The 249,989-nt window shown below is 43.4% G+C and overlaps 10 protein-coding genes across 22 annotated transcripts; 6 read left to right on the top strand and 4 right to left on the bottom strand.

Annotated features, from left to right (window-relative positions):
- Positions 1-6,864: 6,864 nt before the first annotated feature.
- On the top strand, positions 6,865-12,831 carry HSBP1L1 (heat shock factor binding protein 1 like 1). Its single transcript, XM_048507423.1, has 4 exons — positions 6,865-7,175; positions 9,331-9,397; positions 10,423-10,517; positions 12,537-12,831. Exons 1-4 carry the CDS (start codon positions 6,900-6,902, stop codon positions 12,540-12,542), a joined length of 444 nt encoding a protein of 147 aa, XP_048363380.1. The 5' UTR covers positions 6,865-6,899; the 3' UTR covers positions 12,543-12,831.
- A 2,241-nt stretch (positions 12,832-15,072) lies between these two features.
- Positions 15,073-22,466, bottom strand: TXNL4A (thioredoxin like 4A). 2 transcript variants are annotated; one of them, XM_048507424.1, is made up of 4 exons: positions 22,250-22,466; positions 21,157-21,329; positions 17,451-17,554; positions 15,073-15,281 (listed from the first exon to the last, which is right to left on the bottom strand). In XM_048507424.1, exons 2-4 carry the CDS (start codon positions 21,307-21,309, stop codon positions 15,110-15,112), a joined length of 429 nt encoding a protein of 142 aa, XP_048363381.1. In that variant the 5' UTR covers positions 21,310-21,329; positions 22,250-22,466; the 3' UTR covers positions 15,073-15,109. The 2 variants fall into 2 exon arrangements, with proteins under 2 accessions (XP_048363381.1, XP_048363382.1); XM_048507425.1 differs by lacking the exon at positions 22,250-22,466 and adding an exon at positions 19,774-19,852 and having other exon boundaries at positions 21,157-21,295.
- LOC125438829 (probable 2-ketogluconate reductase) lies at positions 22,441-31,592 on the top strand. Of its 4 annotated transcripts, none has more exons than XM_048507420.1 (7): positions 22,441-22,535; positions 24,745-24,941; positions 25,918-26,302; positions 27,578-27,749; positions 28,763-28,938; positions 29,914-30,010; positions 31,282-31,592. In XM_048507420.1, the coding sequence occupies exons 2-7, from the start codon at positions 24,792-24,794 to the stop codon at positions 31,436-31,438; spliced, it is 1,137 nt and encodes a 378-aa protein (XP_048363377.1). In that variant the 5' UTR covers positions 22,441-22,535; positions 24,745-24,791; the 3' UTR covers positions 31,439-31,592. The 4 variants fall into 4 exon arrangements, with proteins under 4 accessions (XP_048363377.1, XP_048363379.1, XP_048363378.1 ...); XM_048507421.1 differs by lacking the exon at positions 22,441-22,535 and adding an exon at positions 22,653-22,848; XM_048507419.1 differs by lacking the exon at positions 22,441-22,535 and adding an exon at positions 22,871-22,891.
- A 3,348-nt stretch (positions 31,593-34,940) lies between these two features.
- Positions 34,941-45,966, top strand: LOC125439240 (putative 2-hydroxyacid dehydrogenase SH0752). The gene is made up of 5 exons (XM_048508257.1): positions 34,941-35,284; positions 36,204-36,588; positions 39,289-39,460; positions 41,995-42,173; positions 45,749-45,966. Exons 2-5 carry the CDS (start codon positions 36,207-36,209, stop codon positions 45,847-45,849), a joined length of 834 nt encoding a protein of 277 aa, XP_048364214.1. The 5' UTR covers positions 34,941-35,284; positions 36,204-36,206; the 3' UTR covers positions 45,850-45,966.
- A 3,601-nt stretch (positions 45,967-49,567) lies between these two features.
- Positions 49,568-59,928, top strand: LOC125438700 (probable 2-ketogluconate reductase). 2 transcript variants are annotated; one of them, XM_048507141.1, is made up of 6 exons: positions 49,568-50,017; positions 52,762-53,149; positions 55,470-55,641; positions 57,004-57,182; positions 58,044-58,140; positions 59,443-59,928. In XM_048507141.1, exons 2-6 carry the CDS (start codon positions 52,765-52,767, stop codon positions 59,594-59,596), a joined length of 987 nt encoding a protein of 328 aa, XP_048363098.1. In that variant the 5' UTR covers positions 49,568-50,017; positions 52,762-52,764; the 3' UTR covers positions 59,597-59,928. The 2 variants fall into 2 exon arrangements, with proteins under 2 accessions (XP_048363098.1, XP_048363100.1); XM_048507143.1 differs by having other exon boundaries at positions 49,571-49,628.
- An 8,005-nt stretch (positions 59,929-67,933) lies between these two features.
- Positions 67,934-100,150, bottom strand: RBFA (ribosome binding factor A). The gene is made up of 7 exons (XM_048508528.1): positions 99,972-100,150; positions 93,504-93,645; positions 89,216-89,233; positions 71,474-71,650; positions 69,970-70,082; positions 69,143-69,227; positions 67,934-68,046 (listed from the first exon to the last, which is right to left on the bottom strand). Exons 1-7 carry the CDS (start codon positions 100,148-100,150, stop codon positions 67,969-67,971), a joined length of 792 nt encoding a protein of 263 aa, XP_048364485.1. The 3' UTR covers positions 67,934-67,968.
- LOC125439144 (nuclear transport factor 2-like) lies at positions 75,191-85,316 on the top strand. Of its 2 annotated transcripts, none has more exons than XM_048508066.1 (5): positions 75,191-75,521; positions 78,956-79,063; positions 80,796-80,867; positions 81,329-81,427; positions 84,917-85,316. In XM_048508066.1, exons 2-5 carry the CDS (start codon positions 78,965-78,967, stop codon positions 85,028-85,030), a joined length of 384 nt encoding a protein of 127 aa, XP_048364023.1. In that variant the 5' UTR covers positions 75,191-75,521; positions 78,956-78,964; the 3' UTR covers positions 85,031-85,316. The 2 variants fall into 2 exon arrangements, with proteins under 2 accessions (XP_048364023.1, XP_048364022.1); XM_048508065.1 differs by lacking the exon at positions 75,191-75,521 and adding an exon at positions 75,728-75,810.
- On the top strand, positions 99,257-123,752 carry ADNP2 (ADNP homeobox 2). Of its 7 annotated transcripts, none has more exons than XM_048508124.1 (4): positions 99,257-99,325; positions 110,998-111,117; positions 113,318-113,407; positions 119,074-123,752. In XM_048508124.1, exons 2-4 carry the CDS (start codon positions 111,010-111,012, stop codon positions 122,062-122,064), a joined length of 3,189 nt encoding a protein of 1,062 aa, XP_048364081.1. In that variant the 5' UTR covers positions 99,257-99,325; positions 110,998-111,009; the 3' UTR covers positions 122,065-123,752. The 7 variants fall into 7 exon arrangements, with proteins under 7 accessions (XP_048364081.1, XP_048364084.1, XP_048364082.1 ...); XM_048508127.1 differs by lacking the exon at positions 110,998-111,117 and adding an exon at positions 116,639-116,868 and having other exon boundaries at positions 99,308-99,325; XM_048508125.1 differs by lacking the exons at positions 99,257-99,325; positions 110,998-111,117 and adding exons at positions 99,592-99,880; positions 116,639-116,868.
- A 5,954-nt stretch (positions 123,753-129,706) lies between these two features.
- BLOC1S4 (biogenesis of lysosomal organelles complex 1 subunit 4) lies at positions 129,707-135,568 on the bottom strand. Its single transcript, XM_048508353.1, has 5 exons — positions 135,301-135,568; positions 133,103-133,174; positions 132,407-132,508; positions 131,353-131,487; positions 129,707-130,839 (listed from the first exon to the last, which is right to left on the bottom strand). Exons 1-5 carry the CDS (start codon positions 135,520-135,522, stop codon positions 130,738-130,740), a joined length of 633 nt encoding a protein of 210 aa, XP_048364310.1. The 5' UTR covers positions 135,523-135,568; the 3' UTR covers positions 129,707-130,737.
- Positions 135,569-138,529: 2,961 nt separating this feature from the next.
- PARD6G (par-6 family cell polarity regulator gamma) lies at positions 138,530-236,129 on the bottom strand. Its single transcript, XM_048508382.1, has 3 exons — positions 235,785-236,129; positions 199,400-199,622; positions 138,530-140,744 (listed from the first exon to the last, which is right to left on the bottom strand). Exons 1-3 carry the CDS (start codon positions 235,854-235,856, stop codon positions 139,885-139,887), a joined length of 1,155 nt encoding a protein of 384 aa, XP_048364339.1. The 5' UTR covers positions 235,857-236,129; the 3' UTR covers positions 138,530-139,884.
- Positions 236,130-249,989: the final 13,860 nt, after the last annotated feature.

The raw sequence follows: 249,989 nt of genomic DNA, 5'->3' as shown, positions 1-249,989 counted from the left end.
ACAAATTGCCATCTGATGCTGTCCCTCATCCTCTCACAACGCACTTGCCAATTCTTGCCCTCTTCCCTTATCTTTTATCTTGTATGTCCAGTACTTGGGGGGGTGGGGGGCAGGGGATTTTCTCAATTCTGGGTAAAGTGATTAGCATACTACTGGGCATAATATATTTTCAATAACAGTATTAAGAAAAAAATTAGGATCTGGACATGAATTTTATTCACCCCCTACATCTCTCAATTCCTGTAGGATGGCTCCCTACCTGTATCTTTTAACTAATCCTAATCAGAGAAGAGCCTTCACATTTGCTCACTTTAACGTCTTCCCCTCTGCTTTACTGCGTGCTAGATTTAACAACTTAGAAATGAGTAAAAGGGTGTGCTCTTGTAACGAACAACAAGTTGAAACATTGATACATCAATTGTTCTGCTGCCCAAAGTCCGCAAATATTAGATTAAAATATTCTAATATGTTTTCTCTGATACCTAATGAAATGGATGCTTCACGCAGACTCCTTTTCTTACTGGACAATTCTGATCTCACAATTTGCGAAATGGTAGCAAAAATTTTATTGGAAGTAATGCATAACCAATAGTTTACATTTATGCTATATATTTTGTATTTGTATACTGCTTTTATTATAATTTTTGTATTTTTGATATATTTTATTCTTTTTGTTTTATGCCAAATAAAGGCTAAAGAAGAAATAAATTTACCAGTTTGGAAAAGTAATTCTTTGCTCTGTATTGGTGAAAGTGAAATAGTGCTGATTAATGACCAATCTAAATTAACTGTGAATATGACTATGGTAAGCACCACCACCACCCCAAAAAAACCCAGTTATTAACAATTTCAGAATCCTACTTTACTATGTTCCTCCTTACTGAATGTGCAGAAACAGTCCAGGGTTAATATAATCTCTGCTTATCCAACCTTTTGATTATCCAAAGTGACTTTTAGGTAGCACCCAGGAAGTTCAGAGGAAGGTGGCTACTGTGTACAGTACAGGTATAACTTGTCCTACCAGTCTCTCTGGAATATTTTATTCAAATATAACAAGCCATCTGTGTGCTCATGAGTAAACTAGAACGTTTGAGAGACAAAGTGTATGTGTGTCAGTCTTCAGTACGGTTGCCAGACATTTCTTATTTTTAACAATTCCTTATTAGAGAATGATAGCGCCACCAGAATAAAATGTTCTGAACTTCCAAAGATTATGGCTGGCATCCCAAAACCTGTGAAATGAGCAACATGCCTTACGCTGCTTTTCCTAGAATAGCAGCACCTTCCCTATGGCAAATGGCAAACTACTTTTGAAAATTAGAAGACTTTGAAATACTGCATGGAATCCAGCAACTGGACAAAAAAACTTTTTAAAAAATCCCACTGTCAATAGCACAAACTTCTTGCAAGAGTCTATACAGCTATTTGGATCCTTGTCCAGGTCTCTGTCACTCTTTTATAGTGGATGTCCTGCAGCTCTAGGTTTTCCCTTACTTTAGTGTTGGTATATATAAGGTCCCTGATACTGCCCTGGGGAGAGGGTGAATGTTGATATGACTCTACCTCTTATATCTCCAGGTGTTCTCCAAGGGGCATATTACTAATTTACTCCATTTTATTCTCACAAAAAACCTCTGAGATAGGTTAGGCTGAATGTATGTGACTAGTCCAAACCACTACACCGTGCTGGCTCATGTCCATGCAGTCCATGGGTCTTAGGCAATGGTGGGATTCAAATAATTTAACAACCGGTTCTGGTGGTGGGATTCAAATAATTTAACAACTGGTTGTTTACAAGCACCATTTTAACAACCAGTTCTGCCAAAGTGGTGCGAACCTGCTGAATCCCACCACTGGTCATAGGCCATACAACATTTGAAACCTAAACATGTGGGATTTGTCCATGAGGGGGTTAACGATGATGAGGTCATCTCTGAAGCGGCTGCTGAGGGTTTTTTAATGCCAATAAAGGTTGTGATTGATTGATTGTCTGTGAGGGCCTATTAAAATATGCCTTGATCAGATGGCTGGTGGCTTTGGAGGCACAGCAGGTGTGCTGGGTCTGTAGGAAAGGAAGACAACCCCTTACACCTGCGTGCGACTGCAAAGGGTGATTGGGATCCACATAGTTGGCTGTGGCCACTTGAAATGCTACTTTTTAGGGCAGGAATATTGTAGATCCCAATGTTATATTATAATAAGGCTTTCTATCATGCCATCACACCTAAGCTTTCACTATAAAAATTAATAGCAATTTAGATATTAAACTGCTTTGTATCTGTTATCCTGTTTATCCCCTACAACAATAGGGGTGTATTAGAATGGAATTGGTCAGAAAGCCATTTTAATAAACTGAACCAATTCTAATGATATTTCAAGGCTTTTTGTTTTCTTGTATTGTTAATTAAATGTATTGTGCTATAGTTGCATTGTTTCCTAATTTTCTAATTTTTGTGCACTTTGCATGTGTTGCATGTAGTATATTGTTTTTACTTCACTGTTTAGTATATGTATACTATTTAATTGTATTGCCCTCTAATTCTGTAATGTACCATAAGTTACAACAAGAAAGGTAAATTATGAATGAAGTAAGCAAACATCCTTGTAAAGTGGCCTGTATTGTTTCAACAAACCTGAAACTGTTCAAATGCATTTGCTGTTCCTGTTTCAAGTAGCAGCGTTTGAATTCCTCTCCCTCTTGTGCTGATCTAATCATACATACTTTGGAACTGCTTCAATGTAATTTCCCACATTAAATTAGCGTAACCAAGATAATTTCAGCAAGAAGCACAAGCACCTTTCCAATGCTGCATACCTGTGAAAACAGACAGCACTAGATCAGGGGTGCCAAACTTGCTTAACTAAGAGTCGCACAGAATAAACTTCAGAAGTTTGAGAGCCACAAAACATGAGCAAATATCACACACACATTTTTATCATTACATGCACATTTTGTTACAAACATTTCATATAAATATTAATACACATACAGAATAATAATTATTCATGTATTTTTATTCATTTGTATTAACATTAAATGAGACTGTCTATCAGGAGGACACTTATCTGAGTGAAAGGGGTGCATTCTTTAATTCATGTAATCCGCTATATGTAACCACTAGCAGGATACCTGTGCTTTGCTACGCATACTTCATCACAGCCTTTCTATGAATTTCAGGGTGACATTCAGCATACTTCTTTACAGCCTGTTTGTGAACTTTGGGGTGACATGCAGCATATTTTTTCACAGCCTGTCTGTGGACTGACGGGTTGGTTTTCGCATATTTTACAGCAGCTTCCTGTAGTTGTCTTTTTCTAAAATCGCTTTCTGCATTTAATTCCTCTTCTCCCTTTAGTGGTTTCAGCAGAAGGAACAGGTTCATATGCATTGAGGAGGGTGGTGTTAGAATGCAGTTGGCGCACCATTGGATCTATCATGCTTGTTTGGTGGGCATTAGCAGTACTTGTCGATGCGACAAATTGAGTTAGAGCTTCAAAGTGCCCTTCATTAAAATGTCCTGTGAAACGAAGCTATATATATAAACGTGAAATACCACTCACTGACTGACTGATCAAAAGAACTCAAAAACCGTCGAAAGTACCATGTTGAAGGACATGAAACTCGTGTTTAACTGTCACCCTTAGAATGTTCGTGCAGATGGCCAGAGTTGAACAGTAAATATCTAATAAGTCGAGTGGAAGTGAAAATTTTGGAAAATCCTTTCTTAGCGAGCACCTGAAGCACATAACGAACCGGTGTGCCAAATTTCAATGTTGTAGTTTCGGTGGTTTTTGAGTTCTTTTGATCAGTCAGTCAGTCAGTGGTATTTCACGTTTATATATATATAAATTCAATGCCTCCTTTGATATATGTATTCAGCCTGTTATATATAACCACTGCCATCAGTGAATTCTTTCCTTGACCTGTGCTTTATGGCTTTGCATGCTTTGTAGTGAAGTAAGCCTCCGCTGTCCCATGAGAAAAGATTTACAACTATTATTTTGTTGTGGGCAGGAGACCAGGTGGCTCCTCTGCTATCTGTTCCTGACCTTGAAGAACTCAGTTCCAGAGGCTGCCTCTTGAGAAGCTGGGAGGGGTGAACATTGGGAAAAATACGGAATCTCAAATGCCAGCTTTGTTAAAACTGGCTTTGCCAAGTATGGTGCTTGAATACCTCATCAATAAACGCTGCTGATTATTACTTCACAGTCTGTTTATTGGTTTAATGTTCCGAGACCTAACACTGCCAAAATAAAAACAAAAGGGGTAAAAGTAGATATTGCTAATGACAGTTACTGGCTATTCCAGCTAGCAGAAAAATTGTGAGTTTCCATCTTTGCTGTCAGTTGTTTAAAATCCAGCTGATGTGTTGTCAAGATTGTATAAATTACAGGGGCTATGGGGCCTTGGGCACTTCTACCTCTGACCCAGAGGCCAACTGTTGCCTCCCCTTCTGGCCTCATGCGACGCCCCCGGGTGCACATCTGTGGGGGGGTGTGGTCGGGGCGGACAGGGGCGTGGGGCACACGTGTGCCCTAGGCGCAGCTCCCCTTCGCTCCACGCCTGCTCTCTGCCCCATAGCAAATGGCAGCAGCATGGCCAGGGCTCGAAGAAAGGGAGACTCCACTCCACTGACCATCCTCTATGGCTGTGAGCCACACATTATACGGCAAAGAGCCATATGTGGTTCATCAACCACAGCTTGGCCACCCTTGCACTAGATTATCCTGTGAATCAGTTACTCACTAGTAATGTGATTTCTAACCAACTATCCAATGCACTATACTAGTTTCTATTGGAGTATGCACAGTGATTAATTTTTAGAGAAGAGATCCAGGGACTCAGGAAAAGAACAACCTGCGGTCTGGAAGCTCTTTCTGTAAATCTCTGAAACAAGAGCACTCTCCAAAAGCGTCACTCAGTGCTGCCAGAAAGCATTTTGCACCTGCTCAGCCCCTTTCTTAGTTGGTAGGTCCCAGGCATCCTGACCTAGATAGCTCCACCCTAGCCTGATTTCATCAGACCTTAGAAGATAAGCAGGGCAGGCCCTGGCTAGTATTTTGGATGAAAGACCTCCAAGGAACACCAGGAAGCAGGCTTGGATTAAGACCTTTAGAGGCCCTTAGCACAGAAAAGTTTGTGGTATGCCCGGTATAATTCAAAATAAAAACAAGAGTTATATATTCTAATGAGTAAGTCTCATTATTTGTATGAAACAAAACCACTTATTAATCCACTGCTTCCTTGCCTTGAAAATACATAGCATTTCAATTTTATGCAAACCAAGGATTCAAAAGAATGTTTACTATCACATACTTTATAAGTTTATTTATTTTTTAAAAATTCACCTGCATTTTTAAATTGCAAAGTCTTTAATCACAACCTCAAAATGAATCTGACTTAACAAATCTGCTTCAGTACTTTGCAGAGAAAAAAAAAACCCTCCATGGGGCCCTCTTCACTTGAGGCTCTAAGGACACACTTATTTTGCTTCATGGTTAATCCCGGGCTGGAGACAGGCAATGGCAAACCGCCCCTCAACGCCTCTTGCAGTGGTGTAACTAGGCAAACTGGAGCCCTGGGCAAAACCTGAGTTTGATGCCCCCCCAGGCGCATGCCCAATGCAACGCGCACCCCCCCTTGTAGCTACGCCCAGTGGCGTATCTAGGCAAACTGGAGTTTGGCGCCCCCCATGGGCAGCCACCCTCCCCCACTGTGACCAAGAAATAATTTTTTGAAAACATTTTCAAAATGTTTTCAAAATGTTTTATTACTGCTATGAAAACATTTTATGGTGTTGTATCCAGTACCCCCAATTGGGGGAAACAGTATCACTTTCAATGTTTCAAAGGAGAATCTGGGCTCCCTAGTTTAAACAAGTGATGCTGGAATCCACCCCCAAACAGCATCATTTTCAATGGTGTTTAAACTAAGGAGCCCAGATTCTCCTTTTAAATCCACCTTAAAGGGAGAATCTGGGGTTCCCAGTTTAAACAACATTGGAAGTGATGCTACTTTGGGGTTGATTCTCCCCACCCTGAAACAGCATCACTTGCAGTGTTTAAACTGGGGACCTCAGATTCTCCCTTTAAATCCATGTCAAAGGCGGGGGGATGTAAAAGGAAAATCTGAGGAAATTTGGGAGGTGCCTGCTGTCAGGGGTCCAATTGTTAAGCTAGCAGCACCAAACTTTCAGGGTGTCTTTAGGAGACTCCCCTAATGATACCACCCAGGTTTGGTGAAGTTTGGTTCAGGGGGTCCAAAGTTATGGACCCTCAAAGGTGTAGCCCCCATCTTAGCTCCCATTGGAAACAATGGATGATGGGGCACCCCCCTTTGGGAGTCCATAGCTTTGGACCCCCTGGACCAAACTTCACAAAACCTGGGTGGTATCAGTAAAAGATTCTCTTGATGATACCTCCCAGGTTTGGTGAAGTTTGGTTCAGGGGGTCCAAAGTTATCGACCCTCAAAGGTGCAGCCTCATCTCCTATTAGCTCCCATTGGAAACAATGGGGGATGGGGCACCCCCTTTGGGAGTCCATAACTTTGGACTCCCTGAACCAAACCTCACCAAACCTGGGTGATAGCATCAGAGGAGTCTCCCAAAACATCCCTGAAATTTTGGTGCTGCTTGCCTAAAAACTGCACCCTCTGCAGGTCAAAAATGGAAAAACACTGAAAATACAAAAAATCCCACAAACAAACCTGCACCCCAGACAGGGCTGCGCCCAGAACAACTACCCACTTTGCCCAGTGGGAGGAACGCCTCTGGCCTCTTGCCTTGGTCGCCAGAAGTGACAGGACTGCACTGCATACCCACAAAGGGCTCCTCTCCGCCTTTTTTTCAGAGACTGGCGCTCCTAAAGGGTTTTGCAGCGTGCAAACCAGACTGCCCGGATGCCTCGCGCGTGTGCAAGGAAGGAGGGAAGGGAGCGGAAGGAGGTGCCACCTGCTATGGAAGGCCGGGCGTCTGCACGGGGACGTCCCTCTCGCCTCCCTAGGCGGGGTTCCCTCCGCTCTTGGCGCCCCTGCAAGGCGGCACGGGAGGAGGGACGCGGCCGTTTGGAGCCGTGCCAGTCGGCAGAGGGATCAAGAGAGGGAACGAGCCGGGACTCGGCGGCCGTGGAGATGGCACAAAACGACCCCCAAAGCGCCAGGGAGCTCTTGGAGTTTGTGAGTGGGGGGGGAGAGCGACGGATAATCTCGGCCTAGTTTAAGCTTTGCAAAATGCGCATGCATCGCGGGGGAGATGCACGAAGCGGTTCCACCGGTGCAATTCCTGGGGCAGGCGGCTCACCACGGGCAATTTAATACGCGCCCAATGGAGGCACCTGTTTCTAGTTGCTTTCTTGGAGAAAAGATGCACACAGAAGGGTAGCGAAAGGTGGTATATCTGTGTTTGGCTTGCAGATGCTGGATCTTTAACAAGGCCCCCCCAGGTAAAAACTCAAGAAGCGGAGCTTGGACTGCAACGGTGGGGAGTCTTGAACTTTCAGGAGGCTCTTGAGGACACAGATCTCTCCCGGAGGGGCTAAAAGACTTCCTTGGAAGGGGGTTTCTCTCTTCTTCCTCTAAATCGGCCCTTAGAATTTTTCATTACATTTAAAAGGATGCTACGTGTTTTGCCATCTTGAGCTTTGTATCACCCACAAAAACAACCGGATTTCTCATTGGACGCAAGTTAAATAGCAGAGTCTACTTCTAATTCATATTAAGTTGTCTTGTAGTAAATAACTAGAAAGCTTAGAGGATCAAATAGGAGCAATATGTTCTAAAATATGTCATATTTATTAGTACTCCGTTAGGATAGCCTTCTCTTTTAAAGGTTGTGAATAGTTCAGAAATAATTGCACCCACCTACAAGATTTTTGTATTGCCTCATCTGTTTTCATATGAATTCTAGTTATCTTAACACCGGAAGTAAACATTTTAGTGATATTGTATGAAAGGATTAACTTTTGAAGTGCATGCATGATAATAAAATGCCTTGGAAATCAGAGCATGACTCCTGCAAATATTTAAAATAATTTAATTTTAGTATTCCAAATTTCTAAGTTGAGACAATTCATTTCATGTGGTAACAATAAATAATGCTTACAACTTTTAATGTCCTGAATGCTACTGGTGCGAGTGTTATGGAGGTAATTTGTTCATCCATGAGTTTTATGATCATCTTGAAATTATACACTAATAATTATAGGTGACATGTCAGTCTAACGTAGTTTCTTGTGTACCAGTCATTTTCAGTCACTGTTGAATAACCACACTTAAATTATCAGCCCAATGGGGGGGATCCTCTTGAGGAGGTGGTGAAGGACTGCACTAGCATGTTTGCACCCTCCACCAGCGCAAGGGGCACCTACCCCAGCAGAGGAGGCAAAGACACTGGGGCTTTCCCCACTTACCAATTGCGGCGCGCTACTCCCAGCGCGCTCCTGGCACGAGTGGTTTCTGCCGCGGGGTTGCGTAAGCGCGGGGCAGTCAGAAGGTGCCGTTCCTTCAGCGCCCAAAATGACGCGCGCTGAAGGGGCGGGAGAGCGGCAGCCTCGGGGCGGCTGCGTGGTTGCCGCCCTTGCAAGTGGGGAGCGCCGCTGGACCCCGCGCTACTTTCCCGCAGTAGCGCGCAGCAAATGGTAAGTGGGGAAAGCCCCACTGACAGCCTGCCACCCCTCATCTCCAGGGTGGATCTGGTGTCAGTTGGCTTCCAGCCCGGGTTTGCAGCTAGTTGCACCACAGCCTGGGTCCGGGGCTTATGCCACTCTTTGGGGGTAAGTCCATTGGGGGGGGGAGGTGGCAGCTGCCCAATTATATTAAATGGTCATAGGCAATTCACTTAAGCATTTTTTAAAAAATAGAATCATTTGGTATCCAAATATATACAAATGATACCTTACAACTCACCCAAATGGGATTGTACAAAATCTGTTAGCCTGCTTAATTTCTCCATAGAACTTATCAAGAGGTGATATATTATTAGTCTGTCAGATGGTCACTTTTGCAGTTTTGGGCTAGATATGTTATTCATCTCTGAATGTATTACTTTGTTCAAATACCTGCAGTCTCAAAGAGTGTTTTGTTATTAGGTAGAATGAGCTTCCCGCTTCCCGCAATGTACTACAGTTTGAAACAAAACTCTACAACTATATATTCTTTTCTGTTAATAAAATGGTTTCCTATAATTAGCCTTAGAAAAAAACTACTTCCTGTTCCAATGCAATGAAACAAAATATATGCAGGTTTTAATGCCATTTTATTAATACAGCAAATTAATGAAGTTTTCCCTGTACCATAAAGATATTGTTTGCTAATAATCTTTTTTTTTCCCCAGGCAGAAAATCTGCTACAACAGGTGCATGAAAATTTTCAGGCATTGACTGACAAATTAACGCTAAGAAATATCCTTTTCAGTTATTACTTTTCAACTAAATTTGGGAATTTTAATTACTCTGAAGCTGTTTGTAAAGAACCTATTGGATCAACAGTTGCTGAACCATGTAAAAAGTATAAACTCTAAAAGATCTTATACATAATAATTCAAAGTCATGATGAAATTAAAAGCAAACAGTAATAAAGTATGCAAGGTTAATCTATTCTAAATTATATGCTACTGGACCCACCCATGGAAGTAGGGAATGGTGCAACTTAGTACAATCCTAAACAGAATTCCCAGTTTGAGTTTCTCAATGAAAAGGCTTCAGTATCTCTTCATTAACGTATACTATTTATTCTATGTTTAATTTATTGACACCTCAAATTGAGCAATGGGGAGAAAACCCTCAAGCCCAGTGAAACCTCATCCATCACCTACTTCCTTTCTGACCTGAAAGGTCTTTTGCTTGTCCCATAAAGCATGGTACTCTTACAGAGGACCCACTGTTGGCTGCTGTCAACACTATACTCTTCCACGGAAAGATGACAGTTTGGTCAGTTGAGGTGCAGCGGTTGAGAAAATTGTATGCTTCTGCGTTAGAATATAGTCCCAAACAAATGTGGGAATCGTCATTCATTTTTACGAGCTGCCTTTGTCAAAATCACTATTTTGTGCATTATTGAATGTGGTACTTTGATACAAGAGCATTCGCACAAAAATGTATTTTTATTTTCAAACTTTCAAGCGGATAGGGCGAGTAGGGCTAAGTAGGACCCAGGCGGACCATTCTACAACAAAGAAGGTCCGACATGCTTTGTTCTGTGGCAGAAAACTATGCAACCCTACTGTAAGGTTTGTGTGGTTCAGAGTTTAATATGATACAGCAAAAACCTGATTAATGGTGTAACTCAAGTGATTGAAATGCTTGTGTTACCTTGCTACTTTTTTGTGCACATGCCTGATGGAAGAAACAGCCCTCTTCCCCTTTGTACATTATTGTAACATTTATCTTATAAAGACCCAAAACAGTAATGCTCTTTAACTTTTTACTGGAAGACATGGGTGAGCAGATAGATGACCTTGAAAAACATGTTAATGGACTAGTGGCTCAAGCTGGTGTAGAAAATGCCAGTGAAGAACTAACGGTAAGAACCTTGCTCTCTAAAATTATGTGTTGCTGCTAGTGTATTTACTCAAAGGAAGATGATCCCAAATATAAGACAAGTTGCCTTTTAAAAAAAAGTGGCTATACATAAAAACTGATGATACTGAACTTAAGATGACCCACCAAGAAGTAAGCCAGCCAGGAAAAGGGGTTATCTTTCCTGACCCCATCCCAAGCTTTGGAAGGCTTTGCTGCTACAGCAGCCATAGCCTCTTGGATTGGCCCTCAACTCTGCTGACCGAGTTGATCCAGGAAGTTGTGCCAGAAAGCACAGACAAAAAGAGCCTTGCTTTTCTACACTTTCTGATTGAGCAAAGAGCATCTTACCCCCAACTCAATTACATGGGAAGCTCCCTTCCAGGTAATGAAGGCTGGCCTTTCTCCCTCCGCGCTTCCTGGCCAAGCCAGATCGTTTTACGAAAAGTGCAGCAGCAGCAGCATTTCCAACACGTGAGACCAAGCTATATGTCCTTTTGCCTCTGTCTCTGAGTGCTGAGTATTTGTATCCAAATTGAAGGCGATCCACCTTGACAGACAGATTCTTTATTCAGTCATTTGACCAGCATAAACAAATTTAAAAAAGGCTAACAGCAATCCTAATTAACTAACAGTTCCATCGGACACTGGCCTAGAACACCGTATTCTACTCACAATGTAAAAAAACTTTGCCACTGAGTGTTAAATATTGGGGACTCTATAGCCTCAATCAAAAAATTAACTGAGTCATTAAAGCAACTGAAATACAATGATGACTAAAGCACCGGAACAAGAGGCAATATTAGATGTTAGCTGACATCTCCATAAACTTGACAACGCAGTAAATGTGCGTAATTGAATCTATCTCGTTTGCATTACAGGAGCATAAATGTGCTTGCATAGACCAGCACTGAAATCTTCCTTTAAACAGGACTGATGGAAATGCATTAAATGAAATTTGGGGGGATGACACCCCCCTTTCTAATAAGCGGCTGAAAGGTTAATTAAGTGAATAAATATTGTATTTAAGTAAATACAGTAATTATCCATATCCTCATGTAAAAATATTAGGAGCACCAGAATGAAGGCCACTTGAGGACAGAGTGAGGGAGTTACCTGCCTTTCCAAGGCATTATAACATAGGCAACTCAAACCAACCAGAAAAACTCAGTTCTTTTTATTTGAATGTACCAAAGTATAAAAACTGAGCAACCTTGCAAGCTTCTCCAAACTCTTCTCACTGAGGTTAAAAAAGGGGAAGGGGAAGTTGCTTCAGGACATGACATAGGCAGGAGTTTATAGTTTGCAGCTTGAAGAGCTGTAAAATTGCACTCCATACCACATTCCAGAAATATAACACAATTAATTGGATGCTTACATAGACATCCCAAAAAGTATATTGAGGGCACATTTAAGTATTCGTAGGAATGCAGCCTTGATTAGGTTTCGGTTTGTTCTCAGGTTTCTGCAATTGAAACCCTATTGCATTATTAACTGAACATCCCATCCTGTTGATCATATTGCATTTCACTGTGTAATGCACCTTGAGTCTCAGGGAGAAAGGCGGACTATAAAAAATAAATGCTTGATGGTGCTAAACAAGCTTCAAGTTGCACCCAAAGTTCTGTCCCCATCAATAATATAAAAGCCATCAGTTAACATTTGAGTGACTAAAAGACTAAAAGGCACTCATGTGTTTCTAGAGCAGGGATCTGCAACCTGCGGCTCTCCAGATGCTCATGGACTACAATTCCCATAAATCCCTGCCAGCATGGGCAATGCCATGCTGGCAGGGGCTGATGGGATCTGTAGTCCATGAGCATCTGGAGAGCTGCAGGTTGCAGACCCCTGTCCTAGAGCAAGGACAACATGTAAAAGGTGACTCTGTTTCCCCCATTTGTACTACCTTTCAGCTGAATGAAAATGTTAGGTGTAAACTATAAAAACCTAATTACATGCTGAAGTAGTACTTTTTTCCCTTTCCTAATGTTCATTCGGTTCTGTTATTCTTCGGTTTTCACAGCACTGAAGACATCAGGATGGTGAATGACAATCGTATATTGTTCAAATGTGACGACTGAAAGTGGGACCTACAATTATACAGAATTCAAAACATTTGAATTTATTTGTATAAAACAATCTACCACGAATGGATGAATAAGCTACCTTCTTACGCAAAAGTAGAAAGAACTATGAAGATGTCCAGAGTTTGTTCCGGCATTAAGAAAAAGTTCCTATCCTGCATGTTTGCACAAGATTTAAAACTAGGTTTTAGTTCACAACTATTATAGTATGAATAAACTTGCAATCTTTTTTTTTCCATTTGTCATTTTTATTAGTACTGTATCCATGAACATGTTGAGCACATAAAGCTGCCTTATATCAAGGCAGACCATTGATTTATCAAGCTCAGTGCAGTCTATGCTGATTGACAGCTTTCTGCGATTTCAGTCTTTTGCATCACTGAGTACCCAGTCCTTTTAACTAGAGCTAACAGCCTAATCCAGATTGGGCAGGCAGGGACAGTGCAGCTCCGGTACCACCTCAGCCTCTCCAAGGGGCTTCTCCGTGGTGCAGGAAGCCCAACAAGAAACACCCCAGCTGTCAAATATCCCTGATAGGGGATAACAGAGATATGACATGAAAAACATGATGGTGTGAAGGGATCAAAGCATTTTAAACTCAGCACTCCTAAACATTTTGATTTGGTATTAAGTTTTACTGAAGCCAGTGTGACAACTAAACTTATTGAGGAACAGTTAACTGAATAATTTTGCAATCTTTCTCACAGTCCCCATCAAGATCATGGTGGAATCTGCTGGTATCTAGGATTAATGTACTGTTTCTCCTCCACATTGCATTGAATTCAGGAACAGTGCTACCTTGCATATTTCATGCCGCAGTTGCAGTGCACACTGCACCTGTCTCACCTTGATTCGTTCCATAGCCTGTTTCAAACACAGCATCAGTTCTGCTGAGAGTAAACTCAGAGAATCTGGGAAAAGACTGAGTTAACTCCTGATTGTGCAAAATGCCCAGGAGAGACCCTGTATATTAAACACTGAGGCACCATGGAAGAGCAAAAGGCATGTTCCCCTGTACAGAATGTTAGGGGACCCAGATGGCCCCCACTTACCGCAACTATAAGCACACCTCCTGGAACCAGAGATATGGGTCAATACCCTGCATACAGCCTCCAGACTTTTCCCAGAACTTTTCACCCTCCTCAACATCTATCCAGGTACACTTTTCATGAACCCCTATTAGAGGCTAAAACTGTCAGTGTAAAGCAGTTGGGATATGCTGATTGTGCTACACCAATTAGGATCTATTCTACAGCCTTTCAATGACTAGCAGGGCCCCAAAGTCTAGACTAATGCCAAAAGGCAGTGGCATATAGCCCTTGGGACATGGGGTGCCCCATGTATCTGGGTGCACGGCTTTTGGTCATGTGGGGGGCATGTGACCAGATGGAGCCATGAACAGAGCTCTCAGTCCTGCCTTCCTCAGCTGCGGAGGGAAGGACTGGGAGCCCCGGCAGCCAGCTCAGCTTCTTGCCTCTGGCTGGAGGCACAAAGCTGAGCAGGCTGCCAGGTCCCCCAGTTCTGCCTTCCCTGGCTGGGGAGGCCAGGGCTGGGAGCCCCTGCCACTGCTCCTCCTCCCTGCCCAGAAGCCGGGGCGTGTGGGAAACTCGGTCCCCAGCTTCTAGGCAAAGAAGAGGGGCTGCTCAGCTCCTCAGAAGCTGGGTGCGAGGGAAACTCGCGCCCCGGCTTCTAGGCAGCGAGGGGACTGGAGCCCAACTCACAAGTAAGTGGGGCTCTACATGCGGGGGGTGCCCGGAGGGGTTTTTGTCTCCGGGCACCATTTGGCCCTGGAATGCCTCTGCCAAAAGGAAGTCCAAGATGTAGCCAACACTGAATTTATCTCATTCACCCCAAGAGGAACTAAGAACAGTAAGAATGGTTCCTTGATCCCTCGGACGTCTGAAAATGGCTTCTAACCAATCATCTGCCAATCTTAATCAATGCTTCCATATTAGATCTGACAGCAAGACAGGCAAAGTATTCCAGTTACCCTACACTGCTTCCATTCCCGCAGTCCTTAAACGTCCTCCTTTCTGTTTCTTTTAATTTCTCCCCACCCCTCCTCAATGTACACACCACAGACAGGTATATCTTAACATGGCCTTTGCCTTACAGTCCAATCAGCATCTCCCTTCCACTACCCCATTTCTTCTCATATTTAACACAGACTTTTGTTCCTAACTTAGAATTTTTCCATAAACCTGGGTGTCTTCCTGGGTTTCTAGAAAGATTGCACTTCTCTGATACATGAATTTAAAAAAATATTCAAGTCTAACATGCTATTGTTATGTTTCAGCTCACCATTGTTCATGCTTATCTGCAGTGAACAAAATTATCTGTAATAGTCTAGGTAGAAAATGAGATATAGAACTCTTTCTGTGTAAAAACGTGAACATGGCACTTCATTTTTGAAGCGCTATGAAAATATTTATGAAAGTTCAATATATTCACAATGAAACAACATCAACAAAGACATTATATACAAACGTTGATTTTATTTCGCTCCAAAGCATTAATATCTATATTTGGTTGAGTAGTCTTTGGGAGATACAACAAGACCTCTCCCTTTACGAGCACCTCGATAAACTGTTTCTATGATGTCAATCATCTCTTGTTTGTCTTCCATCGCCCAGTTAATTTTGTTGTTGTTGCCTGTACCTAAGTCAATCATTATGTGTTTGTTTCTTAAAGGGAAAAAAAGAGGGAAAATAAGTCAAGGAATGATCTACTTCTTTCTTACGTTATTACATTTTTTATGTAAACAAAACTGGACTACTGAGTTTAATACCAGCGAGCACCTTCGTTATGTATTCAAACTATGCGCCCCCCCTTCCTGTTTACATCATATTCTCCCCACTCATCATCAGGTGATTTGAAAATGAGGATTTCACAGGTTGAATTGATATGTTTATTACCATCAGGTAAGTAACTTAGATCTTCATGTTTTAATACCCTGTTTCCCCTAATATAAGACATCCCCGAAAAATAAGACATAGTAGAGCCATGGTGGCGAACCTTTGGTACTCCAGATGTTATGGACTACAATTCCCATCAGCCCCTGCCAGCATGGCCAATTGGTTGCATATTACATGGCCAATTGTCCATGCTGGCAGGGGCTGATGGGAATTGTAGTCCATAACATCTGGAGTGCCAAAGGTTCACCACCACTGTAGTAGAGGTTTTGCTGAAGTGCGAAATATAAGGCATCCCCCAAAAGTAAGACATAGCAAAGTTTTTGTTTGGAAGCATGCCCGACGAACAGAACACAAGAAAAATAAGACATCCCCTGAAAATAAGACATAGCACATCTTTGGGAGCAAAAATTAATATAAGACACTGTCTTATATTCGGGGAAACACGGTAGTATTTTAATGTTTACACCCATGTGGTGTTTTTATTGTTTGTAAACCGCCCAAAGCCTGGACAGGGCCAGGGATGGGCAGGATATAAATGTAATAAATAAAATAAATATTTATGTGCATGTCCCTTCCCGTTTATGTTTGTACAGGTTGAACACAATTGTTATGCAGTTTATCTTTGATGCTTCAGTTTTAGATTAGGGCTTGAGTTAGAATTATAGTCTTGGGGTTGATTTTAATCACCCTTCTCGTTTCAAACAATTAAGATCACCCCAAATATACAGCTAATAGTAATTCAAATATAATTCAGAAAGCAGTTCTAATATTTCTTCGTATAATTCCACACCCAAATATAAAACATACAAAAATAACTAGCAAATTTTGCCATTTCAAATTTCTTATGCACAACATTTAATCTAAAAGTTCTTAAGCCTGGATAAAGCAACCTCTCCGAAGTAAGAAAAGGCCTTTAATAGACATGAATTTATTGCTACTGTAGCAATTTTGATAGCTCAACAAACTATTGTAGGAGCTACAGCTGCGAGGTAGTGGCTCGTAAGATCATATGTAATGATCCGAATGTTTGAATGAAGAGACAGCCCGTCCCCAGGACCACTGTATTGTCTCTGGTTCCTGCTCAGACAACAGCTGTATCTAACAAGAGACTTTACATATAGAAAGAGGCATGATTCCTCCTGAACTCTCCATTATAGTACCTTTTATGGCTATTTTGACCCACAGGAGCAAAAGAAGGTAGCACAAAAATAACAAGAAAAACACTGGAAGTATCTGTCAGGCTCTGATTCATGGGGGTTGGGTTGTTGCTGGGGCTTTCTGCTGTAATGCTATTTTCCTGCAGGTGCCTTATCTTGGCAGGACCTGGCCTTGAAGGCTGAGAGAAATAGTCAAGTTAACACTGTACTGTCTTGATTCACATAGGGGGGAGGGGGGGAACCTTTGCAACATATTATCCAGACTTCTGCTTTCTACCTGTCTTAAGCAATAAAACCTTTGAACTTTCAAGTGTTTCACTGTCTATTCAGGGGAGTTCTGACAGTATCCTGGTAAGTAAGGCACTGCCAACTGTGGTTTTGCCTCCCACAGCAGCTTCAGATGTAGCTCAGCTCCTATGCCATTAAAGGTTATAAAATAAATGTAAGCACTGCTGTAGCTTACATCAACTGAATGGATCCAGATGCCCAGTAGCTCAATTCAGCAGGCTCACTGGATTTTCCTCACTCGTACATCAACTCCTGAGCTAGAAATGCGAATTATAATGCCACAAATGACCAACTGTAATGTCACAAATGACCCACAGGGTAACCCTTAAAGACTGCAGCTTCTCAACAGAATGGCTGGCATTACAGAATCCGATTCTGATTATGGTTGAATATAGTATAGTACAATAGGAGAGATGTTATTGTGTAATAGTCTATGCACAATTTATCATTGAAGAACATATATTGTACAGTGAAATATTAGAATGAAATATACCTGAAGAAAAACATGACTGTACAGGGATCATACAGTTCATACATCTTGTTGAAATCTGGTACTTCTGTGATATCCACAAGATAGATAACAGCAAAATTTTTCACCTGTCGAGAAAAATGCTACATTTAGAGCAGGGTATGCTAAGTAAGCATTCATGGGCAGCATTGCAATCTTGCAAAGAAATATAAACAGAATTTAACTTCCAAAACCAGGCTAGTGATATATTAACAAAGGTCCATGTTCTAGACATCCAAAATAAAACTTTATTCAGCATGCCAATTTCAAACAATGAACCAATAAAAAAGTCATTTCTATGTCTCCCAGTAGTTATCAGCATTCAGCTTTCAACCCCATGCAACCCTTCTCAAGCAGTCTAAAGGTGTCAAAGTTCTACCAAATTAGACACCTTTCCTCTCTATGTTGACATCAGGCCCAGCTATCCCTGCTAAAGGCTTCAAACTGGACAATTAAAGGCAGCTGCAACCAGTTCGGTAAGTCATCTGTTAATCTTTTATGCTGTCCTTTTCTGCATGACGCTGCAGCTTTGCACAGCTCTGCAACAGCATGATTGCCAAGTCTTTCTGCTAGACTGCTTGTTCTGCTGAGATGACAGTATCTTGAACTGGTTTATATCATATGTATAATGCAACAGATCATATTACAACAGCAATGATCAGTCCTACCAATGAATGCCAAATATTACACTGCTCTATATTTTACAATAGCATATAACTAATCACTGATTATATATGCACATTTGGAGAAAGGGAAGAAGAGCAAGATATAGAATTAAATATATTGGACAAGTAATTTCTCACCATTACAGTTTCAAAAGTCCAATCTTAATGTGGTAGTCACAGAATGTAAACATTTCTTAGAAAATACCCTGCAACGTATTATTGTATTAGTCTGGCTAATTACTTAAGAAACTAATGACTGGACAAACATTACACTAAAACAGGGCTTGACAAATCCCAGGCAACAGTGTGATATGGTGCCTAGAAATTTCATTGTGGTTCCTCAGTGTTTTTAGAAGTGATTTATTTTAAGTGCCTCTCAGGGAGGGTTAGATGTTCAGTTTTTGTTATGATGAAAATGACAAAAAGCTACAGAGTTTAGAATTAGGTTTTGTGATGGCAATAATTAGAAAGTATGTTAGAAAGTATGTTATTAAATATAAAATCCTGAATTAGAAAATGTTATTAAAATATATAACCCTGAAGGCTGAAAAAGAAGTCTGGCTCCTAAATTGTTGGGGTGGCTTATAAGGCCAAGGAAAATCTGTCAATGCCTGCACTAAAATATACCTGGGCAGCCCCATCTAGATGGGGGGGGAACACTTACAGGGATTGGCGGAGACCCACGCTGATGTGTTTGCCTCCCCTCTGCTGTGTAAGGGAGCTGATGCAGGGAGCAAACGTGCCAGCAACCAACTGCCCCTCAGCTGGCGAACCTGAAAGTCCAGGCCGCTGCAGAGCCAGCATGGGTGGGAAGGAGTTTGGAGTGTTCCTGGGTGTGGAGCCGAGTTTGCAGCATTTGTGCCATGGCCCCTGGACATATGTCACCCTCTTGGGTGGCATAAGTCCATTAGGCCCACTGGAATGCTTTCTAGAGGTAGAGCGGGGGTTTCTGTTGTTCTCCTTCTCCGCGCTGCCAGAAAGCCCTTCGGAGGTGGTGTGGCACTGTCTCCAGCTGCCACAGCACAGTCCAAGGATCTGGACTGTGCTATTAGTCTATCAAACTAAATGCATTTATAAGTATTAGATTTTGAATATACTGCAATGTGTACTGAGCAATGTAGTCCTTAAGATTTTTAAAAGCCATCTATAGGTATCAGGTTGCCTGATGGTTGGTACCATGTCTGGCCCAATAACTCCTCCCTCAAAGGTCAAAACGGTCCCTTAAACTGCCCCCCCCCCCCAATACACACACACACCTTTTACTGACAGAACCAAGGATGGAATGTTGGCCAAACTGCTGTGGTTGCCTAGAAATACCCATTGAGGTAATATTTTTATTAAAGCTGCAAATATTTGTCAGGTTTGTTGGAAAAGCCATCTCAACCACTCACCATTCTAATGAATTTAAGTATCCTCAGATGGGGCCACACTTCACCAGCAGAATATATAAATATAAGTGAATCAGTACAACATGAAAACACACCCTAACTATCCTTTAGCTTTTACAGGGGAAACATTACCAGTATGGAAACTGGTAACTTTGATGTTTCAGGCCAACAGAATGTTTTCCAACAGCAGCATAACAACAGATTTGTATGACATTCAACTATGAAAGCATGGTACAGTGGGAATTGTTTACTCACTCTTTATATGGCAGCGATATCCCAACTGGATTCATAAGCAAGAGGATGATGAACGATCAACCTCTTTAATCTGCTATTTCTGCAGAGGGAGATGTTTAAATACAAAATTATATTGCTCTTTTTCCCTCATGTAATGTGCCAATATATCTGCCAATTGCCTACAACAGAATTTTCAAGAATGCTTTGTCCTTTCACTGGAAAGGACAAAGTTACAGGCGCAATGGTTAAGAATTTCCCTACATCTTACACAAAGTGATAAGGTGGTATTTTGCAGTGTCAGAATGCTTAATAGCTATTATACTTCAAGTGTATTATCTGAATGTGTTCAAAATCTAATTTATCAGATTCTCTTGTACACCTCAAAAAGGCAACATCAAGAAGCCATTTCAGACTTTAACATATAGTTTCTAAAGAGATCGTCTTGTCACACTTGTCCATGTCTTAGTAAAGCCCTGTCATGGACAGGCCCAGAAGTATTTAGAAATTGCTAAAACAATGGATCAATAAAAGCAACTACAACTACACAAATTTAAAAGCTATCAATTAGATTCCAATGTGATACAAAGGGAATATCTTGAATTTGTCTTGTTTTATATGCTTCCTAATATAATCTCTATTAGTACATTCATTTTCATCGGTTAGGAAAGTTTTTAACCTCTGTTCAGCCACAACAGAGATTGATTCTTGCATACTAAAAAAAAAGACACAAACATAAGTTAGAGTACTTGATCAGAAGAAATGGATGCATTATTCTTGAGGCAAGCCTTAACTAAGCTCAGATTTCAGTTAATGGTCCCTTTTGTACTGGAGAGTAGTAATGTTCTGAATAATGTAGTTTTGGGTCAGCAGAATCAGAGTCAGAGTTATGCTATTTGTGCTTTTGCACTTTATCTCCATGTATAGGATTAATTTAAATCATGGATACTAATAAATCTACAAACCTTAGACTTCCTTTTTGCCAATATGCTCAAAATATATTTTCTGGCTTCTGTTATGGTAAACCTCTATGCAAACTTGATTAAACCCCATACTTTGGATACACAATCTATTGTTTATTCATTAAGAAATTGCATAATTTCCTCTACATAGACCACTATGACCAATGGCCAAATAAGCTGAAACTGAATTGACTGGTATTTCTGGAAGTCTTTAAGGACATAAAGAAAGTATATCATTATGAAACATAGTCCAGCTTTTATCTCAAAAATCTCCAAAGTAAAAGTTTCTTGTATACAAATCAGTAACATCTTCTTATTAATACACACAGAATAACTAACAAGTGAAACTTACCTTAATGTTTGTAAGCTAGGTTTAGAATATTTTAATGTATGTGATCCAAACAACATTATAAGTTTACCCTTCAATATCAATAGAACAATGTACCTTTTCAGCAATACTATATAAAACTTCATCCATTTTCATACATGTAGGATCCCAGTCATGCCCAAAGCGATTGACCACCACACGGTCTTCTTCTGAAAGAATGGCCTGGTCTACTTGCCAGCCATTATGTAAATGAGGAAGCATATATGACATTTTCAAAACTTGTGTAAGACCTATAAAGGAAGAGAAGTATGCAAGAATTCATAATCTGGATAATTCTTACTAAAAAACCAGGGAAAGATTTCATTCCATTTTTCCCACCCATCCCTGGCTATAGCCAGACTCAGGGTGACTTACAAACAATAAAACATGGCATAAGGCATAGACATTAAAATACAGTTAAAATATAAAAATCTAAATTTCTTCCCAGATGGCAATAAATATCATACAGCATATAAGGTCCCCATTTTCTAATCACCAGAACAAGAGCGGGGAGAGTAAAACAGGAAGGGGGGTGCACAGTTTGAACACATAACAACAGGAGCTCACTGATGGAAATACAAGAAAGCCATCACAAGTAGCCCTTGAATGACATCAACTTGACCAAACATCAGTTATAACCAGGGATGGTCATAATATTTCACACTCTAGAACCAGATGTGTTTCCGCACTGCTGCATTCTTGCTGGGTGGCCTTGGCTAGTCACAGTTCTTTGGAACTCTCTCAGCCCCACCTACCTCACAAGGTGTCTGTTGTGGAGAGAGGAAGGGAAAGGAGCTTGTAAGCCACCTTGAGCCTCCTTACGAGAGAAAGGTGGGATATAAATCCAAACTCCTCTTCTTGTTGTTGTTCTTCTAATATGGGGATTATTTACTGACACTACAACATTTCTACGCATGTTCCTTTACCATCTCATCCTTTCATTTACAGGTGTGTTATTATTTACTATATTTACAGCCCGCTTTTCTCAGGGGTGCAAAACTGACGACACAGCGCAATCTGCGCAAGTATGTTCAAGTGGCAAGACCAAAGCGTTGACCCAAACCAACACAGACCTTCCTACTCGCTCGGCCTCCGACTATCTGCTTTTTACAAGGGACCACATTTTCCTCCCGCTACTCCCCTACCTCGACATAGCCTGGCTGTATTTTACCTGTTCAAGCCAGAAACAGTTTCCAGAATTTTCTTCTCCTCCTCTTCCTTCTCCGATAACGTCTCAACCATCTACAGAAGGCAAACCGAAATACTTTACAACAGTACTCAGAATCCCGGCCACATGGCCTCTGGCGACTTAAGCAAAAATAAAACGACGGCAGGAGACGAGTTAAAAACACACCGTTGTGGCGCGTAGTAACGTCATAGAAGGAAGTGACGCTCGTTTGGCGGGCGTTGAACATGACATTTCCGGAAGGTTCCAGATTCATAGAGAAAAGCGAAAGGTAGCTCGCGCTTGTTTCCTGCGATCGGGACTGGTTCATTCGAGGGAAAACCAAGGGGGAGTTGGGTGGTGGTCTGGCCCTCGATGGGCTTTTAGCTGTGCTCAAAATGCATGACGTTTAAAAAGTTAGTCACTAGACATTTTGTCGTCGTTCCCCTCTCAATGGTTTATTCGTGACGTTTCTTCCTGCTATAGTAATCTGTCTTTTAGTGGAATCTCTCTGGAACCAGAGAGCGTACTACAGGCGGTAGTTGATTACTCTCGTCTGATTTCAATATCGATCATCTCTGCCTCCGCGCTCTACAACCTGGCCTGTATGGAACGGGAAGCCCTTGAATATCTAACTTCGCATTCTCGGTGAAGGAATAAATGTCAAAGAAATAGCACGCATGCGCTAAAAACCCCTCCACCCCCGGGAGGGATGACACACAGCTGCCAATATCTATGATAATGATACCTATGGTAAGATATTGGCAGCTGTGTCACTATTATAGGGTCTTGCTATCACATCTGGGGAAAAAATCCTTTTTCTAAAAAATTTTTTTGAGATAACCTTTTTTGATAATAGCCTTTGTGAACTTGAAAGTTGGAACAATTTATGTGCCATTTTGTTGGTCCTAGCATGTATAACAGAGATTTCATTCTAGGTTTTGGAGTCATTCAAAATGAAAGAGGCGGAAAGGGAGCTTGTTCACTGCTCAAGCAAAGGGATACAATAAAATTGTCTTTGTTAATTCAAGTCTTTGACAACCCTTCTATGACACCAATATTGATTTTGGTTAGTTCTGTCCATCCTCCAAGCTGTGGCAGGCAGGTAACTGAAGCAGCAGCCGCACTTCACAGCCCTAACAAAAAAGATGATATCTGTTTAAACCTCTCAGTCTTTTCCATTCTGAGCCCCATAAACCAGCCCAAAACGACAGGCCCCCACAATGCTTCAAAAAAAAAAAGATGCTCACAAACACATCTGTTGTGGGAAGAAGCAGTCACAGCAAACACATCTTGTCTCCCTCTATAACACTTTAGGGACCAGTGGGCACTTGTTAGTCATATTTACATATTGTTCATCTTTTTTAAAAAAACCTGAGGGACTAGGTAGGGATTACAAAATCATTCTATTTTGTCTTGACAGCAACCCTGGGAGGTAGATTAGGTTGATCCTGGCTCGCTTGTGGTTAGTGTATCTGACTGAGAGGACATGCTAACCCCACATCCACCACTAACCACTCTAGTCCACCTACCCCGATCTGATTAGCTACGCTCCTCCTATATATAATTTAATCAGAAAAAAGTAAAATTTGGATCCTTGTGGATCTTTTACTTTTTTGAACAGAACTCCACCAAATCCAGTATCAAACATGTCCAGTATCAAACAGAATAATTAAAACTCCACCAAATCCAGTATCAAACAGGATAATTAAAAATGGATCTAACACTTGACGGCGCTTCATAGATTCGAGGCATCAATCCTCATGAATTTTTATGACTTTTACAGTGAAAAAAACACATAGATTGTGCCTTAGTCTGTAGGGACCATCACAAAAATCATGCATCCACCACTTTATGGTGCAGCAATGGTGCAAAAATGCCACCTGTTCAAAATAATCTAGATTGACTTTTACCCAGTCTTGTTTTGTTGGAAAGGCAGTTTCTGAATGCATAATGATTAACTGATCATCCTATCATGAATATCTTCAGTTGCACTGAACTGAACTGACGCTGCACTTGGGAGAAGATGTGCCAAATGCTTAGTTAAGAGAGGATTTATATTTAGCCAGAGTCAAGCCAGCTAAGGGACCTGTCAAACTGGAAATGTGATTATAGGACATGACTCCACCTATTATTTTTAGTTTGCCCTGCAGAGCATTTTTTTAATAAAGAAAACTGATACCTTGTGTTTCATCTGCCTACGTTCAATGGGCAGATTTCTCTTAGTTCAATTCACTGCCCTGCTGGAACTGATAGGCAGCTTTCAGGAGGACCAGTTACGAAGTGTAAGACCTCTGTTTATTTAAAGCAACAAACATTATGTATCTTTTATTCATTTTGGCATTTATTTTGCTGACGCTCTTCTAAAGAAAGATTTTTCAAATATAAAGTGCAGATTTTGCCTTTATTTTGGTTGCATTCTCTTTTTTATTGTTATTTGATTTTTACTGTCTGCTCAATTTTTACACGACCTCCAACTGAAATTGCTCTTTCTGGTACAGATGTGATTCTTACCAAATTGTGCATAGACATCTGAAACGCCTGGGTCATGTTGCGAGTAAAAGCAATCTGCTTGGCAAGGTGTGTTCACCTGGCTGCTTCCTGGGGGAAACTGGCTGACAAGTATTTGTCTAAAAGGACAAAGAAAAGCAGGACTTCCCTGCTGAACTACAGGACCAGCCGAAACAACAACAGCAAGGTTAGTATCAGAAAGAAGCAGGGCAAGGTTAATACTAGGAAGAAAAAGAAACGGTCTTGCATAAACCTTTCTGTTGCTAATTATTATTTCAGTTGTTCTGTAGTTCACGTAGATCAACAAATTTGATGTGCTAAGAAGAAATTATTGTGTACATCCAGTTTGCTGTGAAGTGACTCTGCTGTTGTGAAAAGTTATTATTTAGAGCCAAGCTTCAATGAACAAGCTATAAGTATAACCTGTTCAGTGTAATACCTTTTTATTGTTACATGATTGGCCCTATTACAACTTTTTCCACCAGTAAGTAGCCTCCATCGAAAACTCCCCCCACCCCCACTCCTTTTGGCTTCAATTGATTTTTAAAATGTAATTCATTTTTAAAATTGAATTTTAAGATTTATTTCAATTGTATTTCAATTCTTTCTGATATGTCCCCAAAACAGCTTACATCATTCTTCTCTTCTCTACTTTATTCTTACAATAAATTAGGCTGGGAGTGTAATGGCCCAAGGTTACGAAGTTAACTTCCATGGCACAAGTGCGGATTTGAACTTTGGTCTTCCAGATACTAGTCCAGCATTCTTAACCACTATGCCACATTGGCTATCATGGACTAAAGGAGCTGATATCTGTGCTTCTGGAAAAATAACAGCATGTAAATTTGTAAAAGAAGCTCACACAGAATCGAAACTGCCAATACAGCGGTAATCTGCAGGTTCTCATTAACTGTTAGATCCAAGCAGTTCTTACATTATGCACGATGAATACAATTTTGCAATTATAGTTTTAGGGTCAAGAGATGGAGAGTAGTCAGATTACCTTGTGATAGTATAGAGATCTTTTGAATTCCCCTTCATCAGTATAAATACATTTGCAGACGAGACACTAATTGCAGATTTGCAACAAGGGCTAAGGAGTAAGCACACCGTGCATTTACACGTTCTGCTTCCATCTGAATCTTTCTCATCCCTGTTTTCAGATCATGGAAAGAAAAGAGTTGCCTGGTATTTTGGTCTCTGAAATAGGAGGGCCGTTTGGTGTCCTGGAAAGCCATGTGGAGTTCCTCAAGATGCACTTCAATCTCATCACGATGAAGGAATTTCAAAAAAGCAAGGAAGAGCTGCGTGAAAAGATCAAGTCTGTTTTTGTATTTGAAGGCAGACCCCTCGTTGACCGGGAGCTTCTTGAAAGCTTGCCAGACCTCAGGGTGATTGGAAACTCAGGAGTAGGTGTGAATCACTTGGATCTGAAACTGATTTCTAGCTTTGGAGTGAAAATAACCAATACTCCGCATGCTGTTTCTGATTCCACCGCAGATATAGGCATGGCCTTAATGCTGGCCTCTGCCAGGAGACTTGTGGAAGGTAAGTTTTTGGCAGTTTGTTGGAGTTATTCAAACAAACGGCCAGCCCCGCCAATGTGTCTGGCCTTGGTTATCTATATCCATCATGTTGCCCACCTATCTCCATGCCATTTTAGTCCTTTGGTAGTCCAGTAACACTCCTGTGTGTTTGAAATGTTTAGCACGTGTTTGAGATGATCAATATCATGCAGCACAGACAATTCCTTTTCTGGGAAATGATGAGTCCACCTCTCCCCTTGTGGTCCTCCTGCTACTTTCAGTCAGCCAATGGGGTTCTCCTCCCATGTGCATTGTTGGTTAGAGGCTAAGAGCTGGGCCTTTCCAGCTATGGCCCCTAAGTCTGTCAAAAGATGCTCCTTTCTCTCTGCTCTTCAAGAGGACCCTGAAAGGCAGCTCCTGAATCTGGAGGAGTGCAGTTTGCCACAGCAGTGGAAGGATGAACCAAGTAGCGAATGCTGCTTTCATTGTGGCAGTGAATTCACTTGATTCATTCTTCCACTGTCAAACAGCCCTTGCTGTCAGAAAGTTCTTCCTAAGATTTAGGTGGAATCTCTTTCCTGTATCTTGAATCCATTACTTTTTGTCCTAATCTTCGAAGCAGCAGAAAACAGGCTTGCTCCCTCTTCAGCATGACATCCCTTCACAGAGTGGGGGCTGAAACCACTGGTGGAAGCGGTATGGGTTTCCACCACCCAAAATGCCCTCCCTGGGGCACTGACGCCAGCATAGCAAGGGCATGGCCAGGGGCTTCCTTCCAGCCAGTCATCACATTACGCTGGTGCCTGTGAGTTCCAACTTAGCCAGCAGCGTAAGGCGGGTGTGGGGCAATGGAGCTTCTCAGTGGCAGCACCATCAGGAAGCCCCTTTGGGAGCAACACGGTAAGGCGACTGCTCCCAAAGGGCCTGTGGATAGGGCTGCCCAGATCCATCTAGCTCTGTGATTCTCATTTGTGGATGGTACCACCTCTCTAAATGCTTGCTACATGTTTTCTCAATATGCCATTTAAGAGCTTTTAACTGGATGTACATTGTGAAAATACTGGCATATATATGTACCATGTGCCATTGAATTATCATCTCGCTGGGTTATAAGCTTATTTCTGTGAATAAATAAGCAGAATTATATCTTCACAAAGAGCTCTGGTGAGTTTGAGAGGAGTTGTCTCAAGAGGGCAGATACCTTATTTCATTTCTCCTGTCTAGAATAAACAGTTTGCAAGGATCAGTTCTTTATTTCTTACTTCCCACTGTTTGGATTTTTGTTGCATTTTTTTAGGCTGTGACATTGCAATGTCTCCACAGACCAAACATTTTTGTGTTGACTGGTTAGGAGTAGAAGTCACCCGGGCCACCCTTGGTATCATTGGGATGGGCAACATTGGATATAAGGTGGCCAAGAGAGCAAAAGCTTTTGACATGAACATTCTGTATCACAACAGGAACCGCAGGTAAATGGGCACTAGTCAATCTGCCACAAGCTTCCTGACCTCTACAGAACTCTGCAAATTATTGCTATGTGTCAGTATGCAAGTGAAAGGAACAACAAAATTAGTCTGCAGCTGTGCTTTGGGGCCTGTTTTCATATGCTCATAAGATGAGAAAGTCATTGCAACATGACCCTTTTCAACTGGTTTACTCTCCCCATCAAAATGCGAACCAGAGTTTTATGAGACACTCCCTACATTAACTGCTGTGTAGGGTATATCAAATGTAGCATGCAAACAAAGAAGCCAATAGGCAAAGAACAGAATCAAATTACTTTCTCGTCTTTTTTTTAATCCCCACTATTTTGTTTTTACTGTGGTTCTAGCGAGGATGCTGCATAAACTGGGGGAAACACGTAACAAAAATAATGGATTGTTCTATTTATCCCCAGAATGGGTAATCAACACAAGAGTTGTAGGTCACTCAGACACTTATATTTTCATGGAAATATACTTCATGGAAATATGCTCCATCATTACTGTTTTCATAAAGAAAATAGCATTGCTGGACAGAAATCAGTGTTGACTCCTATATGCTAAATCCTTATATGCTCACTGTCAGCCAGCATCCTTCAGTGAAGCCTACCATCTTCAGAAAGATATACAAGTATCTGTGGTGTGGCTTCAGAGATATGTGTGGCTTGGAATGTTGCCTTCAGGCCCAAAATAAACACTTGCTGTAAAAAATTGGCAAGGAGGTCACATCTCCGTGGCGAGTATTTGTGCTTCCCAAACAGCTTGAGCACTGAGTCATTTGTCTGTATGTATTTACTGATTTGATTTCTCTAACCCACACTTTCCGACTCAGGGTGGCTAGCAATCATAAAACTATACAGCCACGTATTAATAAATATCAAACATAATTAAAATGCAATAACAAAATCGTACCAGATGGTGCCAAGTGGGTGATCCCCTTAATCCTATGGGTGAACAACAAGGGACACTTATGTGATTATTGTCTCATTTCTTCCCTCCAGAAAAGAGGAAGAACAGGTAGTTGGTGCTACTTATTGTAAAACCATAGAAGAGCTGCTCCAACGGTCGGACTTTGTGATGCTGGTTGTGAACCTGACATCGGAGACGCACAAGCTGATCGGTAAAAAGGAGCTGGGGCTGATGAAGCCCACGGCTATCCTCATCAACATCTGCAGAGGTAGGATGTGTGTGCAGGCTTCCATATAAGCACTTGCTTTTCTGAGAGCTGTAATTTTGTACGTACTCTATCCTTTCTCATTATTTTGTGCGTGCGTGCACAAAATGTGCTTCATTGCATCAGCTTCAATGGAACAGGGATGTAGCCAGGAATCTGATCTAAAGTGTCAAGGATTAACCTGGCTTCTCTCAGAAACGACGATATAGGAAAAAGGCTCTGCAGAGAGCTGTCCTCATCTCATTCTTCATCCACAGGGTAGCATTTTTGTTCAAACGCGTCAGTTTGAACAAAGGTCCAGGTCTGGTTGTAGCCTGGGAGGGAGGCTTTCTAGAAACTCTTCGTTCTCCTCCTCGAGTTCCACAAAAGGGAGAAAGTAAAGCACCACAAGCGTTGATGACACTGCAATTCGCCCAGCTGTGGATTGCATAACTTCCTAATCTAGTTGCAAACAGGAGAGCCAGAGCAACGGCAGAATTAGACTCCAGTCCACAGCTTATTCACTTAATCTGTAACAACTTCAAGGAACTGAATAGAACTACAGCGAGATAAATATGTTAAGCATTGCTGTCACAGAACTTTTGGAACAACATGCATTTTGCATGTTACTAGTCATGTATGTAGGATCTTTTGAAAAGACCCTTAGCTATGTTGTACAGTTCATTCATTCATTTATTGGGCGTATAGACTGCCCTCCCCTGAGGGGCTCAGGGCAGTGAACAACCATAATATAAAAGACAGCTTTAAAACACAGTATACAAACTCAATAAAACCAGGAACCATATAGCGTTAGATGGTGTCATATCCCTCCCCCCTTCCCACTCTTGCAACCCTGAGCACATTTGTTTGTGAGTAAAAGCCATAGGACACTGGCATGCACTTCGATATAAATATGCCGGGGAGTCTTGTAATGGATAGCCAGCCTCTATAAGGCTTGTTTTATCTTGATTCTTGATGTTATCGTTTCCTCCGTATTAGGTGCAGTAGTTGATCAAGATGCTTTGGCAGAAGCACTGCAAAATGGGATCATTAAGGCTGCAGCTTTGGATGTCACAGACCCTGAACCATTGCCAAGGTGAACTACAACAAGCTTTTGATCGTTCTTTTATCCTGAATGAATGATGTCAGACATTAAATAGCATGTATTTCATTGGCCATACTCTGATTAAAGGGGAAAAAAGCATGGGAGCACATGGACAATTTTAACAGAAAGGAAGGAACTATGAAAATGAACAGAACTTGGCTGCCAGTGTTGAAAAATACTAGAGTCAAGACAGTGTCTAACCAGCTCCACACAAACACAGGATGACCATAGACAAAAGAAACAAAGGCCAGGATACTTCTATTCAGATGCTCCCACCAGTGACCTTGCTATCTCCTGTGTTACTCCCATGCTATAGTCTTCATTGTTACTCATACTTCTATTCAGATGCCCTCAACTATTGACCTGGTTGCCTTCTTTGTTACTCACAGACAATGTTTCTCCACCCACCCTGGACACTCCAACAGATATATATACTCCACTTGCTTTTCCAACATCAGATCCTCTGAAGATGCCAGCCACAGATGCAGGCGAAACGTCACGAGAGAATGCTGCTAGAACACGGCCATACAGCCCGGAAACCACACAGCACCCAAATTTCTATATTGTCTTTCCACCCAAATAGGGTCTCCGAGGCTGTGAACATGGAAACATTTCCCCATTAAAACAGCATAAAAATAAAGTATACATAAAAGTTAACATAAAATAGCATAAAATTAACGTATACGTAAAATAATTGAACAGTTCAATAAAGCATATAAACACAAACAAACATAACACAAACAGGGAGGCCAAAAACAAACAAAACAAAACTTCACCTGCAGGTGAAAGACCATGATAGAGGGAGACAGACAAATCATCCTGAGGAGGGAGTTTCAAAGTTTTGGTGCCACAGCCAAGAAGGCCCTTTCTCAGGTTGCCACCCATCTAGTCTCCAGTAGGGGAGGTACCCAAAGCAGGTCCTCAGAAGATGACTGGAGTAGACAGGTAGGCCCCTATGGAAGTAGGCAGTCATTCAGATTGCTGGTACCAAGCCACCTATGGCTTTAAAAGTCAATACCAGCATTTAGAAATTAGGCTCAGAAGTAAATTGGGAGCTAGTCTAGATGGAAAAAGACTGGAGTGATACAGTTCCTAATACCATGTGGTAGTATAACAGTGAAGATAATGCAGTGAAAGCTAACCTCACTTTTTAAAAGCATGGAGTCTTTTCCAGTGCATTCATAAGATTGGGTTCCGTACTAATTGACCTGTGTAGCTCACACCGGGTCATCTCTGATTATTTTCTCTCGCCTTCTTTGTAGAGACCATCAGCTACTACAATTGAAGAATGTTATTATAACTCCTCATATTGGAACTGCTACAGTGCAAGCTCTACGTATGATGACAGAAGAAGCAGTAGAAAACATTCTGGCTGTTCTGAATGATCGTCCCATTCCAAGCGAAGTGTATCCCAATTGATTTTGACAGAAAATATAACAATTCGCAAAAGGACATTAAGCTATAAGTAATCATTTAAAAGGCAATAACAAGTCATTGCCATTATGGCTTCTCATAAGTGCTCCCATACTGTGACTATTTCCTGTGCTTACGTTATTAAAATTTTATAACCAAGTCTTTGAGCACAATGGCTGGCTTCCCAATCCTGTCTGCTGTTTGCTTGTTTTTCAAAAATTTATGTAATTTGTCAGAGATCTCTCTGAGACAGCTCACAAAATAAAAACAATACAATAAAATTGTTTTTAAAAAGCTCAAAACAGTTATCAACAATAAACAAGCCAGGGCATAAAAGCAGCACAAACACTGAAGAGGCTAAAATGATGTTCATACAACATGCCTCAGGCCAGACAGAAATCAGTATAGTATAGCAGTTAGTGTGTCACGCAAGGATATGGGAGACTCTGATTTAAAGCCCTGCTAGGCCATGGAAGCTTGCTGAGTAAACTTAGCCAGTCACATTCCCAGCCTAACCTACTTCACATACTTGTTATGAGGAACACATGAGAGGAGAGCGATATAAACTACTTTGGGTCCCCACTGCGGAGGAGGCAGGGTATAAGTTCAGTGTGGTGTAGTAGTTAACCTGGAGAACCAGGCTTGATTCCCCACTCCTCCACCTGAGTGGCAGAGGCTTATCTAGTGAACCAGATATGTTTCCGCACTCCTACATTCCTGCTGGGTGACCTTGGGCTAGTCACAGTTCTTCACAACTCTCTCAGCCACACCTTGTAAGCCACCTTGAGTCTCCTTACAGGAGAGAAAGGTGGGGTATAAACACAAACTCCTCTTCCTCACTTCTAAATAAATGATTTGGCTTGGTGCCTAAAGGACAGTAAGGTACATGGCAGGTGAGTCTCAAGGGGAAAGCATTCCAAAGGTCTGGCCACCACTGGAAATCCCTGCCTGTAGTCACCACCAACCACCTCTCTGCAAGCAGGGGCAGAAAGAGCAGGGACTCTGAAAAGGAACTTCACTGGTGGCCTGGATTGTATAGGAAGTGGTAGTCTTTGAAGTATGCCAATTCCACGCTGTTTAGAGTCTTAATGAGAGCCACCTTGGTGTGGTTAAGAGCAGGCGGATGCTAATCTGGAGAATCAGGTTTGATTCCGCAGTTCTCCACATGAGCAACTATCTGGTGAAATTTGTTTCCACACTCCTACATTTCTGCTGGGTAATCTTGGGCTAGTCCCAGTTCATTCAGAACTGTCAGCCCACCTACCTCACAAGGTGTCTGTTGTGGGGAAAAGGAAGGGAAAGGAGTTTGTAAGCTGCCTTGAGTCTCCTTGCAGGAGAGAAAGGGGGGGGATATAAACCCAACTCTTCTTCTCACTCCCAGCCTACAAGGAGGCAAGCAATGGCAAACTACCTTCCAACGTCGTTTGCCTCAACAACCTTACTTGACAACTCGCACACACATAAAAGGTATTTAAAGATACCGCAGTAAGCCTCATTGGAGAACATCCAATATTTATCAGTCCCAAGACCAGTATGGATACAGAGAGAAGGTGGCTTTTGTACGTGTGGATGTGAGCATGAAAGACTGATGTTGAAGATCATGCCAGACTGGCGCAAAGCTGCCTTCAAGCTTATATGTTGGTTTAAATCTATGAAATGTTACATGCAAGGTGCTTAGCCCAAACTCCTGAGTCGATCCCTCGTTTAAAAATTCTGTGTAAAACAAGTCCAGCACTTGACCTCTGCAAAATCGATATGTGTGCATCCTATTTGTAGGACAAGGAACATACAGTAGTTGAGAATATAATTCCTTGCCTAAGTTGCACTAAAAATACTATATAGCTTTGAAGCGAAACTTTATAATATTCATATTCAAACAGATAAAAAGCTGTCACTGGATATTAAGCCGTAACTGAATACTATCCTGCTTTACTTAACAGATATCACTTGATTCTTCTGAAGAATACAGAAATGTTACATCATGTTATACATTTTAGATTTGAAATCAATTTCTGAAGCACTGTGCATGTTGCCTGCCAATGGTGCCTTCTGATGGTGCTAGTTACATCAAGCGGGAACACAGAACTGAGCGGCGGGCTTGCAGCCTTCCAAAGCTATTTGAGTTTCCTAACTAAGAACACAGTTTCTGAGTTTTGAATATAAATAGGTTGCTGACCACTACCAACTGACTATCCTGTCAGATTTCTCATATCAAGCTAAAAGCTGAACCATCTGTGACATAATGATTTAAAATTAGCAAGGAGGGGAGGGGGGAAAGGGACAGCAAGTCTTTTAAAATTACCAACCAAAATGCTTATTTACAGAAGTTCCATTACATTTGCAAATGTGATAAAGCTCATCAGAATTAAACTATAGTCATCAGGACTTTAGTACAAAATATGGATGCCGTAGTAATACAGATGAGTGCAGCGTTCCAGCACAACGCTGTTACCGGTAATTAAATACAATAATATGTGTACATAATAAACATTGAGCCCAAACAGGACTGACTATTAAGAAAGTTTTCTCTCAGGAAGTAAGCCAAACCCGCACTCGTGATCTTGCCTCCCTGAGGCAGTTCTGCAAAACCAATACATAAAAGCTAGCACTTCTGATCACGGAATCATTGCTGGTGCACTTTGTAATGATCTATTTCTGCGAATCATTCACTTTTGGATAGGTTTTTTTACTGTCAATATTGCTTTAATTGTGAGGGACCAGATCCACAGTGACGTCACGTAGCGCCCAGGGGACGGGGGAGTGTCTTGCCTCGGGTGCACGCCTGTGCACGGTGGGGGGCGGAGGTGTGGCGGGGGCGCAGGGCACACATGTGCCCCGGGCGCAGTCCCCCCTTGCTACAGCAGCTCTGTCAGATCTCCAATACAAATAACACATTGTAGGGAATTAATTTCCCTGTTGAAAAACTGTGGACACTAATTGACACATGTTTTGTTTTCTTCCTTAGTATATTATAACCCTACATGGAAATTTCGTGGTTTGTATGCAGGCTTTTCCAACTACGTGTTATCTTGTGTTCGATAATTTTATCACTGAAGCTCAAAGAGGTGATTATTATTTTTGTATTAAACTCTTAATGAAGGTCCGTATGACTATAGGCTAATTCTGACCCACTTTACCACAGTTGCGATTGTAAGTGGATTTTTCCATCTGTGTCGCCAGTAGTTTATCACTTTATTCACAGAACTGCAGCATTAGCACTGCAGCTTGTGAGTAAAGGCTATGAAGAAATCAGGTTACTTTTGAAAACCTTTTATTTATATAGTAGGCATCTACATGATTTTATTAAGGGAAAACTGACATTAATACGAAGTAGACATGCACAATGCAGTTATTTTCATTTCCCACAGGAACGTGCTTTAGCAAAAACATAAGGATGCTGGTATTTTCCATAAAACAAACAGGTACCAGTGCCATCCAGGTTAAGTTGATCACTTTATAGTCTGACTGGTCTCAACAGAATAATGCTGTCCTGCTGAACTAAATTGAACTTCAGCATAATTATATTTTGATTCCATTCTTGGCAAGCAAAAAGGTTTAAAAAGTAACTTGATAAATTCCAGCATTCAAAGTTCAGCCCCTGACCTTACAATTTCCTTTTGAGGGATCATTGTGTTCAATAGATCAGCTACCCATTTGGTATTCTGAAGTTAATGTTCAACCGTTTCTCTTGAAATTGCCACTTTGCTTTCTAGATGATGAGCAGGAAGGATAGCAGACATCAGCTGCAAAGGGCTCTTCATAAATCTTAGGAACACAGTGTATTTCAAAAGGATGCTTTGGAGAAGAGGTGTTCCAGTTGGATGCAGCCAGCTTTTTCACTGCTGAAATCAGGTGAGGGGACCCTCTAGAGTAGACCATTCAAAAAGCTAAGCTGAGGATAGCAGGGACTGCATGGGGAATGGAAGATGTCATGAGAGGAATTAAGTGTAGCTATGTAGTTTTATATAGCTTTGGGGTGGGGGAGGCAGCCTAGTATAGCCCAGTCTCAAGCAGGAGCAGCAGTGGCATAGGAGGTTAAGAGCTCGTGTATCTAATCTGGAGGAACCGGGTTTGATTCCCAGCTTTGCCGCCTGAGCTGTGGAGGCTTATCTGGGGAATTCAGATTAGCCTGTACACTCCCACACACGCCAGCTGGGTGACCTTGGGCTAGTCACAGCTTCTCGGAGCTCTCTCAGCCCCACCTACCTCACAGGGTGTTTGTTGTGAGGGGGGAAGGGCAAGGAGATTGTACGCCCCTTTGAGTCTCCTGCAGGAGAGAAAGGGGGGATATAAATCCAAACTCTTCTTCTTCTTCTATTTGGAAGGGAGATCACAAAGGAAGATTGCAGAGGAAGGCAGTGGCAAACCACCTCTGCTTCTTATTTGTCTTGAAAGCCACTTGCTGGGGGCACCGTAAGTCAGCTGTGACTTGATGGCACTTAACACATACATTAGGGGCAGGGGGTGGGTTTGCTGGTCACAATGAAGGAAAACCATATTTATCAAGGAGTCATTTAATGCTTTAGACCAGCAGTTCTCAACCTGTGGGTCGCGACCCCTTTGGGGGTTGAACAACCCTTTCACAGGGGTCGCCTAAGACCATCGGAAAGCACATATTTCCAATGGTCTTAGCAACCGAGACACAAATAATTTTATGGTTGGGGGTCAACTCAACATGAGGAACTGTATTAAAGGGTTGCGGCATTAGGAAGGTTGAGAACCACTGCTTTAGACTGTTTAGCAGAAGAGTTGCCTTTCATCCTTGTTACAGATCATGGAAGGACCAGAGCAGCCTGTGCTGCTAGTAAATGAAGTGGGAGGAATATTTGGCATCTTAGAATCACATGTGCCACTTCTGAAGAAACACTTTCACCTTGTTACCATGAAGGAGTTTCTTGAAAACAAAGCCTGTCTTAGTGTAAAAGTCAAAGCTGTTTATGTATGGTGGCACAGACCAGTCATGGATCGAGAGCTTCTGAAGAGCCTCCCTAACTTAAAAGTGGTTGCCAGTTCAGGTGCAGGAGTGGACCACTTGGACCTGAAGCTGATTGCAGACTTTGGAGTCAGGACGGCTAATTGTCCCAACGCTGTCTCCAGCAGCACTGCAGACACTGGAATAGCCCTGTTGCTGGCAGCTGCTAGAGGGCTCGTTGAGGGTAAGCATTCATTATGCTGTGCCTGTTTTCTCATATTGTTTAGTTTATCAGTTTTATCAGAAGGACTCAGGGCAGCTTACAGCCTGCACCAGCTCAATAAAAATCCCATAAAACCAATAATATACCTAGCATAGAATCACAGAGTTGGAAGGGACCATGGGGGCCATCAAGTCCCATCCCCTGCCATGAAGGAATACACAATCAAAGGACTCCCAACAGATGGCCATCCAGCCTCTGTTTAAAAACCTACAATGAAGGAGACTCCACCACACTCCAAGGCAGCATAATCCACTGTCAAACAGCCCTTACCTCCAGGAAGTTCTTCCTAATGTTTAGGTGGACATCTCTTTTCCTGTACCTTGAATCCAGTACTCCTTGTCCTAGTCTCTGGAGCAGCAGAAAACAAGCTTGCTCCTTCAGCATGATATCCCTTCAAATATTTAAACATGGCTATCATGTCATTCCTTAACCTTTTCTTTTCCTGACTAAACATACCTAGTACCCAAACTACTCATAAGACATGAAATCCAGACCTTTAACCATTTTGGTCGCTCTCCTCTGGACATGTACCAAATCCAGTTCAAGAAGGATATTGACAAGCTGGTACAGGTTGTTAGTATCCTTCTTGAATTGTGGTGCCCACAACCGGTCACAGTATTCCAGGTGAGATCTGACCAGTGTAGAATAGAGTGGTACTGTTACGTCCGTCAGTCTAGGCACTATACTCCTGTTGATGCAGCCCAGAATTGCATTGGCATTTCTGGCTGTCGCACCACACTACTGACTCATAACTCAGCACCTGTCTAAAACTTGAGGGATAATGCACCAATAACCAAAGGGATTGGTTGAGGGATACTACACCAAACTACATCAAAAGGGAGGAAAAGGGGTGGAAGGGGTAACAAGAGGCCTCCTAGATGGACACAATTGTAGTCCTCAACCATAAGTCTGATAGAATAGCTCTGTCTTACAGACTCTGAAGAACTGTAGTAGGTTCCACATAAAACTTAGGTCCCGTATAAACTTATATTTATTGCTTTCATTTGCAAAGCATTATTTTGACAACAGTGATAACTAAAACCTTAATCCTAAAAATAGTGATAAAACACCAATTCCAAAACCTGTTATTTAATGGTTCTAAGCCAAAGATGTCCATGTGGCAAAAAAGTTGAAACGCTTAAAAGGAACCCGAGTTTTAAAAAACCTAGTAGCACCACTGTAGATCAAGGTCCACAGTACTCAGTGAAATTTGCCCCGATAAGGGTGCTTAGACTTTCAGGTTGGTATAATGTGGATGTTTCTAAAAACAGCTCTGCAGTAAGGACGCCAAGACGGAGCAAAACTTTGATATGGAAGCACCTTAATGGCCCAATCCAAGGTGAGGGGGAATCCTTTAGAGGAGGCAGTGTGGGGTTGTGCCAACACATTTGCCCCCTCCACTGGTGCAAGGGGCACCCACAGAGGGGGCAAAGGCACCAATGGCCAGCCACCTCTCAGCTCTGCGGCGGCAAAAGCCAGAAGTCTGAGCCATTGCAGAGTTGCACAGGCGTCCCACACAGAGTTGCACAGGCGTCCCAATTGGACATCGGCGTTGGGGGGGTGGGCCTTTTGGGTGGCGCAAGTCCATTGAACCATATAGAGGGCAACTTTTTTTTGGCTTTGTCTCTCTACCTGCACCACCAGATAGCTTTCTGGAAGAGGTGGGGTGGCATTGCAGCTGCACTGTCCCTATCATCAGGGGCTCTGGATTGGGCTGTTGCTTTCCTTTGAGCGAGTCTTTGAAACACAAGCGTCAGTTTACACAGTTAGAAGTAGACTGCAATGCATCTCCCAAAATATTCCTGCACCAACTGTCTGACAGTTTGCTTCCCAGCCTCCAAGAAACTGTTCAAAGCCTGACACCCTCCCAGACTTCTTCCAGACTATATTCTCCATCACACCCACCATCTCCTATCAGTGTCAGAAGTCCAAACATCACATTCGGAGTGGTGTCACATTCCAGAGGCAGAGAAAAGGCATCCAGACATCAAGAGCATCAATGTTTGTTTTAAGAGATCAGACATTCATTTGTCTGCTAGGGAAGCCCACTGCAATACCTTTATGTACGGTAGTCAAGGTGGTTACACCATCTTCTCCTTGACAGGAGCTCTCTTCCCAACAAGTTCTTGACAACCTCTATCTTATCCTAGAAAACAAAACAGAAGGACAAGCTGGCGAAGATGAAAATCGTACAAAATTAATGCTTACCAGTTTGGTGTCTGGTGGGGCCCAGAGAGAGAAAAAAGATATCCAAAGATATTTCTTTCTTCTCAAAATCTGAATTCAACTTACATAAGTGTCCTCTTTTGCTCAACACTTTTTCCCACTCAAACAATAACAGTACTGTTTTCCATTAATCAGGACAAAGATAGGGTTCACCCCTGACACAAAGCCATTGTCCAAATGTCAGGTGAGTGCTTGTTCAGAAGGTGAACACCTTTTGGGCATGCTTTCTTGTTTCTCTTGAATATATTAGCGTTTCCTAATCCTCATAGCCCCTTCCCACTTCCTGTGGAGCCAGTTTTCAAATATGAAGGGGTTTCTCTAACACGAATAGGAGACACAAAAATAAATAGAAATCCCCTTTGTTAAAACCTTGCCTTTCTATAACTCCCACCACCATCACTATGTTCGCACACTGTTTATTTCTTTATTATTTAGGTTGCCGGGTGGCTACTTCCCCAGAAACTGAGTACTTCCCTTTGAACATGTTAGGAGACGAAGTCACTGGGGCTACTCTGGGTATTGTCGGAATGGGCAGCATTGGCTACAAAATTGCTCAAAGGGCCAGAGCTTTTGAAATGAAAATCCTTTATCACAACAGGAACAGAAGGTAAATATGCATGTCTTGACCCATATAAAGCAGATCACATGAGCACCTCGTAAAGTTTTTTTTTTAATCCCCTCGTGCCCATTTCATTTGCAAAAGATCCGTATGTGCAACTTGGTGAATTGATTTTCAGGCATGAACCTGTTTTAGAAGGTGAACTACTCTTTCTGCCAAATATACTGAAGGGAGAGTAAATGATTGTACTTGGGGTAGATGTTAGCTAACCAGTGTTTTGAGGAATGGATGCCAAAAGATATCTAGGACCTTTGTACACAATCATGTCACTGTCCTTGAGCAGGAATCTTTGGAAAAGTGAATGCACGTTACAGCTGAGCAAGTAGCCATTCCAATATTTCTCCACATCCTCTTCATTATATGATGAGTTCATGCCAACTTTCCAGCCAGAAGAGTTGGACCAGGAGGTGCCTCAGTTTTTAGACTCCTCTCCCTTTTGAGTTAAAAAGCAAACCCCCAACTTAAGTTTTGTTGAGATTAATTTAATCTTCCCTGTAGTATCCTAAACAATATTTATGGCAGGACAGAAGTAATGTTACAAAAACAAGTGACAGATGTTGATGTGTTACAAAACACATTATAAATGTATATAGTCTTCTTTTCGGTAACATCTAGCAGAACATACTGGAAATCCTGGTGTCATGCTGTTTCTCTTCCATGGACCAGTACACAAAAGGCAGTGGGGAACTTACAGCTGTGACTGTCGAGATATCTACAGATTCAAGATACAAGCTATTGGCCAGGATTAGCTCACATTGATTCAGATGTAGTGTTTGAATCTTTGGAGAGAATAGCAGCACACAAGGACTCTGATCACCCAAGGAAGGAGGAAGTGGGTTAAGTGGTACTTGCTAAACTGAAGAGGGTGGATAAAGGGATAGTTTTGTGAGGGGAGACTGAAATTTTAACAGCTATCTTAGTCATTAAAACAAAACCAAAAAAAGGTAAAATCAATAAACTTATCTAGTTGGATGACATTTAGCACCAGATCTAACTCCTTACTCTTTCTCAGACTAAAGACACAGATGGATAAAAAAGTCACCTTCTTTTTACTTGAAGTTGGTTCTCTACAGAGAATCCAGACCCCGTTCTTCGGATGAGCCAATGTGTGTCCTACTTTAAGCCTCTTTATATTTTCTGCTACTTTCCCCATAGAAATTATATCATGTTATTTGACAGGCCCAATACTTAAAGTATTTAGTTTCTTAAGAGTTGTACCTTTCTTGTGTAATTCAGTTAAATTCTTTGCCAAATTAAACTAGGAAACATCAGAGTCAGAATGTAAACTGAAATACTATTCTCATCTATTGTATCTAATAATTTAAATATGTGTTTTCCTAAAGAACACACCATCTAATTAAGATTATTATAAAAATTAATGTGAATATTAAAATATCTGCTCTATTTTTCCTCTTTTTGGTAACAAGGGCCGGGCTGAGAAGACACTAGGGCCAAAGGTGGAAGGAGCTTAAGGCTGCTCTCTTTGGCCGTTTCCGCACGGCCATCGAGGCGCCTCCACGCCGGCAAGAATTCTGCCGGCGTGGAGGCGGAGGTCGTTCTTCCCCCCTTCCCCCCTCTTTTTCCCATTTACCGCTCGTGACTCCGTCCTGCGGGCCTCCTCAGCCCCACCCACGCTGCCCTCCGACCTCCAGGGGTCGGAGGACAGTGAGGGAGGGACTTAGGAGGCCAGCAGGACGGCGACACGAGAGGTAAATGGGAAAGGGAAGGGGAAACAGCGTGTTCCCGGCGGTGCGGTTCGCACCGCGCCGCCGGGAAGACGCTTTCCCCTCAACAACAACCCTTTAAAGGGTTGTTGTTTAGGGCGGCCTGACGCCGCCCTGGGGGAGGGGGAGCGCAGTCAGGTCGGCGCTGCTGCGTTGCAGCAGCACCGCCTGTGCGAACGGCGGCCTGGGGGCGGCGTTTTTACCGCCCCCAGGCCGTCGTTTTTGGCCCGTGCGGAAAGGGCCTTTAAAACACTTACCAGGGAGTAAGATTCACCTCTGAGGAAAAATTGCTAGACTTGCACCACATGTCTTTCTCTTGGATTTTCCAGAGTGGATATTATTAAAAGATGACCTAGTTAATCATCAGTCAATCAGTCAATCAATCAATCAACCAGCAACCTACAAATCACTATTCTACTGTTCTGATGCTGCTAGGTTTTATGAATTCTGTAAACTGTTTTTAGCTTAAATTTAAGTTATTTTATGATGTGTAATGTTGTTTTCGGCCACTGTGTGTAATATTGTTTGGCCTGGTGTACACCGCCCAGAGCCCTTCGGGGGTGGGCGGTTTAAAAATGTATGTATGTATGTATGTATTTATTTATTTATTTAATCAATTAATTAATAGAAGGAGGACACTTGCCAAAGAGTATCCTGTTGTTTAAATAGATCCTTAGATATCTCAGTTGCCAGGGTCAGACTGTAATCTACAAAATGGGGCTACTAGTTGTAACAAAAATTTAATTTTCCTATAAGTAAGTACTTGTCAAAAATTGCACAATGATTATTTTCTGTCAGGAAAGAAGATGAAGAACTGGCTGTGAGCGCCTGCTATTGTCGGAAGATGGAAGATTTGCTCCAGCAGTCTGATTTTGTGATGCTTGCTGTCAGTTTAACACCTCAGACATACAAACTGATTGGGAAAAAGCAGCTCGAACTGATGAAACCTACAGCTACCCTCATAAATATCTCTAGAGGTAGGTCATAAAATAGCCACTTAAAAATGCACTTGAACCATAGATTGCTTCCCAGGCTTTATACAAGCTGATCAATGCAATATAAGTTGAAAATTAGTAACATTCATATGAACATTTATCTTATTATATGGATTGAAAACTGAACTCTTATTGCAAAAGATAGCAATAAATAAACTATATTAGAGACCAGATGAATTATCAGGATTATTTATCTTTTACAGACTAAATGTTACTTCCAGAGTTTCACTGAGAACAGATATAGAGGCAACATCTACTAATAGACGGTTTTAGACCAGATGCTATTTGCAATGCCTGATTAACAAAGAACTGTTTACTCAAAGCAAGTTTGTGTGTTGAGAAATCCAAAAGTTTGGCAATATGATGAACTGATAAAAATACAAGCCCAGTTTAGATGGGTTAGGGATGGAATGGAATGGAGGAGCTGACAGAGAACTTACACTACCATGGTGGACAAGAAAATTCTTCCTGTGAAATAATAACGCAGCATAAGGCTATTTGTAACCATGCCTGTGTTCAAGGGAGCTTAATATCCTGGTACATGTTGCTTATGATAATGAAGTCTGGCAAACCTTGTTCATTTGTTGTGGATCACCTCAGGGTTATTCTAATACAGTGGTTCTCAACCTTCCTAATGCTGCGACCCTTTAATACAGTTCCTCATGTAGTGGTGTCTCCCAACCCTATCTATCCATTTTACAGATGGAGAACACTGCTGCAGAGAGTCTTAGGCGACCCCTGTGAAAGGGTTGTTGGACCCCCAAAGGGGTTGCGACCCCCAGGTTGAGAACCACTGTTCTAATACATAATGGATTTATGTGAGCTGTCTAGAGATGCTAGTATAAGGCAGGGGATTAATACTTAAATAAATACCGTAAATAAATAATCTAAGAAGCAGGATAGGATCTATATTTTTAAGCAAAAGTAAAGCAAAAGTACTAAATGTAACCCCCCATCTGTTACACACATATTTCTTCTTTATATATCTATATATATAAAAAGCTGGCAGTATTTTTGTTAATGGTAGTATAACTCACTAACTGCTGGCCCAATTCCTCTGAAAATTCCCAGCCACTATAGTCAGCCAGGTGAGAGTGTTTTTAGATGTTCACATACCTGAAATTTCACACCTGGCCCAGGTAAAACACCTTTTTCCTGGTGCTCCATGGTGAAGGACATGCAGCTGCCTGTGTGTAACTATCACCCTTAGAATGTATGTGCAGCTTAGAATGTTCACTCAGATGGCCAGATATGAGCAGTGGAAACAGTACATAGGCAGTAACTCGAGTGGAAGTGAAACACGTACACACACATACCACGAGGGAGAGGGAGGGGTGGCATGCAAGGGAAGAGAAGTGAGAGAGTGAGGGGTGGCATGCAAGGGAGGGGAGGCAGGGGGCCCAGCATCTTGATATGACCCACCCACCCTAGCGGAGGGAAAGGGAAGGGAGGGAGGGGGAGGGGTGGCATGCAAAGGAAGAGAAGTGAGGGAGGGGCGACATGCAAGGGACGGGAGGGAGGAGCCAGGCACCCTAGATTCCCGGAATGTTGCGGTTACAGTTAAGAAAACCAGGCATGCATTACTCAGGAGTAAGCTCGGTACAACAACCGTGACATACTTTGAATGGCTGCGTCGCGCCCCTCAGAGGGTTTCCTCAGAAGCGACACCCATTGCCACCAACCAAACTTACTCCCAGGTAACGGATCATGACCAGCCAGCCTAGATGTGTGCCCCCCCCCCCCAAGGAATCCAGGCACACACATCACTGACATCGCACAGTATCAGGCTGCGTGTTTGCATGAGCATGTACTGCTGGCCTCTGCAATTGATTTGCTGCCACTGTTCCTTTCCCATTTCACCATAATAAGCCACAGCAACGCGTGGCTGGGCCCTGCTAGTATGTACATAATAAACAACTCTTTTAATGACAGGATAAATTATGTTGAATTCTATGAAATGTTAATGAATAATTAAACTTTTTACACTATTTTATCTACCTATAATGTTTGCATGTTCCGTCAACTTCTCTGCACACATAAAAACACAACCCGAGGAGAAACTAGCCTTTTCCCAGACATTTTAAAAATACAAGACACATAATTTTGACATGGGAAACACCAAACCACCTCACGTTCCTTCACAGCCTGATACAGTACAGCCGAAGGAAAAATGTTATCTGGTAATTCTGCTGCGAGAAGCTAAAATGACTAAACTGAAGCTGCTGTATTTTAGACACTGGAATCAACTCGTTGGAAAAACAATAAGGCCAGGAAATGTTGAAGACAGCAGGAAAACAGGGGAACAGACTATGAGATTGATTGACTCAATAAAGGAAGCCACAGTCTTAGTTTGCATGACTTGATAAGCAAGGCTGTTGATTCATAAGTCAGGAACAACTTGATGGCACATAACAGATGAAAACAGGTCCGCCCTTCGTGTCCTGCCCCTCCTTTCTCAAGGTGTAAAAGTAGCATCTTTGGGAAAGGCCAAACCTATCAGATGAGGGCGCAGGTCTACTCATGGCCTTTGGGAAAGCCAAGCATAAGCCAACTTCCAGTTTTAAAGTATGGGGAGGGACAAGAGCCCATCCTCTTCTCCTCTGCCCCATTCGATTCCAGCCTGATTCAGGTCTTGCAGCAACTCAGCCCAGCACAATGTAAGAGGGTAGGAAAGAGGGGCTCAACAGGCATTCTAATCTAAACCATTAACAGGCATCAGCCCCAAAACTCTTCTCCCCTGTTAGTTTTAGAATGCATTTTCAACTACTCCCCCAACCCTGCACCAGAGGTCTTGCATGACCAAAGCTTACCATAGCCACTGTCAATGCACAGTCCTTGAAAGGAGATGGGGTGGGAAGATAAGGAACTGGAAGGTCCAGCAGATGGAGAAGTGGAGGTGGCCTTGGCCAGGCAAAGGAACAAGATTAGCAAGGTCAAGGAAAGTAACTGCATTAAACTACAACTTTGAACATCTCCCCTCACCTCCTACGGTAGCAGCAGCCTAATCAGGGATGGGGCATGTGTGTTGCAGAATGGGCCATCCCTTTCTTGTGCAGTTGAGCCTCCCGCACCTCCTAGCAGCAGCCTAATCATGAAATGAAGTATCTCTGCTGGGCAATTTAGCTTCCTCGACCTCCAACCCGCAGCCTAATTAGGGGATGAGGCGTGCACTGCAGAATGAGCTATCTCTGCTGGGCAACTACATCTCCCCCACTTCCTAGCAGCAGTCTGGGGGAAAGGAGCACACACACTGCAGAACAAACAATATTTTCCAGACAACTGAGCCTCCTCCTTCTCCTACCACCACCCTCTCTCTGCGTTGCCCCCTTTGCCCTCCCCCAGATCCAGCCCTGCAAAGATGTGACAATTTTTGTTCAATATATCAGCCTCTGGTGTTGGTGGAAGAAAAGCACTCCAGGCATCAAAGGATATAATTACTTGAGAAGTTTATACATTATATGCCTTAAGCAGCATCCATACTGTCACAGAGCTGGATATTACACTATAGGTACCCTAATTTGTATTAAATGCCTTTTTATTTGGTGACTTCTGTTCAGGATCAGTTGTAGATCAAGATGCACTTGTGGAAGCTCTTCAAACTGGACATATTAAGGGTGCCGCTTTGGATGTCACTTATCCTGAACCACTGCCCAGGTAAACTTCTATTTCTCCAGATGTTTAACCTTTAAATGGCCACAAGCACTGTGCAGAAGAACACAGGGAATCAAAGCAGAATCAGGAACTACAGATTTCTATCATAGCATGAAACAGGAAGTGTATTCGGAGAAACCATGCTATGCAATGCATGCTTCCATTCCCCACCAAAACCCAAAGGGAGTAAATAGTGCCTGTAGCTTTAAATGAAGATTAGGGCTGCAAAGTTCAGCCTTATTGCTTTGTAATCCTGTGGTTCCAATATGCAACAACACCTGTATCACAGCTATGTCATTTAATGTAGGCTACATCTTATGAATTCCCAGAAACAAAGAGATAATGCCGACAGCTGCTCCCACAACACCCATGGCAACTCTGCTGACACCCATTAATTATAGTGTTATGCACTGATAACGTCACCACATACATAATCTCCTCCCACTGCACAACCAAGAAGAGCCCTCAGTACAATGGGTGGACAGGCAACAGCAGGAGACAGATGAAACCATGAATTTACACTTCCCCTCAGCCAGGATATCTTGCCTGTCTACACAGCAGTGGTCTGTGTGATCCTCTCCAGCCTGTTTAATCAGGAAATGTTTTACTGGCTGCTGAGAGACTTTTTTGGCCCATTCTTCATAAGTTGTTGAAAGCATCTGCAAAACGTTTTCAATTTTCCTCCATTTGTTCACACTTGCCCATTCAAAAGTATTCCTGGCTGCCATTTTGTGGTCATTCTGTGTTGTTTTTAACCCCATGGATCCGATGTTTTAAGGCTTCAACCCCTGATTCTCTAGGGGTTGTGTCTTCATCGCTTCAAAGAAACAACCCCCTGAAATAAAAAAACAGACCGAACAGAAATATAGCAAGAGGGCCAGCGCAAGCTTAGAAAATGGCACCGAAGAAAATCTGGGAGGTGTGGGAAATGTCTTAAAGAGACTGCATAGAAAGTGAAAACATTTTCAAAACATTTTCAGAAAAAAAGAATTGCCAGGGAACAGCATGCAAATAAACCGCTTTGAGACTGGCAGTAAAATGTTTCAGGCAAAAAAATGTTGCAGAATTCCATCATTTTATTTCCTTCCTGAAAAGGTTTTGTTTGGATTGTGCAGAAAGGGCCCCTAGAAAGCAGCATCCATACTTCCTCCCCCTTCCTGTCTCAGTGTTTTACCATATGGGTGGCTTTGAGTGTTGTGTGGCACCACACAGCAACAGTGCCTATTCTTTTCCAGACACAACCAGGATCACAGAGGAGAAGGGCAATGCCATTCCATACTTGACAGGCAACCATTCCCATAGCCTGGTGCTTCAGGGACTCACATGGAGCACTCTTGGGACCTCCAAGAACCCTAGTGTTAGAAGAATATTCCAACTTTAATTTGACTAGCGGGAGCAAATTTCAATTAACTGAGGTTTCAAAGGCACATTTGTATATTTTTAATGGCCATTTTCACTGTGGTGTATTGCTAAGGAAACGAAACTGATAACCATCGACATATCTGATTCTCAACAAGGCGAAATGTGCGGATACTTAAATCCAGGGACTGGAACCATGGACAGAGAAGACAGATATTTCTGCAAATCTGAAAAAAAGCCCCAGAAAAATCTGAAGTTAAAAAAGATTTTTAAAAACCTCCTCAAATGATAGAAGCAGTACCAGCAGTTTTCTGAAATAAATGTCTTCTCAGTGGCGATAGTTGGGTGGCCTAGATAATCACAACAAGATTGTCAGCATTCAGACCTTTGCTTTGGTCAGTAAAAAGCAGATGGAGGGGAAGGGGTCTTTCCAGGACTGTTTTGACCTTTGAGGGAGGATACACTGTGGCTGGGCTTGGTGGAAACCACCGGGCAACTTGATATCATGCAGTCTGCATGACTCATAGATAAGATGTATCCTCATGGGCCACCACGAGGACAACAATTCCATTTTAAAGTGACTGAAAGATGCCACAAGGGGCCACACTACGATGCTCCCCCCACCCCCGGACCTCCACAGTTCCCCCCCCCCCCCCCCCCCCCCCCCAGCCCCCCCCCCCCCCCCCCCCCCCCCCCCCCCCCCCGCTCACGCCCCCCCCCCCCCGCCCCCCCACCCCCCCTCCCCCCCCCCCACCCCCCCCCCCCCCCACCACCCCCCCCCCCCAACCCCCCCCCCCCCCACCCCCCCCCCCCCCCCCACCACCCCCCCCCCACCCCCCCCCCCCCCCACCCCCCCCCCCCCCCACACTCCCCCCCCCCCCCCCCCCCCCCCACCCCCCCCCCCCGCCACCCCCCCCCCCCCCCACCCCACTCCCCCCCCCCCCTCCACCCCCCCCCCCAACCCCCCTCCCCCCCCCCCCCCCCCCCCCCCACCCCCCCCCCCCACCGCCCCCACCCCCGCCCACCACCCCACCCCCCCCCCCACCACCCCCAGGGGGGGGGGCGCCAAGTGGGAGGCCACAAGTGAGGGGAAGGGGGGAGGGGTCTGGGGGAATTTTCTGCCCCCCACGTGACTCAAAACCATGTACCTGGTGTGCAGCACCCCCCCTGTCCCCTGGTAGCTTCGCCAGTGGCTTTAGGGGATGTAATGAGACTGTCCTGTAAGTATGCAGGCCTCAGACCATTTAGGCTTTGTACGTTAGTATGAAAACCTTGAACGTGACCCAGAGGTCCTCCTGGAGTCAATGCAGCTGGCAGACTGAATGTATGCTCACCACGAGGATCCAATAAGAACCCTTGCTGCTATATTCTGGACCAGTTTCCAGAGCATGCCCAAGGGTAGCCCTGAGTAAAGTGAATTACAGTAATCCAGTCTAGACGTATCTGTGGCATGGATCACTGCGACTAAGTCAGTTTGGGACAGATAGGCTGCCAGTTGCACCCTGTCAAGACTCACCAACTGAACTCTCCTGCCTGCCCTCTTCAGCTCAGCCACAGGACCTCTGTCTTTGATGGGTTTAATTCCAGCCAGCTCTCCTTCATCCATTCCATCACAGCATCCGGCTGACCAGTCATCATCAGATACAACTGGGTGTCATCAGCATATTAAGAACGCTGCTCTCAATATTTAATTAATAAAAAGCACAAATGGGTAGCAAACCTTCCTTCATCTACCGTAGAAGCTCTGCTTAAACACCTCATACTGTTTATCAGAAAGCAGCAGACACAGACTTTGGATAAACAGGATTCTTAGGCTCTGAAAATTCAAGAATCTCTCTCACATGAAACTCTCTTCTTTTTTTCCAACCATTGCCTTTCAGTACTAACCTATGCAGAGTCACTCCATCCTGAGTTTCTGCATAGGAATCGCTCTATCAGTTTCCCCTCTGCTGAAGTCACCTGTTGACAGCAGTACTGACCAGAGCATGATGTACCCCCTACCAACGTTTGTGGTCTCCTCACACCACTTAACCCCAACCCAAACATGATATGAAAACACATCACATGACATGATCTACCCAAATGTATGGACTCCAAAGGTGGGCAGACCTCCCTGTTCTCACCCCCCCCCCCCACACACACACACACCCCTGGCAATTCTGGGCATTTCCCCACTCAGCATGATCCCCCCCCCCTGAGTGCTGCGCAAAGGCCATGCTCTCAGCCCGTATATGCGCCCTGAGCAGCCCTGCATCGCACTCCCCGCGACTCCTGTGCGGGGTCATCAAGAGGTGCACTTTGCAAGAGCGCCAGGGATGCTGTGTGCTGAGGGGGCCTGCAACAGCAGCAGCGTCGGGCGGCTGCGCTGTCGCCGCCCCTCTCGTGGGGAGTGCCGGGGGACCCCATGCCACTTGTGCGGGGCTTAAGGTAAGTGGGGAAAGGCCCTCTGATGGCTTGGGGTGCTCTTTTGGGGATGCAGAACTTTTTGCATCATCTATCTTTGCGGCTACGCCGCAGGATAAGGACATAGGAATGAAACAGGAAGATGCACCAATTTCAGCCTCCTCCTTAAGAATAATCAGCGTTTCCGATCGTCTTCCCCCATGCAAGTTGCAAGGTGACCCGTTTCGCCCCTTTGGCTTCAGCATTAAGGAACAAAGTTCTCCTCGAGTAACGCCTTCCGGTAACCGCAGAATGACCAAGATTAAATCTGTATTTAACTTCCCATCTCTGAGCTCCAAACACGAATCGGGGTTGAAACGGGCCGACTGCAAACTCCGCTTCTGACGGCGCCTGAAACGATTCCAGTGGAGAAGGTAATTTTATTTTTTGGAGGGGGAGGGAGAAAGGACGGCGGCGTCGCGCCCCTTCTGCAAACTGCATGCTGGGTCCCTCTCCTGAGGAGTGCTTCTCTTTGTCGCCCGGATTGACTCTTCGGCCGTTGCTTTACTAGCCCAACAATCGAGGAAAAATCTGCGATTCTGAGCAGTTTTAATTTAGTGGGATTTCCACTCTAGAAAATGTTGGGAATTGCAGCCTTTCCCCCCTCCCCGGTATTTGCACAAACGACAGACTAGTTGTAGCCAATAGGATTTCAACTAGGAAGGTTGGAAAGGCTAAATAGTAGTACTATCTGTCCCCATACGAGGCTGAGAATAAAAGCTTGGAGGAAAGCTTTTGAAGGAGATAATAAATCCTGTGTCTTACCCCAAACCCGAACCAGGCATGTTAAAAATCAGCTTCTCGTTTATTGCTGATTCAGTTTGAAGATTCCTTTCCTTTTAACCTGATCATTCTCTTGCAGTCTCCGCTCAAGGCGATTAGCACCCTTCTTTCTAATTTCTTTCCCGTGGTTGAAATGTGTCTTTATGTTTGTTGTAGATTCTATGATATATCCAGTTCCTTCAAGCTATGTTAAATGTCTTCTTCAACCTTCCTAGCTTTTATATTTTCCCTCTAAATCCTTTTTATTTTTTCTTTAATGGTCTTTAATAGTGAGTAGGAAGACTTGCCAAATTGGAGAGGATTTAAAGGAGACTACCGGGTTGTTTTCTATGCTGCTTTTATTCAATGCTATACTGTGGAACTTGCTGCATTTGATATTTTCACAACAACTTAGAGATCTGATTTTCTTCTTTTTGGGTAGCTGTGTATTTATTGTTGATATGTTTAGCATATACATGAAATACATGCGTACTACTAAAAGCTGCAACCTGGCAGAGCAAGAGAGGGGTCAGGTATTTGTGGAGTTTGCTGAGTGCCTAGGCTGGCTAAACTCACAACACCCATCCTGTCTTGCATACAATCTGAACAGTGCACTCCTGTCTTATGTGCAGCCTAATCCAATGTATGTTTACTAAAAAGTCTGACTGAGTTCCATGTGGCTTCCACTATCCAAGTATGCATTGGACTGCAGTCATTGACTGAACTGTGACATAATTTATTCTGCCTTTTTGCTCCCAACCCCATACAAATATCTCCCAAGACAACCTGGAAAACTCAACAAAGCCTAGAGTTTGCCAGAACTAAAACCCTTGCCAGGATTCAGGAAAATCAGAGTTCATGGAGAATGAGCAATAACTCTGCATTAGAGTGATAGCTGACTTACTGTCATTTGGTAACAGTTTGCCAAGTGTTTGCCCTCGTAGCTTTTCTATCAGAAGTATGAATTAATATGATCTTTAGTCTCTGCAAGAAAGGTGGGTTATAAATTAACTCAGTAAATATGTAAAAAATGGTTGGCCTTTCATCAAGTATCAACATTATCTATAGAGTAGTTTGAAGTAGGGGGAGCTATACCCTGTATTTCATATTCACTCAGAAGCACCCAGAATTCACTCAGAATTCACTCAGAAACAAGCCTCAGTGAGTTGAATGGGGCATACTGCCAGGTACATGTACTGCGTGCTGCCAGGTACATGTAAATAGGATTGCAACTCTACTCTGCTAACTTTCAGGTTTGTCAAGTGTACTCTTGCCATATTTATGTCAAATCTAGGGAACTTAATTTCCATGTTACGTGTCACCTACCTGTTGTTTTGCAACTCTTCTTGTTACCTACCACAAAAAAGTCATAGCAGACATAACTTTATCATCGGATCTTTGCCCGAATTATTCTGCCTTTTTGCTCCCAACCCCATACAAGTATCACCCAAGACAACCTGGAACTGTCACTGGAACAATATAATCGCTTGCAGAAACAGTGGGTTAAAAAAGTGCTATATAAACTTTTTAGAGCATTTAATTTTGTACTGTAGCTTGTACTGGGAATCTTTCTGACTGATGGTTATTAACTTATTTTTCTTAAGACAAGAGCTGATTTTCCCTCTAATTAGTAACATTTTAACCTCTTTAACTGCTGTGGCTACTAGGCTACTGGGAAGCAAAGATGGATGGGTTACTTACAGGGTTGCTAGAATTTCGGCTGCCATTGAAGAAATATGGCGAGGTCACCAAAACAGATGTTTCATAAACCTTTAAGGCAATATAGGGCTTTCATCAGTTGTTATTCTGCATAATTTTTTTTTAGTATTGTTCATGCACTCACTTGAGATGATGGGAACAGTAAGAAAAGAAGAATGGAAAGGATTTGCTTGTAGTGCTAGTGAGTGCCTCAATAGTCCCATGCGGTTGTTTTGAGCAATGTTGCCTAATGTGGTACCCACCCCATATTCCAGGGAAATGTGCAAGGCCATTGCCTAGTAAGTGTTGTGGTTGGCAGGTGGTAACCAACTTGAAATGACTGCCTCTGCAGGGCGGACAGCTAAATTGAAAACCTCATGCTAGGAATAGAAGGGCTCATCATCTCCAACAAAGTCAACAAAGCAGCTTATGATGGCCTTTTTAAAACAGAAAAATGGTTCAAAGGAAAAGACATAAGAAGACTTAAAGGAAATGACTTAAAATTGTTCCCTAAAACTGTTTAATAATGTTCTTTTCTTTTTTATAAAATTATGTTCCCAAGACTGTATGATAAAATATAATTCTTCATGGAAAAAAGTAATATTTCACATTAGTAAACTGAACTTTACAATTTGGGGTGTTGTTTTATGTTTTATAGACCATGGCAAAGCAAAATTGTCGTCCATATACACTAATCAGTGCTATAGGAGGCATTGATGGAGTTTATGAAGACCATGTCGAGTTCCTGGAGCAACACCTTAAGCTTATCACCATGCAGGAATTTCTGGAAAACCAGCAAGAACTCAGTCAAAAAATTGAAGCAATTTATTTGTGGTTTAAAAAACCAGCGGCTACCAGGGAGCTCCTGCAGAGTTTGCCTAACTTAAAGGTGATTGCAAACTCTGGTGTTGGAGTGGATCATTTGGATTTGAAACTGATCTCCAGCTTCGGAGTGAAGGTAGCGAACACGCCATTTGCAGTTGTCAATCCTACAGCAGACCTTGGGATAGCTTTACTATTGGCATCGGCCAGGAGGCTTGTGGAAGGTACAACAGAGTTCATCTTCCCTTTCGGAATACATTATAGCTTCACAGCTTGGGCCCAAGGCAGCGCTTCCACAGATGAAATGATTTCTACCAGTAGAGTGTGGCTTTCTCACCTCTCTCTTCTCACTGTAGCCCCACATCTCTCCCCCTATTCTGTTCATGGAAGTCCCTGGCACCCAGCAGCAGTATTTGAGGGGGACATTTTGAGCAGAAGGAGGGAGGTTGGAAAGTTTACTTCAGGGGGATAATACCTGAAGTAATACTGTGGTTTTAGAAAAGAATCACACAACAGTCAGATAAGGAAATATCTGAAATCAGGTCTACAACATCTCCTAGTCTTCAAAAACACCTATTTTGGGGGGGAAACTTTCTCATCCTCAAGTTCTATAACTACCTCATAACCTAGCCTAGAAAAAGAAAGCAGTCATAGAGGCCCATGGACACACAAATCCCAAAGCTTCAGGTGGATCAAACCACTGCCCTTATTTCTTCTGTGTTTTGTTTTTGCTGCGTCTTGCATTATCCCAATTACAGCGCAGATTCCATTTACTGTGTTGCAATAGCCCAGGAGTGTCCAACTCTGGCCCTTCAGATGTTCATGGACTACAATTCCCATTAGCCCCAATTGGCCATGCCATCAGGGGTTGATGGGAATTGTAGTCCATGAACATCTGAAGCGCTAGAGTTGGACACCCCTGCAATAGCCCAATGTTTGTAGGAGTGAAGATGTATCAGCACAGGTGTTGACTGAAAGGTGTGAAAACTTTCACCTAATGGAAGTAAATTGACCAACACCTTGATTTCAAAATATTGAATTCTAGCCACCAAGCTGATATGCAATTCCAGTACTAATAAGTTTCAAGAGTACAGTATTCTGTTCTGTGACAGTAGGTTGGATCCAGTCAGCCTTTTCACTCAGTCTCAGTTAGTTTCCCTTCTTACTACAACTCCCATGCCACATGGCTTTTGTCCATGCCTGTCCCACGATGCCCCTCAGTATAGCCATGAGGAGAAAACCTGATTGGCTCAAACCCAGAGCACAGAAACTGGTATATCCTTAACTTACTATACTTTGGAACAAGGTGTAAAGATAGCCTCTGTATTCGGGGGGGGGGGGGGGATCACAAGGCAGCCATTCACTGTCTGTACTGTTTCAGACTACAGAGAAATAAATGCATCTTTGCTTTCCTATGTTTTTTAAAGCCTCTGTGCATATATAAAGATACCATAGCAGAGGGAAAAGATCTAGCTTAATGTGTGTTTTCTTAATGCACAGAGTTTTTAATTACAGGAGCAGTGAAACAATGTGATTATCTGCCTTTAAACTGGAGTCTCAGATCATAAGATTTTGTGGAATTTACTGATTGATAGTTCTGTGTTAGTTTCTTGTGTTGAAAACCCTGCTGGGTTACTCTAAGTTAGCTGTGACTTAACAGCATTTCACATACGCAATAAAATGCAGTCCTCACAATTGTTTCCATCCTAAAAAAATGATGATGGGATGGGGGTGGGTGCGGGAGAGCTGTCTCAACATAAACACACAAACTGCTGACAGGAAATGCCAGATGTATTTAGAATGTATTCTATCATGGTCTAATTTGAGCCAGGACACAGCCTTTGATATTGTTTAGTGCTATTCTCTAGCTCTGGAACAGGTGAAGTAACAGAGTGCCTTTGAGTACCTGCTGAGTATCTTTCCTTGATCACTGAGTAACTGCAGAAAGTCTCCACATATCTTGAGGATAAGAGAAAGAAGAAGAGTTTGGATATATACCCCGCCTTTTCCTCCTGTAAAAAGACCCAAGGAAGCTTACAAACTCCTTTCCCTTCCTCTCCCCACAACAGACACCTCACGAAGTAGGTGGGCCTGAGAGAGTTGCAAAGAACTGTGACTAGCCCAAAGTCTCCCAGCAGGTTTCATGTATAGAAGCGGTAAAACAAATCACCAGATAAGAATCCGCCACTCGTGGAGGACTTGCGAATCAAAGCCGGTTCTCCAGATTAGAGTCCACTGCTCTTAGCCACCACGCTATGCTGCCTTTGAATCTGGGAACATGTGCCTTCTAGGCAGATTTGGGCCATTGCACCTTGATTTTAGAAATTCAGCCATGGATGGAATCAGCCATGGATAGAAATTCAGCCATGGATAGGAATGCTGATCACTACCATTAAAAACAAAGCAATTCTTCCCCCTCCCCACCCACCCCCACACACACTGATTTTCTTAGGGGTGTGGGTGGCAGAATAGACCTTTGGAACATCAGCTGATCTCTGAAAACACCACTAACTGTTTCTCACTTTTGTATACTTTATTTTCCAGGTTATCAGATTGCAGTTTCTCCTGAGACCAAATATTTTAAAGCTGACTGGTTGGGAGAGGACGTCAGTGGTGCAACTCTGGGTATCATTGGAATGGGACATATTGGGTATAAGGTAGCCCAGAGAGCCAAAGCTTTTGAAATGAAAATTCTGTACCATAATAGGAACCGTAGGTAAAAATTTATCTGATCAGATTGTAATTGCAAAACCAGTTTGTACTCGCAGCTTATACTCCTGCGTTAGCCTCAATAACTGCTCATATATGTAGCATCCAGATTAACATAGTTGCATTATGATGGAATTATTTTTCCTGCCTGGAATGTATGCTTCAAATCTATATTTAAGTTATTTATTTGCATCAGTTACAGTCTGCCTTTCTCACTGAGGCTCAAGGGAGATTACACAGTGTAACCAGTAGAGTGAGATATCTAATAAGCAAGATAATGGGACTGGGATTACAGAAATTTGAAACAAAGGATACATGTTAGACATGATATGTTTACACAATGCAGAAAATAGCATTGTATAAGTAGAAAATAATGCAGTGAGAGCAACATAACGCAAAGAATATTCTCGTTCCACATTTCGTTTGCACTGTTTTAACCTCCACAGTGAACCAATGGTCTGTTTCTTCTTCTTTCCAAACTGGTTTCCTGCATTTACAGGGTCAGTTTTGTAACTGTCTCTTCCAAAGGTCACGATTTTGAGTTTCTTCTGGGGTAAGGTTCTTTGCCTGCAGGTCTTCATTGATTGTGTCCATCCATCGTTTTTTGGGTCTGCCACGTGGGTGGCATCCACCAGGTTCGAGGTTCAGGACTGTCTTTGCTACAGATATTTCCTCTCGGCGCATGACATGGCCATACCACCTTAGCCAAGCCTGCCTCATGTACTGGAGAATTGGTACTAGCATCCATCAAAGCATCCTCATTTCCATGACATGAAGGACTTGTTCATGTTTTCTTGTTGCTGTACCATAATAGGAACCGTAGGTAAAAATTTAGCTCCGTACAATGCTACTGGGCAAACAACTGTTTTGTAGATTTTGGCCTTGAGGTGCTCAGGCATTTTCTTGTCACACAAGATGCCAGTGGTTTGCCGCCATCTAAGCCACACAGTACTGACTCGTGACCGGGCATCTGTCAATGTATTTCCATTAGCTGAAACCAGTGATCCAAGGCACTTGAATTCAGTGACCTTGTTTAATTTCTGGCTGGTGATTTTGATTGTTCCATCTGTTTGGGAGCCACATTCGAGGTATTCAGTTTTTGGAATGTTCAGATGTAATCCATATTCCATGAGCCAATGGTCTGTTTCAATTTCTAAAATCTGTAGTTGGCATAACATTTGGGATCCGGGCACTTCCTTGTAACGTTTCTGGATATGTTGAATATTCAGGTCAGGTCATGTTTATATAGACATACTACAAAATGTTTTCAAAAATAGATTCTCAGTATAACTGTGTTAAAAAATAACGTTTCAGTACACCAGTTAACTCACTAATTGGCTGATTAGAGCTGTATTTTGTTTTCCTACAGAGCTGTGGATGAAGAACAGGCAGTTGGGGCTGTTTATTGTCAACAGATGGAAGACTTACTCCAGCAGGCTGACTTTGTGATTCTCTGTGTGGCTCTCACATCCCAAACACGCAGCTTGATTGGGGAAAAGGAATTAAAGCTCATGAAATCCTCTGCTATACTTATCAACATCTGCAGAGGTATAGTAAAAATGTCTTGTTTCTTATCATAAGGAGATTTTCTTCATCTACTATTAATTTATTGTTAATGCTTTAATGTTGTTTTTATGCTGCAATGTTTTATGCTTATTCTGTTTTTATATTGTTATTATTGTTGTTCACCGCCCTGAGCCCTGGGTAAGGACAGGTTATAAATCGACATATAAAATCAAATCAAAATAAACTGTGATGAGGTTTGAAAATAATTTCTGGTGATAACGAATAATTTTTCTGTAAAATAGTTTTTGGAAATGTGAAGACTGAAACACCTCTGCCCCATAGAGAGTACTCATCAGCAAGCCTATTCAGAATCCTATTCAAGTCTATTCACTGGGGCGTAATCCCAGAAAAGCGTTCTTAGGATGGTATTTTTACAGTGCAATTGTAAAGAGAGCTGTCATACAGAAAAACACTCTTGATTAGGCTATAAATATTAAATTCATGTTCTGGCTGGAGAAAATCTCATCTGTTGGAATTTTAAAATCTGTATTATCTAACGTGCTGTTAATCATTAAAGTCAATGGCCCTTTCCCCACTCACTGTTTGCTGTGCGCTACTCTCGCCAAGTAGCGCGGGGTCCAACTGCACTTCCCACTACAGGGGCGGCTACAACGCAGCCGCCCCGACTCTGCTGCTCTTGCGCCCCCTCAGTGCGGGTCATTCGGGCGCTGCTCAAAATGGCGCCTGTTGATGACCCTGCGCAGGGCACGGGGCAGTCGGGAAGCCCAGGGAACACGACCCTCGCGCTAAAAAGGTCCTGGACCAGACAGGTTGAACGTCATTTTAAAAGTGGGGAAATGGCCAATGCTATGATTCAACAAACTTATTCTGCTTTTGATTTAGGTCAGGTGGTTGATCAAGATGCCCTTGTGAAAGCACTCCAAAATAAAGTTATTAAGGCTGCCGCTTTGGATGTGACCTATCCCGAACCACTGCCAAGGTAAAAATGATCAAACGTGAAATGCTTAACCAGCATTCAGAGTCAGTATTTCCATGTGTATTTTTGGCTCAAATTACCCTGGTTGAGGTATAATCTATCCCAAATATGATTCATTTAGAATTATGTGTTATCAGATGGATTTGAAGTACTGCATGCAAAGTGATGCTTGTGGAATAGGACTTTCCTGCATCCCCCCTCCCAGAGCACTTCACTGAGCCCGGCCCCCCATTTTGCTCCAGGGAATCTGGGGGATCCTAACAGACATCATGGAGACTTAACATGAATCATTCCAGTAGATGGGGAAATTGGCAAAAAAGGCCCCTCCTACCAAAAGAAATTGCATCTCATCACTAGTGCTATTAACAAAAATAAAACACTATGGGTCAGGGTTAGTAGGTTAACTTATCATTTGCTGCAAAACAACAAAATGTATATTCATTCCTAGAGTTAATTTTGGCTATGGCGATTTAATAAGTAAGCATATGGGCTACTTATGTTTAAATCCAATTCATATGTTGCTTCCTTGACAGTAGTGAATATTATTTGTACCTTCTGCATGTGCACGGAATTTCCTGCTGGTGCCTGATGTAGTTCCATTCTCACAAACATTGCTCTGAACTCCTTAAGCAAGGTCAGAATGTAAGTGGGGCAGAAATAAAAGCAGAGCCCTACGGGGGTGGAGCGGTTAATAAATCCAAATAATAAATATAAAATAAATAATAATATGTGACTTTCCATCATCCCGCTCACATCACACACTGGGATACAAGTATTCCAAAACTCATTTTAAAACTTGGATCTGACCATAGGTGTGATACATGCATAAGTATTGGTCACATCTGCACTGCTCATTTAGGTTTTTTTTTACTAGTATGATTGCAGTAGCGATCTCTCCAGAGTATGTGTTACTGCAGTTGGTCCATACAAGGCTAGTCCGACTGCACAAACAACCCAATTAGTTCTTTGGAAGAGTGACATTTGTAGAAGTGCCAGTGAAGAAGAGCGCATGGGGAGAATGCACAACTTCCTGTCTCGCCACTGGCATTTCAAAAGGATCCCAGAAACAAGTTCTCAGATTTTGTGGGGGTACAAAATATCTTGAGGCAAACATAAGGAGATAAAGTTCATAATGGCTTTGGCTAAAGTAGTCCTGTACACTCTTTTCCCAGTCCCTAACACAACTTTGAAACCACCAGTCATAAAAACCTATATTAATCTCATTTCATTTTTGTAAGTTTTGTAGACTTTACAAAGTGAAAGAGTCCGCTAAAATGTTATATACATTGGTGTTGTTTCCTCCAGAGACCATCCTTTGCTACAGTTAAAGAATGTCATAATAACACCTCACATTGGAAGTGCAACTGTGAAATCTCGCCGCTGTATGATGATCAGCATGGTGGAAAGCATCTTGGATGGAGTGAACGGTCTTCCAATCCCTAATGAAGTGCATGGATAAAAGGTTCTCCATGTCTTGCTGGTAAAACAGCAGCTCCATGGAAATTCTGTGCATGGAACTATGACACCTACCTCCCCCCTGCCCCTCACAGCAGCTCTACTGCAATATTAGGTGGAGTGTTGGAGAGCTGCCACAGAAGGGGGAGGTTCTCACCAGCCCACCCTTGTGGGGGGCATAAAAATCATTTTGATGGGATCTAGTCCTATGTAATTCTGTGTCTTGTCTCACAGTACTAATTGGAAAAGGTTATCTTTGATCTTTGGTTTCATTGTAAACTGGAATCTATATTTGCAGTCCTCTGGTGTGTCAAATAAAATATCTGGTGTACTTTTTTGTGTTTGTATCCTTCAAAATGTAAGTCCTTTGCAAAACAGAACATAATATTTTTCTTTAAATGCCAATGCCAGTTTCATAGAGTTGATTATTATCAATGCAAATCTGTAATATTCCCATGAAGATATTTGTGCAGGTATGTTCCTCATGGTATGTATAAATGTAAGGCATGTGCTTAGCACCTATGGAGAGTAATTTTTTGGAGGGCCAGTGTGCATGGTAGAATTTTTTAAATAAATAAAATGAACATACAGCCAAGTAAATGTGCACACTATTTCTGCCTTCACAAATTTTCAGACACCAAAGGCCAAATATACCCCTTATTGTTTTATGAAAAGATAGACAGCAAAGGTTTGCATCCGGAGGTGAGAGTTATCTCTTCCATAGAAAATACTGAAAATTGGTCAGACTCTGGGGGAAAACCGGTTGTAGATTTAGCATTCTTGTCAGCTCTGAATAACAGATTTGGGAGAGATTAATGGAGTTAGGTCTTTCTTTTCAGGTGGCTAGAAACTATTCCACACTACCAACATTTTGGGATCTGTTCCTAGCTCCTAACCAACTGCAAGAGTGAGATTATGAATCTTCCCAAATGTGTATGTAGTGTAATTGACAGATTGGCCTTCTGTACTCACTTTAGTTTTTACGAGTTACATAGAAGGCACAGGATAGCTTTTGCCATCGCTGTAATGGGACAAGTTTGGTGGTTTCTGCCGTTCTCTACAAAACATGGGATTTATCTGAGTGAGGGCCAATACTCATATAAAGAGTAATAACATATATCCAGAAGTAAAACACATTTGCGGTCAGAGGGGCAGATTTCCAAGCACAGATATCTACAATTTTGGTCCATGCTGAAAACTTTTTAGATGGAGAATTGGCTCCCCTCAACTCTGAAATTTACTTCTGAATAATCATGATAGGATAGTCCTGGGGATACTAAATAGCAGTGCTTGAAGAAAGACGAGTAGGGTAGACATCCTGCCTCAAAGGAAAATCCGAAAAGCCACAGAATACCTTTTATTAAGGCGAATCAAGGAGCATGCAAACAGTGTTAGACAAACGAGTATAAACAAATAACTAGACTAGTGTAGCAGTTTTTTATTGCAATAAAAAATGGAAGTCACACACAGAATAACCAAGTGTGTGCCTCAAGGGAGGGGGGAGAACAAAGACATAGTTTATATATTCCTTTTACCATCTAGAAAGCTGGGCCTAATATGATTGGTTGTTCCATTTAAGGCAAATCAATTTTGATTCTGAATAGAACAAAACAACAATTATGGCTTTCAAAGACAACTTATCTGGCTGGGTGATTTAAAAAGACAGACTGTGGCAGCATTCCTCAGCTGTTAACCCTGACCTATGACCCCTGGCTTGTTGTCTCACAATCTAAAACAGACACCATTATACATTACAATCCGAAACAGACATTGTTACTCGGCTTTCTGATTTACAGTTTCAAGCAAATATAATTTGCACCCAACTGGTACTACAAGAGTTTTACCGCGGCCCTGGTAACATAAAGTGATTTCTAGGAGTAATTTCAAGTGATTTCAGCTCGTGCCAGGCAGCAAGGCAAGGAGGAAAGGTTCAGGAGGCCAGAATTTCTTCAAAAGCAGGAAGGCTCTTTATTGGCAAGTAGTTTCTTGGCACAGCTCAGCAAAAAGGGCCCCCCACATGGCTGTGCATCAGCCCTTTTGTACATTTCCCCAGTAACCCAGAAAGGGGGTGTAGGGCACTCCCACCCCCATAGTGCAAAAAACCAGAAGGGGGCGGTCTCCTTCCATCTAATACAGAGAAAATATCCTAGAACGCCAAAGGGAGAAAACAATCCCTTTGCACATGCTGATGAGATCAAATCCCAGAAGAAAAACTTGCACCCTCTTGCCTGAGGTGGTTCCTTGGGAGTGTTAGACAGAGACAAGTTTAAATGATCCAATGAATTCTTGGATCCTGAAAGTAAGGATGTGAACAGTCCAATGAGCTTCTGGATCCTCAGAGTAAAACTTCAAACAGTCCAATAGCAAAACAGGGTGACATCCTTTGTTAGTCAAAAGGCCCTTTTGTTGGTGAAGATGGGATTACCTGGGTGTTGGTCCAAACTGAATTCCAGGACTAACTTCCTTGTCCCTTAATATAAACCTTTCTGGCCACTGCTTTGGCCATCAGACACAAATTTCAAAAATAACATTTCTAAACTTAAACGTTAGGGAAACCTTAAAGGATAAACACATGTACTTATACTTATGGGCAAGACTTTACAGATACTTATTGGCATGGCTTTCTTAAATCTAACAATAACAAAACCTTAAACTAACTGAAGAACCTAACTAAACTAACATCCTAAATTGCAGGCACATCATACATTCAACTTATAAAAGGGGCTTTTATTACATCCTAGAAAGGCATAAACAAGGGGGAAACCATATAGCATTGGCACAAACATACATATGAGTTCTCTGTGAACCTTATGGAGGCTTCTGAACCACACAAGTCTCTGCATCCGGGCATGGAGCCAGTGTAGCCAGGCAACCTGACTTCAGGAAAATATTTTGTATATTTTCCTGGCGGTAACAAGAGCATGCAAAGTTCTGAATGCTTTAGAACTCTTTTATAATGCAAAAAAAGCCACGGAAGACCTTTTATTAAGACCAATCAGTAGCACGCAAAGAGCATGCAAACTTCAGACGCTCTTTCTCATCCCGCAAGATTTTTGTTTTTAAGGGCACAGTTCTAAGTCACGACCTGAAAGCCTCTAGATTGGCGGGTAGCTTTGAATGGCTCTATGGAGTGAAATGTTTATCGCGCCCGCTAGGAGCGCTGTGTATCGCCTTCTGTGCGACTGAGCGGAAGTTCGCCGGGGCGAACCCGGGGCCGACTGACGATCTAGAACTTGGAACGTTCCGGGTTCTCGGCTCCGATGTGGGGCGTTCGACAAGGCGTAGCAGCTGCTGCTGCCTTTGCCGCAGTGGCCAGAGGCCGAGCGGTGGTCACGCATGGAACGGAGGCAGCTGCTGCTACAGGGTGGCGACGGCGGCAGAATAGCGTTTGCAGCAGCGTGGAGGAAGGCCTGTTCCTGCCGGGGTGCTCTAGATGCCGGGCTCTGCACTACTCCGCCCCTCTCTGCGGCTCCAGGAATCTGCTGAGGAAGTTCCTCTATAAAAAGAAGTAAGTGCATCCTCACCCCACGCTAAGGAGCGTGGAGGGCTTGCAGAAGAGGGGTGTGTGTGTTGTTTTACTGGAGAGTCGCAACTCTGGCCTGCCTGGAAGATTTTCCCCCCACGACGACGCTCTCAGATTGCTTAACACGTATGTGGTAGGCATTGTGCAGAATATTATAATATTCAATAATCTGGCTTGATATTGCAAATCGGTTTCAAAAGGTGGAGACATCGGACCACGTTCTCCGTTTCTGTACTGCTTATTGCTGACTTGTGGGTTTCCAAGTGCTGTTATCTAGAATAAAGCCCTAATTTGTTATCTAGTCTTAACCTTTTGCTCACAAATGGAAAATATTGTTTGTATTTATTTACTTCCTTTGTAATCATGCCTTTCTCCCCAGTGGGGAATTCTAATCTCCTCCTCCTCAGAATATTATTGTATGTACTCCAAGTTAAAATTAACAGCTTGAGGATCATGGCAGTAATTTTTCATCCATCAGAGCATCAGTATCAGTACCAAATACAAGGACCTAGTCTATTATTTTTGCATTAAACATTCAAAACAGCTATAGCCTCAATAATACATTTCTGAAGTGGCCTTGTACTGGTCGCGTTTAAGCCCATGTATTTTTATTGCAATAGAAATAGCAAGACACAGAGTATAGCATGTGTGTGAGCACCAAGAGGGAGGGGGACCAAATGGCTTTATACATTCAGTCAACTGTGGTAAACATAGCAGCTCATCTGATTGGTTCCTTAAAGCTAGGCTGAATATCATCTAACTCAGGGGTAGGGAACCTTTAAAACTCAAAGAGCCATTTGGACCCGTTTTCCACGGGAAAAGAAAACACTTGGAGTCGCAAATAATTTTTGACATTTTAAAAAAAGATAACACTATATATATCTATAGTTTAATATTTTATGTATTTTAGATAAATTATATATACGATGTTTTAAACTTTTATTGTTGATGGAAACGGCCCTGAGTCTTCGGGGAGGGCGGTATATAAATATAACAAATAAATAAATATATAGGGGTTTTTTTTACCTTTTACTCCACTCATTCTGAGAAGCGCATGCAGGGCGGGCAAGGATGAAGCCGGTGGCTCGGCCTCGCCAGCTGCCAGGAAAGCGCCCACCCCGCTCCAATGGGGCAGGCAAGAGGGGAAGCCCGTGGCGCAGCCCAGCCAACCGTGGGCAGTTGGTGCGCCCGCCCTGCTGCCTGCAGGGTGGGCAAGGATGGGGCCGGCGTGGAGCCACAATGCAAGGGAAGAAGAGCCGCATGCGGCTCTCGAGCCGCAGGTTCCCTACCCCTGGATTAGTCCAAGGTCACCCACCTGGCGTGTGTGGGAGTGCACAGGCTAATCTGAATTCCCCAGATAAGCCTCCACAGCTCAAGCGGCAGAGCAGGGAATCAAACCCGGTTCCTCCAGATTAGAATGCACCTGCTCTTACCCACTACGCCACATTGAAAGTGATGCTGTTTCATGGTGGGGGATATTCCACCCCGAAAAAGCATCACTTTCAATGTTGTTTAACTTGGGACCCCAGATTCTCCCTTTAAGGTGGATTTAAAAGGAGAATTTGGGCTCTTTAGTTTAAACACCATTGAAAGTGATGCTGTTTGGGGGTGGATTCCAGCATCACAGCGGCTGCCCGGGGGGGGGAGCAAAACTCAGATTTTGCACTGGGCTCCATTTTCCCTCTATGCCTCTGCTCAGAGGGGAGGGGCAGGGCAGGGCAGGGCAGGGCAGGGCAGGGCAGGGCAGGGCAGGGGAGTCTGCCATCCCCGACCTTGGAGAGCTGCTTTTATAAGCACTAGGCCAGGGGCGGGGCTTGGGGAGGCATGGCCATGCCCTAGGGGTGGGTGGGGGTGTGGCCCCACCCCCAAACCCACTCCATAAAAAATCTATACCTATGTCCCTGACTGGAACGTAAAACAAATGTTATTCATCAGTGGCATGTTGCCACAAAACGGCAACTGAGGCAAGCCCCAGGCACCACACACAGCCCCTGCCCTGATCCCTCCCTCTCTACCACTATGCCATGCAAAAAAAACCTTTTTTCCTTCAGCTGAGGCTGGAACTGCAGGGAAGTGGCCTCCATGTGGCCCTTGCGGAGCTCAAGATGCCTGCTGTGGGGAGGATCTCACACATGCTCTGCAAAGGGCCCTGAGTTGGCAAGGCAGACACTCCCCGCAGACACCTCATACGTATTGCAGCAAAGCAGTGTAGAAGCCCTCGGAAGGCTCTCCTTCCTGCACCAGGATTTCCGTCACTTGCCAAAGGCAAGAGCTGCCTGTATTTCCACCCACAGAGTGATTTTTTTTGTGGTCCAGGATGGCTATCCAGCAGTGGGGGGAGTGGCAGGGGGAGTTCAGTGGGGGAGGAGTTCAGTGGGAGGGCAGGGTGGGAAGATTAGGCTGGGCTGGGCAGGGGGGCACAGCGGGTAGACAGCCTGGGTCTGATCAATGGGAGGGGGCAAAATATGTTTCTTGATTGGTTATTTTGAGAGGGCAAAATATGTTTCTTGATTGCTTCTAATTTTAGTGCATTGTGTATCTGTTTAAATGTTTGTTTCCAATTGTTTTAATATTATCGGTTCCTGAAGTGCTTGGTGACAGGTAGTAATATAAATGCGACCGCACTTGGTGCAACCGCACTTGAAGTACTGTGCCCAGTTCTGGTCACCGCATCTCAAAAAGGATATTGAAGAGATAGAAAAATGCAGAGAAGGGCAACAAGGATGATTGAGGGACTGGAGCACCTTCCCTATGAGGAGAGGCTGCTGCGTTTGGGACTCTTTAGTTTGGAGAGGAGGCGGCTGAGGGGGGATATGATTGAAGTCTACAAAATTATGCATGGGGTAGAAAATGTTGACAGAGAGAAAATTTTCTCTCTTTCTCACAATACTAGAACCAGGGGGCATTCATTGAAAATGCCGGGGGGAAGAATTAGGACTAATAAAAGGAAACACTTCTTCATGCAACGTGTGATTGGTGTTTGGAATATGCTGCCACAGGAGGTGGTGATGGCCACTAACCTGGATAGCTTTAAAAGGGGCTTGGACAGATTTATGGAGGAGAAGTCGATTTATGGCTACCAATCTAGATCCTCCTTGATCTGAGATTGCAAATGCCTTAACAGACCAGGTGATCAGGAGCAACAGCCGCAGAAGGCCATTGCTTTCACATCCTGCAGGTGAGCTCCCAAAGGCACCTGGTGGGCCACTGCGAGTAGCAGAGAGCTGGACTAGATGGACTTTGGTCTGATGCAGCTGGCTTGTTCTTATGTTCTTATGTTCTTAAATGTTATAAATACAGAGAGAGACAGAGACAGAGACAGAGACAGACAGAGACAGACAGAGTCATACATACAGGGGTGGAGTGAGAGGGAACTGTCCCTGCCACAGTGCCGCTCACCCCCGCCATGCCCCCGAACATCCCGGAACACACTCGCTGCACCCCCTCCATGGCCCGGCCATGCTCCCACTGCGCTGGCACCCAGGGCATTGCATCCCCCATCCCATTGGCGCTATGCCACTACATACATACATACATACATACATACATACATACATACATACATACCCCCCCCCCCCCCCCCCCCCCCCCCCCCCCCCCCCCCCCCCCACCCCCCCACCCCCCCCCCCCCCCCCCCCCCCCCCCCCCCCCCCCCCCCCCCCCCCCCCCCCCCCCCCCCCCCCCCACCCCCCCCCCTCCCCCCCCCCCCCCCCCCCCCCCCCCCCCCCCCCCCCCCCCCCCCACCCCCCTCCCCCCACACCCCCCCCCCCCCCCACACCCCCCCCCCCCCACCCCCCCCCCCCCACCCCACCCCGCCCCCCCACCCCCCCCCCCCCCCACCCCCCCCCCCCCCCCACCCCCCCCCCCCACCCCCCCCCCCCCCCACCCCCCCCCCCCCCCACACCCCCCCCCCCCCACCACGCCCTGCCCCCCCACCCCCCCCCCCCCCCACCCCCCCCCCCATCCTGAACATCTGGAGAGCCGCAGGTTCCCTACCCCTGAGCTAGGGAAATGGATAGTGCAATCCTAAACAGAGTTTCAACTTTCTAAAGCAATTGAGGTCATTGGCCTTTCAAGGGTGTAACACTGTGTAGGACTGCATTGAATGGAATCACTAATTACTTCCATTGTGAATAGTCTTTTCTTGAAGACATTTGCATTTTGCATAATTACCTCTCACCATGTACTTCCTGCACTTCATGGCTGTGCTGACTACAACATTTCTCATCACTTTGCATACACATGAGTGCTTAACAGGGACGCACTGCATTAATCAGACAAAGTGGACTCCCCATTTAAGACTGCTTAAACTTAGAAGAAATGCTTATTAATGCTTAAGGTGCCACAAGACTCCAGTTTATGTTTGCTTCAATGGACTAACAAGGCTACATCTCCTGATATGTCTGTTTGTTCATAACATCAGAATAGGGGTAGTGTGGACTGCACAGATAATATTGAAAAGTGGACATCCAAAAACACTAAAATATGTTCTTGCCAAGACACGACCCTCAAGACACGACCCTTTAATTATATCAGTCTTTTATATTATGAAATAATGCTAGGGTGTATACTCCACTGCAACTGATGAGGCAAGCTACAACTCACAGAAGCGTATGCTGGAATATATTTAATTAGTCTTTAAGGAGCAACTGTATACCTGTTTAACAGTATGAAACAAGGTTTAGTAGGCAAGCATACTTTAAAGCAAATGATTCCAAGAAAATAAATATGACTAATCTTGAAAGATAATGAAGCAGGAGAAGATGCAATTCAAAAGTACACTTCAAAATATTTTAAACACCCCCCACCCAGCAAAAAGACACTCTTAACTGGATCGGCATTTTTTTTTTAATCTACCTGAAATCATTTTCATCCAATTCGTTTTCTTCTTCTGCAGGCCCAAAATCTGCAACTGCCAATAACCTCTCAACCTGTAATAAAGTCAACACAAATTTTCAGATACCTAATAAGGCTATTTAGATGAAATCATGAAAACTCATGCTCCCAGTCGTCTGTTTTGGCATGGTGTCTTCAAATGCAAACTACCAATTCCAAACAATAGTGGGTCTGAAAAAATTTGCTGTGACACCAAATGATCTGGAACTTGCTCAATGACACAAGTTAGCTGAGGAATCTTTACTGTCCTCCTGAGGAGATTAAAAATCAACAGCGTGACTATTTGGAAAGTGTACCTACAATTTGTCTTTACTTGGTTAGAGGACCAATACCCTTTTAATTGGGGGAAAATCTTAGTAAATCACCAGCCAATGGTATTTTCTCCAGTGTTTCTAAGGGGGAAACTGTGTCACAGCCAGGGATCCAGATTGGCTTCAATCTCCTTTGAGGTTTTGAAGTATAAACTCTATTCTGCTTTCCAGAAAAGACCAGATTGGCCAGAATTCAAGCACCCTAGACTCTGAGCAAGTGCAAAAAGTCTTCTTTGTAAGTATCTGGAGAAAGATGTGATCCTTCTAATGGCATATCATGTGCCTAACTAGGTATCATTCCTGAAGGTCATCCTACCTTGGTGGGGTACTTTTAGGACGGAACACAATAGTTGCTGATAGAACTAGAGAGCAAAAGAGGCATCCCCTATCCACTGATTCCATCCTGGAAACTTACCAAACACCAGTTACAGAAATACTGTATTTTTCATTTTGTTATGAACGTAATGGGAGTAATGGATTCAAGGTACAAGAGGGTCCACTTAGGTAGTACTTCCTGACTGTAAGGGCTGTTTGATCATGGAACGCGCTGCCTCTGAGAGTGGTGGAGTCTCCTCCTTTGGAGGTTTTTAAACAAAGGCAGCATGGCCATCTGTCAGCACGATTGTCTATTCCAGCATGGCAGGGGTTGGGCTGGATGGCCTTTGTGGCCTCTTCCAACTCTATGATTCTATGCATCTCGAGTACTTCCAACAGATAATCCATTAGATCCAGTTCTGCTAAGTGAAGAATCTTGCTGCGCTTGGAAACTCCTCACTTAGCGAAAGGATCCAATCCAATGTTTATACGCATTCTTCCTTACCTCTTGCACCATGGCATCTGCTTTGTCTCTAACAAATACTATTGGAGGAACAGTTCCCAGGACCTGATTTTTAATCAGAATGTGTCTGCAAAAATAAAGAAAAAAATCTAGTGTTTAAACTGTCATCTCTAAATCATCTGAAATGTTTAGACACAAACGGACAACAAGGACAAGATGAAGAAAGTTCTCATTTTTTTCCAAAAAGAAGCAAAATGCTATCCATCTAAGTGCTGAACAATGATTGGTGGTTCTTATAGTTTAAGATGGATCCATTGAAATTTTGATCTCCGCCCGGCCCCAATCCTCAGGGCCACGCCTCAGCAACTCAGAAAAGGGGGAAGACATGTGAGTTAAGGTACGCAAAAGACAATGGTCATCTTTTTATCTGGGGGAGGTATGAAAAAGTGAGTTTGTATGGATGCATAACAGTGAACAGGCCTGCTTATGCAAGTGTGCATATCTTGTCATGCTAATTATCACAGAGCTAATTGTCACAAAAATACATGCTAATTATCACAGAGAAAAAGCAAGCAGATATATTATTCGTTCCAGTTCTTCAGATCTTAGAAAATTGATATCAATGGCCTTCAGAGAACTTATGAAGTTGCCTTATACAGAATTGGAGAATTGGTCTGATGAGTCCTGTACTGTCTACTCTGATTGGTAGCACCTTTCCAGCAACTAGGGCAGAGAAAAGTTTTTCCTGACTACTGCTGCTGCTTACACTGGAGATGCTAGGAATTGAACCTGGGGTCTTCTGTACTCTGCCACTGACCCATAGTCTCTCTCTTAACTTTCCCCATCCTTGGGTAACAGCATGGCTGTACCTTATACGTCGAGCACTCTGCTGCAGAATCTTATCAATATGGTCATCTTGTTCTATGTTACCAGTAGTCTTCCAATATATACGACATGCTGAAAAATCCGGTGCAAGAGAGCCCTAAGGAATTTAAAATACCTGTTACAAATACATATTTTACATGGTGAAGAAATTACTTTGAAGGTCCAAAAGTACAATCTCGGTTATAAACAGGAAATTGAACAAGTGAATATCATCACCATTACCTGGAGAAAAAGTCAATTCTATCACAAAGGTGCGGGGGAGAGGGTGTGTGTGTGTTTTAAAATTTTCTCCATATAGTGATGGAGAAACAGCTTAGGCTAAAGGAGAACTCTGGTACAGGAGCAAGCAGAAATATTATTCAAGAGGGCTTCCATAACACAGGTGCGGTTCATAAAAATGTTAGGCCCAGCCTAGTTCCAATGACAGAATCCGAATCCAAGTTCTCTTCAGTGTAATTTTAGTACCCTTGATTTCAGCAGGAACTAGGTACACTCAAATTTATTTACAATAAGGAACATGAAAGTAATTTAACCAGAAAAATTGAAGTCTGGAACTGTTACAAGCTTCCTACATTAAAAACCACTCCCCCATAATCACAGCGCAGTCCCCCTAGCCATTCTGACATTTCCACACACCCCAAATCAGAATGTTCCCAGATCAAAGAAAACAGAACCCTGAACCAAACTAAACTAAACATGTGATTTAAGAGATTCACTTCAGCAGCAAATCTTTCATTCAGTGACACTCACTCAGTGGCTCTTTCATAAGCCCCTATAGCTCTTCTGAACAGTATTCCCCAGTGTGAAATCTCCCCCATGTTTTAGAAAAGTGGATAAAGCCACCACCTGATAAGGCTTGTGATTGGCAAAGAGTTGTAGCTTAAAGCTGCCACTGGAGAGACATGGGGAGAGGTAAGCTAACAGCCTCCTGAACCTATGGTCTTTCTGCTTGGAATGGAAATAAAGGGCCCATCTATTCCACCACTCCCTGGCCTTTCTCTGCATCCCCAGCACTGTCAACCCAGCTCCCTAGCAGCTGCCAAGACTACAGCAAGCTAGCCAACCAGAACAGAAAATAAACCTGGTTTACCACAGGCCACCCAGGAAAAGAGCAAGGTGACCACAGAGAGGTGGTTTTGATTTTTTCCCCCTCCTCCAAGACTAGCCTGCTCTCCTCCAAGGCAATAAATATCAGTAGTCGAATCTTATAGTATTATATACTATTCTGCCTCCAGAATAGTAGGTACGGGTCAGGGGAGGAGTCATGTAAGCTGTTATAAGCCACCCTGAGCCTGCCCAATAAGGAAGGGCAGCCTATAAGCCTGATAAAATAAATAAATAGTACAAAACGATACCATGTTATGCCTGTCATGGGTAGCCTACATGCTGAACTGCAGAGCTGACTGAAGGACTGGGATTTAAGTATTCCAAATCATCCGTGTGTTACAACTTATCTAAAATTACAGGACCAATATCTTTTGTACTTACTTTAGACAGTTCTATGTTGAGATTGTAAAGTTCTTCGCCAGCTTCACAAGTAGCCAGAATATCTCTCACATTTTTATATAACAGAACATCCAGGGTTCTTTTTCGTATGCTGTCTTCTTTTCTAACTTTTGTTGGAGCAGTCTTTAAAATACTGTTCAAGCTGGATGGCTTATGTATCTTTAAAACAAAACAAGACAGCTTAGGGAACAATAACATTGTACACAGTCACAGCCAACTTCTTGTATTGTAGACATTATAACTTCTAAAAATAGTTTAGAGCAGGGGTAGGGAACCTGCGGCTCTCCAGATGTTCAGGAACTACAATTCCCATCAGCCCCTACCAGCATGGCCAATTGGCCATGCTGACAGAGGCTGATGGGAATTGTAGTTCCTGAACATCTGGAGAGCCGCAGGTTCCCTACCCCTGCCCTAGCTTCAATCAACTCCTGTAATAAAGTTCATTTGTGACCATGAGGAACAAGTCTTGTTGTCATACTTATGTGACCTTTTCCATCCCCCAACCACTTAAAGATTGAAGACTTGACTTATTTTACAAGTCTTATCCCTCAGCTTGTGGTGACATCTGAATGCAGGCTCCTGGACAAACTGGCATTTCTTTCCCTCATATTTGCTTATTCTGAACCTCTGTTTAATCCCAGTTTAGACTCCCAGTTTGTGGAGAAGGAACATATTTAATTTCATCCGGATACCTACATTCAGACATAACAAGGTATCCAGTATGAAGACTTTCAAAATCAAGAAGCCTTAAGTTGTGCTCCGCACATGAGAAGAGGGAGCAAGCAAGCATGAAAGGGAGACAGATTTATATCCGTAGTGCATAAAATTTCTAGCTGTGACATATGCTGCCATTACCAAACATCCTGAAAAAATACACTGATGGACTGTTGATACGAATGTCAACTAAATACTTCTGATTTTTTATTAGAGTGTTTTTGCTTTATATTGTCGTAAGTTTTGAGTTCCAGGGTGCGGGGGGGATAGTGTTATAATGCAGAACTGTGGTGAGTGCAGGTCATTTTCTGTGGATTTTGGGGGTTTGTGTGTATGTGAAATGTCAGGCCTTACTGTCAGAGCACACTTCCAGCCAAAATTTAAGTGCTGATTCCAGTGGGAAATATCTAAGCCTGTGGTTTTCTCTTACCCCCTTGAAATTAATGGGACTAAATAGTGGTGATTATAACTATTTAAGAGTTGAAAACTTGATGGCAAAACTGAAATATTAGAAGCTGTCTTTGCATTATGTTCAGATATGTTTCAGAGAGCCTATATGTGGTCTTGTGTTTACTTGAAGAGTATCAAATATGTTATAGTTTATCCAACTTTGCCCCTTTCTTGCAGCGAACAAGGATCCGGATCTCTGGACCCCCCAGATTCTCCCATTCTCTCTAATCTGTTTGGAGTTGATCATGAAGATTTAAATAAGCAAATACTTGAATACAAAAACATGAGAAAGGACGAAGTAGTAGAAGGGATTGGATTGTTACAGCAGCAGCAGGAGCAGCTGGCTGAAATACAGAAGCAAAAGAAACTGAGAAAGAAAAAAGCCAGGAAAGCTTCTGATGATCTCACACCTTCGAAATATTTAGCGGACAAATATAATGAAGATTATTGGGACAGTGAAAGTGAACTGGAGGAAAGTGAACTGGAATATCAATTACAGGAAATAGAAGATGAACTTGAGACAAGAAAATAGAAACACAAAGCTTAAGTGAACTTCAAAAAACTATGGCGCAGCTCAGAAACCATGTTCCTGTTTCATGGAATGTGAATGGACCGAAGAACCACTTCAAGCCATGTTGTTCTTCACAATATTCTGTATAAAATTTATTTCTCCACAGCACAATTTTGAGTTCCCTGGTAGTAGATTAAATTGAACATTAGCCCAATTGACCAGCTCTTTCTTTTGGCACACTCCCAGCCAAAATTACATGCGGATTCCAGTTGCTATTTTTTTCTGTGTGAACCTCTGGATTTGCTTATTTTAGCCACTGCTAATGAATGTCATGGCGCAGAGTGGTAAGCTGCAATACTGCAGTCCAAGTTCTGCTAACAACCTGAGTTCAGTCCCAGCGGAAGTTGGTTTCAGGTAGCTGGCTCAAGGTTGACTCAGCCTTCCACCCTTCTGAGGTGGGTAAAATGAGTACCCAGCTTGTTAACCTGCTCAAAAAAATCTAAGAAAGTGAACAAGGCTTAGTAAATACTATGTTGATTTTCCCTCAGTAAGCTTTGTTTCTCACTGTGCTTAATAATTCTCTTTAATCAGTTTCTACTAATTAGCTGGAAAAAAGTTAGGCTAACTGGCCTGTAATTTTCTAGATCCCCTCTGAACCCCCTCTTTAAAAATGGGGGTGACATTTACTATTTGCCAGCAATCTGGCCCATAGGCCAGTTTTAGTGATATATTGTATATACTTGTTAGCAGAGGCGTAGCTAGGGAAAATGGAGCCCAGTACAAAATCTCAGCCCTCCCCCCATGTTCATTTGTGTTTTTTGTATTTTTTAGTGTTTTTTCAGTTTTTGGCCTGCAGGGGGTACATTTTAGGCTAGCAGCACCGAAATGTCAGGTTATCTTTAGGAGACTCTCCTGATGATACCACCAAGGTTTGGTAAAGTTTAGTTCAAGGGGTCCAAAGTTATGGACCCTCAAAGGTGTAGCCCCCATTTCCTATTAGCTCCCATTATTTCTGCCATGTTAATTGATACCAAATTATGTAGGGTGGTGAGATCCGCAAAGGATTGCAAAGAGCTCCAAATGGACCTTGATAAATTAGATGAGTGGGCTAAGAAATGCCAAATGCAGTTCAATGTAGCAAAATGTGAAGTGATGAACTTAGGGGCAAAAAATCCAAACTTCACATACATGCTACAGGGGTCGGTGCTATCAGTCACAGACCAGGAAAGGGATTTGGGTTTCTTAGTTGATAGTTCCATGGAAATGTCAACTCAATGCATGACAGCTGTGAAAAGGCAAACTCTATGCTGGGGATGATTAGGAAAGGAATTGATAATAAAACTGCAAATATTGTCATGCCCTTATATAAAGTAGTGGTGCGACCGCACTTGGAGTACTGTGTTCAGTTCTGGTCACCACATCTCAAAAAGGATATCGAAGCGATAGAAAAAGTGTAGAGAAGGGCAACAAGGATGATTGAGGGATTGGAGCACCTTCCTTATGAGGAGAGGCTGCAGCGTTTGGGACTCTTTAGTTTGGAGAGGAGACGTCTGAGGGGGGATATGATTGAAGTCTATAAAATTATGCATGGGATAGAAAATGTTAACAGAATTTTTTTTTCTCTTTCTCACAATACTAAAACTAGGGGCATGCATTGAAAATGCGGGGATTAGGACTCAATAAAAGGAAACATTTCTTCACGCAACATACGTGATTTGGTGTTTGGAATATGCTGCCACAGGAGGTGGTAATGGCCACTAACTTGGATAGCTTTAAAAGGGGCTTGGACAGATTTATGGAGGAGAAGTCGATGTTTGGCTACCAATCTTGATCCTCCTTGATCTCAGATTGCAAATGCCTTAGCAGACCAGGTGCTCAGGAGCAGCAGTAGCAGAAGGCCATTGCTTTCACATTCTGCATGTGAGCTCCCAAAGGCACCTGGTGGGCCACTGCAAGTAGCAGAGTGCTGGACTAGATGGACTCTGGTCTGATCCAGCAGGCTAGTTCTTATGTTCTTAAACATTGGACATTCAGCACAGCCATCTTTGCATAATTTAATCCAGCGATGCAACCAGCAGAGCAAGTAATCTTCCTTGAATACGGATCAGGTATGCTTCGAAGCATCCATCAAAGCCCCCCCCCCCCCCCCCGCCCCGCCAAGAATTTGAACATCCTCCGAGGGGACGGCGCCGAGGCTACTATTGGCTGGAGAAGTTCTGACGTCAGAAAGCCAAATGCTTAGTGTGAGCGCCACCTGCTGGTCATCCGGAGCGGCATCACGTATTTGCAAAGGGAGTGGAAAAGTTTCGCCCGGGATTCCGAGTGGCGGCAAATTCAGAAGTTGCGGTTCTTTCCGTGAGTTGCATTCTCTCTCTCTCCCTGCCCCCACCCACCTGATTTCACTGGAAACACCTGGAGAGACGTAGCCACATACGGTTTAAATCGGATATGATGAAGTTTCAGAAGTGCCTAGTTTTCTCGTTTGCATTTCCATCTTAGCGGCTTTCGTATTCACCCTTTCCGGAAATCCGAAGCTTTCCCCCCATCCTGCCTTTTTTGGAGGCTGCTTGCAATAGGGTGGAAATGAATGGGCAGGCGGCTGCAGTGTGCTCCCCAGCTGGGTAGTGACGGGAACGGCTGGGAGGTAAAACCAGTGGGAGGGGGAAGTAAAGAGCTACAGAAGGTGGCTAGAATTGAATGGGATGAGGGCTGTGAAGGAGAAAAGGCAGTTTGCTGTGTGGCTCGGAGGGTGCTCCCGCCGCGCTGTGGTTTTGCGTAACTTCCTTTTGCAAAGCGGTTTGCACGCTGTTGCTTGCATCGGAGTGGCCTCTTGCAAAAGGGCCTCGGGGTGCAGGCAGCGCTGCGCTTGCGACACCCCATCGTGGGGAGCAGCGCGTTCCCTTCTCTTCCCGCACGCGGCCGAGCAGTCGGTTGCCTCTAACCGTGAGAAGCTCGGATCGACCGTCGGATCGGTCTTGCAGTAAACTCGTGCGTTGGTCAAGTCTTCAGACTCTCTTAGAGAAGTTTGCAGATAGTGAAGTAGCTGGAGCGCATTACCGGGGTCATCCTCGGGCAGACATTGAAGCTGCAAAGGAAAACGGAAGAGCCGATGAAGCAGCTAAGGATGCAGCACGGTTTGCTCCCAATCGGCAAGCATCGCTTATCCCTGCATTCTCAGTTTAGCTGATTTTACAGTAGGACAGCCCGATCACTGAGGCATGCTTACTCGACACTGAGCCGCCTTGTGTTTGGGACTAGGACAGTGATGGTGAACCTTTTCAAGACCGAGTGCCCAAACTGCAATCCAAAACCCACTTATTTATTGCAAAGTGCCAACATGGCAATTTAACCTGAATACTGAGGTATAGAAAAAACAGTTGGCTCCAAGGCGTGTGTTACTCGAGAGTAAGCTTGGTGACAGTCAGTGGCTTTACTTTGAAGCAACTGTGCGACGCTTCAAACGGGTGAATCACGACCCTAGGAGGGTTTACTCAGAAGCAAGCCCCATTGCCAGCAACCGAGCTTACTCCCAGGTAAAGGATCACGCTTTCATTCTTCCCATGAAAATCAGTAGGGTTTAACAGCGCTTAACAGGGTTACCTACACTGCTTCCCCAAAACTAGGTCTTAGGTTTAATGCTAATAATCTCCCTGAAATAATTACACTATTATCACATGATGAACTCTGTGTACGCGTGCCCACAGAGAGGGCTTCGAGTGCCACCTCTGGCACCATAGGTTCGCCACCACTGGACTAGGACGTGCAGCCTTGCTTTAAAATGTTGCAGTTATGGATTATCCTCTGCACTCCCCCCCCCCCCATATTACTAAGTTCAATACATGGTTAAACTTCAGTGTTTTCCTCTGTGAGGCGGGAGTACCAAATCGTGTAAGTTTAGAGACAGCACGGTTAGCTGGGGTGCTGTGTGGTTTCCGGGCTGTATGGCCGTGTTCTAGCAGCATTCTGACATTTCGCCTGCATCTGGGGCTGGCGAATCTGATCCTCTGAAGATGCCAGCCACAGATGCATCATTAGATCCTCTGAAGATGCCAGCCACAGATGCAGGCAAAACATCAGGAGAGAATGCTGCTAGAACACGGCCATACAGCCCGGAAACCACACAGCACCCCAGTGATTCCAGCCATGCCTGCCTTCGACAGCATGGTTGGCTGCTAGAATTGGGTTTGTATATATAGAAACCGTGTTCAAGTCTCTGTTGGTCTATCAAGTTTGAATTGGGAAACTCAGGAATTCAACCTTGCAAATACATGCAAAAAAGTGCCTCTCTCTGCTATGCGTGGATGGGTGTGTTGGACGTTGGTTATATCGGAGATGTGGAGGACACATTTGGATGGATTCCGCATACTATATTTATAACCAGTTGCAATTGTTATAAATGAACTTGTTTTCCGAAATGGAAAACAAATTCATTTAGAACTATTGCAGATCGTTATAAATATGCTGTGTGGAATCCACATTGGTTTGAATAATCAACCTCTGCTGCATCAGGAGATAATTTGTGCAGCCCAATAATCTGTATTTACTCAAAAATAAATCCATTTTGTTACCCGGGGCTCACTCTTTTAGTCTCCATACAGCATAGTTGAGAGCACAGAAAGGGCTCTGAGTGTTACCTCTGGCACCCGTGCCATAGGTTCGGCCATAGGTTCGCCACCGCTGCCCTGTTTCCTTTGTACTGTCCCCCCCCCCCCCCCCATCTTCCTAACACTCATAACTGGATCTCCTCCCTTCCAAAGCAGTGACAAAAGGAAAAGATGGAGGCACACATGGAATCTTCTGGTATCGTTTCTGGATAATAATAGAAGCATTTGTCCATGTGTTCTTTCTAGTTCTCTTCTGAAACCCTGGAAGAGGCTACAGGTGAAAAAAAAGAATGATGTGTTATAAAGAAATATCATGTTGTGGGTTGGGAGGTAATTTAGCAAGGAGAAGAGTTGGTTAGTGTGTCTGTTGATGGATGTCCAATCTCAGAATCAGCCAATAAGCTTGTAGCTGCTAGCCTTTTCCTTTCTTCCATGTTAATTGGCAGAGAATACAAAAATAACAATTTAAATACATGCTTTTTCATGTCTGTGTATTTATTAAATCATACCTTGCCTTTGTGGCAGCTTACATTGTTTTTTAATATTTGTAGATGAGAAACTGATACTAACAATATTATAAGATACACACTACAGAACTATTATAAAACATCAAGTGTTCATGCTCCAAATTAATGACTCATTTTATTTATTATTGATATTTATTTATTTGATTCCTATGCATTCCCTCCCTTCGCAGGCTTGGGTCAGAAAAGCATTCCATTTTCTGAATTTATCAGACACTTGGCCGTGTTGTAAACAAATTAGTTTACATAGACAAATGCACTCTGTTAATTTCTTTAAACCAACCCTCCTCCTTCGAGACAGCAGCTTACATTGTTGTCCTCTCTGTTTGTATCCTTACAACAACCTTATGAGGTAGGTTAGGCTCAGTGTGTGTGATTGGTCCAGGGTCACCCATTTAGCTTCCATGACAAAGGGAAGATTCAACTCTGGGACATCTGGATCTTAGCCTTACTCTCAAATCACTACACTACATGTCTGCTACTGAATTTGTCCTCATTCATGTTCAATCCTGTGTATATTCTCTTGTTTCATTGGGACTGTACTGCGATATGCAGAGCAGATTTTGCTTCAATATGTGCAGTGCAAAAGTTGTCTGAGTTTGCCTCTGTGATCCACATTTTTGTATAATAAAAATTCCATAAAGTTCTGTTTTCTTTGCAGGTGCACAAAATGGCAGAAAGGCCTATTTGGGAGCAAATTGGAACAAGTTTTATACAGTTGTATTATCAGAAGTTTGATTCCAACAGGGAACAGTTAGGTGCCTTTTATGTAAGTGTCAATATAGCTTTGTTTTAAATTCTTTTTTTATTGCTTTAGTTAGTTGATTTCTATCCCATCCTTCAAATGCATCCCAGGGCGGGTTATAACCATTTAAAAATGCTTCCCACGTTACAATAGAAACAGCATTATACCCAGATAAAAATTCCTAAAAACACATCTAAAACTAAAAACATCCCTAAAATATCCCTAGAAACAAAACCGTACCTAAAACAAAAACCTACCCATCAAAAATACATATCTAAAAACATACTAGCACATATTCCCTACCCCCCTGGAACGTTCAACAAGTTCCAAAAAAGCCCAGTGGACTGGGTGTAGATGGCATCAATAATTCAAATACTTGGCGAAGATCATGGTCTTAAGCAGGCACCAAAAGGTATATAGTGTTAGCACTTGTCGAACCTTTATTGGGAGGGCATTCCATAAAGTGGGAACTATTACAGAGAAAACCCTCCATGCAGCCCCCCCCCCACCTCAGAGAGGGAAGGGACTGCCAACAGGGCCCTCCCCCCATGACCTCAGCACCCGGGCCAGTCTGTATGGCAGGGTTTCCCACAAATGTGGTCCCAGGCAGTTTAGGGCTTTATAGGTCATAACCAACATCTTCAATTGAGCCCGGTAGCAAACTGTGAGCCAGTGCAGTTCCTTCAGTACCGGCATAATATGCTCACGGCCTGGGGTGTTAAGAGTTAGCAGCCAAGCTGCAGTATGCTGCACCAGCTCCAGTTTCTGGACTGTCTTCAAGGGTACCCCCACATAAAGCACATTGTGGTAGTCCAACTTAGAGATTACCAGAGCTTGGACAACTGTGGTCAGGTCATTTTGGTCCACAAATGGGCAGAGTTGGTAGCGCCCCCCCGCCCCCCCCGGAGGACCCCAAATCTCTCACCTGATCCTTTTGGGGCAAAATCGCCCTGGCAAAGGTGACCTTCTATGAACTGGACTTTAGAACCTGGCACAAACAGCATCTCCATCTTGTCAGGATTCAGCGTCAATCGATTCACGCTCATCCAAACTATGACCTCCTCCAGGCAGTGCTCCAACACCCCGCACTGCTTCACCTGATGAAGATGGAATCATGAGGAACAGCAGTCCTGGGAGCCTCCAACACCATCTCCGAGAGTGCCCCATCAACTCGGACAGGGATGCTGTTGAGCAGCAGTGTGTACAGTGAACCAACTGCAGCCCTGTTCTGTCTCTATGACCCAGTGACATGTACAATCCCCCTATCCCAGCTATAAAGCAGAAGGGGACATCTGGTGATGGTAAAACCTCTTTATGAACTACAATGATCCTTCTGCCCCATTCCACCTGTCTAGGTTGGATACCCCAATGGGTATCCAAAGCTGCTTGCATCCGTCTCCTTTTGATTTTATCCTTACAACAACCCGTTGAAGTAGGTTAGACGGAAAGCGTGTCACTCATGAAAAGTGAGATTTGAACCCAAAAGAGCGTGACCCAGCAAGAAATCGATTTGAACCTATCTTTCCTCGTTCCTAGTCCAGCACTTTAACCACTACATCACACTATCTCTCTACTACATTTTGCATCTTTCTTTGCTGCTGGGATACAAGAAGTAATGAGGAGCTAAGTAGGGGGCACTTGTGAAGGGATCTCTCTCAAGGTATCCTGCCTAGGAATTATTTGTTTGCATTTTAGTTCAGTCTTTTAAAAGTAAATTACTGATATTTGTTTTACTCTCTGTCTCTCTTTTTTACAGACAGATGCTTCCTGCTTATCATGGGAAGGGCAGCAGTTCCAAGGGAAAACGGCCATTATGGAAAAATTGATGGTATTTGACCGCTTAGCTCCTGTCATTGTATTGTTCATTTTATGTATGTTATCTTGCTGTCTGTTTTTTAATGCTTTTTAAAAATTAAAAACACAGTCTTTGAAGGAAGTGATGGGGAATTCTATTGAACGGACTTTGTCATTTTAAATAATTATACCCTGCTTTCTTCCCTAGTGGTGACTAAAAGCAGCTTATTATATCAGTTTCAATTATATCATTGTCCCCCTCCTCCATGTTATCCTTGCTGCAGCAACACTTTGAGGTAGGTTAAGCTGAGAGAATGGTGGGTCAAAGGTCACCCAACAAACTTCTATGACAGAGTGGGAATTCAAACCTGGTTTTCCAAGATCTGTCCAACATTATAGTTACTACACCAAGTTGTGTCATTCTTATTCAGAATTCCAGATACTTCTATTATCCACTGGAGAAGTATGTTTAACATAATTTTCTTCTATAAACAGAGACTTCCTTTCCAAAAAATTCAGCACAACATAACCTCCCAGGATCATCAGCCAACTCCTGATAATTGTATCCTTAGTATGGTTGTTGGTCAGTTGAAGGTAAGAATTGACAATTGTGTCTTTAGTATATGTGCAATTTTTCCATGCTGACAAAAACAAAAAGGAATCTTGCGGCATTTAAATGGTAGCAGGTTTGCTATGGTTTGTGCACTGGAATTCACTTTATATTATAATGAGAGACATCACCCTATGAGAATTTATGCCACAATCAAGCCAATTATGCCACAATTTTTACCGCAGTGAGTTGCGCTATAATTTTTGCTGTAATGGAAGCACCTTCTCCTGCCTACTAAGTCTACTCTACAGAATTTCCCTCCAGTCATTATGGAGCAACACACAGGGTTAGGAGCCCCAGGTTTCCCTAATAATATCCTGTTTGGCCCAGATAGCCCTGCATATCACAATGAATTCAGGCAATTCTCTGTCTCTCTTCCATTGTTCTCTACTGACAGCTGCCTTACAAAAGTGCCATCAAGGGAGAAGGTTTCGGCTTCTGCCCTTCAAACCTCACTGCTGGAAATAGAGTCAGAGCCAAGTGTTCACTTGTAGTCCGAAGGAAATCCCTAGTCTGAGTATTACTGATGCGCGCTGTCTGCTGATTTTTGGCACAGCAAGGAATTTTTCACTCATTCAGATATATCTCTGTAGCTACAAGGGCAAGGAAGCTACTATTTTCAGAATGAAAGCTAGGATTTTCACTTTTCAAAGGGATCAGTTTCATGATTACATCAGTCACAAATCTTTTCTTTATATCCACCTTTGAAACCAGATATAACTTTGCAGCCTATTCAAAAATATATCTCATTAGCCAGCATCCCAGCTGATCAATAGCTTCCACAGAAGACTGAGTATTGTGGTATGGTTAGCTGACTTGTTCAGCTGTACAATCCTATGGAATAAAAGTACCAAAGCGTATCCAAATGTGGTGAATTAACAAATTCCATAATCAGCCAGTCATTCCTTTTAAAAAAGTGACTACTCTTTCAGTATTAGACATGTGATCTCCAAGACACTGCTCATGACCAACTGATGGGGCCCATCTGCTCCTTCCCGAAAGCACTTTTGTCCAAAGCTAACAGTCATTCCTGGCTTTCCTCTATTCCACTGAGCAGGAATCTACATTTCTGAGGGAACCCTCAAGTTTGCAAGAAAAGAATAATTTTTTTAAAAGAACACAAGTAACAACTTTAGCTGTAAGAGTTGAATTCACACTGAGATCTTACAAGCAGTGGCGTATCTGCCTAGGGACAAGGGATCCACTAACCTGGTCATGTGGGGGGCGTAAAATTGCCCCCCCCCCATGACCAGAAAGATGGCAAGGCAGCAGAAGTCCTTCTGCCTCGTCTTCGGGTGCCCTCAGCCCACCCATTTCGTAATCGACGTGGGCGGGGCCAAGGAAGCCTGAGGACACTGCCCCCCAAGCCTGTCCCCCCCCCCAACTTCCAGTTGGCAGCAGGGGGGTGAGGCTCGTGGTGGCACCCCCGAGCCCTGCCCCCAGGTGTAGCAGGGGAACACCCAGAGAACGACTGTCTCCAGGTGCCATTTCCCCCCCATACGCCTCTGCTTACAAGACGGACAGCCGCATCCAAAGCTGGAGGCGGCAGGATGCAGTGCCGTTGCGGCACCATCCTACCACCTCCAAGAGGGCTTTCTGGTGGCACAGGGAGCTAGAAAAAGCTCTGAAACTCCTCCACTGCCAGAAAGCTCCATAGGCCTTATAGGACGTAAGCCACCAAAAGAGTGGCATAAGTCCAGAGCCTGGGGTGCAACAATCCCAACCCTAAACTGTGGAGGGAGCTGACTAATGTTGGCAATGCCCCAGCCTGCCCCCACACTGGCATTCGATTGGGATTCTAGTGGAGCCCTGCCGCAGCCCAGACTTCTAGGTTTAGTGGTGCAGGGCTGAGGGACGGGCAGCCGCTGGTGCATCTGCCATCCCTGTGAGGGTAAGTGCCCCAGGGAGGGCAAATGTGTTGATACATGTCCACATTGTTCCCAAAAGCCCTTTTAGTCCCACTCCTCATTGGATGGGGCTGTATGTTGTGAGACTTTAGTGACACTTTTGGAGATTTCTAAGGAACACTCAAACAATGCTGATGGATCCAAGCCTCAGAGTCGGTGATGGGTGAGGTGAAATATAGAATGGAGGTGAGAGGAGTAGAAAGGAAATCTTGAAGATAGGAGAAGCGAAGAAGAAAAGGTAGGTTGCAGGGACTGAAATAAAACCTGAAGAGGCTGTAGGGACAGCCAGAGGTAGAGAAAGGGGCAAAACACGTGAAGAATGGGGAAAATTAGACATCCTCACAAGTCTTCATGAATCCCCCACTTGTAAGTTATTGATGCCAGAATAGAAAACACAGCGCAGTTAATTTCAAAAGCAATTACTTTCTTCCATTTATTCACACATGTGTCCTCAATCACGAAACAGGCATAATGAAAACATCTGTGACAAGTAGCTGCCAGGGTCAAGAAGCTTATTAGATTTGGTTTCCTCTTGACGAATTTCCTATGCAGTCCACAACATTATTAAAACAGAGTTCCACCAAACCTTGTAATTTACAAATAAAAACCATTACACATACAAGGTGTGGAGTGAGCAAGAAGAAAATCTTGGGTTTGCTTTGACATGGCAAGTTTCAGATCAGTATGACAACCTGGAAGATTCATAGACTGATTACAAATCATCAGTCAAGCGGCACGTTTTGTTTATATCCCGCTTTTCAGACAATAGCTTCTGAAAGCAGCTCATATTAATCCTAGAGTCTTGGGCTCCTCCTCTCAGGTTTATAAAGTTAAAAGGCAAGAGCCCAAGGAAGGGGTTTGGATAGAAACGGTACAGCTCAATCTTGTTGTTTTGCAATGAAATAGCCAGTTGGCCCTAAGATCAGGTACATTCTAATCTGGAAGAACCCGCTCTGCTGCTTGAGCTGTGGAGGCTTATCTGGGGAATTCAGATTAGCCTGTGCACTCCCACACACGCCAGCTGGGTGACCTTAGGCTAGTCACAACTTGCTGGAGCTCTTTCAGCCCCACCCACCTCACAGGGTGTTTGTTGTGAGGGGGGAAGGGCAAGGAGATTGTCAGCCCCTTTGAGTCTCCTGCAGGAGAGAAAGGGGGAATATAAATCCAAACTTCTTCTTGTTCAGTTCAGCTGGCTGTTTGCACCATGATTGAATCATGTACTCTGTTTTATGTTTTTTTATATTTAGGGGCGCAGGCTGTGGTGTGGGTTCTTGCCTTTTGGGGATGGGGGTCCTTTGCCCTCCGTCCTGGGTGGGGTGGGAGGCAGTGTGGGAGAGGTGGGGCAGGTGGCTTGTGCAAGTGGCAGGGCAGGGCAAGCTGGCCTGAGGGCGAGTGCGGTGCGCAGTGCTATTCTGTTTTATTAGAAAAAAATGGACCGTTTCAGAGAAAGTTCTAAGAAGCAGTAGTCATCCCTTCTGTGCTTCTAGCTTAACTGAACATGTTGAGTTGGTTTGATTTGAATGTGTTACTGCATGGGCTAAGTTTGCTTTTCACCTTTCCTCGTAGGTAGATGATGATCCAGTGATGGGATTCCACCAGTTGTTTATCCTCAAGAATATTAATGACAAATGGATTTGTTCCAATGACATATTTAGGCTTGCTCTGTACAACTTTGCCTAAAACATCTGTTCTCAAATATATCAAGTCTTGAAATTTTTGGTAAAACAACACATCGTGCAAAAATCTTTCTAATGTAACTTTATTTGGCTTTGTAATTAAAAAAGGTGTATATTCCGTTGAAACACTAGATGACAACATTGGGATGGTTCCTCCAGCATATTGCCTATTTTTCTGTCTGGTGTGTGTCTCTAGTGTATACAGTCTTGTGAGAATGCATTGTGCTCAACCCACTTAAACTTGGAAAAATTATTTTTATATATATATATAGTAAAATCTTGAAGCCCTATTACTGCACCTGAGAGAATATTGCTACTGCTAGCTGATTTGTTTTGTATTTTTATATGGTAATATGGTGAAGGTAATTTCAGTGAAATTTATTGGGTCTGTATTTACGTGATGGATATATGCTTTCATCTTCATGGAGGAAGAACCATTAGTTTTGTCATGACAGGCAAACTGTTGGCAACCCAAGTGCATCAGGTAGAAAATAAAAGTCATTGGTGTCAGGGCATGCAAACTAAACACACACTACATGAAACTGATATTCAAAAATCATCTTATGATGACTTCACATATCACAATGTGGCATCGAGATGTATCTTAATTTTGTATCATGGAGTGCATTGTACTTTGCCTTACTTTGCATATCACAAACTGTAGACAGCATATAAACTCTATGTTGGGATGCAAATAGTGTTACGAATTATCTACATGGAGAAGAATAGAGTGCTGTTAATACCTCTTGAGCCCAGAACCTACATAACTGTATGGGTGCTCTACAAAAGAGGAGGCCGTGTATGCTAGGCTACATACATCCTGTCATAATCAGGATTTTTCCACAGTATAGATGTAAGACAGTGCCCCCGGATATCTTGCAAATACATAGCTAGGGGTGTTCCAAGTAAAATCAACATCAAAAAATTGCTTATTACTCTTATTTTTGCGACTCGGGCTTTCAAGTTTATGATGAGTCCCTCCCCCCCGTGTGTTCCATTTGCAAGACAGGATGTGTTCTGTTTGGAAAATATTGTATACAAATGCAGTGTATCATGCATGCGCACACAAACTGGGGGTCAAGGACTTTGGATATTATCATTACAAATTTTTAACAGCCCAAAGCTGTGTAAAGTTTTGCTTCCCTGTAAGAAAAGAAAGGTTTCTAGCCCTTGTGCTCATGGAGCAAACCTTCGCAATTGTTTGTCTGAATATGAGGAATGGGCCTTCCAGTGAGCAGGGATTAGGCGTAAACTGAAAAATACCTCTCTTTCCATGGAAGTATGTTCTGTGCCTCTATTAACAATCCTGTTCCATAAATCCAGAGAAAGATAGGTTTATGAAATGTGGGTGCTAGTCTGCTCAAGTTAAATTAAATATTCAAGAAAATAAATGGTAATATTCAAGAAAACAAATGGTAATACTAGAGAGAGCCCAGTGGTGCAAAGTGGTAAGCTGCAGTTCTGCTCACAACCTGGGTTGGATCTGCACTTCTTCACAGGATCCCAAAAGAAGTCAGTTTCAGGTAGTTGGTTCAAAGTTGACTCAGCCTTCCATCCTTCCAAGATTAGTAAAACAAGTACCTAGTTTGCTAGGGGTTAAATGTAGGTGACTGGGGAAGGCAGTGGTAAACCACTCCATAAACATGGTCTGCCCAGTAAATGTCATATGTGGTATCACTCCATGGGTCAGTAATGCCTTGTGCTTGAATAGGGGACTGCCTTTACCTAAATGTTCTGTATTTCCCCTGCATGCAGGAAAATTGGAAATGCTGGGGTACAGTCTGTTTGCTTCCTGCTTGAAATTTTACGTAGCAGCATTAGTGCTGTAGCCCTACTTTGAATTTGGCTGCAGGTACTTCTGATGCCTCTTTGACATGTATGCTGTTTCAACATTTCCATAGCTACCTGTGAAAGTGGATTCATCAGTGGTGAACCAAAAGATTCACAATGCCCCCTCCTTCACCTTAGTCTTGTGTTGTATGGTGTTAACTCTCAACTGCAACTCCAAAGGGTAGGAAGGGCCATATCCCATGTTTCCATTGTATTTATCCCCTCGTTTCCTGCCTTGGTTTGTACATTATTGCTGCGGTTGCCACTGTTTAAACTGGTCACTGTTTAATATCCATTTGATCTGCAGCAATTCTCAGGTGATGGTCATGTAGCTCCATGTTGTGAAAACTTCCCTTCCACTGCCCATTTCAGCAAACTAAACTTCTGATAAAGGAATAAGACACTTTTCTGGCCAGTTGGAAACCTTAATTGCTACTTGCTAGTGCTCTGTTTTATCTGGCAGTGGAACAGGCTCCCCCCCCCCCCCTTGTATGAATGAGGTAATGTATGAGGAGAGCAATATCCTGAGGAGGTTCAACATACCCTCCATTTTCTCCTCATCAAAACTAAAGCATAGCGCAGTGGATGTGTCTTTATAGGTTGGATTTCTTTCTGTTCAGGTTTTGTCACTAGTTTTGGGTTTCTGTGTTTAACATTAGCATCTAATGAGTGATTTCCCCCTGCCCACACCCCCAAAAGCAGTGCTCAGTGCTGACGCAGAAAGTTCATAACTTGTTTGTGTAATACCGGTTATTTAACTACACTTTCCACCAAACCCAAACTTTCTGCACAAATCCCCTAAAACGTTTCTAAAACCTTTTCAATCCTTCCCACCCCCCTTTACAACGATATATATACACACTCACCCCCTTGAAACAATTCCTGGCCACCATTACGTGACACCCCCCCCCTTTTAAAATTCTGTGTTGAATTGATGCCTCGATGCTTCACAGCTTCGTGCTGCATTCTGTACTGCTCGTATATGCAGTGCTTCAAAGATTGGCCTTCCAAAAACAAAAACAAATGCTGCAAATAAACAATTGAGGAGGAACTGAGTGAGCTCAGAAAATGGTGCCAAAGAGAAAGTTCAGGGGAGCAGAGAAGCATGGGAAACTTGTTCAATAGATCACAAAGCAACTGAAGATGTTTACAAAACATCAGCCAAAGAATTGTTTTAAATGGAAATTCATTCAAAAAGTTTTGAGGATGGAAATAAAGCATTTGGGGGTAAAAAGAATGTGGAACTCCGTGGAGGAAATGTTTTAATTCCTGCCTCAAAATGTTTTAAACGGTTTGTGAGGAAGGGGCCTATGAAGTATTAACTCACATGATTTGTTAAATTGGCACTGAGTTCAAGGGGCTGTGAATAAGTTATTAATGTTATGTTTGGAAAGCTATCTGGCCGCCGCCTACTAACTGACATTTTAAAGGTCTGGAACTCTTAACGCTGGCAGAGTTCCAATTCTATCAGTGACCGGTAGAGATGAACTGGAGACCCAGAGCAGCAATGAAATTGAATACATGTAATTTGGAAAGAAGAGACCCCCCTTTTTTAATGCTATGTGTTCATTTTGGTAATCGCTTCTTCCTGCTATTATTCTGTTGAATTTGAACTGACTGATGACTGAAGCTTTTTTTTTAATCTTTTGAACTTTGGGGACCATATAACAGCCTTAATGAGTTGCTTGATGGATTCTTTTCAGCTATTCTAGTTGTTTTTTGGAAAAACAAAACTGCCTGGAAGGAAACTAAAGAAAATAAAACAGTGGGTGAAAGTCATGCATGTGTAGTAAAGAAATGAAGACGTCAGATAAAATTAATTCAAATGCTGTAGCTACAGTTGAAGATTTGTAAAATGTGTATATACAAATACCTTGCTTACTACATAAAACCAAGAAGTTCAGCATGCAGTCTTTCAAAAACCACTGTGACCTAACAACTTAATTAAAGCTATCTAATGAGTCAGTTGAAAGCTCCATTTTCTCCATTGGCTCTGCTTTTATATACATTTGCAAGCAAATACGAAGAGGTCAACATTTGTAAGCAAATATGAAAAGGTCAATCAGAAAAATACCCACCTTTTAAACTGAAGATCAAATTGTCATGACCAAAAATACTGTGATCTGAAAGTTTATAGGCTTAATTTAATTAAAAAGAGCAAACACCTATTCTCCAGACAACATAAGGAGTCTGTTGCAAACTGGAAGAATCTTGGCAGGAACTTTGAGATGGATAAATATCACTTGCAAAAATAAAATGAGGTCAAAATTCATGATAAAAGCGGGATTGTCTCCATTTAATACAGAAGGAAAGGAAAACTTAGTATGTATGAAGGGGACCCAATAGAAGATATATGCACTTCTTTTTCATAGAGAACCTTTCACTTTTAGCATTGGGACATCACAAGAGCGCAAAATTGTTGACACTTGAAGCAGATATGGTCTTAATCTCCATGCTGATACGGGAATTGTATTTTGAATACAATGCAGGCCATCAGCTTTAAGACATTAGAACTTAAGAAGAACCCTGCTGGATCAGACCAGTGGTTCATCTGGTCCAACAACTTGTTCCACACAGCAGCCAAACCAATTATCCTGGTGGGCCAGCGAACGGCACGGAGGCCAAGGCCTTCCCTGATTCTGTCTCCTACCGCTGAACCACTGTGGTATGAGGGTACCTTTTGTCACCAAGGACGTTGGCCACTGATATCCACAGCCATCAATCTGTGTCATCCTCTTTTAGTGCTGTCTGTGCTTGTGACCATCACTAGATCCTCTGGCAGTGAATTCTACAATTTAATTACTGCTTGAGCAAATAAATACTTCCTTTTGTGCATCCTGAATCTATCCATAAACATAATTGAATGCCCTCAAGTTTGATCATTATGGAAGAACAACCAAGACAAAGGAACCAATTACAAAACATTCCCCCAAGATATGGTAAGTGCCTCTTCTGCACAATATATTGCCGCACAGTAGCAATTGATCTGTGCTAATTTTAATGCTGTAAAAATATGCCATTTGCATCTAAGAATAGATATGCAGCACACTGTATTTGTTGCTAATAACTCCAGGAACAATTATGAAGCCATGCACAGAGAAGGTTTAACATCTCAGTTTTACAGGTTGCAGAGATAAGTCTGCACTACACTTAGTACTCATTTGGCAGTTCTTGATGGCTTCTTTTGCCTTTGTTTTGTTTTGTCCATCTAATGTTTATGACAATCCATCCAAATATAAGATGTATCAAATGATGATGATGAATTAGATTTGTAGGTTGCCCTTCCCCTTGAAGGCTCAGGGGGGCTTGTATCATAAAACAAAACAATAAGATAAAAACAACATATTCAGTACAGTCCCTAGCTCAGCACAGGCACAGGTAGCCCAATTCGGGGTGTAGGTGTGTGTGATAGATGAGTGGTGGCTGAGCGCAACACAGCACTGCTGCCACCAAAAAGGTCTGCAGCACCATGCTTAGTCAGCCTCGTGGACTGTTCCACTCTTTCTGCTGGCATAAGTCCGTGGCAGCAAAGCAGAGTGTTCCCAAGCTGAAAGGCCTCAGGAAGCCAACTAAAGTCATCTCTGCTTCCTGAAACTGCCCACCAGCATTGATGCGGATTCCTGAACACTTGAAGAAGAAAAGAGGAGGAGGAGCTGGAATAGTTTAGATTTAGAGCCCCCTTTTCTCAACTGTAAGGAGACGCAAAGCACCTTACAAACTCCTTCCCTTCCTCTTCTAACAACAGACACTTTGTGAGGTAGGTGAGGCTGAGAGAGTTCTGAGGGAACTATGACTATTTAAGATCACCTGGCCGGCAGGCTTTAAGTGTAGCAAAGGATAAACAAACATGGTTCGCCCCAATTAGAATCTGATGCTCATGAGAAAGTGGGGAATTAAACCTGAGTCCACCATTCTTAACCATGCTGGTCTTGTCTGTGCCAGTGTCTTGCTGGCTTTGGCACATCTCAGATAGAAGTTCAGTGCATTTTAAAGGTATCAAAGAGTTTTTTTGTGGGGGAAGGGGCAGCCAGGATGCCCCCAGGTACCTGGTGCCCAGGGCAAGAGCCTCCTGGCCCCCCTCGCTATGCCTCTGTTCTACCCTTCATGAAGCATCAGAGCCACCATAAAATAGTAGGGATGTGTATTTGGAATGTAGTAAAATTACCCCAGCTTTCACTAAAGAACTGAAAAAACTGTATCCAAATTAAATTTTTGGAGGTGGTGCCCCTAAATCTGTGACTATACACTGATTTCTGGTGTAAATTTACTGCACTTGTATTCTTTATTATTCAAGTGTCAATAGCAATACCAGAGCAAGGTGATATTGGTTGCAATCCTATCCAGCAGGCATCTCTAGCGATCACGATCACTTTGGGAGAGAGTAAAGACATGAATGACAAGGACCAAATATACTGTACCAAATACTTGATTTTTAAAAAATCAAACAAAAACCCAGTGGCACCTTAAAGAGTAACAACCTTAATTTCCCTATGAGCTTTGTGGGTCACAGCCTACTTCATTAGGTGCTACATGAGCAAAAATCGTATTGGGAAATTTTATGAGGCAGGTTGGATGGAGGGAAAGGAGTTAAACTGTGAATCTCAGTGGAAGGGGGGAAGGAAGGGGTTGATGTAGAAAGGGTAGTTGCAAGTCCCATCATAAACAATCAAACTATCAATTATGAGATACATCAGAAGTTCAAACAGGTAAGCTAATAGTTGAAGGGAAAATTAACTGATGTTGTTCTGATAAAACAAATTAAGAACAGCCAACTAAAATGTCTTAAAAGTGAATCCAATAGAGCTATTAGAAATTGCAGTGACTAAAGAAACTCAAATCTCTGTTTAAGCCAGGATGACATGTAGCATTTTTAAATAAGTTCTGATCCAGCATTTTCATGTTGTATATTCCTTATGATTTTGGGGGCAGGAGGGGGGAGGGTAGCACCATAACTTTCTGGTCTGTAGTTGTCCATTCAGAGAGAGAAAAATCCCCCACCCCCTAGTTTCTGGATGTTGCAATTTCTTGTGACTGATTGGTTTACACAGATTCTCTCATGCAGAGACCAGCACATTTGCCCAATGTCAACAGTAGAAAGGCACTGCTGGCACATGATGGCATATATTAAACTGATGGTGCCTAATTTGGTGAGCCCTGGGTGGTATTTTTTTAAAATACCTGCAAAGTGTGGCTAATGAAACAACAAAGTTTGCAGCAGCCAATACCAAAATCTTCAAAAACACTGAGCTAAATTGCCCTTGGTTTTGTGAACAATTACAGAATGACCGCAGAGCAGGAACAATTTGTTGGTAACAGCAAAGTGATGCTCACAAGTTTTGTCCATTACTGTTCAGGAGCCCTTGTGGGCAACTCTCTGAAAACTTAATATAAAAAACCCCACAAACTTAATATAAAAACCCCACAAACTTAATATAAAAACCCCAAACAAACAATTTTATGTTCCATATGAGGAGAAGCTAACAGCTTAGTGCTCTTCAACTATGAAATTAAACGAGAAGGCATCTTGATGCTCACTGTATGTTTACTATATGTGAGTGCCACTCATGAGTCACAAGCTTCCAGTCTACCTTTTCTTCATAGGGAACTGGTGCAGATATGTTGCTATGATTCTGAGAATTGCAACAAAGGTTCAAATGGATTAAGTAGCAAGAACTGTGGATTTCTCCCAGGTCTGCTGTTTGACTAGCTGTGGCTGATCCTTGAGCCTTTGTTCGGTTAGCACTTAAAATCTTGACTCCCCCACCCCCTTGCAAAGATCTTATATTCTCATGCTATGCAGGAATGCCATAGCTCAAGTAGATACAGATGTTCAAACAATACAAATGAAAATCTATCTGAGCAGGTGAGAAAAAAGCCAACAGATAACTGATACAACCTGCAGAAATGGGGGGAAAAACAATCAAGGCAAGTGCTCTGTAAGCAGCACACAATATAAAGACACAAAACCACATCTGGACTCTCTTGAACTGGGCTCACAATGTTAACATGATAGTCATGTTTAATTGATAGTACTTCACAGAGTACTTCACCGCTTCTTTGCACTGGATTACAGCCTTCTGTGATAACTGGAAAAAGGATATAGAGAATTAACGTTTCATGCAGTATTATACTCAAATGAATATCCCAACAGATTTCAGACAGAAGGAAATACTATTGTAACCAGTACATGGCTGATCTAAAGAATATTGGAATCTATGGACCTGCTGAACTCCCTATTAAAAGCAATGGCAATGAGGAAAGCAAAGGGTGATGTTTGGAACAGTGCAAAAATTAAGACAACCATACCCAAGGGAGTATTGGTTGCTGTCAGGCTGGAAGAAGGAGGAAGGTCACCAATTACTGATGCTCACATCCCATTTGGAACAATACAATCCCTATGGTAATCCTTCCCCAAAACGGAATCCTTAAAAAAGGTTCTGTAACTTCCGGATTGTTGTTGAAGATAGAATGAGTGTGATTTGGTTTCTCAGGTCACCCAGGCACCATGAGTGCTACACCAGTGGTACACAGTTCCATACACCAACTGAGGAAGGTATGGTTGTTTGTCAGGGCACTCTCTTGTGATCAGTAACTAAAGTCACAAGAAATATATGCTCAGAGGTAATTATGACCCGTGTGGATCATACCTTGTGACGAGCAAGGATCTCAAACCTTTGGAGACAAAGATCTGGACTGTAGTCACGTTGTACTTTCTCATCTTCTTTTTCTGCCATCCTTCTCTGGAAGAGATTGGCCCCAAGGACCAATGGCTGGGAAACTGCCAGGGCACTGCAGTGAGAGTCAGAGATACGTGAAAATCTTGCAGAAGTTGCAGTGCTTCTTGACCATGGAGACTTTGACACACAATCCAAGTCATTACCAGTTTGGATTCAAAAATGTTGTTGAAGGATTATCGGAGGTTGCATTAGTTTCTGCTGTAGCTTGGCTTCCAATTCAGCCCGTAGCAGGGGCGTACCGCCCAGGGGGATATATGGGGACAGATGTCCCCGGGCTTCAGCCATTTAGTCATGTGGGGGCGGAAAATCGCCCTGAACCCCTCCTCCTTCTGTTGTTTGGTTGTGATGAGAGAGGGCGGCCAACCATATTGTGCCCCCCCCCCCCGGAAAACTCAGATTTTGTACCGGGCAACATTTTCCCTAGATACACCTCTGGCTCACAGACGTGTCTGCCAAGCAAGCACAAATCTAATATGACATCACAATGATCATTTTGAACCAGGCAGGGCTGAGAGAGGAAAAATGTGGCCAGAGGATCACATGTATCATACAGGCAAGAGGCCTTGAGGTGTCCCGTACCAGCTGAGACAGTTTGCTTGGAAATGCCTATTGCAAAGGGAAAGACAGGATCAAAACTGAAGCTGAAGTTTTGTTGGAATAGTTTACTGGACTCCCTGGTCATAGATGAAGGACCAATGGCACATTATTACTTGTGTAGCAGGACTGCTAGTAGAGGATGTCTTGGAATGTTAAGAAGTGCTTCACAGCAACAACATAAGGAGATATAGACACAGAGCAAACCTGTAAGATCATACCACTACATTGTTTCCAGGAAGAGTATTTTGTTCTCAGCCAATCCCAGAATCTATAGAGGAGGATAACTAATGATGGGACAGATAATTCATTCCCAAGAGCAAACCATATGATGCCTGATGGAGGAACCACAACCATTCAGAAAGTCCAGGTAGATGAGCCCCCCCCCCCACTTTATTCTGATGCTTCCAAACAAGAAGGACTGACATATCATGAAATGCAACTTGAGATCAGCAGAAGTGAGAAGTAACAGAGGCTGCCTCAGAATGGCCAGGACGACAGACATTATCTAGATCCTTTTCAGACTCGTTTCTCTCCTGGTGGTGGTACTGAGAAAGCTTTGGTCAACCAAGCGGATTGCCTGTGCTAAAAAAAATAGACTGTGCTCTTTGACACCACTGGTGATAGTATTTACAATCCCCTGTTATGAAGAGACCAGGGTGTACAGCTCTGCAGTGGTTTCGATTCTTCCTGGAGAGTAGCCTTCAGATGGTCGAGCCTGAAGCGTGGCATATTTCTTGTCTCGCCTATGTTGGAGAAGCAGAACAATCACTCCAGCTGAGGGGAACAGTGCTGGAGGACAGGATCAGAAATCGAGCAGCCTGTCCTCGGTGAATGTTCTCCTTCCTGTGTAGCTTCAGCTCTGTGGGGGAAAGGTATGCACAAAGAGTTTACCCCCTCCTTAAGCCTCAATACTGACTGAGAGGAGTGGAGTCATAAGGGAATTTTTGATGATTTGCTCAGGTTTAGTGCCCGAAGACAACACCACTGCATCTCCCACAGCCACTGCTCCCCCAGTCCTCACAAGACAACAGAGCCACATATCCTGTCCTCCTGGGTTTCTTCCTTTCCTGACATACCTGCTACTAAGGGACTTGTCACAGCCGATCAGTTGCGATGGTTGATTCGGTTCTGTCTCGGCGCCAATTGGTGACTGTTGGCCTACTTGTGGAGTTTATTTTGCAGGGCTCCACTGGGATCCATCTTACCTCCCCCTCTGGTTAACATCTAAATGAAACTGCTGGCTGATGTCTGATGATTGAGTGAAAAAGGTGAAACTTTATCCAGATGATATGGAGGTACTGTTGATTGAGAACGCAACTGAGTAGAAGGTAGAGCTATTTTCTTTGGATAGGGTGACCCCTTTTGAAGTCTTGATTAAGCCTGGACATATCTTGGGTATGTACTTGAACCTGATGCTTGATTGGATGCTTGGATAAGTGATAACAGGTAACAGTGGTGTTTCATTCCTGCTAACTCAAGCTGGTTTACTATTTGTTTTTCTGAGTAAGAATGGTCTAACGATAATTCATAATTTAGTGGCATCCCAGTCTGGACTACTGTAACAAGGTCATGGGTCACCCTTTGAAGACTATAGCTTGTCCAAAATGCAGTTAGCTGCTAGGTTGTTAGTAGACTGAGCCGTTTATAACTTATAATGCTGATTTTCCCCAACATCTGCCTTATACTTGGTTTCTAAATCCAATTTGAAACACTAATCCTTAGTTTACCTAAGAGTGCTCCTGTTGATTAACTACTGTCTAGTTTCATTCATATCATTATGAGCAAGGTAGCTGGGCAACTTCAGAGATTTCTGAATGAAGTTGGATTGTTTGGATTTGTTCCAGTCTGGTCCTGATCATGGGGCTAAAATGGGCTTGGTCACCCTGGTGTATGACCTGCACTGGGAGACAGTGATGTTTCGACACAAAATGGAGTGCAGGGCAAGAAATAAGCCCCCCACCTCCCCGCTGCCTGGCGGAAAACTCATTTCTTGCCCCAGCCTCCATTTTGTGTCGATACGCCTCAAAGCTGGGACTAGGGAAGGTATCTCTCTTTGCGACTGCAAACTGATGGACCCCAAAGGACACGGAAGGTTGGGGAGACTCAGAAAACCGAACTTGTGGCCACCCTGCAAGTCAGGGAGCTGCCATTTGTGCCATTTTCCTCTTGGCGGCCAGGCCCCATCTGCCCTCTCCACACCCCACCAGGTCTACCTGGGCTCCTTCTCCAGCTGCTCCAGCCGCCACTTCCATCCTCCCACCCATGCTTTTGGCCAGGCCCAGGTGGCTCCTTCTCTCCTGCAGACCTCGCAAGCGGCTCCAAGCCCTGCCGGCAACTTAGGGCGAGAGGTGGCGTCTTCCCTGCCCTTGGGCTTCCAAGAGGCTATGGGGGGCACAGCTTGGCGGCGGAGATCCAGTCTTCCCAAGGGGAAGGAGGAGGGGTGTGTGTGGGGGGTAATCCCCCCCGATTAAATGGGCGCTACTCGGGGAAATTTGCCCCCATATATCCCTCTGGGCGGTACGTTCCTGCCTGTTCATTCTCCTGGATCTCTTGGTGGCTTTTGACACCATCAGTCATAACGGCCAATGGGTTCATCTCAAGAGTGGCACAAATACTGGTACATGGATGGGAGAGCGCCAAGGAAGATCAGGCGCCAAGGAAGATCAGGGTTGATGAGCAGAGGAAGGCAATGCAAGCCACCTCTGCTAGACTCTAACCTTGACAATCTTGTAAGGGGTCATTACAAATCAGTTGCAACTTTATGGCACTTATCATTATACTATTTAGCAAAGTATTAGTAGGATTTTCTTAAGTACATATATTGCAGGTATATCTTAAAACTAATCCAAAGCTATATCACGATCAGAAGCACATCTTTCCATGACATGCCTTTGAAGATGCCGACATAGATGTGGGTGAAACATTACGAGCTAAAACTAGTTAAAACTACCAAACCTCAGCCACACAGCCTGGAAATCCCACAACAGACAACAAAAGAGGAGACATTTCCAGTGTTTCAAATGGGGACACTTCCAGTTCAGATTCTGTTCCAATCATGGAATCTAGGATCAAATGGATATAAGTACTTTTATTCACAAAATGCTCAGCAAACATGGAAGGATTATTTTTAAATGCAGGGGGGAAGGGTCAAAAAGTCCCTCAAGTCCTCCAGTAATATCAGTAACATAAGGTGAGAAAACTGACCAACTGTGCCACCTCCTGTGGCTTTTATCTGTCCAGCTCTATGGCAGTCTGTCTTTGGTTGACATGGCCGCCTCTGCTCATCCAGAACCTACATCAATGTGCACTCCTTGGAGTTATCCAAATAAATTCATTTTCTGGTGGAGGCCTGTAAATTTTGAGTGGGTCCTATGATCCATGGCAATAGAAAGAACCCAGGTATTCTACTCTAGCGGCAGCTGAATGGTAAACATTTTCTACCGCAGTCAAGAGAATCCAACAAAAGCCACAATTCTGTTAGGCCAGTTCTCTGACTTCCTTGAAGCCTTCTAGGTGACCCAACTGATTAGACACCACATTCCTACCAAAGCAAAGGTAGGAATGTGGTATCTGCATGGTCAATACAGGAATGTGGTATCTATGTGGTCAATATAGCAGAGCTCCAAATAACGACATCAATATCCTTTCTCTACTACTCCATCACAATAGCATAATGGGTTGGGACCCTTGCATGCATTGCAGAGTCCCGCCTTCCAGGTTGTGGTCTCACAGAGACGCCATTTTTTTGCTGCTTCTTGGAAGGGCCTCCTACTTGTAGAATGTGTAGAATGGAAGAGTGAAATGCTTCTCTTAGAAAGCAAGCTGAGAAGAATAGGATGGTGAGGCAAGGTCATTTAGAGCTGAGGATTCTTCCATAGCTTCAACCCTTGGCTACAGCACATCTTTGGTTGTGTTTCTTCATCCTCTTGGTCATTTGTTTACTCCCCTGGGCTTGTCACTGAAGATGTTGCAATTTGCCCCTACTTCCTGTCATATGATTGTGATGTCACTTGCTTACCCCCTTAGTAGGTTTTGTGCTATGGATTAGGTGGGTCGAAGGTCCTGAAAGGAGGAGGTAGGAATACTGTTACCTCTTTGATTCACACGTTTTTACCCCTGGTCAGTCTTTTTCTTCATGCTATGTCTAAGCAGTTTCCTAATCTCCCCAACTCATTTTGTTCAATCAGAAAGAAAATTAGAGTCTACGTGCTACTGGAACCATTGTATTGTTTTAATTGTTGATTGTTTCTTACATAAACTGTTGGGTGTACACAGAGGTGGGATCCAACCAGTTCTCACCACTTCTCTAGAAGTGGTTACTAATTTTTTCTGAGTGCCGAGAAGTGGTTACTGAAGCAACCTCCCTGCCCAATAGGTGTGTGCGTGCGTGCGCCGCCGCCACTGTTTGAATCCCACCATAATCGGAACCTGTTATTAAAATTTTTGGATCCCACCACTGGGTGTACAGCTGTTGAATAACAGTTCTTTACCTTGCTGAAATGGTTTAAAAAGATGATGTAAGATGGTATAGTACTCTAGCTGCTGTTTTACAAAATTATTGGATTAGGCTTCTGTTTGTTGAAGAATTCTCATCAACATTTTTAGATGATTTCCAACAACCTGTAAACAACATTGACTTGAACTTATAATAGGGTTGCTACTTTGATGATGAGGAAGATAATTTAGATGATGTCTTGGAGGACATATTAAAGTTTCTATTGAACTGCTCCTTGGGTTGATTTCTTTCAGGAAGGATGCATGAAGAAGACCATCCTTTTCCTATGGTAAGGTGTATGAGCTACTGCAAAGAGTGAACCTTGTGAAACACATTTATACCCTGAAAGGATTTGGTGGTTTCTTTCTCCAATGGAAAACACAGCTTCTTGACATGGCTGAATTTCATTGGTTGTTGGATGTAAGGGGTGATTTGAGAAACATACTGATGCAAAGCTTCCACAACATTCTATGCAAATGAGGACAGAACTACTGCATGACCACGTGGTTGCATCACATGACAATGACGTCATAGTGACCACACCCCCGGCGGTGACGTCATGACACAAAATCACGCGGGAGTTTTTACTTGAGTTTGTGGAAGAGATGCCAAAGGAAGAGAAGACTACTGGAGGTAACAGGTGAGCAACTGGGCAGCAGAAGGAAACTCTTAGCAACTCCTAGACCGCATCCAAGGAGCTACAGTCTTCACTACATCCTTCCTGGAGAGTTGGTGCTGATGGAGGGAACCAATGACAGCAGTGGATCAAGCGTCTCCTGATTGGTTAACAGCCTGATATGCAAATGAGAGGGAACGTCATTTCCTGGGACAAATCGAGCGCCATTTTCTCTTTCTGGCTCTCGGAGGAGGGAGGAGCAGGCGGAGGTGGGTGGGTAGGTGGGTGAAGAGGAGCAGGGCTGAAGCGCCAGTCCTGAGGGGAAGAGGAGTCCGGTCGTGCAGGGCCAGCGGGCAGGGATGCTGGTGCCGGCGCCGGTGCAGCTGGCTCAGTGAGCGCGGGCTCCAGCTCCAGAGTGGCAGGCGGGGCTCCTGCGGCGTGATTGACCGGCCGACGGACCAAGCGGCAGAGGGAAGGGGCGGAGAGGGGAGAGGAGGCTGCAACGCGCCCGCGCGCCGCAGGGAGGCGCGAGCGAAGAAGCCGCGGGCAGGCGGCGCACTCCCCCTGCAGGCCGGACAGGTAGGTGCAACCGTCTGCGCTCCAGGGAAGCCTTTCCCACCTCTGGTCCAGCCCAGCCAGCTGTCCTCGCCGGAGCATCTCCCCCACACACCTGGCCGCCGTGCAAGCCGCGGTGGCAGCGCAGAGTCGCCCATCTCGCAGACGTCGAGGACAGGCTTTGTCCTCGGTGGACGCTGGCATCGGGCAGACCCGGGCGCGGCTGCATTCGTGCGGGTGCCGGAGGCCCGTGTTGCTCACCTGGCGGCTGGGGTTGGGATGCCGCGGAGGCATTTGCAGGGTTATTTTTCCCGCTCACGGAGCACTCGCCATTCCTCCTCCACATGTGCACGGGCGCAAGGCGCGGGCCGGCTGCTTTTCATGTCTGAAGTCTCGGGACACCTGGGCGGAAAATGTCACAATTTTTTGTCAGTTCGTTGTTAACATAGCACAGGGGCCCCTTTATTTTATTTTTGACGGGGAAAGGAGAACTGGTTGCCCCCCCCCCCCCCCAAGGTAGCCTAGCCATAGCTCTGAGGTATTGGTGAGCGTTGCTTACCTAGTGCAACTTCCAGATTTTCATTGTCAAAACTCATGTTTTTTAAGGGTCTGATTTCTGTTGTGTGCCACATTCTGGTTCTCAATACTCTTAAATTAAATTCTGTTTAATGAAACCAATGCTATCATATATGCAGTCTGTTAGTTCTTGCCAAGAGTCTTCAAGATATCTTTTGGAAGAGTCAGCATGGTTATAACTACATTATAATGCAATGCATTGCTGTTTTTACTTGGTCCAAATACCACAGGTCTTGGATTTCAGAACCGTAGGTTTCCCCATTCCTCCCAGGTAATCCGCCATCTGGCTCTATGTCTGCTCATATGTATGCATGTAATACCTTTTATCAGTACTCACCCAAATAGTACAAAACAGCGTGCAAGCTTTCAAAGAACTGGGTTTTTGAAAAAGGGATGTAAAAAAATGTTTCAGGTTCCATAAGTCTGCTTGTCTGGATTCTGTGTAGAATTCCCAGCATATTGGAATAGATAGTGCAATGCTGGGTGGAGATGGTATCAAGTTGCACTTTTGGCTTTCAGGAAGAGAGGAGAATGGCAGCCAATTAAAAAATGTGTTTTAATGCATTCATTGAGCAAATGCTTTTCTTACAACAAGTGATAAGTGATGACACCCGGGCACATTGCTGGCAGGTCTTCTGCGTTTTCTCCTTCAGGGTACTCCCAGTCCCAAAGATCCCAGACATCAAGTGTGTTGGCCTAGTGTGGGATGCCGATGAGACTGGCTATCTGGCTGGTGTACTGCACCTGATTCACCAGCCAGTATCGTGCCGAACCTGCTGGAAGCAGTGGCCGAGTGGATATTGCAGTTTCCCAGGTTAATAGTTCTGGATGCTTTCAGTCCCCACGTGGATTCTCCTGTCTCCTCGGACTATGGACCTTGTGTCCCCCATGGTGACACCAGGGCTCTCACAGGTTGAAGCAGGCCACACCCTGGATTTGATCTTTGCGATGGGGATTGTTATTGGCCCAGTACAAATTGAGAAGCATCATGGTCAGACCATTATGCCCTGGAGGTCCACCTATGTATCTCAAGCCCTCCCTGTATAAGAAGAGACTGAGTTTGTGCTCTCCCGTGGAGCCTCATAGAACCTGTTGGTTTTCAGAATGCTCTGCAGGATCCAGTGCCTTCTGAAGCCATCGATCAAATCACACCCTGACTTCCTCTTCCCACATTCCAAATTGGCTCCCTGGTATACCTTGGAAGTGAGGAGGAAGAAATGAGACCTGAAACGACTAGAGGGAATTTGGCGGAAGTCTTATGACAGAGCTACAAGAATATCTTTATGAAAGCCAGTGAGATGGCAGCAAAGGTCACAAAGAACACTTTCTATGTAGCATCCATTGCGTCTGCAAGCTCACGCCCGGCTCAATTAACAACCCTCCATGCGGAATCCTCAAATGATAGAAATTCAGCCATTAGCTGTGAGGCATTAGTGAGGTTTTTTGCAGATGAAATCTTGTTACTCCGCTGTGACCTCCAGGCCAGTATTGATATAGTTCAAGAACTGATCGTCCCTTGGCCATCTTCTGGTTCAATTTTGGACCACTTCAGTTGCCTCTCCCCAACTGATGTGGATAGGATACTGGCAGTTGTAAAGCCTGCCCTCTGGATGCGTGTCTGTCATGACTGGCAAAAGCCAGTAGTGGAGACTTGTGAGCTTCCCTGAGAGATATTATAAATCTGTCCCTGAGTACAGGCATCTTTCCAGTGGGGTGGGAGGAGGCAGTAGTACATCCAATGTGGAAGAAACCATCACAAGGATCTTTGGATGTAGTCAATTACTTCCAAGTTTTGCACTTGTCGTCTCTGGGTAAGGTGGTTGAGAGAACAGCAGTAGAGTAGCTCCAGGTGTTCCTAGATAATTCATCAGCCTTGGATCCATTTCAATCTCTTCTGACCTTGTCATGGGACAGGGACAGTGTTGGTTGGTTTAACAGATGACCTTAGGAGACCGTTGGATCAAGATGGGTAGGTTCTGATTCTTCATGATCTGCTGGCAGCATTTGACCTGGCCAACTATGACCTATTGGTACACGGCCTTGCTGGTGCCAGTAAAAGGGAACAGCCTTAGAATGACTGGTCTCCTTTCTTCAGGGTCGTGGACAGAGGGTAGCACTGGGAGAGAGAATTTCCTCACTACATCCAATGGTGTGTGGGGTTCCCCAAGGAGCAGTCCTTTCCCCAATGCTATTTAACCCTCTAGTCCAGCTGTTTCGGCCTGGGTTATCATCAATATGCTGATGACATCCAGTTGTACCTGCTGATAAGTGGCCGACCAACTGTCGTTCCGGACAATTTGACCAGTTGTTGGATGCCCTGGTAGGATGGATGAAGCAGAGTCAACTGAAGTTAAATCCCTTGAAGATGGAAGTCTTGTGGTTGGGGTGGGACGGAGATTACGTTCCAGCTTCCAACACTTGATGCTATGCAGTTGACACCTAATCCATCAATCATGAGTCTGGGTGTGACTCTGGACTCTTCCCTTTCTATGGCGTGCCCAGGCCACAAACGTAGCCTGACTGGCATTCTTCCACTTTTGCCAAGACAGGCAGCTGGTGCTGTTTCTGTTCCATGCTGACCTTGCCACTGTGGTCCGGTCATCTGTGAACGGTCACCTCCTGGGTTGTTAACTGTAACGTTCTATACACAGGGCAGCCCCGGGCTCTGATCTGGAAACTCCAGCTGGTCCAAAATGCGGCTGCACGAGTTTTCACTGGGATGCTGTAAAGAGCACATATTAGAACGCTGCTCTGTGAGCTGCATTGGCTTCAGGTGGAGTACTGGATCTGTTTTAGTCTTGACATTTGAAACCCTTAACAGTATGGGACCACCATACTTGTGAGACCACCTTGTTCAATATACCCCCCGGAGAGCACTATATTCTGCTAATAACAATCTGTTGGAGGTCCCTGCCCCAAAAAGTGTCCGGTTGTCCTCAACTAGGACCATGACTTTCTTGGCTCTGGCCCCAGCCTAGTGGAATTCTGTGTCAAATAAGACAAGGCCCCTGCGGACATGTCACAATTCAGCAGGGCCTGCAAGACGGAGCTATTTCACCAGGCCTATAGTAGAGGACAGCTATGGGAGTTCATTGTCCATTGTGCCTGGCCTCCCTCCCTTTCCCCCTTTTCCATTACTGGAATCTGAAGTGAGGATCCAAAGTATTGTTCCACCCTCAATGCACCATCTTGAATAGTTTTTAAATTGTTTACATTGTTTTAAAACTTTATATATTGTATTTATTGTTTTAAAATTGTTTTTATATAGGTTGTTAGTGGCTCTGAGCCCGCCTGGTGGAGAGAACAGGATATCAAATAGAATTATTATTATTATTATTATTATTAGCATTAACATGTTTGATATCACAGCTGCCAGTTCTTTAGCTGGTTGTTGGCCTTTCATTACAATTTGAGCCTCACCCAGAGGCCTATTTATCATCATCATCATCATCATAATTATTATTATTTATTATATTTATAAACCGCCCTCCCCCGAAGGGCTCAGGGTGGCGAACAAACAAATAGATAGAGCACAAATAAAATCAAATTTTTAAATAGTTATTAAATATGGCTCTATATGTTAAAATCGACCCCCATTAAAATGCATCATCTATCAAAATTACCGATGGCGTCCTACTCGTAGTCCCCTAAGAAAAGAGGGGGGAGGAAAGAAGAGGGAGGGGGAACGGCAGGGTCCACAGATTTTAGAAAGAATCATTATTAGCATCATTATTAATGATAACTAGCGGGCCCGGCCACGCGTTGCTGTGGCTGAGTCTGGTGAAGTGGAAAAGAAAGAAAAGGGGAAGCAAACGGTTCGAACATGTGTCATTGCACATTGATTGCAAGGGAGGGGCAAGGGGCCCCTCGCTCCCCTCCCTCTCTCCTGTTCCCTTGCATGGCAACCTGGCCTGGCCCTCCCTAATGTTCCCCTTCCTCTGCTAGGGTGGGTGGGCCATGTGCAGCTGGCTGTCCCTTTCACTCCCTTCCCTTTCAGGCGAATTATCTAGCTTAAAACACGCTGGGAGGCATGAGCTACGTTGTGTTCAAATCTCAGAGCGTTTGGTCCAGCAAACCCCCGGACCCTCCCTCACCTTCCCCTTCCTCCGCTAGGGTGGGTGAGCCATGTGCAGATGGCCCGCTCCATCCCTTTCACTCCAGATGGCAGTGTTTTCAAGGAAGGCATGGTTGTTTCCCTTGTATCAGAGGGTGTTGCTTTGACGGCCAGCAGATGGCGCTGTTGCGGAACAGAACTGTGGTTCCAACTGTCACAGGTGTAGCATGTACACAATAACTGGCACAGTTGTGACATGTACACAACAGGAGGTGTGGAAACAGTATGGAAACCTGGCCGCACGCGATTACGACGTTGTGTGAAAATTTCAAAGCAATCGGTCCAGTATTTGGGAGATTACCTGTCAGCAGGAAAACGCACGGATAGATTTTTATATATAAAGACTAGTGTGGCCCGGCCACACATTTCTGTGGCTTATTGTGGGGAAATGGGAAAGGAACAGTAGCAGCAAATCAATTGCAGAGGCCAGCAGTACGTGCTCATGCAAACACGCAGCCTGATACTGTGCGATGTCAGTGATGTGTGTGTCCGCATTCCTGGGGGGGGGGATGGAAAGGCACCCCTCTCACACATCTAGGCTGGCTGGTCATGATCCTTTACCTGGGAGTAAGTTTGGTTGGTGGCAATGGGTGCCGCTTCTGAGGAAACCCTCTGAGGGTCGCGACGCAGCCATTCAAAGTATGTCACAGTTGCTGTACTGAGCTTACTCCTGAGTAACGCGTGCCTGGTTTTCTTAACTGTAACCGCAGTATTCAGAGAATCTAGGGTGCCTGGCCTCTCCCTCCCATCCCTTGCATGTCGCCCCTCACTCTCTTCCCTCCCTCACTTCTCTTCCCTTGCATGCCACCCCTCTCCCTCCCTCCCTTCCCTTTCCCTCCGCTAGGGGGAGTGGATTATATCAAGATGCTGGGCCCCCTGCCTCCCCTCCCTTGCATGCCACCCCTCCCTCTCCCTCCCTCGTGTGTATGTGTGCGTGTGTGTTTCACTTCCACGCGAGTTACTGCCTATGTACTGTTTCCACTGCTCATATCTGGCCATCTGAGCGAACATTCTAAGCAGCACTAACATTCTAAGGGTGACAGTTACACACAGGCAGCTGCATGTCCTTCACCATGGAGCGCCAGGAAAAAGGTGTTTTACCTGGGCCAGGTGTGAAATTTCAGGTATGTGAACATCTAAAAACACTCTCACCTGGCTGACTATAGTGGCTGGGAATTTTCAGAGGAATTGGCCCAGCAGTTACTGAGTTATACTGTTATCAACAAAAACACTGTTAGCATTTTATATATATATAGATAATGCCATGTAGTCCTTGATCTTGTATATTGTTACCTTCTTTTATCCTGTATGGTTGTGTTTCAGCCTTTTTTAGTTTATTAAATAAATGCTGTATCGAGAGCCAGCTCAAGGGTTTTTACACCCCAGGGAAAGTCTGACTTTGCCCCCTCTATCAACGTAGCCCCTCTATCAATAGATAGAAACATGAGAAGCCTAGAATGAACTTTTTCTTTATTTACTTTTAAATGATGTGGTGGCAGGAATAAAGGATTACCAATATCATTTTCAGGGAACATGGAATTTGGTTAAATTTATTGAATACAGGTTATATAGATTGGAGGTGAATGAGATTTTTAAATAAAACTAGCAAGCCCGGCCACGCGTTGCTGTGGCAATTGTCCTTCTCATCCCAGTCCGCAATCCACACAGATGCCCATGCAGAAATGGAATCTCTCTCTTTTCAATGCACATCGTTATATGGTGCTGTCTTGTTTTTTTAGTATAAGGTAACCCTTCCCATTCCACAATGGAACTGTCCAGAATATGAATCCCGCTGTCCATGAGGCTGGTTGACATGCACAGTCCTGGCTTGGGTAAGGCAGAACTGGGGCAAGCAGGCTATCCCAGTCAGGCAGCAGAGGCAGGGTGGTGAGGATCTCAGATCGAGGCCAACTCCCTGGGTTCTTAAAGGGCCACGTGCAAAAGAAGCAGAGCCGGTAGTGTTGGTTCGCCCCCACCCCACAGATTTTCTTAGGAGAAAAAGGCAAACTCCAGCTTGCTTTTAGTAAAAGAGAGCTGTGGCAAATATGGGTGAGGAAGTGGGTAAGTGGTGGTTGGATGTGAGGGAGGGCAGAGTGAGGTGTGTGAGGATGAGCTGGATGTGTATTGTGTGGTAGCAATGGGTGAGGCACAGAGAGTGACAGTTACCTGCGTGTGGGGGGGGGGAACCCCACCTGACGTCTCACACGGCAAAGTGTGTATGTGTTTCACTTCCACGCATATTACCTAACAGTATTACCTATTTACTGTTTTCACTGCTCATCTCTGCCCATCTGCGTGAACATTCTAAGCCCTCATACCAATCCCTCAGGCCTCAGACAGACAGGCTGCATGAACATTCTAAGGGTGACAGTTGAACACAGCCAGCTTCATGGCCTGGTGCGCCAGGAAAAAGATGTTTTACCTGGCTCAGGTATGGACTTTCGGCGATTTGAAGGTCCAATTACCTGTCCGCAACAGGGAGGGACGTCCTGTGAAAATTTGGGGGCAATCTGTCCAGCAGCTTCTGAGGGAGACCATCAGGGACAAACACACTGTTAGATTTTTATATATATAGATTAACATGGCTGTTGTAGCATCTTAAAGGCTAATGGTTTTTATTTTAGTGCTGGACTACGGTAGTTCATAAACAGGGCCATCAATGGTCTGGAGAAGAGATGTTCTGTTTCCTCAATTGAATATTGAAATTTTTATGTTCTAAGCTGTATGGGTGGATAATTATATACTTTCTTATTTTTGTTTATAATTAGCAATGTTTACTGAATTTATACCCCAATTTCTTTTTGATGTACTTAAACCGTGTATCTGTTTAATTTCTTTTTATTTTTTGCCTTCAGTATACATAGAAAGAGTATAGGTGAAGTTAATTATTAAATATACTTAAATTTTGAAATAAATTGATATAACAAGAACGAAGATATTATTATAAGATATTATTATATGATATACATATAAGACATATTTCCTAACTTTGTAGGAAATGTAATATCATATTGAAATTTTTGTCGTTAATGATTTTAATTTCTGTGATATTTAATAAAACTTTAAAAATTAAAAAAGGAATGCAGATTAGTTTCATTTTTTTTCATTTGAGAAGAATGTCTGCAGCCACAGATTTCTACTGCAAGCCGATTTTATTGACAGATATGCCCCACCCCCTTTCCGCCACTCTTGTATTTTATATGGGACAATAAACACTTGAAAGGGCATCTTCTCACTTAACTCAGCAATCCTGCTTTACTGTTAGATCAGGAGTCTTCAAACTATGGCCCTCCAGATGTTCATGGACTACAATTCCCATCAGCCCCTGTCAGCAGGGCCAGGTGGTAGGGCTCATGGGAATTGTAGTCTATGAACGTCTGGAGGGCCATAGTTTGAAGACCCATGTGTTAGATGATACTGAGATGCAGTTAAAGAGCCACAATCTATACAGTGGTGTCCTCGACTTCATCGAATATTTGCTCATGATTGGCCAGGTGGTTGATAATATTTATTTATTTATTTATTGTTTAATCTTATATACCGCCCTATCCCCGAAGGGCTCTGGGCGGTGTACAACAAAGTCAAATCCTAATACATCTAAACACAAACAAGATTAAACAATGAAACATCTATACAATAAATTACTAATCCCTTTTTAAAAACAGCGGTTAAAATCAAATTCAAATGTCAAGTTTCAGAAATTTAAAGGCACCCCGCAAACCCACTGTTAAAAACCCTCCCCCGCGGGAAGACCGCTAGCTCCGTCAGTAAGGTGTAAAATTTAGGCAGAGACGAGAACAGAAGGGGGGCACCATCAACGGCTGGTTACTCCAAAGGCCGGTGGAACAACTCAGTCTTACAGGCCCTGCGGAATTCACCGAGGTCCCGCAGGGCCCGGACAGCTGGAGGAAGAGCGTTCCACCAGGCCGGGGCCCGGGCCGTAAAAGCCCTGGTCCGCGTGGAGGCCAGCCGTATCATCGAGGGGCCGGGGACTACCAGCAAATTGGCCTCTGCTGAACGCATAATATCTTAATGATCAGTTGACCACCATACTTACCTCTTTAAAAGCATGCTAGTTTCTGTTGCTTTTAATTCAGATATGATATTTATTTCAGGAACCAAGAAGAGAAGCATATAATGTGGCGTTTGAATTTATATTTTGAAGGAGCCAGTTCCCAGTGGTTTGGCAATTTAGAAAGAGGTAGTAATAGGCTGCAATCCTAAGGACCCTTTCCTAGGAGTAAGCCCCATTGAATTACACAAGACTTAATTACGGGTTCACCTGCTTGGGATAGCTCCCACAGAACACACTCTTAAGAGTACTGTCGAAGGCTTTCACGGCCAGATTTAACTGGTTGTTGTGGGCTTTCCGGGCTGTGTGGCCGTGGCTGGTAGATTTTGTTCCTAAAGTTTTGCCTGCATTTGTGGCTGGCATCTTCAGAGGTGTATCACAGAGAGAAGTGTGTTATACACTGTGTCCAGTGAGAAGGGAATGTTTAGTGGGGTATATGTTGTCAATAAGATAACCCCTAAGAGGCTATCTAAAATAAAGCATCTTGGCGACCTGCTGTTGTATGACCTTGAGAATTGTGACTGGGAAGGAATTTGGAGATATGTGTGGAATGTTTTGGGGGTATATATAGTAGTTTTCCAAAGAGGCATAAGTGACAGAGTGAATGAAACACACACACGCCCAAGTAGCTTTTGGGATCTTAAAAGCTCTGTTTACCATTTGTGAAGGGCACAGGATGGAGAGCGGATATTGCTGCCGTATTGTACCTTTGCCCCAAGTTGACTTGGTATCACACAGTACAGGTATTCCTTTCCCCCCCAAGATGTTGCAATTCCCTTTTTATTGAAATATCTTTTGTGCTGTTTTGTGAAGCCCCCAAGGAGTTACTTATCTGAAATTCACATATTGCATTTGGAAATATTTCATGAAATTATTGTAGATGGCAAAGCATGGTTCATAAAACTATTCTGAGCATAAGCACGGGGCTTTGAATAACTCCTTTCAAGCAAAATGGATGCAGTTCCTTGCAGGAAAAAAAAATTAGTTTGTGGGGTCTTCCTGTTGATAGGAGTATATAAAACACATATTAAACACATGTCACTGGAAGAGCACACATACATGCACACACTCTCTATGAATACTAATTGTTAATGTGATATTACAACCAAGAGACTTCATTTTAAGTCTCCAGTTGAAGAAGTTTCATAGGAACTTGCTTGTTTTGGACGTAGTAAAGAGAAATTCCTTTGTATAAGCACAATAGCTTTCTGTATCTGGTATTATAGATCAAAGAGGTTGTTTAATGGTCATGGATAACTTTTTGTGTTTTTAAATTAGAGTTGTACCAAGAGTTTTAGGGAGTAACCTATCTAGCTAGGTACTGAGATGAACGTCTTGCACTAGCAAGCACATAGAATACGTTTAATGGATAAAAGTTAAAGTGTAAAAGGATAATTAGGAAAAAACAGAGTATAAACATTTATCAGAGGAAAGGTATGGGGCTGCATAAGAACAAATCACAGAAAACAATGATTTGACGTATAACGAATAGCAAATTAGAAGAGAATACAGTATTTATGCAAACTTTTTCTTTAAAAAGGCAGCTTTATATTTTGTGCTTTGGAATCCTGGTGCTTTGGACCAGATTCCCTTGCTTAAACAATGAAGCTGGGCTTTACTTCTACTCTTGGTCTCACCTGTGATCTCTTGATTGGATGGGATCCACATGATAAGCTTGTACAACATTTTTACTGAACAGCTTCATATTTGAGTTTCCTTGCTAATGCATGAATTGAAGGATAAAGAAGAAGAATAGTTTGGATTTATATCCCACCTTTCTCTCCTGTAAGGAGCTCAAGGTGGCTTACAAACTCCTTTCCCTTTCTCTCCCTACAACAGACACCTTGTGAGGTAGGTGACAGAGCTGAGAGAGTTCCAAAGAACTGTGACTAGCCCAAGGTCACCCAGCAGGAATGTAGGAGTGTGGAAACACATCTGGTTCACCAGATAGGCCTCTGCCACTCAGGTGGAGGAGTGGGGAATCAAACCCGGTTCTCCAGATTAGAATCCACCTGCTCTTAACCACTACACCACGCTGGCTCTTTTAGCAGTAATGTAGGGGTAGAGTTTTGTTTGTTTTAAATACTCAAATCTTGGATGCTTCACATTTAGTGTAGCACAGTGCTATCATACATTATGTTTTGGTGCATTTATAAATGTTCTAAACAGAATGGTAATCTATGGTAGATGTAATCTGCTGTATAAAGTGTAAATCAGTTATGAGGTTAATTTAAAAATGTTCCCATTTACTAAAATGTGCTCCAATAAAAGTGAAGTTAATCTAAATTTGTAAGGTGAATAAGCACCTTCTGATGGAGGTGTGCTTAAAATAGGTATACCTGTTCTGCTTACATGGTTCTGTTATCTCCTGTTTTCCAGGAAAACATCAACATGTTTCAAATTCCTGTTCAAAATCTTGATAATATAAGGAAGGCTCGGAAGAAAGTGAAAGGCATTCTTGTGGATATTGGGATTGATAGTTGCCAGGAATTACTACAGGTAAAGAATACCCAATTCATGGGACCTGTAAGCATTGTAGGGTTTATTTGTTTATTCAGTTCTGTGCCCTGGCGACATTATGACAGCATAGGTTTCTCACCTATAGATCACCGATTAGTAGGATCCTACTGGAATTGTGCTTGGAAGAAAGATGTGGAGAATACATACAGTGGTCATGCAAATAGGCTCATGGGCTCGATTCAGAAAGTAATTGCATTATTATCAAAGTTGGTGGAATAGCCTTTGCATAAATTTGCAAGTATTATAGGCTTCAGTTTGGGGATTTATTTGTAGCATGCTGTAATAAAATGTAAAACTTTTGAGAAACCTAAGTGATAGTGCTGCATATTGTCATAGATCAGTTGCGTATGTGTTTAATGTATGTACGTCTCCTCTTTCTTCACTTATCCTGATCACGAAATGAAACATTACACAATTAGTACACAATTTATATCTTCTTTTATAAAGTTAACATGGACAAAAGATCATGTGATTTATTCAGAAGATGCTCATATTCTGCCCAGTAGTGGATTTTGGGGGGAGGGATCAGAAGGGGTCATATAATCCAGGCACCACTTTTAGGTAACATTTGGGGGGTGCCACTGGGCTGGTCCCCCCCTGCTGCCCTTGCCCAAAACCACCTTTTGGGTACTATACCTTTAAAATTCAAAGAGTTTCTGGTTTGCAGTGGTGGCCGGCTGTTTCCTTGCTCCCTCCAGCCTGCAGGAGAGGCAGCAAGCAAAGCAAGTGAGGAAGGTGAGTTTGGGTGCTGGGCAGTCCCTGGTGGGGCAGCTCAATGGGCTGCTCTGTTGGCACTGGACTTCTGCACTGCAGTCATGCAAAAGTCCCACACGGACAGAGCAGCCCACCGCCCCACCAGGGATTGTCTAGCACCCAAACTCACTCACTTGCTTGGCTCGGCACCTTTTCTGTGGACCAGAGATGGTGGGGAGCAGCCAGACACAGCCACGACCTAGCGACTCTGAATTTTAAAGGTACGGTATCCAAAAGGTGCTTTTTGGTGGCACTAGCCGGGAGGGGAGTCTTGCCGGGGGGGGGGGGGGGGCTGAGAGAGGTGCAGTTTGAGAGGTTGCTCCAGCCACCATTTTCCACAGACAGGCGATGTTTGTTTGAATGCTTCTTTTCAACTTTTCAAAAAACTATGTATGAACATGATGAGATGGGAAACTTTGTCTTGTCTGATAATGGCAAAAGGACGAGGCACACCAGCATTATATATTGGCTGCATGGCCAGTTACACTATTCTGAACAAGAATTATAACTCAAATAGTGACTTCACCATTTATGGGAACCCGATATTGCTCATAGTCCTAGATGCAGCGATGTTACCCAGGTCTCCTGCCCTTCTCACTCCTGGTCAGCTTGGGCAATAGGGAAAAAATCCGGGGAGGGGTTGGCATCATCCCAGTGCCATTATCTCACTTCTGCCATGACCTGGACATGGTGTTGTCAGCTTGGGTGATGCTCTAGCATTTGCCTGGCTAGAGCATTGCTAGTGACGTCTAGAGCATCTGTGGCTAGAGCATTGTTAGTGACGTAATGTCACAGTGTTGCCAGCAAGAGCCCACTTGGACAGTTGAGTATTTTGCTGATTGCCAACCCACAATACTTCACCAGTGTACTGATGGTAAATATGTTTTTGAAGTATACGTAAATTATTTTCTACACAAAGTTGGAAACATTTGTCAGGTGCAATATTCAAAGGACTTTATGTCTAAGGATCCCTCTGAACATATTTTCAACACTGTTCTCCAAGAATTTCAGGACCCGGTTTGCCCCTCCTCCGTTTTATCCCTATAACCGTGGTGGCAAACCTATGGCACTCCAGATGTTCATGGACTACCATTCCCATCAGCCCCTGCCAGCATGGCCAATTAGCCTTGCTGGCAGAGGCTGATGAGAATTATAGTCCATGAACATCTGGAGTGCCATAGGTTCGCCACCACTGCCTTATAACAACCCTGTGAATTGATTCAGGCTGGGAGTGGGTGGTAGGCTGAAGGTCACCCATTTCTAGTCTGACACTTCAATGACTATGCCATGTCGTTTGCAGTGACTGTGAGTCGATGTGATACAAGTATTTGATTTGACTATGTCAAGTTATCTATCTTGATTTTAATGCAGCTATATAAATCCGCTTATCTTTCTACTAATCTTACCAATATATGTTCTTCTTTAGACTCTGAAAAGCTTTGACCCAGGAGAAAAATACTTCTGCAACACTTCGTGGAGTGATGTCTCTCTTTGGGAATCTGTGGCTAAACGAAAAGTATGTTTATCTGCCTCTTTTAGAAGATGATGTCTAGAATCCAAAATATTTCTTGGGGGACTTTCTAAAGGAGGATTTTCTGAAAATGCTGTTGCTTTGAACAGCTATCACTGTGTCGTACCACAAACTACTTTAGAAACACAACTTCTGTTTAAAAAGCTGGTTGCTCAGGCCCTCCAGGGCTACAATTCCCAACAGCCCCTTTTAGCAGGGCCAATTGGCCCTGCTGGTATGGGCTGATGGGAATCATAGTCCATGAATACCTGGAGGGTCGAAGTTTGACACTTGTGCTCTATAGCATACAGACTATTGTTCTGGACGTCCCAAGCCCTCTTTGACACACAGAACTAGCTTTGTGGTTCTTTAAAACCTCCCCGTGCCTTTAAAGAGGGAATGTCTTTTTAAGAGAGTATTGGAAAGATTGGGATTAAGAGACTAGAAAGGAAGTTGACAAGACTTTATTGTGGTTTCACAGAATGAGGAGGCTGAAATTGTTGCTCCCTGTTTATCTGTATTCCCTGAGATCATAATCATGACTATTCGTTACCCTTCCACTGCTTGTATTTTGAGCCCAAAATTCTCCTTAGCCCTGAACTGGCTGTTTTTTTCCCTGATATCTTTTGGGCTTATGTCTGTGATCTGCAGTGGGCCATTTTTAGTTTTTCAGTGGCCATGGCCAGTCCCCAAACCGTTGATGTCTCCTGCTGCCAAAATGTCCTTGTGCTGTCTTTTCACCTGTAGCTTCATTCAGGAGCATGTGATGAAAAACTGGGAAACGCTCAGAGGCACACTTTCTGTCTCTTCTGGGCTATTAAAAAAGTGATAGGGTTGTTGCTAGGCAACTATCCTGTGCATTTTCCCCAGTTCTTCAATTCCTCGCTTCAGTAGCTGTTGAAAAGAGGAGCGTGTGTGATGGGCGGGGAAGAGTAGCCTGAGGGTAGTGAGGAAGTGCTTGCAGTAGGACTTGATTCGCTATTTTTTTCCTGCTGATAATGCATATATTATTTATACATGTATTATATATATCGACACCCAACCCCAAAGCTATAGGTGATTTGTCCTAAGGATGTGGGGAATAGGACTGCTCCCTGTGGAACCCCCCTGGGTATGTTGCACATTGATAGCTGGTCTCCCATAGCAACCCTTTGAGTCCAGTCAGGTGCTTGGAGGCAGAAATAGGTGTTGGGGGATATGCCCTAAACTGGCTCAAATTATTCCTCATTGATCAGCCTCAGAGTGTTGCTGTGAGAAACCAGTTGTCATCAGTGAGCGGCCTGTCCTTTGAAGTTCCACAGGGTGCAATCTTATCTCCCGTGCCTTTCAATATTTATGTGAAGCCCTTCGGACAAATCATTTGTAGCTTTGGGGGCTGATGTCATCAATACACGTAAGATATCCAGCACTATATATCCTTATCCTGATCCTTTTGTGATGTGGTAGAAGTCCTGAATAACTGCCTGGCTACTGTGGTAATTTGGCTAAGAGTGAACAGACCCTGAAAAGACCATGGCAATGCTGGTTGGGAAGTGGGAGATCTTGAAGGACATTGTCCTCCGCATTTCTGGTGGAGTTCTGCTGACCTTTGCTGACTCGGTTGAGATCTTTGAGGTTTATACTGGACCCATCTTTATTACTGGAGAAACAAGTTAATGCAGTTGCAAAAAAGGTTTCCTTCCAATGCAGCCTAGCCTGAAAAGATGGCCCCTTGATACAGCTGATTGTAGTCACCTGGCCCACCATAGTAACATTAAACTAGACTACTTCAGTACACTGTACATTGGTCTTCCCTCAAAATCATTTTGGAAACTCCAGTTGGTGCAGAATGCTGCAGTTAATCTATTATTGGGAGCTATATGGAGCATGCCTATTACTTCCATCCTGTGGACACTTCACTAGCTGCCCATTAATTACTGGGTTCAATTTAAGGTATTGCCTATCACATACAAAGAAGAGAAGAATAAAAATTTGGATTTATTTACATACATATTTTATTTTATTAGATTTGTTTCCCAATCTTTTCTGACTACTGCCAGGTCCAGGGCGGGTTAATGGAGTAAATTTAACAATTAAAAAAAATACATGATACACCCAATACAATTTAAAATCTATCCATTTTAGCATTCTTCAAATTCTAAGAGGCACCCATCTACCAAACTACTACACAGGGTCACCAGCTGGCAAGAGGGAATGGGAGAAAGGAAAACTAATGCCACAACTAAAGACATAATAGAAAATAAAACTCAGAAGTTAAAAAAAGATAAAGATAAGTGCTGGGGTAGGGAAACCAGCTAATACGTTATTGTTGCTGCCTCAACCCTAGGCCTGGCAGAACATCTCAGTCTTACCGGTCCTGCAGAATTGAACCAAAACTTGAAAGGCCTGAGTCTTACTTGCTAGATAGTTCCACCTGGCCGTAGCCAGAGCTGAAAGGCTCTGGATCTGATTGAGGACAGCTGGATATCTCTAGGACCAAGGACCACCTCATAGTTGTTACCAGATGAGCATAATACTCTCTGGGAGGGGGGGGTGTATTGGGAGCAGCGGACCCGCAGATATAATGGTCCCAGACTCTTTAGGACTTTAAAGATTAACACAAAATCTTTTATTTTGTGGGACCCGGTGCAGCTAGTGAAGCACTGGTTGTATGCGTGACCTCTGTGAGGAGAGTCTCTGTGAGGATCCTCACTTGCATTCTGGACCAGCTGAGGTTTCTGGTACAGCCTCAAGGGTAGTCCTGCATAGAGGGAGTAACAGTAGTCTCATTTGGAGATGACCATTGCCTGCATCACCATGGGTAGGTCAGGACGAGATGATTAAGTAGATAATGCCTTATCCTTTACTTCAGTTTGGCTTGTAGACTCTGGTTGGTTCTACAACCCTATTCCTATTGCACTATTCATTGAATGTCTCATCCATCAATTGTATTGAGTTACTGTATGTAATCTGCCATGAACTGAAGTGAAAAAGGCAGACTATAAACGTTAATAAACCAATGTGATTTTCCAATCAACCAACTTGGTGGCCACGGTCCTGGGCTAAAGTCCTCAAGGGAATGCTAAAAGATATTCTTCACAGTGCTTGCATGTTGGTGCCCTATTGGTGGTCAGGGATTCATGACTGAAGGCGAGTCTGTAAATTTGTGTTCACTTTGATAATATCTTCTGGCAGAAAATTTCCCTCCCACAGACAAGAGTTAGCCTCTTACCTGTATTTCTCTACTTAATATCACAGCACCTGGTCATCTTAGTATCATACCTGTTAGGATTGTGAGTGCCCATATTCCGAAGATACCATGGAAACCTGGAGAGTCTTTTGAATTCTACAACTTCATTACAGAATCATGGAACTGAAAAGGACCATACAGGCCATCTAGCCCAATCCTCTGCTCTGTGTATGATCAGCCTAAAGCATCCCTGTCAAAGTGATTGTGATCCAGTTTCCATGGCAGTACTACAACATTGGTGACAAAGAAAATATTTCATAATTACTTTTCTGAATACAGTGGTAGGAGTCCATGTTGTACCTCCCTTGATCTGTGGTGCTATTAGGGGCCACCTGATGAGATTGAAGGAAAACTTCTAAGTACTGAAGTAGTTACTGATTTTCTTTTAATAGAATCTATTCTTATTGAGCCTTAGAAACAAGATTATAATTAGTTCTGCTGGAAGTTAATAAAATGCAAATACTCTGCCTTAATTCACAAGGTAGGGAGGAAAAGCTCACAAAATAACTAATTCAGTTAATGATGTTGTGTAAAAAGTTAAGGGAGAGGGGAGACTCTGGTGAAGAGGTGTGTCCATTTGATTGTGTATTCAGCCATTTGTGATACTGTGGGTATATCTGAAGTAGAAATAGAAGTAAGGTGTTTTCTTCACAGACTTACTGGGAAATAAATGTTTGCCATTGAATATCTGTATTACTTTGTTTGGGACACACTGGTCAGAACTGAGACCTCTGAACCCAGAGGGTATGGACATATGTTGCTTAGGTCTATTAGTGGATGAGAGCCAGCCTGGTGTAGTGGTTAAGACCCGGGAAGCCCAGATTCAAATCCCCACTTGAGCCATGGAAGCTTAATGAGCGACCTTGGATCAGTCACACATTTTCTGCCATGACCCTGGCTAGCATTTGGATGGACTTCCAAGGAATACCAGGGTTGTGATGCGGATGAAAATGGTGTCAGGTCACCTCTGAACATCTCTTGCCTTGTAACCCTACAAGGTCTCCATAAGTGAGCTATGACTTGATGACCAACCCTTTCTCCCCCTCCCCCTGGAAAGAGAACCTTCAAAGCCCTCAGTGCAAAATTGGTCAAGTAAGAAGAAAAGTGGGACCACAGATACAGCGGAAGCACTTCTCATAGTACTTGCACTCATGGGACATATCTTGGGGTCCACCTGGGCCCTTTACATGTAAATGTTGTCTTCAAAATATCTGATTTTGTGCTAGACATCTTTTTTCTCTGTGCCCAGCTTGGGTGTTGTACTAAGGAACCTCTAGCTATCTCTCTCTATTTCATTGAGCCTATTAAGTGTAACTTACCTGCATTGTCCCTACTTTTTTCCCCCAAAGTGAAAAAGTGGTTGCATATGTCGATGCCAAACATGTCCATATTTCTTAGAGTTAACCATCTACTAGAGCAGGGGTAGGGAACCTGTGGCTCTCCAGATGTTCAGGAACTACAATTCCCATCAGCCCCTACCAGCATGGGCAATTGGCCATGCTGACAGAGGCTGATGGGAATTGTAGTTCCTGAACATCTGGAGAGCCGCAGGTTCCCTACCCCTGTACTAGAGAGAAGTCTGTCCCTAGTAAGAATGAGTAGTTATTAAACTTCTGGGTTATGATGGTAACTTGGCAGCTGTGCACCGGTCTAAAAATAAAAGCTTTTGGATCGAATGTTGGCTACCTCCTCTAACTTACATGTAGAGAGAACACATGACTTGTTCATAATGGTAATATTTTAAAGAATTTGTTTTGATTTCTATGGCTATATTTAAAACAAATTATCTGTATTTTAAATTTAAAAAACACAATTCTAATCCATGTATAGAAACCTCTGGGTCATAAAGCCTTCCCCATTCACTTAAATTTCCTTCTTTGAAATAAATAGCTTTCACTCACACACATCAGAGGCATTGATTTTAAAAGCCCAGTCTTATGGAGCCAAGCGGATGAGTGAAACAGAGATGGAATAAAAATGCTGGATTACCTTGGAAAGAAGACTGTGGGTTTTTTAATTACTTTTTAAATTGGGGGCACCTTCATCTTGTATATAAGTTTATGCGAAGTTACCTGCATTCTGTTGCTGGTAGACTGTACTGGGGTGTGTGTCTCCCTCTCTCTCTATGGTGTGCTTGCAGAGGGGCAAAAAAGCCTGACTCCCATCACCTGGAAGCGCTGGTGGGTGCCCCCCCCCTTCTTGTGTGCACAACCAAGTTGCCAAGCACATTCTCTTTCTTCACGCTTTTTGGCTTGGCCAGAATACATGGAAGGCGAGAGAGGATGCTCTCTGGCTTGGATGGGGAGTCATTGTCTGCAGCCGTAGTTACTGTGGCAGCTAGAAGTTAGAGGTTGGGGAGGCTGATAGATTTCGGTGTGGAAGATGCACTTTATAGATAGCTTCTGAGGTAACTTCTATCTTCTTTTTGTTTTTGTTTCTGCAGAGATATAGAACTAATCCATACTGCTGTAGCCTGTGCAAGTTTTCATCTAAATTTATTAGCTCTTTCAAAAACCACTTGAACCGTTTCCATGAAGATGAAGTTGACCAAGAACTAGTCGTCGCGTGCCCAGAATGTGCGTTTGCTGCTCACTCCAAGATAGTGGGGAAACATCTTAGGATGTTTCACTCGAAGAAAAAAATACAAAACTACAGCGTCAGTGGTGGCATGAGGCAGTTCCGCAGCGACGCCGTAAACTTCATCTGTCAGAAGTGTCAGTTTACGGACACATTGTATTACAATACCAAGAAACACGTGCTGGTATCCCATTTCCCAAATCTCATAAACACGTATTTTGAGGACAGGGTTGACGAAAGTGAAGAGAATTTTACGGATCACTACTGTAAAAAATGCAACGCTTTTGCGAACAGCCGGGATTCTTTAATTTATCACATCTTGACATCCGAAGTGCACAAAGACATGGAGAACATACTGAGGCCTCTAATTTCAGTACAGCCTAAGAAGTCAGGGCAAGCAAAGTCTTTGCCGACTGTCAGTATAGCTCCCAAGCCTTGCATGGTCGGAGCTAGTCCACCCTTAATACCTACAACAGCCTCAGTGAGTTCGGCTCCTGCCACATCATGTGTTCAGCTTTCTCTTCCTCCAGCCAGCCAGAATCAAGCTCTGGTACCAACAAAAGCAGTTCAAAATACAGTTGGACCACTGAGCGGTTCATGTGCCTCCAGCAGCATCCAGTGCACATCCCCTACAACGTCAGTGGCTCAGTCCCATATTTCACTTGTGTCTGGTTCTGGCCCGGGAGGTCAAAATAACGTTTCACTTCAGTCTGTGGTTCCCCAGTCGGTCTTCGTCGCTCCTCGGCTTCCCATAAAACAGTCTGTAAGACCTGGGGTTTTCTGCTTGAACCAGCCTTCTGGCACCATAAACAGGGCTGTTCCTCCAGGCGTCATCTCGTTTAACCGGCCTATCAGGCCCACTCTGTTTCCTGTTAATCAAACCGTTAGGACTATCAGCAGTCCAGTTGTGCCCGGGGTGTTCCCTGGGACCCAGGCACCTGGGACTCTGAACAGACCCATGAGGGCCAGTGCTGTTCCAGTAAACAGACCTTGCGTGCCTGGGATCCTTGCTGCAAATAGACCTGTGGGCAGTTTGAATCGACCCAACGGTCCTGGGATTCTTCCGGTGACCCAGACCATCACGTCGGGGGTCCTTCAGTTTAATCATCCTGTTGCACCAGGGGTTCTTCCTGTCAATCAGTCAGTTGGCCCGGGGATTCTTCAGTTTAATCAGCCTGTCGTACCAGGGGTTCTTCCTGTCAATCAGCCTGTCCGACCTGTAGTTTCTCAAAATACGACTTTACTTACTGCTGGACCTGTACTTCGACAGTTAATTCCTACCGGGAAGCAAGTTAACGGAATCCCTACCTACACCCTCGCACCTGTTTCTGTCGCTTTGCCTGGGCCGCCTGGTAGCGGGGTATCCACAGCTACACCACCTCAAGTGCCTGTTCAGCTGATGCAGTCTGGCACAGTTAATCAGCTGCCTCAGCCTCCAGCTACGGTGCCTTCTCCTGTTTCTTCCACAGATGCCCCTGCCAAGACTTCTCCCTCGGCTTCTGAAATGAGTCTAGCTCTTAAACAGGCGAAGCAGTGGAAGACCTGCCCTGTTTGCAGTGAGCTTTTCCCATCAAACGTCTATCAGGTGCACATGCAAGTTGCTCACAAATTCAATTTGCTACAGAAAAAGGCTTTGCTGGAGACTGATAAAGCCGCTGCCTGCGCGCCTTTTCTGAGGTGGTTGAAAGATAAGACAGTTAGATGTTTTTCTTGCAAATGTTTCCTTTCTGAGATGGAGCTTATAGAACATATCTTCTTGCATGGGTTAGCTTGCCTATTCTGCACCAGTACCTTCCATGACTTAAAATGCCTTGTAGATCACACCAGAAATGTGCATAAAGGCAGAAAGAAACTGCATGCCGATTACGATGACAAAGGATTTCAGCTGGAAAGCAACTCCGAAGGGGACCTCCTGTTTCCTCACTTTGACTACAATATAACATCACCGAAAGAAGAACTCGGTGAGAGAGAGGTGCACCTAGCAATACTTGCTGGGGTAAATTCAAGGACACTTATTCCTCTGTACATAAGACTGCAGCATGAGACTCCTGAAACACAAAAGAAAGTTTCAACTTGCCCCTTCTGCTACGGAACTTTTACGAGCACCGGAGCTTATGAGATCCATTTGAAGGACAGGCACCACATCATGCCGACTGTGCACACGATTCTAAGGACTCCGGCTTTCAAATGCATCCACTGCTGTGGAGTGTACACTGGCAACATGACTCTGACGGCTATCGCCGTGCACTTGCTCCGTTGCCGGAGCGCTCCCAAAGACAGCAACCCGACTGTGAAAATGGAGCTGGAACTTGACGAGAAGAAAGATCTGCTGCCTGTGAACGGTGAGAAGGACGATGCCGTGACTGTTACGACTAAGAGGAAATGGTCTGATCATCTCTATGCTATTGCAGAGGACCAAGACAACGAGGACCAACCCTTCCTGATTATAAATAGTGGCACAGCCCAAGTTCCAGTGAAGGAGGTGAATTTTGTGCCTTCCAAGCGACAGAAGACTGATAACAAAACTGAAATAAAGGGGCAGCCTCCAGTAGAGGGTCTTAGTATTTTAGCACTGAATCCGAAGCCGTTCCAGCATAGCTCAAATGACGTTCAAAAACGTTTCCTTGCGGACTATTTTCATAAGAAGCCGTATCCTACTAAAAAGGAGCTGGAACTGCTGTCTACCACTCTGTGTGCGTGGAAGGTTGATATTGCCTCCTTTTTTGGAAGAAAGAGACATACCTGTCTGAAGTCGATAAAAACTCTCAAGCCGTCCGTGCTTTTGGGCTTCAGTATGTCTGAACTTAAAAATGTTAAGCACAGTTTGATCTTAAAGGGTGAATCAGAAGATCTGTAATCTTTAAGCAGTTTAATATAAGACGGTCAAGCTTGCATAACAACTTAGTTCAACAGTTGTCTTATTTGGTTCAGTTTCTTGTGACTTATTAAAAGATTAGTACGCGGTGCCTCGTTCAGGTCGGGCAGTCGTTAATTGTGGCAGTTAAGGGTACAGTATAGAATACCTGAGGCTTTGTTCTTTTGTTTTATACTTTTTGTTGATAAAGTAGTTTTCTCCATCATGGTTTTGTATGCAATTGTCATAAATTTCCTGGTTGTTGTTGGATTTTTGTTTTTTGCTTAATAGCTACGGTTTCTAAAATAAATGGCATTGTTTTTGATAAAAGATCAAAACAGGCTTAGATGGTGATAATAAATTACCCTCTCCTAAAATTAAGATGGTCACTTGAAACTCAACCTTCATATTGTCTTTCAAAAAAATACCCAAATAACTTCAGCAACAAATTGAAGCATCTTTGCTAATCAAAAGCACTGCTGGTTCCCTGTATGTGGAACGGGGAGCCTCAGGCTGGGCTCTTCAGGTGCTGTTTATGTCAAATTGGAAAAATTTGCCCTATTGGAAATTTTAGTTTAATCTTGCTAGCTTTGAAACTGTTGTTTTCTTCTCTAACCTAGGCTGGATTCAGTTTGAAATGTCCGGAGGAATTCTGAGGGTTTGCTTTAGTTTGAAACAAAAAAGATGTATAATTTTTCCTGAAGTTTCAGGTTTTATTTTCCAAGTATTTGTTTGGTGCAAGAAAACCGATGCCAAATCCTTAGCTGGCTGCAGTGCCTAAGTAGGAATCCCTTAGTCTGTTATTATTTCTGCGAGGGCATTCTCTGTTGGTGTTGAATACTATTCCAAGAAAAAGCTGGCATGCGCCCGTTGGCCTTCAGCTGTCCTGCCAGTAAGCTGGCAATTGTTTCAGGGCAGAATTGGTTATAACCGTCAAACACTTCTCCTTCTGGCTGGTCTATTTATATTTAGAGATGCCAATAAAAGTCAGCTTCAGCACTGCAAGCACAGGGATATTTTTCGTTGGCCATCCTGCCTGAATACGGGCTTGTGACATCTGCAGTCTGATTGGATGATGTGAAAAGTTCTTGAGAAAAATGAGTGCGGCTAAACGTTTTTCTTCACTCATCAGAAGGCAGTTGCAGAACTTTGAGCGTAGTTGAGTCTGTTGTAGTTTGCCACGGCATTTGAATCAATGCTTGAGGAGCCGTCTCACCATCATTATGGCAGCTGGATTAGCTGTTGGATACGTCACCCTGTACATGATAACCTCATCTAAACTTGGACGAGAGACTGAGTAGGCAGCGTGTGTGTTCCTTTTTAAAACAAAATAGATCTCTGAAAGGTGTAACTGCTTTTGTTAGCTGCTGTTTTGACTTTAAATTCTAATTGGGGGGCATTGTGTGTTTTGGTATCCTTTAAATCCCAGGAAACTATTGTTAATCTACTAAAAGATCAAGAAAATTTAATTCAGCTTGAATAAGACACACACCATCATGCCACTACAGGATCAACAGTGAGGCAAATAATGTATTTGATGTGCTGATTTCACATTGTTTTCTAATTATTAACAAATCTCTTCTACAGCAGGAGAGATTTTATTTTGGTGAAACTGCATGTAAATAGCTCTGTACATACTAAGCAGTTACATTACAAGCTGTTACATTTCTATAAATGTCAGAAAATTTTAAGAGAGCTTTTGGTTTGGTTTGGTTTCTGTTTTTTTCATGCAACGGAAGAGGACCTAATAAGGGCCCCCGGATCTCATTTCTCACCGGAGTAGCTCCCAGTAGATTGGGTCATGTCCTCTGCATCAGCATTGATGGTGATCATGTAGCAGGGGGTAGAATGGAGGCACTTGAATGTTACCAAAAGGAAGAGGACTTGTTAGTGCTGCTTGTCCATGTATTCAAAAACATTCTGAGGATACAGGGTACTTCCTTTGCTGCCCTCCTTTTTGCAGGAGCAGTTAAGATGTAAGCCGCTTAATATTTGTTAAAACAGTTTAGAAAGTAAAAGTCAATTTTTGGGTCTGTAGAAAGGCGGCTGGGGGTGGCGCTGCATCAACGCACCTGCATCTCCAGTGGGGTTTCAGACGGCACAGGAGGGGGGGGGGGGGCACGGCTGTCTAAGCAATCCCAAAGGGAAGACTGACTTTAATGCCACATTTTTTGGGTAGTGTAAATCAGCTGCCAGCACAGCGGGTGTCCTCGTGCTGAAATTTCCCCAGACTGCTGGTGCAGCCTCCTGTGGTGCAGAAACAGTGGTGTGGAACACCACTTCCTGGTTCTTGTACCACAGCACCCCGCTGCTGGAAAAAGACTCTGCCCCAGTGTCTGTTCCACTTTGCAAGGAGCTGGTGGCACGAGCCCCCCCCCCCCCCCCGAGTGCACAGTTAGCCTTAGAGCTAGAAATAGGCACAGATAGATCAAAAAAATGGTTATGTATAGCAAAATCTTCAAGCAGGAAAGTCTTTGTTCTTGAACTCAGGGCAGAACAAAATGCAATTATTTAATCAGCTGAGATGGAACCCTTCTGTGTGGTTTGGTCAAGACTTATTTATTTGTGATCTTCTGTGCTGTCCCACATGGGATTGCGCACATGTAGGCCAGCTGTGAAAAGAACTTATGGGGGGACAGAAATAGACCACCCCCATGCCTTGAGGAGACCCCCGACTTGGTCCCAAAATGGGACAGACATCACTGAGGGGTTTTTTTGAAGGTTTTTTACCTTTTGCTGCCATGTCAGGTATGAGAGACCTCTCGTAGAGGGCAGCCTTAAGTCTGGAGGCCTGTTCATGGTAGGCCTTGAGAAGGACCCAAGAATGGTAAGAATCTAGGATGTGCCCTTTGCCTTAACATAATGAACATTCTGAATGGCCTTCATCTTGGCCATCTTCTCTGCACACGTTGGAACATTTGGGTGGGAAACTCCCTTCTGTGGCTGAGGAGAAGAGGGATAGAAGAAGAAGACTGGTTGTGGTGGATTTTTTGTGACTGGCCTGCAGGTGCATAGTTCCACGTGTCCCTCACAGAAGACCATTCGATGAACAATAGTTACAGGTAAGTGCAACACTTATGTGAGCGTATCACAATTTGAAAACATATGGAGTGGAAAAGTACTCATAGGGCAATGTACAAGAAATTCTAGATGGTTTATAAATTCTAGTTTGTTTTGTCCCTTGCAGCAATAAACACATAACATGTACCATAACAACAAAACTCTGCTGCAGCAACTGTTATCTGTAAAATGCCTCAGGCTTCCTTTTGCTCCCACTGCCATGAACAGATGTAAGTCCTACACACAGCTCGGAAAACCCACAACAACCAGATTTTGTGTGTTCTTCACTTCCCTTTTGTTTACAGGCCGAAAAATAAGTAGTAGGTGGATATCTTAAAATTTAAATCTAAACCTTAGCTTCTAGTTTACAGATCAAACAGTGCACACAATGAAGCCAAATATCGAGAGGGTAATGCCCCCTCTACAATTTAGAGGAGCCCCATGGTTGCAGGGGGAAATAAATTTTTTGAAAAAAAGGAACGCTGGGCTTACTGCCCCCCCCCCCCCGACATTGTGTGTGTGCAGATTGCACACCAAGAAAGATATGGAAAAATGGGAGTTGGGAGCAGCAGGGAGACACACATCCAAGAGTACAGGGTGAGGGATTAATGTGGAAGAATGTTTGTGTGACTTAAAGGGCAGGAACAACAATGCCTGCCCTGAGAGCGAAAAGCAACGGGATGTGGGCATCAAATGTGTAATGGGAACTTTTGATTGGAGAGGGAAGAGTATGAAATGAAGAAGTGAGGGGAAAAAACCCTGAGGGTGAGGAAAAGAATAAGAGCAGTACTGGGACAACTAGGGGGGGGGGGTAGTATGGCAGCATGAGGGGAAAACAAGACTTCAAAACAAGGACCCCCCCGTTTGGTTTTTTACTAATAAGGTGACATGGTCCTAATGGCAGGACCACTTTTGTAGGCATTCTGCATCCCTGTGTAAGCAGGGAGGAATTTCATCCATGGCATGTCTCAGCAGGAAGAGAAGTGGCAGATACTGGGAGAGAAGAAGTATTCCAGAGGCAATTTTAGGCTGTCCAAATGGTTTGTGTTCTCTGGTGCTGTAAGGTTTCTTCCACTCAGTTTTCTTTCAGCAAGCTTCTGTGGACAAAATCCAGGCAACAATATAGGTGTCAATTTATATAGTCTCATTTAAATCAACTTGGACTACTCCAGCTGAACCAAAAATCTCAAGAGTAATCCAAGTGCTTGAAATATGCACTGTTGTCTGATAACCTATCATTCATTTCCAAAGATGAGAGGGAACGTCTGTCGTGTGTGAAATTCACTAGTTGGATTGCAAATCCTTCCACTTTGTTCCATGTTATTTCTGAGAGTCCTTTAACCCCCCCCCCCAAACAAAAGCTCAGGATTCTGATGGGTTTTCCGGGCTGTGTGGCCGTGGTCTGGTGGATCTTGCTCCTAACATTTCGCCTGTATCTGTGGCTGGCATCTTCAGAGGTGTATCACAGAGAGAAGTCTGTTACACACTGCGTTTCCCTTCTCTCTGGACACAGTGTGTAACAGACTTCCCTCTGCGATACACCTCTGAAGATGCCAGCCACAGATGCAGGTGAAACATGAGGAACAAGATCCACCAGACCACGACCACATAGCCCGGAAAACCCATCAGAACCAGTTGAATCCAGCCATGAAAGTGACAAAAGCTCAGGAGATCAAAAGGGCCCATGTTCCACTCCGGATCCAATAGGACACAAAGTGCTATCTTCAGGCCACACCTTTCCACAGGTGGGTTGGAATTATTTCACATATGAGAAAGCCCTCTCATGGCTGTCTCATGGTTTTTAGAGGCTACACATGCTACAAATTGTAAACTTCCGGTGCACACAATTTCAGTCTGGAGTGGGAAACATACATGAAAAATTGACTCCTTGCAAAATAACCACACATATATTTTTGTCTGCTCTACCTCTGGATTGACTCACTATGGTTAGAACTTTATTAACTAGCATTTTGTTGTTTTCTGTACGGTAAAAATGCTAGTGTCCGAGTAAATTATGGCAACGTTCCAGAACAATCCCTCTGCATCAAAGATTCTGTTGTCACTCCTAACCTGGATGTAAAAAGATGAAAGAACAGGCAATCTTTTCTTGATCACCTTTTCCTCTCCTCACTACCCACCCTGTTTGTCTCCACCCTTGAAAAGTTTACTTGTCTCAGGAAAAGCTAGTGGAGCTGCCGGCAGAGATATACTGTGATTTTTGCAGTGTATCTCCATTATCCCCAATGGGGAGTTGTGGGGTTTTTTAAAAAAAACTTTTTCAGGCTTCCCGCACTGAGAAAGCAATGTGGAGTACGTGGAGGTGCGCTCAAGTGCCACTGTCACCATCTGCCCCAGCTCTGGATTAAACTGTAAGTGACATTACTAGATGCAGGCAGACTATCTTTAACAGGGTCTCACTATTTCTGTATCAAGATCCTATCTATATCCATGGCAACAACATGACTTACCAGAATCCAGGACAATGTGTTTCTATTCCCTCCTTTGCAGTATCCTAGTTTCACTCTGAGGAGGCAAACGATCACCAAAATATTTTGTTCTGTGAGCATCATACATTTGACAACTCGCAATATATTAGAACCTGTTCTAGTTACTAGAATGTTTTGATAATGAAATATCCAGAAGGGATTAAAAATGCAATAAGAAAGGCAACACAGAATTTAACAAAAGTTTTACCCTGTTTTGCTGAAAACTCAGTTGAGCAACCTATTTTCTAAAAAAGATCTGTCTAAGGCAGTGGTCCTCAACCTTCCTAATGCCGCGACCCTTTAATACAGTTCCTCCTGTTGTGGTGACCCCCAACCCCAACATTTATCCATTTTACAGATGGAGAACACTGATGCAGAGAGTCTTAGGCGACCCCTGTGAAAGGGTCGTCCGACCCCCAAAGGGGTCCCGACCCCCAGGTTGAGAACCACTGGTCTAAGTACGACAGGTATTACATTAGAGGAGTTTTCATACATAATGACTAAAAGGGGCTGGTGTGATTGGCATTTGGTAAAACAAAAAGGTTTTTTTCCTTTTATATTTTACATATACCTTATTCAGCCACAAAATTCCTTTAACAAAGATAAATGGAGAAGCTGTAGTGTACGCTCTATGTGGTTTTCACGGTGTTGCATCCCCTCTTACTGTTCCATCTTATTTTTATCAACTGTCTTAAAAATATCTCATGGCATTTCTTCTGGCTAGGCTAGATGCTTTCCCTTCTGCTGTTTCAGTGGATAGATTCCAGGGAGTACCCTATTCAGATTATGTGCATGGGGTGTGGGACAACTGAAACTTTATCCTGCATTTTCTTTGAATATGAATTGACTGCCCCTTTGAGAAATCTGTGGATATAGCCAGTGGCTGGATCCAAGGTTTCCCTTGTTTCTACACCTTTCCGACTCACTGAATCCTGATATCACCTTGACTGTGGCTAAATTTTTGGCAGCAGTGGCTGGAAATACAGAATAGTATTTGTAAGACTGCATAAACTTGGATGGTCAAGCTAGCCCAATTTCGACAGCTCTTGAAACATATCACCTCTGAACATTTCTTCCCTTGAAAACCCTACGGTAGGGGTTGCCAACCTATTATGGTGCTCCAGATGTTCATATACTACAATTCCCATCAGCTCCTGCCAGCATGGCCAATTAGATTGCAGCAGTGGCATAGTGGTTAAGAGCAGGTGCATTCTAATCTGGAGGAGCCCGGTTTGATTCCCGGCTCTGCTGCCTGAGCTGTGGAGGCTTATCTGGGGAATTCAGGTTACCCTGTGCACTCCCACACATGCCAGCTGGGTGACCTTGGGCTAGTCACAGCTTTCCGGAGCTCTCTCAGCCCCACCTACCTCACACGGTGTTTGTTGTGAGGGGGGAAGGGCAAGGAGATTGTAAGTCCCTTTGAGTCTCCTACAGGAGAGAAAGGGGGGGGGATATAAATCCCAACTCTTCTTCTTCTTCTTCTAGATGGAAATTGTAGTCCATGAACATATGGAGCACCATAGGTTGGCCACCCCTGCCCTACTGGATACCAGTTTCCACCACCACATTTATAAGATTTGTTCTGTCTAAGACCACTGGTCAGTGGATTATTAAAATAAGAAAGTTACATATGAGAACTGAAAAGGGCAAGATTAGAAGTAGGAAAAGGGGGGAAATGAATAATAATGTCATCATAAGAATTAACAATATATCAGTTATAGCAGCAATAGGAACAAAAAGAGAGAGATGAACATGTAAAATTACAGTTGTAAAATCATCAGCTTGTATTAGAAATGAAGTGAGCAAATAATAAAACCAAAAGAAAGAATGTAGAAGAAGAACTCAGGGAACCTGAGAGTAAAAGATGACAGAACTCCTGTGACAAACATTGTCAGACCAGCAAGGAAAAGGAGTGAAACAAAAAACATGGCAGACGAGGACTGAAGAAGCCAAGAGAATGAAGCAGTGAGTTGTCAACAGTGTCAAATACTTAAGATACATTATTTTTGCCCCCACTTCCCAATGTGGGCAGCTGTCTTTGAAACAAGTACTTTACCATTTCATGATTTGGAAAAAAAGGCATCATACAATATAGGGCATTGCGTGTGTAAAGTTTTCATTCAATTTTACATTACAAGAGCTTTGGTCATTTTAATTTTGGCATTATATACAAAAGTTTTAGGGTATTCATCAAAAGGGACTTGGGACCAGTAGCCCCTAAAACATTACAGCAGTCAGCACATACTATTGTGTTCTTTTCTCCTGCAGCAGCTGAAAGATACTTTCACTCTTCCCTGTTCAAATACAGTGTATTTCTCCTCAAGATGTTGAACAGATTCCAGATCCATTCATTATGGACATAAATGCATAGTTTTGGTCCTATTGCACTTAAATTGCCACAGAATATGGTTGTTGTTTTTTTTAAAAAACAAAACCATCCTGCAGTATGTGGATTAATAATAGCAGCAGCAAAACCCAAAACAAAATAGAAATTATATATTTGATCTTATCTTTGTTCTTTCTACTAAAATTATTTCTCTTACTGCAGATGAATTTGTACATTTCATGACTCCAAATTACAATTAAACAAAAAGTATACAATTTGTTTGACAATCTGTTGCCTACAGGACAATCCAACCAGAGTATATAAAAAAAATTCCGCTGGTCCAACTTCTCTGCCTGCCCCATCTTAGAGCCACGAATGAAACCCCCTCTCCTTGTAAGTGTCCTCCTCCTGCCTTTTTGCCTTAGAATGGTACAAAGGCTAGGCATCTGGCTGTAGGTTATTCAAGGAAGGTAATCTTGTCCTCATCTTCCTTGCCTGAGCATTAAATACACAGGGCAAGCAAAGGGTAGTTTTCCCAGCAGGTCACCTGGGTGGTGTGCTTAATTCCCCCTCTTGTCTTTTCTCAAAAGTGACCTACTGGCCAAATTAGTTGTTCATCAGGACTATATAGGTTTCACTTTGGGAACAATGGAAAAAATATATTTCACACAAAATAAAGCTGAAGTATGTCTATGGCACACAAAATGCTAGCAGGCCATAGCTTTCAAAGACACATACTCTAAAGGAAGACTAGCATGTAGCTCGCCCACTGATAATACTATGGTTTTGACCGTCACTGTCCAATCACGTATATTGTGTTTCACGCATAGAGGGAAAGTAGTCTTCAGTCCTGAAGAGGTTAGGAGGTTCATAAAGGCTTTGCTTCGGTCTTGAGGAAGATGATTTCTGTAATCAGAAATCCATGTTAAATCATTTCACACAACAGAGCAAGGCAATAAGTGTAGATTTTAACACTCATTTTTTTTTCACTACCTCTACAAGGAAGCCCGCATATTTTACAACTTCTATGCCTTCATTCTTTTCACATATTGAGAGTACCTTTTTGTTACATTCTACTATTTTGTGTAGTTTTCCAACTTCCTGCCTTCCTCTTGTGTAACTAAAAGGTCAGGGTTTATTTCAATGTTTACTTTGTGCACAATCTTGTGAATGAAATGTCATGCTTGGAGCATAAAGTCTCCAGATGAGACTTGAAAGGGCACAAAGGGAGGAATTTTACTTTCCAAACTTGTGAAGGAAAATGTTGATTACTAAATCTTGAATACTAAACTCAGGATTTGCATGGAATTGATGATCTTTTAACTAGTTCTACAAGACCGACGGTTCCGTTTACAAGAGCTGCAGGTGTGATGATGGGGCTACTAAAATTCTAATGAACCAAGTATTTTCAAGACTCACATTAAGAAAGGATGGCACATTGATTGAGTTTAAAAGTTTTCTGAATGTATTTGGAAAAGCTCCAAGGTCTGCTTCAGCTTTCGTGATGTGCTCTTCCATCCCGGCCACATTATTCCCAACCATTTTCACAAAGGCCTGGTTGAAGAATGAAACCAATTAAGCAACAGCAAACATACATGCCAACCACAGAAGAAACCTGAAAACTTTTTCAAGCCAAGTATTTCTATGTGCTATTTGTACAACAAGTACACATTAATCATTTTGGAAAAGTGCACTAACGCTTGTGCGCATTTATATTAACTACAATGGACACTATCCAGTTTGGGCTGAATTCAGATATCCTAAACAAGTCTCAGTTTGATAGTGATGGGCAAACATCTGGGGGGTTATTGAACACTAAAAACAAAGGCAGCAATCTTCAACGAACTCCAGTTAATTATGATAACCAAACAGGGAGACTTTAATAAGCTAAGGACAGTTTCCCAGTAACCAGGGTTCTTAACCAAAGTTTACTTGCAAAGAACCTAATATCAGTGAAGTTGCTTACATTTGGATGTCAAGTCTAATGGAGTTTTGTTAATGGGGAGTTAATATCCAAGGTCTGCAAATGCTACACACATTAAGGATAAAAGGGCTGTGATTTAATCTAGTCTTGGAGTTAAACCCATAAAAAAATAGCTCCACAAGGCAACTGTCCAATTCCTTTTCTTTACAGAAGGGAGTAAGATAAGGGAGTTTGTTGGTTCCTGTTTTGTTTTCTCACACGAAAGTCACAGAAATCATTACAAAAATGAATGGAAACCTTAGAGCAAGGACAGAAAGGTGCCGTTTGTCCGATTCAGAGAGATAAGTGCAAATCTATTTACATGTAGGAGAAAGTCTAAGGCAGGGGCAGAACAAACATGCGAGGCTGAAAGTGGAATGTTTTTGCAGAAAGAACAGTCTACAAAAGACAAATAGATCAGGGTTTCTTACAATGGATAATGTTATAAACACCCCTGCTCCAACTGGCAATTCATGTAAACAAAACTCCACCAGCGTTAGAAATACATACCTCCAGTTTGTCTATCTTTTTATACAGCTGCCTCATCTCCATAGCCTTTGCATGAATATGTGGCACACTTTCATTGACTATTTGAGAAGAGTCACTTCGGATCTGGTGGGAGGAAAAAAAAATCAAAAGTTGCCATGTCCATCATAATGGTCAAGTTGGGTCAACTTTGGTAAATTCTAGAAAATTAAATGAACATTGTCCACAATGTCAAACTGAGCAAACAAACACAAGAGTATTGTCGAAGGCTTTCAAGGCCAGATTCAACTGGTTGTTGTGGGTTTTCCGGGCTGTGTGGCTGTGGTCTGGTAGATCTTGTTCCTAACGTTTCGCCTGCATCTGTGGCTGGCATCTTCAGAGGTGTATCACAGTGTATTTCTCTGTGATACACCCCTGAAGATGCCAGCCACAGAAATGTTTGAAGGACCTAAAATGTATTAGAGCAATGAATCAAAACTTGATGTACTTCACTTTGAGAGGAAAAAAAGGTTTATAAGGAGGTTGAAGAGGCATTTATTGGGCATCTAGCACCTACTTTTCAAACACTTCATTTCACCTCAGTATTAAGGCATAAAAGAATGCCTTCTGATTTTAATGGAAGACCTTAAACATCATCTGAACTAACTGCATTCTTAAAGAAAAATGCTGGATACATTTTTCCACACAATGGCACATTTTTCCACACAATGGCATACTTACCATGTCTAGCATCCCCACAAACTCATCTACCCTGGTCAGCAATTCTTCCAGACTCTTGTCTAAGGTTCTGATCTGAATGAGAACAAAATTTCAAAAGTGGTAGATAGGTTGAAATAATAGTGGCGAGCACAAGTGGGAAATTGCTGCTTTCAGATTATGAAAAACAGAGGGCTACATTAACAAGAAAAAACAACTTTCCTCGCCTGCATTGAATGGTTTCAGGAAGATTAATTAAAGGGGGAACAGAAAGGGGATATAGATAAGCAGGATAAATGTCTTTAAATAGGTCTTTATATCACCCTTTCCTCCGCAACGGGGACCCAAAGCAGATTACATCATTCTCTCTTCCATTTTATCCTCACCGCCACTATCCTGTGAAGTTGGTGAGACTGAGGACGAAGATACAACTGTACTTTCTAATTAGTTGGGTCTGGACTCCCTTGGGTTAGGATTCTAGTGCAGTACAGTTTCAAACTGATGCTAATGACTCTCTCCTAGGGCTGTTCTGGCTTGGAAAAACAGCGCATTGGGGTGGGGCAGTAGTCCCGCCTCCCCTCATGCCATGTCCCAAGTTAAATGCCAGCAGACTGTTAAAAGATTGTTCTGCACAGCCACTGTGGGACTTAGGAAATGAGAGTATAGCCTGGGAAACTTGGAACTGAATTAGAAGAAGAGTTGGATTTATATCCCCCCTTTCTCTCCTGTAAGAAGACTCAAAGGGGCTGATAATCTCCTTTCCCTCACCCCCCCCCTCCCCAACAAACACCCTGTGAGGTGGGTGGGGCTGAGAGAGCTCAGAAGAACTGCGACTAGCTCAAGGTCACCTAGCTGGCGTGTTGGGAGTGCACAGGCTAATCTGAATTCCCCAGATAAACCTCCACAGCTCAAGCGGCAGAGCGGGGAATCAAACCCGGTTCCTCCAGATTAGAGTACACCTGCTCTTAACCATTACGGCACTGCTGCTCCTGCATTTGAAAGGGTGATGTGCAGTTTGGCCCTGAAAGAATGCCTGGGGTAAAGTCACCTAGTGAGTTTCCATGGCATTGTGGGGGTTTAAACCTGAACCTCTCAGATCCTAGTCCAGCACTATTAAACCACGACAATATTCTGGTTATTCTTGATAAAGTTTCTACTTTTGAGGCATTAGCTACCCACTAGCAGCTGGCTTTGTTACACTGCATAATTACTGGAAAACCCATCTGGCAAAGCACCTTTATCTAATGAGAACACATGATTTTGAGTGACTCACAGAACTGTGGTTTTGGATACAATGTTTCTTTAACAGCTCTCTTAGAACTCTCTCTGTTCCTATGAAGGAAGGCAATGGCAAAACACCTGTGAACATCTCTTCCGTTAAAAATCCAGGAAAGTTAAGATAACTTAGCTGTGACTTGACAGCTTGTTTAAAAGTCCACAACTGATGTTGCTTGGTGACATTTTACTGGATCTTCTGTCTTGTATGCCTGGCATACCCTCCCCCCACAACCGCCAGCCAGTCTGTGAAAAACTCCCAGCATCCTATCACAGAATTCTAATTTTTTGTAAATATATTGTTGAAGGCTTTCACGGCCGGAATCACTTGGGTGCTGTGTGGTTTCCGGGCTGTATGGCCGTGTTCTAGCAGCATTCTCTCCTGACGTTTCGCCTGCATCTGTGGCTGGCATCTTCAGAGGATGAAGCCCTTTTTTGTAAATATTTTCCTGCAAAGACTTCCCTCCATAGCTGCCTCTTTCCAGGGAATGAAGTTTTTTTTTTTTTGTTTCGTTTGGCATAGCCCTGCTAACACTTCTCCCGTATTCTGGTGCAACTATTTTTTATTCTTTATTGAATTATACATTATTTAAAATGCTGTTTCACAAAGTTCAAATGTTTGAATATTGGCCATCTGCGGGTTCCCAGTCGGGTGTACAGTTTTAAACCAGGGGTGTCCAACCCTGGCCCTCCAGGTGTTCACGGGCTGATGGGTATCCTAGGCCATGCACATCTGGAGGGCCAGAGTTGGACACCCCTGGTTTAAGCAGTAAACTAGAAGGCAAGTGAACCTTTCTCCCTGCTGACTTTTGACAAAGCAAGACTCCATCACTTGCAGTTTCAGGGGAGAATCAATGCAATCCTGTGCAGAGTTACTCCATACTAAACCCATGGGCGTAGACTGGAGTAACTCTCCTTTGGACTGCTCTGAAAGTTGGCCACCCCACCTGCGCGTCGGAGGCGCTTCCGTCCAACGGCTGCAGCAGGTAAGCGGCGTAGTCGGCCGTGGCCGCCAGCAGCAGCTGCTCTCCGTCCGTCGCCGCTTCCCCGTCACCCAGTCCGGAGGTGCTGCTGTGACTCTGCGAGACGTTGCCGCTGTCTCCGCTCAGCTGCGATACCGGCGGCGGAGGCTCCTCCGCGGCAGCGGCTGCCGCCTCCTCCTCGTCCATCTTATGTCCCGTCCCGCTTCCGCCCGTCACCTGATGAAGGGATTTCCCACCCATGAAGCCGCGCGCAGAACCTTCCTCGCTACGGAAAGCCAGCGGGGACAAAGTCCTAGGTAAGGTTTTGGTTGCGCGACCCAGCACCGGGGCGGGGCTAAGGCAGCCTAGCCCGTGATCATGTCTCATAGGAGGGGCAAATTGAAGACTCAAACTCAGTCCAAGCTATCTCACGCGGTACCGCTGCATCCGGTTTTCAATATCCAGTATAATGAATAAGGGGTCCAGAGATTTAGGCAATATTTTTAAAGAAATGGTATTTGTTTCCCCTTTCTCCATTTGTGTGCAATGACAGAGATGGTTCCCATTCTTATCTTGTCGTAGGATATTGTAGTTATGCAATAGCAAGAATAGTGGCCTTTCTTAATCCCACCCACCCCCCCCACCCCCAGTCAAAAGTGACTTCTGTGGATGTCGGGAAGAACTGGGTAATACTTTTTTTATCTTCAGGAAAAACACAAAGGACAGTTTTTCCCCCTCATGAGATTTTCCATTTATCCTATTTAATTTGGTTTACAAAGCTATTTGATATTGTGCAGCAGTTCCATTAGAATGCACAGAAAAAGGGAAAATGACTAATGGTACACGTACTGAGATTGGATAATCATTAGCCAATTTCACATGGGGGGAAATCCCTTACAGTTTTTCTCAAGGTGAGAAAAATTCTGCTCAGCTCGGACATATTCGTTCTGCCTGGCCACTTGTTGCAGTGCTGAATACATATTAGATTATCCAGTGATGTACCTCAGGCTAATATTCTCTTTGCTATATACAAGAGAGAAGTTTATGAACCCAGTATGTGTCTGTGCACACCCCCCAGTAGAGGAACTCAGAATTACAGTGGTAAAAACAGTTTCCCTTGGCGGCAATTTAACAGGAACAAAGCAAATGCTTAGTTTTCCTTTCAAAAATTTCCGAGGCTGATTATTCTACTACGGAAGCCAGTGTACAACAATTTGTAAACCCCCTGTAAAGGTTTTTAAACTAGACATACAAAAATTAAGGCACTGTTAATGAAAAGGAATTTTAAAATAATGAACAGGAAATCAGTTACATGATATTCTTAAAACATATCTCCCAATCGGAAAGAAAACAATTCTGGGGTGCTGAGGGGTTTCCAGGCTGGAAACCCCACAACACCCCAGTGATTCCGGGCTGTGAAAGCCTTCGACAATACATAAAACAATTCTGCTTCAGCCATTTCTGTTCAGAAATGTGCTGCCCAACACCAAACACACTTCCTCCTAGTTATCCAAATCTACCCACTCCCTGACCCACATCACACTAGAATTTAATTTTATTATAAATTGTTTCCTTTAATTTTGCCTGTACCCAGGCTCACGCTACCTTTACATTCTACACGGTACTTTGCACCAGGTATACCTGTAATTGGTACGATTCATATATGAACAAAGTAATTGAAAATAATCATCCATATAGTGGTATACCAGTTGTGAGTTGGTGTTACGACTCTTTCTACCAGGATGCTAAATGCTTCTTAAGAGATTCTTAATCTTTTGCTGAGGAGGTAAAAGTCTTTTAGGGAAGGCATGAGGCTGCATGCGCTCAACTCTGCAGTCCATTGACCTCCACTAAAAAAAAGTTCTAATCTTGATAAACATATCCAGTGACTTACATTTCCCCTTCTTCTCAACAATTGTTTATAGCTGCGAGTGCACTTTGATTTCTGGACCCCTGTTGCTCTGTACCCTGAGTATGGAACTGAAGCTGTACTTGTTGTCTAATAGAACATTTTCCCTAGAAATGATATCCTTTTGACCCTATTGCAGATATTTCTGTAAACAAATATTTTGACCCTGTTTGTGATTGGTCTCATGGCTTTCTCAAGTAGGGTAGACCAGACATCTCCAACAATAGCTCATGATGGCTGCTGCAGAAGATCTGGAGCCAGCATGGTGAAGTAGTTAAGAGCGGTGAACTTTACTCTGGTGAACTGGATTTGTGGCCCTGCTCCTATGCATAAAGCCTGCTGGGTGACCTTGGGCTAGTCACAGTTCTTCAGAATGCTCTCAGCCCCACTTACCTCACAAGGTGTGGGAAGGGGGAAGGGAAAGGAATTTGTAAGGCGTTTTGAGAAAAGTGGGGTATAAATCCAAACTCTTCATCTAGAAAAAGATCATGAGAAGATCTGCTCTAGGTTTTTTCTTTGTGCTGCTTAGCCAACGGTTTAATTCCTGGTGCTCTTAGTAAGCTATGTTGTGTTTCTATGACACAACAAAACTTGATCATATGTTGTAGGGAGAGTGTGGCGGGAACATAGCTCTGGAAACTTTTCATTAGGCAAAAATAGCTCTCATTAGCAAAAAGGCTGCTGACCCTGGTTCACATTTTTCCTAACAAAGAGGTCCCTCTCAGATTTTTCCTGCACATTTCTGTATGGCTCCCTTCAATCTCATCATCTCACATGGTTTGTAGCTCCGAAGACCATACTGATATTTGAAGAGATATGCAGTCAGTACAGATGTGACGATCTGCACAAGTATCCACATTGCTCCTGTTTCTTTCACATCAAAGAGCTGTTTTTGAGCTATCGAATTCTTAATGGCTTTGGTCCAGCTTAGGTACTGCCTCCAACTTAATTTCAATACAAGATTATCCAAAATGCTTCTGATAGAATAATTCATATTTCAAGTGAATTATTGCCAGAAGTTTCAGTCAGTAGCTCAAGTTGCCATTGCTACAGATTCACTAAAATTTGGGCTTCTTTCAAAGCATCCAACTGCTCTTAATTTGGGCTGCTTCAGTGATCAGAATTTGAATTTATGCACGGTGGTGGAGTTTGCTATTAAGCAATAATATAAATGTCTACATTTTATTCCAAAACATAAGAATAAAGGGTTTGTTAAATCTCTTCCATGTCAAGACTGTTCAGGGCTTGTGCAATATGAAATAAGTGTGGGAAAAGGCAGAAAATAAAACGACCAAAGAAAGCTAATTTCTTTAGAAATACTTTAATTATACACAATACTACACATTAAAAACAAAGAAAAATGACAGCTAAAAATAGAAAAATACACTGTAAAACAATATTTTGTTCCTAGACATTTCATGAATATGTTCAACAGATTCTTTTCTATTAACAACTTGTGGCATTTTATGGAAGAGAGAAAACAGAGCTGGGAAAAACTTTATTTTGGAGTAGACTGTTATTGCCTCATTTTATAATTAATCATGATCATGACAACAACAGGCTAAGATACACTTTGCTTAAAACTCCCCGCATGTTGCAGAATTGCAGCAACTCTGGGAAGGGAAAAAAAGAGTTCTATAAACTAGATTAGAAAATCAGTCAATACGCCCCAAACAGTAGCCGGCTTTCATGATTCAAGACTCAGGGTTGAAATTAATTCTGAACACATTGATCAATTTGGATGAATCCGCAACTGCGCCAAAGCAAAGGGATTGTTAAGTTTTCTTATCCGATCACGTTACCAAGATAAGACAATTACGTTTCTCTAATAATTATTTCAGCAATAAAAAGAGAATGCAAACCCCACATAATAGCGGTGCAGTGATTAAATCTTCCATGCTGTCCTTTCCCTACCTTTTCACATGTAGCACTGAAGTTTAAGTTCAGGCAGTACTGTTACTGACCAGCAGGCAGTGCTGATCTAAAAGAAAATGATGCCAATAATATCCATCTTCTACTTCACTTCCAGTCTTTAAAAAAATATAATACAAATCATTATTTGGTCAACATTTTGTTTTAAAAATGTAAATAAAGCATCCCCTTCAACGTTACTGCCAGAGTACAAAGCTGACTCTTTAGGCAGTCCTTTTCTGAATTAGGTGCAAGATAGTCAATCTTTGTGTGTAAACAAGCTAAAGAACAGTATCTAGTGGCAGGAAATTAACCCTTGGAATTTTAGAACATTCAAGAGTAGCTTTTCCTCTGAGACTAATTTATGAATACCCATTCCAAATTGTTATCATCACCAAAATATAAACTGTGCACCTGGATGTATGAAGAGTACCTCTACATAAGTAGCAGATACACAGTTCAACTGCTAGTATTTCTGTAGTATAGCCAAAGGTTTTTTGTAAGATTTTCCTAAAAACAGTTTAGCTTGCCACTCACCCCCTCAATTTGGCCCTGGAAATAAAAAAAAAACGTATTTACAATTTTTCGTGAGTTGCGATAGGTCACACATTTATGTGTACTTTAGAAACAGTCCTTTTACGGACAGTAACATGTTTCACATGAAGGTCAACGAGGACGTTCTCACTCCTTAATAGGTTGATAGATTTGATCTAGTTGGCACGAGGGACTAAAGACATAAAGACGTCAGACTAGAGTGTAATCACCGTTCCATCCTCCTCGATGCCACCTTTAGGGATAACCAAGCTATGACGAGGATCAGTTTTTAAGGAACTTAGAATTTTGTGAATATTGCCATTGCTTTCACGCCCCAAGCTGTTGTTGAATACCAGGTCCCTCTGAAGTCTGTGGCTAAGACTGCTGCCATTAATTCGGGACAGGCTGCCGGAAGGAAGACTGTGTGATTTTGGAATGTGCTGTGGTTCCAGGCAACCCTCGATTACAATGTCAGCCTCCTCGTCACTCTCCATTTCATCAGGGTGGAAGTTCTGCAGGACATGAGAAGAGGGCAAACTATGGTGGCTCGCAGTGCTGTCTGTAGATTGGCCAGAGCTCCCAGACATCCGACTGCTTCTGATAATATTGTTCCTTTGGTTTGCTGGCTTGACGGTGATGATCAGATTATGGCTGTTGGCGATCATCATGTCTGTTACCTGGTCAAGAGTTTTTCCTGCCACTTCTATGCCATTCACTTCCAGGACTTCGTCATTGACAGCTAGCAAGCCTGTGCTCTCTGCTAAGCCGCCAGGAACCATCCGTGAGATGAAGATGCCCGGTACCTTTTCCAGCCCGTGAGGAGTTACTCTGACGCTCGTCCCATCACGAATGTAAAATCCCAGCGGCTTTTCACATCCATGTCGATATAATCTTACCCTCCTATGAGTTTCAGGTAAAATGTCCACATCAATGATGGAAGACACAGGCCGAAAATCGTGTGGCATGCTGATATTAACGTGGGGGCGCCTACGAAGATTGTCGTTCCGGAGGGCCACCAGAGCTTTCTTTTTCCTAGTCAAGGTGTTTGAACCAAAATTACCATAATCTGCTTCATCTGCAAAGAGAGATAAAAATGTTCCATTTAGTTCCATAGACTACAGATTCATTAGGTATTTTCAACAAGTAATGGAATCTTATCTCTTAACTTTCATGAAATGCAGACATTTATTTATGCTAAAAACCTTGGTCACTTTTAACACCTCCCGATCCAGATAATGCCAAAATAAACCAGCCAAAGCTCTGTTTTGATCTAACCTCTTAAGAAACATCTTGAAGAGTGGTTGGCAACCGAGTTAGCTGGCAGACCAGCTGGGAAGAACACTGAGCAGGAGATTGTCAGGTTCCTTCTTTCCTTTACCCATTTGCTGCCAACAAACATGCTGCTTATTAGAATGAATTATCTAGAATAGGAATTCTCAAAGTGGGTTCTATAGCCCCTCTGGGGGTGATGGGAGCATCAAAGGGGGCAGTGAGAAATTTTGAGGCAGTAGGGCGGTGATTCTAGAGGAGTGTGCATGAGGAAGGGCTGTCAGAGAACAGGAGGTGACAGGATTTCAGAGTGAAAGGAGTGGGAGTGTCAACACTAGTCAGAGAGAGTTAAAGCTCTGTGTGAGAATGGCAAAATGTGTCAGGGCTTAAGTGTGAAAAGACCCAGTGTTGAGAGAATTAGTGTGTCAGAGTGTATATGGAGAAAGTTAGAGCCTCAAAAAACTGTTAGTTAAAATAAAGACAGAGAGTCTTTGGAATTTGCTACCAGAGGATATAGCCACAGACAGCTTTAATGGAGGAAAGGTTTATCTGTAGCTAGCCAAAGTGGATAAAGGGAAACCTCTGAATACAAGAATACAATACAAGAAGGATGCAACATTAGGGGAAGGAGCTGGCTTCTATGCCTGTAATGACGGGAGTGCCTGGTCAGCAGCTGCATGAGACATATGCTAGACTGGGTGGTCCACTGGTCTGATCCAGCAGATCTCTTCTTGTGTGGACTATGCAGGTGCCAGTTTTTAAAAAAATACTTAAAGTTTAAATGAAAAAGAATCCTGGGGTACCCTGAAGATTTATAGTTTTCTGCAGGAAACACTTTTGTACACTAAATACAGACCGTGCATGCACACACCATGTAAGCAAGAAAAAACCAGCTACTAGTGGAGTCATAAGACTACATGTACAGAATGGAAAGACCTGGAGAAAATTTTCAGCGGAACTGTCAGTCAAAAATAGTCTCCTTTGCTCTCACCAGTTTTGAAAATGTAAAAGAAAAGAAAATCTGCCAAATGACTAAACAAAGGAGTGGCCATTTGTACGATCAGATATAATATGCAGTACACATATAGGATTGTCCGATGCCTCCTGTCAACTGGTGGGGTGGATGGTAAACTTATCAGCGGCAAACTGAGGCCTAGCCCTGTCATTGGCAACATGTCGACGTCACTTCTGGTGCTCCCCAGAAGTGATGTCATCATGTCGCTGACAATGTCAGCACATGTTGGTATTTGGCAAAAACTCTATGGTAGAAGCTGTTTTCACCAAAGATTGATGACGTCACTTCTGGCAACAGCCAGAATGGCATCAGCACATTGCTGACGATGTGGGGTTAGGCTTCAGTTTGCCACTGGTAAGACCCTCCCCATCCAAAACAGGGATCCCCCACCCCCAGTGGGGGTATAGCAACCCTATACACATATCACACACGCCTTTACAAAATAAGCGATTGTATCTTCTGTGAAAGCTAAAACTCAGAAAGCTATCTCCTTGTTCCCCTGAGGAGCTTGTGATCAAGACGTGTCTCAAGAAGAAGACAAAGAAGGGGAGGGGCTTCTTGTGACTTCCTTTTCTGTGAAAATGAACCACCAGTGCCTGAATAAGTGTTAGAAACTGGTTGGAGATGTGACAAACTGATGACATGTTGTTAAGACTGCATTGATTTATGGCTCAAGTTACACAACTATGAGGTTAAGATGCATCTGGGTGGTCATACTGGCCACTGACATATAGCGTTTCTCCTCCAAAAGCTGTGGAAACATATCACTTTTGCTCTTTTGACCTCAGCAGCATTCTGCCCACCTCTCAAAACTTTCCTGGGTCTCCATCTTTAAGACAGCTTTTTAAAGTAGCAGAAAAGTACTTTTGTTTATTTATTAAGACCCCACCCCTCCTAAATTCCTATAAACACAGATCAGACAAGATATGCACTCCAAATTTTCCTGAAGGCAAGAAATAGCATATTTGACAACTTGTTTGTGAATTTCTAAAATTAAACCTCCAGTTTGTCCTGCAACAAAGCATTTTTGTGCACTTGCTTATAAACATAGTTGCTGGGAGTGGGGACGAGGCAACATGTTGAACCGCCTTAAATATTCAGTTTTATGATAGCTCCTGAATGCCACCCTAATTCCTAGGACTCCAGCCATTTTCACAAAAGATAAATGAAACAAAAACAAATAGTAGTGAATAAAAGCATCTGGGGGTTTTTTGGGGAAAACTTCAATAAATTACAGACGTTCAAAAAAAACAACTCCCCCCCCCATCCAATAACAGAAGCATCAGTTCCACTGCTTGAACAGCTGCTTTTCATAGGAATTGCCTGCCAGATGAAATACCAAAGTTTAGCCAGATAAGATTATGTAAACAAGCAGGATTCCAGACTGTCAGACTCCTATAGGAAGAATGCATTTTGGACTTTCCATTTTCAGTCTGCACACACTCCTAGCGTATTCATTCCTCTGGGAACTGTGGAACATTAGTTGACAGCTCTGGAAACTACATCAAAGACAGAATTACTTCCACTAAAGACAGCCGCATTTCAGGCAGCTTTGGGAATAAAGCCAATGACTCATTAAGAGCACTGGGATGCCCCTGAACCTAATCCATTACTAAATTCAAAAGTAAGCTGTAAAAACTTTCAAGGGACAGGTTTTTAAGACTTCCATGCCTACCCTGCCTCACCTCAATACGATTCAGAAAAATCATGTGTTTTATCTGCATCACCCCCTTTCTCCACAGGGATCAAAAACAATATATTTGTAAAGTGATAAACTTTGGCAGGGAAACTGTTCCATCATTTGTTGTAAAGCGATAGAACATTTAGAGACATAGAAAGATGGAAAGGAAGCAGATTAAGAACGATCTTTGACTAGGGCCTCTTCCTTTGCCAAGCTCAAATTGAAGCAAGAGCTCAGAGTAAGCAAGGTGGAAAAACACAAAAGTGGTATCCTTTTGAATTTCAAAATAAACTACACTTCAGTTTCAAAATAAACTGCAAGTTTTGAAGGGAAAGTCTTAAATTTGTGGCTTGAAGGGCTGGCATGTTTTTAGCTTACAGTCGTACACAAGATAGAGCACTTTTGAGTTCAAAAGAAAAGAAGTTTAGCAAATCAACTGTGTGTGAACAAAAGATGAACCTGATTTTCCCAAGTGCACTGTGCCAAAAGTGTATAGTGAAGAATGCTGAAACTATAGAGCACAAGATTCTCATTAAGTTGATGTCGTAGGTCTCAAAGTTTTGTTCTTGCATAACGTCTGCCTACTTCACCCTTTACGGGGTGCAGTTTCCACCGCCAACAAGCATATTTCTTGACTTATTTATCCCACTCTCGCCAAGGAATAGTCACTCAGTTCAGCTCACACCCTCCAAGTGATATCTAGTTCATACTCTTGTGCAGATGAAGACAAATAAGAAGACTCTGGTTTTGATCCAGAACAACATTTCAACAAGCAGAAGGATTTTTACGTGCCTAGCGTGACTTTCTTACCTTGTCCTAACACTGTAGCATAACCCCCCGCCCTCCCAATTCTGCTCATGATTTCTGAGGGCATTTTGAGAAAAAGTGGGACACAGAGGTGAGGCTTCCTCCAAGCTTTTGACTACTGCTTCAGTTACTGGAACGGAAATGATCAGTACTGATCTGTTTTACCCCATTCTCATCACTTTTCTCCCCAGGCAATCGGAAAATTATCTTCTCTCTCTCTACCTCTTTCATGCATTACCCTGTCTCCTCCGGAATCCTGATAGATCATTATCCATCATTTTCCCCACATTATAAACCTACCTCTCTTCCCTAACTTTCTGTTGTGCATACAAGCACACCACTGTCTCATCTGCTTTTTAAAAAACCCCAACTTGACTTATTGTCACTTCCAAAGGTTATCCACTCTAACATTTGCCTCCAAACACCTGGACTGTCATTTACTCCAGCTTCCTTAGCTTCCTTTCCTCTTTGACCTCTGCCCTCTGAACAGCGCTGAAAGTGCCCTCACCAAAATCACCGAGGACCTCCTCACTATCAAATCTAAAGTGTCTCTAATTACCTTCTCTTCTCTCAGCCAGCTTGTCTATCTTCCCCTAACTGTCTTTATGCTCTATGTTTCTGTGCTCAGCTGGTACTCTGAAATCTGTGGCCCTCACTCTGTGGAACATGGAGAACCACAAATGAGAACACTGTCTTTAAATTGCATAAAAGCTTTGGAATTGCTTCTGTCTCCTTGCACATAACCTGTCACCAAATCACACACGGTTGGGTTCCAAAATCCAACAGAAGAAGTTTTTCCCAGCCCTCCCCTCCCTCCAGCAGCCATGGGACCTGTGTGGAGGCTGACGTGGTGAGGAGAAAGAGGTGAAATTGCTGTCTCCTGTGTGAGCAGACATTCAAGGTAGGTATTTCAGATTTGCTTTCGGTATTTGTCTAATGACCACAAGAGGGCACTGCTCAGCTTACTATATTCCCCCCTGCCCCAAAACAGGCCCCTGGTGACAGAAATCCTAAAATGTGCTAAATTTTAGAATAAGCCACTGAATGAGGTGCTAATATTTTAGGAATTGGTTTTAGTGTTTCAGAAGCTTTTTTTTTTCCTGTAAAAAGGAAGACAGGTACCACTCCAAGCCTTGATTCAAACATTCATAAAAGATACATGGCACAGGTTTTCTGAATCTGTCACTGTGGAAAGGGAGCGGCACACTTGAACGCTAGCCCATTCCATGAACTCCTGGAATGTAAAAAGCCAAAGAGATTTCCTCTGGTGCCTGAGGCTCTCTCACTGCTGCCATGAAGGCTACTGGAGAGCAGAGGAAAGGGCCAACACTAGTGGAATAGGGCTGAGGGTTCCACAGCTCTCTGTAAGGAAGGGGTAGATCTGCAACTATCTATTGCATTCACATTCCTCACTTTCATCCCATCATGGAACTTGAAAAAGCAAACACAGACTTTCTCATTGGTCTCCCATGAGACACAGAACAGACACAGGCTTGCTAATAAGACTCGTCAAGACAGTTCCAGAGGTGGGATCCAGCAGGTTCTCACAGGTTCCCGAGAGTAGGTTACTAATTATTTGTGTGTGCCGAGAGGGGGTTACTAATTGGTGATTTTGCCACGTGATTTTTGCCTTAGTTACGCCCCTCCTCTCAACAGTAGCACGCAGAGCTTGAAGCAGTCTAGCAGGAGGTGCACCAGCGTGCGTGGCAGCCTGGCCTGCGTGCATTCGTTTCCCACCCAAGGACCGCCGCAGCGGCTGCGTCCTTGCCACAGCACCGGCCAGGAATGCCCCGCCCCCGTTGTGCCTGGCCCCGCCCCCTTCGTGCCCCGCCCAGCCCCATTGGCGCTACGCCAGTTTGAATCCCACCACCATGGGAACCTGTTACTAAAATGTTGGGATCTCACCACTGGACAGTTCTATTATGTTTCCTCCTAGCTGTTTCATAAGAACTCCACAATGTTTAATGGAAGTTGCTTCTGCTGCCACCTCCTACCCCATTCCCCGTATCCCACTGTAGTTTTATAAACAGACAGAGAAACGAAGAAGGTCCACGTTGACGAAACTGTGGGGTTTGAGGTGGGAACCCTTTCCAAGCCCAAGCCATCCCCTCTTCTGCAACATGGCGTCAACCTACTAGAAAAGAACAAGCAGCAGGTGGTTTATCAGGAACACAGGAGGTTGCCATAAAAGCAGAGATAATAATGAACACATTTTTTCAGGAATTAACCGTTTCCTTTTCCTGACAATTAAACAAAAGGCCTGCAAGCAGCCGTCATTCTTCCTGCTTCTCTGGCAGCAGCTTTGGCCCATTTGTCATTATCTCCACAGTGAAAGTACAGCCAAAATAAGCAGGCTGCCGTGGGGGAATCCCACAGTTCTGTTCAAGGGGGGAGAAAGGCAAATTTCCCAAATTCGGTGGGCATCTGACGACTTCCAAAACAACAGCATAAGAACATAAGAACTAGCCTGCTGGATCAGACCAGAGTCCATCTAGTCCAGCACTCTGCTACTCGCAGTGGCCCACCAGGTGCCTTTGGGAGCTCACAAGCAGGATGTGAAAGCAATGGCCTTCTGCTGCTGCTGCTGCTCCTGAGCACCTGGTCTGCTAAGGCATTTGCAATCTGAGATCAAGGAGGATCAAGATTGGTAGCCACAGATCGACTTCTCCTCCATAAATCTGTCCAAGCCCTTTTAAAAGCTATCCAGGTTAGTGGCCATCACCACCTCCTGTGGCAGCATATTCCAAATACCAACCGCACGTTGAGTGAAGAAGTGTTTCCTTTTATTAGTCCTAATTCTTCCCCCCAGCATTTTCAATGAATGCCCCCTGGTTCTAGTACTGCAGTTGCAAGTAGTTTGGTACAATTCATCAAAACCCGACTAATGAACTTCTAAATCCCTTTGATCTGCATCACCAAAGCCCCCCAATATTCCCATGGGTAGTGGAGAAGAATTGTTATTGGAGAATTATTGGTAGAAATAATGTTGCACCCTCCTTGCTTCTGAAACCAAGGAGGGCTATTTCCAGGACTGTGTTCTGTGCGCTGACCAGGCAGAAACATATTATCGACATTGGAAGTCCCTGGTATAAACCCTATATAGTTTTGTTTGCTTTTGCAAAAACAAATAATATCAATCTGCTTAGTTGCACAGCAGAAGACTAAACCTTTGGGTCGATTTCTATTGATTTTTGACTTACAATATAAAGGCCAACAGCTTGCAATCCAAAGGAGCTGTCAGTCACAGGGATTGAGAGAAAAGAAACATTCCTACGAAAAGGATGGGATAGAGGGAATCCAAACCAAACATCTCTCTCTCTCTGTGCATGTATATACATATAAACACACACACTTCAAAGAGAAAGTAATCCTTATGTATAATTTATGTAAATATAATTTCTTGAGTATGAACTATGTTTCAGCTCACCAGAACTTTGCTGGCTTCAAAGCAATCATTAGCCTGTAAAGCATAACTGTCACCATGGCTATTTTAACATTTAAAAAAATATTTATTAAGTTATATGCCTTTCTCCTGTGGGAGCCAGACTTAGGGCAGCTAACATCACATATATAAATACACACACACACACACACACATTTTAGAAACACAATTAAAATAATAAGAGCTAAATACATATACATTACATACAGATGGCATTTAATTATCCAACTCCACCTTAGGACACATAGTCAACAACCAGCGAATGGTGATATGGGGCTGACAACAAGTTGTGGTTTTATTTTTTCAGAGTGATGTAGGAGAAGGAAAACTATAGGGAAAAAGGAAGAAAGGGAAAAGGGGGAGAAGAAATGGGAAAAGAAGGAAAGGGAAAGAAAGGAAGGAAAGAGAGGCCAGCTTAAGAGGTATTTCCACCACTGTCCTCAACCATAGGCCCTGTGTAACTGAACCAAGTCCTACAGGGCACAGATCTCACTAGACAGAGGTTTCCAACCGGCCAGAACCAGGACCAAAAAGGCTCTGGCTGAGGACAAGCCAAATGATTTTAGGGCCAGGGATCACCAACTAGTTTTCTTCAGAGGAACGTAATGTTCTATGAGGGGTATATCGGGAGAGGTGGTCCCTAAGATATGATCGTCTCAGGTCGTTTAGGGCTTTAAAAGTCAATACCAGAACCTTGAACCTGATCTGGTACTCAATTGGGAGCCAGTGTAGCTGGCAGCATACCAGTTGTATTTGGCTAGCCATGGAGTAATGTTAGGACCCATGCTGCTGCACCCTGAACCAGCTACAGTTTCCAGATCAGCCCCAAGGGCATCCCTGCATAGAATTACCATCGTCCAATGTAGTAGAAGAAGAAGAGTTTGGATTTATACCCCACTTTTCTCAACCTTAAGGAGTCTCAAAGCAGGCTTACAAACTCCTTTCCCCTCTCCCCACAACGGACACCTTGTGAGGTAGGTGGGGCTGAGAGAGTTCTGAAGAAACTGTGATTAACCCAAGGCTACCCAGCAGGCTCCAAGTAGAGGAGTGGGGAAACAAATCCAGTTCTCCAGATTGGAGTCCACCGCTCTTAACCACGACACCACACTGGCTCTCTAGAAGTGACAGTTGTATGGGTCACTGTTGCTAGATCAGGTAGAGGGGTCAGCTGACAGGCTTGGCAAAGCCATCCCAACAGTATGTATGGCCCAGGCTTCCAAAGAAAATGAGGTATCCAAAGTCACTCCCAAACTCCTGGCTGTAGCTGAATCCTGTCGTGAGTGGGAAACTGAACTCCCTGGCCCAGCCAAAGGCCCTCCATCTTTGATTACCGTATATACTCGTGTATAAGTCAACCCGCATAGAAGTCGAGGCACCTAATTTTACCACCAAAAACTGGGAAAACTTATTGACTCACGTATAAGTCGAGGGTGGGAAATGAAGCAGCTACTGGTAAATTTCAAAAATAAAAATAGGTACCAATAAAATTATATTAATTGAGGCATCAGTAGGTTAAATGTTTCTGAACATTTATTTCAAAGAAAAACAGTAACCTAGCTCTGTAAGCCCTGATTCTCCCTTTAAATTCACTCAGAAGGGGGAGGGGGTTGATTTAAAGGGAGAATCTGGGGAAAATTTGAGGGTGCCTGTCAGGAGAAGAATGTTTATGTTAGCAGTACTAAAATTTCAGGGTATCTTTAAGAGACCCTCTTGATGATTCCACCCAGGTTTGGTGAAGTTTGGTTCAGGGGGTCCAAAGTTATGGACCCTCAAAAGGGTAGCCCCATCTCCTATTAGCTTCCATTGGAAACAATGGGGGATGGAAGCACCCACTTTGGGGATCCATAACTTTGGACCCCCTGAACCAAACATCACCAAACCTCGCTGGTTTCAGCAAGAGATTATCCTGATGATACCACCCAGGTTTAGTGAAGTTTGGTTCAGGGGGTCCAAAGTTATGAACCCTCAAAATGTAGCCCCATATACTATTAGCTCCCATTGGAAACAATGGGGGATGGGGCACCCCCTTTGGGGGTCCATAACTTTGGACCCCCTGGACCAAACTTTACCAAACCTGGGTGGTATCATCAGGAGAGTCTCCTAAAGATACCCCGACATTTTGGTGCCGCTAGCTTAAAAACTGCACCCCCTGGCAGCCGACAAAGTAAAAACCCAAAAATATTTATTAAAATACACCTCACTTGCGTATAAATCGAGGGGGGCTTTTTCAGCACAAAAATGTGCTGAAGAAGTCGACATATATGCGAGTATATACGGTAGTTCAGTTTCGGATGACTCTGCTTTAACCATTTCACCATGTGAATGTACGCAGTTGTTTTCTTCAAGAAAGAAACATTTTTTGAAAAGCAATAATTCTAAAATGGAAGCTGTATTTTAAGGTGAAAACTGTTGGAGGGGGGAAAACCCTTTATCTTTAGAAAATGAAATCTCTGGGACTTCTTTTTGGGTTCTTTGCCACAGTGGCTTCTCAGCCTGAGAAGAATGATAACCAGTCTTTAAAATACTAAAACGGCTCCAGTTTCATGAATAAATTGGCACACGCTACCCCCTGCCCCGCCACAAAATTACACTCCGTATCCTAGGACTGAGTGAGTATCAATACGAAATTCCAGAAACTTTTTCAAGTCATGACCTTTGGGAGACACCCAAGTATTGCTGGATAAAGTTTAGTCGGTTAACAGATAAACACTTCTCAGGGGTCAGAATGCAGCTGCAGCTTCTTTTTCATCACTCCTGTACAGTTGCCGTCCAGGACACGGAAAGCCCTTCCGAACTGGCAAACTAATCTGAACACCTGAACATTCAAAGGAAAAACAGCTCTGCGCTCCATACTGGCAGAAGAGCTGGGACTTCATGTAACAAAGGAACAAGGATACGATTCACATGCTTCTGTGAGTCGAATTCTGCTCCCAGTTATTTCACAGGCTAGTGGGCGTGCCATGCCGAGCAGCCCTGCAGGGTACACCAAGGAGTGGCACTGAGTTCCAATGGAGAGTCATAGACAGTCATCCAGCGTGAGGAAAATGACTGGTACAACATAAGAGCCTTTAAGACAGGGTGTGTAGGACACAGGAAATTAAGAGCACATAAAAAAAACCTAGAGGCTGCAAAGAGAAAATGGAAGGAGAAACACCGACACTGACTAAGATGTATGAACACTGAAGTGAAAGTGGCACGTTATCAAAGAAAGGAAAATTAGACCTGCTCTACTGGAGTGGAGCAGAGGTTTTTTTTTCTTTTTTAAAGCCATATTTGCCATCAACCTTTCCCTGCATCAAAACTGAAAAGCTGAGGGATGACTTGTCTGTTTCCTTTCAAGAGTAAATTCCCGTTTTGTGTTCGAACCATTTCTCACAGTAAAGTCTAACTAAGATTCCCATTTGACCAAAACAAATTTCTAGCCATATAAGAAGAGTTGGATTTATATCCCCCCTTTCTCTCCTGTAAGGAGACTCAAAGGGGCTGACAAACTCCTTTCCCTCCCCCACCCACAACAAACACCCTGTGATGTGGGTGGGGCTGAGAGAGCTCTGAAGAACTGTGACTAGCCCAGGGTTACCCAGCTGGCGTGTGTGGGAGTGTACAGGCTAATCTGCATTCCCCAGATAAGCCTCCACAGCTCAGGCAGCAGAGTGGGGAATCAAACCCAGTTTTTCCAGATTAGAGTACACCTGCTCTTAACCACTACACCACTGTGTAAGAGTCAGTTTCATGATACATAATATTCAACCACATAATATTCAACTGCAGTTAATGCAAGAGGGCGAATGAACCCACAGCAGGGCCGGGTGCAATGCATCCCCATAGCTGGCTCCTGATCTTTCCCTTGTAGCCAAGGGCCTGGATTTTTAGTTGCGTTCATCTGTTCTTTCCAGTTTATCCAAGGATTAAAAAATGAATGTAGATTTTTTTAAAAAAATAAAAAAACAGTTTTCCCACAAAGCATTTTTGTGTGTACAACATTGTCTGCATAAAAGGAAATGCTGAAAAGAGAGCTTGCAGGCCTCTTGCGGCAAATCAAAATTTTAGTTTCCAAAGTTTCTTTTCCAGATGTGCAAGATGGAGCAAGGCAGTTTTGTGACTGAGTCAACACTGTTTGGCCCCATCAGTTGGGAAAAGTTGCAGGCAGCATCACAACTGGCAACACAGAGGCAGAAGAATGAGAACACAGCAGCAGTGGCGTAGTGGTTAAGAGCAGGTGCATTCTAATCTGGAGCAACCGGGTTTGATTCCCCACTCTGCCGCTTGAGCTGTGGAGGTTTATCTGGGGAATTCAGATTAGCCTGTGCACTCCCACGCACGCCAGCTGGGTGACCTTGGGCTAGTCACAGCTTTTTGGAGCTCTCTCAGCCCCACCCATTTCACAGGGTGTTTGTTATGAGGGGGGAAGGGCAAGGAGATTGCAAGCCCCTTTGAGTCTCCTGTAGAAGAGAAAGGGGGGATATAAATCCAATTTCCTCCTCCTCCTTTTCCTCTTCTGCACAGCAAATGTATAATGGGTTGCAGTCAGGGTAAACCCATTTTCCTGTTTACATGCATTCCGTGCGGGTAGCAATTAGAGCCCACAGAAACAATCTGGGCTGCTGTCGCACCTTCGCATGGAGATGCATCTATTTTTTAATTACTTCCCACCCATGCGTAGCTACGCAGGCATGCACAAATGAACCCACACAGTCATGCTGATGTCCCACGATAGGACCATCTGCAGCTGCATAGCTACGCAGATGCAAGCCAAAAAATTAAAACAAAAAAAAGTCAAATAAAGCATGTCCTGTCTGGTCATTGGCTCGCGAGCAGCTGCAACCCGAGATTTAAAAAAAAGAGTTGCTAGTTTAGTGATTTTCAAAAACCCCAGGTTGCAGGAAATAACATGGGGCAGACTCGTTTGGGGGGGCGGGATCTGTGCAAAGTCCTCCCCCCCCCTTGGGTTATTTGTGTTTATTGGCCTGTGCGGAACAGGCCTACAAGGCAACAACTTGAATAAAACAAATAATCAGAATTTTCAAGAATGTGCTTCAGGATATAACTTGTGATGTGTGTACACATGTAACACATATGCACACATGCTTGGGATTTGAAGAACCTTCAGTGTTCTCCAGGACTATACTGACTAGTCAGTGAAGCACCACAGATTTCACTAGACTTGTTTGCACTGGTGGGGCTGCATTGGGAACACTTTATGGACTACAGCACAGAACACCAGTGGTTACCTGAGCTTACTGAGCAACATTTCTTTTCACTCCTGTTTCATTCCACTGCATGGAATGGCTGAGGAAACTGATATAGCTGCTGCAGCATATACACGCACACAATCCCACTCCACCCAGCTTCTCTCATTGCTCCCCCCTCTCAATAGATTTTGTTGCACATGGAATAGGATGGGCCAGTAAACTGAAGTCCAGACATGACTGAGGTGTTGCTGGTCAATGACAAAGCAGCTTGAAGATTGAGAAGGAAGTTATACTCTGCCTGAAGGAACAGGTTCACAGCTGTGAGGTACTGCTGGATCCTACTATTGCTGTAGCTAGAGGCCTGGATCTCCTATGTGGCATGTACTGCCTTTCACCAGTTTTGGCTAATATGCCAGCTTCTGTTGTTCCATGAAAAGCATAATCTGAGCACAGTGATCCAAGTTCTGATTACATCCAGGTTGTACAACTGTAATGTACTTACAATGGTTGCCTTTGAAAATGCTCCAGACACTTCAGCTCATCCAAAACATAACAGCTGGTCTACTGCTCTCTCTCTCTCTCTCTCTCTCTCTCTCTCTCTCTCTGTGTGTGTGTGTGTGTGTGTGTGTGTGTACATATATATGTAGATACAGGGATCATATCTCCCCAGTGCTGAAATACTCCAGGCCCAGAGTAAGGGGGAAAAGTGCCCGGTGCACTGGTGCATCCTCCACCCCTGCCCCCACAGGGGCGTGCGCCTGGTGCGTCGTGCCCCCCTTCCCCTTGGAGCTACGCCACTGCTTGGGACCAGGGTATCTGAAGGACCACCTCCTTCCCTGCTGTCCAGTCCACCATTTAAGACCTGCCTCACAAGCCCTGTTCTCTGTGTTCCAGTCTTCAGAGGGAAAGCAAGAGGCACTCAGGCAGGATCTTTTCAGCAGTGGTATCTTGCTTATGGGATGCTCTTTCCCTTGAGGTTTGTCAGGCATCTAGATTGCTTTCTTTTAGGCGCCAAGTCAAAGCATTTCTGTTCACCCCGGCTTTTAATTAAGAGGTTGATCTTTTAATACTACTTTAGTCTGGAAGTTATTTTAAGCTGCCAATGGTTTGTTTTTATCATCTATGTTTTTTACGCTTTGTCGGGTTTTTAATGCAGGATTTTAATTAATACCATTTAATGTTTGCTTTTATTATTATTATTTCTTCTGTACGCTGCTTTGAGCAGGTTTCTGGAGAGGCAGCATAAACATTCAAAATAAGCAAACAAATAATAAATCCCTACTATTAATTCAGCTATCTGAATGGGGTGGAGGAAGGAGTAGTCTTGGTCTTTAATCTCTCGAAACATTTATATAAGTGTTTCCAGGCAAAGTACACAATACGATCTTTGTAGATCATTTGATGTTAGCAAAAATATTTTTTCCGTGGAAATGTTCATCAAGAGGAACAATTAAACATTCTCACAATCAACCAGACTCCTAGGTCAATTATTCTCAATTTTTAAGGATAGGATGACTGGTCAGTGTCGAACTGGGCACCCCATTCAAGCCAACAGAAGAGCTACATGTTGAAAGTTATTACAGACAGAAAGCATTTGGAACTTCTCGCACAACCAGATGAAGCTAAGAAAATAAAAGCAAAAAGTCATGTGTATTACCTATAATCAAATTTACAAGACAACCTCTTGTAATTCTAGAAACTGCTGATTCTGTAACTCATCTCAACACTGAATTGTTCCACACAGATTTCACATCAAAGTGAGAAGCACAACAGAGGCCGAAACTGTCGCAGTTTAAGTGTTCAAAAAATCACAAGAGAAGCCCGTCAAGACTGATACAGCTGAAATGTTCCTACATGGAAAGAGGGAAGTGACTATCGGTGAAATTAACAAGTTTTATTTATTTTTTTTGAGGTTTTTTTATACCGCTCTACCCTCGTAAAGGCTGCAGGACACTCTTTTAGTGACTTACGACAATTAGAAACTGAATTACAGAAGAAAGATTTGGGTTAAAAATTAACGATAGCCAAATGGTGAAAACAAATGGAACAATGGAAATAATGTTGAAGTCTTTCTTTGTAGTAAGGTTTTTTTTAATAGGATAAAGATTTGTCAGGAAGAGTTCTAGGATGAACTAATCACTCTTCACTGCAGTCAGATGTACCACAATTATTATTACCATCTTCACTAATCACATTTGGTCTTTTTGCAGCCCATTATCTCCTCTAGAAGTTCCCAACTTATTCCCTGGGCTTTAAATGTAGCATTTCTCAAACTGAGTCTGGAAACTTCTAGGAGTTCACTCTGTGTGTGCGAAAAGGGGTATCATGTAGAAGCTGATTTATGATGTCTCCATAGGGTTTTCAAGGTAAGAGATTTCAGAAGTGGTTTGCAATTGTCTGCCTCTGTTTAGCAACCCTAGACTTCCCATCCAAGTACAGTTGAGATCAGGCCAAACTCAACATCCAAGTTAAGGTAAGAGGGTACTACAGGGATTAATTTCTCACACTCATCTGGCTAACATAAACATGGAGCCCTTAGGGAATGGGAGTGGGCAAAGTAATATATTGACCAATAAAAGTGCCTTGTTCTCTCTAGAGTAAAGCCCCTTCCAATCAAAAGATGAGAAAGTGAATTAGAACTTGGGTGAGAGTCTTTTGAGATGTGGCTCTAAACTCTCAGCTGCCATCAAAGACCTGATATGGTAGGTCACGCACAGGCCATGCAAATATTTCTCTTGAACTTGCTATTAAAAGCACAGCTGACAGTCTCTGCATTGTTTTAAGGATGAAAAGCTCCACAGAGCAAATATGACTTGTCTTGCCTCATAGACTTTGAAAGGCTGCTGTGGAGCTGTGGTGCGTATTTGCAAGGGCTTGGGACTCACAATTTAAAACAAAATCAGATTGGAGGCCTTCGGATCACTACAACTTGTGAACTGCTTCTTTAATAGAGCCCACTGTAGGGAGGGATCTCTGGAAACCTGATTATTGCCCTGAATGAAGGTAGCCAGTCTATACTCCTGTACTGTATTACTAAGTCTCAAACCACTGTTGGCTCTTCTTGGCACACCTCCCAAAGCCAACTGAACAAGCAATTCTACTGAATAGCTTAGTTCAGCTCTCTTCCAACGCAGAAGGGGACAGCAAACTGCCTTTCTCCCAGGATAGCACTGGCCCAACAAGCATCCATCCACTTTTTAATACACCTATTACATTAAATAATTCAAAATTATTTTGCACCTAAACCAAGATCACCCCTCAGCACACATAACAACAGATGTGCATCTTTCAGTTTTCTATTTTAGGGGGCAGTTTTGCCCATGGATTCAAAATCTAGCTGCACCTGAACAAGGGGATGATTCAGCCAAATTACAGCCCTTTCAGCTCCCATTTATTTCAGTGACTTCACTTTTGAAAGCTCTGAACATGGAAACCAGCATAGCCTCCAGGAACGAGGGGGAACTGTGCCCGGGGCACACGTCTGCCCTGCACCCCCCACCATGCCTCCGCACTGGCGCGCGTCCGGTGCATTGCACCCCCCCCCCCGTCCCCTTAGTGCTATGCCACTGATAGCCTCCAAGTGGGACATGGAGTTCCTAGAATTACAGCTGATCTCCAGACTACAAAGTTCAGTTCCCCTGCAGAAAATGAATGCTTTGGAGGCTGGACTGTGTGGGACTGTTCCCCACTGAAGTCTCTGTTCACCCCAGGCTCCATCTCCATACTTTTCCCAACCTGGATTTGCAATCCTACCCCCCAATCCCTCACCAGTGGCTGGGGAACATGGCAACCCTAATGGGAAGAGGGATAGCCAACTCCGCCTTGAACATCATCTTTAATGCAGGAATATTTTGTGTACAATCTGCAGTTGGGGGAAGAGAATGTATCTACCTGCAATCTGAAACCAAAAGGGCTTCCTGGACTGTAACATCTGTTGAGTCCATATGGAGGACTTTGAATCGACTGAGACTGAGCTGCTGCCTGGGAAAGGGAGGTTGAAAAGCACCGCATATACTTTGTAGATGTGTGACAAACAACTATCAGGTTAAAATATACAAATGTGATCCAATCTTCTAGGAGAACCACACTTAACACTCCTACTATATCTTGCCCAAGACAGGCTGAATAATATCCATTCAAACTTTCCAGAGGCTGACTCAATTGGGCACTTCCTTCTGACTACTTTCTTCTTCTGCAATTGGGAAGGCAGCATCAAACCTGCATAACCTGTCTCAATATGTTACTAAGGATTACTATTTACATGGCAGTCAACAACTTACCAAACAAAACTGCTGTAAAGAGCCATTTTGAAATACAAGATGGGAAATTGAATTTTTTGGAGTCCCATTGGGCAATGTGTACAATTCGGGCCAAAATGGGAACCTATGGAGATGAGGCCTAACAAGTGGAATCTTAATCCCATCAAAAGGGAGATGCTGTTGTTGATGATGATGTGGTATGTGCGTATGGAAAGGTCTGGCCCAGAAACTGGGATACCTTCTGTTCTGGATGGGGCTGCACTACCCTTAAAAGAGCAGGATTGTGGCTTGGTGGTACTGGCGGTACCCCTGGTCTCCTGCTGGATAAACAGGCAGCAGCAGCGCTTATGCACACCTTTCCTCAGTTTCAGTTGGTGAGCCAGTTGTTGCTCTTCCTGAAAAAAAAGCTACTGTGGCGATTGTCCTGATAATATCCGAGATTAGGCTACTGCAATGTGGTCTAGATGGGGCTGCTCTTGAAGACTGTCTGGACGCTACAGTTGGAATAGAATACGTACACCAGAATGCTTCCAAATTCAGTTCAAAAACTGCCTCCAAGCACCTGCTCACAGTTTCCACAGCCTCCCTTGACAGAGCTGAGTGGCATCCATATATCAGTGGCAACTCAGCCCAAAGATCTGGATGACCTCTTCCCAGTGGCTTTACACAGGTGTTGAAAAGCATGGAGGATAAGACCGAACCTTATGGAACCCCATAAGCCAGAGGTCAAAGTGCACAGCAATAGTCCCCAAACATCACACCCTGCAACCTACTTTTAAGGTAGAACTGATACAGGCGGCAGGACGGGAACAACCACACAACAGCGCCTCCTAGTGCAAATCCAGAGGTCCAGAAGGATACCATGACTGATGGTAATAACAGCCCCTGAGCAGCCCACAAGAATTAACACTCACTCCTCATGTCTATCTTCCAGCATATCATCCACCAGGGTGACCAAGGCTGTACCAGTCCCATAACCCGAATGTTTATTTGATTTGTGTGCATGTATATGCAAAGATAAATCTTAAATGCTCTGAAAAGTTTTAATGTTTGCGGCTGATGGAAAGTGTCATCAAGTCGCAGCAGACTTATGGCGACCCCGTAAGACTGGCAAGGCCAGAGATGCTCAGAAGTGGGTTGCCGTTGCCTGCCTCTGCATCACGACCCTGGACTGACCCTGCTTAGCTTTGGACATTGAATGAGATCAGGCTGGTCTGCCACCTTGGGGACCATGAATTGGGTGGAAAGGTGAAATAGAAATGATTGAAATAAATGTGTAAATAATTAAATAAATACCCCTAGTTTAGCTTGCTGAGTTGCTGCCAGACAGCACACACGGAGAAGGGCATGCAAAAGCCACCAATTACCCTGCAAAGAAGAAGAGTTGGATTTATATCCCCTCTTTCTTTCCTGTAGGAGACTCAAAGGGGCTTACAAACTCCTTTCCCTTCCCCCTCACAACAAACACCCTGTGAGGTAGGTGGGGCTGAGAGAGCTCACAAGAACTGTGACTAGCCCAAGGTCACTCAGCTGGCGTGTGAGAAAATGCACAGGCTAATCTGAATTCCCCAGATAAGCCTCCACAGCTCAGGCGGCAGAGTGGGGAACCAAACCCGGTTCCTCCAGATTAGAGTGCACCTGCTCTTAACCACTATGCCACTGCTGCTCCAAAGATGGATCAAAGAAACGGGGAAATCAACATGGTTTGCTAAGTACAGATCTAATAATTACCCATGTACTAGTTAATGCAAAATGTTATTTACAAAAACCCCTTACAGGAGTGCAAATAATAAATAAAAACATTTGGCATTTGGGTAGTACTCTCCAGCAATCAAATGGCTTCAGAATCACTGGGCTGGATCCAGAGGTCATCTTGCAGGATTGCTCAAGAAGGGAGGATAACTATAATTTCCATGGGTTTTCCAGCTTAGTCCAGACTAGCTATTGGATGTTGCATCAATTGGACGGTGGACAGAGAGAGAGAAAAGATCCATTCATGAGTACTGGCTTACCTTACTCAAATCCTTACAAGAGCACTGTGAGGCAGTTCAGAATTATGAGATAAGCAGGTACTTTCTAAAATTGCCTTGCAAGTTAACAGTAGAGGTGAAACCCAAGCTAGAGATGGAAGCTTTTCCCCCCTCTGACTTCAGGTGCTTCCTGGGTTTTGTGTTATTTTTTTGTCTTCAAGTTGCAGAGGACTTGCAGCAACCCTGTTGGCCTTGCAAGGCAAGAGACGTTCAGAGGTGGTTTGCATTGCCTGCCTCTGCAAAGCAACTCTGGACTTCCTTGGAGTTCCAGTCCAAATACTAACCACCTGCTTCAAGCATCTGTCGAGATCGGGTTGTTTCCTGTAGCCTCATAAAAGTCAGAGGAATGGTGAAAACAGGCCAAACTGGAACTCTAGCAACTTCTGGCCTCGTTTATTATTGTCCAAAAAATGTGGACAGCTTTTGTCGTCTGCTGAACTGCTGATTATAATTATCTCCCAGGTTTTAACTAAACATCAGCATCCCCCCTTGCCCATTAAAGTAAATGCTTTTATTGTCAAAGTAGAGCAATTTTGTTAGTTGAGCCAAATCTGGTTGGGAACTCCTGGCGTGCGCTTGTGTTAAGGTGCATTTTGGAAGTCAGAGTGTTGGCACCTTCTCTTATGAAGGCAAAATGGTTGACTGCATAATTCAACTTGTCTCCTTCTCAGGCCTCCTCCCATGTTTTGTCAAGAGCAGTTCACTATGACTAATGCTGTTACAAGTCTAGGAATCTCCTCATTTCCTGTGGACTGCACAGTATCTGGAGATGTTTTAATTAATACTACAGTCAAAAGTCGAGCCTTAAAGAGCAGCGCTCAGGTAAAATGGGTTCACAGAGATTTTGTGCACTTGGGGAAATGTTTGTGTTTGCTTCAGCCTGTGTAATATAAACATTCAGGCTGTCACATTTACTGGGGAAAGGGGTAAATGGGGCATCTGTCATGTTTATATTACATGGGTTGAAGAAGCCTGAAAACAAACACCAATATTTTCCCAAATACACAAAAACTATTTGGAAAAAAAATGCACTACACTGTTTGTTTTACCAGGAAATAATATACAACTGTGCTGTATCATAAACATACATAGCCTTCCTCTAGAACTTTTTAAATTTAGTTTCTAGAAAGGTCTCCAACATACAGTAGAAGATCGCTTCACGGTGAATATCCAATGGGTCATTTCTACCCAAATAAGTAGATTATCTTCACACTTTGGAAGAGAAGATATGAGATGAATCTGATGCACGAAACCTACAAGTTATTCTTAAACATTATAGGTGCTCTCCGTCTCCTACCATGAGATAAAACATTGTAGTTTGCTGATCTAGTCTAAACTCCTTGTACATAGCGAACAGACTCTGCTAATGTAACACTCAACAACAGTTTTTTTCCTCTTACGTAAACCATTTTTGTAGTATTGCGACTATGGGAGATGGATTGGACAAACCAGAAAACAGGACTTCTGCTGAAAGGCTGTCCCCATTCTGTTAGTCATTTAGTTCCAAGATCATTGACTATCCATTGCGCTACCAAAATTATTTTCACATACCTTCAGTTTTACTAGGATAAACACACAAAAGGGGAACATAAAGGAATAATGATGGAAAAGAGATATTCAACTGTACTTTTGCTTCTTGAATACTACAGTACTTGCAAGCAGTTGCACAGAAGCCCAGTGTCATTGGTGGCTGCCTCTCCTCCACGCCCTTCCTCTTGGGCCTGCCCTGCCAGGCTGCTCCTTCAGCTGGCGGAGTTTCCGCTGGCCGAAGAAACAGCTCGGTGGGGTGGGGCCAAGTGGAGCTAAGGCAGCGGTTCTCAACCTGTGGGTTATGACCCTTTTGGGGGTCGAACGACCCTTTCACAGGGACCCCCTAAGACTCTCTGCATCAGTGTTCTCCATCTGTAAAATGGATAAATGTTAGGGTTGGGGGTCACCAAAGCATGAGGAACTGTATTAAAGGCTCGTGGCATTAGGAAGGTTGAGAACCACTGGGCTAAGGTAAGTGGGGTGGGGTTGGGGCGTAGAGGCAGTGAGGGGGTGGCCGGAGCAGGTGTTGCCCCAGGCGCCATCCCCCCCCCATGCTTCTGCCATAACCCGCTCAGCATAAGGAAAAGTGAGCAGCAACATCCAGTAAGACCAGAGCCAAGTTACGTGTTGGATAATCTCACAGCTCTCTGTCAGTAGTGGAAAACCACTTCAGAAAAAAATATCTGTATGATTTGTGCTGACTTTCAGTGCCATTTCAACTACAGTTGAGTCTTGCCGTGGTGAATCTGCAGCTGCTGTACCTGCTAGACTGGATCTAATCCCAGGAAGAGGATGACACAACGCACCTTTGGATCTAAGCCCAAAAGACTGTGCACCAGCTACGCTAGATAAGCAAGGAAAATAACCTTTTTTTACGCAGCAATACTTCATTCTCTCCCCCTCCGACTGCTATGTTAACATCCAAACTGCTTTGTGCCCCAGATTATATTTCCCCTTTGAAGTCACTTCAGAGGTAATGGTCTACTGGCAATGCAGAAATGATATGCATGAAATATCTTAGCTGCCTACATTGGGAGGCACTATTGTTCTAAGACAGGAACTGCAAGCATAAAAAGTATACCTCATTTCCCTCCTTCACCACTGGCATGACCCCTGATTTTCCAGGTAGAGTTTTCCCCCCTCTCCTCTAAGGGCGGAACCACTCAAACTGGAGGCACTGTAGCCAGCCAAGCCCTGGCACGCCCTAGCCATCTGTGCTTGAGTCAAGCCCGGCAAAGAAGCTCCAAAAGCAGATTCAGGTCTATATTTTTCAGACAAACAGGGTTTTCTTGTATGAGCTGGAAGCACGGCCCTATGCATAGAAGGTAGCTCCCTCACATGTTCGTGTCACAGTGAACACCTATACATCCTTCCTATATGTGCATATATCTGTTTCTAAGAAAAAGCAAACACGAGTTTGCTTTTCAAATGAAAACAAGGACCAGGGACTGGAAAACTGTAGGATTTCAATCACACATTCAACTGTAAATACGTTGAATTTAATGTGAGAGTTACACTTAAAAGACAAATCAAGTGTACACTACATACAGATTGCATATCCATTCACTATAATTTGTGAACAGGGCTAATGTAGCCTTCCACTCTGTCACGCAGACAAGGCTGCTCTGGCGAAAGAGGTCACAGAGGGCTTTTCTCCTGCAACAGAGAAGCTAGAAGGAAGAATGCTCGCCAGCATGAAATTATGACCATGACAGCCCAGAGAATGGAGCAGCCCCGGATGGCCTGCACGTTGCCATTCTTCGTGAGATCTGGAAAGAAAGAGTTGCGTCTTCTCCCACCAACGAAGACATGACAAAGCCATGCTCCCATGTGAGCCCATGACAAAGCACGGGTCTGCAGTTTCTGAAGCCCAGTTATTGGGAGGTGATAAAATACAAGAAAAACTCAGGCAGCAGCAGCAGCTAATTCCAACATAAAGAGCAGCGCAAACTTCCAAGGAGAAGCTAGAAAATTGTGTCAACATTACGAATAAATGTGCCACCTTTTGAAAATATTTGAAGTAACGCTCTGACATGCACAATTAAAAGCACTGCATAAAACATGCTCTTGTTTTCCATACAGTGGAATTAAGACAGTTCTATTCCTTTGGATGTTAAAACTAATATATAGTAATCTTAATTTGAATGAAGTAAGAATTCCTAGTAAAATAAATTCTATGTACTGCTGCAATTTGCTTACTTAGCAATCTGTAACTCATGAAGTTCAGCTTGAGCAAAAAGCTAGGGTTTTGGGTTGGGGATTTTTTGCAGCTGTAGTAAAAGAGATGCTGCTTTAGATAATAAAATATTTCACAAATTGGTTGGCCTCTCTCTCTCTCTCTCTCGCACACACACACACACACACACACACACACCTGTTAAAGCACCATTGAGACAAGTGGATTTAAAAATATTTGGGGTAGAGGTATAAATGGTATTTTCCCTCAGCTTTTGCCCCTTTGCACATGATTCATTTGCATTTGGTTAAGGGTTGGGGGAGATTTTCTGCTTCACTCTGTGAGGAAAGCTCGCATTAACAAATGGCCCTTTTGTTCAAAAAATGTCCGCAGCCACCACGTCATGCCAAAACATTTTTATGTTTCCCACCAGCAACACTGACCTGTGCCAGCAGAGCTCTGGGAAAATATGGTATATGAAAGAAGAAAAGCTCATTGTTGCTACAGAACCAGCTGAGAGTGCATAAAACGTTAGTTGACCGCACAAAACCCTGTAACTATCTGTACCAGCCACAAGGAGTTGAAAGCTGGAATAACTTTCCTCTACCAAAACTCAGCATTATTCCAGAAAGAGAAAGCAAAAAAGAATCCAATCATAGCAGACTCTTTCAAGCGGGTCCAAATAAATAAGCCAGCGCTCAGCCTGCAGGCAACCAGTGCACGCAGCTGTAAGAGATAACTGCAGACCAGCCCATGAAACCCTTGGTGGGCCATAAAAATGTGTTGTTATGCAAAGGCCATATTGATTCTGTAGGAAATACCTGCGACTAGGAAACTGGAGGGTCCATACTCCACAGCTATTCTGATTTACTACCCCCCTCCCCACTTTCCTCGGTGGAGGAGAAATTTTGTTAGGTGCAGCAACATACCATGATTGGCATACTTTCCTACTAAGCATTTCACGTGTATGGGAGTCTGCATTCCAAATACACTCTCCCCTAAAACGTAGGCAGTTCCTAAATTAGATAAGAGGGTCTTGAAAATTAATGTTACAAAAGTGAATGGAACCAGAAAACCACGCATGGAAAATGGGGAAAAAACCTGCTTCAGACACTATGGCAACAGAAAATATTATAACAATCCTTAATTAGGCCATTTGCAAGATCAGGGATCAGCAGCTGGGGGCTGGCTTTCCAATTGCCAACCTGGTTGCAAGGAAGAATAATGGAGGAAATGGCAGCTGCAGCAACAGGAGCTGCCAAGGGGACTAAGATTTGGATTCCCAGTCCACCCAGCATTCCCTTCTCAAAGCAGACCTTCCAGAAACTCTAGGTGCTGACCTAAGTGTCACATTACAATGGTCACGAATAACCAGTGCGCACGTGTCAAGTGTCTGGCAAGAGAACCCATCACTTGGGCATCAAGCCACTCCCCAAATGCAAGATACTCAAATCTCACAAGATTTGGGGCAGCGGCCTGATGCCAAAGTGATTGGTTCTCTTGACACGTGCAAACTGGTTATTCACAACCATTGTGATGTGTACAGCATATTTTGTTACCAAGCAAATTCTCCATGCTTTGAAATCTAATACATAAATAAATAATAATAAATAAAATTACATCTTTGCTTATCTCCCCATGGGGATCCAAAGCATTTTACATTATATTTCATCTCCCCTCTATTTTATCCAAACAACTACCACCTATTTTATCCAAACAACTACCACCTATGAGGTAGGTTAGGCTGACAGCAGGGGATTAGGGTTGCCAGCAAACCTCCATCAGTACTACCCCCACAGCAAGGGAAAAATGGGGCCGTTTGGAAGTGACATCAGTGTACTTTAGTGACTCTCTAGGAGCTTTTCCAATCTCTATAGTTTTTATAGTTTCTATGATAAAGATGGAGGGTGGGATCCTAGAGCACTACCGAGTTTCTAGCTGGATGTGATAAATTAGTGTTGTGCCTCCAAATGTTCCCACCACAACCTGTTTGTGACTGGCCCAAGTCCCCCAATGAACCTTCATGGAAAAGTGAGGATTCAAACCTGAAACCACCCAGGTCCTAGTCCAATACCTTTCTTTTATTTGGGGAACTAGAAGAATCGCATTTGGGCTGTTGGGTTCACTGGAAAAGTTCAACAGTTATTCTAATTGCTGCTTTTATCTCTGTGAACTGAGCTTAACTTTGTAATTATTTGCTTTTTCTTAAATTCTGTACCAGCTTTTATTCTATGAGCTGCCTTGAATACAGAAAACATGGAGTATAAATCCATTAAAAAGACAAATAAGATCACAGCAAAACTGCTTTTCCCTCTCAAATAACTTTCTTCCCTTGATGCTGCCATAACTGTTAAAGGAGAAAAAATTAGGGAACATTTTCAGAAGGAAGTGTGAAAGGAACTACTGAATTCAATTTGCTTTAATCTGGACTGAGCAAGCTTCAACCACTTTGGGTTTCTGCAAATACTCAGACTAGATGTCCTGGTATAGCCTTCACCTAGAAATAAGCTGAAAATGACCTTCGTGGTAGTGTGCGAAGGTCCCAAGGCCCACAGCAAAGGCCAGAGGTAGGTGAACTTTCTGGCCTGAAGAGCAAATAACTCCATCAACCTATGGAGATGTTGGTGTGCCACCTACTTGGGGTAGGGAGAGAGATGGGCAGCCCAATCCAGGTGGGGCACAAATCGGCTCTTGGAGCCAGTGTGCGGCTGCACTGGTGTGTTTGCCCGCCCCACTGGCATAAGTGGCACTTATGGTGGCAGGGAGGACAAACAAGGAGGTGGCTCAGGCGCCGGGAAGCTCCATGGCATCAGAAGGGCCTGTGCCCCACAGGCGACTACATGGCTGTGGGTGGGCTGAGGCATTTCTGAGGGATGAAGCTTTTTAGCCGAGCTTTCAGACGGGAACGCTGTGGTGCATGACGTGGATTTATGCCACCCATTTTGCCCTATGAAGGGCTTTTAGCTGGTTGGGGATTTTCTGGAGTTTGCTGCCTTCCCACACTTTCCAGAAGCCCTCTGGAGATGGCATGGCCGCACAGCAGCAATGCTATGCCCAGCTGCTGTGGCCTCTGGGTTGGACTGACTGGTTATATTTGGTCATATCCACTGGAAACAAACTGAGCTCCAGCAGCATTGACAGCATCTCCATGTATTGTCGAAGGCTTTCACGGCCGCATTCAACTGGTTAAGGTGGGTTTTCCGGGCTGTGTGGCCGTGATCTTGTCCCTAACGTTCTGCCTGCATCTGTGGCTGGCATCTTCAGAGGTGTATCACAGAGAGAAGTGTGTTACACACTGTGTCCAGACAGTCTCTACAGTTCACCTTAGTTTCTTGGGTGAAGAACTGTAAAACGTTATGGAGTGTTGGTGCTTGGCACACATCGCAGGGGCCGTCTACTCTGTTCTCAGGTTACAGGTAGAGAAATTCTCCAAAGGCATTGCTTCTATATATTTTGTATTTGCACTCAGCAGTCTACACTAAGATGTCATAAATCAATAATCCGCATCTCGGTAGAGCAAAGAAGCTAATTTAATATCGGAGGCCCCCAAAAGCCACATTTAGGACAAAGAGTAATCCATAAATGAAGGCCCAAGCATCCTGCGAGGCTAAACAACCCATAAAAAGAAAACTAGTAACATATGTTAGCATAATTAAAACCCACTTTCCCTTAATGGATAAGATTTCAGCTTCCTGGCCTGACGTAAAGCAAATACAGAAACATGCAAGACCATCATTGTGGTTTGCAAGCTGCAGTTGCAGGCTTAAAAGAGGTGAAAGCTCTTCTAAGGAAATTGGAACAAAACATGGTATGGAGAAAACAGCCACTCTTAGACATCTGGGCCACATTCCTGGCCTGGCTGGTGGTTCTGCATTTGATCTGGCCCAGTAGGTTTTTAAGCCCTGACGGGTTCTTCTTCAGTAATAGCCTCATTTACATGTCCTCACCAACCAACTTCTCATTGCTGGGGCCTTCCACGGGACTGCTGCTGCTACTTTGCCCTCAATGCCCTGATACAAGACTATGTATGTCTCATGCTTTCTGAAGACACCACAAAAAGACACCGGAGGACATCACAAACAAGCTGGAGTGTGCTCAGAGGCTGAAACCAGCATATTTGCAGAAAATAACCACACACGTCTTTATTGGGGAAACCTGAGTCTCTATGAATGTGTCAAGTGCCATCAAGTTGCTTCTGATTCATGACGACTCTATGATTCAATGACCTCCAGAACGTCCTATTGTTAACAGGCTTGCTCAAGTCTTGCAAACTGAGGGCCGAGTCAACCCATCTCATGTTAGGTCTTTCTTTTTTTCCTGACGCTTTCAACTTTTTAAACATTACTGTCTTTTCCAGTGACTCTTGTCTTCTCATAATGTGACCAAAGCCTCAGTTTAGTCATTTTAGCTTTCAGGGACAGTTCAAGCTTGATTTGATCTAAAACCCATTCATTTTTATTTTTTTTTTGGCAGTCCACAGTATCTGCAATACTCTCTTCCAACACCACATTTCAAAGGAATCTATGTTCTTTCTATCAGTTCTTCACTGTCCAGCTTTTACACCCATACATACTAATAGGGAATATGATGGCTTGAATTAACGCTCTTGGTTGCCAGTGACACATCCTTACATTCTGGTCTGTCTCACATCAATCTCCTTCTGATTTCTTGGCTGCAGACTCCCTTTTGGTTGATGATGGAGCCAAGGAATAGAAAGCCTTCAACAATTCCAATTTCTCATTGTCTGCCCTACAGCTGAGTAATTCTCCAGTAGAGATGTTCAATGTATTGTGAAAGGCTTTTGCAGCCGGAATCACTGGAGTGTTGTGGGGTTTCTGGGCTGTATGGCCGTGTTCCACCTGAAGATCCTCTGAAGATGCCAGCCACAGATGCAGGTGAAACGTCAGGAGAAAATGCTACTGGAACACAGCCATACAGCCCGGAAACCCCACAACACTCCAATTCTCCAGTAGTCATAACTTTTGTCTCCTTGATGTTCAGTTGTAAACCTGCTTTGGCACTTTCTCTTTTCCCTTTCAGCTGTAGTCATTTCAAGTCTTTGCTGTTTTCTGCCCTTAATGTAGTACCATCCACTTAGCTCAAATTTTTAATGTTCCTCTCCCCAATTTTCACTCTACATTCATCTAATCCTGATTATGGCCATTTATACACACACTACTTATTCTGCAGCCATCTGCTTCTCAGTTGGGTTTTTCCATCATTTTTGTTTGCACAGGGATTCTCCTCCAGTGAGGTGTCCCTGGTTGAGCTGATCCTCCATTTTGCCTGCCCCTGCTCCCTCATGGTTTCTGTGCAACCTCCATTTGGGGAGGCTGCCTGCCGCCTTTTTTCCATGCTGTCTTTGGTCTAGCATTAGTTTGCCTCACTATGTCAATTTCTTCTCAATTTCACTGCAGCAATAGACCTTCAGTATGATTTTTAAAAAGCCTTTCTGATTGTTCTGAAATAGTGGCCCAAAGAGCGGGAGGAACTACTGTGGGTGTCTGGGGGAGGGAAAGCAGGGTGGAGAGTGTAAACCTGAAGAAAACAGAACGCTCGCTGATCTCTTTCCCTGCGAAGGGAGAGGAAAAACCACACTTTTGGAGCTGTCACAAAGCATGGGGATTCCCTGTTTTGAAGGTGGAAGTGACTGCCAAAGAGAAGGAAATGTGTGCGTAACCAAGAATAAAACCTGAATGGAATGTACGCTCAATGCAAAGGAGACTACAAGTGTATAAATGGCCTATAGATGAATTATATTTACCAAGAGAACACAACTTTACGATCACTTTTGTAGTGCACTAGCTCTATTCCAAGCAAGCTAGTACAGCCAACCAAAGCAGTTTGGTTACGTGGGTGGTTTTCAACAGAAACCCTCTCAACCAAACTTTACAAAATATTAGCTCAAAGGAGACATCTACCATCTACCTGTATATATATACATACACACACACACACCATTTGATCAAGTAGCAGTTTTACAAATGTATCCTAATATATGTAAAATCTTGATATTAAAAAAATGAAACATGGTTTTTAAAAATCAATACAAAGCTATTAAAGTCATGGTACTCATTTTGCAGGTCACAGGGAGCCACCTTCACAACCAAAAGAACCACAGTTACTTCCATCCCTAGCATGAGGCCTACACCTCAGGGAGCTGGACAGCTTTTTTATTCCGATGGCAGCAGCTGTTTCATGTTTAGAACTGCAGTTAAGCACCGTCTTCACCAGGCAAGGACTTGCCTACTTTCTTGAGTCATAAGGTGGGTGCCTCATTGGTGACCGGTGCTCAGAAGAACCACAGGTGGCATGCTGAAGAGCCACAGGTGCAGCCACAGTATTTAGGCAAGATTTATAAGAAGGATCCAACCTATGAATCTGCAATTAACTCTCAGGTTAAGCTTCTCTTAACAGACAAGCAGCAGCAACAACAAAGGTGCCCAGAAGCATATGTAGAGAACTCTTTTACACCAAAGTAATGAAAGGCACCTCCCCGCAACCCAGTATTATAGATCAAGGCTGCTAGGAAATCAGCTCTCTGTAATGCTCAGTTTATATTAAAAACGTTAATATTCTGAAAGAGAGACATGCCCTTGTTGTTCACCACAATGGTGTCAGAACTGAACAACCTCTAGCATCAAACAGCTCCATCCCTTACATTATGATGTTAATACAGCTTTAGTATACTGAGTGGCATATTTTTGCAGATTTAGACCATTTGATTTTTTGTCGCAGATAGAAGGAAGAACCTTTTTGAGGTTAATGTATTTTTAAGTTAATTACTACATTTGCTTCAAGACTAAGAATTATTTGTTTTTTGCCCAATGGGCGTCCTCTTTCTGCTTGGTCAATTATTTCTCCCACTTACATCCCACCCCAATTACGAGATGGCATTTGTGGTATTAATTGACATGTCTGCTTCACTTGTGAGACTGCACAGTAGAAATAATCCCTGAAACTGAAGAGGCACGTCTGTGGGCAAAGGAAATAATAGTGTTTTTTTCTTACAATCCAGTGAAAAACATCTGCAACTGGTAGAAAACATAACATTTGGAAAAGGAAAAGAGAGGAGGTACAGTGCTATCTTTTATTGATGACTGTTATTGTGTTGCAGAAGCGCCCTTAAATCTAAACCTCGTAGCTTCTCCAGAACCATCAATGCCTAGATCAGAATCCTAATAGTTTTTCTGCTCCTGAAAAAGTCATGTTACTTTCAAATTCTGAACTGGTGACGCTTGGGATTGTGAGATCCATTTGAACAAAAGCCACAAGGGACAGGCTGCAGTGAAGAAGAAGGTATATTCTGTCACAGATAAAGATGTTAGTATAGTCAATTGAGGTACAGCATTGAGAAAGTTGTCAGCTTCCGCATTAAAATATAGTTCCAAACAAATATCATTCATTTTTGCACGCTGCCTTTGTCAAAACCATTATTTTGTGTATTACTGAACATGGCATTTTAATACAACATTTATAGTTCATTGAACTATCATCATGCTTTCAAATAGATTGTGGGGGGGGGGGGAGAGCAGGGTTGTGGGGGGGAGAGAGCAGGGTTAGGTAGTCACTAGGACCCAGGTGGAGCATTCTACAAGAACGGCATGTTGAGTTCTGTGCCAGAGAAACAGACAATCTACTGTCATCTTTTTGTGAGACAAAGTATAGTAGGAGTCAACTCCTGCTTTTTACCCTTTTGAACACAACATTCTAGCCCTCATGGTGATGTGGAAGGAAGAAAAATCTGGAATTCTGTGGTCACGCTTATTTTCTCATCAAGCCCTTCCTCTCTGTCTTTGAACACCCAAAGCTCACAATGTCCAACCATTTCCCCTTAGTCCTATTTTTTCAACTGCTGTGTTGTACTTCCATCTCATACCATTTACAGATGCATCTAACTTTATACTGAAGACAAAGATCCCAAACCTGGCTTTCCACTCCCTTTAACTACTCAGGGAGGCTAAGTAGTTCTCAAGGAGGATCACAGAACAATCTTTCGGGGAGATTCACCAAAAAAGGAACTTCAAAGACGGTTTATTCATCACATTAAAATCACCCATCAGCATCCGTATCCCGCTCTGCAAACCTGGTTAGCTTCTTTCTACACGCAGAAAGCACCAAAGCCCATTTCATACTGAGATGCTGCAAGATCAGAGGAAGGCCTGCAAAAACATTCTCTCGCCTAAGCTTGTTTAAGAACAGTTGAAGACAACCGATCTGCCACGGCACCCTTCACAAGCAGCAAGAACCGAGTACAGCTACACTCCCAGAGTGGAAAACATGCCTGTTCAAGTCCCCAACAGTGAGATACAGCCTACTTTAAAAAAATACAACACACCACAGTATATTTCATTAGAAGTCAGATGAGTGCCAGTTGGCTTATCTGCCCCAACCTACCAGCTTTGCAGTCAGCGACTGAAGAGTCATCTCTTTCTGCAAATTAGTACGGCTTTCATGTTTTAGTTACACAAGTTTAATGATTACTCAAGAATCATTTAAGCCCTACTGGCAGCACCCAACACCCGTCCGTCTCCTTTTCCACTACAGGACCAGTTATCCAAACCTCAAGAGCCACTGCATAGCATCACTGTTTCCAAGCATTTGGTTATATGGATGGTTCGCTTTAATTCTACTTCTGGAAAAAGGTTTCTGGAAAAATCAGATTGCTTTTCGTCAGAAGGGTTGGTTTTCATACCCTGCTGTTTCTCTACCTGTACGGAATCTCAAAGCAGCTTACAAATTCCTTCCCACAACAGACACTTTATAGGGCAGGTGGGGCTGAGAGAGTTCTGAAAAAAACTGTGACTGGCCCAAGGTCACCCAGCAGGCTTCACGTGGAGGAGTGAGGAATCCCACCCAGCTCTCCCGATTAGAGTCCACTGTTCATAATCACTACACCACACTGACTCCATAATCCTATCAGATTTTTTGTCACTTTTGCAAAGTAGTATGAATATGCAGAATGGGATTTTAATGAACAGTATGAAAAACACAACACCAATCCACATTTTCTAAATATGTGCATATATATATATATATGTATATATATATGCACATTATCTCTGCTTTTTAAAAAAATGAAGGCACAGTAAAAATCTGGAGAATACACATACACCTAACTCCTTGATTTGCATTCATTTCCATGATTCTTGGCTTAATAGGAGGGATCTTTGTACCGTGTTTCCCCGAAAATAAGCCCTACCCCGAAAATAAGCCCTATCATGATTTTTCAGGCTTTTTGGAGGAGGCTTAAAATATAAGCCCTATTCCAAAAATAAGCCCTACTGGTAGTTACAGATCAGGATGGTGTGATCCAGAAGGGTGCTCCCTGCTAATGAGGATGCAGCAACAGGGCTGCCGAAAGTCCGCCTTAATGAATTGTGCAGGTACCGTATTTCCCCTAAAATAAGCCTTACCCCCAAAATAAGCCCCAATGCATCATTTGGTGCAAAAATTAATATAAGACCCTGTCTTATTTTCGAGGAAACAGGGTAGAGCTAATGGACTATTAGGGGTTTCATAGACCTTTCACTGCACACAGATAGCTGCTTTTCGTCATTAGGGACCACTAGTAAAGTCTCTGGGGACTTGGTTGTTATAAATTAAAACACCAATAGCCAGACAAATAGGCCCATTTCCTCCATCCAGAGAGTGGGAAGTTCTCTTCAGACACTAGAATTATTTCACATAGCTGCTGGGCAGAAATTCTACTACCATGTAGTAGTCCATAAGCTAGCTTTCCCTGCTGTCTCCCTGCACTGATGAGAAGCCAAAGGAAATAGCACAGAAGGCATGCCTGCAAGTCAGTTCCATGCTTCCCTACCTGCCCCAATCAGAACATAATATTGGCTCAAGCAGTAATGGATGCACATCTTTACCAAAGAAAACAGAAGAAAACCTAGCACAAAACTTGGTTGTACAGAGCAAATAGGCAAGGTTTTTTCAGGTGGACACTTGCACCAAGCAGTGGATAAGCAAACTCTTCTACATCTATGGAATTCAAATACACTTCTAAGACAAAAATGTGCTATACCATAGCTGCCCTGAAGTTTACACTTTGGCGGATTCTGCTTGGGCCAAAAACAGTGGTGTGAAAACAGTGTAAACCCTTCTGACTGTTTTACACTGTTTTCACACCGCTGTTTTTGGCCCAAGCGGAATCTGCCTTAGAGATGAGAACTGCCCTTCTATACTGAACCACAATAGGGGAAAATATTTGACTGAAGTGGTTCACTCTTATCTGTTCCAAATGTCTTCTGAAAACACTGATTATTTCCTCTTCACAAACATTCTGCAAGGTAGGCTCAAGATGAGAGAGAATTATCAGCCTAAAGTCACCAAATGAGATTTATTGTAACATGGGGATTTGAACCCAAATTCTCCACTTCTAGTCTAACGCTCTAACCATTACACAGACACTGGCCCTCAGATGTTAACACTTCAAAATCACACTGTGCAAAAAGCTGCTTATCTGGTGGTCTCTGATTTGAAACCACCATCAAGATTGTGTCCTAGAGTTACGTGAGAAGAGCACGGTGCATTTGAAGAGGTATGCTCCGCCTTCATAAAAGCTAACCCCGCAGTAAATTTGTTGATCTTTAAAAGTGCTGTAAGGTTTCTGGCCACTTTGGCTGCAACAGTCTAATATGGCTAATCTTCCATTTTTAAGAGTCCCTCAACTCCCTTTGCCAGGTCTCAACAGCTCATAATGAATTCCTTTTCTTCCAAACACCTCTGACTGGTTCAACAGCCCCCAGGGGCTACTGTGTTGCAAAATGGAGATGAGATAATTAATTCAATAATCCTTATAAAGAACCCTGTAAATGTAGGTCACTAAGTATTGTCATTCCGATCTTGCAAGAGGGGGCTCTGTGGTCAATGGCAACCAAGCCCCAAGTAAATTCTTGGCTGAGGTCAAGGGTTATTTCAACACAGGGTTTTCCTGACTCAGGCTTGTTGCCACTAGTTTATACTAGGTATTCACTAGCTGGGATGTGAAACTGTGAAAGGGAAGTGAGGAAGCAGGGAAGATCCTGCAAGCTTGTTAGCAGATGCTGAATAAGGTCTGGGCTGAGTTTGTTTCTTCTTCACTTTCAGGTACTCGAGCCTGGGTGTGGCCAGAGGCTCAAGCCCCGGGACTCTTGGCCTGTGGCCCACAGTCTGCAGCCAGTCCCGTGAATAAGCACCTTGCCAGGATGTGTTAGTTTTCTTTGCATGTTTTGGGCCCCTTCCGCACATGCAGAATAATGCACTTTCAATCCACATTCAGTGCACTTTGCAGCTGAATTTTATTTGCAAACAATTGTGAAAGTGGATTGAAAGCACATTATTCTGCATGTGTGGAAGGGGCCTTGGTTAGTTAAATTGTACTGATTGTTAAACGTTATTTCAGGATTTTTGGTAAGCTAATTTAGAGCTCCTTGAAAAGAAAGACAGCATAAAAACGCCCAGACAAATAAATCTAGCTCAAGATCACACAGTTCAGCAGATGTCAAGTGTCTGAGCACTTACGCACTGCCTTAACTCTACTTAGCAACCACCGACCCATTCATCCAATACAAATTCGTGTTATTGTTTGTGGTCTCCTGTGTTAAAAAAATTGTTTTGAACAAGCTGACTTACTCAATATTTATTTGGTTTATAAAAACTTAAAAGCTCATTCCACTTTTACTTTTTAAAAAGTGACCTCAGATCTTGTTTTGTAAATCACAGATGTATCCAGGCAGTTGAAGCTGTTTATCTGAATTCATTGACACTCGCTAAGACAAAGCTACAGAAACCCTTTACTACACCCTTTTTCAACACGAAGAAGACAGGAGATGTGGGAATTAATACGCCACATCTTCCGGGACCTTTTTTGTGCATGAATGCTCTGTCAGGATCCCAGTGCTTGTCTTCCCCCCATTCTGATGATCTTTTAAGACCAGAAAATCGTGCTGAAGTGCCGCTTTCGTCACAACTATTATAATTTGCGATGTTAGACATAAAATGTTCATAAACGAGCATTTATAGAACTCTGAACTCAGCAGCACTTTCGCTTTTCTACAGTTGCACCCGCCATTTTTGTTTCCTGTGGCAGCACGGAGCCTACAAAATTGTGAGCACAACTGTAGAAAAGCGGAAGTGCTGCTGACAGCCGCCCAGAGTTCTACAAATGCTCCTTTTTTGAAAGTGCTATGTTTAATACTAGAACCAGGGGGCATCCATTGAAAATGCTGGGGGGAAGAATTAGGACTAATAAAAGGAAACACTTCTTCACACAATGTGTGATTGGTGTTTGGAATATGCTGCCACAGGAGGTGGTGATGGCCACTAACCTGGATAGCTTTAAAAGGGGCTTGGATAGATTTATGGAGGAGAAGTCGATTTATGGCTACCAATCTTGAACTTTTTGATCTGAGATTGCAAATGCCTTAACAGACCAGGTGCTCGGGAGCAACAGCCACAGAAGGCCGTTCCTTTCACATCCTGCATGTGAGCTCCCAAAGGCACCTGGTGGGCCACTGCGAGTAGCAGAGAGCTGGACTAGATGGACTCTGGTCTGATCCAGCTGGCTTGTTCTTATGTTCTTATGTTCTTAATACTGCAAACGATAATGGTTTGGATGAAACCAGCGCTTCAATACGATTCTCCAGGCTTAAAAGAGAATTGATACCTCTTTGGAATGTGGTGGAACACTCATTCGGCTCCCGTCAAAAAAAGGACGACTGCACTGTCTTCTTTATATTGAAAAAGGCATAACTTGCAGCAGAGGACTATATTACCCACACTTTTGAAAGATTTTTTAAAAAACAATTATTGCTTTTCAATCAATGGCTCACGTGAACAAAAGCCCCCCACATTTTCATACATGACTGCCTAAAACGCTGAATTCACCATGTTCCTATAAGCCACCACAAACCCAAAGGAAGTTTGTTTATAAATATTTCAATAAATGAACAAGCATGCTTTTCATAAGGCCATACACATTCAGCTGTTCAAGGATGACAAAAGAAAAAACAGAACAAAACAGGCTTTTAGAAGAAAAAAGAAACCAAAAGTTTTGTTATTACATCTACATTATGCTATTCTCTTTTACGAAGTGTGCATACTGTCAAATCACTGATGGCTTATGGCTATTCTCACAGGGTTTTCAACAGAAACTTTTTGTATTACCCACACATTAAATAATCAGTTTCCATCCTCCCCAAATTAAATAGTTTCCATTCATTAACCATTTCTTCAACTGATGGCAAGAATTTTTCTTGCAGTATCACACTTATACTAGCAGCCGTAATAGCATTTAATACAATTCTGTGATACTTTTGAGGCAGCGTCACCACTCAGTTTAACAATAATTCTGGGATATAGCAGATTTTTACTTTTATCCCAAATGAAATTCTTTAGTAACCATTTTTTTCAGCAATAATAAGAATGGTGACAATTTCACCATGTATAAAAAAGGAGTCTGCTCTTCACTACAGCATCAGCAATTACCATTACTCTTACATATGAACCGGCAGAGGGAGAGATGCTTTGGACTAACTACATTCTCTCACAGCAAAACTGGCTGAGAATTGATTAAAAACCAATTGCTACATTTAAGAAGCAGTCTAAATCAGTTTACACCATTATTCCACCTTATAAAGTTCTTCAGTGATTTATATAGTAAATATAGCAAAATACAGTAATACCAGAACAGAGACATTTTCTATTACTCAATAATATTCTCTTTAAAAAAATTTATTGTATCATTTGAATTTTACAGTTTATAATAATTTCCTTCTTCAAACATTTTCAAACAATACATTTCCCCCTTTTCTCCCTCCCCCCATTACTTCTTCTTCATAGTTTTGTCATACAAACAGCAGTAAGTTCATTCTCTGTAGCCTCTTCTCCCATATTTCTTCTTTGACTCGAGCTTCTTTCATCCAGTCCATGTATATTATCCATATCTTCAAAATTTCATTCTGTTTATCTTGCCACGTCCTATTTTTGGTTAGTATATCGAAAATATCAAGTGTCACTTGTTCCCAGATAAATTCTAGCCATTTCTGAAATGTCCATTTTGTCTTTTCTTTCCAGCCCAAGGCTATTGCTGCATGGGCTGCTTTAATCATTATTTTATACATATAACTATAGTGTTTATCCACCCTTCTGTCTTCCATTACACCCATGAACATTAAGTCATTATTTAAATCAACATTTATCTTCACCAGTTTCTCGATACATATTAATAAAGTTGTCCAAAATTTTTTCACTTCTGCACATTCTATTCACATATGGCTATACTCAATAATATTCTCTTAGATTCTGTCAGATCTCTTAACATCATATCAATTCCTGTTCTGTAGTACAAAAAAAAATCCTAATTTGCAAATACTGGGAAAAAACTGACTTTAAAAAATGAAACAATATCAGGTAGCTCAACCTTGTCAGATTTTGGGAGCTAAGCAGGGTCAGCCCTGGCAAGAATTTGAATGAGAAACCTCCAAGGAATACCAGGGTTGCTATGCAGGGGCAGACCACCTCTGAACATGATGGCAAACCACCTCTGAACATTTCTTACCTTAAAACCCCACGGGATTGCCATAATAAGTCAATTGTGACTTGACAGGGTAAAAAGAACAACTTTGTTTATTCACAGTCAAGGAATAGATTGTAGCACAACTTTCCATCTCCCACTTAAAAATAATTATTTTAATCGGATCTCAATTGAGAGTTAGCAGACCAGATTACAGATAATGGAGAGACTGGGGTGGGGGTGACAGGAATGAGCTGCCTGTGTTCTGATTAGTTTTTTTTAGTAAAATAATATCTGGAAGAATATTTCTTTCTTTCTGACCTTGCCATACATATCCAAACATTTAGAGGGATTTTACTCTAAAGTTTGTTCAACCGAAGTTAAAGTTGGTTGTTCAGTATTGTTAATCCTTTCAGCTAGCTAAATCAGACATGCTGCATGGTAGGTTTAAAATACCCTTTCATCCCTTATCTTGAGAAAAGCAAGCTGGACAATTCATGAGGTTGACCTAGTGCTGGCAGACACTGACATATGACCAGTCCACAGAAGGGAAGGAAGAGGTGCCCGTTATTCAATCCTGGCTTAGAGATCTCAAGGAAAGACTTGGATGCCAATACCTGCCCCTTCACTCTTGTCTGTCCATATATAGTCAGCTACAGAAACAAATTTACTACATGAAGCCTGTATCAGATATGAATGATGGTAGTGGAAAACACTGTTAAGTTTTCAGGGCAAGAGACGTTCGGAGGTGGTTTGCCATTGCCTGCCTCCATGTGGGCTGAGAGAGATCTGAGAGAACTGTGACTGGTCCAAGATCATCCTGTAGGCTTCATGGGGAGTGGGGAACTGACCGCTCTTAACCGCTACACCATGCTGGCTCTCATCTTGTGAATGATTCTTCACATTAAAAAGGTAAAGAGGAAGAATACCACCATTTTCAGAATGGAAAGGGGAGACTGAACCCAACGCCCCCCCCCAGCCGCAAAAAGTCTGCTTGTGATATGCCAGATCTGTACATGCAAAGAGATGGAACACCTGCAGTCATGAACGTCCCATCCCCACATCTGCTCTCTATATATGTGCATCTTTTAAGAACAAGAAACAAGGTTGTTTTCTCTTGTGCTGGCAAAACAGCACCTCCACGAATGGGGGGGGGGGGACACTTTTCACTGATTTCCCCCTCCCTATCCTCTCCCACTGCATTCTCCGGAGGACATAATGTTACGAGGTTCAGTGGAGTTCAGTAGAAGGAGGGGAAGTGGGAAGCCCTTGAGCTTTGCCCTGCTTGAATACAACTCAATATTTGTAAAAGCAACAGCACAAAGCCCTCACACACTCCAGTCTATTCATACCATCACAGCGACACAATCAGCATTTCCTTACTTCAGACAATTATCTTTGGAAGTTCAAATACAAAACAAAACTACCCACTAGAAAGGCAATTGTGTATGTATATTGGGAACAGAACAAGTAACTGCAAATTGAACAGCACCACATTTGCCTCTTTACATTAGATTTTGCCCTTTTAAAAGCAGAACCCTCTGATAGTTGAGGGATGGGGGAATGAATGGCTAGCTGCCAGTCTTACAGATGTTTTCACACAGCAGGCTGAAACATGCATCTGTTTTAAAGTAGCTGTGCAGACGGCTGGATCCACAGAAGTGTGTGCTTCAGATTCTCCAGTCTAAGTGATCGGATCCCGCTGACCTGGATGGCCAAGGCTAGCCCAATCCAATTAGGTCTTGGAAGCAAAGCAGCATTGGCCCTAATTAGTATTTGGATGCGAGATTGTAAAGTAAACCCAGGTTGCTATTCAGAAGAAAGAAATGGCAACCAACCTCTGTTTGTCTCTTGCCTTGAAAACCCTACGGGTCACTACAGCTCAGCTGTGAGTGACTTGATAGCACTTTCCACTATTATACCCCACAAATACGAAGGAGAAATACTGCTCTGGCCGACCACACCAGGGATGGGAATGCATTTGGAACCAAGGAGCTCTACAAAACAAGAGTTGGCTTTTTGCAGAATAAAGCATTCAGAAGGGGCGGTACAGAAAGCCAGACAGGGAACTTGCGAGGACTCCATTCCAAAACTGCTTTCCTCTTTCCAAGAAGGTTCCGAGACTGGCTATTTTTGTAAAAGAGCTCCCAACCTTACCAAGAACAGATGAAACAGGCCAGGCAATTAGCAGAGAGTCTGCTGAACATTCCTCAAGTCTGAGGTCTGTTGATATCAGTGTGGTGCACTGTAGCATTTACAACGCACAATACACATGTGATCCAGAAATGCTTAAAAACACCAGTAGTAAGAACAAAGGGTCAAAAAGAACTGCAAACAGAACAAGCTCCTACTTGCAAACAAAACAGGCTCCTGAAAGAACCCCAAAGGATGTCTTAGCAATTAGATCCCTTTTTTGTGGCAAATGTCGAAAGTTATTCTAAGGAGGCTCCTTCTGTATATTGGTAAAGTTATTAAGAAGAATACTTTTCATTTACCCTTAAGAGTTCTGGCGCAGCAAGACTGAAGCAGCTGAAGGGCTTGCCAAAGGGTATCCAATTAGCCAGTCAAGCGATCATTTGAACCCATCTCCAAGACTGTTTGATTTAAGATTGCATTTGATCAAGTTACTAGCAGTCCTAAGCTGTGATTGGGGGTTTTATGTATCTTATGTATTCTATTTTTTGTATTTTATCTATAAAGCTACCTTGAGCACCATATGGAAGGAAGGTGGATGTTTCAAATAAATAAGACGCAACACATTTTCCTCAATGCACCATAATTATAATCGCCCCTGTACTGTAGAATGAAACAACTGCAGGCAGATTTTTATTATTCATGTTGCCCTGCCAATCAGATGGCTGATTGAAAAAAAGCCAACTGAACCTGAGGACATGATTTTCTTCATTAGCATCTTACTGGACAATTGTGTATACATGAATTCAGCCCAGGAAAAAGGACAAACCATTTAATTACAAGAACTCTGTCCAATTGAAAACTAAACTGAACATTTTCTCATCAGTTTCCATGTTATAAAATACTCAAGTAATAAAAAAAATAGCAAGGAAACGGTGCAAGAATTTTGGAAGCAAATTCTCATACAGGAGTTAAAACACTCCCAAGTTTCCAGCAAAATACTAGCAAAGAACTCATATGAAGAAAGCAAACGAGGATGGAGATTTGTAGTTTGCGTGTGTACATCCAAGCTCTCCATCGGCTCTTACGCTGCCTGATTGCCAGCTGCCAAGGAACCAGATAAAAAGATAACAATAAATTCAGACAATAGCATCTTTGAGAATCCTTTCTGTTTTAAATGGCCAGTTTATACATGGGCAGAGGGAGAAGGGGTTTGCAATTTACTATGAGAGGGAGTGTTTTCTTACTCTACTCCCTAGATAGCAACTCAAAGTTTAGTACAATGTCAGCAAGTTGCATGCAATATCAGCGGAAGACAATAAACTCCCCTCCAAAGCTCTCTTGTTTACATTTCTGCAGTTGCCCTTTGGATGGACAACAGGTTTGAAATGGGAAGCTATTTCAATACAAGGATCGCAGGCTTGAGAAGAAAGAAACAGAAGGTAAGGCTTGAGGTCCCAGAACTCTTAAGCTTCCTCTTAGCGTACAAATCAGGAAGGGGAAAGTAAGTACCATTGGCAGAATGGTGCCCAAACAGTGTGGAAACTAGATTTTAAGTCATTGCTTTTCAAAACATGCCCAATGGAGCAGCAGTGATTACAATGCATGGTAAGTGACTATCATGTTCAAAACCAAGACCTAGTACTAAGTCCCCAAAGTGACATAACTTGAGGCATACTGCCACAGGACCAATGGGGGCTCATGTAGTTATCGTGGCTAATAGACCTTATAAAGCCATCTAAATCAAATGGCCATCACCGTATCATGTGGCAGTCAACAGCCAGGGCCATCTTAACAGAATTATAGGCCCCTGGGCAAAGCAGTGCACTGTCTCTACCTACACAACAACTCACTGGAATAAAGATGTAAAATGGTTAATAAAATTAAACATATAGTTATTGGTACTTCCAACAAAATCAGTGCTTAAATATTTAAAAACATGATATGCAGCAAAGATGAATCAACACAAACATTTAAACTAATAGCATTGCTATTAACTGTCAAATAAGTTAAGTGATGTTAACATACAAGATTTTATGTTATGTAATACAAGAGACAAGTACACATAAATGTACCTACGGTTGCAGAGGTGACCATGATACTAAATCAGAGGGGACTTCCAATGTCCACTTCTTATCATAAAAATTAGCATTAATATTGTTCGTTATCTTTATTATAACACATATAAAACACATATTAAATATGTATTTCCCAATAACAAATATTTATAGTTTAGTATAGAATATATTTATTTATTGACAGCAAGTCTCAACACACACAGATAAGCTTGGGGCCACTATGCAAATGGGGATCCCAAACAACTGCCCAGCGGGCCCAGGCGTTTTGCATGTGAACAAGTATTATGTGTGTTTTGTCTGGTCTGCATCTACTGTCAATCCTAAATTCTAGTGGCATGAGAATTTATACTTGTCCACTTCCCCCTCACCAATAATAATTCCACATACTTTAGCCACCTCTTTTCCCATTTTAATAGTACAATTCCAAGAAACCTTACTAAAGAAAAAGGCCACTGAATACATCCAGGAAAGATTCAAATTAGACCTGTTTAAGGCTACTCTCTAACAATGCAATCCAATATAGTTATTCCTGTCTAAACCCACTGAATTCAATCCATCACTTTAACACTTAGACCTTTTCCACATGTTCAACTTACTCCTGATTTTCTTGGCAGTTGATTCACAAGCAATGGAATAAATCTGAGCATGTTTTTTCGGCATGTGCCTTCCTCGTGCATTTTCATAGTTGTGGAGTCAGTTTATTTTCTTCCACATGTGCCTTCAATAATGAGGATTTTAAAGGAGGGTGCTGTTGTCATTGGCAGTGTTATTCATGGCATCACAACACTCTCCCTTTAAAAGCAGCACTAAAATATCAATGTATTGCTAGAGCATGGTACCAACAGGCTAGCAGGTTCTCTATATTCCCAACTTTCTTATTTTTGGAAAAGTCTCTAGCCCCTTCCCTCACAGAGATATGCTTTCCCCATTATATCTCCATGAGAGGAGAGACTAGAGACCTACTTATTTACAAAATGGAACCTGCTAAGCCTACTGTTGTAATGACATTTTAGTGCTGTTTTTTTTAAAAAAAGAAAACAAAACCACTTGTCTTCAGAGTGTGGGGAAGAAAGGGAATGGTTGATTATCTTGATTTTTGACAGTCCAAACAATGACAGTGGGATGGAGATGGTTAGGAGTGGGCAAAAATGCCAACAGAAACATTATGCACAAGGAAAAAGCCAACTCAAAATTGGCTTCCAGAAAGAAATCGTGATAAAAGTGTCTCAAAAGAATAGGACAAAAACCGGGGAAATTAAAAAGAACACCCAAAATGAAAACTAAAGGTTAAAAAATGCATGCAGAAATCTGAAAATAAACTAAAATAGTATGGGGCCAGAAACAATTAAAATAACACATGGGGGAAAGTCCTTTATTACATAGATTCACATTTGCTGTTTTGCCGCTACTTACAGAATTTGTGAAAAGTGGATCTCTCTAGTCTGCCTGGATTCATCATCCTTTTGAATCATCTGTGGTCAACCCTAAGCTTAGATACTTCACCCCTGATCCATATAAATGTTGAAACAAACACCAGTCCCAAAAGAGATATTTGAGGGACTCTATTGCTTACTATAGTCCATTCAAAAAACACCCCGTTTATTCCTACTCTGCTTTCTGTTATTTATCCAAGAATCCTATTCTATTATTCTGTGACTACTAAATGTTTTGGCAAAGGACTTCGTCAAAAGTTTTGGGGAAGGGCAAGTATCTAGCGTCTGCCAAATTACTATTATCTACTTGTTAGTGGACGAATAATTCCAACAGTTTGCTGAGGTAGGACTTTTCAGTGCAAGAGTCTCATTGCCTACAGATCTACCAAAAAAAAAAAAAACAACCTTTCAAGAAACTAGAATAGCCCAGAAAACAAAACGTAGCGTGTGGATATTGGGGAGGGGGCAGGAATGACAGCCTCAAAGCAATCTTGTAACTGTCTGGGTCGGAAAAGACTTTGCAATCAAAATATTTATTACATCATTATCCTTCCTCTAAGAGGTTCAGGGTGGCATATAAAGCTGTAGCATCAGAAGTGACAAAACCATATTTTTATTTCTACAAACAATGGTAATCAGAGCTTCCCCTTCATTTACTGAGGAGGGATAAACACAGCACAGTGTTTTCAGAAAAAGAAAATCCCTTACAAATTGGCTTACGGAGAGTTAGTCAGTCCTGGCTCTCACTCAAACAGTAGTCAGACACTGTTGACTTTGCCATTGACAAAATCCAAGTATCATCCCTGAGCCTTATTGGATGAGAAACACCAGGACACAAGGGGACAGGGGAAGTTTATTTCTCACGGCATGCTAATAAAAGGCTTGAAAGCTCTCATCCTCTCCACCTCCACAGCACCTGCACTTGCTGGAGCATCAACAGTCATCCTTGAGAATAAAAAAAATACAAGAATCTTGCAGCACAAAGCAGGGCAAATTCAGTGTTCTTAATTTCCCTCTGAGGCAATAGCTAAAAACTCCACCATCCACCCACCTCTAAAGGGGAAACTTTCCAAGTGGAACTTCCTGTTGCTCCTCTCAAGTCAAAATATCCCTGACCAAGGATATTTATATGATGCAGAAAGAAGTCAGGGTTCTTGGAGGGAGGGGGTAGAGAAAATCACACTGCTGCAAACGTGTCCTTTCCAGACTGGGCTTACTTTCTCAGTGGCTTTGCTATTGCAACTCAGCAGACGTTTACATGACACCAAAGAGGTTGCCAGAGAAAAGGAAGGCTGTAATTGAAGCCACCAAAAATAACCCACTGGCAAAAGGCACTAGCTATTTAGCACAGCCCCCCACCCACACCGCTCCAACAATTCTCATGGCCATAATTCAGGAGATGTTTTGCCAACACATCAAAAATGAGGGCTCTTTTCTCTGGAAGAAGAAAAAAAATTGCAGGACATTGCAGAAAAAGCTAAAGAAAGCAAAAGAAAGAAAAGACAACAGAGGGCTTAGCTGATTTAACAGATCCCAGCGGCAACCAAAAGAATGAGAATAAATTGCTTGAGATTCCCTTCCAAACATCCCTTTTCCCAGTAGATAATTTAGCTAGTCTGACTCAGCAGACTAATAGGAATAACAGCCTACCAGTTATGAAATACTGGCTTAAGCTAAGCAGTGGTTATTTGTCTGGGGGCGCAAAAGAGACTTCAAATAATAAGTGACTCCAGATAAAGCATTTTCAAAAGTACTGCCAAAATGAACCGTGGAGGGGAAAGAACAGCCACACACTTCGCTGAATCCTAATGTACAAAGATGCACTAAAAACCCACAGATCCTTCTTTCTCCTAATGAGGATCAAACAAAGGACGGCTTAACACAGAGGACTATGATCTGCAGATGGTAAAACAGACCAAAACTACTCAAACAGAAAAGCCAGGCCATACTGATTATTAGTACCAAAGATATCACAAAATAGCATCCAGGCTTTGTAGTTCTCTAGAACTCTTCGTCGGGTTTCATATCATGTGTGGGTAAAGAAAAATAGACATTTCAGGCCATAATGTTAAAATTGTCTGTCTCCTGTGAGGGATGTGCTTCGATTAGACGGCGCTGGGTGGATCTAATACCCAGTTGCACTTTTAGCATTCTTAGACGCAGAAGGAAAAATGGCATCCTTCACTGAACAAATAAAAACCAGAAAAAGAAAAGACACCAGAAAATTGTAAGAACAAGAAACCCCAAGACCCTTTTTAGAGATATCACTGTGAGCAGAGGCGTAGCAAGGGGGGGAAAGCGCCCGGTGCACTGGTGTGTCCTCTGCCACTGCACCGGAACGCCCCTGTCCCAACCCGGAACGGCCTCGCCATACCCCCACAGGGGCGCACGCCCGGTGCACTGTGCCCCCGCCCCCTTGGAGCTATGCCTTTGACTGTGAGCTCTTCTGTAGTAGAGATTACAGATCATTAGTAGAAACTACAGATCAACCTATAATAATCTGGAGGCAATATAAGCCAGAGCTAAACTGAAACCAAATTTGTCAGACAAATTCAAGGTGGTATTTTTTTTAATCCTGGCAGTGTCGTTAACCTCTTTCTGATACATTCAGCAGAACTTCATCTCCATCAGAGGCTGAAAAGCTAGTTACTTCTAAAGAAAATTCTTCTGACTGTTGTAAGAAACAGGAAAGCCCCATAAACTAGCTTGGCTGGAAAAGGAACAAGTTCTACCCCCACACACATCACGTGATAACTGCCATTCAGTAAGACTAGACAACTAACCATGATTTTGCAGATAAGGCTACAAATGTTACACACAAAAATCCCACAAAAAGTTTTACTAGTCTTTGGTATAGTCAGTCATTTGTGACACAGCCCAGTTTCGCAGTTTATAAAATGTATTATGCTTTATCCACTCTAAGCTAACAAGGGACTAGCTACGGTACTTACAAGCCAAGCCTAATAGTTTTCATTTTGAAAAACATATTAGAACTCTGATTCAGTTACATCAGCTGTAAGCATTCCAAGGAAGTACATCATCCAATGTAAAGGAGCACAATGTTTTTCTATTTTGGTACAGTTTGTTTCCTCTATCTAGACATTGAAAAATTTAGATTTCCACTTTGAAAGATTATTGGAAGGGTCACCACCTGTTTCATCATGTCTTGACGTCTCTCAACTAACCTTTCCACATATACTTCATATTTTTATTGCGCTGAAATCCAATAAAAAATTGACGAGATGAGGACTGCCCCAGTAGATTAAGAGAAATAGTGATATTGTTTTTGCTTGGCCACTAAGAACAGCAAGAAAAAGCCAAGCAAATAAGAGTACTACAATTATATTTTCTAATAATCTACACAAATGTAACTTCATTTCATGGTTCGACTACTGTTAACACGTTCCATGTGAGATTTCCCTGGAAGGGCACCAGAAGTTGCAACTAGTTTAGTACACAGCAGTCCTATTATTGTCAAAAACTAGACGAGAACACCACTTGTCTACTTTAAAACAGCTACACAATCAGTCAATGTACTTCCAAATTCAGTTCACAATGTTGATTATGCAATGGCGTATTGAGGGGGATGGAAGGGGCTGGAGCCCCAGGCCCCACCCCCTTGCAACTGCGCCCTGACCTCCAATTTTGTAGCAGGGGTAACAAGGTCTATGATGCACATACTTCTTTGGGGAGGCTTTTGTTTTAAACCCGCCCCCCCATTGCATATGGTTTTAATTTGGAATTGGAAGACAGCTTGAGTGACAAGGGAAAGGAGGACATAAATACTTTAATCAATATATTAAAAGTCGAACCAGATGGTCTTCCATTTAGATGCAAGCTACAGGATCAGCAAAATTACACAGCACAAATTTTGATAGGCATTTACATTCATTCACTCAACACTCTGCTGTCAAGTTACGTATAAATTAAAGTCTTTGTTTTAAAGATTAACCCATTTATAATTTCCATACCGTTCTAACTGCATCACCGATATATGATAGTCCAGGTGTCCCAAAATTGATGCTGTAATACTTTCGCCGTATCGAGAATTGTTTTCTGTACTCATATTCTTTCATTTTAATCAGCTCTACCCTTCCAGATATTGATTTGAAAGCACTTTAAGGAAAGGATTGCCTTTACTGTTTCCAAGTTCACACATTTTATACCCACAGCCAGAAATTTTCATCAGGCTAATTAGCAGCCTTCTTTTTTATTTCAGTGGCAGAGCAACACACATGCTCAAATCTCTTTCATGGAGACTTAGAAGTGCTTCTCACTCGCTGGGTCACACATCACACATACAGATTCAGTCCACAGCCAACAGCAGAAACATCTCTTCTGGAGCACTTCTGAACAGGCTCAAGAATGCTTGCCACAGGCATACCGCTGTATCAGGGAAAATACACTTCTTGAAAGAGCACAAAAAATTTTTTTCCAGTGGAATGTAATTACAGGGTAGGCAAGATAAAAGTTGGGTTGCTTGAGTTTAAAAGTGTAGGAGTGATAAAACTTCAGCCTTCAGCATTAAATCATTAAGCTGCTATGCAAGAAGGATCACAATTTTCCACAGAGCACAACCCACTTGATGCTCCTGTTCCATCAACTTCTGAAGGATGGCTATGCAACTACTACAGATTTAGGGGAACATCTCATGGTCGCATTAAAAGTATGCCATTGGCTAGCAAACGGCAATGTGTGGTGGTTGTCGTTAAAGCTCTCAATGGTCTGGAAATGGTCCCATAAGAACCAGGCCCAGATTGAAAGTGACCAAAAACAAGAAAAGGCCTGGGATCCATTGAAAAAAAAATTGGGGACAAATTCAAAATTAGTCTGTCATAGAAGAACTGACCCTGTGAATTAATAATTATCACACTATTTAGATTTGTGATAGATACCAAATCTTGGATATCTTGACAAATATAGTAATATCACAATGATTATTTAGTTAAGGTAACAGAATTTAAGTTGGTATTATTGTGTCGTTATGTAGTTTTGTGACGTTATGTGAGATGGATGGTGAAGTCAACCGGATAGTATAAAGATAAATATTATAACTAAGTATTCCTGATTTGAGGTATAACAAATAAGTATATTATGTATGACTGTCATGTTTATATGTGTGTAAACTTTTAATTTTGTGTGAAATAAACTTGTTTTAAAATTTAAAAAAGAGAAAAAAAGAATCAGGCTTTACTCTGGGCATCCCAATGACAGACACTTTCTTCCAAAGGAAGGGAACCACACAGTCTTTTATGATTTTGGGGAACCAGGTTTGTTTAGAATTGTAAACCTCCTGATCAGTTATAAGATGTCCTTTTTATTTTATTTTATTTTTTTACAGTAGACAAGAATGGTAGACCTGCCACCCTGCAGAAAACCAGAAAGAAAAAAAAGTGTCAACCTCTTCCCCGAGAAGATAGTAACAGTTCCCCCACATAGTGACAGTAAGTAAATAAAAAACAAAACAAAAAACAAAAAATAAAGGATAAAAATACCCCTACACTACATGCCTCTCACCTTGCCTTTACCACATGGATAACAAATCTAAACAAATTATCTCCTTAACTCTTATATCAGCTATTCTATCTTATTATTCTCTCTCTTTATGCTTTTCCAAATTTATATAGTTTTTGCATTTAAAATATGAATAACAATCATTAACTATTTTGTATACTTTCACATACCCCTATCCTTCCCAGCCGTTTTCCCTATATTTCCCATGCTTTTATATCTGTTTTGTTTCCCTGTTTACCTCTCTTCTTCGCTATCTGACCCCTTAATATTTCATATCTCATATTCTATTATCCTGCCATCCTATCCTACCTCTTTGTTTAACCTCTTGGTATTTGTTTAATAAAACAAGACAGGAAAGAAGGTGTATTTCAAGATGTCTAGAGTTCTTATTTTGTTCTTATTGTAGAATTTTCTCGCTTCTTGGACATCTGTCATTTTCTGGCAAATTCCATTAGAGGTGAAACCAAGTCCCTCTATCAAAAACAGACTAAAGGAAATCTTCTTCAACATGTTCTTAGGGTGATGAGCAAGAAGAACTTAGAGATCACCGAGGCAAAAGCTGTATGTAAATAAAGAAAACTTCTTTATTTACAGATCAGCAGGACAGATCTCCAGACAGCCAAAGTTCAAGCTAGTTATGGCTTCAGAATATAACTGGAATTTTCGTAAATGCTTGCAGGTACAAACAGGTTTTGACTGAGTTGAATCCTTTCACACACACTCAGGACTCTACCCAGACCAGCTTTCCCTTTCCCCGCTCTGAAAGGTGACTGGATGTTGGAGCTGCATTCCTATAGGCTCAGGGATGAAACAGATGATTGGTTGTGTTTTTGTCCTTCAGGAGCAAGAAAGACTCCTGACCATCACCATTCCCTTCCTTCAAAAGCAAGAAAGATAGATAGTTCTACAAGATAGAATGCTTTTTGCTGTGGTGTTGCCTCATCCAAGGAACTCCCTTCTGACATCCATCTGCCTTCCACCTTCTTTTTCCATTTCAGCAAAATTTTCTCAGGCATTTGGCAATAATCAGTATTTTAGCAGGCTCCATTCTCACTATTTGCTCTGAGCTGGATAGCCCACACTATACTCTTTTTCCACTGAAAGATTAAAGTGCAGTCAGTTGTGGTGCGGAATAAGAGGAAATAGTATGCTTCCGCATTAGAAAATAGTTCTGAAAGAATATGAGAATTATCATTCATTTTTAAGTGTTGCCTTTATCAAAACCATTATTCTGTGCATATTTAAACATAGCTCGGCAGGCGGAGGAGAACAACCTGCCGGGGGAGGAATCAGGCCACCTCGCCAATGAGGCAGAGGCAGCAGCAAGGCTCGGCAGGTGGAGGGGGAGCATGAATCCATGGATGAGTGGAGGAATCTTCAGGCCACCTCACCAACAAGGTGGGAGGTGGTGGTGGCATCAAGGTTTGGTTGGCGGGGGGAGCAGGAGGATAAGAGAGAGTGCATAAGTGGCCGCAGATAGCTGAATATGTCCACTGCCAGCCCCGTGCTGCAACATAGCTGGGTGACCCCCCACACCCAGCCTTTTGCGATGGAAAAAGGTGAACGGGGGGGGGGGGAATAGAAGAACTAGGAAGGCACTATGACTTAAGTGGAGCATTCTACGACAAAGAAGGTCCAGCATGTGGCGGATGAATATAGAGATTTTACAAATGTTGTTAGTCTCAGGGGTTTACTAAATATCCTACATTTATTGTGTTTGCAGTGCTTACACTTTTCTGAACCGTTTCAACACCTTCTCCTTTGGGAGTGGGGATCCTATTTAAACTAGACCAAATCGCTACTTTTTTTTTTACCACCTCCAGAATCCGAATCAACGTAGAGCCTTCTCTTTGACTAGGTTCAATGTTATGCCATCTGCAATTATTTACGGAAGATACCAAAATGTAGCTTATTCAGAAAAGCATTGCTCCCAAAAGGCAGGCTGCATTGAAACTATTCATCATGCTCTACTTTATTATCCTTTTTACCTTGAGATCCAAGCAAAGTATATAAACCCTATTCTAGAACATAGGATGAGACCAATTCTGTTAAATTGATGTTTCTTTTGAATAATTCCAATCCTGAGTTAAGTGAGAGAGCAGCCAAATTTCTGCAAGAAGGCATAAAGTTGTGTCATGCTAAGAATGGGAGATAAATTGTGGTATTTTAAAACTAGTTTTTGTAAAAATGGGCCATTCTTGCTTTGGTTGTTTGTTCTCAATTTTAACTATATATTACGCTGTGTATTTTTGTGCCCATAATGGCCTATGATATGGTATGGTCACACCCAGAGGCCCCTTCTGCACATGCAGAATAATGCACTTTTAATCCACTTTCACAACTGTTTGCAAGTGGATTTTGTTATTTCCCACGGTAAAATCCAGTTGCAAAGTGGATTGAAAGTGGATTGAAAGTGCATTATTCTGCATATGCGGAAGGTTATGACACCTCTCAGTTATGACACAGAGACTACAAGGACCCTACCTAGATGTACCAAACAGTAGTCCTGTAGATCTGGCAGCAGCATAACAGATGTTTCAGAAAAAGGATCAATCAATCAATATTATGGTCAGAGACCAGCATAAACAAGAACAAGGATTGTGTTGAATTATTGTAATGGAGTAAGTGGGAGAGATATAAAGTATAGCAGAACCCCACTAGGAGGGCAACAACTGAGACAGAGAAAGTGGGTCTTATTTTGAAGGGGAAACATTGGCAAAGAACCAAGTCAGCACCCCTCTTCCCCCCACTCATCGTTTATTTTAAAATGCGCCATACTCCTTTGTAAGGATTCAGTGACAACACAGTTCTCAAACAGTCCGCCAGTTTTACATACTATCCCCACACTGACTTTATTGTTTCACTCTGCTGAGTTATTGATTGAACAAAAAATTAGTCAGTTCATTGAAAGCTCAAGAGGCTAACACAAAACAAGTTAAAAAAAAAAACTAAACACAAAAAGGGGAATACATAAACCCACGCAGAGCAAAGCCCTTTAGGCTTAGCCAGTGTGTGTTTGTGTGTTTCTCTAGTCAATGGTGGCCTGTATTTTAAAGATGGAAAATGAAATTCCTGAATAATAATAATCTTGGCCAGGGGCAGGAAAACAGTCCATGGCTATAATTTGAAAATGCAGATGAAGCCCAATAAGACTGCTACATTCCACTGAGATTCACACTTGTGAATCTGGTCTGGGAATAGCAACAATAAAAACTGTAAAACCAAGAGCACAATACCAGAGGTTGCAAACCTCCCCAGTTGAATGGGAAACAGGATCCTAGATAGCCTTTGGGAGAAATGATTTACACAAAGCAGCACTATGGCTAGTACAATTATCGAAGCAAATGTATTCAAATGCTTTTGTAAATTGGGCAAGTGAAATCCCCAGCGTGGAAAAAAGGATGCATTACTACAAAGGGGAAGAATAGCTCCACTATCCGAAAAGCTTTAGTCAAATCTCTGGCAGCAGAGCTCTCTTTTACAGCCCAGGCCACAAACTGTTTAAACCAAAGGACTTCCACCTAGGCAAGGTCAATTACTTTACCACTAACATAACATATGTCAGGGCTTGGGGCCAAAGGTGAACTGGAGGTACATGAAGTTATTTAAAATATGGGAATGAGATTGGTTTAAAGGTATGAATAAACCTACAAAGATCCAAACCAAAATGGGAGTGCAATGTGAAACGTACTGTTAGAAAAACGCACTGCACTCAGGCTGCTAAGTGGACTGTATTTCTGATAATTCTCAGAACCATGTCAAACTCAATTGCTATGCATCTAGCAATAGTCACGGCAACTATTGAACTGACTCTGCTTCCACTGACTTGGTGTCAGTGCATGTGGGTCATTCCATTGCGTAGTGTTTTACTAACAGGGGTCTGCAACCTGTGGCTCTCCAGATGTTCATGGACTACAATTCCCATCAGCCCCTGCCATCATGGCCAATTGGTCCATGAGCATCTGGAGAGCCACAGGTTGCAGACCCCTGTGCTAGGATATTAAGAACGGTTGGCAATCTTAATGTATAATGTTATATGATGTTATTTACAGTGAAATATGCATGCTTAGACATTAGTGTGTATAAACTGAACTACATAAGTTGATTTAGATTACAGAAGAATAAGAATTTATGTACTTAGATAACAGAAAAATAAGGGCAATAAGATAATTGTACATACATAGCAATTGAGTTTGACATGGTTCTGAGAATTATCAGAAATAAAGTCCACTTATCAGCTTGAGCACAGTCCATTTTTTCTTACAGTATGAATAAACCTACAACAACTGGGTGTAATTTTCTTCAGGCAATCTGTACCCAATACGTGTTGATGCATCTGCTGAAGTTTTCCCTTCTCCCTATTAAACAGAATTGTTTCACCTGGAAAGCTCCGTTTGCCCTTATTATTATTAACGAATAAATGCCAGTTTTTAACTTTTTGTGGCAGTCTTCTGTATATTTTTTTAGTTTATTCTAAAGCATACCCATGGAAGCCCATGATATTATTGTTCCAGAAATTTTCTACTTTGGACTGCTAGTAAGAGTGTCAGAAGCCTGTATATTCCTAAATCATGAACTCACTTCCCACAGAAAGCTAGTATGTGAGATTCTAGCCTAGCCTTCTCATCAGATTGGGTTTTCATGGCCAGGGATGTTCACATGGGAGCGCTCTGAGACATGTGATCTTTTTCTGTACATTACCCTGAGCAACCCACGCCCCCATCCCTGCCAAAGACCAGTAGACGTTCATTAAGTGCACTACTGTTTGCAGCCAAAAGATTCATTGCTGGTTGGCTGAGGATCATCAAGTGATGTGTCATTCTGCAGATGAATCAAACACTATCATCCACCTTTTCAAAGAGGAGACTACTCATCTGCATGGAGAAGGCCACAGGAGGAGAACAAGTCTGCCTCTTATAATACAGGACAGCCATCAGGTTGAGAAGAAGGTGGCAATCTTACCCTGAAACGTCATACATGTATTTGGCAACATTATAATCAAAAGTCACTCTTCACATGTTGTCTGATTTTTAGCACTTTAAAGAACTATATTACTATGTCTGGAGTTTAACTTCCAGCGCAAACTATAACTGTTTTCTAAGACCACGCAAGTTTCCAGGTCTCTCAGAAACCATTTAGAGAGAGATAGTTACATTATGATGACTCAACTATACCTTCGCATTCATTCGTTCTGTTTAGGTGCCATTAAATTAATCCCATTTCTAATTTGTGTACACAGGCAAGTCATACTAGAATAATTGCAAGGATGCAATCTCTGAACAAGCATGCGGGATAATAAGGTGTTCTTCCACTTTGAAAGAAAGGTACTTCCCTCATCAAAGACTCCTGGATCAGATGGAAAAGTCTCGCCCCATGCCGGATTCACCACCCTCTGCCAATAACGACACTAACTCAAACAGCTCAGATATTTTAAACAATTGCCTTTAGTCAGATGAGATCCCCGAAATTAAGTTAAAAACAAAATCCATGAAGACACACCACCTTTTGAGAGCTTAAAAATTAACTGAAAGACCAATTCTGGAATTACAAGCTTTATTTTTAGTTAATGCCGTCAAAACCCCTTAAGCGTTCTGCTTGGTCCTTTCAACTCTTGGAAATCTCATCTTGATGACAGCCAGCAGAGCCTACTTTGGATCAAGCCCATCAGACTGATCAGTAAAGTTTTTGTTACAGAAATTGCGGATTTCATAAGATATGAAGTTGCCAGATTTTGCTCAGCAAGGCTGACCATGACAAGCACTGGCTCTCCAGTGCCTCAGGCACAGAAAAGTCTAAGACCTCTTCTGAGAACCCTGAGTGAAAAATACCAGGGACTGAACTCGAGACCCTTCCTCAACTTTAATCTACATCAGGAAGCAAAACAAGCCTCTTCTTCAGAAGTTCACTTCTATCTTAAGTCTCCTATACAGGAGTGGAGTGAGGGGGAACTGCGCCCAGGGCATGTGTGCACCCCACATCCCTGCTGTGCCCCTGTCCACCCCTGCCCTGCCCCAGAATGCCCCTGCCACGTCCATGGAACCCCCCTCACCATGCCCCCAAAGGGGCGTTCCCTAGTGCGTTAGCCCCCCCCCCCCCCGGCATTATGCTCCTATATCACTCTCCTAATTTTGCGGTCATAATTTTTCATACAGGACTCCTATTAGAATGGAAAGAATTTCACGTTAAAAGGTTACATTTGAGTTCAAGAGTACCTTATGAATCAGCAAGATTTTAAGGTCCCTATGGGACCTTAATTAATTCTGTAGGGCACGAGAGACAAAGCTGTTCCACTAGGCCAGGGGTAGGGAACCTGCGGCTCTCCAGATGTTCAGGAAGGATCCATTGGATACTCACCGTGAAGGGTCTTTCTACTGTAGGTAAGTGGGGCATCTTTCTACTGTAGGTAAGTGGGCCAATTGGCCATGCTGGTAGGGGCTGATGGGAATTGTAGTTCCTGAACATCTGGAGAGCCGCAGGTTCCCTACCCCTGCACTAGGCTTTTGGTTGAGGAGGCCATCCATTGTCTGCTTATTCCATCTTGCTGATCTCCCAACTACCTGCTACCAATTACCAACAAGCACCCCTACCCCTTCGTTCTCTTTCTTCTGTCCTTCTCCCACTGTCGGACAATGCCATGTTGAGACGAGATATATTATAGGCTGATTGCTGTTGTTTTACTGCTCACCATCCGTAGTTTTAAGTTCAGGTTTTAGTATTATTATTAGTTTATTGTACAATTTTATTGTACCATTTAATGTTTTAAACTTTCGTAAGATGGCCTGAGCTCGGCCTCGGTTGGGATTGGGTGAGGTGTAAATTTAATAAAATAAAAATTGAGAGTCAACTATCCCTTTGTCAGTTGTGTAGGAATGCCAGCCTCCAGGTGAGACCTGGGGATCCACCCAGAATGACACCTCATCTTCAGACTACAGAAATTAAACCCCCTGGAGAAAATGGCTCTATGGCATTTTGCTCCACTGAGGCCCCTGTCCTCCCAGGCTCCATTCCTAAGTCTCCAGGTGTTTCCCAGCCTGGATTCAGCACCTTGACCCCTCCATGCCCTGCTGGTGGCTGGGAGGAACCTGGCAACCTTACAGCATGACTACACTCTGAAAATATCTTCAGGATAAATGGATATTAATTGCTGAGAAACAGTCGTGAGAGGACAAAACTTCAGCTTGTCTGTCAGTATCACACTGAAATGTTCAGAATACGGATATTAGGCCTTTGAAAGGGTTCCTTTAAAAAATGGAAACATCCCCTTACTTCAGCTGAGGGAAAGAAAGTCAGCAACATCAACATTCTGAGTAACTAAACAGCAAGGAGTCAATAAAGGCAAACATTCCCCTGAAACTGGTCATCCACTTCTCTCCTCCAGGCTCCAATTGAAAAGCCTTCAACGCTATTATTAGTGTTTGAAATAGGTTTCTGGAAAAACTAAATTAGGTTGGTAGATGGCTGCCAGAACACATCTGTAACTTGTGTTGTGGTGTTCAGCTCTTTAGTTCCCACCATATATCCCGGCATCCACCAGGCATCCATTTTATACAATCCCATAATGCATCCTAGGCGCCCATAGTAAAGGTCTTGCTTGTTATATTGAAATTGCCTCTTGCTTCTCTGAGAACCCTTCAAGTTAATTCTTTACAGCAGGGACGAGAATGGTAACTCATTTGCTGCTGCTAGTGCAAATGTGTACAATGTTCCCCAGACCAGTCTCCCACTAGTCTGGGCTGAACAGCATGGTGTACTATTTGTACAACCTGCAACCTCCAGAGCAAACACAGAATGATGAGCAAGCATGCTGGAATGGAAGAAGAAGAAGGAGGAGGAGAGTTGGATTTATATCCCACCTTTCTCCCCTATAGGAGACCCAAAGGGGCTTACAAACTCCTTTCCCTTCCCCCCTCACAACAAACACCCTGTGAGGAAGGTGGGGCTGGGAGCACTCAGAAGAACTGAGAGAGAACAGAAGAACCAAGGTCACCAGCTGGCGTGTGTTGGAGTGTACAGGCTAATCTGAATTCCCCAGATAAGCCTCCACAGCTCAGGTGGCACAACGGGGAATCAAACCCTGTTCCTCCAGATTAGAGTACACCTGCTCTTAACCACTACGCCACTGCTGCTCCTTTCTTGGGGGAGTATGACAGTAGACTTCATCCTGCAGTGCTCCAAATACCACCACTGGAAGATGCTGAGTTTCTTGTACTAATCCCAAAGCAGGTATCATTTTATTTATCAAAGCAGTGAGGGAAGGCATCATCAGGGAAGGCATCATCATCACCACTCTGCAGCTAACAGACAACAGTCAAATATAGGGAAAGGGCTCAAACATGCCACTCTATCAGATGAGATTTAAACTTGGTACATTCTGCAGCACTGACTTCTCCACGTGTGGGAAAAATTCTATTCCTACCGCTAAATGCATGGATGATGGCTCAGCAAGCTTAACAGAAAGAATGCTAGCACAGAACACCTTGATGTTGGAGAGGGAGAAGAATATTGGGCCAAGATGGTAATTTAGTCACAGCCTGTTCAGCCAGAATGCCACGTGACAATGGAGGCACATTTCAGAAAAACTCCCATTTTGTTGTTGTGGGTTTTATGGGCTGTGTGGCTGTGGTCTGGTAGATCTTGTTCCTGGCCGTGGTCTGGTAGATCTTGTTCCTACGGCCACACAGCCCGGAAAACCCACAACAACCAGTTGAATCAGGCCGTGAAAGTCTTCAACTAAATTCCCATTTATTACTTCAAAATTCTTGAGGGCTTTGGTCCACATCAAAAACAAAAAAAATCAGCACTGCAAACCAATCACTCAATTACAGCCATTTGCTGACTGTACACACACATCTATCATTTCCCCCCTGGCATCTATAGCTTTTATGCTTGAAGAAAGTTGAACACTGCAGCTGTAAAGTTATAATGACTAATAAGGGAATAGACAAGAGGAATGGAAGAAGAAAATAAACCTATGTTTTCTCCAACAGTCAGATTTAATGTTGGCTATAACTTTCAATGTAATAGTCCATCTTGTCCAAACTTAAAATGAGTTAAAGACATCCATGTGTTTACTTCACATTGTTCCCTTCCACTCCTTTTTTCTTTACACATTTTTGAGTAAAGAAGCCCCACAATGGGAGATCAAAGCTCATTCAGGGCCTGACTTTCCAGAATCACATCCAAGCTAAAATAAGAAATGCAGGGTTTTTTTAACCCCTCATAAACAATTGAATTGGAGAAAGACAAGTGAACTGAAACGAGGACTGGTGTAACAAAATAAGATTCTGATTTTTATGATCCAAGGAGAAAAGGTACTAACTCACTTGCCAGCATATACCAGTATGAGTCACACTTCAGCTGTGAAAAATCAGAGGATGGTGAATATATTATATGATCTGAATTAACTTATATCAAAAAGAGGAATGAACAGACATGGTACAATACTAATTTCTTCCACACAGCAAAGAAGGTTCACACTGACTTTTTTTTTGTTATGCCTACTAAATTCTGCTTGGCTCTGAGAGAGCTAATTCCTATTTGTATTGCTTCACATCTTCTATTCTAGATTAGTTAACTTGGACTGACCATTCTGTTTACACAGATATCGCTCCTCAAACATGTTTTGGAATACAACAATCTGAACTTGCTTTAGCAAACCTGCTTTGGATTGCTAACATGCTTGAAATAACCGAGAGAACAATGCTTGAAATAACCGAGAGAACAAATAATCAGGCAAGTAAACCATGGCTGCAGTATGTATGTATGTATGTATGTATGTATGTATGTATGTATGTATTTATTCATTAATTTATTCATTCATTCATTCCCAACCAGCATAAAGCCTGAAATCATACATAAAATTCATTAAAAAACCTAAAAATAACAATAAATAAAAACAAATCATAAAACCATTTAAAACAATCCAACTAAAAGCCCCAAATTGCAAGACATATCGCTTCTCCCAATCCACTAAAGAGGGAGTAAGGCCCACTGAACTTCATGAGATTTAATAACATATTTAGAATTCCATGAGCAAAGGGAACTGGGTAATGAAGAAATGGCCAAGATAGAGGCTCCAAATTTTGTTCTTTAGTGCAACCAACAAGTACTTGTTAGAACCCATAGAACCCCAGCATCCACTGATTTCAAAAAGTTTCTACATTTCACAACTGCAGAGATTTTTTGAGTATTAGAGGGCTGGAGCTTTGAGCCAACTCTCACGGGGTAGTGATGGTGATGATGTATGGGGAAAATGAGGAAAATATAAACCTCATTGATTCTCATCCTAGCATTCTATAGACTACTGCTATTATTTCCAAGTCCATGTATGCAGATTTCTTAAGCATTTTCCACATACTGAGAGGAATTTTAGAATAAACACAGGGAATGATTGCAACATCTTAAATAATAGTAGCTTGATACCGGCCATGTTAATGAAAGGAAAATGCAAATGATTCTACCCACATGCTATTAAAATATGATTCACGACAGACTTGTGTCTCATTATATATTTATTGCTTTTCTCAATACTAACACCTTACCCACTCCAATTCAACATACTGACCAAAGGCCAAACACAACAGAACTCAACTGACAAGCGGTGCTTTTTAGAACTGGAAGTTGGACAATTGTAAGACTTGAAATGTTCAGGATAATTTTTTGCCTTACCTTGTTTTTGTATAAAAATCCTAAGCAACGGGTTTGCACTTGAGACAGCCTTGAAGAAGTTGTCATCATTATTAATAGGAAGAAGATCCCCATGTATATCTGCATATCCAATCATAACTTCCATGTTAGATATGTGGTGGATGTGAAGAATAAGTTTGTAGAAGTCTTCAAATTTCCCTGGCTTGTAACGATCCAGAGAAAATCTTCGAAATTCTGCACCAAACTGCAATCAAAGAAGGCACATGTGAGCAGATGCCAGTTTATTGTTTAAAAACCTACATTCTCAGGTCTGATGTGTACCCTTTAAAAGACCATTTAATTTTACAGATTACAACCTCATTCTTCCATATGATTTTAAGTTAGCTTTAGAGAATTTTCAGCTGCTAGCTGAACAACCTTTAGACAACACAGACAAACACACACAGAGTGAGTTGGGAAACCCCAAGGCCTGCAAAGAAATCTGACATTTTAATTATGGTAAATAAAAGTGCATTCATCTCATGCTGGGCCCAAAAATGGCTACCATGACGGGTCCCAGTGGGGGAACCTCGGTACATCCACCTGGAGCAGTCCAGACAGGTGTGCCAAGACTTCCTCTCAACCCCCTTCTAGAAGGCTCGCCTGGACTGCTCCAGGCAGGCATGCCAAGGCTTTCCCTCATTCTCGCTCCTTCTGGGCAGGCACGCCAAGGCCCTGCTGGGAATGAGGATGAGGGGAGGATGGGGGTGGGGTAAACTGGATGGCTGGTTCTGCAAGTTTCTTGCAAGTCCTTACTGTTTTTTGTGTTTGTTTAAATTAGCTTGATTATTAACACTGGCTTTCTTAATCAAGCACCACGCACGACTTAAACAACAAGAGCTACTCCCCCACCAAAAGCAGAACTGGCATTGTTACAATTGGCTTGCAGACACAGAATACAAAAAAATCAAATACACTACACTGAACTTTTCAAATTCTTCCCTTTTTACTGGGCCTAAGAAGGTAACAACTGTAGTCCCACTTTCTTGCAAGAACGTATTCTAAAAGAGAAGCTTCATGTTCCCTTTTCCTAACCCGTGGGAGCTTCAGGGTCACCTTCCACAAGGAGTTTCCTTTGGCTGAAGACACTTTGTAGATTTCTTGTGCCTTTGTAAAGGCCTGTTTACAAATGAATCCGTTTGGAAGGACACTTGTTTTTCTCTACCCTGAGGGAGCATAAATGGATGAGTATGGGAAAATAGCTAGAGTTGCCACCTCCAGGTTGAGAAATTCCTGGAGATTTGGGGGGGGGGTAGAGCTTGAGGAGGTCAGGGTTTGGGGAGGGGAGAGACTTCAGTGGGGTATAATGCCTAGGGTTCACCTTCTGAAGTGGTCATTTTCTCCGCAGGAATGGATTTCTGTCATCTGGAAATCACCTGCAATAGCTTCTCGGCCAATCGGCTAAATCAAGAGTGTGTGTAGCAGGAGAGCTCCTGCTATCACTTGGAAGTTGGCAATCCTGGGCACAGCTAAGAGTCACCCATTTTTCAAAAGGCTCTTAAAGGTCCTCGCAGACAATAAACCGCATCTAAGGCCCTGACCATTTTCTTCCTTCTCTTGCCTTCAGTCTACTTGTTTACAAAATCTGTGGAGAAAACAATAATTCTACCTACTCCTCATTTCTACCTTACGTTGTGATCCTTCTCACACAACTTAAGTTATCTCATTAAAATCTGTGGGTAACACTTGAGCCCTTCCCTCCTCCTTGAGGCAGGTCAAAAAATTAAACATGATAAAACTAGAAGAAAGCACAATCCAAGTAATTTAAATTAACAAACCACAAAAAACCCAACTCAAGCATGAAAACCACACAAAATATTTAGTTGACTAAACAGATCTTCATAAAGCAGTCCCCACATTAGAGAAGACGGTAAAATTTTTAAAAGACCAAACCCCCAAGTTAAAAACCTGGGCAAAAAAATAATGTCAAGCACCTTCAATTGAGCAAAATAGGCACCCCACTATGACCAGCAAATTGACAGAGAGTCCAAAAATACCAGTTTTTCTATGACCAGGTCCACATGAAAGAGTTTGGGAGGGCAATTTATAAACCCAATAAAATAAAATAAATAAAATGACAGTATAAAAGCACTCTTTGGGAAAACCAACATTTCATTTATTGTAAAATAGCACAAAACAGCCTGTAGGAAATCTAGAAAAAATTTTTTTTTTGTCTTTTTCCTCTTGTAGATCCTCGAAACTGAACAGGGCAAATTATAAGCACCCTTTGCTCAGGGTAAAAGAGCCCCATGGCGCAAAGTGATAAAATGCAGCACAGCAGTCAAAGCTCTGCTCACAACCCAAGTTCAATCCTGGAGGAAGTCGGTTTCAGGTAGCCAGCTTAAGGCTGACTCAGCCTTTCATCCTACCGAGATTGGTAAAACGAGTATCCAACTTGCTGGGATAAAACGTAGACTGGAGAAAGCAATGGCAAACAACCCTGTAAACATAGTCTGCCTAGTAGACGTGGTGTGATGTTACTCCGTGGGTCAGTAATGACTCAGTTGCTTGTACAGGGGACTACTTTTTCTTTTATTCAGGGTGTAAGTAGGTTTGTTCACAGAAGTTAAGTGACCCATGAATTATGAATGAGTTATCATAACGATGATCAGAGTGACAGAGGTATATTGGTCACAAAGGTTGAAGACCACTAAGCAACTGTTGGTTGGGAGACAATCTGACCATTAATGTAGAATGGGTATCAGTCCAGAGAGCAATTCCTTTTTTGGGGGGAGCAGGGGAGCATTCAGTGCTCTTAATGAATTCAAAAACTGAATTTACTGTGTTTTCCAGGTCCTTTTATGAAACATACTAGTTCAGACGTGCTCTCTTTACTATCATCAACTGTGTTAGAGAACTAGCAAAGGAAGTAATTCTTATTGCACAAAACGACAGTGATGGTGGCACAAAACATTTCCAGACATAAGTAACAAAAGCTCTTAACTAGTATGGAACTCTTCAGGTCCAAAGAAGGGTTCTGTGACACCTAGAAACTTGCATACCATGACACCAATGAAAGTAAGTTTAAAATAATGGCTTAATTTTGAGAGTAAACCTCTGAACAAACTCAGTAGCAACTCCTCCCAAGAAACTACAAAGTCAAGTCATCTAGCAGTGCATCAGGGAGCACATATGGAAATGCACATGGAAGATCAGAGAGGTCTCCCACAGAGCTTGCCCTCAAGACTGGGCAGAACGAAACGTACATGAAATTTTGCAGCTTGAAGCATTTTCACATAAGCTGCAAGCTTTCATTTAGGCCATGCCACAGCCACAAGAAAAGATTCAGCAGGCTGACAGTTGGCCATCCCCTGCCTTTAAGCCATATACTTTTGATCTAACCATTACCAATTGTTTCTCCATTCAAGGAGAGGGCTATTTCCATCCTCCTAATTAAAGGCTGATGGGCAGCATTGTTGCATTTCCCAGCACCAAATGGGACAAACACAGAATCCCTCACAGTGAATATTCATCTCCACAGTTATTTCTAAAAATTTCTTCATTGCCAATTTGAACCTTCCCACCATATAAAGGAGCTAAATGGCTTTAGGAGACAGTATGATTAGTTGCCTATCAGGCAGACTACAGTAAGACACTCGCCAAAACAATCCTTCATTATAGGAATCTAATCTACTTATTAGGGCAGTTGAACAATGAAGTACAGTAATCTACTTTGACCTACTTACCTAATGGAAACATCCCAAAGGACACTGCAAAGCCAAAGCAAAAAGAGAGAGGGCAAAAAAAGGGATTGAAGGTAATTTAGGTTGACAGTCCTAGGAAAAGGGACTAGCAAAACAGAATTACACATGTTTGCTTTTTCAGACAATGGCCCCACTCCTCAGAATATTCCGAACATTAGTTACTGTCTGGTTGATTTGCAAATCCAGGCAACAAAAGTTGGCCAAGACACCAAACAAACCCAATACAACAGGAATTCCTGCCTATTCCCATACTAAATCTAAACCCAAGAGCAATAAAAAGTGTCAAGCCGAATGTTCAGAGACAAACGCTCTGGATAAGTTCAAGAGATGTAAGCAACTTTTAACTGAATGAAGACTGGTTTTTATCAAAAGCCAGGGATCCGCCCACATGAGTCAGAACGGGGGTAAACTTGGGGGTCATAATAGATAGCCCAATGAAAATGTCAACCTCACAGCAGCGAAGACAAACTGTGAATTATTACAAAAGAGACGGAAAACAAAACCACCAATATTATAATGTTGCTGTATAGATGTATGGTGCAACTTCATGCAGCATCTAGGGTGCAGGAAGACTGAGGAATCTGGGACTTTCCAGCTTAGAAAAGTAACAAACAAGGGGACAAATTAGGGGCTTTCTCCCTTTCTAAAACACTAGAACTTGGGGCAATCCAATGAACTCAATGGGGAGTAGATTCAGGATAGACAAAAGGAAATACCTCTTTATTCAACAAATAATTAACATGTGGAATTCAGTACTAGATGATGTAGGCCACACATATTTTTTTGTGTCATCAAGTCTGACTCTGCTTAACTTCCAAGGTCTGACAAAATCAGACTTGCCCAGGGACTTTTTGGGACAGTGTTGGTCACCGGAATAGACAGATAGAATAAGTCCATCTTTGGCTACTAGTTATGATGACTTAAAGTGAAAAATGGCCTTCGCTAGCTTTTGAGAGTCCCTGAAGAGGTGGACTAGGGTTAGGATTTTCACATTTTTTTCCCTCCCTGAATCCTCACAAGGGCCAACATTTTGTTGTCTAGATATCAATATAATTCTGTGGTGGAGTGATCTAAAAATGGAGAGAGGAGCCAGTCAGTGGTTCGCAAATACTTGCCTCTGTGTCACAACTTTGGTATTCCTTGGTGGTCTCCCACCAAAATACTTGCCAGGGTCAACCCTGCTTAGCATCTGAGATCTGCTGAGGTCAGGCTAGCCTGGGCCATCTCAGTCAGGGCCTGTGAGGAACACCTGCTTCTATTCTGACAGCCTATGCTTTCTAAAAGTCTGTTTGAATTGTTAAAATGGTGCTTGTAAACAGCCAGTTGTTAAATTATTTGAATCCCACCACTGCCCCCCCTCCCCATTTTGTATTTTTGTTCTCGGATCTTAATCCTTTTATATACTTGTGAATTTTTTATTCTTAGCTTTATTTTAAAACAACCCAAGACAAATTTCACCAGTTGCTAAGAAACTAATGTTGACATGGTCACAACTAAGGTAGAAAAAGATACTACCAAAGCTGCTGTAGAAAAGGAGAGTTCGGCTCTTCTTAAAAATATACTGATGCCAGATCTTTCAGGATGAGATTTTCAAATTGTTCTCTTCTGGAATTTTTTGAGCAGCAAATAATTTATGTGAACTGTTTCCCCACTGTGAACAGACGGGGGGAGCTAATCTGTCCACCACCCTTGGCTTGACTGAATCTGCACATGGCATGCCAGGGGAACAGAGACTTTGTGCCATTCGCCTTCTGTCTGCTCCAAATGCAAATATCTTGCATTGTTTCAGCTTGCTCCATCACAGCAAACTCTGGTTCAGGAAGCTTAATTCTGATGAGACATTCCTGGTTCTCATTCATTATGACTGGAACAGGAGGAGAAGAACATCACATCACATGCAGAAGAAGGACATTTATGAACGGTGCATACAGTTATCCCTTCCACATCGCTGGGGTAAAGGGTGTAGCATCCCCTGTGATCTGGAAATCTGTATAAATGTTTTTGGCCCTCCCTTCGTACCACAGAATGTCTGATTTTTTTTCTTTTCTTTTAACTTCTTAAAAGAAATTATGCACATTTATGGGTTTAAAAGCTAAAATATGTTGACAGGCAACACTAGACATATATTTTATACATTTCTGAGTTTCTAAAAACTTTTTCTGTATCTGCAAAATTGCCAAAAAAATTCCCTTTTAATTTCTTATGCCAACCTGCCACGTATCAAAACTGCAACGGGGAAAGTTGTGATGTGGAAAGGATAACTGTCCAGCTAGTAAGTTGATCGGTGGCATCGCGAGATTAAGCAGATGTTAAAAACTGAACAGGTACATTTGAAGTTCTCAGATCTGTAACTGAATTAGGAATTGTTCTAGCTCAGGGGTAGGGAACCTGCAGCTCTCCAGATGTTCAGGAACTACAATTCCCATCAGCCCCTACCAGCATGGCCAATTGGCCATGCTGACAGAGGCTGATGGGAATTGTAGTTCCTGAACATCTGGAGAGCCGCAGGTTCCCTACCCCTGTTCTAGCTGATGAACCAGAAGTCTAGGCCAAAAACTGCAGCCGTTTTCATCTTGACAAAATGAGTTCGGGTACGTTTTCCTGGGACATCTCAAAGATGTGGGTTTGACATGGGACTGAACAGTGTTGGGACAGTTATCAGCACTTACAAGGGAGTTATTTTATCTTCTTCCAGCAACTGATGCACAGCAGGTTTGTTTGGAAGGACACCCAGTCAACTGATTTATCAACAAGCAACAAATCTGACAGTTTAAAAAGAAAAGGGGGAAAAAAGATCCCTGTAGAAATTCAGCCTGGCAACACGTCCCTCTGCCAATCAGGAGAGAAGGGGCCCTTTTCTCTAATGCAGGGGTAGGGAACCTGCGGCTCTCCAGATGTTCAGGAACTACAATTCCCATCAGCCTCTGTCAGCCTTATTGGTGGCCATGCTGAAGTGAGAGCTGATGGGAATTATGGTCCCTGAACATCTGAAACACTGGAGATTCTCTAATAAGAAAGAACTCACACCCAGAGGCTCGGGTTTAGGAGTACAAAACAATTCAGCTGTAATGATGAAAATTCAGGAAGTGAAGAGCTCAGTTTGCACAAAGTTTCTTTGGTAATTTGCTTTCAAACGGAAGACAAATTGGGTTACAGTCTTCCATAATATTCTTCTCTGTTTGAAGATTTAATCAACGGGAGCTGACATATAATCATGGTTGAGAAGATTGCCAGGCTAAATTCCTCAGTTAGACACCTCCACCAAGCCGGTTTTGCAATCTGAAAAGCAGAACGTGAGGTCTACCTGCTGTCATGAGTCCAGCTGGTAAAATTAGCCCAGTTAACATGTTACAGCAACACACTGTGTAAAGAGCACGCTACATATGAAATTATATGTTGAACTTAACATGAAAATTACTGAACACACATATAAAGAAAAATCAAGTGTACACAAAATGATACTTTTGTTCACTGTGACTTAACAGGGCTTCTATGTATTTTCATTGCAAGAATGTACAACGGATGAATACAAGACCCCCACACCCCAGCAAGCCAGAAACGGATGGATGCTTCTCCACATTCAGTTCTATCAAGAGCAAACAAGGATTCCCAGACAAATATTTCCTCTGGCTTCTCCCATCACCACCACTTCACTCAATACAAACACTACAGGAAATAGCCCACAGCCTTTAGGATGTCTGCAGAATGTCAGGGTATGGGCAGCTGGTATCATATTGAACCCCTGGCATGCTGTGAAGGTCAAAGAAAAATGGAAGCCTTGCGCATTCCATTTTGGAATCTGTGAGACATTTGATCAACTGTTGGTTGTTAAATTTTCAACTGGGTACTTACCCTTATGGCTTTTTCTGCCCAGAAGGCCATTGGCACAATCCAGTACCAGCTGGCCACATCCAGAGCCCACTGAGGTCCTACAGACAGCACAAAGTCCAAAGCCCTCAACACATCCATGGTATTTTCTCTTGCCCGCCCCTTTTCATTTGTAACATCTAAGCCTGATGAACAGTTCTGGAGAACTCAAAAGCTTGAACACATTGTGTTGTTTTTTGGCCTGAACAAAAAGTATTAGGTGATATTGGGTTAATGATTTTGCTATGGTCCAATACAGCAGCCTCCTTTTTAAAAATATGTTCCATTGTAGCAGAAGGTAGATTATTTGCTATGATAAATATATATTTACCTGAGCTAATATGCCTACTATTAAATCAAGTTAAATGGGCCACATAACTGAATGACAAGATTGGCAATAGCGACACTGAAACTGAGGATGAAGTATAAAACTTAAAATGCTACGAGCTGCACCAACGATACTGCAGAGGTGATACTGCTGAATTACTATAAAGATTTTATCTGCATAATCCTGAACTATTCTTGAAACTACTATTACAACTATTTTAATAATTACAAGACATGGGTTTTATAATTACCATGTTGGCTAAACAATAGAAACATGACTTAATTTGACTCTGTCTTAAACGTATATGCATAGGATTAAATTTCATGGGTCGCTCCCTTACCTCAGAATTACAAAAAGCTGTGATGCAGGACAGAAACTTTCAAAATGTCCAAAGACAGAACAGATACAGCACCATCCTGGAAACTATACCACACAAAAACAGCTGCCCAAACTGACAGTTAAACTACTATTCTAGGAGAAGATTAAATCTCTGAGTGAGGATATGTTTACAGCCTATTCAGCGGTGCTGCTAAAATGCAGGAATTCCCTCTTCACAGAGACCCCTGGGATAAACTCTTTGTTGCTGTCAAGGCATTTTGACTGCCTTGGTCCATTCTATTTATTTTGTTCCAAGGCAACTGGGACCAAACTAGCCTGGGCTATCTAAGTCAGGAAGAGTCAGTGAGCTACTGCTGGGTGACTGGGTGCTGGAGATGACAGAGGATTCCACAGGAGCAAGGAACCACCTGGGTGAACTATGGCCAGGGTCTGTCTCCTGGGGCAGCTCTGACAACTGCATCAGGTTTCAGAGGCTAACAGAAAACAGGTAGTCACAAGCTTGATCACACCAGCCGGGAAGGCTCTCACCTGTGACTGAGGTTTAAATAGTCCCGGAGGAAAGCAGCCCTGTCTATTCCAAGTACTGTTTCTTGGCCTCATCCTGCAAGGAGCTAAATACACAGCAGCAGGCTGGCTTGGTGGCAGGAGCATGGGCTGGAAGGCATTACTCCTTCATAGGTAAGGATGCCAGTCCTCATGGCTCTTTGCCCACCAGAGATTGAAGTAATGGCATGAAGAAAGTAGTGGGGAGAGTAATGTAGCATACACTGTTTTTTGCTGGAAGTGGCCTAGTGCACCCTCAAGTGTCTAACGCCAGCATAGTGTAGTGGTTAAGAGCAGCAGACTCTAATCTGGAGAACCGGGTTTGATTCCCCACTCCTTCACATGAGTTGCTAATTCTTATCTGGTGAACTGGATTTCTTTCTCCACTTCTACACATGATGCCTGCTGGGAGACCTTGGGCAAGTCACAGTTCAGAACTCTCTCAGTTCCACCTATCCCTCCCAAAAGGCGTCTGTTGTGGGGAGAGAAAGGGAAAGAAGAAGAGGAGACTCAAAGGGGCTTACAAACTCCTTTCCCTTTCCCCCTCACAACAAAACTCTGCGAGGTAGGTGGGGCTGAGAAAGCTCCGATGAACTGTGACTAGCCAAAGGTCACCCAGCTGGCGTGTGTTGGAGTGTACAGGCTAATCAGAATTCCCCAGATAAGCCTCAACAGCTTAGGCGGCAGAGTGGGGAATCAAGCCCGGTTCCTCCAGATTAGAGTACACCTGCTCTTAACCACGACACCACTGCTGCTCCTAGAAGTTTGTAAGCTGCCTTAAATCTCCCAACAGGACAGAAAGGTGGAGTATAAATCTAAACTCTTCCTCTTCTATTAAAGGCACCACTTCTAGTTTTTATTAGACAGCACTGTGCCAGCACAGTACCAGCATGCCAGGACACCAGCACACCATTTTTTCCTGGTGTCAGGCTGTGGCCTAGCTATCCTATCCCTAGGGCTGCATCCTCACAGACCTGCCTCCTTAGTTGATCTTGGTAGGTTCAGGAGAACCTGATGAGTTGGAGCTTCTGGATCCAGGCCTGGTCCTACGTGACTGAGTGAGAACTGCCTGGGGCACTGCAAGGTCAACTGCATTTCCTGCGGGGGTGGCTTGAAATACAAGGGATGAGGATCTGAGAGGATTCTGGCAGTCTCCTGAGCCCCCAAGTCTTGTCTTCTTGGCTCCCAGGCTCCTCTGCAGAGGAGGAGGATGTTCCTGCATTCAACCCTGGAGGGGTTCCAACCCTAACGGGTGATACACATCAAACTGCTGCTCTGCATGCTAAGAATCCAAAGTAGTTTCCTGGTAGGTGAATGGAATTATTTTGATCACCATTTTATTAATGTTCTAAACTTCTCTGAATGCCTTTTTGGTCTGTTTGTTTGAAAGGCAAGCTAGATATTTCAAGACAAAATATGTGCAACCTTCTGGCAGTTCCACATTTAAAAATCTTCATTCCTGACCAAAACTATATAGATTTTGAAGCAGTACATTAAAAGCTGCATTTACATTTTATCAGACATAAGGGAGGTGCCATTCATAGGCTTGGATTTCTTGGCTGTCATAGTGGTCCTACCAATTGATATAGTTGTTCTTTACTGGTTTTATATTGCATTGTTTTACTGATGTTTGCCACCCTGAGTCCTACTGGGAAAAGCAGGATATAAATCTAAGAAATAAATAAATATAAAGTTGGCAACAACATCTGCCGGGGCCGTCACTAATCACTTCATTTTTCAGTATGAAGAGGGGCTTAGCACCTTTGTTTGCGCTGTCTGACACAGATGAACAACTTGTCTGCTTCATCAGTAATCTGTTCTGCAGACCTGAAACCATATTTCCTATATTACTGGAAATTCATTCAATTTTAAATCTGCTTCACATGTTAGCTATATTAATTCATTCTTAAAATTTCTGTGCTGCTTTTTCCCAACATGACACAGTAAGCAGTTTGCAAAAATAAGAGACGGACACTTCCCCAAGTAATTTTTCCTACAACTGGCTTCGTCTGGCCATCCGCAAAGGTGCAAGTTGTCATCTCTACATCCACAGGTTACCACAGTCACTCACACTAGGTTAAGATACGCAGCAGAGCGCAAATGACCTTCATTCTGGTCAGTTTCTTCAATATGTAAACTGATCACTGGAATCTTCTTTGACTAAGTTATAACACCTATCATTATTCTATTACAGTGGTGCCAAACCTTTGGCACTCAGTGCTCATGCTGGCAGGGGCGGTAGGGTAACGTCCATAACATCTGTTGCCAAAGGTTTCTGCAGGTTCTCATATATTTATAACAATAGTTTGCAGGAAAAAATCACTTTCTGTTTTCTCACTAGGTTAAGATCTGTAGGCATAAAATGACCATTCTAGTCTGAAGTTTCTTATTATAGCAAACTGATCCACTGGAATCTTGCTTGATGGACACCAACACCTATCATTATTCTATTACAGTGGTGCCAAACCTTTGGCACTCCAATTAGCCATGCTGGCAGGGGCTGATGGGAATTGTAGTCCATAACATCTGGAGTGCCAAAGGTTCACCACCAGGGTTCTATTATATTTGCATAACAATAGTTTTGCAGGAAAAATCACTTTCTGTTTTCATACATATATATGCGCACACACACACACACACACACACAGAGCACTATCTTTAGGAGGGGCATTCTCTTCAGAGAGAGGATGCCTCTTCTACAACATCTGGACTTTTATAAGCCCTTTTATTAAGAATGTTATTAACGGTTAACATAATTAATCTGGGAGGGGCACATTTTAATTAGTAAGTCTACCATGTTAGCAAACTTTGTAACCCTAGAGACATCCATAAACTTCCAAGTCAAGAAACCAACAAGTCCAAATTCTATGCTCAAAATTGCACTTAAAATGCTTTAGATTATTTCTTTGCACCAAAATTACAATATTTTGACAAGGATGGAGTAACAGAGCGAGGAAGAAAAAGGAGGACAGAGGACGACTGTTGGTTTTAGAACAGGGGTCTGCAACCTGTGGCTCTCCAGATGTTCATGGACTACAATTCTCATCAGCCCCTGCCAGCATGACCAATTGACCATGGTGGCAGGGGCTGATGGGTAAAAGTATAATCCATGAACATCGGAGAAACCCATGAGCCTGAACCCTATTTCGAAAGGATAACCAGAATTCTAAGGAACCATTTGAGGTGTGTGTGTGTGGGGGGGGGGGGAGAGAGAAGAACCTCTGTAGAGTGCAGATGTCACTTGGCTGATCAATGTCGAACAGGCTTAGGTTCTAGCTTTGATTTATTTGGCCATTCTCAGTGTTTTCTCCAGTATTAAATTGACAAGAGCTTGGTATCTGCATTTAAAGAAAGCTGGTTTATATTAATAGTAAAGTTCCACAATCTGCGCTAATACACCTCATTGAAATTACGGCCCAGCTACATTGCAAATCTGGCTCTATATCTAGCTCTTCCTCCATGCAGCTCAGAATAGCATTTGCTGAGCTTCTTCCATCCATTTCATCCTCACAATAACTGTATGGGAAAGGGCAGACAGACAGTAACTGACCCACGATCACCCAATGAGCTTATTGGGAGCAGTCAAAGTCTAATGCTCTAGACACTTTATATCACACTGGCTCTCCAGAAGAACACACATTAACTATGCTTTAGCCAGTTCACCAGTGTAGGATGCAAAACACATGCTTGCCATATCAGCAGCAAAAATCATCCCACTCTACTGAGCTCACTCTACTGAGCTCACTCTACTGAGCTCACTCTACTGAGCTCACTATCCACACTCTTTACCCTTTTTTGTGTCCACACAAATAGAAAAGCTATTTTGATACCCCACCAGTCATGGAACCTCCCTTTCCCCTCAATTCATTTCATTTATTAGATTTACAGGCCACCCTGAGACCAGTGTGGTGTAGGGGGTTAAAAGCAGTGGACACTACTCTGGAGAAGCGGGTTTGATTCCTCATTCCTCCACATGAGTGGAAGACTCTTAACTGGTGAACTGGATTTGTTCCCCTGCTCATACACATGAAGTCTGCTGGGTGACCTTGGACTAGTCACAGTTCTTCAGAACTCTCCCAGCCCCACCTACCTCAGAAAGTGCTGTGTGGAGTGGAAGGGAAAGGAGTTTGTAAGCCCCTTTGAGTCTCCTTACAGGAGAGAAAGGGGGGATATAAATCCATATTCTTTTCCTTCTCCATTGGACAAGCTCAGGGCTGCTTACAATAATCAATACGACAAACATAAAATCAACTATTACAAAGAGAAGGGGTAATGAATTAACAATTAAAAAGTAAATTAATAATGAAAGGACAAGACAAGGAAGGAAGGGGAGGGAAGAGGACTCAATGCCAGCCAAGTTGGACACCATTGCAACCCTCAACCATCAGCCTGGTGAAACTGCTCCATCTTATATGCCCTGCAAAACAGTAAAAAGCCCCTTACCAGCCAAGCAGTGTGTAACACTACAGCATGGTAAGTTGCAAAGTGCTACAAAAGGGGCTGAAGAGAGAACTGAGGGAGTGTGTGGAGTGCACTGCCGACCCAACAGTGCAGTAGTAGAGCGTTGGGGCCGTAGCGGACCTGACCTTGCAGTCACTCAGCACCCCCTCCCTCTGTCCCCCCATGGAGTCCCACTGGGTATTGAGACTGTCTGGCTCGATGCAGGCTTAGGGACAAATGCAGTCCTTGCCCCAAAGGGTGAGGGAATTAGGCTCAGGCAATGTCTCTCCATACTGTAGCCCAGATGAGATCGTACATCACCTAGTAGTCTCCCGACCTCCCGCTCTCCCCAGACTCCCCAGTCCTCCCTCCACCACTTGATAGAAGTAACAATAAAAGGTGCAGGAACCTGGCAGACTGGAGACTTCGCTAGGAGCCACGGACCCTCCAGTCTCCCTTGCTGCTAGCGATCTCCACAGATCTTATCCTCCACAGCGTCTAAAGTCTACGTTCTTACATTGTGACGTGGAGTGACTACAAGCTAGTGCAGAGCCAGGAATCCCACTCAGACCTCCTTGCCTCACACGATACGCCCTGGGAAGGGCCCGCGTGCGAAGTCCAGCTGGATCCCGAGCATCCAGGGACCACACCGTTCCAGTGCTCGCCTGTCCTCTCTCAGATGTGCTTGTCAGAAGACCAGCTCCTAGGACATCTCTCGTCCAATGGAACCTTGCAGTGAAGTGTAGAACTTGCAAAGAAGCAGGGCTTATGACAAACCGCGTTAGCCAGCGAGCTAAGAGGGCGTTAAAGGAAATCTGGCAGGGTCCCATTAAAGGGAGGCTATAGGTGGTTGAGAGTGGGAAGCTCAGTGTCCATGGTACCCAGAGGGGGACATTGAATCTCTGGGACTAGAGAAAACATAGCAGGCAGCACTCTTAGCACTGGGAGACCTGGCAGCCGCCCGATGCTTAAGCTGCTACTGGCGTGGGAACAATGTTTGTAAGCCATCAGCCTGCAGACCTCGGCTCCCCTTGCTGTAGGCCGCCCTCCTTCGATCTTTCACCTTGTTTCGACCCAGATTTTCTCTATCCCACTTCAGTGGGCCATGTCCTCCTTCTGCCCCCCCTCATCCTTCACCCATTTCAAACTCTCCCTTGTCCCAGCCGCCCCCCTCCTACTGCTCCCGCCTTCACATTTTCCAGAGCCCTGCACCTCCGTCGAAGCGTAATGGCGGAGTTTCAAAACTCTGCTTGAGGCAGTAGCCAGCCCGATCTGCAGAGAAAGAAACCCTGGCCGGAAGGCGATACCGATATTCTTACATTGTACCCCATCCGCTTCTGCAGATGCAGGAGGATGGCATGGATTACATTGAGTTGGCAAATTACCGCCCCTGGGCTATAATATCCTTGCAGAGCTCCATAAGTGTCACGGAGACGTAGAGTCACTAGCCCCTCACGTGAGAGGCATGCTGGAAATAGCCATAAGGAACCACCTAATGGTTCCAGATGGCTGGAAAACCACCTTCGCGCTGCTCCTGAGCCCTGCACGAATTTGTAGTCACCGGTGAAGTTCCGCCAACAATGCTTCAACCAGGCAACCACCTCGGCCCGGTGCCACCACGCCCGCTCAACCCTCTTGGCCCGGCCTTTTGCCAATCCCAGCGATCAGATTGGCAGCAGCGCAGGGCCCTTGCCGAATTACTGCAGCCTCTGGGTATCCTATAAGGCATTTTATCAAAGTCCCAATGCAGCCAGCCAGCAGAGTTTCTCCTCATCCGGCAGAAACCCCAAGGAGCCCTATGCTGGGCAGGCAGGCTCGGAGGCGCTCAAGAGGCAGGTAGATGGGGCTGCCCCAGCAGAGCTCCTCATGCGCCCTGCATAGGGAAGCGAAAAAAACTTCCATGGGGTACGCAGAACAATCACCGGGCCTAGGCAAAATCCCTGGGGCTAGCCGACATGCTTAAGGCTTTGCCAGGACGTGGATCCCTCCGCCCTCAAGCCCACAGCCTCCTGCGCCCGCACTCTCCACACGGCGGGGACAGTCTCAGGATGGCTACTTTGCTAAAGGCAGACCAGGGCCGCCCCGAAGGGAGTGCCAGGCAGCCAGCTGAGAGGCCTGGCCAGTGGAGGGAGGTGCCCCCAGGAGCCACCAAAACCCGGTGCCCGCGTTGCCCAGAAGGGCTTCCATTGGAGAGAAGCGACTGCCCACGTCCAGAGGCTGCCAGGCGTCTCCCCAGCCAGGACCAGGAGTACTAGAGCAGACCCAAGCGCCCAGGCCCTGCCAAAGCCCTCTACGTGGCATCGCTCCGCATGCACAGCCCATCTCCTTTGGTTCCCCCGAAGTTACTTGTATTTGTTTAATTATGGCCAGGCCCAGCCCACCACAGGACAGGTGGGCGCGGAGTGCTGCAAAGGCCTCCACGCGCTGAACAGGGGACTGTTCGCCGTGGTGATCGACTCCACGCACCAGGACCCCATCCCTCCAGGTCTGGACCGACATCCCACAGGAGCTTGCCCGGAGTGCTTCAGCTCAGCTGATTCTCTGCCCATGCTGCCGCTGCCAGCTGGGCTACAGGCTGGCGGCAACATGGCAGCCTACACCCACCGTCGCGGTGGGAGACGCCTATCCGGAGCTCCCGTCCATGGAACCTTCCTTAGAAGGATGTAAGTTCAAGGACTGGGCGGGACGAACACCACCATCCCAGCTTCCACCATCAGCCACAAGGTCACAGTGAGTACAACTCCTTGCAAAGGAAAGCCCTTCCTTTCTCCTTTGCTTCTTGTACAGGAATTTTGCCTCTATTGCCGATTGCTTCCCATTCCCAGATTACGCCCATCCCCAAAAGGTGCTTACAAGCCTTGTTGCTGATTAACTAGCACATACCCACAGTCCCCAAGGTTTCGCCTGTTCCCTCCCCTCGGGGGCTCCGGACCCTGTAGCCTTGGCACCCTGATGACTCTAGGCCAGATTCCCACCAGAATTGCCTGCCTCCTGCCCTCCCCTGTCAAACAACTAAAGAAGAGAGGGAGTGTAGAAGAAGCTGGCCCCAGGAGGGTTGCATTAAGCAACCTTCTGGGCTGCGAACAAGCCTTCTTCCTTCCCGCATATTAAATCCCAAACACTGCTTTCAGTCCCAATCTCCCGCCCATCCGGCTCTAGAACCCCAGGAGCGGGACCAGCCCAGTAACCTGGGAAGGGGGGTGTGTTTCCAGTCCCTCTTACCACAGGTTCCCGTGGACTCCGATTAATGCTGACAGAATGGCCAGCCCATGGGATAGGCATGGGAGAAACCAACCCCATCAGAGATGGAGCATCCTCTCTAGAGGATCCTTAGCTTGATCCCAGCAGGAGCCTTGAAGTAGCCAGCCTTAAAGACCGAATGACCTGGGAGGCGTCAAAGGCGATACCAGCCAGGCTTCAAGCTGCTGCTCAAAGCTAGAGTCCTTGAGACACCCGGGGAACCTCTGTACGCCCTCTTTGCGATCATCACCACTAGCTCAGCTGACCACCATCCAGCACGCCTGCTCTGCTGCTTCCCCGATGGCGATGTACCCTGGAAGCTTAACTGAGCTAACATCTAGAGACAGTTGCTGCCGCTGCCAGCGTCTCATCTTTCTGCCTGGGCCGGAGTACCTAGGAGTGGGGAGCCTGCTGAGCTCCTGCCTGCTCCCCGTCCTGCAAAGCACCCGGAGACTAGCGGAGTCTAGGCTGGAGCCTTCCTTGAATGCCTCATCCATCGGAGTATTCTACTTAGGCGCCCGACTGGGGACCCGTCGTCAAACCCTCCCGGCTGGCGCTCTTTCCCTTGTCCACTGCAAGGCCAGTCGCTAACGGAGTCCAGCACCTGCACGCCCGCATCCCGCAGCAGGCAGAGAACCGACCCGGGCCCATTCGTCGGCTCGTGGCAGTTAGGGCCCCTACACACACACATGGAGGACATTCCCCGTGTTGAGCATCCCTGCTCCCCAGGGGCTGGTTCTGGACCTGCGGGAGGACATTAGCTACATCCCTTGACTCCCTGCGGAACTGCCTGCCTTGCCTCAGTCAGCCTCACCATTGCTCCCTACCCAGGCTCCACCCGGGAGCCAGACGCCCGCCGCCCAGCTCCGCCCTGCTGACCCTCCACCGGGCCCGTTAGCCCTCTCAGGCGGAGTTAAGTCTCCCTCGCAACCTCCCTAGTGGGAGTCCCGGACTAAAAGCTACCACAATCACCAAGACTATTGGCGGCTGGCCTGTGCCCTTCTTGAAGTCCATCAGCTCTACCTCCACGCTCTGGATACCCTGGCCTCAGGCAGCAGGAACCGATCAAAGCGACCCTAGACAATCGATACCCGCTAATGATTATTTGTTATTTATTTACATCCCCACCAAGGTTGTAGGGAATGTACATAATATGTATTGTTTTAATCTTTCCCAGTAATTCCCAGTTAGATCCACGCTTGAAAGTCACGTGAGCTGCAAAGTTGTATCTAATCAAGAAGTGCAGTCTTTTTGCCCCATTGTTAAGTAGAATTAGCCCTCTAAGGGCTAGCTGCGGGAGGATAGTTAGAGTACTGTGTGTACAGCTCTGCATTGGTTGAATTGTATGCCTTGTTATGGATCTTATTTTACGTTCAATGCGTGTCTAATGTACCTATAGCATTGTGTAAAGGAAACCCCTAGCATTTCCCTTACCCGCAGCAAGTTCTAATGTTGCACAAGCAGCAGCCAACTTATTAATGGCCGGAGGACAAAGCGTCCTTTAAATGCTTAAGCGTTTGGCCCCGTTTTCTAAAATGTAAGGAGAGATGTAGTAGTGCACTGCCCATTAGCAGTGCCGTAGTAGAACGATTGGGGCCATGGACCTACTGTTGGCCTTGCAGTCGCGCCACCCCTCCCTCTCATCCCCCCATGGAGTCACGGAGTGCGTGAGCACTGTCTAGCTCAATCACAGGCTGCCCAGGGACGTGGTGCCCCAGGTGAGGATTAGAGCTCCAGGCAAATGCGCTCTTCTCCATGCGTAGCCAAGATGAGATCATGCATCACCCTGAGTGATCCCGACCTCCCACACGCTCTCCAGACTCCCCCAGTCCTCCCTCCACCACCCGCCCCGATGGGAAGTAACAATAAAAGGTGCAAGACGGCAGGCCAGGAGACTTCGCTAGGAATCTGGACCTCCGGGTCTCCGCTGCTGGCGATCTCCACCCAGATGTTATCTCGGCGTCGTCGTTCTGCTGACCGCGTGGAGTGCATTTACAGGAGGTGTAGTAGTGCGCTGCGACCCAACGAATGCGTAGTAGAGCGTTGGAATAGCGGACCTACTGACCTTGCGATTCATATCGCACTACTCCTCATCCCCATGAGTCGCGGGTGCGTGAACTGTCTGGCTCGATCACCCGGTACGCCCAGGGACAATGGTCTTGCCCCAGGTGAGGATTGAAGCAGGCGATGCAGCTCTTCTCCGCGCGTAGCCAGATGGGGAATCATGCATCACCTGATGATCTCCCGACCTCCAGCTCTCGGAACTCCCCAGTCCTCCCTCCTGCGCCCGATAGAGTAACAAATAAAGGTGCCAGGAACCGGCAGGCGGGAGGCTTCGCTAGGAACCACGGACCTCGATTCTCCGCTGCTGGCGATCTCCACCGGAGATGTATCTCCAGCGTCTCGTCGTTCTTAAAGCGACTGGCGTGGAGTGGAAGCTAAGCGGTGCGAAACCGGGGAATCTCGACCTGCCTGCTCACCGTCGCTACCAGGAAGGGCGCGTGATACCACGGTCCGCTGGATAAGTAGCATCCAGGGACCACCGTTTTACGACATCATACATCACTCTGGATCGGCGCATCCAGAACCGCGGCGTCCTAGGACGCTCTCGTCGGCGGAACACCGGTGAGTATGGGGAGCTTGCAAAAGCAGGAGCTTGCCGGCAACGTTGGCGAAGCTGAAGCGTTAACGAAATCGGCAGGGTCCCGTAAAGAAGGGAGCTGCGCCAAAGTGGTTTGAGAGTGAAATCCAGTGTCCATGGCGCAGGGGGGGACGTGAATCTTAAGGACTGGGAAACATCGAGGCACTCTTCGCTTTTTGGGAACTCGTGGCGCCCGATGTCGGCTGCTACTGGCGATGGAGACAATGTTTTGTGGCCATCAGCCCAGCAGCGCAGACCCTACGGCTCACTGCTGTAGGCAGCCCTCGCTGATCTTTACCTTCAATTTGACCCGAATTTTCTCTATCCCACTAAATTGGGCTGTCATCCTTCACCGCCTCGGCTCCTTCGCATTTCAAACTCTCCCTTTGGCTCAACCGCCCCTCCCTGCTCCGCCTTCGTTTTCGAAGCCGCTGCACCTCCGTCAGCGCCCGTAATGGCGGGTTTCAAAAACTCTCGCCAAGGCGTAGTAGCCACGATCTGGAAGGAAAACCCTGACGGAGGAAGGCGATGCCGATATTCTTGCATTGTGCCCCATCCACTTCACGGGCTTCACCGAGGAAGGATGGCATAGTTAGAAGCGAGGGTTGTGATGCATTGCCCTGAGCTATAATATCCTTACGAGCTCCGCCAAAGCAATGCGGGCGTAGGTCATATTTCACATTGAGAGGCATGCTGGAAACCATGCCGGAACCACCTAATGGTTCCGATGACTGGAAAACCACCGCTGGCATGCTCCTGGAGCCCTGCAATTTGTGGTCTGGGAAAGTGAGTTCCGCCAGCAATGCTTCAACAAGAGCAGCCACCTCTGGTGCCTACACCGCCCGCTCAACCTACGGCCGGCGGCTTTTTTTTTTTATGAGAAATAGCGATCAGGTGCTGCCTGAAGGCCACGCTACCGTTAAGCCTCTGAGTGCTCAAGGCATTTGTCAAAGTCCCAATGCCGGCCAGCCAACCTGCTCCTCCATCCGTGAAACCCCCAGAGCCCTATGCTGGTGTGACAGGCTCCAGAGCTCAAGAGCAGGTAGATAGCGAGGAGGCCCAAAGCGAGGCTCTCATGCGCTTCGCCAAAGGAGAGCAGCTTCCATGGAGTGCCATAAGAACAATCCGAGGCCTAGGCAAAATCTGAGCTGGCCGACGCCCAAGGCTTGGGACATTGGATCCTCATACCAAAGCTAGCCTCCTGCATGGCACTCTCCACCGGCCGAGGAGACAGTCTCGGGATGACTTCTTTAACACAAAGCGAGACCCGGTTGCTTCCGAAGGAGTGTAGGCAGCGGCGAGGGCCTACAACCCCGCGTGGAGGAGGTCCTCCCAGGAGAAGGCCACCAAAGCCGGTGCCCACGTTGCCAGAAGGGCTTCCATTGGAGAAAGCGACTGCCGTCGGGGAGAAACTCCCTTCCAGTCTCTAGCCAGGACCAAGGAGGGAGAGTACTGAGCAGACCCAAGCGCCAGGCCCTGCCAGCCACCCTCTCGTGGCACTCCTTCGCACCCAGCCCATCTCCAGCTGAGTTCCCCGCAGGGTTCTTGTCGCCCCAGCCCAGTATGGCGAGCCCATCCCTACGGGACAATTGGGCTGGTGCTGCAAAGAGCCTCCGCTTGCAGCTGAACAGGGACTGTTCTTCGTCCCAGTGTCGACTCCACGCGCAGGACCCATCCACCTCCCAGGTCTGGACAAACATCCCACAGGAGCTGCCAGCCGAACCCGGCTAAGCTCAGCTGATTCTCTTGCCCCATGTAAAGCACGCTGCTGCCCAATAAAGCTCTGAGCCGGCAAAGCCAACATACAGCGCCTTCCACCACGTCGCAGCGGTGGAGAACCTCTCCGGGGAGCTCTCCCGTCCATATCTGGGCTTCGCCATAGAAGGATGCAGAAGTTCAAAGGGCCTGGTGGACACGGCGCACCATCCAGCTTTCACCATCAGCCACCAAGGTCACCCGGTAAAGTGCAACTCCCTTGCAAAGAAACCCCCTTCCTTTCTCCTTTATGTGCAGGAATTTGCCTCTATTGCCTGATTGGCCACAAACCACGGATGCACCCATCCCCAAAAGGTGCTTCCAAAGCCCCTTGTGTTGCCGCTGATTAACTATGCATACCCACAATCCCCAGGACTTCGCCTGTTCCCTCCCCACCGAGGCTCGGACCCTCGCCCTTGGCGCACCTGATGGCGCTCGAGCCGAATTCCCACCAGGGTAGCCTACCTCCTGCCCTCCCTGTCAAACAACAACTAAAGAAGAGGTGTAGAAGCCCCAGGAGGTTGCATTAAAGCAACCTTCACGGGCTGCAAAACAAGCGCTTCTTCCTTCCCATGGTAAAATCTAAACACTGCTTCGATCCCAATCTCCCGCCATCCGGCTCTAGAACTGGGCTTGGGACATTGTAACTGGGAAGGGGGGGTGTGTTCAGTCCCCTCTTCCTACAGGTTCCCGTGGACTCCGATTAAGCCATGACAGGCCAACCCATGGAATGGCCGGGAGAAACCAACCCCATCGAGATGGAGGCAGCATCTCTCTAGGATCCCGTTGCTTGATCCAAAAGCAGGAGCGCCGTGCGCCAGCAGCAAGGCCAGAATGACCTGGGAGGCGTCCAGGCCACCAGCCCGGGAACCTAAGCGGCTGCTGCGCCAGCAAGACCACCTCGAGACACCCGAGAACCTTCAGTGCCGCACTTCTTGGCGATCATCACCACCAACTCAGCTGCACTAACATCCTTTGCCTGTTCTGTTAAGCTTCCCGCCCGATGGCCATCGGCCACCCCTGAAAAGCTTTCACCAGACCAACATCTGGGAACGGTGCTTGCTGTCATGCCAACGCCTTCATCTTTTCTGCCTGGGCCAGTACCTAGAGTCGGGAGCCTGCTGAGCTTCCTGCTTCGCTCCTCGCCTGTAGCACCTGAGACTTCCTAGCGGAGTCTGGGCTGAGCCCTTCATGAATGCCTTCATCCATCAGACATATTTTATGAAATGGTATCGGGGACCCGTCGTCTAAACCCTCCCGGCTGGCTTTTCCCCTTGTCACCAAGACGGTCGCTAAGCACGAAGTTCAACACCTGCGCTCGCATCACCCGGGCGCAGCCGAGTTTAACGGGAACCGAACAGGCCCGGCCCATTCGTTTGCTCGGCCAGTTGGAACTGCACACAATATTGAGTGACATTCCCGATCGTTCGAAACATCCTGCTCCCCAGGGGCTGGTTCTGGACCCTTGCGGGAGAGGACATTTAACTTCCACATCCCCGCCCCGACTTCGTCGAACTCTTTTGCTGCCTCAGTCGCCTCACCATTGTTCTTACCCCAGGCTCCACCCCGGAAGCTCGACGCCGGGCCGCCGGGCTTCCGCTTCTGCTCTCGGATTCTCTCCTGTCGGAGCTGACGCCGTCGCCCTCTCCGAAGCCCGCAGTTCGTCCCTCGCGAATCTTCCTAGTGGGAGTCCCGGTTCCGACTCGCCTACAATGCTTACTAAGACTATTGGCCCGGCTGGCCTGTGCCCCTGGCGTAAGTCCATCAATCTCTACCTCCACCGGGCTCTTTGGATGCCCCTGGCCTCCGAAAGCAGCAGGAACTGCCAAGCGCGACCCTAGAGCAATCGCGCCGCTATGAGGGTGATAGCTATTTGTTGTTGTTACATCACCTGCAAAAGGTTGTGAGAATGTGCACATAATATGTGTTGTTTTAATCTTTCTGATGAATTCCCGGATTGATCCACATGAAAGTCGCGTGGCGAGCTGCAAGAAGTTGTATCTAATCTGAAGTATGATGTTTTGTCTCATTGGTGGTCAGCCCTCTGGAGCTGGCTGCCGAGGATGGTTGAGCGTTACAGGCTGTGCAGCTCTTGCATTGGTTTAATTCGTGCGCCTTGTTATCGGATCTTGCTTTACGCTCAATGCGTGTCCTAATAATAAGCCTGTAACGCATTGTAAGCCAAAACCCCTCGCGATTTCCCGCTTACCCGCAACCGTTCTAATGTTGCACAAGCAGTTACTAACTTGACCAAACGGGCGGAGGAGACAAGCGTCCTTTAAATCGCCTAAGCGTTTAGCTGCCCCCGCTTTCTAAAATGTAAAAGGAGGAGATGTAGTAGCGCACTGCCGCACTCCAGCAGTGCCAAAAGAGTAGAACGCTAGGACAGCTAACGGACCTCGCGTCTTTGCCCGGTGCGCATACGCACTCTCTACCTCATCCCCCCCCATGAGTCACCGAGGTGCGTGAACTGTTCCGCTCAATCACCGGGCGCAGGGACAATGGTCTTGCCCCCCCCAGGTGAGAGATTAGCTCAGACAGCGTCGCAGACGCTTCTCCAAGACGTAGCCAGATGAGATCATGCATCACCTGATGATCTCCGGACCTCCCCGCTCTCCGAACTTCCCCAGTCCTCTTCCTCCTACACGCCTCGATAGAGAGTAACAATAAAGGTGCCAGGAACCGCAGACGGGAGACTTCGCTTAGGAACACGGACTCCTCGGGTTCTCCGGCCAAGCTGGCGAGACATCTCCACCAGATGTTATCTCCGCGTCTCGTCTCGTTCTTACGCTGACCGCGTGGGTCGACTACAGGAGGAAATATGGCACTTGGTGCTACCATTTTAAAGGCACCTACAATAAATCAGATAAGTAGATTTATTTTTAATCCAACGCAGAGTGGGAATATGCTAGCCAAGATGTGGAGTGCCCACACTAGACACATTGCCCGAAATATTGCAGGGGCTTTTTGCTGCCCTTGTGGAGAACAATCCCAGTGTAGAAGTAGCCTAGATTTGAGAAACTTATAATTCCTCCTGCGTTTACCATGCCTAGACATCCTCATATCTGAACAGCCACCTCATAATATATCCTTATATCTGAAGAGGCATCTCTTACCTGTCCTTCCCAGCACAACCTGGGAAACATGTTTCAGTGTGCCACTACACATTATTTATCCTTCATACACTGAGTTCAGGACGAGAAGTTTAAACCTGTACATACCAGATTTAAATGAATTATTCTGCATGTGCGGGCCAAAGATCTAGAGCAGTACACAGAAACAGCATGTAAGCGGAAAGTCACATGCTGGAGACGGAATGAAACAAGCACCACAAAGAAGTTGGCAGGCAGGTCTGATAGGTTGCTTCTTTTCCCATGTGCTTCATTTGATGCCAAGCCTCTGGCACGGTTGAGTAACAGGCAAAGCACTGCAACAATTCTGTACAAGTAACCAGAGAGGTCACTGGTGATTTCTACCAAAGCCTTAAGAACCATTCCCTACCTGCAGAGGCAGAGAGAATGTCAGAAAACCTGTACAGAAAACCTGTAATCACTCAGTGCAAAGACTGTATCAATCCTGTGGTTATTATATACTGAATTAGGCATTTCACAGCAGCAAAATTAAAGGATTTACACACTGGTCGAATCTAACTTATCATGAATATTGCTTTCAGTAGAAGTCATGAACATAAGCCCTCAAACCTGCACAAAGCCATTTCTGCAGCCATTCAAAAGCAATACAAACAGTAGAAAACAACTCAAGCTATCGACTGAAATCTGCAACCTTGTCTTTTATTCAAGAGCAACAACAAAAGTGGAAATATAAACGAATAGACCACTCTGTAGTATATTTTGATGCTACCCGATATGGGTTTAATGCTAACCACAAGAAATGAATTGAACTTTTTTTACAATGTCAGAAATTAGATTTTTATCAATTACACAGAAAAATAGAATTGGCCTGAGTATGACGAAGATTTGTTTTAAGCCATTCTCCCAGCCAATGGTTTCATGCTTCTGACAGCACTTGCTATGAAATGGTGGATACAAAAAGATTCAAGGTACTTCATCTGTGGAGGAAAAACATTTAGAGTAGCACAACAACAATGTTAAACTTGTTGCCATTCAATTCATCTTTAATCATACACAAGTTTTTAAAATGAAATGTAAGAGTCCAACTGGGGTCTGCAACCTACGGCTCTCCAGATATTCATGGACTACAATTCTCATCAGCCCCTGCCACCATGGCCAATTGGAATTGTAGTCCATGAACATCTAGAGAGCCACAGGTTGCAGACCCCTGGATTAGTAGTGAGTTGTGATATTGTCTATAGTTTTTTTTTGTGTTAGGAGTAGATTGATGATATATTAGGCTTAATCAAGGATTTGTTTTTGTATTTTAGGTTAGCTATTAGGCTAGGTTTACTACAGTAATGCTGCTGTACTTGGACTAGAGGGCTAGTCTGGGCCTTTATATATATTTTGTAGTTTGAGGTGTGGAAGGAAGGAGTCTCCATTTCTTGTCATTCTTGTTGCTTATTAGTGATGCCATACTTACTGATGTTTATTCATGTTCCTGTTATGAGGTTGTGATTATTGATGCTTAATTCTGTGCATATTTATAATGTTATGATTATTGATGTTTTCCATACTGTCTATTTGTGATGTCATGATTACTGTTGTTTATCTATGCTATTATTGTTATGTTATGATTAGTGATGTTTATTTATGCTGGTTCTTTGCGATGTTATGATTATTGCTATTATGGTAATGTTATTATTATTGATGTTTTGTTGTTTATGATTGTTGTTCGCTGCCCTGAGCTGTATGGGGGAGGGCGGGATAAACTCAAAGAATAAAATAAATAAACATGCTAGGAAGCAAGATGAACCACAAGCTGTCTCAGTATTATTTCACCCTATCAGTTGTCGTTTGTACAACAAGACTGCATAAAAGGCTGGTTGCCTTCCACACGGGATAGAGAAATTCATGCTATGACATCCCCTCCATACTTTCCACAACAACCTCCAAAGAGTAAAAACCATAGCAGTCTAGCCAGTGCCACAAAAGAAGTATTTCACTATTCTTGTATTCCACACGAAGACATCTGCATAATCATCTAGGAGGGCCAGAATCCCACAAGACTGCATTGTAAGTGTACTGTCCTTTTAAAAGAGTTCAGTCATGTGTTGGGACCTTAAAGTGGGTCACACAGTATCACTGCATGGATTGCTAGCCCCTATAAACCATCCTTCTTTAGAATTCTGCTTTAGGAAAAGGATTGTAAAAATCTGAATGTTCTCTATTCGTATTTTAGAGCCTCAGTAATATCCCAATATAGCTAACAGCTTGCTAAATTAAATACTAGCAAAACCAGCAGGGGTGTAGCAATATCCCATTACACCTAAACCTGATTAAAGGTTATCTGCCACAAGATCTTTATACTTAAAAGGCTACATTTTGTGGACTACACCTAACAATTATTTCTTTCGAAAAGATTTAATTTTTTTAAGGGAAAGAATCAAACAGAGTTCTACCTTGGCAAAAGCTAACAATGTTAGCTTTGGAGTGTCCCTCTTTTTTTAAACCAGTATTCCAATAAAGTATGCAAAAGGTGATTAATATGGGTTTTAAGATAATGCTGCTATTGTGTGTTTAAGTGATTTTAATTTCTAATGTTTTCTAACTTGTATTTTATTGTGCACTGTTTGTTATTGTACACCACCCAGAGTCCTTTGGGGATTGGGCAGTCTATAAAATCAAACAAATAAACAATAAATAAATAAAAATAAAGTATGCAAAAGGTGACCAAGAAATGGGGGTGGGGGGGAACACTGCTGCACAATATGGTTCAGGTACTAGGTTTGGACGTTGTTTCAAATATGAGGAACACTGAGTATGTAATATCTGAAGAACAGAATATTTTTTCAACCTGAAGCCCAGATTATGTGTTATGTGGAAGTGTAGAACAACAGTTAGTGGTCCTTTCTGTAGGGGGTACCATCTGTAAGGTGACCCCCCTCCCTCATAGAGTTTCAAACACTGCGAACGCCCTATGAAAAGTGAGAGCCAGTTGGAAGCAATATGGTGCAGGATGCCAGCAGACTGAAATAGGGTTATGAACTCCTTTTCCACTCAAGATCATCCAAAACTGTGCCTGAACATCCCCAGCATTAGCAATACTGCAGGGGCCTGTGACTTACACTCATCCCAAATCTGCACAGCCACTAGCCAAATCCAAGGTGAATCCATGCCACCAGCACTTGGAATATTCTAAGCACATCTTCCAAGGACCACCCCCCTCCCCCCATATGCCAGCACCTCGGCATCTTCACAGATAGACACCACATTCTTTGGCACTGAGCCCTACCTCTGGTCAGGAATATAGTTACAATGTATGCCTGAAATGCATTGCCTAACCATAAAGGACAACGGCTACTCTGTAGATTTTTTAAGTTTGGCAGCATGGGCTTTTCTCTTAAAATAAAACAAAAGACAAAGGAACAGCCACAGTCAAGATTTACCTTCGAAACAGAGATTACCTTACTGAAGTGCTGTGGTCACTCTCTATTTCAGCAGATTATATTTTAGGTAGACTGATATGCAAATATTTGAACAATTTCAGTGATTAATATGTATTTAAATTACAACATACTCCAAGCGTCACTTAAAATTGATTTCCCTGTATCTAACGTTATATTACGTTTTCCTAGTGTCTTTCCTGGACCCAGTAAGCTGTGCAGGTGAACTGGTTGTTGTGGGCTTCCTGGGCTGTATGGCCGAGGTCTGGTAGATCTTGTTCCTAACGTTTCGCCTGCATCTGGTGCTGGCATCTTCAGAGGTGTATAACAGAGAGAAGTGTGTTACACACTGTGTCCAGACTTCTCTCTGTGATACTCTTCTGAAGATGCCAGTCACAGATGCAAATGAAACATTAGGAAAAGATCTACCAGACCATGGCCACACACCCCGGAAAGCCCACCACAACCAGTTGAATCCGGCCGTGAAAGCTTTTGACAATACATTGTGCAGGCGAAGTTCCGCGTGTAGGACTCACAATTCAAAGCTGTTCACAAGACCAATTCTGATCAAGTCTGTAGCATGTGGGGAAGAGGGGGCTTAAATCTCCCCAATATGCTGTTTTCCTAATCCAAAACATCCTAGAGAGCTACTGTTAGTGTAACCATCTGTACTTGTAAAAATAAAGCATTCATTCTTCCACATAGAGTCACTGTGCTATGACTTGTATGCGATTGTTTCCTTTTAAGTAGCAAAGTTTGATATCTCTATGATAGTTCAAGATATTTTACTGGTGTGCCTTTACTAACCAGTTCCCTCCCCTTCCAGACACTAATATGGATCTCTGAAATTTTCCAGAGTTGAAGAATCCTTAGGATATTTTCCACTTACTTCGTGTATGAGTAAACAGAGCTATTCCTGTTCCTGTTTATTTTTGAACATTAAAACAAAGCTCCTGCTGGGTGGTCATGGAGAAAAAGGCCAAGCAATGCCATCCCTCTTTCTTTTGGTACAGATTAATCAAACAAGATCGGGACTTGGGACACTGGAAAATCAACAGGCAAATAGATACCAAGGATCAGTAGTTCTAGACCAGTGGTGGCGAACCTTTGGCACTCCAGATGTTATGGACTACAATTCCCATCAGCCCCTGCAAACATGTCCAATTGGCCATGCTGGCAGGGGCTGATGGGAATTGTAGTCCATAACATCTGGAGTGCCAAAGGTTCACCACCACGGTTCTAGACCCTGGGAACAGACAGACTGGAATCCATGAAGTATGAGAACAAGTCATTGCATAAGTTTTGAACACAGATAATTTTCCACATCTGGTGAGAAGGCACTTGCCTCTTTTGACAAGATGGTTGACATAAGGCAGGGGTAGGGAACCTGCGGTTCTCCAGATGTTCAGGAACTACAATTCCCATCAGCCCCTACCAGCATGGCCAATTGGCCATGCTGACAGAGGCTGATGGGAATTGTAGTTCCTGAACATCTGGAGAGCCGCAGGTTCCCTACCCCTGACATAAGGCTTTCCACCAGATTCAGGTTGTTAAAGCATTTTTCACCATTGAGATTCTTAGTGCAAAGCAAATGGGAATGTGCATACTAGGATGTTACTAAAGGGTTTGCTTCCTTCCATGAAGATTTCAGCTCTACTGATTACAAACTTTGTCAGATTATCACTTATTGTACTCTGTCTCAGAAAAAGATGTTAGTAGATTGTATATTCCTCCACCATACCGGACCTTCTCTGTTGTAGAATGCTTCCCCTGGGTCTTAGTGCCTACCTGACCCTGCTTCCCTCATCCATTGGAAAGGTTGAAAGTAAAAATACATTTTGGCATAAATGCCCTTGTATCAAAGTACCATGTTCAATAATGCACAAAACAATGGTTTTGACAAAGGTAAACATGAATGATAATCCTCAAATTCGTTCAGGACTATATTTTAATGTGGAAACATACAATTTTCTCCAGTGCTATACCTCAACTGATCTTACTAACATATTTATCTAAGACAGACTATAACAGTGGTGGTGAACCTATGGCACGGGTGCCAGAGGTGGCACTCAGAGCCCTCTCTGTGGGCACGCGGAAACAGAGTGCCCCCCTCCACACATCTAGGCTGGCCTGGGCCACCGGGCTCAATTATTAGCATTAAACCTAAGACTTAGTTTCAGGGAGGGAGTGTAGGTAACCCTGTTAAGCGCTGTTAAACCCCACTGATTTTCATGTGAAGAACTAAAGCGTGATCCTTTACCTGGGAGTAAGCTCAGTTGCTTGCAATGGGGCTTGCTTCTGAGTAAACCTTCCTGGGGTTGTGATTCACTCGTTGGAAGAGTTACGCGATTGCTTCAAAACAAAGCCACTGACGACCACCAAGCTTACTCCTGAGTAACGCGCGCCTCAAAGCCAACTGTTTTTTCTTAACTAAAACCTCAGTATTCAGGTTCAATTGCCGTGTTGGCACTTTGCAATAAATAAGTGGGTTTGGGGTTGCAGTGGGTTTTGGGCACTCGGCCTCGAAAAGGTTCACCATCACTGGACTATAAGAACCCAAGAGATCCAAAGCACAGCATGTGGAAACCAGCCCACACTTAACCCAGATACAATTCTAGCAAGTATCCTAGCAATCTATATGTTACTTATACAGTCTTTCTTCTAACAGCAGATTATGGGGTTCCAAATGTAAAACAGTATTTATATCCATGTCCAAATCCCATCATGAGGGACAGCCTACAACTTATCTCCATGTTGAAATACAAAAAGAAATGCTTAAAGCCAGTGTTTATTTTGCATTTTGAGAGCTTTCCTCCATTAAAAACGCCTTTTGTTGAAACAAGATCTCAACCATGGAATTCTATCATCTCACCCTTTTAAGGTCTGTCATTTCCTTTCAAAAACCAACAGAAACACGGTGATCCCAACCCCATTGCCCCTCAAGGCTCAAGAATCTGGACAACACCCACACCTACCTCTTCTTACAAGTTCAAGCACCTGAGGATAAGAAAGGGGGAAAAAACACACCATCAATTCTTCATCTCAATTTTCTAGTTCTCAAACAGGTTTTGACAAGTTGACGCTTACAACAGAGAGATGAGTCAATCTTTTTTTTTTTAAATGATAGATGACTAGAAGAACATTTGCTGGGAAGAGAATCATAGGCTGGACGGCGTTTGAACCAACCTGCTTCAGATCTAGAATAGTCCAGGCCAGGTGAAGACCAACTTGGAAATAGCCTACCGGTACTTGTCTATTACAAGTACATGATGCTACAAGTCCACGGTGCCCCTTCCTGTTCAGGACATCTGTCTTAAATTTATGATCAAGAGGAGGTTTTTTTGTAAGAATATGCTGAGACCCTGCTTATAAATGGAGAACGTTCAGGCCATACAGAGTAAACGAATTGGTCAGAACCCCAAAACAAACCCTAGATTTTAAAAAAGGCTGGCTAGAGAGTTACACTGTGAGGTCTTCTATAGAGAGCCCCCCCCCCACGCCCAGTGTTTTATGGGCCAGTCCAGCATATGTTCTTCCACATGGCATTGGTGCTATCACCACTCGTTTAAATAATGGGCTAGGCCAGGGAAGAAAAGGATCTAAAGATGCCATAGTACTGTCACACAACTCCTTTCCCCAGTAATTTTTACCAAAGAGAAAACAACTAAACCTCCTCCCACAGCAAAAAAAGGAGAGTTTGGCTAACAAACATTCATTTGTAAGTTACCAGCTTTCAGGAAATAGGTGTGCCAAGACCACTGGCCTTTATAATCTCTCACCCTCCAACCCACAATTAGTGATGTATGCTGATCAAGTTATTTTGATTGGAAGGGATAAGGGGCCCAGCAAACACCTGTATTTCATCACCCAATATTTGTCCCTCTTTAGGCGGATATGAGTGTTTCAGCAGAGTCCATTTTATTTTATTATTGAAAGGTACCTATACTGTCTAAGCACCACAACAAATCATAAATACAACCATTAGAAGTACAATATCCAGGCATTTCATACATAACTTCAAGTTTGTCAATGCAACGATTCTTGAAGTATGTATTAAAATAGATGTATGAAAAGGTTATCTGTGCTCTAGATCCACTCAGTTCTACCTCCTGACTAAATTAAGTCACAATATTACCCCCTCCCATAATTTAACAGGTATTGACTTATCAGAATTCAAATATTTTACAACCAACAGTTAAGTTTTAGACTGAGAATTCTTGAAACTTTAAACCTAATTCAAAACATTTACATCAAAAAATGGTTAACTGTGTAAAATTTGACTACTAAGAGCCCATGGTGTGGAGGGGTAAGCTGCAGTGTTGCAGTCAAATCTCGGCGCATGACCTGAGTTCGATCCTGATGGGAATAAGTTTCAAGTAGCCAACTTCCATCCTTCCAAGGTCAGTAAAATGAGTACCCAACTTGCTGGATGTAAAGGGTAAATGTCCTGGGGAAAGGAATGGTGAGCCATCCCATAAATGTAGTCTGCCTAGTAACCATTGTGATGTGACATCATTCCATGGGTCAGTTATGACCAGGGGACTACCTAACCTTTTTTGATTACAATAGAAGGCCTTCAAATATTACACAAATTATAAATAAAAACAAATTAAACCTGTCTGTTTTTTTTAATGACAGTAAATTTTTCCAACTGAATAAACCACTCCAGCAGCTACTCTTTTTCTACAAATGCTAGCTTAATCAATTACAGATTAAAGAAAGCCACTGGTCTGGTTCACACATGCATGTTCACTTGATGATTGGAACATCAAGTGATGGCTTGAATGTGGGAATGGTGAAAAACGGAAGCTGCTGTCTTTTTCAATGGAATTATTTCACAGCAGTTTGCTGCCAACAATCACAGGATACATGTGAGAATCACAGTAGCAGACACCACCCATGTTCTTGATGCTCACGTTGCATTGCTCACATTGCATGACCAGACAGGAACTCCTGATGTGGTTTGCCACCAAAGTGGAAGAAGCTGCTTATCGCGAGTAGTAAACTATGTAAAAAGCACTGACTTGATTATAATAGACCAGTGTTATGTATTGAAGCAGTTTTACAATTATCCAAATATTAGGCTTCACTTTGAAAGGAGGCAAGTCTAATGTACTGAAGCTGACACCTTGAATTTTACTCCCAAATAGTTTTGAGGTACAAAGGCAGGATGGCTCCAGATTTCTATAATCTCTGAAACTCCCACAATTCATGGCAGCTCCCCAAATCCAATCAGGAAAGAGAAGGAAAAAATAGGCAACACTAACAATTTCAGACACATTCTTTACCACAACCTAGTTCCTGCAGGCAGCGCCTTAACTTAAAATATTTCCCAAGACATCACTACAGAACATTACTACTGCCCGGAGAAAGGCAGGAGAGCAGGACATACTAATCAACATAATCTGAGGTCCATTTGGTAGGAATGCAGCTGAGTGGAGGTAATTGCCTAGAAGTATGTTGCTCTTGATCAAAACAATCTTTTGCTATACCTGCCACTGCCTTGCCTTCCAGGTAAACAGAGAGTCAGTGTCACAACCTGATACCATCAGTGATAAAGGAACAACATCAGCAGCCCTCCCCCTTCATCAATGATCTATGCACCATCATTAGGAAAGTACCAATTTCAGTAAGCCCACAATTACTGCTATGACCTTTGATTGATACATAGTACTTATTTAGAAAATTTCTCCGCTGCCTCTCCAGAGAACCTGCCCATGTTTACTAGTATGCACAGTATACTATTACAGTACTCACTGGTTACAATCAGAGGTCGTATTCACAAACTCATACACCCTCAGGCATCTCTACCACCAGTGATGAAACAATCAAAGAACGACGTGTGTATTGCATACTGTTCCCTTATGAAAGCAGGTGTGTGAGCATTTTGGAATACCAAACACATTATTGTGCACCACAGTAGATATAGTGGCTGCCAACAACCACATCTGGTGATTGATCAAACAGATACTCCTGAAAAGAGTGTAGACTAGTGGAATGATACCAGTGTTACCACTGCTATGAAATCAGTTCTATAAGAATCCAGACTACTATGAGCGGCAGATATTCAGTTTTACTCTCCCAACCTTAAGTCTGACATAGTGTCTGATAGTGGCACTAGCCATAACGTTCATACATATGGGGCTGTCCGTATGAATTGCAGTGAGTAACCCTGGTGTAATGGTGTTAGGGATAAACCCACTAAAGGGACAGTATTTAAGTATACAGTTCAATTACTTTCTCTAGAACTGCAGCCAGCTATTTAAAGGATGCTTAATGTAGCACGCATTTCTGATGCATGGCTTTATATTCCCTTTTATCAGAACTTGCACTGTGTCTTAGAGGCCAATGTATTGAGAGGCTGCAAAGAGAAAAACATACTCTTATCATTGAGTGCAGGATTACTCTGAATATGAAGGATGAAAGCAAGTCAGCTGTATTCTATCTTTTTGTTTAAATCAGCATTTTCAGAGCAGGAGAAGCACCTAACGTCTAATACAAAACACAGAATAAAATGCCTTTAGAGACCCCTGAAATAAATCTGTCTCTGTAAACAGCCTAAAAAGTAAATAAACAAGTACAAATCTTTATATCTATTACAGGACATATGTTCACTGTCCATGTTTTCCAACAGCGAAACAGAGAACATTATCAAGGAACTTGCCCAAATTAACAACTGGTGGCAGAACAGAGACAAAAACACACCTCTTTCTAGCTTTAGTTACCAGAAGACAAACTTTATTATATATTTACTGAGTTGCAACACTGCATTTACTTCATTTATAATGCGCCTTTCTCCTCAACGGGGACTCAAAGCAGTTTACACTTGTCTTCTCTATTCCATTTTATCTTCACAATAACCCTGCAGGGGAGGTTAAACTGAGAGTGAGTGACTGGATTATGATTTATCAGTGACCCAAGATTACCTAGCAAGCTTCTGTGGCAGAGTGTGGACCTAAAACTTGGGTCTCCCAAATCTAGTCTGACACAAGGCTTACACCACCCTGCAGTTTTGCTAAGAGCAGCAAAAAACACTAAAGCAATTTTGTACAAAGGACTTGCAATAGTGGCCTTCCTAGGACAAGACAGGGGTCAAAGTAAGATGGTATGAGTCAGCATGAAATACCCATGAGAACATGGCACCTCCCATGTTTTGTTTCAAGCCCCTTGAGAAGTCTATACAATGATGAGCAGTACGAAGAAAGATCTTGCTTCCATCCTTGCAATAGTCACAATCACCCAAAGTAGTTGGTGGCTGGTCATTCAAGTCAGACAGGCGGAAGAAATACTCCACACAAGCCATGCTTAGCTTGTAGTTTTCACTGTTGTAGGATGTGGCAATAGGAATTACTTTTCAAAAAAGACCTGGAGAGTTACAGCGCTATCCTGAAGAGAGTTACACAATGTTCATTTCAAGTTAGATTGCCCTGCTCAGTCTATGAACAGCAATTACCAATGGCAGTAAGAAGGAAGGAACAGACACGAGGAACCAAGCAGGCCCCTGCCCTCATCCCTTGATGATGATGATAATTATCCTCCTCCTCCTCCTCTTCCAGAAGGCCTTTGGCTGGCCACAGGATCACGAGTTAGGGGGGCCCTTAGCCAGATGCACCAGGACTCCTGCGCTCTCTTATTCCCCTCCCCCTTTCACTTATCGGAAAACCAGAAGCACTTAACAACAGGAGGCTGTTCCAAGGCTATACTTAAGATGGATGTAATTTATGTCTCCTTCCAAACACACCCACTGTCATTGGTCCGGCAGCTTCGCACAAGTTCAGTATTTCCCTAGAGGACTGTTCAAAAAAAGAGAGAGAGAGAGAGCCAAGCCTGGGTGACAGATGGACTGGTGGTAAAGAGATACTCCCAGGCAGACGGGGATGCACTTTAGCGCCTGCTCTTTGCAAAAGAAGGATCAGAAAGTTGGGGGGCTGCTTGGGTTTTTGGTCTTGCACTCTGCCTCCTTACAAGCAGCGCCTGCCTTCCAACAAAGAGTTTCCCCAGATAGATAATCAGGCGGGGGGAGGAGGAAAACAGAGCCCGACAAGCTGCAACAAGATTAGGGAGCAGCGAGTTCGCCGCCGTGCCAGGCCAAGACTGCCTGGAAAGGCCAAGCTGGGATTTACTCGCGGGAGGGCTGAGAGGTATAAGGAGCAGGTCACGCCATTAGTTCAATTCCCGGCCCCGCAAGAAAGGAGGGAGGGAGGGAGGGAGGGAGGGAAGCGTATTATGATCAGGTCTTCCTCGGGATCGGCGTCTCCTTCCCGAGTTGAGATGCAGTCCCACTAAACGTCGGATGTCCTCCGCTGGGAAAACAATGGGAGACCCCCTCGATTTCGCTTGTTCGGCAGTCCCTCCTACGCGAGCCGCGATCAGGTTGGAGCCCGAGCGCCCGGGTGGGCGGCCAGTGCTTCGCAGCCTTCCCTTGGCGGCCCCTTGGGATTAAGCCAGATCCCAGGAAAGCCGACCAGATTCTTCCCCCGGACCGCTCGAAAAGCAGCCTTTTGTTGCAAAGAAACGTGCCGCGACCTCTGAATTGAATCCAGAGACCCAACAGCCGCAAACATCCCACAAACATCCAACAGCCAACAAAGAAGGGAGACGGGGAAAGATGCCGGGCCGGAGGAACGAGCCCACCCCTCCCAGTAAATGTCCCGGGGGGTCTTGGAGCAAGTTGGGAAGCGATCCCCCTGAGAGACAAAAGAAAACAGACACTTGCATCGCTTGCAATTAAAGACAACGCGAGTATTTTACTTCACAGTCGTGGGGGCAGAAGAACGTTCGCTCCTTTGGATGCAAAACTTAAAAACTCAGCTCCGCTTTCTTAAAAGAACCAGGCAAGGGGAGGGGGCAGAGAAAGAGGGAGGGTCTTCCCCATTCATTTGAAAAAACGAATTTAGGGGAGGTGGAAGAAAGGTGAAGCGGGTGGGGGAGACAGAAAGCTGCACCCAGGCTGGAAATCATCCCCCCCCTCCCCCCCGGGCAGTGCTTACCTTACTTTTGACTTCCACCGCGCTATAACCAAAATACCGCAGGCTCGGAGATTTGTTAAAGCTCCGATTCATTTTCTCGGCCCCCAGTTACAACCCCCCCGTCCTCCGCCTCTTCTTCGCCCCCGCTCCGCAAGGGCTGGAGGATCCACCGCCTCCGTGAGAAAGCGCCCCCCGGGCAAGCGGCTGGTTGCTGCCGCCCCGGCCCTGGAATGCAACTTTCTTTTGGAACGCCGCTGCAGCCTCTCCGGATTCTTTCACTTTGTCCTCGCGCGCGAATCGCTGCCCGGCCAGGCTGCTGTTTGTTGCGAGCGCTCGCGGGCAGCTCGCGACGCGCCTCGCGCTCAAGAGGAGGAGGGCACGTCCCCGGCCCCGCCTCCGCGCGAACCGCCCCCTCGGAGCCCCGCCTCTCTCAAACCTATCAGCTCCTCCTCCGCGCACCCCCCCACCCGCGGCCGCCAGAGGACGCACCTTCTGCTTTATGATTGATTGGTGATGGCAGGCTTGGTCGTCATGGCCTCTGTCACCTCAAAGTCTCAGTGAAACCAAAGTGGCACCTTGACTGCATCTCTGTGTGAGCTTCTGGGAATCTCAGCTTCAGATATGTGGAGATCAAACCTGGATTGCTTCTTCCTAGGCATTAAAAAAAAACCCCTCTGTATCCAAAAACTGAATTATTACAAATACTTCTGTGGTTTTTGTCTTCTCACAGGTTTTTTTAACATCACTCTGAATATTCTAGATTGATATAAATTGTATTTATTTCAAGTCAAGTCGACCTTTATTGGCATATCAGCATAAAAGACAGACACAAAATATCCATATATAATATAATAGATCTTGAGCATTGATTGCAGTACTATAGAAGTCTTACACTACATTTGTAAACATCTCAATAGTAAAACATAGAAATGTGGCTGTTGTCATGGTTATATTATCAAGATCATTATTCAACTGGTATTAAAAAAAATCAAATTTTATTTATTGCCGTATGGCTTGTGCTTTTCTCAGTGGTGCACCCTGGGCAGTGTTGTATTTCAGCAGCCAACAGTCCACTCCGTTTTTTGGGCAGTTTGGGCAGCTAACTAGAATTGTGATGGTGAAACTTTTAGGTTCGCTGTGTCAAAAATTTGGAAAATGCCTAACTTAATTCTTTATTGCACTTCTTTAGAAACACAGATTCAGACTTTGCTCAGACCCATATGGAGGCTCAGGACCATCTATGAAAATATGCCACATAAATATTGAAAGCATTAGTTATGTTAAATGCCAATATTTACCAAAATTTCTTGCAAACCATAAAATATTATGTTAACTTGCAAAGCATAAAATTTCTTGCGAAGCATAAAATATTGTGCTAAATATTATGATACAAACTATATTTTGTCACTAGTAAAAATAATCCAAATGTTACCTGTAATCTTAGATCGTGTAGATCCATTAACATTGTATCTGTCTGATCTTTTTTTCATATGTGGTGGCTATATACAGAGGCTAAATCCTTTTGGGACCCAGTGTAGTGGTTAACAGCAGGTGTACTCTAATCTGGAGAACCAGGTTTGATTCCTCGCTCTGCCACTTGAGCTGTGGAGGCTTATAAGGGGAACTAGATTAGCCTGTGCACTCCAGCACATGCCAAGTGGGTGACCTTGGGCTAGTCACAGTTCTTCTGAACTCTCTCAGCCCCACCCACCTCACAGGGTGTTTGTTGTGAGGGGGGAAGAGAAAGGAGATTGTAAACTTGTTTGAGTCTCCTTACAGGAAAGAAAGGGGGGACGGTATAAATCCAAACTCTTCTTCTTCTTCTTCTTCTTCTTCTTCTTCTTCTTCTTCTTCTTCTTCTTCTTCTTCTTCTTCTTCTTCTTCTTCTTCTTCTTCTTCTTCTTCTTCTTCTTCTTCTTCTTCTTCTTCTTCTTCCTCGAAATGCAGAAAATTCTGAACATAACAACAAAGAAAAAGCCTGAAGTGTTTCTACTGGAATTAATTGGTTATCCCAACAATATCCCAAACCAATATAGACTGCTTCTTATACATATGTGTACTGATTGGGTATGCCCAAAGGCGGAGCGAGGAAAAAGTACCAACCAGAGGCGAAGCGAGAGGAAACTGCGCCTGAGGCATGTGTGTGCCCTACGTCCTTGCTGTGGCGTCGCCTGGCCCTGCAGGCCTGGAACGCCCACAGAATGCCATGACCCCTCGACGGCCCGGCCATGCCTCCGCTTCTGTTCCGCCCAGGCGTCATGCCCTTCCCATCCCACCCCACTAATACCAACCAAGGAAAATTAGATACAGAAGGTCACAGAATAGTCAGAAATAGCAAAACTAACAATTTTAATGAAGGACAGTGATATAGAGAAACTTGTAGAAAACTGGAAACCTTTTACGGACTACCTATTGAGAAAATATGGTAGAAGAGAAATAATTGCAGGGTTTGAGAGTTAAAAGAAAACAGCAAACTGAAATAATATATTAGAAATGATATAGAGCAGTGGTGGCGAACCTATGGCACCCATGCCAGAGGTAGCACTCAGAGCCCTCTCTGTGGGCACACGCGCAGAGTTCATCATGTGGGGGGGGCGGAAAATCACCTCCCCACACACACACATCTAGGCTGGCCTGGGCCAATGGGCATGACGTGTGTGTGCCATGGTGAGCAGGGAGGACTCGGCTGGCAGGCCTGGTGTCTGTGCTCCAGGTGGCTGCTGCCCGAGGGGGGCGGGGACAGAGGCAGAGGAGGCAGAGATGCTAGAGAGGTGCACGGGACTTGCTGGAGGCTAGAGCAGGCTGGCAGAGGTGGGGCGGAGGTGCTGGAGCAGTGATGGTCAGAGCAGCTGATGCACACAGGATCTGCTGGAGGCTGGAGCAGGCTGGCTGCTGCTGCTTGAGGGGCTGAACAAACAAAACATGTGCCTTTCCGAACACCCGAGGAAATGCTCAGACCCAAGTTTTTTGCCGGTCGCCTGGGCAGATCAAGCCTAGGGGGGAGGAACCAAGATGCATTTAGGATTTTTAAAAAAGCACACCAAGGTCTTTGCTAGAACTGCTTTTACTTTTCTGTTCCTGTTGCATTTTTATGGGAAGTCAAGTGCTGTGATGACCTGTGAAGGAAAAAATGCAGATCAGATGGCTGCTCCACCAATTTAGCTTTCCTGAAGTTATCCCACCCCTTGCACAGCATTGTTGCTTAGGATTGCCTTCCTTGACTGCCTTTTTACTTCTATTTTGTGGTGGGGGGGTTATTGGGTTTCGGAAAGCGAAAGTTTTATTTCCCTGTCCCCCCATGCCCCTACCCCTTCCCCCGCCAGCCCCCAGTGTGATAATAGTGTAATTATTTCAGGGAGATTATTAGCATTAAACCTAAGACCTAGTTTTGGTGAAGCAGTGTAGGTAACCCCATTAAGCGCTGTTAAACCCCACTGATTTTCATGAGAAGAATTAAAGCGTGATCCTTTGCCTGGGAGTAAGCTTGGTTGCTGGCAATGGGGCTTGCTTCTGAGTAAACCCTCCTAGGATCGTGATTCACCCGTTCGAAGCATTGCACGGTTGCTTCAGAAGCTCACTCCTGAGTAATGCATGCCTTGGAGCCAACTGTTTTTTCTAAACTAAAACCTCAGTATTCAGGTTAAATTGCCATGTTGGCACTTTGTGATAAATAAGTGGGTTTTGGGTTGCAATTTGGGCACTCGGTCTCAAAAAGGTTCGCCATCATTGATATAGAGTGTAACAGATAGGATGTTTTATTTTAATTAGATGCATGAACCTGGAATAGATTAGAATTCAATAGTGAGACAGCAGGAAGTCATTCTTTGGATATTTTCTTACTTTCTTTTATCTTTTAATTTTTTTGATATTTCATGCTTATGTTTTGTACTGGTGTGGTAAGGTGGGAAAGGGTTTATGGTTTTTTTGTGTGTGTTTCTATATGTTGAGAAAATAAAAATATATTTTAAAAATTGCACCTGTTGAACAAGACATAGAAATGAAAGGATTTGCAAGGGAAGACACTGGCCCTTTCCACACAAACCTAAAACATTTGTAAAATGTTTGTAAAATGTTTTCAATCTCCCCTTTTGTTCTCAGTCACCCTGATAATATTTAATGTAATTGTAATGAGTGATTTTATGGTTGTATTGTTAAACTCCCATTATTATTATTTTAATGAACTTTTGGTTTTTAGGATGTAGTTTATGAATTGTGATGGCCAATGGCCAACAAGAAACTATTACTACCACTACAGTCACTCCTTCAAAATGATTCCTGACCATCATTACACGATTGTTCCCCTCCCCTTTTTTTAAGTTCTCGATTGAATGGATGCTTCAGTGCTCCACAACCTAGTGCTGCATTCTGTATTCCTTGTATAGTACTTGATGCTTTGAAGATTGGCCCCCTCCAAAACAAAAGAACAAACATGCTGAAAATAAACAGGGAAGGGATAACTGCGTGAGGTCAGAAAATGGTGCAGAGGAGGAAGTTCATGGAAACAGAGAGGCGTGGGAAACATAGAAGAGAAGAGTTTTGGATTTATATCCCCCCTTTCTCTCCTGTAGGAGACTCAAAGGGGCTTACAATCTCCTTGCCCTTCCCCCCTCACAACAAACATAGTCAATAGATCATACAGCAACTGAAGATGGTTTCAAAATGTTTCAACCAGAGAATCATTTTAAAAGGGAATTCATTTCAAATGTTTTGAGGCTGGAAATAAAATGTTTTGAGGTAAAAACAATGTGGAACTCCATGGAGGAAACCTTTTATTTCCAACCACAAAACATTTTAAATGAATGGTGTGGAAAAGCTCACTGTGTTCCTGTACAAGATGACACAAACATTTCCTCAATAGAGATGGTATTTACATGGGATCAAGGCAATGCTTTTTGTACAAAACATTTTCAGTCATGAGTATGTACTCAGAAGTAACTCCTATTTACTCCAGTAGCACCTACCTCCAAATAAATGAGCAGAGGACAGCAACTTAATACTGGGTGTATGTAGGTATCATATTTACAGAAACTGTGTACCTTGTACATGTGGAATAGCATCCTTTCCAGCTGTCAAGATTCAACTGGGACAGTCCTGATTTTCCGGCTGTCATTTCAGATGAATCATTGCCTTGCAAACAGAGACTGTCTCATCTTGGCAAGCCTTCTTTTTTAACTGAAACTCATCCAGCTGACAGGGTTGGGGTGGGGGAAATGCTAGAAAAACGAAGTCATCCATCTAGACTTTTTGCATAATATTAGGTGTTACTTGTGAATTGATGGTATATTTTAAAATGTAAGATAGTAGGGTGATCAAGAACAAAAGGATGATACATTACAGATTACACTTAAGTTTCACTTCATCAACAACCCATTCATCAGCTATATAACACAGCTCCCCAGTGTGCCACATGCAGAAATCAGAAGATTTCAACAAAGAAAATTGCCCCAATGAGTCCCGAAAGAGTCCAACCAGTGAGTCAAGTTATACATTGCAAAAGAAAGAGACCTTCTTGAACCTCCCTCCCCGTCATTAGCCAATAGGAACGGCGAGGGGAGGGAAGGGAAGGTTTCTTTCCTGACCTAATATTGGCTGCCCCCTAATGTATACGCAGAATCCACATGTCAAAGGGCGTTTTTGGGGATTCAGTTTGAAGGCATTCAAAATGTTGTCTTTTTATAGTCAGTGAATACACCAGTTGTACCTCAGCTACCACAACCATACAAAGAGTGCTAACATGGGCTGCATTTAACAGAGAAAATGTTTTGTGGAAAATTTACACATGAGTAGGCCATAATCGTACAATAAACGATAGAGCAATTTGAGAAATCAGATGAGCTGTCTGGTTCCTGCTCATTTCGTGGATGTGTGTCCACTTCTTCAGTCCAAATATTATATGTCTTGCCCTTTATAATGCTGGTACACCTTGATCTAAATCAGTGCTTCTCAACCTTCCTAATGCTGTAACCCTTTAATACAGTTCCTCATGTTGTGGTGACCCCCAACCCTAACATTTATCCATTTTACAGATGGCGAACACTGATGCAGAGAGTCTTAAGCAACCCCTGTGAAAGGGTCGTTCGACCCCCAAAGGGGTCTCGACCCACAGGTTGAGAACCACTAATCTAAATTCTCCATAATAGAAACAGTACATAACCCAAATAAATATGCAAAGCACTAAGATGTATAGCTATTATATAATTTAGCCATATTAAAATGTTTGAGATAAACAATACATACATTTTGATGTGCAATAAATATTATCATAATCAATACAATAAGTAAATATATAATGAATATGTCATAAATACCATTCATATAAATAAAATAACAACTTATAATACTGCTATAACAAGCTACTCAATATCTTACAACTGATGTAAACATCATCTTACTAATGTAAACATTATCTTACATCTTGAGCCAATATGTATTTGTACTCTGATCTGTCATAAAGATGACCATTGTAAGCGAAGCTCAAATAATATGCTTAACATCTTTCAGCACTCCAGTTTCGAATATGTTAAACATTACTATTCTACTATTACTTGTGTGTACATTTTCCACAAAACTTTTTTTGGTCATTATTAAGTACAGCACCTGTTAGCTGTCTTCATATGTTTTGGGAGCCTAGGTACAATTAGTGCATTTGTTGGTTGGGATTTTGTTTCTGTTGTACCTGCTTTGAGTTGTTTGTTATCCAGTTGTGTCTTTTTTACAGTGACTGAGAATCCAGGACAACTGAACTCAAAACATCTCATCAGAATTACCATCTCTAGGGACAATACGATTTCACTGTTGAGATGCTGTTATTATTTTATTAAACTCCCAACACTGAGTAGTTAATAGTAAAAGCAATAAAATGTATCAGCAACCAGCTATAAACTTGTTAGTTGAGTCATTGCTAATGTCAGATGTCATCAGTTTATTCCTGTGAAAAACAATGAACATGAGCTCAGAGAGAAGAAGAGTTGGATTTATATTCCCCCCCCCTCTCCTATAGGAGACTCATAGGGGCTTACAAACTCCTTTCCCTTCCTCCCCACAAGGTGGGGCTGAGAGAGCTCACAAGAACTGTGACTAGCCCAAGATCACACAGCTGACGCTTGTTGGAGGGTACAAGCTAATCTGAATTCCCTAGATAAGCCTCCACAGCTCAGGCAGTAGAGCGGGGAATCAAACCTGGTTCCTCCAAATTAGAGTATACCTGTTCTTAACCACTACACAACTGCTGCTGAGAGAGAGATATCCCTGTTTTCTGCCTATGGGCCCTCTTGGATGCACCCTGTGAACGCTCCTTCCTGATCAAGTCATGGCATAGATCCCTCCCACATCTATGTTCTCAGGATTAAGTCAAAAGACTCCCATGCCAATTTTTGAATCACCAGATGTCTCAGTTGCCCTGCAGGATCAAATTCATATGCAGTGATGTATGCTTATTTGCCAGCATCATTTCATAAACAGAAGTGTTACATCTCCTCTCTTATCAAGTCGAATTCTGCAATTCTCCCTACTACATCAAAGTATTAATAACTAGAGGAAGGATTCCAGTCTTTAGAGCCATTACACAAACTGAAGATAAACAAAGGTAGCCTGACGTCTCGGAGGTAAATTCCATCGGCAGTGAGACTTAGCACCAACTCATTGCCTTTATGGTTTGTTTCTCTCTGCATACTTGTTTTTAATGCCCACAGTTTATTTATTCCACAGTTTACCTGTCATGTGACATGTTTTTAAATCAGCTGTCAGAAATTTTGCATTTGTTACACTTTTAGAGGTCTTCATCTGCTTGGGTTGAAGTATGCGGCTGGCCTACACGCGGGCCAGGACTTTTACAGCCCTGGCCCCTGCCTGGTGAAACACTCTTCCTCCAGCTGTCTGGGCCCTGCGGGATCTTGGTGAGTTCCGCAGGGCCTGCAAGACGGAGTTGTTCCGCCGGGCCTTTGGAGTGTCCAGCCGCTGATATGAGTGCCCCCGCCCCCTCCTATATTTTGGGCCCATTACCATCTATGGGCCCACTCTTTTTCTCCCCTTCTGGGAGAGTCTAACAGGAATTGTTGCGGGCACTGTTGTTAGTCGTTTATTAATTGCTGCATTTTAACTTAAATTATTTACAGTCCATTATGTAATTGTTATTTTATGTTGTTCACCGCCCAGAGCCCTTCGGGGGTTGGGCGGTCTATAAGACTAATAAACAAACAAACAAACAAACAAACAAACAAACAAACATGCTAGTACCGCTCTGACCTTGGTCTTGGGCAAGGATGGGGAGGATGGGGGTGTATCTTAATGAAAAGTATGCAGACTCTGGTACTTCACAGAACTCTTCCGATTGGCTCTGTAAAAGCCTTCGTCTTTCACTTGATTATAAACCGTTGTTGCAATTGCCACAAAACAGGTGGATGTTTTTCTTCTTTGAATCCTTATAAAAACCTCTTGGGAATTTTGGAAGATCACAGAATTAAACAGAGGTCTAAATGGCAGAAAATGTTCTAATTTCTTTGCACAACAGTATAGAATCATTCAATTCATTTGCTAGAAGCATAACAGAACCAAATACACGTAGGAATAATGCAACATCATTCCTTTAATGTGTTTCTATTTAATGTATCCAAAATTTATAAATTATTTGGTGAACCAATAAACAGTGTACCATTAGCTGTTCTAGTCAAGATATTGTGGATTTTTATGGACAAGTTGTCTCAAGACATTCATTTTAAATATTGTGCTGTTAGCTGTCTCAGAAGCTTTTAAAAATCAAGAGCAAAGGATAGAAGGATTCTTAAATAAAATACATATTTTCAGAGGCATAGGGGGGCAAAATGGCGACTGGGGCAAAATGGCACCCAGGCTTTGCCCCCCGTGGGCCCCCATGCCCCCTGCAGTGCCCCACCTTCCCACCCATTTACCTTAGTTCAGTCGGCTGAAAAGCTTCTGCCGGGTCTGGCAGGACGAGGGGGGAGGGGTGTGGAGGGCCCTTCCCCTCTTCCTCTTTTTTACTTTCGTTTCTGCTGTCATCTGCCATGACAGGAAGATTCTGCCCGCTCGCAATTGTACAAATCCCCCAAGCACGGTTTCTCCCTGTGGCAGCAAGTATGAGCACCATTTCACTCATAGATCTACAATAAAACATTAATTATTGGCTGGCCATTGCAAGAAAGTCCCTTTTTCTCTTTTCAATTTTTTCTGTATGTTGAACATGCAAAACTACACAAATGCAGTCAATTGTGAGGGTTGTGAGGGTTCGTTTCTGTGAGGGTTTGTTTCTGTATGACTTCATAGCTATGCATTCATTGCAAGAGAAGCGTTTTCGTGCGCAGGTGCGAAAACAACCCAAATTGTTTCCATGGGCTCAGTCACTTCCTGGATGGGTAAACAGCACACATCTGAATGGAAAAAAGGAAAACGAGTTCATTTATAACAATTGTACCTCATTATAAATATGCTGTGCAGAATCCACCACCGCTCACACAGGGAGGAAGAGATTTAGCTGTCAAATAATTAACAATTATGTGCAGCATAAAGTGATTTCCCATAAATATCTTTTTTGGGGACAAAGGAAATCTCTCCTGTTTACCAAAGAACTACTTACACGAGAAGCCTGATTTCTCAAACCTGTGCAATCAATAGTTTCGTCTGAATATGTTATGTTCCTGGGAGTACATAGAATCAAAACAAAGATTCTGCCTTTTCTACTTGATTGGCAACCACATAAGCCCAGAAAACCACTGGGGTATTTTCTCAGCACACATTTCTTCAGTCTAAGCACTATTCCTACAACTTGTTTTTATATATAATTGTTTCAGGCACTTCCAGGAAAGAGAAGAAACATTAATCACAAGAGAACCCACTGTTCTGTTGTACAGGTGGGAGTAAAAATAGTGGCCCTGATGAGAGAAGTTGGGCTGCAACCGAGAATCTGCCTCTTAAAGTAGGAATTTGATGGTACAGGATGATCCTCAGTTGGCACTACTTGTATAGCATTGACATAATACTTGATAATTGCCACTGTGAGCAATATAGAACAGTGATAGGCAGGGCAAATGGTGCCAGAGCTCACCAAATGTACATAATACCAATTCACAGATACTGATGCAAGAAATCTCCATGTAAGAAAAAGGAACCACTTTTCAAACCTTACACATTTCGTGTGAGTTCAGAAAGCCATTTTATGTACTTCCTTTCTGAAAGAAAGAAAAGTTGTGCCACAGATAGCATTGTTTAATGTTCAGTGTTTTTGTTTTTGCTCACACGGAGAATATTTATGAAACAACTGGTGAGTGGCGCTTAGATTTGTGCTGTCTCAGTTTGCATCTGCGGAAGGGGCCATTGTACCCTTGTCATGCCAATGCTTGCCTTTCTGTTGTACCATCAAGGCAAAGGGCTGGCCCTGACCTGCACTCTCCTCTGATGGCACCTGAGGAATGAGAAGGACTTTACCAGCTAGAGATGCCAATCCTCCACAACTAGGGGGAAACCCACTCTAAAAAATGCTTGTATTATCAATGGTCGTTTCCCCACTTACCATCTGCTGCGCGCTACTCTCCCCAAGTAGCGTGGGGTCCCGCGGCACTCCCCACTACAGGGGTGGCGACAACGCAGCCGCCCCGACGCTGCTGCTCTCGTGCCCCCTCAGTGCGCGTCATTCCTGGCGCTCCTCAAAACGGCGCCTTTTGATGACCCCGCGCGGGGTTGTGGGGAAACCCGGGAGTGTGCCAGAAATGATGCGTGCTGAGCGTAGCATGCAGCAAAGGGTGGTTGAGGTAAATGGGGAAACGACCAATGTTGTGAGGAAGTACTGGAGGGTGGGAAGCTTTTGGTTTCCCTCCAACTCTGCTTTTACCAGTTGGAGGGGTGGGTATTTTTTTTCATCTCCTTATTCTGAGTTTTGTTTACATCTCATTATTTTTTCCCTTCTCATTCATCTCCTCCCCCCCCCCCCTTTTCTCTGGCTCCACACTATAGAACAAGATGAAACAAAAATAACGAACTCTAAAACTATTATAACTGCCCTTCCCTTTTACGTTGTTAGATTTCTTCTAAACATTTATGTATGTAATCTGACATTTGAAAAAAATATTGTTTTCTAATTGGGTTAGAAACTTAAAAAAAAAAGGTAAGGTTTTTATAGTTCCAATAAGTGCATTAAAATGCCTTCAGGGAAAAGCTTTAGATATGTAAGAAATATAAATCTGAACTGCTAAATATTTTTTTAAAACCACCAGACTGCATCCAATTCTCCAGAGCAACAGAGAGTTGAATTAACTATTGCTCTTTATAGCTGGGGGCAGGGGGAGACATTCTACTTTTTTTGTGCTAACAATTCAGCAGTGTAATTTTGTTAACATTCCTCTGTTCCTAAGTTTCTTTCTCTATGGCGGCTTCATAAGTTTATGTATTACTTCTCAGAGATTATGTCCATGAGCAAGATCAGGCCCCCAATTCTAGTCAGCAATAGAAATGGAGACAAAATATTTTCCCAGAACAGCCTCATTTTATTGCATTCCACAGTCATGTGCATGTCAGGGCTACCATCTGCTCAACAGCAGTTCATGCAGATATGATTCCGTTGACATTCCATTCGGGTATCCAGCTGAGCCGATGGCCTGCATTTTAAATCCTGAAGATACGTCAGGTAGGAAAAAGTCCCCAGGGTCAGCTAAAGTTACTTAGCTCATGTATTGAACCACAGATTGATATGACTGCTGATCCAAAGAACAGAAATCACTTCAGGTTCCTATGTGGTGCTGTTGATATGGAATCCAGTATTTGGGGTTAGGGCTGCCAACTCTGGGTTGGGAAGTGCTTAAAGATTTGGGGTAGAGCCGGGGGGGGGGGTTTAGTGGGGAGGGACCTCAGCAATGGCTAATGTTGTGGAGTCCACCATCCAATACAGCCATTTTCTCCAAATTTGCTGCTCTCTGTAGCATAGAGATCAATTGTAGTTCCAGGAGATCTCTTTGCTCCACCTGGAAATTGGCAACCCTATTTGGGGCAGAGGTCCCAGTCTTGTGCTCCTCTTTAGGATTTTGGGGGTGATGCTCCATGAGGTAAAGGGAAACTAGGATTTTATTTTTACAAGCTTTACAGAGTAACATGACACTCAAAAAAAGAATTATGTGTCAATAATAGGAAGAGATTCCAATGAAATGATAAAAGAACAAATAAAATAGTAACAGAAGCAGACAAGGGGAAATTTCCAGATCTGTTTTGATAATACATTTTTAAAGGTCTACTCCATTCGTCATCCAAGCAATCTTCCTGCCCATTCACACACAGCTCCAAAATGGGCCAACCCCTCCCCCCAGGGCCCTTTCCAGCTTGAGAAAACAGTATGTGGAGGAAGGCAAGAAGAGCCCCCTGCAATCCTGAACTGAGTTGGGTCCCTGCAGGGAAAAAATAATGTCAGGTTTGGTCTAAATGCACTTACACATTCATTCTTTACATGCCCTTTCATATTCTCTGATACAAGATCCACGTTAGTGCAATCCTAAGCAGAGTTTCTCCCCTCCAAGTCAGTTGAAGCTAGTTCTGTAATTCATACTCGGTTCTGTTCACAGGCAGCACAGCACAGCATCACAGTGTGTCTGGTGCGGCCATTCTTCTTTCCAGCACCTGCACAACTTCATCAGTATTCAGCTGTTTTTCCCAGGATGTTCAGATGTAGTTTTATTGGGTTTTTGTTGTGTTGTTATTGTGTTATATAAGCTAGCTAGCATGCATACTTTGTAAACTGCCTTGGAACTGTAAGAGGAGAAAGGCAGCCTATCAATATTTTAATATTCTAATATTAGGACTTATATTTGGTAAGAAAAAATTAGAAAACTGATAGTAATTCAATAGTAATGCTTTTTTCTTACTATTTCCTTTTCAATAAAATCTGTCTATTAAAAAATTCTGGGTATTTTTATCTTTAATTTTTTTTGAAAAATACATTGAACCCTTTATGATTTTATGGAGCATTAATTGGCATAATTATATTAGCTCACAAGTTTGTTGTGTGGGCAACATGGAAGAATTCTGCCCACTTGGAGAAAGGGTAGGATAAAAAGAGACAGGCAGAAAATAGAAAGATTATACGAGTGCCACTTTTGTTTCTGGAACACCTTTCGTCTCCGAGAGTTTTATAGCCCAACCCACAATCCACCTAAACTCTACCATTGGGAATGAAGCTGTTTTTTAGCTCCCTCTTCTGAGCTGCCACTTCGATAAACAAGCAATTAGCATTGGTGCAATAACTGTTGCGCACGCTGTGATATCACTGCTGGTGTTCTGCTCTGATCTGGGTCACTGTGCCAACACAGTAAATCAGGTCCATATTTCTATGCAGGCATCAGCTGTATTACTGTACGTGTAACCTCAGCTTGTGGGTTCTGTGGGGCAGAAATTGGAATGAATCTTGCAAACGATTTAAAACAAATGTTCTTTTTTTTTTACTTTTGCTGTGTAAAGAATCCCCCAGTGAATAACTGTACATTGAAAACACAGTAACTCCTAATTTAAATTTCTCTTTAAATTTGTTTCCTAGGCTTGCTCAGGATCTCTGTATGGTTATTCTACAAATAAGAGTTCAAACAGAACGGGCATTAACATGTCAGGAATGACCCTGCTGACAAAATGGGGGACAGCGACAGATTTAAACATCAAGTAGAGAAAAAACTCTTGAAGAGCAAAATGTCTTGAGGAAGTTGGGGTGTGAAGACAAGTCTCCCTGTGGAGTTATTTAGGAAATTATTTTGTTACCTTTCCAGAGTCCTGCTCAAGGGGATTTAAAGTAAAAACACTATAAAATAATAAAATTACCATCAATTATAATCATGAAAAACAAGCCATTAAAATAAGACAGGGATATAAAAACCAGTACAAGGATATCCATAAAATAGACCCCAGACCAGAAGTGAATGATTAAGCAGCTAAACTTCCAGGGGTCTTCAAACTATGGCCCTCCAGATGTTCAGAGACTACAATTCCCATGAGCCCTACCACTTGGCCATGCTGGCAGGGGCTGATGGGAATTGTAGTCCATGAACATCTGGAGGCCCATAGTTTGAAGACCCCTGCATCTTGCATAAGTAAAAGGTAATGTTTTTGTCTAGCACGTAAAAGACAATATGTTAGTGCCAGGAGGGCTCAAGAAGGAAGGCATCCCAATGGTGCCACTACTGAAAAAGTCCTCTCTCTGGTCACTTGTGAAGGTGAGGCAGAGAAAGCATGGCTTCGAAAGGAAAT

This window comes from Sphaerodactylus townsendi, linkage group LG09 (assembly GCF_021028975.2).
Source record: "Sphaerodactylus townsendi isolate TG3544 linkage group LG09, MPM_Stown_v2.3, whole genome shotgun sequence".
NCBI classification, from domain to species: domain Eukaryota; kingdom Metazoa; phylum Chordata; class Lepidosauria; order Squamata; family Sphaerodactylidae; genus Sphaerodactylus; species Sphaerodactylus townsendi.
The sequence above is the reverse complement of the archived record's forward strand: the minus strand, read 5'-3'. Positions and strand labels throughout refer to the sequence as shown.

What these genes read in the sequence shown, in the direction of transcription:
- ADNP2 (XM_048508124.1), top strand. Translation starts at nt 111,010, where the DNA reads ATGTTTCAAATTCCTGTTCAAAATCTTGATAATATAAGGAAGGCTCGG. An exon ending in GTTGCCAGGAATTACTACAG is followed by an intron (nt 111,118 to 113,317) that starts GTAAAGAATACC and finishes GTTCTTCTTTAG; the next exon opens with ACTCTGAAAAGCTTTGACCC. An exon ending in AATCTGTGGCTAAACGAAAA is followed by an intron (nt 113,408 to 119,073) that starts GTATGTTTATCT and finishes TTGTTTCTGCAG; the next exon opens with AGATATAGAACTAATCCATA.
- PARD6G (XM_048508382.1), bottom strand. Translation starts at nt 235,856, where the DNA reads ATGAATCGGAGCTTTAACAAATCTCCGAGCCTGCGGTATTTTGGTTAT. An exon ending in CGGTGGAAGTCAAAAGTAAG is followed by an intron (nt 199,623 to 235,784) that starts GTAAGCACTGCC and finishes CTTTGATTGCAG; the next exon opens with TTTGGTGCAGAATTTCGAAG. An exon ending in GATTTTTATACAAAAACAAG is followed by an intron (nt 140,745 to 199,399) that starts GTAAGGCAAAAA and finishes CTCTCTTTGCAG; the next exon opens with ATGAAGCAGATTATGGTAAT.
- RBFA (XM_048508528.1), bottom strand. Translation starts at nt 100,150, where the DNA reads ATGCCTCCGCGGCATCCCAACCCCAGCCGCCAGGTGAGCAACACGGGC. An exon ending in CAGAGTGCTCGACGTATAAG is followed by an intron (nt 69,228 to 69,969) that starts GTACAGCCATGC and finishes TTATTTTTGCAG; the next exon opens with ACACATTCTGATTAAAAATC. An exon ending in CAGATGCCATGGTGCAAGAG is followed by an intron (nt 68,047 to 69,142) that starts GTAAGGAAGAAT and finishes ACTTTATTACAG; the next exon opens with GTTGAGAGGTTATTGGCAGT.
- LOC125439144 (XM_048508065.1), top strand. Translation starts at nt 75,754, where the DNA reads ATGGGCAGGCGGCTGCAGTGTGCTCCCCAGCTGGGTAGTGACGGGAAC. An exon ending in GTGACGGGAACGGCTGGGAG is followed by an intron (nt 75,811 to 78,955) that starts GTAAAACCAGTG and finishes TTTTCTTTGCAG; the next exon opens with GTGCACAAAATGGCAGAAAG. An exon ending in AACAGTTAGGTGCCTTTTAT is followed by an intron (nt 79,064 to 80,795) that starts GTAAGTGTCAAT and finishes TCTTTTTTACAG; the next exon opens with ACAGATGCTTCCTGCTTATC.
- LOC125438829 (XM_048507420.1), top strand. Translation starts at nt 24,792, where the DNA reads ATGTTGCGAGTAAAAGCAATCTGCTTGGCAAGGTGTGTTCACCTGGCT. An exon ending in GCCGAAACAACAACAGCAAG is followed by an intron (nt 24,942 to 25,917) that starts GTTAGTATCAGA and finishes CCCTGTTTTCAG; the next exon opens with ATCATGGAAAGAAAAGAGTT. An exon ending in CCTCATCAACATCTGCAGAG is followed by an intron (nt 28,939 to 29,913) that starts GTAGGATGTGTG and finishes CCTCCGTATTAG; the next exon opens with GTGCAGTAGTTGATCAAGAT.
- HSBP1L1 (XM_048507423.1), top strand. Translation starts at nt 6,900, where the DNA reads ATGCCTCGCGCGTGTGCAAGGAAGGAGGGAAGGGAGCGGAAGGAGGTG. An exon ending in CCAGGGAGCTCTTGGAGTTT is followed by an intron (nt 7,176 to 9,330) that starts GTGAGTGGGGGG and finishes TTTTTTCCCCAG; the next exon opens with GCAGAAAATCTGCTACAACA. An exon ending in TGACAAATTAACGCTAAGAA is followed by an intron (nt 9,398 to 10,422) that starts ATATCCTTTTCA and finishes TTAACTTTTTAC; the next exon opens with TGGAAGACATGGGTGAGCAG.
- LOC125439240 (XM_048508257.1), top strand. Translation starts at nt 36,207, where the DNA reads ATGGAAGGACCAGAGCAGCCTGTGCTGCTAGTAAATGAAGTGGGAGGA. An exon ending in TGCTAGAGGGCTCGTTGAGG is followed by an intron (nt 36,589 to 39,288) that starts GTAAGCATTCAT and finishes TTTATTATTTAG; the next exon opens with GTTGCCGGGTGGCTACTTCC. An exon ending in CCTCATAAATATCTCTAGAG is followed by an intron (nt 42,174 to 45,748) that starts GTAGGTCATAAA and finishes ACTTCTGTTCAG; the next exon opens with GATCAGTTGTAGATCAAGAT.
- TXNL4A (XM_048507424.1), bottom strand. Translation starts at nt 21,309, where the DNA reads ATGTCATATATGCTTCCTCATTTACATAATGGCTGGCAAGTAGACCAG. An exon ending in TATATAGTATTGCTGAAAAG is followed by an intron (nt 17,555 to 21,156) that starts GTACATTGTTCT and finishes TTTTCTCGACAG; the next exon opens with GTGAAAAATTTTGCTGTTAT. An exon ending in ACAGTCATGTTTTTCTTCAG is followed by an intron (nt 15,282 to 17,450) that starts GTATATTTCATT and finishes TTTCCCTTTAAG; the next exon opens with AAACAAACACATAATGATTG.
- LOC125438700 (XM_048507141.1), top strand. Translation starts at nt 52,765, where the DNA reads ATGGCAAAGCAAAATTGTCGTCCATATACACTAATCAGTGCTATAGGA. An exon ending in GGCCAGGAGGCTTGTGGAAG is followed by an intron (nt 53,150 to 55,469) that starts GTACAACAGAGT and finishes TTTATTTTCCAG; the next exon opens with GTTATCAGATTGCAGTTTCT. An exon ending in TACCATAATAGGAACCGTAG is followed by an intron (nt 55,642 to 57,003) that starts GTAAAAATTTAT and finishes GTTTTCCTACAG; the next exon opens with AGCTGTGGATGAAGAACAGG.
- BLOC1S4 (XM_048508353.1), bottom strand. Translation starts at nt 135,522, where the DNA reads ATGGACGAGGAGGAGGCGGCAGCCGCTGCCGCGGAGGAGCCTCCGCCG. An exon ending in GAAGCGCCTCCGACGCGCAG is followed by an intron (nt 133,175 to 135,300) that starts GTGGGGTGGCCA and finishes GTTCTCATTCAG; the next exon opens with ATCAGAACCTTAGACAAGAG. An exon ending in AAAAGATAGACAAACTGGAG is followed by an intron (nt 131,488 to 132,406) that starts GTATGTATTTCT and finishes TTCTTCAACCAG; the next exon opens with GCCTTTGTGAAAATGGTTGG.